The sequence below is a fragment of the Blennius ocellaris genome (genome assembly GCF_963422515.1).
Source record: "Blennius ocellaris genome assembly, chromosome: 3".
Taxonomy (NCBI): domain Eukaryota; kingdom Metazoa; phylum Chordata; class Actinopteri; order Blenniiformes; family Blenniidae; genus Blennius; species Blennius ocellaris.
The window spans coordinates 15,100,397-15,343,552 of NC_137652.1; the positions used below are offsets into that span (position 1 = coordinate 15,100,397).

A 243,156-nucleotide genomic window follows, 5' to 3' on the forward strand; every position below is an offset into this window, starting at 1 on the left:
GAGTTAAAAAGATACAGACAAAACAAACTGTACCTTGATACAGAAGTACTTTTTATTTTTCCGGAGGAAGTGTTCTACAGTTTCCAAAACAAATTTTGACCTTGGTTAATTTTTGAGAACACAATGCAGTAGCTTTCTGGGTTTCATTGTGCTTTTCACTGAGATACTTACTTTACTGCAAGCACAGAACACAATGTTTGAAACAGACAGTTCACATGCAGCAGCTGACAAGAGACCGGCTCTTAACCACCTGCTGAGTGGCTGCCACAGACACTGAAATGCCCCCAATTCAACGGTCGCTTGTGAGTGGGCCAAAAAGCAGCTGCTCACAATGCACTTCGTTTAAGAGGATCTGTGATTTTTTTTTTTTGTTAAAGCAAGGAGTCTGATGATGACACACAACACACCTTAGCTGTTTTGGGAAGTTCTTGGGTTCTCCCTGGGAAAAAAAAACTGTCCCCCCTAAACAAATAAGAACATGTAGAGACTAATTGTATTGTTTTGTAACACTGACAGTTATCCTATATCAATATATTGAGGTTTCACACTAATGATCAGATAAAACAAGGTTTATCCACTCAAACTTGTCAATAAATCATTATTTGACGCTACACATTTTTTCCATTTATCATTTCTTGCTTAACAATTTTATTGATATTCATCAAACCTCTCATTGTGTGAAAACATTTAAAAGCTGCTCCAGTAGTTACAGGAAGTTTTTTCTACTTATTTATTGCCCCATCCTGCATTGTTGGCCCATAGATTAACCGTGAAAACGCATTTGAGGTTTGCTGTTTTTACTTTATGGCGTTGCAGCGTAAACAAGGCGTCTGTTGTTGCAGGAAGGGCATCCAGAATTGTGTAGCTAAGTCTACAGTTCAAGTTGTAAAGACTTAGTGTTGTGACCCCTGTAAAAGTGAGTAGTCAAAAAAAACAAAATGAAAAAAAACCTTGGACTGTTTTTATTGTCATGCTGAAAACAAAGCACTCCTGACTTTAACTTCACCCCTTTTGGTAATGGCCCATTTGTGTGTTTTCATGTTAAACATTACATAGCTGTCAGCACACACTGGAGAGTTGGGAGCAGTTGAAACCAGAAGGGGAAGTTTACGCGCACACACACACACACACACACACACACACACACACACACACACACACACACACACACACACACACACACACACACACACACACACACACACACACACACACACACACACACACACACACACACACACACACACACACACACACACACACACACACACACACACACACACACACACACAGATATTGATGCAGAGATAAGAAAGTGCAGTGTTTGGAATCGGATTATGCCATTTATTTGGTGTCATTCAAATGTGTTCATACACTGACCCACATGTAGCATGTTATGGTTACATGTTGGATAACAGCAGCAGTCAAACATAATCTCTGTGACCTTTCTTTTGAAGTCATGCACTATTTTATAGTCAATACTGATGGCCACTGTTGAAACAACACACACACAATGCACTCAGAAACTTTAATCTCTTTTAATCATAAGATGTTTTTCAGGTTTCTCTTGTTTAACTGGCCTATATTATATACACACCCAAATCGTTGTGAAACTGTTTGGACTGACACACTTCTTCTGTGATGGCGTTAATTTATTATCCGCTACCTGGAACTGTCAGACGGGCGAGTTTGAAACAACAGTAAACACAGACCCTCACACTGTTTCATCTCTTGGGATTGAATCTGAGCAGGTTTTTACGGAAAACACCTGCACACTGTTCCCTGTGTACCTGCACTATCCCTCCCTACATTGTCCTTTGTCCAGTGCTGCATTCTTGGTAATCCAAGTACCTACCTATTCCCCTCCGACAAATGTGTTTGTGATTGAATTATTTGGGGGGGGGGGTTTCTAGTACCTTATTTCATGCTCTCCCTGTTCTTGTTGGGGTTTTTCTCAGTCGCAGTTTCGACCCAGAGAGGAATGAATAGAAACTTTTTTTTTTAAAGTTTTCACCATTGAGAAGTCTCTGGAGTTTTTATACAGCGTATTATATGCATCTCGTTAGCTGAAACCGAACTTTCAGGCAGTGTTGACTTAACAAAATTGAAGTGAAACATGAGTCACCAATTCCCCTTTGTGCAATGTACAAGCGTGTGCGTCAACAAGGTTATTGCTCACATTTGGATCTGACAAAGAAGCAGGTATACATGTACGTAAGCACAAGCAGCGGATGTTTATGCCCATCTGTCTAAATAATGTTTGTAGGTGTGACAATGACCATTCCTCAACAACATATGTACACGTCAGGATTATAAAGTTGTACAAAGAAAAGCTGCAACTCACAAGACAGAAGAAGTAATCTGATGAGGGATTACATTTTGGGCATGATAGTGACTTCAATTAGTAATTCCCCATTTGACAAATCAAAAAAACACATCAGACTATCAGACTTCATACACACCTTTGGTAGGATCTGAGACTCGATAACACAAGCATCCCAATTCAAAGAGAGTGAAAGTGCCGACTATGAAAACAGAAGTGACACCGTTCACTTTTTTGGTGAATATATTTGTCGTGGCAGCAGTTGAGGAGCTTACAGTGGAAAGTGAGAGGGGATAAAATAAACACAGAGCGAGAGAGAAGAAACCTCTGCAGAGAAGCGCCTCTTATCTCAGTCGCTCAGTGTGGCAAAGCGGAAAGACTCTACCGCTCTTTCCTCCATCTCTCTCCTTTCCAATCTGCCTCTCACTCTTCTGCTCATGCATCCCGTCCTTTTTACTGCTGACTCACACTACATCAAGGCTTCATCGCTGTGGATTGATCCAGTACATGTCAGTTTGAGTGTCCGCTCGTTCAGCTTCACAATAGAGTAGTGCTCCTTTCTGTCTTTAGTGGAGCACAACTTACAAAAAAAAAAAAAAAAACTGCTGTCAACCATCAAAATATGCAACAGGAACAATAATTTAAAGATCCAAAAGCTGTTTGATTCCTTAAATCTAGCTTTGCTCATATGATGGATCATAAAAATGTTCTTAGAATATGTTTAAAAGGCAGTCCTCAGAAGATCTCAGCTTTCTTAAAGTCTTAAGGAAAGCTTTTATCTATTTTTCAAGAAATTAAGCTTCAACTGGGAGGCAGTGGATTCTTCTGTTACCTCACAGTAGGAAACTCTGGGTGTGAATCTGAGCCAAAGCTTTTCCCTGTTTGTTGCAAATTCTCCCTGTGCCCGCATGTGAAGATACTACTTCACATCTTGTGGTAATGCTGTTTTAATGGACACAAAGTATCTCGTCATCATTCTCTGCTTGCATGAAGATTAGTGGTGATTTGAAATGCATAGACATCCACACATTTCTCCACTGTAACAAAACAGTAAATTTATGTTTTTTCCAGCTCCAAAATAATATGGACCTTCAGCACTGTATTCTGAGCAGAAACAAATCTCATCAATAATGACTGCAGCAACTTTCATAATGTTTAGGATGGTGTTTGGGTTTCTGCTGAATGGGGACCTAATAATCGCTGACATGTGAATAGTTTTTCCCACATAAGCTATTGATGGAAACAAACGTGTGATGGAAACTGCCTAGAAAATGGCAAAAATAAATACACTATAAATGAAAAGGTACAGAAAACTATCAAGTATAGACTCATCAATGTGTTATTATTTATTAAAATGTCATATTTCTGTATTGAAACATTGTTATTGACATATTTTGATTTATAACTTACTCTGCTGTCAGCTACCTAACTCTTCTCATAATGCCCACTATGATTGACTCAAGAGTTTTTGCCACCAGTTGATGCAGCTGTTGACAAGTACACGTTTTGTAGACAAAGTAGTCCACTACTTATAATAACAAGAAAAGTTTGGTTGCAAAAACTTGCAGCAAAGTGTCAGAATTATTGATGACATCAAGTAATGAAAAAACACAAATAGGGAAGTGAAATAATGACAATCTACATAAATGTGTTCTTGTCGGTCCAGGTCCACTTTGTGAGCATCAACCTTAGTTAGCTGATCCAAGGATATTTTACTTTTGTGAGACTGTCAGTTAAGACAATTTAATTCTCCTCCTGGCGAACAAACTCACGGCTTTATACACTAACGTGCATCTCACAAACTTTGTCGTACAGTGATAACTGAAATGGAGTCAGGTAAATGAACTCATGATTTATTCATCATCACAAGGAAATTGAGGAGGAAAAGCTGTGTTTGTGTTCGTACCGAAAACAAACCCAGAAGGTGTGTCGGCAGGAGGAGAGAGAGGAAAGCGCCGGCTCAATCCTCTCAGGTGTTGCCTGCTAAAGAGCCTCTGAATGAGTAATGACTCTCTTCTCCCATCTTGAGCAACTGCAAAGAAACGTGTGGTAACATGACATGCAGAGGTCATGTTTTAGTGAAGGCAGAAAAGATCTTGTATTGCTTCCCTGATTGTGCTGGCCTTCAGGATGAAGAGGTCTCAGCGATGAACCCTTGACTAAATTGTTTTGGAGACGTCAGTTCATTCTCCATCCTGGACCCGCTCCGAGCTGCTCTGCTCTTTGGACTGTGACCTCAGATGATATAAGCGTCAGCAGAAAGCCACTCCTCTTCTAATCACTAATCACAACCTGAACACTCATTTTGCTGTAGTCATGTGACTAAAAGCACTCGCCCTTAGTTACTGCAGTCATTTCGAAATAAAAGAAGCACAGCCTTTCATTTCTTCTACTTTACCCACAATAGACCCAGGTGGTTTCTTTCACTTACCAAATCTGTATTGCTCACATTGGTATGGGTAATGTCCTCATCATTACCTCATTGATTAGACTGTAATCCATAATCCACGTCGACAAACGTCATGATGAAATGTTGACTTAAAGAAAACAGGTGACGACATCGGCACAAATTACTCACTTGCTGCATACTTACTGTACAGCCATGCCCATGAAGCTTCTTGACCCGGAGACTTTCTTTGCTTGTTTGATGAGCAGTGTGGTGAACTGTCTATTAACGGGTGGTTTTGGTGAACAAGTCGCATCTCCAATCTCGTATGGGTTCCCAGAAGTCGTTAACATGGTTAAATCAAATTTGTCATTATCTCAATTCATTGACAGTATTTGATTCGGAATTTAATTTTCACACCTGGGGGTTTTCCTCTGTCATGTCACATGTGAAGGATCTTCTGGCAAAATCAGTACTGTGATCCAGAATAAAACATTGTTTGAATAGTTTTGCCTTTACAACCACTTTAAAAATGGACATGAATGAATTTATTTGTCTCTTATGTTGACATCTTGAAAGGAGAACATTGTTTCACTCATCTGTTTGAATGAGAATTAAATACAATTACTATGTCATTTGGATGTTGCATTCGATCACTATCTTCATTTGCTGCATATTGTGATCTATGTTCTGTATTTCATTGTTGTTGTTTATTGCACCACTCAGATTCATATGAGGAATTCAGAAATCAGCTACACTTTCCCAGAACAACTTTTATTCTTCTTGTCTCTTTGATGTTTGCGTCCACTCACATTTTGCGCATTAATTGGATTGGTTGGATTACATTTCTAGGGTACTAGTAACGAGAAGAAATAATTGCATATTAAAAAAATGCTTGGAAGACTGCAAGACGCCTCCGACTCACTCTCTGAGTACATGTTTGTCTTTCTCTTGTGCTGCGATTTGTTCCAGGTCCTCCTTAAAGACAAAGACACTCATTTTCTTATTACTGTTTCTTCATTGCCTCCCTGGCAACTAATTACAGTGTAATTCTGTGTGGGTTTTTTTTTTTTTTTTTTTTTTTTCAAATTGTAGTCAATGTTGCACAACAACCAATGTAAGCGAAGCATAAAACATACATGACTCAACATTGTGTTTCAACATTCTGTCATCATGGTGTAATTAGTAGACGTCATTGCTTTTACGTGTCTTTTTCTTATTTCAACATCTGATAATCTGATCAATCTGACTTCAATTTAAAGTCGTTGAACAGGAAATATTTGACTGTGACTTAAAGTATATGTGTTGCATAGTTGTAGAATGGCTTTTTTGCCTTTGATTAAATATCCGTCTCTGTCTTTATTGCCAACATAAAAGTGGGAAGTACTCTGCTCTTCACTAAATATCTCCTTGCTACGTCTATTGCATTAGCTGGAAATAATGCCTGTTTCACCTCTGTCTTCCCTATGAACTTGGCTTCTCCCTAGTATGCACAACTGTTTCTCTACCTGGAAAATGTGGGCTGACAGTTTTCACATTTGCACTCAGGCTGGCTGAAATCTGTCATCTTGCAGTGTTTTTAGAGTTCACACTCACGCACAAGCGTAGTGTAGGTTGCCTTTTGGTTGCCTTTTAAAATTACCCCAGTGTGAGTAAGTAAGCAAGCAAGTATTGAGGATTTGTTTTGAGCACCTTGAATTTAAATGCACCTGCTGTGTAGGCACAGACTCAACTGGACATAGGAGCCAAAATTAAAGAAAGGTGTCTTAGAAATGAGACGTATGTATTCATTTTGCCTTTATGTCCTTTCCTGTGTTCGACACCAGTCGGATTTTGAGAGAGCATTAAAGAAGTGATTAGATGTCTACATTTTAACTGGGTCAGACCCTGCAGCAACAGTTTCACAGATTGGAATATATCTTTCCTTTTTGCTTGAAAGATGTGCAGACATATGTTGCTTACATGCTGTGCAGAGTGATGCTACAAAGTACTATCTGTTTTTATATGCCGAGATAGTGAAAAGGGAATCCATTAATATTCTTGAAAATATTGGAAAAAAAAAAAAAGTCTTGGTGTTTGATAACTGTGTGTTATCAGCAAATCTGAGACTCATCATATACATTCAACAATAATTAGGAGAATCAAGATGTTGGGTTTATTATGTGAGTTTGCAATTTGACTTGATAAATGATTAATTAATTAATAGCACAGCTAATATGTTTCATCCAAACTCTAAAGCCCAAAGTCATCGTTGTTAAAATTCTCCTTTGGCCAGCGGCAGTGTGGAGGCATGCCAGGCTTCAGGAAGTGCCGCTGCAGTTAATATGACAGCTGGTCTTGGCGTCCCAAGTTAAAAGCCGATGGCAATTTGGATGCTGTCTGATTGGCCAGCTGTGTTTTGTGCTTTGGGGAAATCGAGCAACTCAAAACACTTTAAATACTCGTGTTTTGGCAGATAAAGCCTTGAGGCGATTACAGAGGGGAAAACATACTGTCAATGCACAGGCACAAGCATTTGCAGACACGGTTCCTCCTGCCATCGTCACTTAATTTTATATCATCACAGCAGTGTAAAGTGACTTGCAGAGAGAAAAACCGGCTTGTGGTTGAAACACTTTCTGGAGGATGTTACTGTCCTTCTGTGTCTTTGACTGAAACAACAGCTTTACGCTAAAGCAAAACAATCATCCATATTCTTCTGAACAGATTAAAATCTGTTAAATCCTGATTATGAATCAATTTAACCTTCAGCATATTGCATCCATTAGCACAGGGAATATAACTTGTGAAAAACAAGCTGTTACATCAAGATACTTGTTTTTTTATTTACTTTATATAGTTTTATTTATGGTGGTTGAAAAAAAAAAAAGTTCTTCTAAATGTCATTGTTGCATCAAATGACCCAATTCTTTGCATGAGCAAGATTTCTGCCCTGCATTTTGATCAGTTTCCGCATTATCTGTTTTTAGGTATGTTATGTAAGGCAGTATAAAATATATTAAAAACCTCCACTTGTCTCTTCGCAACAGGTGACAAGCCGCCCACTGTGTTTGCTTGTTCAGTATTTTGAATTGTTGTACTGGGGGCACGGGGGGGGGGGGCTATTTCCTCGCCACACAGTGTGTTTCTTTCTCTGCTGCAGGGAAGGAATGCTAAAGAGACCTTTATCCTTTGTTTTATTCTCTGTGACTCAGCCTCAGATCCCATGGTGGGTCTTTGTCGAGGTACAGAGCCTCAGTTTGTGTGTGACGTTGGGGTTTGTGTTGTTTATTGAGTTGAGCATGGACATGTCTAAAAATTACACATCTTTGTATCGGGAAGGATTATGCACACATTGAAGAGGTAATTGCAGATCTAAGCTTTTTGATCAAGACAGTTTTCAATAATGTGACAATGATCTGCAAGCACAACAATTGCATAGTTATGCAGTGCCGTTGTTCTGTGCTTTGTTTATTTGCTTGTTTTAACCTAGACTAGAGATAGAAATGAGTGACAATTCCTTTTGTATTTTATCTTTATCATGGAATTTAGAGGTTAATGAAGCAACCTTGTAACTGGAAGTTTGGCTCGTTTGAATCCCACTACTGACAGATCACCACTGTGAGTCCCTGAGCAAGGCCTTTGGCCCCTGATGATTGGGCATTTGGTATAAAGCCAATGCCGAATCAAACATTCACATCACAGGATCCACTGTGACGGCCCTGGAAGCGAGCAGTCCAAACACACAAACAAAAGTATTTATATGTTAGTGGTGCTTTTAAAGGGGAAAATCTTGGTTTTATGTGTTGGGTTTTATTGAGCTTTAGTGTAGATAATGCTTGTTTCCTTTTTTTCTACTCCCAGTCTTGCTTAAATTCACCCTGATGATCACTGCACCACTAATTCCTTTTCCTCATTTTCTATAATTCCCTTTGATTCCTCAGCTTACCTTTTTTTCATGCCCCCTTTCTTCCCACCACTTTTACATTTTCTTTTCACTTGCTACTTGCTGTACTACATATCCCTATTCCTCCACTCTGCTTTCTTTCTTTTCTCTCTTTTTGTGGTCTTTTCACCTGCTCTCGCTTCTTCATTTGTGCGTTTCAGCTGTTCGCTCATGCTGAGGTTTGGCTTTGTTCTCTGTAGCATTAGAGCATATTTGAGCTATTTTTAAAGAGTGAAACAAGATGGAGTGGGACCTATGACCTCTGACCCCTCACCCTTCCACCCTTCTAGCGTTCCAGACCCCCTCAACCCTCTGTGAATGAGGTATTATTCCCACAGTGACTTTACTGAGTGCGACACTAAGCCTAAAATATAGTTTTTTGCCTTGGTGAAAATTCTTGAACTGCACTTAGAAGGGTATAAAGAGACAAAAACACTTTAAAATCTGGTTTGCATTGCTTTACTTTTTACCATCAGATAAACTTGTGTAAGCTCATCAGAAGGTGTTGTCTTGTATAATGTGTTACACAATGTTCTCCACAGTGCACTTCGGGGGGTTAAGTACTCCTTCAGTGTTACTGTTGTGATGTTTTTACTAACTGGAATCTCACAGAGTTCTTTGGAAAATATATGAAAGAGTCAAACAGCCGCAGGAATGTCTCCATGGCTCTTAACCAACAGATATGTTGAATAGAAGTGGTGGTTTTTGAAGCCTGTCACCTCAACTGAACTATTTATCACAGTTCCTCTGCATTTCATTACACTTAGGCAAATCTGGACCTCAAAGCTTCCTGATGCTTTAGTTTCCACCTTCTCTGTGACAGTAGACAACAATGATTACATGAAATGTTTAAACAATGTAATAGAAACAATGACGATTTTGCTAGTGTCTTTTTAAATGAAGTATGTATGTGCAGACGTGTCTATAGTCAGAAAAGAAACATCTGAGTTATGTTGAACAAATTCCAAGTATTCATTGTGGAAGATGACTATCTTAAACTGTTTATTAGTGTTTCTGTTGATATAGATACGTGGGTGATTTATTTTTTCTTCCTGCATCTGTTTCTTTCTGCAGGGTGGTGTGGAGGCGTTGGTTTATCCGGCCATCATGTGCACGCGGGCCGACTCTGACCCCGTCCCAGAGTGTCAGCTGTTTCCCGGAGAGGTGGAGGAGCCTGAGGAGGAGGTCTTGGACGAGGGCAGGGAGAGGGAATCGGACAGAGACAGCGCTGTAGAAAGCACGCAGGAGTCTGACACCTCTGACGGACTCACTAGACTCGAGGACAAGGAGGACGCACTGGGGGACCTGTTTTTCCCTGGGGAGAAGTAAGAACTGTTCAATTCCTCCGCCCTCCCCATCTGAAATGTTATCAATGTGAAGAAAAATACCCTGAATCTGTGTGAAATTGAAACGACATGTTCAGTGTATAGAACCAGTCTCTCTGTCTTTCTCCTCAGGTGTGGACAAACCAGTATCTCTGTGACTTCTGATTTATCAACGCGTTCCTCGGCTTCTCTGAACGAGGAGCAATTCGAGGACTACGGAGAAGGGGAGGAACCAGACTACACTCCCAGCAGCCCCTGTCCGGACGACGAGACTCGTACTAACGGGTACTCCGACCTGGGCTCATCTGTTCCATCAAGGTAAGAAGAACACGGAAGCACAAAGATACACGACTCGCTCATACATGCTTATATCCACGCACACACGCACGCACGCACGCACGCACACACACACACACACACACACACACACACACACACACACACACACACACATACACACACACACACACACACACACACACACACACACACACACACACACACACACACACACACACTCACTCCTCGGGCATCTGCAGTCTCTCCCACAGAAATCCACCATTTCTGTTGTCTTCTAATTTCTGTTCAAAGACAACAGAACTGGTCTCACATGCGCACAACACTCACCCACAGTCATCAGTGGTCCATCGAGTCAGAGGTGGACCTGGTTGGTTTTCCGCCCTGGGCGAACTCCCCCAATAACCCCCTTAAAGCATGTCTTTGGACTGGGGGAGGATCCCCAAGTATCCTGAGAAAACTCACACATGTACAGGCAGAGTGAAGCACGAGTGCTGGCTACTACACCACCATTGTTTTTGTGGCTCAAACCATCACACCCACTTCTATTGCGAGGATGACTAATTGATAATTTAGTATACTTATGACATTACAGTATTTTCTTTGGCTGTGAAAAACGAGTCATCTGGAAAAATGTTTGAAGTTCTTGTTGAGTCATCATTACTTTTCAACCCAGGGACAAATAGTTTTTTGTTCCCAAGCACATCTACAAAGCACAAACTAAGAAGTAACCGTGTGACAACCTGGAGAAAATTGGACATTTCAACTTGTCCAAATTCTTAAAGGTTAAATCGTGATGAAACAAACTGTCAAACACTGAACACTTTCTGCACTTTCAACTATATTAGGATTTAAAGGGTTTGAGTCTCTGCTCTGCTAACTCCAGCATCATTACCTGGCCTGATATTATTTTATATCAGCTATAGAAGTACAGCTTAGGAATTTCTGCCCCGAAGGCCACATTAATATTCATCAAAGGACTGTCTTTAATGGGATTAGGTTTCCCAGCTAATAGACAGGCAAAAGAAGCTCTACGCTCCTTTCACACATACCAAGCAGACAAAACTCGCCAAAATGGAGTTCGCATGGAGATTCAAATTGAAAATGACGCACAGATTTACAAGAAGTCTGAGGTATGACAAAAGAATTGAAATAAGTACAGTACAAAGTTGGTTCAAGGTTCACTTGCTAGCTTTTAGATAGTCACCAATTTGGGGGAAAAAGTTATTCAAAATGTTGTAACAGGTTTTTGAGGATTTGATTTGAGAGCTAAAAGTTAGCTATGATTTTTGAAAATTAACTCTATTGATTGGAATAGATTTACCATTTACTTTTGAAAGTATGTATTTGGGAAATGCTAATAATTTGGAACAGAAAAGTGATGAAAAACTGTTGCAGGCCCTTCTGATGGCAAGCGAGAGAAATATTTCCAAAAAGCGGCTAACTTCAGCTCCATCGTCTCTGCAAGGTTGAATTGACATTATTCTTGAAATTTTCAAAAGGGAGAAGTGAACCTACATAATGCAAACAAGACAAAAGCTAGTTGATCTATTGATCCATCTTCTGTACCACTTGATCCAATGACAGGATGCAGTTGGCTGGAAGCAGTCCAAGGGGTGCTCCGTCTGTGAGCCGACAGCACTCACTCACTGCGTATCTTTGTGTATTTACAGTGCAGGCCAGACGCCTCGTAAGGTGCGTCACCATTACGCGGGTGAAATGATGGATGTCTACTGTTCTCACTGCAGCAAGAAGGTCAACCTGCTGAATGACCTGGATGCTCGCCTCAAAAACCTCAAGGCAAACAGGTAGGATACTGAACACAGACACCCCAGACTTTAGTTGATGGTGAAATGGTTTGCAACTTCATCTTGTTTGCAAACCCTTCTGGCTAACCACTGCACTATTCTGACTGCCATCCAGTCAAATCCAATCAAATCACTTGCCTGTGCAGGATTTGCTGGCTGCAGAGTGATATGCGGTGTGAAAACTGTAACACGCACATAACTCCCCTCTCCACATTCTCTGAATGAACATATAAAGACACCTATTTCCATAAAATCGAAAAAGTTTATGAAGTTACTTTCAGAAACAACCATGGTGTCTTTAAAGGTTATAAATATACCCTGCTGTTTTACTCAGACTGAGAGACCTATCATGTGCAATGCACACGATGCACGTACAGGTTTCTGAGAGCATTAATCCACCAACATTGGCTGACTGAGATCAAGTGTTTTATTTTTGAGATGAATGTCATAATTTTATCATGATGACGTTTTAAGCGTTCATTCTCCTCTTTCCTGCATGAGAAGACGCATTGTCATTCACATGCAAACCTACAAATGCTAATTAATTATTATGTAATGCTGCCACTCCCATGCTTAGCTCATTAAGTATTGTAATGGGGAGCTATTACTGGACACGTAATCTGAGGTGACCATCAATAGCCTCCCGAATACATGAACGCTCTCGCATGCACATGCTGTCACAACGTGGGGGATCTGAACCCGGAAGAAATGTGTGGGTTAATCTGTTACTTTGACTCTGCCGACTCTGCAGGATTTCTTCAGAAATCCACCGTGGCTCTAATTAGACCTGCTTTCCCTCAATGAATAATGAAAAGGGGAAACTCGGGGGGGAAAGCGTGAGAAAGAGAAAAGAGCAAGATGGCAGCATGAATGAGATGGAAATTAGAACCTATTGATTAGAGCCATTATGCTGAACAGGGCATGGGCACAGATTGAATTTGATTTAGCTGGGAATGGATTTTGATGAAGTACTGTAAGAGGATAATTGATAACTAAAGGAACACTGAAAGCAGCTCGTATGATTGAATCAAATGAACACATAAACACATTAACAATATTTTTCTCTCCAACAATTTAAAAATTATTATTTGGGTGGGCTTTTGCTCCTAACGAGGACAGAATGTTTAATGAATTGTTTGTGCATATTGATTCATGCAATCATATTGATTGCAGGAAATGCATTTGATGTTTTTTTTTGACATTTTACATAGTTCATAGACTTTATTAATGTTGTCACAGCAGGTTGAATCCTGGTGGTTTTCATAGTTTGAACCAATCAAACCCTAGCAAAGTCAAAGGTTGGCTACATTACACTGTGTTCTCTTGCATAACTCTTGAACCTCAAGCCCTTGTCTTCTGTGTTAGGACTTGATGATGACATTAGTTTGACGTCAACATCAGCTGTCATATACCGCATGTAACCCTGCAGTATGTCTGCTAATTTTTGTTGATCCAATGTGAAATCCATTACAGAAACTCTCCTCATACTGAAATTCTTCAGGCTTTTTGTCACCCCGAGACAGTTCCTGAGCCGAGTGAAAAGACTCCCAGTTTGCTGAACTGGGACTGAAATTCTGATAACATTGACATGTCCTCCACACGTTTGCCTTTCTCTCTTTTCTTTACACGCCGTCTGTCAAAAAAGATCAAATCTTGATTGCCATCAGCAGTTATTTCTGCTGTATTGTCGAGCTAAGTCTAGACATATCTTTGTCGACTCACTGGAAAAGAAAAAAAAAATCAGATTAAAAATGTTCTTTTTCTCTTTTGCAGCCCCAACAGAAAAATCTCCAGCACTGCCTTTGGGAGGTAGGCCATTCACAAGCATGTGTGTGCCTTACTGTATGTGTTTCTGTAAAAGGAAAGGTCATCCTCTTGTACTGTCTCTATTTATGCATTAAACAACCTGCTCTGCACTTGTTTGTTCTCCTTGTTGATATAGGCACACATGCAGAGCCAGATTAGTGGTGACTGCTCCCTTATGTCAGCTGTCCTGCCATTGTTTCCCTAACGTCGAGTTAATTACTAACTAGTTAATCAGATCAAACAGGAGGCATGAGGATGAACTGACTCTCCTTCAGGCTTATTGGGAAAAACGTTCTCACTTTAAGTTGAGAAAGTGAGTTGAGACGTCAGCTTTTTCTAATGGTGGCCATGTTTTTCCACTCTGAGGCCCGCTGACCAATGCAGGGGCGAGATGTTTCTGTAACTAGGCTTCCGTCCTGTTTGCAGTCACGGAAACTGAGCTATAGTGACGGAGTGAAAATAGCCTGTCAGACCTGATCTATTTTTTCAATATAAGGTTTGGCTCACCCTCCCTGTTCTTTGTACTGCCTGGTTTGATTACTTCTCCCACATTATTGCTCTTTGTTACTTTTCTTTGATTATATTTCCTCTTCCTGTTCCTCCTCCTCCTCCTCCTCCTCCTCTCCTCTACTGGTTTTTCTGAAGTCAACACACCTGTGTGAAGGGTAAAGTCACGTCACGAGTGTCATCATCGAGCACAGCCAGATATGAGCACACCTGTGTGGGTGTATGCAGAGCTGTGTGCTAATTTTAATTCCGTTTGCAGCAGCTTACTCTGCTTGGCGTTGCTCTTTACAGTCCTTTTCTGCCTCACAGCAGCATCGCTGCAGAAGCCACCGTTTCTCACTCGCTCTCACATGCACCCACAAGAACACATATCAGTATATACAATCACACCGAGAGGCAGTTATAGTCTGGATATGTTCCCAGCGGATTTCTTATGTATTTCTGTCTGTTTCTTTGTGCAGGCAGCTGCTTCACAACAGCAACTTGAGCAGCAGTAATGGCAGTACAGAGGACCTTTTCCGTGACAGCATCGACTCGTGTGATATCGACATCAACGAGAAGGTACGGGAATCTTTGTTCCCTTGTGAGTCTGCGCTTAGTCTATATGTTTTCATGAGAAAACATTGTTTAATGGATTTATTCTTCTGTACAAGCACACACTCAAGTTCAGTAGCAGCAGCAATCAACTTGTGAATAATGAAACATATCTTACCTTCAGCTTATGCTCATATTGTATCACTAAAAATCCTGTGTTCAGAAATGTTCCTGGTGGAGGTACTGCGTAAATTGAGAATACAAATTGTTATGAGCTCTGCCAGGAGTCTTAAGATTTAAAAATCTAGGAAGAGCCAGTTTCACAGTTAGTGGCTGACAGTTCATGACTCATTATAGATTATATATAAAACTACAGTATTATCTTATGTAGGCATAGCCAAATGTTTTCCATTTGTCTTATGTAAATATTTCACGGTGTTTTGCGTTTTCTACCTCCTAGGTGTGTGCGCGCACGCACACACACACACACACACACACACACACACACACACACACACACACACACACACACACACCCTTAAAGAAGTCACTAATTTACAAATGTAATTTGTAAATTACATTTGTTGTATACCTTATCAAGCGGTTTTACCCATCCTGCTTAATACATGTTTGTTAAGTCAGTGGTGTTCTTTTTTTTCCAGGTGAGCTCACTTGAGAGGAAGGTGGCAGAACTTGAAAATGAGATTTTGATGAACAGCGACCTCAAGTCCAGGCTGAAGCAGGAGAACACACAACTAGTACACAGGTAGAGTTAAAAACAAGATTAGGCGAGACGAACTGTGGTGCAAGGACATATTATACAGATGTGTTCTCTGTTGGTGACAGACTTTGGATAATACAATATTTCTACAGTTGATATTAACCTAAGAGTAATGCTCAACTTTTTCTCAGTCCTGTATTAAGAGGATTGTTTTTTGTTTTGTTTTATTCAGGGTTCATGAGTTGGAAGAGCAGCTGAAAGACCAAGAGATCCGAGCAGAGCAAAACCTGCAGGAGGGTTTAAGAAGACATCGAGAGTTGTACAGCAAGATGGAGAGAGATAAGAACACGCAGATTGAGCTGCAGAGTAACAGGTGAGAAATCCACAATTAGCCAAGCATTCCAGCCCACGTGACGTGATTGTTTCATTGATCAGGTTCTGATGGTATATATGCGTAATGTGTGTGTAAACACACGCACATACTGCTGTTCTCCACTAGTCTCCTTTTATTATCTCGATTTTGTGTTTTTAGAGTCAGGATGCTCGAGGACGAAAACTGTGAGATGTCCCTAAGCATGTGCCGACTCAAGTCACAGACGGAGAAACTGGATGAGGTATGCCATATTTACTTATTCTAATTTCCATTAGTTTATTTGCTCTTTTCTTTATTCTACCAATGTTTTCACAGCTTAAACCTGAGCAATTTCCATTTTTCTTTCTAATGTTGCAAGTTGTAGTTTAAAAAAAAAAAAAAAAGAAATGTATAGATTTTACTCTGTGTATTTGTTCATTCATCCTCAGGAGAAGCAAAGAATGACAGATAAGCTGGAAGATACAAGTCTGCGCCTAAAGGACGAGATGGACCTCTACAGGAAGATGATGGACAAACTGAAACAGAACCGGCAACAGTTCCAGAAAGAGAAGGAAGCCATGCAAGAGGTGGGAGGGAGTGTTTTTTGTAATCTAACACACACACACACACACACACACACACACACACACACACACACACACACACACACACCCAGCAAAGTTTATTCAATGGCTGGTTTCCTGCACTCTGTCACTCGCACTGCTGTTATTTCAGCTCATACACTTACAGTACCTCCACCTACAGTAATCTGCTTTTGGGTGACATAACATTGTTACACTCCCTCCCTCCCTCCCTCTCTCTCTCTGTCTCTCTCTCTCTCTCTCTCTCGCACAGCTGATAGAAGATCTGCGTCGAGAGCTGGAGCATTTGCAGCTCTTCAAGCTGGAGGCGGAGAAGCCGAGCCGGGGTCGCAGCTCTTCTTCTGGTCTTATGGACTTCAGTAGTCGGACCAGAGAGGTGGAGCTGGAGCACGAGGTCAAGAGACTCAAGCAGGTACTGATGAAACGCCGAGTTTCTTTGTGCATGGTCGGCCCCACTAAATGCTGCAGTTACCCGGAGTGCTCAGATGTTTGCATGTAAACTTTAGGGAACGGAAGTAACAACGGACCTTTTATACCTCTTTACTAAGTCTATTTGTGTAAAGAGAATAAAAGTTAAAATCAAGTCAAAGTCACTTTATTTGTCAGTTCAGCTACACATTTTCGCACACAGAGACCCAAAATAGCTTTTCACTCTCACACGACATTTTTTAGTAAAATACATATGACACACGCTCAAATATAATAATTTAGGCTTAAACAAAAGTAGAAAATTGTAGACATAACGGTGAATAAAAAACCCAACAGAGAGGTCAAGATGAGAGAATTATTGTCATCTCAGTGAATTGTGACACTGATGAGATTCCTGTATTTTACGGTGCTATTAAAAGATACATGGATGTGTGAAGAGGTGTGAACTGCACAGAAGGGTGAGCAGTGTAAATTAGAGTGGATGCAGCGTATATTGCATTTAATTTTCTATAATCAGTGAGTTATTCAATGAATATGGATGCATCTTAGTATTTTTATGCGTTTCATGAAAGGATACATTCGGCTACTTGTTTATCTCTCCTTGTTTTTTCAAGTTTGGCCATTTTTTCAATTTGTCTTGCTCATGATTGTGATCAAGACTTGTATACGTATCTATTTTTCTGTAAATGTTACCTTTTCTCTACTCAGAACTGTAATTGCAAAATGCTTTATTTTTTGCAAAGAAATGCAATGTTACACTTCAGCAACATCATTTTTGCGTTGCATTCATTTCCTGGTGGGAATATATCTGCATGTTTTCTGCTGCAAACTGCATAACATTTTATATTAAGAAACTGGATAATGATTACATTTCCATATTGCTCATCTTATGATTCATACATGGTGATACAATATACATCTGGAGTCTATACGGCAACAGAATTCATCTACACTTATGACATGATTATGCATTTCCAGTGAGGTCATATTGTTGGTTTCATACGCTGTACAGTCTTGTTTATAAAGCAGGGCAGAACTCAATATGAGTTACTAATATTTTAACAGTGCAGTGGAGCGTGGAGCACAATGCAGCTTTATCACGGTGTATGAGGATACCGGCTGCTGAGTGCATGTGTGTTTCTTTTTTGTTCTGGTATGGTACCTTGCTGTCAATAAAAATAAATATTTTCCTTCAAGTATCTGCCTGCTACAGTTTCAGGGTCAAACGTTGCTCCTCTGCAAAGTGGATAGACTTGATGCCAAGTAAACATTGGAGATAAAGGGTGTAGATGCTTGAAGTGTTTTTCAGATGTTCTCTGACATGATGGTTCAAATCGAGGAGTCATTGATACTTGTGTGTGAATCTCTCAAGTGAGAAAAAAAAAAAAACACATACAAAAACCAGCAGCCCTGGAGGCAACTTAAAAAGGATATACATCCAGTCTTTCAATACTGCTGATTCACACTGCATATGTTTTTTTTTTTCCAGTGGAGTTAACGCAATAAAGTCCATGTGCTCTTTTAGCCATTTCTCCATTTCAGATCTTTGAACGATATATTTTTATTGTTTATGGTTGCACAAATATCACTTTCTGCAGTGAAGAGTTTCACTATGAGAGGGGCTGCCCTCTGGTGTTCTAGGTGGAGAATGGACTCTCTCATGCTCTCGCTCTCGCTCTCTCTCACTCTCGCTCTCTCTCTCATGCCTGTCAGTGCACCTCTGTAAATGTCTATATGTGTGTGTGTGTGTGTGTGTGTGTCCAGCGATTTGTGTCCCAGGACTTTCTCCCCCTTGAATTCCAGCACCTGGTGTTGTCTGGGGCTCAGCTCCGTCCCAGTCTGATGGTAAAATTACTTCTGTGACCTTTGACCTCACGATTAACCACTAATCACATGGCGTAGAAAGACCTTGCCCAGGCTGAAATGGGGTCAGCTGTGCAATTCCCTTCATAATGGTTAGGGTTGAACAAAGGGAAGGGCAAACTGACCTCTTGTCAGCAGTGAAAGGCAACTTCATCACAGAGCTTTTATAACACACCAGACCAAGCAGGGGAACAGTTTGTTCTGTAACACACATAACCCACGTTACGTCTTGTAGGTGTTGCCAAAACACATGTGCTCTGCTGTGTGTCCTGCTGAATGAGATGCGAAGCATCGTGTTTGGTCGTGTGGGGTTGAGTGAGGCTTTAGTAGTGTCCACTTTATAAAGAAACTTTTTGGCGTTGACGTGGCCAAGTGGTCAGAAACCTCGACTTTTCTTCTCCCCGCTTTCCTCTATCCTCAACCTCTCACTGTCACCCTGTATTTTTAGGAGAACCAGAAGCTGAGGGAGCAGAATGAAGAGCTGAACGGTCAGATCCTCAGTCTCAGCTTGTATGAAGCCAAGAATCTGTTTGCCACCCAAACCAAGGCCCAGTCGCTGGCTGCTGAAATAGACAACGCCTCCAGAGACCAGGTAACACCAGTGTGATGTCACCAGCGCGTCGTGAAACTGCAGTTCTGCTTCTTTTGCAATTCTCTTCTGACAATAAACATCAACACATCTGCGAGTGAATGAAACTACCAAAACGTTGTATTTCCAGGCCAAATCACAACATGGCAGTTGTACATTGTTCTACATTTGTGTCTACACTGCATGTTGTCCTCAGTAATTACTGCCACATTTGACACAAAACTGCTGATAGTACGAAGAATATAAAATAACCCGACTTAAAATAGATCAGCAGGATTGCCCACTGATGCAGTGAAACAATAATCACTTGAATATAATCCATAGGTTTTATGGATATTTGCTGAATGGGTGACCATCAAACTTTTAATTCTCATTCGCTTTTGATTCATTGCCTAATTTTTACAATCAATTTGATCCCCGTTTGCTGTTTTTGCTGTGGAAGAATAATAATGGAGACGATATTATTAAACATTGAGAACAATGGGAATTACTGTCACCATCTTCCTTGAGCAGCATCATGATAAGCATGCATCGACTCTTACAATCTCAAGGGTAACACACTGTGCAACATTTGTAAAATTTTCTGAATAATCAGTTTTCAAATGAATTTTGATCAAGCATTATTGTGCGTAGCTTCCATCTGCATTATGTCTCAGCGTTGGAATCAATTTTGACAATACTTCAGTTAATGTAACACACATTGTAGAGAAACCGAAATGAAGTTGGGTTCTTTAATTTGTCCCCCCCAGCTGATGGAAGCCTTGAAGGAGCAGGAGGAAATCAACCTACGTCTACGGCAGTACATGGACAAAATCATCCTCTCAATCCTGGACCACAACCCCTCCATTCTGGAGATCAAGAACTAGCAGTGACTCCGCTGGGATGAGAATTGTTCCTGATCTCGGAGGAATGAGGCTCATTCCAGTTGTTGGGACTTGTGGAAAGAGACCAAGCCAGTGGAATATAAATAGACATACATCGCCCCCTGCTGTTTGAGTCGGACAAAAAACATCCTCTCCAGCTTTGAACGTCATGAGTTTTCCGGGTTAGTGACTGCTCACTGATAGGTGATTATTCTACCGAGACCGTCACAATTTTCATCTCATGTTGGCGACTTCATCCCAGAGGAATCCTGCACCCAGAAGGCTTTGAGGATCAGTACCGTCCCTCGATCGTAGAACACTTGGACATAATGTATCGTGGCATGAAATCTGGAACAGTGTAACAGACTTATACTACTGAATCCTAATGTACATCGAGCTGCTTGGTGTGGTTTAGGGATACACATTTTAGGGAAAATATGGCATGTAAAAGAAGCAGGTAAGTAACTGTATTACCTGCGTTAAACAGAAATGAAGGCAGATCCATGCCTGACTTGTAAACTGCCCTCGTAACATGGGTGTTCTCTGAAAGCGTCGAGCTGAAAGGTTTGGATAAGCAAGTGCTTTAAGAAAGCTGAGGGATGAGGCCGAAGTGGTTGAAGAAAGAAGAGTGCCTAGATACTAAGCTCACAATAGTGACTTAAGGAGTGTTCACCCTGAAGTTGGTGGTGATGTTACATGATGTATTGTGTATGTGAGCAAAAGAGGCTTTTTGTGAAGTCAGTGAAGGTACATTGAAGGTGAACATGTTTTGTTTTAGTTTTTTTTTTTAATTCTTTAATTGAGAACATGTCTTCCAGGAAATGCAGCGCTTGCAATGTCAATCAGTTGGAGAGTGAATATGTTTCACCGAGAAGTGGTCCTTAGTTGGTTCAGGCGTGTAGCAGCGTCACTTATTGTTGACGCATGAGCTGCAACCCAGGAGTGTCTTGAAACTGTAATTCCCCCGTGGCTGCTATTCGCAAGCAAAGCTTGAGCTTGAAAAGATTCACTGTTGCTAGCAATAGACTTACAAGATGTTGCACAGAAATGTAATGACAGAGTAAGGTGAATGTAGGTGATCATTTGGTGGATTTGTAACCATTTAACATGGTTTACCGAGTCATTTTTTTCAGCGAAAACATCTTTTAAAACACTGGATGTGACCATACGCAGGTGACTGTTTTTGGTTTAATAAACTGGATTCATGAACTCATTGACATATACAGGTTGCAGATTGTAGTAAAAACCCTGATTGGCTCTCTGAAACTCTAATACTGTAAATATCTTGAATGTACAACTTGATATGTTACTTTCTGTGGCTAAAAGATTTTAATTCAAATCTTTGTAATTGATTAAGGCATGTGGTGACACATGCACAGTATTCAATACTGTAAGGATGAGAGCATTGTGTTAAAGAGGGTACAATTACAATCTGCTGTATTATGTAATAAGTCTAAACTTGAGTTTTGCTTCCTTGCACACGCAAAAAAAAATCTTTTGTTTCCTTTTGCATGGTTCACATTTTCTTCTGTCTGTGCCTTTTGAGGACAGATGGTGGCAAGATGATGTTGGTCTATATTTACAATGTTTCGAGGCTACGTTCAATGTCTATATTTGACATATTTTCTTGACTTGTAAATGTTGTAATTATATAGTGAAAATTTGTATTCCTGTGCCACTCACCACTCTTTTTCAGATCGATACTATAAGAACTATTTTATAAAGTTTTATCAAGAACAAACCTGTGGTTGTTTAGGTGTCTCGCTAGCAATGGAGCACAATGCTTTGTGTGTTACACAAAGTCAGATTTTATTAAATTTTTTTGCATTTCACAATATTTTGTTAGCTATGAAAGTCATCAGATTTTTATATGGATGTGCAGACTGTCTTCCTAACAATGAGCTTCATGGGCAATATTAGCTGGTTAACAGTTTCAGCTGATTTGTGTTGTACTTTCTTCACAAATCGTTTCCACTATATAGCTCCTCATACCTTCAAGGATAAATTTTTTTTTTTTTTTTTTTTAACACATCACATTGAGCCACAAAACAGTCCTAAAGTTGTGTCGCTCATAAATTTAAAATTCTTCAGGCTATCCAGTGGAGTCAGCTCAAATGGCAATAAAAAAAATGGCAGTGAAGTTGGCTCTTGAGATATCTGTCAATTTGATTCATGTTTAAATCTTCTCTTTTGTAGAAGGCCTTTTAAAATGTGAAGTAATCCACACTGTTTCTCCACTTTATGCTGCTGACTTCTCAGCTTTCTAATTATGTGACATACTCTTGCTGTAAATAAAGTATTTTTGCTTATCCATAGCAAAAACACATGTTCAGACTCCTGGTTGAATGATTGAAAAATATACTCTCATGTTGGTGTTTGTTACTTTGTTTTGTTTGATTATGACAAATTGAAGAGTACTTGAACGAGTCCCAGCACCTCTCCTTGAGTGCATTATCTATTGATTATATATTGGGCATGTTTGTTGAGTGCCTGGAAAGCCGAATGTCGTATGCCCATAATTAATATATGACTAAAATGAGATATTGTACATTAATGCATGAAAACATTGAACATACATGATTTCCCTTGCCTCACCTCCCTCCCTGATTTTTTTTTTTTGGGGGGGGGGGCTGGGGGACTGCCTGTTGCATTTTTGTTTTTGCAAGAATATTGTATATGTTGTTTTGTATATTTGGGTGTGTCCGCCAGCATTTGGCTTCATGGTATTGTTATGACATCAGAGATTGGAGAGGGGGGCTGTTGCCATTATCAGTGTCCATTTGGAAGGGCTCCAAAGAAAAAAAGTTTGAAGACCAATGTCCTGTTGAAAGAGGGCGTTAGTTACTGGGTGTTCTTGGCTTCATGATATCCCTGAGGTGGAAAATGAGGGGAACAAATACCCCTGCAACACTGACGTTGTTGCCAGTGCCGATAGAGTAATGTCAGCTGAAACTCTATCAACAGTCTGTGAAAGTAGATCAAGACGCGGGGCTGAAGATTAGAACTACAGCCAACACTTACAAATAGCATTGGTACTAGTTTTAAACTTGTACGAGTTTCGCATATGAACATATGTGGTTAATGTCAATAGACATCTCACTTTCTGGTCAGTTTAATGAGACTTTTCTACACATAACACAAACGTTTGTAAATCTTTCTGGGGGATTTAAAAATTTTTAAAAAGTTTTTTTTAAACTGCCTACAAACCTGGATTTATTTAAAAACTATTATAATTACTAATTATTACTTTTTTTTTTCGTTTTTTCGAACGAAAAAAAGTAGTTCCTAAAACTCGTAAGGGGATCAATTCTATCCCTTAAGTTCAATTAGTTTTTCCAATAAAATAAAAAAATAACCTAAATAAATCAGATGGCGTATTTACGAACCTTTTAACACAGTGAGGGATCATGAGAGCGACACATTTACTTCCGGAAATGTGTACAATTTGCCATATCAATCCGCGGTCTGCGCAAAGTGGAGGTGCGTAGCGAAATCATATTGCAGGTAAGAAGCTCATTAAACGCAATCCTAATATGGAGCAATCTATGGTTTTTAATTATCTAGAAAGCTTGATTAAATGTTTCCACCCTTGTGTTACCGATGTCTTATGTTTTGGTTGCAGACTTTTTGCAGTTGGTAAATAGACACGAGGGTAACCGCAGGCTAACTGCGCTGCGCATACCGGAAGTAATTTACTAATGAGCCACATAAATATTATTGAAAATGTCCTTTGTTTTAATAATATACACTCCACTTCTGTAAACATAGCTGGGATAACAGCAAAACATTCAGCAATTGTAAAAAGTTTTAGCAGGTTATTGTAGTATTGCTAATCAAAATCACTATCAGCTGTCAATATGTGATATAAATTGAACACTTGTTTTAGACTTGAAGATTTATTTTATTGTTTTTTTCAGGAATTTTTGGAAAGCTCTTTGTGATATATTTGTATATTTGAAATAAAGTAAAGAAAATAATATAAAGATGTGTTAAACTGATTGGTTGTGTATTTATGCATTGGTTGTGTGTCTGTGTATTTGCAGTATGAGGACACTTTTAAAATATTTTAATTAAATAATCATTTTATTTTATAAATAATACTATAAAAATGTTGTTTAAATTGTGATTGCTCAGACAGGGAGTCGAGCGATACCAGTGCCGTAAGATCAATACTTAATTTTAGTTTCTCTCCTGTTTTCTCTTGCAACATGAGTAGCCTGTCACTTTGAATGACAAGTGCATTGTGGGAAGTGAAGTCGTAGCATATGCTGGTTTTGGGAGGTCTCGTTGTTGTTGCCCGCTGCACTCCAGTGTTTTACTGCAGGTGTGTGTGTGTGTGTGTGTGTGTGTGTGTGTGTGTGTGTGTGTGTGTGTGTGTGTGTGTGTGTGTGTGTGTGTGTGTGTGTGTGTGTGTGTGTGTGTGTGTGTGTGTGTGTGTGTGTGTGTGTGTGTGTGTGTGTGTGCGAAATGACTGAGTTCGTCCAGCGGGTGTTTAAAAGAGGAATAAACGGCCACAATTCTGAAACCGCAGTCATCTTCCCTTCTTCCTCCTTCCAATGCCACATCAGAATCGCCCTGCAGACAGCTTTTGATACCATCAGACACGACCCACAAGATAGTGAGTAAAACTCCATAATAAACCAGACTTCCCTCTAAGGTTCGGATGATCACTTGGAGGAAGGTAACACCTGATTGCATGCTGCTCTATCCTGTACAATCAACTTGGAATCATATTTTGTTCTAATTTGGTCTGCAGTGGTAGTTTTGTGCACTTTGTTTATTTAAGAAATAAAATCCAGATATTACAATGTATGGGAGGAAATTGTCTGAACACATTTGTTTAAATATGACAAAGTATTTTCTGTTTATCTATAAACTTTTCCAAAATTCTGTTGTAGGTTTAACTATTTTATAAATTAAAGGAAAAATCCTAAAAATAATATTTAAAAGTCATGGAATTCATCTAACTTTATCACTTTGATGATGCATTAACATTGAATATCAAAAAGTATCCGTATCGGATCGGTATCGGCGAGACTGGCCCTGTATTTACTTGGTGTCAGATCGATACCAAATCTTGGACTATCGCACACCACTGCAGACATTTTCTAGTTTGTAATGACAGGAAGTTCAGAGTGTCTGTCTGTCTGTCTGTCTGTCTGTCTGTCTGTCTGTCTGTCTGTCTGTCTGTGTGTGTCCAGTGAGTTGCAGGCTTGCATTTTTTTAAGTATTGAAAATTTGATTCTCTCCTTTGCACTTTAATGTAAATGCTTTGACTTTCCAACTTGTTGCTCTCGATATGCAAATTTGAAAAAGTTGTTGTGAAAGTAATCGCCTCGGATTGGTCTTTACAGGTGACGGGATGCCTCACAATCACCTGATCTTCCGGGGAGGGAAAAAAGAGAAGTGTGGCGACACCTGTGAAGCCGAGATTGTGGTCAACAGCCTGTTCCGAAGCACTGCTTTGGTTAATGCCGTGCATGTTCCTGGGGGCCATTCAGCTGGTGTCAGGAATTACAAAAGGCCGGCACGAGCTGGCGCCTGTCGCGGCGTCTTGATAGATGGTTATATTAACCATTGGGGTGAAGCCAGGTTCCGAAAATTAGCACCCACCAAAGAACCAGAGCTCATTTCAGCCGTCACCGATGGCCTGGCCGCACTGAGCATCGGCAGCGCAGCGTCTCCAGGTGGTGTCCCGGTCAGTCTGGACACCAAACCAGGAAACCGTTTTCTGCCCTGTAATCGTGACTGCAAGATACCAGGTCCAAACTTACCAGCGGTAAAGAAGAAGCAGTGGAGGAGGAAAAAATTCAGACCCAAGAGGAGGTATGGAACTTTAATTAAACCAACTTTTAAAATACGAATCACACTTTAATACACATACCTCCTAATTCCTTCAGTCAATATGTATATTGTGTATGTTGATGTTGCCTTGACAATAATTTTTGATATATATATGAGTATGACTCCTGCAACACCAGGTGTTAGCTACAAATTAAATACACCTTTCATGACTTATTAGACTTATTAAGTGTATGTGTAAAAGCAGATACTGGTACTTGCAGTAGGTTTTCTGTGTATGCAAACGCATCACAACATGAATAGAACATAACCTGGATGTAACCTTTAAAATTGGTACATCATTAAAAAAAAATTGGATTTCTGCAATGACATAAGTAATTCAACATGTTTTTACCAAAATGATGAGAGAAAATGTGTGAAATAAGATCAGACTTTGACATGCACAAGATGAACCACTTCAGAAAAATACTGAATAATACAATTTTCCTGAGGAAAGACTGGAAAATACAGTGCCATGATTAATGTCCTCCTTTTGGAAAAGCGACACAATAACTGCAAATGTAATAATGTGACACTATTTAAGATGGGGAAAAAAATAGCTGAGGGGACACAGGCTTGTTGGGAGCATTTGATAAAGTGCCATTTCCTGATCAGCAGGCAAACTAAGCTTGACTCAATGTTTAGAGTGTATTGAAGTATCTGCTAAAGTATGTGGCTGGATACAGTTAAAAGTGGAGCAAAGTTCAGTAAATATACTTTGCACCTCACAGATGAGTGCATCAGGTTGAGAAGATATCATCCACACCTTTGTGTGTTCTGTAGGCAAATCGGAGAGGATCTGGTTGCTCCTGGACTTTTCCTTCTCCAATTTCTCAGAACATGAGGGAGGTGAGCGCTTCAGGTCTGAAGCCATTAAGAGATGTCAGAGCTTTGTTCTTTGACACAGACACCATGACTTTTTAAAGAACGATGTGGAGGTGAATAGAAATGAAAAATAACACAAAATATGTCTGCCCAGCTGCTCAGTACGGTTTTTCAGGATACACCCATTGTTCTTATTTTGGGGCATTCGCAAGAAGACAATTCTTTATTGTTTTCTTCCATGTTTTTTTTTTTGTTTGTTTTTTAATGCTGCTCCTCCTGTTTCCCACTTCGACGAGGCACCAACAAGTTTAATGAAACAAAAATTTCTCTCCATCTATTCTATCAAGTTTTCTTAACACCTTTTGGAACACTTTAGCTAACGTGAGGCCTTTTTACAGGGAAAGCGTCACTGCTGTGCAAACCGGCACACTGGAGATAAAGGAGGAGGAGGAGTGGGAAATGGAGATTGAAGCATCTCCAAAGACCAAGTGGGAAAAGACACCTGGGCCCAACTCTTACGGTAAGAACAAAACGGTTGCTCTCACCACAGGACTGCGCATCATATCATGTATTGTGATACTCATCAGCCAGTCATCTTTGTATTTGTGGCGGGTGTTAACGGGTGGGACATATTAGTCAGCAACAAAACATTGAAATGAAAGTTGATCTGGTTGAGAATGGGCAAGTGAAAGGATTTGAAGGAGTTTTGGCAAGGGGCAAATTACGATGGTCGGACAAAGTCGGAGCCCCTTCAGACCTGCAGCTCCTGTGGGATTATCCAGGTCTGCAGTGGTCAGTATCACCCAGCAGACGAGGTATTGCTGCTCAATCTGCTTCTGGTATGAAAGAGTTAGAATCTCACTTAGTTCCATATGGGGCAGGGACCTTCGCACTACGAGCGAGGCTGGTCATAATTGAATGGCTCAATAATTGAATGGCTCAATATTGTAAATCACTGTATATTGAACTGCATGAATAGATGACTCCAGACATGCTTATTAGAAGATGCGTTTGTTAATTCACATGTGACGCCTTTGCACTGCCTTCGGTATTACTGGCCCAGGAGTGTCACTGCCCTGCATGTTGTATGTGGTTCCCTCCTCCTCCACACCTGATTGACATACATGAGTCACTGACAAGCTCTCCTACCGCCTGATGATGCCTTATTCATTTCACTCAGGTGTGTTGGAGCATTGAGACGTGTACAACATGCACAGTTGGGTCACTTCTGAACCAGGATTCAGACTCAACAGTGTAGTCTGATGGTACATGAAGATTTATTTAGGATTCAGGATCATGGGTTTGACGGGTCTGTTCCGGCTTTTCAGGTCCTGAAGATTTGATGTATTTGACGCAGTATTTGAGTCAGTGTGACGCTGCGGTTCTGCCAGGGACGGCTAGTTTCCAGCCAGTTGTGCACCACCCCCGCAGCATCCGGTGGGTCCAGCACCACAGAATGATTGAGAAAGGCCAGTTTGAAGATGCTGAGTTAGCCAGTCGTAAGCATGCAAATTGAAAAAAAAAAAAAAGGGGGGGGGGGGATTAATTTCATACCAATAGTGCTGGTATTGCCAATAAGAAGAATGTTCTGTTCATTTAGTATTCGATCTATTCTATCTTAATACTGAGAGAAGTTTAGTTGAGCACCTGTGTAATATTTCAAAGGGAAATCATCTAAACTAGATCAAAGAACAGATTTGTTTTCTCGATTGTAAGATGATTGTATTTCCTGCCAATTTTATTTCCTAATTTATATTTGTACTTTTAAGGAAGCAAAAAGTATTTGTTCACCTTTAATCTTAAGGAAGGGTTTTAGTTGCACCTCTGCAGTCAGTCCTAAACTAGTTGTGTATTTCCTGTCTTATTTCCATTTTTCTTCTGCAACAATAGTTTTGAAGTTCATGTGGTTTTAAAACATCAGTTGGCATAAGTTGTTCCCATGAGCTTGGTTGTCAGTTTTGTTTGATAAATTTCATACATTGACAAGGCGTACATGAAGTTATTATTTCTGATTTTGACTTTTGGATTAATATTGTAAGAAAAACATTTACATTGTAATCTATTCCTCACATCCACAATAAATCCAATGTTTGATCTGATCCAGAAAATTTTCATCTCTTCATCTTGAATCAAAGTTTGTCCGTGCAGTAGATCACATGAATTCATTTCAGTACTTAGTTTTCTGTCCTTTTAACCATCATAGACGATTAGGGCGCCATTGTAAAAAGCAGTTTTTAAAGTAATGACATCTTTCCACCACTAGATGGAAGCGTCGAGCAAGCATTTTTCTTTCCCTCAGTTCTTTCCACACACCTTTGGGAGTTCAATGGGTTCATTCCCAAGGACTGGAGAGATACAAGCACTCACTTGCAGATAGCACAACCCCATTTCTCTCTGCTGCTTGAGCTACAATATAACCAAACAGGGAGTCTGCAAGAAAATGTCAGAGTCAGTGGTCATGCATTATCTAAATAATGTTCTCAGGCATCATGTCAGCAATGGACTTGGGTCATAATTTCTCAAAATGTTTTGGGATTTGAAGTCGTTCCAGGTTGTTCAAGTATGAAAGAATGATTGCAACATAGAAATCGATCATTATCAAAGAGCTTTCTGCTGAATTCCAATGTTGTTTGTTTGAGGTAAATGTTTCAGAAGTTGGTCTCTGTACATTTCCCCATGTGCATCTTCAGGGGGGTTTGGCTGACTCCACAGTTGAAGACGGGCAGCTTAAATGTAATGCAAGGTCAAATATCTTGTGGTAATCTTAGAGCAAATAGAGATGCTCTTCTTTGTCATTCTCTCAGGAGGCTCAGTTATGAATGCAACAACCTGTTTAGGGCGTACTCTTCTCCCGACCAACACACGCCTCGAGCATAACCACCCTTGAACAGGATGAGTGTTGTATATAGAAACTGGACGGATGGATGAATTTGTGACTGTCAGTCTTAATCTGTGTTTGTCTCCGTCTGCTTGAAGCATTGCTTTCCAGGAAACGGACCCGAACCAATTGTCATTGTTAATTTACTCCACCGATGATCATTCTTTACAGACTTGGCTGCTCCAATGGTGCAAATGCTCGCCAACGCTGAATTCACATGTGCTGCTTGTTTGATCATGGGCAGTTTAATAAATATTTATGAGTGGTGAACGGTACTCTCCCACATTCGGGAATAAAATCCAAGAAATGCAGAATCAAAATTGAAGCATTAAATCCCTGGTGTCATTTTCCTTTTTTCCTTTCTGTGACAGAAACTGTTTCACAGTCACTGTTATTTTCTATATGGCTATTTACAATAGATTTAGTCCAGTGTCATTAGTCTACAAAGCTGATTTGTTATTCATGTTGCTCACGTTTCAATTTTAGAGGCTGCTTCACATTCATACCTCTTGAACCTCTGTATTCATTCTATTTTCCGCCAGAATGAAACTTATGGCAGCACATTTTTTGAACCGTTTGTTTGACACCCTTTAAATATAGAAACGCACAGATTCAGCAGAGGTATGGGCTGCCCGGGCTCAGCTAATCCTTATGTATCCACACCGTGGTGTGCTTCAGTTCAGTTCATTGCTTGGAGTTTATTATAATTGGCTCAAATCATCTCAAACTTTTTGTGTTGGTCGTACACTAGCCCACCTTTTTGTTTTCGAGTTGTGTGAAGAGACGGTGAGACATCGAAGATTCTGTTATGGTAAAAACTCTGCTTCGGGCCTTTTGGAGCCACATTTCTCTGATGGGATTCACCAGCAGCCATTTCATCTGGTACCAGTGTGTGACCGGTCATTTATCATTCATCATCTTGATTGATCTGGCTACATAATGGTCTGTTAGCTCGGTACATGAAGAGGCCCAGCAGGAGACAGGAAGAAGGACTGTGGTCAGCTCGCACTCCTGCAGCTCACCAAAGCAAACGCACTCCATTAGTGGGTAGACATTCATAATGAGAATTCCCTTTATTCTGTCAGAAATAATCTACAAATCATTGTGAGAAGCAAAACCATCAGTAACATGACCATATCAAAGAAGGATGTGTATTAAAAGTCCCTCAAGGATAAGTATGATGGTAAGTATTTTAAAGCTTGTTCTGGATTACAGTCCAACTTTTCTAGAAATTCTCAAAACTATGCAAATGTTCACTGCAATCCAAGAGATTCCTCAGATTTCAATTGAAACCAGTGACACAGTTTCAATCTCTAAACCTGCAAACATTCTGTACAGAACAATTACTAACTTTTGTTCCATTAAATGGGAAAATGGCATTTAATTATATTTTTAAAAAATTGTCATTTTGTTTTTGATATGAGCTATATTTGTTGGGTCACTTCGCAGGAACCATGTGAAAGTGTCACAATTGCTTCTTTCTTAACGTTTGCATGATCAGAATTTGGGTCGGAAGGTAAGATTTGACACACACACTGAGGTTGTTTTTATCTTGTTCATAGTTCGTTAAAAGCAGAAAAAGCTTAAGTTTGGTAAATCTTCACTTTGTGTTGTAATCTGGGATGTGCTTTTTTTGATAAAGACGTTAATATATAAAAAAAAAAAAAAAAAAAAGCGTTTGAGGCATCAGCACTCTCAAAATGTAACGCTCACTGGTTTCAAACCCATCAAGGCAAAACACTTCATCATACGTGTAATGAGCCGGAGCAAGGCTAACCAAACTAACTTTAGGCTTTGCCAATGGGACGCTCCATTCATAACAGCCCAACTACAAGTTCCTCTCAAAGGCTGAGCCATGTCGTTAAGGTGAGGCCGGCCATCCCGCAAAGAAACCCCACTTAAACCACTCACATGTGTGATCTGCAAACAGAAAAGGTTTACTTGCTATTCCCAAAGTGGTTTAATGTGAAAATGAAAAAATTGAGCAGGGCAATGCCATGTGGCCACAAAGTAATTTATTCTTGAAAGTAGAGAATTGACAGACTTTAGTAGAGTTTATGTTGGTGCACATGAATAGATTATCGAAACATGAGCTTCATCCCAGCGAAAGCCTTTGATTTGACTGAGAAATGCTTCCATAAACCACATGTATCGATGCTGTAATAATGAGTAATGGGATTTTCATGGCATGCATCGGTTCTCGTAATCTAAATGACCTTATTGATGTAGGGTGCAGCTCCACTCAGGGAAAGGTCCATGAGCCTACAATAACAGCATACAATATGTGCTGTATCAGTGGGACACCCCCTCCCCACATCCTTCTAATGACCTCCCACAGTGTGATAAATTGTACAGTCAGTTCAGGGAGGCATCTGACACTTTATTTCTCCACTGTGACTCACCTCCAGTCCTGGCCTTTTCATCTGTCTTCAGCACGTCCGGTCATTTTCTATGCCATCTCTTGACTGATCTTGTAAAGACATGTTGGCAACTAATGGGAAGATTCCTGTGGTGAGCTAACTACAGCCAGAGCTAACCAGTGCACAAAAAAAACATAAATAATTTGCCTGTTTTAAGTTGTAAAGATGCCAGTAAATTAGATCAATCATCGGCAGTCCACTAGTTAAAACTGGTAATACGTGGAAACTCGACCTTTGGAAAAATGTGTCTCAATTAATATAAAGCTATGACTGTGGTATTTACCTTCACAGAATTTTGGCAGCAATAACTTTTATGACTTCTTGGCAATTTCTAATGTGTTTTCTGGTAATGTCGGATAGTATTTAACAGCTTGTTTTAAGGCCCGCACGGATGTGAACACTTTGATTTTCCATGACTTGCCTTGGAGTTTCTGACACGCAGTTTGTATCGCTCCCAAAGAAGAAGGGTCACCGTTTCCTGTCATTGTGACTTGAGCCAGTAGGAAGACGGCCAAAGTGTAGAAATCTGGGTGACAGACCATCAAGAGAGGGAAACAAAAAAAAAGTCTGTGGAAATAATGGTTTCAGTTACGGAAAAGGTCACAATAGCCTGATGATAAAGCACACCGTTTCTGAACTTGTGTTGAAATATAAAGTGCTGCAATACTTTAGTAACTCTGGTTACTATCTCAGACTCGAGGCCTGAATCCTGAGGAACCTTATTTGGTGTTAATGTTTTCAAAACTGAAGTTCTGTAATTAAATCGGAGCATATTTGTGTTTTTGGTGGTTTGTTCTGAAAGGAGTCACTACATCTGGTGAGCAGAGGGAGAGCTAGCCAATTCTGCTGACTCAGAGTGATTGGAATCAGGAGGCCTGGGGTGAAATCTTCACCATATGGTGAAAGTGGAGCGCTACATAAGCCCGGGTCTGGTAAATTAACTTCCCGAGTGTCATTGTAATGGTATTGTCAGACATTCCTGTAACAGTCATGACTTTGATTCTGGAGGAAACTCATGTTTTAACAGAAATTCCTCCTGGCTTGAATTGGTGCAGCATATTACTACGATGATGCAACTGTCTTACTCATCAAGTGAGACAAAAAAAAAACCCCATCAAACCCCTCCAAAAAATTGCCAGTCTTAATAGAGCACCACCCCAAACCTCAGAAAGTAAATACAGCAAAAACACATTGGTATGCATATGTTGTGTTCATGTGTTCAAGGCTACTGTCCATTCAATATTCAGAAACATATACTATCTAGAAATACACTATGCATCCATTTTAACGGTCTATGGAATTGTGAAGCAGAAATTTCCCCCTTTTGAATATATTTATCATATTTTTAATAGGCCCATTCGTATGAATGACTACATCTCATTATCACTTACACTTGAGAAAAAGAAAAGTATACACGGGGCTTCATGTGGAGTTGTTGGCATTCACCCTTTTATCCATTATTTTGCACCATATTTCGTCACCGAAAGCCTTTGTGTAGAAATATGCACCCAGTAATTAAAGGGTTATTCATCAACTGGCATGCATTAATTAATGCTTGCAGTACTTTGCCCGGCCCAGACAGCGGCAGTGTTTATCAGCCATGCAGCTCCTGACCTTCTTGGCCTGTTGGGATGCTGGGCTCGTAGCATGGTTGGCTGCGATGCACCGGCCTGTGACAGCCTGCTCATCTGGCGACTCTGCCCACCTGTCTGTCTCTCACTCGCTTGCCTTTCTGTGTCGCCCGACTTGTTTCACAGGCCCTCACTGGCAGCCTCTCCATCTTTTTGTCAGACTACTTTCCCAGCTGTCGAGGTGCTGCCTCTGTGGATGTTTGCCGTCCACTTACATTTTTCTTGTGTGCTTTTATTTTTTTTCTTCTTCTTCTTTTTTCTGCCTGTCCGTCTTGCTGCAGTAGCTGCCCGGCTGTCACTCTTCCATCCTCTCCAGTCTTCTTTTGTCTGTCTTTCTGCTGCCTGTCTGGCTTCGCAGCCGAGGGATGTCTGGATAGGTGCCGGATAACAAGCACCCCACAGACCCACCACTTACATACAAGAACGGAGACATGGAGGGAGGGAGCGAGGGAGGGGGAGGAGGCGGCGGCTGTGACAGATGAAAGGAGAGATAAATGGAGAGAAAGAAGGAGGAGATGAATAGGGAGTGAGCACATACAGTTACAGAGGGTGTGGAGAGATGGTGAGAGGCAGGGAAGGAACGAGCACATGGAGCTCGGCGTGTTTAAGAGGAACAGAGGAATATGAGGGAGGTGGAGTGAAGCAGATGGAAAAGGTGGGAAAGCGGAGTGAGTGAAGGAAGTGGTACGAAAGACAAGGCGCGAGGGCGGAGAAGGAAACAAGCTTACACCGTGCTGCTGCTCCTTTATTGAATTCACACGCAGACGTACTGTTCCGTCTGTCTGACGAGCAGAGCTGCAACTCTGGGGGGATTGTACATGCAGAAAAACACACGTCCCACACATCTCCTCTGCACCCTCTCATACACATGCGCACCCACACCGGCAGTTATCTCATGGCAGACCCTTGGGTCTCCGCACACAGTTATTGTGATGAGACTTGCATCTGAATTACAGATGAGACTGTCTGGCGTAAAGTGCTGTAGTCAGAAACGCAACTCATTTGTATAATGCATGGCTCTGACTCCGCTTAATCTCTTCAAACCGCCTCGGCCTCTCTGTCTACATAAAACTCTGGCCTACCAACCCCATTTGAAATGAATATTAAGGGGCTCAGTGGGCATGACATAAAACCCTCGCCTTGAAGTTAGAAAATTAGTTCCGAGTCCTGTGCAGTGTTCAAACACTCAGTCAAGTTCTGTTTTTTGGGGGGGTTTTTTTGCTTTATTTTTCTGACTGAAACTTATATTCCGGGTCAATGTTTCTGTTATTTATCAAGCAAAAGTGCAGAACATTCTGTGGCTACTGCTTCTAAAGCCATGACTGGGCAAGTGGCAATATTTGGTAATGTCAGCAGATGATTCATAGTCACATACTTTGATAACTGATTCCACATAATATAACACAGGAGGCCGTTAGTGGAACGGTTCAGTTTCAACTGAGCAACTTGCATTGCATCTGTCATCATTGGTATGTGAGTTTGTGTAAACGTGACAATGTGACTAACAATGTAAAGCAGTGAATAAAACAAGCTGAAATGCAAGCAAAAACAAGGTATTTTACAGACATGTCACTCATACTTTAAGTTATAAATAATAGGTAAATGTCTGATCTTGGTTAGTTTTAAACTTTCTCACATATTTGATTGTATGGAAATATCATCAGTTGGAGGTTACATTCTTCATAGGTCCTAGTATTTTTGTTTCTACCTTTTTAAATAACACCTCAGAATGGGAAGTTTTAGTTTCCAAGTTTCCCCAGCAAATAGTTAAATGTGAGCAAGTACGTATTCATTCATTCTTTTCTTTTTTTTTTTACGCCTCAGTAAATTTAACGTCTTTGTGCCGTTTTCATTTGTCTCATCAAGACTTAAGATCTCTTCCAAGGGGGATGTTCGACTTGCATGTGAGTGGAGGTTTCCAATTCATTCTATTTAATAGATAAGACGAGGTTAGTGCGTGACGGCTGAGTAGTTACAGGACTGTTTGCTGGAGGTAATACATGTAAATGTAAGTTTGAATGAGTAAAGGGATGAGAGGTACTTTAGAGACTCTGACAGCGCCACTCTATGAATGAATAACATTAGAGGGCTTTCTGCATTTGGACTGTTGAGTGCAGGATTGTCATTTATGTGCTGTGAGACAGTTTGGTCAGCTGCTGAAGCGTTTGTCAATTACTAGTACAGCCCTGAAGTTTGAAGTCTCAGGAAGGCGAGCATCAGGATATAAATAGGAGCCCAAATATTCAGTATAAATCATTATCTAAATAATTACAAATTAAATAAACAAAAGTCAGATTTCCTAAGGAATTGTTACTCGGCTGTTTCATTTTGGGATGTTTTCTGTTGGACGACTGGCAAAAACTTTTCTGCTTCTTCGAAAAAATATTTTAAATTCTTATTGGAATTCACAATTTTTATAACTATCAAGCTGTAAATATTCGAATTTGTTAATTTAACTAATCATAGCATGATTGATAACTTAACATTTAACAAGAGGTTTTATGGTGTAGATCAGTAGTTGTTGAATTTTTTACAGTGAGTCCCACTTGGAAAAAGTGCTGAGCTGTCAGAGTACCCTCACTATAACTGACGACAACATAGAGGAGCAGAAGATTCTCTGATCAGCTACAGACTGATCACAAAGGAGACTTATTTACTCCCCATATAACGAAATAGATTATTGTGGCTATCCAATATTTTATCAATATTTTGTATCTCCCCCCAAAAAAATCTGTTTTTTTAATCAAATATTAAAGTAAATAAATTGAAAATAAATGCCATGAAATTCACATTTGAAATATTGATATTTTCAAATGGATTTCATTTTCTAAATGTTACTCTCTTCCACATAAACAATAAAGATGTGAAACAAAATAATGAAAATGCAAATAAGGTCTTTCCCTCTGGGATTAAGTTTTTCCTATTTCTAATCTGTAACACTCGTGAGACGTTTCACATACGGCATTTTTGTTGTTGTAGCAGCAAGTGGACAGTAATAAAATTAGCAAAAAAACAGTAACAGTAACAACAATATAATTCCAAGATAAGAACTGTGATAATATTTTATGTTCTTATATGATATTGTTGGTTTTCATAAAAAAAAATACCAGAGATTATTATTATTTCACAGAATCAATCACTTGTCGTCTCTAATAAAATCTTCAAAAATAAAAGACCCATTGATTTCACAAGGAATAAAAACACACACACAAAAAACATGTCCATCCCTTCTTCTAAATTTTACCCCAATGTTATTGTGGTTTCCACACTTTGTAGGCAATTTGAGTATGAAGTGGGGCATGCTGATGTTTGAACTGTACATTTTTTTCCACAACATGCATATGTTTTCAAAACTCTGTGTATGCTTTGTTTCGGGACACAGTCAACGATGTATATACAATGAAATACTAGTCAAAAGACAAACATTAATGGGTAACATCTTTATGCCCTATATTCAGACAGTAAAGCAAAGTTCCCAGTTCATGCACTACAAAGAGTAAATGCGGTACAGATAATATTGTACAGAGAGCACACAGACAAAATTGATTCACCATCTCAAACTCCTCATCTGTCTCATGAATAAACTACAAGCCAGTTGTCCATTTCTATGTCAGTATATTCTCATAAATCCCATCTTGTGTCTTGTATGTAGTCAGTTCACAGATGTCTTTCAGTCCACACAGTTGTTTTGACTTCTGGTGTGTTGTTTAGTAATGGAAAACAGGTTTGATTGAATGATTCAGCGTTTCAGGGGCTGCGGACAATTTCTTTTGGGCAAAGACACCGGGACAACCAATGAATAGAATTTTGGTTTCACATACAGACAAATTTCACTGCAACATCTTCACATATATGTGCACTTGTGTGCATGTAGGTTGTTGTTTTAGCAAACTTTAGTGAAAATATTTATTGATTATTTTCAAGTCGTTTTGGATCAGTTGTAGCACAGTCATGGAATATTTGTTTGAAAATGCCTTGGGACGTTTCATACTGTATGTAAAGTCGTAAAAAAAAAAAAAAATCTTTAAAATGCCTGCGCAGTCTATACCTTGTCATCCAACGAATCGGAATCAGTGTTTCGGGTGGAAAGGACCATGCACTTGGAATTTTTTCTGAAAATATCACTTGCAGACTGAAAACAGTTAATCAAATAAAGATGCCATTGGAAGATTTTCCCTTTGCCACAAGAAACCAGAGTAATTGACATGTTCACCGTTTTTAGCTCTAAGCTTGCAAACAGTCAAATACATTCCTTTTGAAACTTTTTTTTTAAGTGGACCTTTTTTGAAATACAAAAAGATTCTGACAAGAACTTTATTTTGTGTACCACGTCTTAAATCAATGAAGTTTGATTAAGTATTAAGGACTCGTCTCACTCGCTATGCTGTCTTATAATAACAATCCATCGACCATGTGTGCAGTGCGCTCGCTGAAAATGTGCACAAACACAGATGGCATTCTTCATTAAAATGTCCAAATCATAAATTAAAACTAAACCCGCTCTGCTTGTTAGTCACTGTCGAGTGATTTGCTCGCAGCATTAGCACACATGCTATTTGCTGAGCTTGTAAATCTGTGTTTCTGTGTGTTATGGAGCGGGAGGGGGAATTTCTATCAGCTTCTTCATGCCTTTGATCATCAGGGCAGAACCCAGAATCCTCATTCTCCACATTGCTCTGTGGAGCAGTAAGAGGAGTTGTAGCGTGGTAGCTCACACCCATTTCCACAATACACACACACACACACACACACACGATGCATCATGTAGGAATCTGCCCTTTAGAGATGAATTACATTCACTTTCCTGTCTCTGTGTCCCCCCACCCCCCCCCCCCCCCCCCACCCCATTTTTTTTTTTAATTCTCACTCAGCCTACAAACTGGACATGCTCATGTCCAAGATTTTTCAGTTTCACTGCCATCCATTCAGAAAAAAATGTTCCCCATCCTTCTCCTTCCCCTGTCTGCTTCTGCCCATGTGTTGTCTCTGTTTGTAGCAGTGGTCATTGGAGCCATGTTTGCAGCTGTATCCATCGCCTTAACCAACTTTCCGAAGGGGAAGGCCCGGGTGACGGCACATAACAAAGGAATGTGACCTGACAGTCACAGCTGATGGAGATATCTGCAGCCTTGTGTGGTAATTTGCACCCTTGCAGTAGCTGTTGCTGGAGATCAGCTGTTTCCAGACTTATTACAGTATGAGATATTTGCTCTACCATGCAAATTTGAGCCGCCCCTGTGGGCTTTAATCCACAGTATAACACATGGCCAGATTCATGGTGGCTCTGCAGTAATGATGAAGTCGGAGCAGATATTTTGATGGGGTGGCTGGTGTAAACTGGAGGAGCTGGATGGTTGTTAGCAGCCACCTTAATACCCCTGTTTTTATTCTCTATGCCAATCAGCCATGGCAGAGGCAAACTTGTTCATGGAGATTTCTTCGTCCAATGTGGACTACTATAGAAACATGACTTTAAAACAGTTGTGTGTGGAGTACAATGTTTTTTTGGTACATTTCTGATCACATATCCTACTGAAATCTGGATCTTTAGGTTTGTTAGTGCCTACTCTAATGTTTTTACCATTTGATTAAAAGACACAAAAACACAAACTTTGCAATTTCCCAACTCTGGGACCCATGTTAAAAAATAAAAACGTTTTCACGCTTCAAAATCACCGCCTCATATGGATCATAGGCCAAAAACAGCACGTTTAGGTTAACCGGTTTCCTGGTGTGGACGGCCCCTTAAAAACAAAGCGTCAAATCTTAAAATCAATTCAAAAAGAAACTGGGCGCCAGTGAAGGGAGAAGAGGACTGGGGTGACGTGCGGATGTCTCCCACATAAAGTGCATTAATATAGTCAATTCATAAGCGGATAAAAGCATGAATTGTCCTTTCAAGGTCAGTGCGATTTAAAAAAGGTCAAAATGCGGAGTTCAAAAAAACTTGCTCTGACCACACTGTCAATATGTTTGTTGAATTTAAAACTGCTATCTAAGATCACTCCGAGGTTCTTTGCAGATAGTTTTAGTTTTGAGGACGAACAATCAGAAAGCAAAGGAACATTTTCACCAAATAGGATGTACTCTGTTTTGTCCTCATTTAAATGGAGGACATTTTCCCCAACCGCAGCTTAATGTCTGTCAGTTAGGGATTGAAGGGCGCCTGTTCTGTTTCGGGACACTGGTGAATACAGCTGCTTCAGGCTGGACCGATATATTTCATTATAGTCAAATGTCAATCGCCATTTTGCAATCTTGGAATACCTTTTAATTAAATTTCTTAACACATTTCACTATATATATTGCAAACGTCGGAATATGTAGTGATTTTAGCTTCACTATTTCTAATCAATGGAAACCTGAATCGTTTTTTTTTTTTCTGTAACAGAAGATTGTTAGTTTAAAGCCAATATGAGTAAATCAACATGGTTCTGAGAAATAACATGGCCGACGTGCAGTGTACCGCAATATTATTTCTGGGAATTATAAATCATTTTCCTGCAAATTCTGACCCACACATCACGTGTCTAACATACTAATTAACCTGTGTATGTTCGCCACAGCCTCTATCTGATGTTCCTGGAACTCAGTCGCTGACACAAAACAGAACTGCCTGTCACTGACTCTTGGCTGTTTGTGAGCATCTCACAGAACGGCACCTCTGTGCTCGTGGCGGGGTAACCTGGCACCAGCTGCAGTGAGATCGCAGCAGGCTGGCAGCGAAGCGGGCCGACAGAGGCAGCGGGCACTGTATCCAGGACAAGCAAGGTCGCCGGCAGGTTGATTGAGTGCTTGTAGGCGTGGGTGACCTCTTTCATTCCCCTCAGTGGCAGAAGGGAGAGGAGAGTGAGGGAAGAGGAGGGGAGAGCTGAGATCTCATATCATTGATGTCTGTCCCAATTTGTCCCTCATACTCTCTCTTTTTCTACACGTATAAACCGCCATGGGCGTAGCGAAATTAGCTCCACTTGTTTTTATTGCACTCATATATGCATATATGTTCAGTTTACTTTTGGTGGGCCTTTACACTTCATACAGTACAAACACACTGGGCCTCGACCATTCCCACTATAGCATCAACGGTCTGCTATTTAGACCTTGTGTCGAGTTAATCTGAGACTTTCTTTTTGTCTCAGTGGCATTATTCATCACTGCCATCTTGAGCTTTTACGTGGTTGATGTACATTAGCACAGCCGCACAGCATTGATCATGATAAATCTGTGTGACAGGTGAGTAGGTTAGTGAGTCAGCCGGCACGCACGTTGAAGAATGTCGAGGAGGGTAGTCCTTGGAAATGTCAGACATGTTTATACCTGGCCGCCATGTGTGAATATAAGGCACAGAGAAACTGAGGGAGAAAGAAATGGATTTAGAGGAGTGGTTTGATGGTTTGGGAGATATTCTTAGTTCTCTCTGAAGCTGACAGAATATAGTTTTTCATGCACTGAGAGGTGACATGTGCAGAACGAGCTGCTGCCAATGAGCCTCGCAAAGCTTAAGCTTTGAAAAAGCCTAGGATGTAGGACCTAGGATCTCTTTTCAGAGCTGATTTGTGTCCTTGTGTACCTTGTATAAAAGTAAGGAATTTCATTGGTGCCTGTGAAGTTGGGTTTTTTCTTTGTTGGGATCTGAGTACTGCTATAACTTTAAACATCAAATTTCATAATTTTTTTCCAGTACAGATGTGACTTTGTTTTAATGCTCTAAATCTACTCACACGCTGTGTGACACTAACTTTTTTTGTGAAGAAATTCAAAGCTTATCCAAAAGTTATTTTTTTTTTATTTTTATATCTTTTTTTTTTTGTGATTGCAAAGTTTGAATTTGCCCTTAAAAAGGTATCTCTGGGACAAGATTTAAATGATTAAAATGTAATCTTTAAATCATTATGATTAAATGGAGAGGTATTACAGCGTACACTAAATGTACATGGTCAAACGGCCTGTGGTACAAACAGAGTATATGTTACAGGGCATATAACAAAAGCTTTATTTGTATATATGTGGCAAGAAATTATTTGTGTAGTTGGTCATCAGGTATTACGTCCTCATCTCCGCTTGTTCTGCAGGCAGGTAACTATCATCGATCAAATATACTTCAGTTCTTTAAAGCATTCCTTCCTGCCGTACTTTCCTGCCTACAATATACACTGCGGTTACAAACTGTCTTTGAGACTGTTCTAAACTTTGTCTGATGCTGGATAGTCTTTACTGTGATTTAAAAAAAGCTTAAATATTATTTTAGTTTCAGAAAATAGTGCCAATAGACAGGAATTGTCTGGCTTTTTTTTTTCTTTTTTTTTTTTTATAGTAATTCAGGATTTTATCTAATTTCCAACAGACTCAGGCTGTTGTGGACAACTCATCTACAAAACTGCAACTACAGCTCCCTCAGAGGGTGTGCTTGTACAATGTGCTTTTTTATTTTACACGGACGAGTTGTCAAGGGTTGCGATTTTGTGGACGAGTTGCCCGTGGACCATTTGAATCAGGTACTCCGGCAGAACATGCAAACCAGATAGAAAGGCCAACCTGAAGTCAAACCGAGGACATTCTCAATATCACAGGAGAACGCGAACCACTCCCCTCACTGCAGCCTCCTGTACCTCGTCCTCATATTTAGCATTAAGACATGTGTTTTGTGGTGATAAACATGTCAAATATTACATCCTGCCATGATTTAGTTTAAACAAAGCAGCCATTGTACCAGGTGTTTTCTGGTTTTTACAGAAGTCTTGCTTTACTTGATACATGACCCCTCACTTCTCTGCTCTCGTGTGTCATTTTTTCTTTCTTTGTAAAATCTCTTCCTCACTCTTCCTCCCATCTCTTTTCCTTCAGGCCTTCGACTAAGCCTCTAAACTCCCACATTCACTCTCTTCATTGGTCTCTGTGTGTTTTGCTCGTTTTATCTGCTCATACATGACTTCCCAGTGCAAGTCGGCTGTAAATTGGTGCGTGGTGGGTTCTGCTGTCCGCTGGGTACGAGGATCATGTCTCGCACTTTCCCCTCTATCGCACTTCCTCTCATTCCTGACAAACAAACTCTGTTTCCTAGTGTCACGATAGGCATATTCAATCTTTGTCTGGAACTCAGGCTTCAGGATGTTTCGAACAGGTGCCCTTGGTACCATCTGTATCTTATGTCGACTGAGAAATGTGGCTTGGATGATGTGTGTGTCCAGGTGTGTGTGTGTATTGGCATTGGGTCTTGTATCCTTTCTGGGGCGGAGGGGGGGGTCAGCAGGGGCACTCACTGTAAACAGATCTTCGTGAGCATCAGCAAATCCCCGACTGGCGCACGTGCTCTTTGCCATTCCGTCATTTTCTCTTTTTTTACAGACCCACAGGCACTCTCACCCAAGGAAGCAAGCAAATAAACACGCCCACTCGTGCATTCACACATATTCCTTATCTGTTGGTCAGGGGCTTCAGTCGCTCGCTTTCTGCAGACTGCATCGCACCGTCTCTCCCTGCAGACTCTTGTCCCCTCTCCCTGACAGCAGGGCCTCCCGCTTGCTTTACTGTTTCCAGGAAGCGGGTAAAACCAGTCTTGAGTTTCCCCTCCCGTCCGTTCCAAGCTTCCAGGTGGAGAAAATAGACTCTGCTGTCGCCCTTGTCCAAATCTGTCCCCACGTTGGAGTGGAAAACAAACAGTAGAGTTGCCTGGAAGGTCTGGGGGGGACGAGAACTCTCTGCACACTGTTTGAACAGACCCAAGACGTGAAGGGTTGTATGTGAAAAGCTGCACAACTTGACTCTAACACTGCTTTCTCCTCGCTGTGTCATTTGTTTGTTATTTGTTCCACCTTGCGCTTATTGCTGGAAAAAAAAAAAGGTGTAAAGGTGTTTAATTTCTCCCCTTGTCTGAATTTCCCTCTTAGATCCCAACCGCTTTTATTTTGCTTAATTTTAGAGTTGCATTAAATAGTCGATTACACTCTCCCCTGATGACTTTGTCACTTTACAAGATGTCGGGGTAACATTATACAGCTAGGATATATATGACATCTCAGGTTCAAAAACTATTTTAGATTAAGTAATCACGTTTCCTAGAAAGTAGGTTACGTTTTTCAAAATCATCATAAATCAAGTGATGGCATTTGTCTTATTTCCTCTTCCATGTAGCATCTAGTGCTAGGAAATAAAGCCAAATCATATTTTGACTGCATCGAAAATGTTTCTGGCATGTTTTTATGTCGGCCTTTAAAGTCTGCATTCAAGCAACATTATCAAGTAGTAAAAGTCAAGTCGCATAACCACAAAGTCTTTTGTTTACACTAAGTATGCATTTTAAAAGAATAACGATTGGAGGTTGTCTCACACCCAGTGTCACTTCTAGCACAGCTTCAACCAGCCAACAGGGTTATAAAAGCACTGTGGAGAAGCACAGATTCTTTTTTTTTCTAGGAAAACATCATATATCACTCTGTGTCAAGGTTGTATCAGAGGTATTTTTGTCCCACTGCCAGGCAAAGAAATCAAGAATTTCTACGAAAATCTTAAACTTCCCACACAACAGCTTTCTACCATTTTGGCAGGCCTGTGAGTGAGCAGTGTTCTGGCACTCCTCGTGTGTGTGTGTGTGTGTGTGTGTGTGTGTGTGTGTGTGTGTGTGTGTGTGTGTGTGTGTGTGTGTGTGTGTGTGTGTGTGTGTGTGTGTGTGTGTGTGTGTGTGTGTGTGCGTGTGCGTTTGTTGTTTGCTGAGTTTCAGGAAGGCTCACTTTGCCAGCGGGCCCAAAACAATGGAGCACGGTTTTCTCAGCTTGTTGCTGCTCAGTCTAGGCCTTCGCCTGCAAGAACAAGAGGGAAACTCCGGACCTGCCACCTCCTGCTTCTCCTCCTCCCTCCTTTTTTCTCTTCTTCCCCTCCTCCTCTCTCCTCCCTCTCGGATGACTCAGAGAAATGTGCTTGGCGCTCCTCCCGTTGCTAAGGCGCAAAACCAAGGTTTGATGAAAACGGAGTGAAATTGACAGACGATTCCTTTTTAAGAATTTGGCCCGGATGAAGGCCTTAAGCCTTTTCAGATGTACCCGGTTCAATAAGTGCAGTAAAAGAGAAAGAGAGAGAACGGTTGGAGATGGTCCAAATGGGTTCATGTTATTCATACATGTTTATGTGCTGTGCTGTTGAGCTGGAACCGGCTGCAGACGGCCCGTTGCTGCCAAGCACAGTTGCAGAAAATTGGGGGATTGGGGGTTGGGGACAACAATGATATGATTTCACTGAGGATAAAGCTGATTGATGTCATCAGGTTTCTATATAATATCATCCATTTTAATACCTGTGTTTAAAATTGTCCAGTTTGTTTCCCTGCTTTTGGAAAGCACATTAATAAAAGGGGTTTTCTGTCAATTAAGACACTCTAAAACGTTTCTGTCATGGTGATGAACTATTACGCTGATTATGGTCTTCAAGTTCTTTTATGAGTTAAAAGAAAGTTATAAAAGTGCATTTGAAAGATTTGAAAATTAATTAAAATGTATAGACCGACTCAGTAAAGAGCTATGATTTAAAAAGTAGATTTTATGGCATTAATTGAACTTGATTATGAGTAAAGTGACAAACTGGAAAAATACTCAAGTACTCTTTATTACAATGATACATTTTTGATTAGTTCCAACCCTGCATGTGGTATATCGTTTTTAACAATGTTTTCAAGTGTATTTAGTTTAATATGTATATTAACAATTTAACAATTTTTTAAAATAGTTTTATTAATGAGCTTTTTTATCATTTTAAATGTGTGTGCTGCTGCTTGCCTTTTCTTCAGCTGCTAGAATCTGGAATTTTAATTTCCTTGAGTTTCAAATCTAGTCGAATTCAATCTTAAAATAAAACTTTCGGTCAAATGAAGCCAGACGGAAACTGAATCATGTAGAACGTCACAAACAACCTGAATAGATTTCAGGTTCAGCTTTGTATTTCTGTGAAAAAAATAGGTGAATGTATTATATCAGTTAACAATGACACTACCTTAAAGTAATTTTAATATCAAAAGTATAACCTGTACAATATTTGCAGGGTAATCATTGTTAATGGGTTTAGATTTTTTTTTCTGGACCTACATTATTGTCAAATGTCATACATTAAACACATTTTCCCCTTTGGTGCATTAATCACACACACACACACACACACACACACACACACACACACACACACACACACACACACACACACACACACACACACACACACACACACACACACACACACACACGAGCAATGTTTTGTACTTTTATCATATACTTTGGAATGAGTTTAAGGAAACACTATTTGATGTAACCCAACTCCCAGACAGTATTGGTAATTGTTGGTGCAAATCATGTGGCGATATTCTCCGATTTGGAATGTTGTTTGACTGACTCACAGTTTTCTTGACGACTTATCTTTCTTGTTGTTTCTTGTCTAACCCCTTTATGTGTCACCGTGGCTAATCTGGCGCTTGAAAACTTTGGAATGGTTGCTTCGGTATTTCTGTCCGCTCGGCCTCCCGGGTTTGGTTTTCCCTGACGAAGTCGCTCTGAAATGGTGTGAAGGTATTCATAGTCCGCCTCTCAGTTCCTGGTTTGTTCATGTTTTCCGGAAATTGTGGTACGTTTGGAGTGTATTACAGCAGCAGCTAAGAGGCTCTCACTCACCTGAATTATTCTGATTCGCAAACCTTTCATTTCGACTCCTCGATCAAATTTCTGCATCTTCCACATGCTGCCCAGCTAAAAACTCATCACACACTTGACATTTATTTTTACATCAGAAAAAATGCGCTTTGCCAATCGTGGTTCATTTTGCAGTCTTTGCCGCTGCGTATCTTTGAATTTTGCTCTTCTTTCATTCCTTTTCTTTTGTTATTCATCACCTCCCTCTATATGTACGAGATCACTTAAACCTCCCGCTGATTATTTCTGTCAGAAATATCTACTCCACATCACACCTTCACCTCTCAAGAGAGCTCCGTCTTTTTAACATTATGAACACAAAATGTGAACAAAATCCCCTCAAAATATAAAATTCCACAACACTGCACACAGATGGCAAAATGTGTTGATAATAACACATCAAATTCCACTGGCAGTGCTTTATAGAGTATTAGATTAAACTGTTGGCTCTGATATAATTGGCCAACTACAATAGCTACTCAAACGCTAGTGTTGTCAAGGCGTCCCTCAGGGTTTGTATGTTGGCCCTATGCAGTTTCTGGAATAGCATCTGCTTTTTCCTTCGCCCTGAAGTATCACTCCTCAGATCACATATCTCAGACTATATTCATCTTAATAGCTCGAGCCTGCGGCCCTCGGAGACCCACAGAGACACTAACACAGAGGCTCATTTGGTCACCCTCTCACAAAGGGCGCAAAGACACACACACACACACACACACACACACACACACACACACACACACACACACACACACACACACACACACACACACACACACACACACACACACACACACACACACACACTTGTGCAATACTGGCGATAAATCTGTTAAAGGGAAATAGCCCACTGTAAAAGAAAGAGCAAGATCCCATTTAACTGAGGTGCTGTTCAAATGTGACTACGTGACAAAGAGAGTATACCTGCTTCTTTATCTCTTGACTTACCACAATTGGTCTGTGTACTGTTACATGCATGTGCGCCATACACACACTTAAAATGTGCCCGTGTCTGTGTGTTGTAACTGATTATGACTTGTATTGATTCGGCCTGGTTATTTGTGTGCTTTAAGATAATTATACGGGGCATAATCACTGCATGTGCACGCACGTGTGTTTGTCTGCGTGTGCAGTGAGTATCCGTGCTGCTGTCTGCATTTATTTGTGCCACACGGCCTTGCAGACATAGACAGGTTTTATATGGTCAGCAGCGTCGCACGAGTCTGAAGTGAGCTGAGCAAGTAGGTTATGATGATGTGTGTCTCAGGCGCTGAGTGACAGTGTTTTTGAAGTCCGTCTCTGAGACTGTCATCAAACAGCTTTGACCTTTAGCGCATGCACACACATATATACGCGCACACGCTGGCTCGCTTGTCTTATTGGTTTCTGAAGACTCACATGTACAGTAGGCTGACTCCTTGAAGGTTGGCTTATATCACTTTGGGGACAAGATGTGAGTGGCATAAAAAAAAAATTTGTGCTGTAAAACAAATAATTACTACTGATTATGAGACTGAAATATTGTATTAATATTAGTCAGTTCAAAGATAAGTCCAAAGATAAGTCGACAGATTATTAATTGTGTTTAAGGTGTGTCTGTGTTGAAGCTGAAACTTGTAGGCCTTGGTGCAGATGACCTACATTACTTGATGCCACACATAAAAGTGCAAGAGTACTGTCTTTGGTTAAAGAAAAAAAAAAAGTGATGGGGAAATTCCTTTGTGACTCACATGGGATTGGTGTTGGATTTTTCTGAATATGTTTTCAATGAAGTCTCCCACCTTCAGATCTCCACCACTCATTGCCATGTGAAGGTAGAGGTGGATATGAGGGATGGAGAGAGGATGTGGGAGAGGAGGGAGACAGGTTGTCACCCACTCCCTTTATAGTGAGCTACAGTGTGGATGATGACAGTGAGTCATCCTTTTTTTTTGGTTTTGTTTTGTTTCCTCTTTCTTATTAGTATCCTCCATCATGGCTTCTTTTCTCACCACACCCATTTCTGCCAGTGTTGCACTCTGTTCAGCGTGCGGTAGGTCTGCACAGTCCCCTACGGGCATTTTTTTTCTAAATCTGGGTCAGGACCCAATTGAGAGTTAAGAGGAGATTAAAGCACGTCGCTAAAATATTCAGAGAAAATGATTACCATCATTACTATAGCCTGATTATTTTAACAGAGACCCCAAGCCTTCCTGTGGCTCTCTTATGAATCGATGAAATTACAGCGTAGCTGGTAGATGTGCCATTTTACATGCTAACAGAGAGAGTTGCATCATTCAGAGAAAAAGCAGTTTACATGATGCAACTGGTGCCACACATAACACAACAGTCTGAAAAATCTGTCTGGGCTCGCAAGGGGGAAAAAAACCCCAACCACATTGAAGATATGAACAGTCAGCTGTGCAGCCCTGCAGAGGCTCTGCTGATCGCCGGCTTTGCAAAAGCTGCACTGACCTGACTTTTTACTGTGTAAATCTCCCCTCCAGTGGCGTCAGCGGCAGCTCTCATTTGCTGTGCTCGCTGGGTGGCTTCACTCTACCCTGTCAGTCAGTGTCCCTGTCAGTCCTTTGGCAAATATAATCAGGTAATGAGATATTTTAAAAACTACTACATGGATTGTTGACGTTCTAACAGACTTCGGTATTTGAACAATTATTATATTTCAGCCAGGATGACTGATGCCTCAACTCTTCATTGAGTGCAACCGTTGGGGCAGCAGTGCTTTATTGACTGATAAAGAAATATGTGAAATAAAGTCCCGACACTGGTGTAAATATTCCGAATAGACAACATCAGAGTGACAATTTTGAGTCCACAGTGTTTGTCCTATGTACAGAGAAATGGTGGAAAGACGTAATGTAATCCTTTAATTCTCCATTTTTCTCCACTTACCCTTCAAGAGGAAGGCATTACCACCTCTGTGATCAATAGTCTCTGATTCCCCAAACATGGCGGTGAAGCCAAAGGCTGCCAGACGGACGATGACGAGCTTTGTCAGGATGAGCTCCTGTAAAAACTTATAGTTTAGATATTATCAAAGAACATTTAACAATGAAAAATTGAAATGTTATCTATGGTACCATCTCAAAATAAAACCTCAAATGCATACAAATCATGCTATTCATGTCCGTAACTTTATAACCTCGATCGCGATTGTGCGGCAGTGTGTACACGGGGTCGTGGCCAGTGTAAATATATGTTTGGCTGTGCTGCCACAGTTCATCGAGCTGAGTGAAATATCTGGAATAGCTCTGAGTCACAACTGTATTACTAATGCATGTATTGAGAAGCTTATTTCCAGCATATTGGGAGTCGATTGAAAGGCTCCTTTCTCGGGAGGGGACAAAAACACTCATTTGTTTCTGACTTTGTTTGTTTTTTGGGGGGGAAGTTTTGATGCCGGAGTATGTTCTGAGCATATGGCAGCACCATGTGCAGAGGCAGTAACCATGTTGCGGTGGTTGTTGATAATTATACATCTGCAAGTTTGAATGATTGCTTAATATCTCAAAAGCCCTCTGGCCTTAACATTTGCACTATAAAAGTGAATGTGCTGAATAATGTAAATTCTGACTGGGAAGTTGGCCCGTCGTACCCACAGAGAACAATCATGCGAGGGCTGCTGGTAAATTAGCTCAACTGTAAGATAAAACAGGAGGTGTGTTCTCTTAGAGCAGCTTTACCTTGACTTTACACCTCGTTTCATTTTGTTCCTGGCTGTCACTTATGAGAAAGCTTAATTTTAAAATGAAACTACAAAAGATTAATTCACCTTTGGGTTGAAATGTTTAAAGTAAAGGTTGAAAAAAAAGTCTGTTGAAGAGAAATTCAGCTTGTGAATGTTGGCAGAGAGAAAATTAAGATAAAGAGATCAAACGAGCATAAATGTGACAGTGAACTGCTTCTATGTGAACTTATTATCATGGTCTAAACATGGCGCACACACTGGTGTGTGATATACACTCGGTGACCCGCACAGAGATTCCTCCAAAGTAGACTGCCAGTGTGAATACTGGCACAAAGCCTAGAGAAAACACGTTTTATACTGTTGTCATGATAAACAAGTGAAAGACACTCAGTCGATCCTTAGAGATTTCTTGTAACCAAAACATCAAATAGTACACCACAGAACTTAAAAGCAAATGAAGGCAGCTATTTATTAGTAAATAGATGCTGCCATAAAGCACTTTTAATACCCGTTACATTTTGTATTGAATTATGTTTGTGCAACGCTTTTGCCAAAGTACAAATGAAAACTCTCCCGTTCTGTTCTGGGAATTAAGCCGTGAAATGCTCTCAGCTATGAACTTAAATGATAAAAGAAAAAAAAGAATATAATTTATTATGTTATGTTCTTCTATCGTCTTTTTTTTTATTGTTTTGAGTTTTTGTTTGAAAGTTACACATATTCTAGGTTTATTCATAGAATTTATGGGATAATATGTGTTGAGTTATGGCCAAAAATAAATAATTTGTTGATTTTTTTTTTTTTTCACTTTATGCACTTCACCAAATATTAGTACCACACTTAAATATAGTTTTACTGATGCTATAATGACATTTGGTTTTCCACCTTGGTAATCTACACTTGTATAGTGTGAGATATGGTTTGAGTTATAAAAATTTTTTTTTTTTTGCATTTTCTAAATGTGTATTTGTTTATAAGTACGTATTTACATAACTACTATAAGTTGTCATGTTTCCCTGATTGTTATGTAAATGTCTTCAAGTCAACCAACTAATCAATCAATTGAATCAATACTATGATTAAAAAATACATGAAGGTTGGACCAAAGCATTTTATGTCATTGTTCCTTTTTAAACTAAAAATAATCATAAATTGTGTAGAACAAAACAACAGGAACTGTTGTGTATGAATGTGTTGAAGTTTACATGAGAATCATATGGAGCTCCAGATGACTCCAAATTAAGCATTATTGTCACTTGCGCAAATATTTCTTTAAGTTACAATTTTTACAGAGGATTCATTTTTCCTCAAGTTATTTTAAAAAATACAGAAAGTTCCTTTATACTAATGACGTCTAGCATAACGATCAGATAAACATTCGATAGATCTATAAAGAAAATATGACTAGTCATCAGTATTTGATTTCTAAGACTAAGTCATTTAGTTATCACTTTGAAATCAAGCAGCATGCTGAAAGCCATGTGGGTCTATCCCTCAGTTGTATTTTTCTGCTGGTTGCACAGGGTTCTGTTTTGAATGATAATGATTTTTTATTTTTTTATTTTTTTTAAAGAAAACCAGAGTCCCTCTTTTTGCAAGTTTATTTTAGGATTGATAATAACCCATTTGGGGAAAAACACATAACATGGAAATTTAAAAAGAAGAAGAAGAAGAAGAAGAAGAAAAAATCTACTGTCCTTTTTTTTGGATATGCGTGGTGAGTTGCACTTACTGGACAACATATTTCCAAACACCGGGAGAATACGCAAATCATATCGATAAATCACCCCTGACCAGAGCGTAGGCTTGAGGAAAGGTCACAGAGCAGTCGTGGTGGTGTGTCATGAGGCTTCGCATGAGGAAGGAAGTTCTGGTACTTGGAAATAGATTTGGTTTGTGCGTATGGTTTTTATCTTTTAATCCTGCTTTCTATTCTGTTTGTTCCCATTCACACACACACACACACACACACACACACACACACACACACACACACACACACACACACACACACACACACACACACACACACACACACACACACACACACACACACACACACACACACACACGAGCGCTCATGTGCCTGGGCAGCAGGCTCTGTGATGTGGTGAGAAGACCTCAGGAGGTTTGGCTCCTGGTGGTTTCTGGGAGCTGCACCAGCATGGTGACTTGATCCTTGCACGGCAATTGGATTGGCTTGATCTGGTCCAATTCTGCCTGGAGATAGTAAGGGCGGGGTGGGGTGGGGGCTGAAAAAGAAGTTTTTATTAAAAGGCAGGCTAAGCTACAGTTGATCAGGAGTGTGTGTGTGTGTGTGTGTGTGTGTGTGTGTGTGTGTGTGTGTGTGTGTGTGTGTGTGTGTGTGTGTGTGTGTGTGTGTGTGTGTGTGTGTGTGTGTGTGTGTGTGTGTGTGTGTGTGTGTGTGTGCGTGTGTTGAATGGAGTTTTTTGTTCCAACGTGACTCACCACGTTCTAGCCACGGTTGGTGCCTGGAGGAAGAGATGAAGGGAGGGTGAACAGCACAGAAGAGAAAAGAGTTGATGTGGTTTCGTCGTTAGGAGCCTGCATGTTGGGCCCACTTTTCTGATGAATCAATATGCCAAACGCCTGTTTGTGAAAGAGACGCACCGAGCCAAAGCGAGTGGATCTATCTGCCGGTTTTCCTGGCTCAAGATCATTTCCACTTGTAGCCAACACTGCCACAGATTGCCTGCACTAGCGTGGCTAAAAGTAACTTCTAAATGACATCAGTCAAAGCAGATGGTGCATGCGATTGCTCACTACTGCCTGTGAACTTGTCAGCAATATTTTAGTGAGTTGATGTTTGCATTCACATTTGTCATGGTTCTGATTGCACTCTGAAAACACGAATCAAATTCAGCAGGAAAGACTTTCTGAGTCTCTTGTTTGTTTACAAGTGTTTGAGCTTATTGCATCCACTCAGTGTTGCCTTTTGTTACAAACTGTGAAGTTCATACGCGACAAATAGATGCACTGACGGGTGAAACTGATCAAGACTGTGAAAACCCCCCCCGAAATCCTGCACACAACCAATCTACTTGCGTGAAAACCCAAACTTCTGAGTTCTGTTCAGTGGTCAAAGAAGCCTTTTTCAAACTCTGTGTGACTTTATCACCCCATTGAGAAGTGAAAACGACAGTCTTGGAACAGCGCTTTTCTCTTACTTTGCATGCTCCGACGGCTTTTTGAGGAACAGCATTTCCCATGAGCCCCAGAAAAGTGCAGCTTCAACCACACATAGTGTAAAAATGATGTGTCTACGGGCTGCAATTAGCTCAGACACATCTGTAATAACAGCCGAACAGAGACGACTCGATGATGTTTTATTTTTAATCAACATTAGTGCGTTGGTTCAGATGTATCTTACCATATCTTAATGAAACACTCAAACAACGCTTGCAACATTTATAGCTTTATTAATTGACATTTTGGCCTTCATCAGAGTCATCATCAGACAAATTTAAGACAGCATTTCTAATGAACCGGGGGGGGGAGTAATTAGCTATATTTCAAACCACTGGATTCTTACAGAGGTTTGAATAAAGGGAAAGTTTCATTGGGAACAGAGAAAAAATTAAAATATTCATATTACTGTGTTTTAAGTTGTATTTTTGGGTGCATGTATCAACTAATTTCTAATTTTCAAGCCACTGCTGTGTCAGCCCATGATTAATGCAGCCAATAAGTTTGTTTTAACAGATGAAATTAGTCTAAAAGTAGCTATGACGATGAGCACATTTTAACTACAGTAATTTTACTCTTATTCTAGAAATGCAAGGTAATATATTCTAAATGAGGTTTCCACCACCTGTTGCTTGCACATGCATCCAAACACACCTCAGCAGTTCTTGAGAGACCCCTCCTTTGTTCCTCAGCACTCATTGTCACACACGTGTGAGAGAAACCTCCACTCGAGGCTGGAGGCCCACCCGTGACCACCTCTCAGGAGCTCTCCAAGAGGTGGCCACACACTTATGATCCCTCCACCTCTTCGCTCCAGCACTGTTTGCCATTGACGTTTCAAAACCATCTGATCTGGCTGTGCTAACGGGGCGCTATTTCGGGAGCGGGATGGCAAAACCGTCTGCTCCTTACGACAGCCATCTGAAAAACGGGATGCTAAAGGGGGGGGTCCTCGTGTGTGTGTGTGTGTGCGCGTGCGTGCGTGCGTGCGTGCATGTGTGTGTGTTCGTTCACAGCCAACCCTACTGGTCAACAAGTGCCATGTCAGGGTCTTGTGTCACTGCAGGCCACGGGGGTCGAAACTTGAGAAATCGAGGACTGTGAAGTTAGTTCTCTGGCAAATGTTTTTTTTTTTTTTTGCCAATTCTCCCACATCTTTGTCAACATCGTTGTTTTTTTGGAAGGAAAAATGTGATCTTTTGTTCACATTCACAGATCAAACCCCAGCTCGCTCTTGGAGGGTTACGTCAGCATGCAGATGATTTGCATGAACTGGCTCGTGCAGTTCACACACTTCTTACTCTCAAATTTTGAAATGAATGCAACCCAAGCGCTTTAGGCTAATTTCCAACAAATCACCTGTGTCTTCGTTCTGCCATTACAAACAGAAGAAGCTCATCATGAGACATGCTGATCAGGCTCGTTGGGTATCGAGCCTGATCAGCAGGTTGAGCAATGCCAGCGAAGAGCGTGGCATCTCTTTCTGTTTGCATCTGAAACATCATCTCCCTCTGTGGGACTTGACTAATGCAAGCAAGAAAATGTTTGAATATCGAAGCCTAAGCATAAGGCATAAGCCATCATGCCTGACACTTTTGAATTTACTTAGCAAGCTGAAACCCGAGGCACACACTAAACACTTATTAAGCTTTACAGCTGCTCCAAAGTGGCCTAATTCAAGGAGAGCATACAGACCTAGCATGAACTTTAAAGCAGTGGCTATAAAATAAAGTGCTATTTTGTGCTATTTCGGTTGTTGGCTATGAGAAAAGTTGAACTGATACTAGTAACTCTCCTGCTCTGCAGTTCTACACATGTTGCAATCCATGTGACTTGCAACAAGATCTTCATCCTGCTTCTCGGGTGAGGACATTTTACATTAAACACTCACACACACATACTCAGGGGATTGGTTTATAGACCGTGGGCCAGTTCCTCCTACTATTTCTCTTAATGTGTCCCTTGTGCTGGAGGTGTGTAGCTGCCAGCATTGTTCACCGGCTACACTGGACGCTAACAGCTGTGTGTATTTACCAGTGATAAACACACAAGTTGCCGGAGACACTTTAGCCTTCTAACTGTGTGTAGTTTTGTTAACAGCGGGTGTTTTTGAATGCAAGCAAGGAGGAGCTGATTATTAAAAGTCCGTAGGTGTGAGTTCATCCGGCTCAGGCATGCTACTCGGCCGTTTTATCTGCAAGCGTTTGCATATCTGCTCAGTATCTGGCGTAAAATGCGGCGCAGATAAGGCGTGTCTGCATGTTTGCGAATCCTGGACGGGTCCCGCTGGACGGTGTGAGCAGTTCCTCCAGTGCAGCTCCGGGGTGTGGATCACAGGCTGTACGACGGGGCCTCCTGATTCCTGATGAAGCACTTAAGAATTTTGGCTCAGCCTGGAGATGCACATTCAGGGTTAGTTTGTGAGGATGGAGCACACCAATACCGCCCCACTGTTGAAGCTTACATACTATAGTTACGTTACATAACGCTATAGTTAAGTTGAAATGTAGATCTATTATTAAATATCTACATTGTTTTGTTCATTGATTTAGGTGTTTTCCCAAAGCCCATATGAAGTAAGAGATTTCATATGTTTGAAAACAAATAATTGCAATAAATGAAAAGAAAAGGAAAAAAAGACTATTAAAATAATGAACAAACAGGATGTTAATGATCTCTTCTAAGATCCGGCTTGTGTCCATCAACACTTCATTATACTGAAACTAGGCCTTGTGTGACAATTCCAAGCAGTTTACAATTTGCTTTGTTGGGAGCAGTTAATAATTTGGTGGTGGAAGGGGGTGAAGGATTTTTGTGGTTTGCCAAACTGTGCCTCGGGAGCAAGACTCACACAAACACTCGGCATGGATTCTTTAGACATGACGAACAGTGATATCAACACATGCCAGATAAGGAACTGAAAATCGCTGCTATTAGAGAAGGTCTATTCAAAAACAGCCTAGGTTTCAGTATTTGTGTCATTCCTCTTTCCTCGAACATCTTTTTGATCTTTGTAAGAGGGTGTTTCACTGGCAAACAGCAACACAAAGCAATGCTATATCTTATCTAACATTTGTGCAGGAGAGAGAGAGAGAGAGAGTAGTGTGTTCTATATGCCTGGAATGTCAGATTCATTATTTGTGTGTGTGTACGGCACGTCATGAGAAAAGCTGAGCTAAACAAGGTTGGTAAGATCATTTACAGATTTCTTCTTCCCTCACTGAGTTCATGGAAAGAGCTCCTTTGCTGTCACTCTGAATACAGAGGTTGGGTCTAATTACCTGGTTTGCTCAGCAGAAATCGACTGTTAACATGCTTTTCTTTTCTTTTCAAACTCCTAGTTTTACCACAAACATGCTTGTACGGGAGTGTGCAATGCTTTAAAATATTTTAAGAATAGTTAAAAAAAAAAAAATTTCAGCAGATCATAGATGTTCACATTGAAATTAGTGGTATTTTTTTTCTAAATGGAAAGCTTAAATCTTATGTACAGACATTTAATCCCATTTTAACCCCTTAAAATACCTATGATCAAAAATGTGAGCAGCATTCACACACAAGAACAAGTCACATGTGTCTTCAGGTGAACTATTTCCATCTATACATTAGGTTGCTAATTTGATTAGTCTTACAAGATCTTTCTGCCATAAATCCTCACTGGAACAGTAACTGTGTTTTATTCCACAGCCGAATGTAGTCCCTAATGACTACTGTTTACTACAGTTTCATTATTGTCTGCTAAAAACTACAACTATGTGAGGAAATGACACACGTTTGTGAGCTCTATTTAAAGATTTGGACTTAAGGCTGCAAACCATTAGGCAGTGAGGCGAGTCAAAAACAGGGAGGTGGAACAGCACGTTCATAACATGTATATTAAATGCTGATCATTGTATCAACCATTTTCTGTATTTAGGTGTACTGATCATCTTTTATATTAATCAGCCATGTGTTTTCCAATTTTGCAATAAGTGTTCATATGAAATGGGGCCCGATTGTCAAATTCTAAGGTTAATTAAAAAAAAATTTGATTATCTCTTTCGAGGAGACAACTCATGCATCAAATTGCTGGGATTCTTCAGGAATTTATGAACCCATGTCAGCCTGTCACAGATTCCTCATGGTGCAGCAGATAAGATCATGAGGCTGGTGTGAAAGTTTCGCAAATAAACACAAACACTTCAAAATTATTTAGATTTTAAAACTTTATTCAGCAAATGACACTCAATGGAAGAACAGATTTACATAATAAAACATTTAACATACCTTCCCCATTCATGAAGTCATTAATTCTTCAAGGCGGCCTTAACTTAAAGAGATCTCTGTTTGCATCGGCACTGACATCCTTCAGCTCACCCTCTGGGTTCTTCGATTCCCTCCACATTTAGCCATGGTTTTGCATATAGGCCCTGCAATTTAAAGCTTCTTCACTCGATTTTCATGCAGCCGTCAGCACTGCACCACACAATTGGCCCTTTTCAGGCCTGAGCCGTGGAGCAACCCAGTAACCTTGTGTTACGAGTGAACAACATACCTCTGATTTTAAAGAGCACTACGTCTACTGAGGCCAGCGGCTTTCAGGCAGTGTCTCTCAATGACACTACCTTGTGACATACACAGACACATGGACAGTATATCCTCACACATCTCTGCTTAATTAAATTCATACAGGCCTTTCCACGTCAAAGAGGTGACGTTAGAGGTAGTAAATGTTTTAGCCATTCGCTCCTTCTCTGTTAAAAGAAGGTTTCCTGGTTGTGAAACACTGTGCTTTATTAGCTGTTTTAACACCAGCAGACACACTTTAACTACCTGCCTGTGAAACTTTGCATGCGACATTGGGTTTAATCTTAAACATCATGATTAGTTGGCTCATAAACAGTGCAAGAGGTTCCTTTTGAAAACAACACTGCAGATGTAAAGCTGAAGCTTTTCACTGAAAATGAAATAGGAAGTTTGATTCTTCTGTAAGGTGTGACACATAAGTCATTCCTTTGACAGAGAGATGCCATCAATATTCTTGACAGTTAAATGATACATGCTGATTAAGAAGATACTGAAAAAAGATCGTCCGGTGAGATAAAGCAGGAGTAAATGTTATGTACCGTGACTGCTGGAGCATGTGAATGCATGAGACACAAACCAGCCACTCACTGAGAGCCATCAGGCCCTTTAGGTAAGACATTTATAGGACACAGCATAAAAAAAAAAATTCAAAGGCTTCATTCTTGAAAAACATGAAGTCTTTTGCACTTCCTCCCCCTCTGGTTAGCGTTGCTGTCCTCAGGCGAAGCAGCTGATTTATTGACAACGCGCCGCCATGGCTGAACGTTTTGAAAGCGGGGGGGATTTTTGAGCTCAAACATTTTATGGACTTTGAACCACGAGACACAGCGTGGCGAACGGGATGAAGACCTCATGACTGTCGAACGACAGGACAGGCAGGGAGGCACAGTCTCCCACGTCAGCTCTCTCTGTGGGACGCTTTTGTCCGATAAGAGGTCACGCACCACACCCGATTTAAGTCATGTGCTCCTCATTGCATGACGGGCAAGGCAAGACAACGGGGATGTGTTCCACTGTGAGGGTTTGTGTGTTTGAGCAAAGGAGAACGAATGCCGGGTACATTTTGTGCATGTAAGTTGTCTAAGGTCATATGTGTGCACGTTTGTCAGTGTATATCCAAGTGTGCGCGTCTTTGCTGCCAAAAGTATGGAAGCGTGTTCTGGACTGGAGAAGAGGTGCTGTGTCCCCGCGAGTGGGTGTAGAGAGCCTGGGTCAAGGCTTTTTAGTACTTTAAGACCTTAACTCAGCTCCGGGGGACTCTTACTCCACACCCACGCCTCGTTCTAATAAACTATAGACCACATTAACATTCCTGGGATTAATGTAGACACAAACCCTATAGCTACTCATACACAAATGCAGTACTTTACTGCTGTGAGATACATCTTTATAGATAACAGAAAATAGTTTGTCAGCCCTCCTGTGAGAGCTAAATATGGTTATCCTCAGACACGGCTCTGCTGAGATCAAGTCGGGGGTAAACAAAGGAAGAGATTCAAGTAGTTGCATCCAGGCTGAAAATGTCAATTGATTTCATTAGTACACAAATCAGTAACTAGTTTTAATTGTACTTCTGCACACTTTCAATCAGTTTGATAAATGGAAAATGTTACATAGTTATGAAAACGGCTCGGTAAAACAGGTGTAAATGGAGATATCCACACATACTGCGATGCATTTTGAGAATGATACTTGAAAATAAGAACAGGATCTTATACATAGAAGAATTAAAGTGTGTGTGTGTGTGTGTCTGTTTGATACAATTGTTCCGGTAGTGCAGGTCATTTGAGGATGTGTGAACCGTACGAGCGAAACAGCGTTGAGGCAGAGCTGAGGAGTGTGCAGAAGAGGAGGGACAATCCCGTCCCCCGCACAGAATAGCTGAAAAGCATTTTAAACTGAATGCATTTAGCAAGCATACTATACCATTCATTTCTACATTTGCATATTGTTATGTAATCGTACATGTGGAAATAACTTCTCTAATCGAGAAAGAAAAATTGCTTGAATATATTATACTGTACATTATGTATAAATCTAAGTTTATTAGTTTGTTGCTCAGTTGTTAGGGCGAGTTGTCTTCCATTCCAAGTGTTGGTGGTTCAATCCCCCATCTGTTGAAGTGTCCTTGAACAACACACTGAAGCACAAATTGCTCTCAATGGTGGATTAGCGCCTCACATGGTCAATGCATGAATGGGCAACTGTGACTAATGGTGTAAAAGCACGCAAGACTGCTGAAATGTTTACTCATGTTAACACTTTTTAACGATACAAAGCTATACCAGAATTTACCCTTTACTCAGCTGTGATACATCAAATCTTATTGGTGGCTTTTACTTTTCTTTTCTTTCTTTTTTGTTTTACTATAGCTATAGAATATGGCCAGTTGTTGTTCCAAGTTGAATCTTGCTGTTTGAGTAACTCATGACAACTTTTATTTTGGCAAAATATTCACACGTGTTACCCTAAAAGCCCCCTTCTGTAGTTTTAAGCCGGCAGCCTCAAGCAGATGAAGAAACAGGCCACTTAGTGACAGTGAGATTACTTACTATTTTTTTTAAACATATCTTCACATGTAGTTGAGTGTTTTTCTATCACTAGAGCCTCAAAATGCTTTTTATAAAGTTTTTTTTTTTAACTTTTACAAATGCAGCAGTCCTTTGAAGCACCTGTAAATACACAGTAAGGTGTCACATCAATGACATTGTCTTTTTTATTTGACCAAACACAACCAAATTTCAGCCATTCAGTTAATTTTCCACATCCACTTTGAAAATGTCACACTAAGCTGCATATTTACATTTCATCCTGTATGAAACAGTAGCCACTTCAATGTTTTATTACTTTACTGGTGTGAAACAGTTGATATTACAAAAACATCTTACAGTAAAAAAAAAAAAACAGAAAAAAAATCTAGCAATGAATGAGGTCCAATACAATAATCTTGTTGAGGTTTTCTCTAATAAACAACAATTATGTGGGTAATGCAATGCAGTTTTGTAGTGTGAAGTTTATAGAATCCTTCATAAAGCAACTGACAGCGATGAATACAGCCACAAGAACCTCATTTCACCACAAATCTTTTGAGATCAAAGAACGACACCTCTTGATGGATTGCCACCAAGAAATTTCTTTAAACTAAATTCATTTTCTTATGTGACGACATTATTTTGTCCAACTCAGGTAGCTATGTAAACATGTAGCTTGTGTAATAATAACTTACGAAGTTTCCACATCTTTCAACTTTTCATCATTCATAAAACACAAATCATTGGATTACATGCAGCACATTGAAAACCAATGGAATGCTGGCACTGGTCCAAATAATACCCTTCAGCATACTGATGCTATATGATTCATCTCCGAGCATTGGATGCAATGTTGGCGATCCTGTCTGGGCTATGATGAAAAAGACTCCTCTGAAAGAACAAACTGTACTGACATACCTATGGAGCTCTCACATGTTGCTCCTCCGCACAGGGTATAAACATGCTCTGCCTCGCTCTGACGTACTCACTCGCTCACATGCGTTCAACTTCTGCTAAGCCCTTAATCACAAACATGCTCATTTCCACTCCGTGATTACCCAGACAGATCAATCCAGCTGATCCAGCAACTGCTGGACCTTGATCTCAAACTAACTCTGATAGATTGCGCTGCTGTTGGAGGACATGCTCAGCTGTACTGCATTTGTGCATGCATGTGGAGTGCATTTATTTTTGTTGCATACTTTGCCTATGTGCGTCTTCATGAGGTCGCTGTGTTCACAACTAAGAAATAAGAACTAAAAGGTAGGAGGAGTTGTGAAAGAAGCTAGCTATCAACTGATACTGAAGCTACACTCACTACTGGAGATGCCTTATGTATGTAATTCTTATATTGTTTTTGTAGTTGCACACATATGCCACATGATGTTTGACACGCCTGCGTGCGTGCGGGTGCGTGTGCGTGTGTGTCAGGGGCACGGGTTGTAACTCACTCTGGGTGCTGCGCGCTGGTTTCCTTGTCACCCTGAGGAAGCTTTCACAAGAAGTCCCGGTTGGGAGGCCTCCATCGTTCAAGCAGGACAGTGTCATCATGTCTTATTGTTGGCAGCCATGTTGGCTCCACTAACAACTCCAAGCCACTGAGCTGAAAAGAAGCACAGACATTTATGCCCATTGATTTGTACAGCGTGTGCCATTTTCCCATGATGGATGTCTCGCAGGAGCACCGATTCAACTGCTCCAGACCCGGCAGGTCTGCCCCGGAGACGAGGCAGCACAGTCCCACAACTCAACTCTTAAATCAAACTGTAGCACTTCTTAGTTTCGAAGTGCAAATTTACTTTCTTGAAGAAAATGTGGTATTGTTGGCAATGAGTTCAAATATGTCATTGTTTAGCTGAATTCTGATACAATGATTTGCATGTCAAGTTTATTTTTAGCATAATGTCTGAAGGGTGAACAAGTTCTCCAAATCTGTTAAAAATGAAGTACGGGAACTCCCAAGTAGACACATTTTCTAAATTATATCCCGGACATTTTACACATGTACATAATAATACAAGGCACAGTTTTTTTTTTTTTAATAGGTGGTCGACCGATGCATGGGAATGTTCTCTGACTTACACCAGCTGTGCCCACTGGCTGTATATAGTATGTCAAAAGTCTGTAATTCCTGCAAAGTTACTTTGTACAGTTACAGGAACCAGCGCAAACCGACGTGACCTGTAGAAGTACAGGCTTGCAAAGTAATGAGATGCAATATCTGTGTGCTAACCTTAATTAAACAAGTCTAAACACATCAATTTGACATGAGCGCCTATGGAGCTTATATGTCTTAAAAAGTGTGCCAGGATGCTGCTCTCTAGAGCTACCAGTTTTCATATGACACACATTCCAGTGTAAATATATTGACTAATCTTACAGTGACACAAGGTTTCTACCAGCTTATTATAACGTTGATATCTGTCGGTTTCACGATTTGCTCATCCTTGAATTTAACATTAGGTTACAAACAAAACTGATTTGCAACATGGCTTTAATTATGTATTTACCTTATTTAAATGGGATAAGGAATATTAAATAATTGCTTTTCACAAATGCAGCCATTTCAACATTGTTGACAACATGATCCTGATCCCATAATACAACTGATGAAACTGTCTGCTCTGAGGTGGCTGAGGCAGCAAAGAAAGATAAAATGGAAGACGGCAAACGATGTTGAGGGAGTGAAAGACGTGGATGTGAAAAGTGGGTGAGGACATAAAAGCTGTATTCTGGGGGAGAGAAAAGGCAAAGATAAGGTAGTGGCATAAGATGAAGGTGAAGGGTGCAGACGCGGCAGCACGGCGCAGTAGTGTGAGCGAGGTTACGGCCTGGACTTTGACCCAGATTTTAAATGTGGTCTCTGACAACCTGATCTGACCATGCTGCTGTGTGGTCTTCCTTCTCTTTCCACTGGTTATAGATGCATCGCCAGCGCACTCCTCTCCTCTCAGCACTCCGTGCAGTCATTCGACAAGTCGCAACATGTTCATTTAACGCAGCGTTAAAATGACAAGAAACTCAAGGTCAGAGCGTCACAAGACCGTCTCGGAGGGTTTTTGAAAGCCACATTGTGTGTGTGTGTGTGTGTGTGTGTGTGTGTGTGTGTGTGTGTGTGTGTGTGTGTGTGTGTGTGTGTGTGTGTGTGTTCCTTCATCAGACAAGCGTAGCAAGATCCAGAAAATGGTGATTTGTTTTATTGCTCCATACACGTAGCTGCTTTTGAACAGAGGCCCCTCATTCATGTTATGAATAAAAACATTTTCCAGGCAGAATAAAAGCTGCAATTCAAAGAAGTAGGAAGACAATTTTTCGGTGTAGCACTGAGAGAGGAACACTGGGTGCAAACTGAAGTCGTTGGCAGAGGTTGTTGGCATTCGTCTTTGGCTTTTTCTGGTTTGTTGGCAACCCCTGTGCCTGTTTGGTTATTTTATGGCCAAGCAGGAGCTACAACCAAGCCAGTTTCTTTCAGAAGAAAAAAAAACTAAGATTTTGAGCATGTAGCAGTGATGAACAAACTGGCAATAATATACCTAAATTAATTATAAATTAAATTGAAGAAACATTATCTCGAAAATGTTTACTTTTTGAACATAATCTTATCTTTTTGGGTGTACACATTTCACAAATTATGACCGTCGTCTTTAGACAAACATGAACTGACACACATGCATGCGCACAGCCACAAAAGCCTCCTGTCGTCTGCGTGGAGAGATGGTATGGAGTAAGGTGACAGATACTGAGAATGCTTGGGCCTAAATTAAGCCCACTGCTTCATCAAAAACATCCTGCCTTTCCTGCTCGGACTGCAATGCGTTGTGTGGCGATTTCTCACAAGAAGCGCAGGTGAAGTAGTGGAAATAAAAATGAGCACTCACTTTAAAGCATCTGCAAGAATTTAATTTAATTTCAAATTAACAAGTATCATATTTAGATTTTTGATGATAATTTCCAAAACATTTGTGTTATGTTCTGAAAAAATGCAATATTTGTTTGACTGATTTCTATTGAATTCTTCTATATACACATAACCGGCATAATAGGCACTAAAAAGATTAAAAGACGAGCTCATAAGATCTTGCTGCTGTGTGTAGATTAAAGTATCCAGAGGCTATTACTTAAAAAAGCTAACTATTTTAACTTCTAAGGGAATTCACTTTAAACTGTAACACCTGCGTATAAAACCGCCGAAAGATGTGACCTTTGCTTTAAATGCAGCGTTGTTCCTCTGTGTTGCTGCATTTACTTGCAGCCAACAGTTTTCCTTACATATGCTGACTGGAAAAGAGAACATATTCACCTGCATTTACACACAATTGCAGTGTGACCCATATACAGTAACGGAGCCAAAATAAATTGGGTGGGAGCAGTGAGCAGGGGAGGCGAAGGAGGCCAAGAGGGAGGAGGAGAATTCTGCACCACTCTGCTCCAGCTCCACTTCCACTGGTGACCCCGCGGCTGTAAATCTGAAAGAAGAAGACCATTCCTTACTTCTTGGGCTTGCTTTTTTTTTTTTTGCCCTCCCTTCTCATTTCTACTTTCCTGCATAACACAAATCAATAACAAGAAGCTCCCATCAGTGTTTAATATGGACTCATTGTATTCTTTTGGCAAATCACAGCCTGATGTTCATCTGTTTGACAAGTGAGTCCAGAAGGTTAAATCAGTGTTTCGTTGCAGATGTTTTTTGTTTTTTTTCTTTGAGCGGCTACAGTTACATACACAGATATGATCTGGGTGACACCAAATGTTGCAGTGGGCCTTTTTTTTTTTTTTTTACTTAGAGATACAACTTAATTAAGCAGTTGCACAGCCTTGACATTCAGTTCAGTGTGCAGAGCAGCACTGCTAAAATAAGAATGAAGCCATTTTTACTCGTTCATTAAACATGCAAATCTTCTTATTTACACCAACTTTAAAAGGTTTTTCGTGTGTGACAGTTGCCAATGGAGGAGAAAAACAAATTAAGCAAAGATGTGAGAATTGAAAGAGATCCTCGAGACTGTGACGAGTATAACAGCCCTTTCCTCTGAGCCAGAAGAAGCCCAGTTGAATAGAGTTAACATGCTGGTAACCTGCTATACATTGTGCAATTTAGTTGAGGTCAGCCAGCGGGCTTCACTCGGCTCCCAGTGGATCAGACAGGGGTTGAAATGACTCCCAAAATGGCTCTACAGATATTACATTCTGCAGCAGTGTAGCCGCACATTTCTACATCCAAACCTATCCAAACAAGTCGTCTTGTTCAACACAGTCATGAGAAATAGTATTGGCTTTTAGGTTTGTAGCTAACATGCATATTAATTTAATATTCACTGGTTTTATGACATGGATCAGAAAGATTTCACATTTTTTAAAACATTGAGTCTCTGTTTTGAATTTTAAAGCTGGGCATGTCCAAATAACTGCATGAGCATTTGTGGAATTTTGTAAATTTGCTATATTTAGATATAGTTGTAGCTCAACTGAGCCATCTATTTGGACTGTTGTCTTTGATTTATTGTTGAAGTCATGTCCTTTCCACACTCAGCTTGTCGGTATTAGGCCATTTACAGTTCACTTACAATGTCACAGACCTCAAAAGCATGACACGCATCTCTGTTTCCATCCAAACAGAGAGCTCCACCATGTTTAAAAGTGAGCCAGCTTCTTCTTTTTGACACAGGGTTTGGTACGAAGCTCAAACACACATGCACAACACCTCGTTTCGCAGACTCAATAGTCTTTCATTCTAATTTTATGGGTGTTTCGTACAACATTGTAAGCTTCAATTTCAGTCAAGCTAACATGTTTGAATGCACTTTTAAAGTCCAGTTTTGACACAGACAAACACAATCATTCCAGTTTTTTTAGATGTCACGTAAATGTTGTGTGGGGTTTAGAATTACTGTGATCCACTGAGTCAAAGATCACTGTGGAACAGTCTCTTATGTAGTCTAACATCTATGATCTCACATCTTAGATTCAGGTTGTCAAAACAGAGGCAACACAGAATGGAGACATGACCTTAACCCTTTAAGTGTTTTATTTTTTGCTAACAAGGACTGTGCCCGGAGCTTCATAGCAAATCTTTTCTCATGCCAAAACTGATGATAGCCACAGTTTGGACACAGACAGACTGACGGGGAGAGCAGGACAGGAACCTGAACACACATAATTATTTGAAATACGTCAATAAACTATTCACTTCGCTTCAGTGCAGATTCATCGAGTGCTGCAAACATTTCATTAAGATCATGTATGAGTTCACAGCTGTATTCATAAAAAGTCTGAAGCTCTTTTTGACATTTAAAAAAAAAAGAATCTGTTAAATCAGCAGTGGAGGGAATGCAAACAGCATATCAGATCAACAATGATCAGTAGGCCGATACAGTTTGTCAAATGAAATGAGTATGAGACATAATAAATACTATTTATCCCATAATGTGTGTCTTTTTTAAGACAAATTATGGGAAATAACTGGCAGCATGACCAAACGTACCTTACTTTAACGGCAATCATGCCAGCGTTTTGATGACTTTGACTACATTTTAACCCTGTAGAGTACAGCGTGTGTTCCCACAATGAGCGGATGATATTGTTACATTTGTCCACTAAAACTGTCAAATTGTAACTTTTTTCTTATCGCCTATGCAGGTAAATCATACTTTGTGATTTAGTAGAGTGGATTATTTTCTTGGCAAAAAATGCTGTCATAAGTTACTGATAATTCATCACCGCAAATATAAAAAATCAGTGAAGAACAAGTTTGGATTGAAATTTCAAGTGCAGTCACAATAAACATAGTTTCCATGTCAGTGACGTAAAGTACACAATCAGAGCTTTGAGCACGAGGTTAATGACTCAGTTTCCGAGTCAGAAAGAAGTGGGGAGGTTAACTGCTGGTAATGGAACTTTACTATGAATAAAGTACGACTGTAGCCTTGTTGCTCCCAACCGTATTCCATCAAACGTGAAGCTAATTAATAGCCCATCCAGGGTTAATCCTCGGGTCAATGATTTGTGCGTGACTTAATAACTCCACTTTGTTTTTTCATTGGCTGATCCTACCCTGCAGTGGCTTCTGGGATTGGTTGATTTTATGGGCCGAGTCTGACTCAAACCTGCCAAGATCTCCAAAACTACACAGGACAAGGAAGTCGCAGTGGCTTACACGATCAGCTGATGACTCAAACCTTCCAAAAAAGAAAAAAAATGTCATACCAAAACAAAATACATGAGACAAAGGCCGATTTATTTGCAGTTGGAGCCCAACTCTGGGGAGAGTGACTCTGGTGGTTTGATTTATCAGGATTGATTCATGAGATTGATTCGTGCTTGCAAAATATTAATTGAGGGGGAAACCCCCCCCCCCCCTTTTTTTTTTTTTAAAGGTTTGAGGTTTCCTTGTTTTATTTGTCTTTACTTAGATGTGTGCAGTTAATGGGTTACATTTGCTCCATTACATTGTCTTGAATAACGTCTTTGATAAATTATACTTTTGAGAGTCAATTTAAAGGAACAGACGTTTTACTTTTAGCTGAGTGCAATTCTGAGGAAAAAAGCATGACTTTTACTCTGTTACTGTGGGCTTAAAGCTGCTTGTTACCTTTACTTTCTGGGCAGTATATTTATTCAGTCTCAGATCTGATGGAGAGACTTGTATCTGATGCTGTGTCTATGTGACCAATCAAATAAAACAAGACAGTAATGTGACTGCACACAAACACTTCAGCAGCATGAAGGAAAAAACACCTCAATATCAACAATTGCGGAGCAATACATTTAGAGTAAAGTAGGATAAATTGTCTGCTGCAGCCACTTACATTGACTTTAATATCTTGACCACTGATTCAGTATTACTGATATAGTATAGGGGAAACTTAACCCAGCTTTGAAATATTCTAATTATATTCAAAGTTTATTCACCGGTACTTAAAAATTTTATTTAAAGTATGCCTCTGCAGTATTGTTAAAAATTCTGTAAAAAATGTATCTCCGCATAACTGAACAGAAATTCCAATAGCTTTCTCAGAGTTTACTCAACTAAACAGCTCTCTTCCACAAATCACTAATAAATCCTTGAATTGAAACAATAATAATTATCACTTTCTCCAAATTTTACGAGATGAATAAAAAATATTGTTGCCTTGTATACATTGACAGCTACAGTGTGGTCTCAGGCTAAAGCTGTATTCATCTTTAGTAAGCATTAAGACTTAGTGAGTCAACTGAGTTGTGAGTTAAAACTTAACTAAACAACTGAACGAGGCTGGAAAACAACCAGCCTCTAACTTGGTGGGAGTGCGCCCTCTCACTCCCAGCCACTCGGGCATGTTTCACCTCTGACCCCGGAATGGTCTCTCCCAGGTGATCCCCATGACTTATAACCTCCTGAACCTACCGCAACACATTCACAGAGCACTGTAAAACACAGCTTTAACTCTTCACGTAAAAGACACAACAAACATTTTGAAGCATTACGAGATGAAATTTAGTGTATTGGGATTATGTGTTACACAGCAAACTATTGTTATATTGTGTACAAAGCAGCAGTCAATTTCAATACAAAAATATCAAAATAAGCTTTGTAGAAAACTCTATATTTTTACACGATGTGCAATATGTCCCCTTGTTTTACATAAATAAACATGTTTGGTTTTATACTTTGCAGTCAGTGTTGTTGACAAAGTTTCAAAACTGTAAGGAAAATCTGTGGTTGGGCAGGAAAAGGGGCAAAAAAAATGTTTTGTTTTTTTTACCCAATTTTTATGGCTAAATTTGCCAGATTGTTCTATTTTGGTACGATGCATTTATTTCAAATCTCAAGAAGTTATGTGGTTCCATTGTTTCTGAATTGGCACTTCCTAATTTAACAACATCCACAAGAGTATTCAGCAGTTACCCTTTTCTTGAGTAGGTTTTAATGCAAGCACTTTACTCTCTCACTGTAATGTTTTGGATGCCTACTCTTTACTTTTAGCTGAGTAATATTATGATATATTATAATATTATGCTAAAGAAACTACTTTTACTTGAGAAAATGTTTTACATATTTTACCCACCTGTAATTTGGAATATTGTTTTGTGAACAGTCAGTCACTGAATTTGTATTTCACCCTCAGATTATTTTTTTTTGCATTAGTTTGTCCAAAATTAAGGTAGATGTGAGTCCAACTTTTCAAAGTGTTATGAACAGACCCAGAGGACTGGATTGAAAGAAGCTCTACTCCTGCAAGTCAGACTGAAATGAGAAGAGATGTTCTGCACTAGAGCGCAGTGAAAAAGTAAACAAGCGCTCAAACAAGAAAGCGATGCTACTTGTAAACATGGCGAAAGCTAGTGTTTCCTTTTGGATGGATATAGAGTAACACTGTATTATACTGTTGTCATCTGCAACATTATAGTCCAACAAGCTGACAGAGCAGGGTCAGTGTTAACCTAATCCAAAGACAATAAGAAGCTTGTAAATGTACTGGTTACATCTGCAATCGCTCCTCAGGAAAGACCCCAAACCCAAGTAAATAATGTGTGTAATAGTTGACTTGGTGGAAATTAGTCCTGGAGGGAGTACTTATTCTCTAAATAGCTTATTCAAGTTTTGACATTTTAGATCAAAGATGTTGCTTTGCTTTCCAAATTCTGTTAGATTTGCAAACTGTTTCACTGCACGTTAATGTGGAGAAGGAATGGGGAGAGGAGGATGGCAGGATTGAGAATGATTAGGGGAATTCAGTACACTGACAGGGTTTAGCCAAGTTTATCCTCCAAACTCCATCTGACCCCCACCCACCCCCCAGTACTCCCATACAGCCTTGGGAAAAGGGGAGTGCTTATACTGTTATGCACATGTGCCTTTTAAGAAGTTGATTTATGAAACAACTTTAGCTGTTGCTAAGGCCCTGCTGGCAGGGTAAAGGCTGCAGCATTTATTTTAGCCCCAGCTGATGTTGCTTCAAGACATCTTTATCCTCCCCTCACTGAATACAGCCAGAGGCAATTTGACAATTAACTGTACAGAGAGTCTGAAAGGTCCCAAAACTTGAGGAATCTCCGAGAATAAGAGTGTACTGTATCAGTCTTCGAGTTGTGGGTATAATTTAAATGGTACTTGTTGAGACCACTGTAGTGGGTGTGTATGTCTCCAGTGCAACGGCTGGAAGAGACTGATCAGAAGAGTCGCTGCATCCTGCACCTGCATAAGATATGATACTGGCTGGTACAAGCTAATCATGTAGTATAATGGTACACTTTTCGTCAGTTGGTTTCAATATGTTATTTAAGCAAGCCTTTTTTTTAAATATTTTGTTGATTTGTGGAATGATAGTTAGAACACGTAATAACCGAAAAGGTTAGTTGGTTGCAGCACTGGTGTGTAGAGATGCATGCATCTCCATGAAACCAGCACAGCTCCAGAAGAATGCACTGCGCAGAAAGAACAGCATGTCTTTGTTTTTTTTTTCATACTTGTATGCATACCGAAAAGAATAACTGAGATATTCTCATCACAGGAGTGTTATAGCGGATTACACTTCTCTTTATTTACTTTAGCCATACCAGAGCCTGATGTCACAGACTGATTGCCTAAAAGCAGGTCAGGAGGGTTCATTCCCATTTTTAAAGAGGACTGCTGGAGGGATCGACACAAGAAACGTCTGCTCCAGTTTTTATTGCCCTCTCCCTTTTGTCTACAATGTTTGCACTGGATTGGAGCAGTTCTTCTGGTGGTGGAGCCCTGTGAGCTCATGCCCTAATGGTTAACTTAGCATACTCAAGATGGGAAAACAGCGAGCATGACTCGGGCCAAAAGCAACATCACCAGCCTCCCAGAACATTTTAACCTCACTAATTAGCACATTATATAGCAATTATTTTTTAATCTAAACTAAATAAAAGTTTTAACATGGTTGGGTTCAGAACAATTATGAATTGGACAATGGCTTGATGGTGACATCAAGGTTTGAGGAAGTTAAAAGTTCTCAGAAAGGAAATTGTGAATCTGCTCATTGGAATTACAAACTAGCATTCCATCATATTTAAAGTAAATGAACATGAACAAGTGTTAAATAATGCTAATTAGAAGTGCTGGTAGGCGGATTCAGTTCCTGTAAAGCCAAATTAGCTGCCTTTCCAATTTCTTTTGCTCTGATGAGCTCCTAGAATGCTTATAACAAGTATTCTTTCCAAAGTGTTGATATTTTCATGAACAGACAAGGCATCGACGTCTGTGAAATGACAATGAAGTCCGTCACAGTCTTTGCGGCATAAAATGTACGTTTGCAGTTCTCCTGCATGCAGTCATACTGTATGTCAGACATATTGTTTGCAGCCACACTTCCACGCTGCCCAAAATAACTCATCCCGTATGCCGAGGAGATGAGTCGACACAAAAACAGCCAAGTATGACAGGAAAACACAAGAGGCTTAAAGGAGGAAAAAATGAAGGCAGTCAACCCAAACAAAGGGCGTCATGAAAGCATATTTGAATATTTGGTATGCAAATGTAATATATTTCCATGATTGTTGGTTTGGGAGTAAAACGGGAACGGTACCACCGTGCCCAAGGAATGAAAAGGAAGTTCCAAGAAGAAGGCACATTTCTGGGTCGCCCCGGGCCTGACTGTCACGCAGGGGCTCCCATTTTTCTTGCGCCAGCATGAATCGGCTCTTCATTTAACACTTTCGAACACATGTACATCTATGGGCAGATGCAAGGAATGTATTAAGGGCTGTTCCAAAAGTCAAAGTGAGAAAAACAAAGCAGATGCTGATGTTTCACAGACCTGTCAGCTGTACATGTGTGCTGCAGATTAACGTTACTTGCATACAACACCAGAGTATGAAAGCCATAAAAACATGCACACACACACACACACTCTTTCTGTTGAAAAATCTGACTGAGGAAGGATCACAGTGTCCACGTGACGGATGGTTTTGGCATTATAAAGACTTAAAAAAGCAGCAATTGATGTTTTCCTAGTGGCTTGAATAACTTCCATTGACAGTTTCGATGGAAGCGGAAAACCTCTTTTGTCGAACGGCAGTGAGTTTTCAGGGGTAAGATGGGTTTTGCCTTTTTTGTAATATCTTCAGAGCCAAGCTTGGCACCGCGGCCCTGTGGACTGGAGGATCTGGCTTGGGCCACACAATGGGGCTTCAAATGAGCCACAGCCAGACGAAGGAAAAGATCAGAGCAACCATGAGGCTCTGTCATGCCCCTGATTATCTGAAAATGTTTACTTCATTCTCTTGTTGACAGCGAATGTTACAGAGAAGTTTGAGGAAACAGCAGCTTACCTCCACTGCAGTCTGTTTTTACTTTAACCGAGCACCAGACTGAAAACCGGCCTACCGCAGCTCGCCATCGCAAGTCTTTGAGCTCGCAGAAGAGCTGTGAAGAGGTGGTTGCAGGGAGTAAAATATCCACCTTTCTATTTTGACTTCTGAAGAAATTGAAAGAGATAAAATGCACACTGCCGCAGGTTTGTTTGGCGAGATTTGGCCTTTGAGTCATTTCTTTGGCAAATGATCTCTGCCAAAACAAACAGCCATTTTCCTCACCCCTTGTACACATAGGCACATGCGCTTTCTGCCTGCTGACTTCACACTGTATCTGCAGTATCAAGCAGACATCTGCCAATCGCCCTGCGGAGCTCATTGTTACTCAACACCGAGGCCCCCGAATGCTGAGCTGAGTTCAGCCTTCAACAGAGTTTGCAGTGCAAAGACAAAGTGCCGATGATGTCTGCCAGCATGCATGGTTGACCCCAAATAGCCAGAAAACAACTGGAAACCGATGTGCCCCCATCAGTAGTGGGGTAGGACAAAGAGAGGAGATCAGGAATGAATTCGAGTTCTGCAGCATTCCTGCTCATACTATAGCAAATAGTTTGCCACAATACAAACATCGGCGCTGTATAGAACGGCACCCCACTCATGTATATTCAAACATAATCGCAAAGATAAACAGCCGACGATGCGGCGCGGCTGCCGACTGAACTCGGCTTCAGCCTGGTGCAGAGGAAATTGCGAGCAGTTTGACACGACGCATATAAAGCAAACAGCAAGCAAAGGAGAGGGAGAGCGCTAATGTGTCTCGCTGTGTGCATTCGTGTGTACATGGCTCCGACCCCATGAGTCTATAGATCTGGATTTGATGTGTGTGTGAAAGACAAGAGAAACGCCTCCTCCTCCTATAGCGGAGTCATGTGTGGTGTTTATTTTGACCTTTCGGTCCACCTACAGCCAGAACTGCCCGCAGTGCACAGAGCAGTCTGGTTATGTTATTTGTTTACCGCTGCAGCTCACTGTTTCCAGGGCTTCTCAAAACTGGAATAAGTTTCTGCTTGAGTTTATTTGTTGAGGTCGGAGTTTGTAAGTGGATCTCTCACATCCATAAGAATAGCGGCACCAACTATTTGTAAATTCACCAGAACATATGTGTCAAGTCCTTGTTAGGCTCACACTAGTGAATTACTAAATGTGGTTGTTCATATCATACAGCTATTTTTTATATATATATATATGTGTGTGTGTGAGTGTGTTTTTCCTTTTTGTGAAGCCAATTATTTTTCATTCCCTGATCTAGAAGAAGTTGAATTAAATGTGTACTTCCTCCCACTCTTTTTTGACAGTTTTATTTGAAATGAGGCTCATTCAATTCAAATTATGAAGTTTCTCAGCCAGTAAAGATAAAAAATTAAATGTGTAAATTGGTTGCTCTGGAAACATAGCATGTGACACTAAATAATCAGCAGTTATCAACTACATAAACTGCAGGAAGGATGTAGCATAATGTGAAATGGTGCAATTTCTTATGATGAAAAAACTCAAAAGCAAATATACCAGCGGGCTTTTGTTTTAATAATGGCTGTAATGAGCTTGGGATAAAACTTATCCTGATGAGTCATTGACTGAGTGGAGGTATTTTGAGTTTAATCAAACAAAACGCAATTCAAAAGTTCTTACTTAAGGCCCTAAATAAAATTTTAACCATTCCTCCCTTGCTCCAAGCTGGTACAAATAATTGATCAAAACTAATCATAACTTAAAAACAGTGCAAACCTGTTTAATTGCAGTGCAGTGGTGAGTCAGGTAATCAGCAGGTTGATGAACATAAAAGATCTTATGTATCCAGATGTAATACTTTTATTTGTTTTATGTGATTTTAAACTGAGGATTTTTAGAATTTGGACTGAAGTCGAAGAATTTGTGGTAACAGTATTTCCATATGTTAACTCCCAGAAAAGGATAATTGAAAAAAGACCATGACAGATAAATGATAGCAGATTACACCCCTCTATATTTACTCTAGCCATACCAGAGCTCGTTGTCACAGGCTGATTGGCTGAAAGCAGGTCAGGAGAGTTTATTCTCATTTTTAAAGAGGGGTGCTGGAGGGATCCACACAGGGAAGCTCTGCTTCACTTTTTCTCGCCCTCTCCCTTTTGTCTGCACTGTTTGCACTGGATTTGAGTGGTTCTACTGGTGTTGGAGTGCTGTCGGCCTACGCCCAAATGGTAACCTGTGGTAGAGAAAGATCTGGGTCTGTGCTGCCACGGGGGAAGACAAGGGCCTAAGCTGGTGTTATGGGCGTTACTGTTTCACCTGTTGAGTCATGCCACCGGGGTATACTCATCTTCATCCATTTTTCTCTTCTTTTTTCTTTTGCTGTCTATTAATTGAAGTTGTAGCAGTTTTGGATAATAGGTGTAGAGGTCCCACATATAGAGTAGCACGTTTGTTTCCAGGTGCAAAGTTTCTGTTGGCTTCTTCCCCTCCATCTGTCAACACCTAATTCACCATATTCGCATGCAATAACTGATACAGATTCAGCTCCTGGGTTGAAGAAATGCTTTTTTTTGCCTGTAATTCTTTCACCTATATTTATTCTCTGCCATGTCACCACTCTGTACAACTTAGTCGTCTGCAGGCTTACTTTAGTGACACATTTATCACTGTTAAGATGAGTTCACACAACCATGAAAAAGCTGTTAAGTGGACTGAGCGACAAAGAAGAAAAGAACTGGACTGAATGTGTCACCCTTTGTGCACTGTGAGCTGCAGATACATATTCATAGCAATGTTTCCAGTTCTTCTCCTTTTTAGAAGTTTCTGTGAAGAAATATTTTGACAGCACTGACTAAATTGGAGCAGAAGTGAATAGGCATGTGGCGACTTGCTATGATTCAACACTCTGATACACACAGACAGTGACTGGGTTAAACCTGTTGTTTCAAAAATGCCAAATTAATTGGCATAATTTGCCATTTAAATCTGATTTAACATGGCATCTAACACATCGGTGTTTCTATGGCACACGAGAACAACTGGGGTCCTATGTGTTGTATGTTGCCCCATTTCCTGTGTGTACCAAATTTTTAAAATCAAGAAATTACTGGTGGCTCAAGGTCAATTTAAATAGATTCGACCTATATACCTTTTTTTTTGCTCCTTCAGAGCAGAGAACATATATGTGGTAAGCCATTCTCCCCAAAATGTATAACTTATTGTTAAATAAAAAATGGCTTCATTCAAATGACTGATTGACTGTTATTAAAATTGAATTTAAAATTAAAATTAGAGACGTACAATCAACTCCTTTCATGAAATTTCCTTGCCATAATTCTCAGGAATCCTTGTGGTAGATGTACTTCGTCACGATTAGGCCCTCTGGTAGTGAGGATGACACATTTTTGTTACTGTAAAGATCAACACTGCCGATCCCTGGCCTAGAGGTGAGAGCAGCAATCTTGTGATGTGAAGATTAAAGTTTTGAATCTCACTCCCCTGAGATCCCACTGAAGGTCGTGTCAGGATGGCCAGCCATCTTAAAACTTGTGCCAATTTGATTGTAATCTGCTGTGGCATCCCCAGAAGGAGTGGATAAAAAAAATCAATCATTACTGTATTACTAAACATATTTTATTGCGAAAGTCAGAAAGCGTTTATGCTGATTCAAGAATCTAACATAATTTGGGGGTTTTTTTGTACATGATTTTAGCTACAGTAAATTCTACATGCGCTTGTGGTACAAGTCCTTGGTCACAAATTGGTTCTCTGTTAGTGAGAACAATTCTGTGAACTTAATAAAGATCATTCCTGTTCTCCAGGTTTCCACAGCTTCTCTACGTGGCCAAGGCCAACACAAACAGACAAATTCATCTCACACAGCGCTGTGCTGTGCTTATCAGGAAGGCAAATATAATAACGGTTTAAATTCAAATGCCTTGGTGAGATGATGACTTGGTATTTCCAACAGACACTCGTCAGTCGCACCAGGCAACCGAGACACTTGGGTAAACTGACTCAACCATGCTGCCCCAAACAGGAGAGGATCTGGACAGAGTTCCAAGTTCTATCTCTCGTGGGTCTGACCCCCGGCTCACCCTGATCACCACCTTCGCTCTGTTCCCGGCTGGTAAAAGCACAGCTGACTGGTGTTCAGCTGGTGCCTCGGGGATTGATGGCAGCCGAGGAGCAGCCATGAGGGAAGCACACTGTCAGTCCTGTGATAGCCGTACGAGATTCCACATGCTCTGATGAGTAATTCCTCCCTCCCCTCTCCATCACCATGTGGTTCGTGGCCCTTAGTCATCGTCCACACTTTCCCTCACTCCCTCTCGCCATACCTCTCCCCCTCCCTCTCTCTCTCTGTGTCTTTTCCTTGCCATAAAGAGGATTCTTCCTTCCTTCGCCGACGGCCATCCCACAGGGGAACTCAACAGAATAGACTCCCTCCGATGACTCATTCACCAACATCGAGAGCTCCACACCACCCGCTCTCCAGCCATGACAGCCCACCACACCACACCCAGGCCTGGATCCCAGTCCTCCACAACCTTCCATGTCCCGCTTTCCGGTTGTCTGCTGGCCCTTTGCTGCCTGTCTTTTTCTGTCATTCTGTCCTCCCGGTTGCCATTTTCTTCATCTCTGTATGGCTGCTGTCCTGTCGAGATGTTTCATTGTTTATCTGTCTTGATACTCCCATCTGTCTGCCTGTATTTCTGCTCGTCTATACTGTGTATCATGTTCCTCTGAAACTCTGTCGCCTTACTGCTTGCCAGCTCGTCTTATATCTTAGACTACCTGTCTGTCTTTCCTTCTGTGTCTTTGCCTGTCCCCCTAGCACTCCATGGCAATGTCAAAATGCAGAAGGATACAGTGTTGACTTGTTGGCTGCTTGGAAGACTTCGGCAGAAGCATAATAACACATTTTAAGCTGCTGAAAGAAAGCATGAGTATTGTTAGTACAGAAATGCTTCACATTCTGCCTCTGCAGCCCTGCAAAAAAAAGTTCACATTTCCAGCTTCATGTTCATCTGCATCCACAAGCATGGCGTGAGACTTTTGACGAAGGTTGCTGTTGGATTTGTGCAGCGCCCCCCCCCCCCGAGACTGCATCCCTACTTTTATGTATTCTGCAGCTCAGAAAGCACTGCAAACATCACCTATGTAATTGATTAATACACACTGATTTGTGCTTTGGCCCTGCAGTGCAACAAGGTGTTGGATGTGAAACCCCACACGCTGCCGAGACATCCTCTTCGTGTTGCAACAGGAGATTTGTTGACCATTGCAAGAGCAATAAGGATTTTTAGGGGCATTATGACTGGGTTAATAAAACACAGCTGCCCCTAAAAGTCCCTCACTTTTCTTGCTGCCTTTTCTTTCTCTCTCCCTTTCTGTCTCTCCCCCTAGCTTCATCTTTTTTGTTTCATTCCAAACTTTTGAGATCAAACGACATTTGCCTCGAATCCGATTTGGTGTCTGACATTGGTATCTGTTCAGCCGACGGCAGAAGAAATGCACCAACCCGGGGTGACCATAGCGTATGACCTTTTAAAGGAAGGCTGTTTCACATATATTTCACACACAAAAAAAAGTGTGCAGGCTTTCTCACTATTTATGAATTGTATATTTAGAATGGCAGAGTTTTATTGGGAGTTGCAGTGACGTTTTTAAAAGGGGTTGAATGAGTTCAGAGCAGAATTTCCGAGAAGGAACACTCTGTGTGTTCATTAGAAGTTCAGCATTCACAGAAAAGGTAAACACAATTTGGAGCTTTTACCTTAGCGCCGGTTTTCTATATGATGCTCACAATAACATACGCATGGCCTGATTGTTAGGGTTGTTAGAGAAGTGACTGAACCCAGTGACCCAGAGGAGAAAACAAGCTGGGAATTGTAGCAAAAGTCTATTTAAAGTAAGTCTACTACCCTGCGAACAAATGGTGTGAGAAGAGAATACGACACAGCCGTGGTGGGGTGGGTTGGGGGGGGGGGGGGTGTGTGTAAGCAACACTGTGCAGCAAGTGGTGAGATGAGTCCGATTGGGCCTTTTAAACAATGTGAAATGCCACTGAGAAAGGCTTGGCAGGCGGTAGCAGCCAGCACTGTTTAATATCACAATTTTAATCAGCACACTTGGTGACTATCCCAGAGCTCCCCGTAGCCATGCTGCTTATTCAAACCAGGCTCATTCCACCAAGCCTCCCTTACTAGGCCCTCAGCTCTCATACTCGCACTGGCCTGACTCTCCTGCAGCATATATGGAGAGCTCTTGGCTGGAGTGGTTTTTATCTGCGTTCTGTGATGTTTCACTGCACTTTAGTGGGCTGCGTTGGAGGGAATTGGCAATGATAGTTGAGTGCGTCTCAACCAACCCGTGGAGGACGAGACGCATAACGTGACACATGATGTCATTTATTTCCTATATCTGAAAATAAATATATCCAATCGGAGGGCAGGAGCATGAATAGTGTGAATTATATTCCGCATTAGTAATTAGTGTTAGGATATCCCTGATGAGAGGGAATTATTTTTGGATTACAAGAGGATTACCAGTGTCAACTTTAGCATCTTATTATCCACCAAACACATGATTACAGCCTTCTGAAAAACAAATGACTTATTACTTATTTCCAAGAAAGTTGTGATTCAGGTGTTATATTAATAAATGACACAACATGACTTGAGGGAATACCCGTTTCATTTACAGGACTGTTTTAGCCGCATCTCGGTATCCTCAGAAGTCTCGTGATTTTTTAAATAAAAATCTCATACTTCAGCGAATGTCTTACCTATGTGTCACTTGCAGCAAGCACATGCCAGCAAGGCTCTCCGCTCTATTAATTACATAAAGCATCTAATGTCAGGATGCTAAATTCATTAGTGAGGTATGTACGGCATTCTAGGGTCAGGACAGATATAGAAACAGGTCTCCAAAACAACTTCTTCCCCACTTGACACACTTGTTCAACATAATAATGTGTGGCACTCTGATTTTTCACTACTCTGCTTTTTTTTTTTTTTTAATCAATTAAGGTCAGTTCATGTAAAGCCAGAGCTGTGAGCCTGCACACTACTGGCTGCATTTTGGGCCTGAACTGCTCATCTGCATTCGGTAGCTGTGTGAGTGTAACGCTACAAATTTAAATTCTTCTCATGTGTACTCTTTGAAGAGAGATGAATCCAACAAAAATAACTGAGCCTTGCTGGAAGTTTAGCTGCTGTCTCCTTTTTTTTTCTTCCTAATTTGGCCTGTTTGATCAAGCTAATAAAAGAGTGAGAGGTAAAAAAAAAAGAAAGAAAAATCTATTGTTATGAAAACAATTTATCAGGTACGGCATACAGCAGAATGAGGCCGGCTGAGAGGAGCAGACACATTTGTGGAGAAATGGTATGCTGAAGTTATTCGGGTATTAATCATAAAAAGACCTCTGCTCTAGTTTCCTGTGACATTGCACTTCTCTGTGAGAAAAAACTGCATGTGAAAAGTTCAGTGTTGACCAAACTAAATGTTCAGCTGCTCTAATATTTTTTCTTGTTTAATGCCAATTGTAATATTCAGTGTCTGTATTATTGACCAACATGTCATTTTTGCCATGATAAGCAAAGTATGAATATATATTTAGATGACATTGGTCTGGTTTCCCCATCAACTGTATGACATTGTACATTTACCACCAGTTTGTGCTAAATTGTGAGTTTTGTTTGGGGGGGGGTGAAAAAATCGTACTATTTTTAAAAGTCCAACACAAGGCTGCGTTGTATTCTCCCTTCTGTTCATTGAATTGTATTTTTTTTAATAACATACACAGGTCGCAGAATCAACTCTGACTGTGAGGAGGGGGTCACATGAACCAGAAACTGGGACTTTGTAGGCCAGTTGAATGAATTGAGGACTCACCTTGCCCGCAAAGACCCAGCCTCTGACACACTCGTCACCTGCCTCATCGCAGGGTGGGGGGGTGTACAGGAGATGGCAAACTCCAAAGATTGTCCTAGAAACGTTTTCTGAATACGCAATTTCACTTTAAGACCAGATGACGAGTATCTGATCAGATCCATACATACCCACTGACCTGCAGCCTGCGTTTGGAGGAGTCCCGCCGGATGGTTGTTTACCTGCGTGTCGGGCAGGTGTCCGCATCCCGCAGCCATATGGAGACTTCACGTATTAAAAAAAAAAACAACAAAAAACAAAAAAAACAACTGTCTGGTTGGCTGTCTGGCTGCCTGAAGGAGATCACGTCTGCAAGCGAAGTTCAACTTCACCGTACATCCGCACCTCCTCCGCCCAAATGATCACTTGGCGTTTCATCCCAAATTGTGCAGGATTATCCATTTGAATGGAGAAGGAGAGAGGGGGAAAAAAAAGTATTTCTTTTTCGGGGGGGGGGATAAGTCGGACAGTCGTCCTGGCCCATCTTATCCCGTCTGTCCGAAGAGAGGAAGAAAACAAAAAACGTGCAGACGCAACAGTGCCGCGGCTTATGCCAGTCTCCCACCTCCTGCCCTCCCTCCCCTCTCCAAAAAAAAAACAAAAAACCTTTCCTACCGAGTGATCCCCCTTGCGCACCCAGCCAGTCACCTAATATCCAGTCTAGAGAGATGGGAAGAAAAACGAGCTGCTGCTCCTGCCATGCTGCAGCCTCGACATTAAGAGCAGGATATTCCCAAACAGCTGGAAGGAGCTGATATATGGTGCTGCGCCCTCGTGTTGGGCCCTCCCCAAAATGGACCGGTACTAAGTGCGAACCTGGTTATTTTCAGCGCGTCAGTGGCTCGCCTCCAATTATAGGTTTCCGCCGGGGGGCTCAGCAAAGTGGCCCCCATCTTTTTCAATTAGACTTGAAGGAGGAGGACTTGACTGCACAGAGTAAATGTCCAAGTGTTTGCCTCTTAACTGCACACATTCCTGCGGTGCGTCGGCTCGCCGCTGCGCTGCGCTCCGGCCCGCCGCCGCGCCGCACGGCTCCGCGGCTCAAGAGGCGTCTGCAGGCGGCTCCGGCGCGGCTCGTCTGCGTCTCTCTCTCAAGGTGTTCCCCTCTTTTATCGATGCCGTGCGGGGACGCTTTCACACGGCACCGGGTTCATCACACCTTTCCCACGTTGTTTCTCTGACCCCTGGCGGCGGAGACGCGCCACGACACTCGCTCGCACACGCACGTGTCAGACCCAGAACTCGTCGCTTCTCCCAGCTCGCTGTGGTCACGCGCGGCTGCGCACCAGGTGCTAATTGCTGCTTGACACCTGGGTTATTTATCTCCTTTAATGGATATTTATTCAGATGATTTTCTGTTCCTTTCTGCTTATCATATACTGTTTTCTGTTACCTTACAGGACATTATTTTCCTTCTTTTTCACTGTTCTGACCTTGTTTCCTTTTTTTGGAATTACTGTGCTTTTTGCATTTGACGAATTTAATTGTTGTATGTTCTGTTTTATTGTGTTTATTGCTTATTTTAATATTTATAATTTTGCTAAAGGATTCTCTATTTCTTTGAATTCATTTTTTAGCTCCAATTCCATGGCATTTGTGTGTATAGTCGTATTTTATGTTGCTTTTGTTTGTTTTTCTTAATATTTAATAATTAAGTTATTGGATTTTATTTCACACATTCTTTGTTCACTTTGGATTTTCTGTTGCATTCCTATTGTAATCTTCTAAGTTATTATTTTCCTCACAACACCTTAAAAATCTCTTACCAATGTCTTATAGTATACAATTCAAATTGTTACATATTTCATTGGCGTTTCAAAGGTCTGTTGAGTTTTGCTATATATGAGTAAATTTCACCAAATCTTCTGAAGTCATGTTAGTATTTAACTGAGAGAAGTTTAAGTTGTAGACATCACATGGTGTTGAAAGCCCTTGAAGAAAAAGAGAACAGGAGGACACATCTTCAAATACATCTCATAAACAAGAAGAGCACAATGCTGTCATATTTTTGTTAGTGTTCATAACCTAAAATGTGTCTGTAAAAGAAGATCCTGGAAGTGCAAAATGGATTTCTTTTTTTAATAGTAAGGCCCTTTACAACCATGCTATATGTTATTTAATCACAATGGTTGTGTCTGAAATAATTTAGGCTTTTCCAAATAAAATGGAACCTTTCCAAAAAAAAAAGAATTAAAAAATTAAAACTTTAAAAAACCATATTTCATAGCACTTAACTTTTGCTGCTGTGTTTGACAAACAAAGAAGCAGGCAATTTCTATATACTTTACTTTATTCTACTCTATTTTTCTTTAATATATTTCACTTTCCCTAAAATATGTTCTCCCATTCAGCAATTTTGTATGGCGTTATTTCCTTTTTTCTGTGTTGTTTACCTGGTAAATAAATGTGATGTTTGCGTATTCTGTGTTTTGATTCCCAGTTTTGTTTGTTTCTTCGGTAGTTTATTGTGATCGAGGTCTTCTCTTGTATCGCAGCTGACCTCTCATCGGTCAGCTGCTTCCTTCTCGACCTCCGCCCACAATAATTCAGGAAATCGAAGGATTTTCTTATCTAAATAAAAGCGAGGCCAAGTCTTTAGTTTGCACTGCAACATCATGGACCGGTGTCCCAGTCGGATTTTGCGCATGATGGTTTTTTGTTGTTGTTTTGTTTTAATCTCCTCACACGTTCTTCCAGTCGCTCTGGTCCTCCTTGTCGTGGTTGATGGAGAAGAATGGTTTTATTCTGAAGCTTGTGAGCGGACCCAGCGCGTTTGATTAAATCTGACTTGAGATTTCTAAACAGAAATGTCCGACTATGTACCTGCCACGAGCAGCCGGGCTTCTCATCGATAGCAGCACGGATGTTCATCTTCATCCTCCTCGTCGTCACCGTGACATCTAACAGCTGTCGGTGAGTTTCATTCATAAATATGATATAAATATCTCCGTCACAGCTCCTCCACCCGTTTGATCCCAGAATGCAACGCAACCCCCACTTACCCCCCCCCCACCCCCCCCCCCCCCCCCCCACCCCATTGTTGTGACAGTGTAGCTCTTTGGAATAAAACGTGAAAAGATTTTTCTACTGGAATCTGGATTATAAATTCATTAATTCTCACATTACGCCACTGTGTGTTGAACTAGATACGAGGGAGCACTGTCAAGAAAGTAAACGAAAAACTTTCAAAAGCAGGTCAATAAACTAATGTTATTTATATGTTGTCTGCAATTCTTCTGAAAACTTTTTTTTAATTAACTTAAACCACCAAAAAGCTTGAACTTCTGCTAATTTATTCATTTAAAATCTCAATGTGTGTCCCTCCACTTCCATCTGTGTTTATAAGTATTAACATCTAACCTATTGTTATGTGCACATAATAGGCTATAAATGGCTTGTGTACTTACAAAGAAAAGGCTAGATGTTGCATTAAAAATCAGATTAAGCAGCGCTATAATTCAAATAACTGGATAACTGTTATGAAGTTTATCTAATTGTGTTGTCATTTTTGGGAGGGTTAATATCTTCAAGAGCATTTCTTTGAAGGGGGAGCCAGTAGTTAATCAGTTTACTTGATCCATACATTTTGTTGTACAAGTCTATAATCTGTTTTTGAAGTCATTGGTGCAAACATTTTATTTATCTATTGTTAATACTTGTGTTATCATTCTAAAGTTGAAACGTGTATATATTTTATACAACTATATTTTATTGAAATTACCATTAGCCTACTTTATTCCTAAGGAAAAGAGCTGTCCAGACTGCAGTGACATATTTCAATGTGTGAGCATCGTTTCAAAGATATTTAGGTATCGTGGACCAAATCTAACTTATTTATATTAGAACTCGTCTCACCTGCAATAGTGGGACATTTGCAAGATTCACAGTATTCATTATCACTTCTTGCCAAAAAAAAAAGAAGCATATAGTTAATTATTCACGCTGGAATTCACTGGTGGAAGAACGTGTTAAATACAGAAAACACTCTTGAGTAGAAGTAAATGCAAGTTGTTTTCCTGCAGTGATTAGTTTGTGACTAAACATGCACATTTGAAGGGGCTTTACACTTAATTATATATTTGGGAGAATATTCAAGCAATACATTTCGACATATCTTTCGAATTATAGCTGTGCCAATTAAACTTCCTGTGTTTGAAATTTAAGTTACAGACTGAACAAACACATAGCTTTAATAACAGTACTACTGAGTGTATGAAACTAAATGATTTATTGAGCTAGAGCTTCATTTATTGTGGTAAGATTTACAGTAAACATAAGAACGGCCATTTATTTAGACGATTCGCTGCTTTCATGGACCATTTTGTATCAACCAAACTTTATTGGTACAATAAGTTTTGTAGAGGAGAGATTAATTCAGTGGGACTAAAACGGGCAATGATGAATAAAACTTGTAAAGATGATTAAAAACCTACTGAACAATGTTCAGGAAACCATAGAATGAAGTACTGTATTTGTAACTCAGATGACAAAAACAATTAAAATGACAAAAAGTACAACTAATGGCACTATAATAAGATCAAACCCACCAGCAGCAATGAATGCACGTCTTTTGGATCAATCTTTTGTCTTCATGGTTGGAAAGCTTGAACTCTCGGGTGTTTTCGTGTGCAATTGTTTTCCACTCATTGTTCCCTTCTCTCTCTTTGCAGTGCAGCGGCCGCCTTCAGTGGGCGCCCGGCTTCAGGCGGCTCCACCGATGGTCTCTCCCACCATGAAGGCCCTGGTGGATGCCGTATGGGCGGTCTGGAGCATCGGGGCCTCCGTTTATGACTACATCCACACCAGCGCCATGGAGGAGCGCATCCACGCCCTGGAGGATGTCATCTCCATCCACCAGTGTGTGATCGGGCTGCTGTCTGCTTGTGTTCTGGTGCTGTTCACTTACGTCCTGCTCAAGAAGCTCTGAGGCCACGTGAGGCGGTGGGCTGACGGGAAGCATTGGAGCACCAAACAGAAGAATGGACTTTTTCCAAAATTTAAGGGACACTACAATGGGTCGAAAGACCTGTGGGCATTTCATTCATGAATAATGGATTTAGTTTCAGGGGGGCACACCTAACTTTTAAATATGGACACACTCTTTACTTTCATGAGGTGCAGGCAAGGTGAAGTGGTACCTTTTTTTTTTAATGAAATTATCGATCAGTAATCCAGGAAAATAAAACTGTTTCTAAACTTAAATAGTTTTTATGATCCTACAAAATTAGATGTGCCAATTCGAATGCATTGTTTTTTCTTTAAATGCCATGTTGGCTTCGATGTCACAGTAATTATTTATTCCTCTATTTAATCTTAAGGTACAAAACCTCAAAATACACTTTCAGATCACTGTTGGATTATGAATCAGCAGCTCATTACAGGTTTTAGAGCCTGAATGGGTCGAGCAAAATATGTCTTTACCACTAATTTTGTTTGAATATTTTCTCAAATTAACCCCATCACACTAGACTCAAGACTCAAAGTACAAATACAATCGGGCTGACTCGTTTTATAAAAGGGATCACTTTTCTGAAAATATGGTTCCTTGTATTAACTGTTGCCTTAATCAATGTATATTTTAACATTTACACAAATTCAGCTCGGAGCGTGTCTGAGAGCACAGCTGATATATCTCCTTTTTTAAATCTTTTAGAGATGATCAATTTGAACTCACTAAGAGACGCGTCACATGAATCTATTTGAGTCAGTGCCATTAATGATTATGACAACGCCGTTGAATCATCCTTAACGTCAGAGTGTGCGATGATGGCTTTCCGTAAGAATCATCGGGCCATAAAAATGCAGTGGGTAAGTCATCTTCTCTATATAAGAAGTTATGATGGCTGCAAAACATCAGAAACTCCCTTCTACTGTCTGGTAATTCTGGTCCACTGTCAAACGTGATTTGAGCTTTTCATATCTACTTACAAAACAACATTTGTAAAAGAATTATGTGATCCGTTTTTCAGCTTTATAATTTTACAAACGGCAACCTTAATGCTTAGAAATACACCAATATTAAGTGTCCTTAAAAACCATGTGCTTAATGATGGCCACTGAAACGTTTTATTGAAGTGCCATTATCTTATACGACTGCTGCGTCACATTTATGAGTTTTCTTAAAGGAAACTTGGACGTTGAATGTTAAATTAGTATTTTCTTTTTGAAATGTCAAATGTTCAGATTATGGTAACTAATACAACCAGTGGCCCATCTAATGAAAAGAAGAGGTAGGCCACTAAAAACAACTGATTTCCTAAAAGGTATTTTTGTGTGTGTGTTTCTCTGGACACTTGCTTTTGTCGTGTGTGAGATGGATCATTACCACTGAAAACTGTCAAGTGAATGACTGTTTTTATGTCATGAACAGAATCACCATTTTATGTGCAATAAACTTGGCATTTTATTTACCTGGGCCTCAAACGGTTGCAAATGTTTCAACACCAGTCTGGCTATGGCCTACTTTTTGAGTAGAAAAACCCAAAGCTGCGAAACAATTGACACACAGCTCGGTGAAAAAGTGATATCAACACAAAGAACGTGGCAGGAACTGCAGTTGAGGAATCGGCATGCCAACTTGTCAAGAAGAGCTAACATCGGAAACTGGAAACGGGCTTTTCCACTTGAAGGCCAATGAACCATTTCCCTGAGCAGATGCTAATCCCCGACTGTGTGGGGAAGAACGAGCTGCTGCTTCGACTTCTGAAATCATAAACCTTGTTCTTCAACACTCAGACCTGGACAGGGTCACTCATAGGTGCCCAGTCTGGAGCAAAGTGTATCTGGAGGTGAATCTCTCCACGCTCTCCCCTTCGAGAAACTTCATAGCCCTCCAGTGGATCTTGCTGCAGTTCTGTGGCTGGCCGAGTGGTCCCAGCTCTTCCTGGATGTACTCCAGCCACAGATCTTCAGAAACATGGAAAGACGCTTTAGCTTGGACTTCCTCCCATAATGTGCTGATACATTTTCACTGACAGGATTTGAATACATCCCATTTTAATCTCATCAAATAAACGTTTATTTGGCTTTATTGACATGTATTTATATCATATGAAAGTTTACTATTCAGTGTCTCTGGCTAAGATGCGTACATGGAGAAATTAGCCGCTTGTGTTTGATCAAAATGCTACTGTAAATAAAAGGTTTTAAGTGACACTATCATCTGACTCCTGCTCTTTTAGAAGCTGATTGAACTCGACTCACCGTCTTCTGAGGTTCCGAATTCCTGTAACGCCCTCTCAAAGTAGTCCCTCAGATTGTTCATCTTTGGCGCCTCCTGAAAACAGTATCGTTGACACGTTGAGGATTGTCTTGGCACAGTAAGCAACTACAAAATAGATCAGAGTTCACTGTATGTCCCCATGATTGCTTCATTTGTGGAGGGGGGGCAGTCTTTTGAAACTGTTGTAGCAAAGTGTCGATCAAACTGGGCTTTGTGGTTGTTGGCAGGCCGAACATGAGGCCATTGTGAGTTTTGTGAGCGGTCCAAACTGTTGTAACGTTTTTCTCTTTGGAAAAATGGCTTCAAATCAAAGTGGGTTTATTTCAGAGCTCCCACAGACCGCATACAGCATGAGATACGTACTTGTTGTTTTTCAATCTCGATCATTTTAGTGAAAAAGGCCTTGGACAAGGGACGGTTCTCCTGTAAACTGTAAAAAAGAGAAAGTTCAGACTTGTCATCACAGCACCCCCCAAGTTCCAAGGTTTATTTTTCCATTAGCAGTTTTCTGTTCTGGGAACAGTTGTGTGTCTGCACTCCTTTTACATTAAGGATATTCACGATGTTCGCAGAGCAAAGTTATTTTGCCTTTACCTTGTAAAGGTCTTTCTGGCTTTCTTGTACCCTCCGGTGGAGTAGGACCAATCGAGGTAGCCCTCTTTCATCTCCATGGCAACAGCCGCCACTGCAGACAGCAGACCTCTCTGGGTACAAACGAGAGAACAAACAGTCTGCGGTGGCATTTTCATTTCAGAGGTTAAACACGCACACAAAGCGTTTTTAATCCCTCCCGCTTCATCTTCAGGTGTTTATTGTTCGCCGAGAAAGTGTTCCCATGATTTGTAGCTGCTTTTCCAGATTCCGACTTTTAGTTATGTACAGGACTGAACAGTTCTTCATCTAATGGATGGTCATTTTTCATGACGCACTTCCCTGAGGTTGTTGGCACGAGTGGAAGTTACCTTGAAGACTTCTTCGGTCTCCTCGGGACTCTGGTTGTCCACGCTCCACTGCAGCTGCAGCTGCCACAGAGGCAGACTCTCCTGTCAGGACAGACACACGATAGCTCCTCATCCTTAACAAACATGAGCCTGGTGCACATGGTGCTGAATGTTTGACTAGCTCCTGGTACATACATCAAACTTAATCGCCATCCAGGAAAGGTACAAAATAATGGTCAACGTACAATCGCATCCTGGTGTGTTTTACTGTTTGGTTACAAAGTTGTCCATTACTTTAGTCTGTATTGCACGCTGGGAATTTTGCAGTCTCATGTCACAAGATAACAATTTACGCAATCAGTTTTGTGACATTTGGTCCTGAATGTACAGAATTAGAGGAATTTAAACTTGTCGTTTCATCCAGGCGAATGGCGCACTCTTGCTCAAAAATGGCCTGACCTTTTTGAGCAAGGCGATGCCTTTCAGCTGAAAGGACAAGAATGTGACGTAAAGTTGAAACTGTAAAGGCAAATGTGGAAATTATTGAGTGCATTGTGGAAACTAATATCAGTAAGTGGCTTGTTGATTTACTTGCTCTGTGGTTAATGGTGGAAGATGAATGTCTTTGAGAAATGTGCTTTGGGTTGGTGTAGATGTTGATGCATATAAAGAGTCTATTCAGCTGCTCACTCAGCTGTGGGTCACCACCTCAGTGCAGACTTGGCCAGTCTTTACACCAGATGCCTTCCTACCAGAACCAGGATTGAGACAGGCGGGAGAGCTGATGACAGAGCTTCCTCTGATTGCCAAGTAGTTGACCAGTCAGTACAGCAGCTGTTCGTGTGCCTCATGGGAACGATCTCTACCCCCACCCCCCCCTCTAGAGGTGGCAACTTTCATATCAGTAAATCTGAGCTTTAAACCTTTAAGCCTCATCTGCTGCAGCCATCTCACCTTTGGAATGCTTTGCAATACTCTTTAGAGTAATAACCCCCATACTGTCCATGAAGATGTCATTTCAGTTCTGTTTACCATCAGCAGAGAAAATTAGTAACCTTAAGGTCTTGCGGGGTAATAGACGAGTGTCCTGATCCTGATGAGACACTGTCTTGTTTTAGAAATGTCCCCATTGTGTAATGTATTATACATATTGAGCAGTACTTGAAGTGAAATACTGAATCTCCCCACATGGCTGTCTAGACGAACCCGTTAAAGAAATAAAAAAAAAAAACATGTTTTGCAATAATATTGACAAATGTCAGCACATTCTAATTGTTCATTGCATCCACGATTTCAAGCTCCCTTTAAAACCAGGGAGGAAATCTGGATTATTGCATGCTGGTAATAAAAAGTGACCGATAGTTTCGCTCATGAAGACAAAGCCAAGACATAAGAGGGGGAAAAAATATATATTTTCCAAGTTAATTCTGACTGCCTACACTACAGGTGTAAAACTAAGTAGAATACTTAAATGCAATGAAATAAGTTTAATTAAAAGGGATATCAAAAGAAAATGTAGCATTTGAATGAATTTATTTAAGAAAAGCAACCAGTGTTTTTACTGAGAAGCAAAAAAAACACTTGTGTATTTGTGTTTTGCTATAAGATCCAATCTCCTCTACCTTTTGTGCCTTGGGTGAATGTATCATTATGTGTAGTTTTTTTCAGACTTGCATCTATATAATTATTATCAGGGTTTATCCATTTCATACTGGAAAATAAGAGAGCATCCCATTATTTAAAATAACACTTTTGGGACAAATCACACTGTTTGAATCTGTATGTTGAACTGAAGTTGATTTACGTGCACTAAAAGTCCATTAACAAGGATCAAGGACCAGGACACATCAGTAGTTTATCAGCACTTCTGTGCTATGTGGTAAAGAAACATCAGTGTTCAACATACTGCACACAAGCACGGGAGGGCTTTATAACATTTCCTCACACTAATAGTGTTTTCTTCAGAGAAAAGGCTTGCATAATGAGCAAATGTGTAGTAATCCTCCTCATACAGCTCCTTCTCAGGGCCACAGTCTTGTGAAAGCTTCACCGCAACACAAACAAGCTCCTCTATTCACGTCTGTGAAGGCCTGTGGCTCAATGAGATCTGTGCTCAGTTATAAAAGGCTTTTAAAGTTGCATTTATACTTCCAACAGGAACATATCTTTATGGTCTTTCATATATAGACGGAACAAACTACTTGAGGAAATTAATATGGTGGAACGGAGGCTAATTGGGCCAAGTGGATGGCCCACTTACACAACACAGTGCTGGTGGCGGGTGTGCCTTCTCTCCAAGGACAACAGCACAAGAGTAACTCTTCCTGCCTGTGCACTCTGGTGTTGGCTTATCAAGTTATTGAACTTGATGCAACTGAGAAAAATAAGTGTGTGTGTGTGTGTACCTTGGGATTAATGTGTGTGAAAGCGTCCTGGAAAAGCCTGCCGATGTCCCCGCTCCCCAGCTGCATTAGCGTCTGCAGACTCAGACTCCACATCGCCACCGATTGGCTGAAGCGCTGTGTGGCCGTCATGGCAACACTGGCTGCTCCCTCAGCGTCTCCCGATGTGAGCAAGATTTGCAGCTGGTTACGTGGAGGACATTTGTTATTTCACACATTGCAAAATTAAGAGTTATTCAAGAAGTGAATACAGTAATTTCACAATACTTCTGCCCCACTGCAGTTATATAGTGCGAAATTTGACTCAAGTGTTTTGTTCCTTGCGCTGGTCGAGTGCAGCTGCATGTTGTGGTCACCAAGTGAAGCCCGGGTTGTGGTACGGATGGAACAGTAGGACGGAGAAGAATAGCGAAAGGCTGACTATTAGCATGTTTAAAAGAAAAGAAAAAGAAAGCTCCAGACTGTATGTGGTGTTTTTTGTTTGATTGATTATATGCAGAGTACGCGCTGATTCTCAAATGGCAGATACATTGACTGTTTGGTAACAGTCATACAAATAATATAGATTCTGGCTGTGCAGTGATCTAGTGAGTTCCTTTACAGAATGAAGATCCCTGGTTTGAGCGCAGTTGGGGGAGTTTGCATGTTCTCCTTCTGTCCTGGACATACCAGCCTTTGCCCATCAGATTGAATGGGCACCAGCGATCATGTAGTACATAAGATTGACAGATGAAATGATATATTTGGGTTTCACAGTGAAATTGAATCAGTGTTCACAAACAAAAAAACACAGACCCATAAACTACTCAGGCTTTAGCGAGAAGATTTTGTACATGTCCTTGATTAAATGTGTGTGCTCGGCATGAGCCTTCAAACCACGAGGCCACCGTGACATCCTGTTTATCGCTCTTTTTTCTTCTTCTTCTAATTATTTTCTCCGAACTTGAACAGCAGACCACAGTTTGCTTTCATTTTTCAGCACGTGTACCGGCTGGCTCCGAGCTGCAGATGTGAACACAGTTCTCCTCTTTCTAATCACGCTTTGTTTTCGACCATTGCCACGATCGCGCCTTGTGGACGGAACAATACTGCCTGCGGAGCAGAAGACTCACAAGGTTCTGAAGCGATTTGACTTTTCAGCATACAGAACAAAACCTGCTTTATGTGAACGGACAGTTGACGAGTCCTGATTCTAATGGAATGAAGCAAAGCCGGGGGGGCTCCCTGTCATTACAGCTACATATTTAATGGAGACTTTGTCTTACCCAGTTCTTGTAATAATTCTCTGTCAGCAGTGAGGAGTCATGTGCACGCTGCAGCACTCCCAGCAGCCTCTGCTGCCTCTGTGACACATACAAAAACCATGAGGCTTTGAACAGGTTGGCCGATTCATACTTCTAAACTTGAGACCAGAGAAACTGATCACACACACACACACAAAAAAAACAATCAGTTTATCACTAACTCTTCACTCACTTTGTCCATCAGCTCTTCAACGTTGGTCTTCCTCTTCAGTCTTTCCAAACAGAAAGCTGCATAGCACGTCCACATCGGCTCTTGAAAGAAAACACAGATTAACGTCACAAAGAGATTCAGATTGGAACCACTGACAGACTGTGTCGTTATGTTTCTGTTGTCTTGTGCGTCAGGTGTTAAACATGCAGCCACGCTGGCCAAAACAGGCCTGCAAGGGTTTCTATTAGACTGCGAGGATGACTTTCCAAAGTGACGTTGAACTTTCAATTAATTTCAGGAATATTAGGTGCTGAAAAATGAATGATTATGATACAATTTTACTGGTTTGATGATTCTGAGATTAAATTGCACTAAAATGAGTTTAACACTGCTTGTCTAACATATTAATTCACCATGTTTTATTTAATCAGGTTATGATGTGGAGTCTTACATGTTCTATCAAAAACAATCACCACAATTGATGAGGTTATTCTATAACATGACACTTTGTTTTCGCAAAAAAATACAAAATCCTTCAAAATATATAATAAAAGCTAATATAATGTTATGCTGTATTGCAAGAGAGGATATAGATTGTCTTTTATTAAAACATTTTTACCACCATAATATACACTGATCAGCTAAAACATGATGATCACTGATAATGTCATAGCAACCCAGTAGGTTTGGATGCATGAGGCAGCAAGTGAATAAACATTATGTCCCAAAAGTCAATGTTTTCATAGCAGGAAAAATGGGCAAGTGTAAAAGATGTGAGCAAACTTAAATATCGGCTATCATGCTGAAGTCTACATTCACACTGCAGGTCTCAATTCTGACTTTTCATCTGATTGTTGTGGTTGTTTGTGTCGTAACTGATATGATCAGACTCCAGTGTGTGACCCACAAGCAGAGAATGTGTTCACAGAAGTGAGGCAAATATAGATGTCAGTTACACCTGTCAACACGAGAGAACATTTTTTTCTTCCATTGTTTAAATGTAGACTTGCCCTTCATGTTAGAAACTGTCACACTCCAAAGAGGCAAACGCCCCAGGTGAAAAAGCTCAAAGCTTTTTTTTTTTTTTTTAAACATGTTTTCTTGCTCATTAAAGTTAAATGTCCCTCAGTGATGCAGATCATGTGATCACAAAACGCATTGTGTGTATAATTGGCTCGTACCTATGTTGAGGCTCTTGACTCCCTCCTCATAGACCTGGCAGCACCGCTCCTCCCTGCGGTTGATGTCCGAGGCGCGGCCTTTGGCAGTGTGAAGCTCCTCCCCTGCTCCAGGAGCGTCCAGCTCTCTCCTCGCCATGAAATCCCACGTCAAGCTGTCGTCCGTGTAGTTCGTCAGCAGGCTGGAAGCAACGAGGAAGAAGGAAGCTACGGCTCAGACAATGGAGCCACTCAAGAGTGTCTGTGGGACAGCGCGAGTGCAGGTAAGTTTACTGAATAAACTCGAGTCTCACTCTTGCAGAATCATGTCCTGGAGTTCTTTGGTGAAGTCAAAGATGGCTGCTGTGTTCAGAAGAGCGATGACAAACTCTGCCTCTGTGGGATGAATAAGATTTGGGACATGAGAGAGTAATTCACAGTGTGTGTCACAGAACGCAACATACCAGCTATTATATACCAGAAATTATGTTTAAGTCAAATGTTTTTTTTTCAACCGAGCACATGCTGCTACAGTTGCAGGCAAATGTTTATCTCTCACAAGAGGAGGTCTGGAGTGATTCACAGCCATTTTTGTGGTGGCAACAGGCCAGGAGTCAGAAGCGAAGACACGCAAAAACTCAGGAGGAATGATCAAAAGCAATGAAGTGAATAAACCAAAATGCAGGACTGAAGTGAAAAGTTTCCTCGTATACAATTCTCCTGCAAATTAACACCTAATGCACCATGGACCATGGATACCTGAATCCTACACCAATGACAGGATATTAAATGCAAATAAAGGGCATTTCCTTCCAGTATTTATTGTTTCTACTGTACATTGACTCTCGACTCCCTCTCAAGGAGCTTTTCCACCAAAAAGAACCCGGTGCTAGAGCAGGGCCGGCACTATTACCACTTCTTAAATGCACACCTCCAAAGAACCGGTTGTTTTTTCATTGTGGAGGGAGCCAAGTGAGAGTCACATCATTGCATCGCTCCAAAATGTCATACGTTATTGCATATGTAGCCTTTTCTGTGGAAAATCTCCCAGAGGCAGCAGTGTGCCGAAAATCATTTAAACTGCCCAAAAACGATTAGGATTACGAAGAAGAAGCATATCTTGCCCACCGAAAGGAAGTCCACACAACACCAACAATTAAGCACCCTGATAGGCCGGGGCTTTGGCGATAAAAACACAAAGAACTGGTGCTAAATCCGGCCCTGACTCCGAACTAGCACCTGGTTCTTATTGGTGGAAAAGCCCCCTCTCTCGGGCCTGGAGGAAATTTATATTTCATTACAATCCTTGTCACTGGTCTGGAAGATATCGCTAGCAATATCACAAATAACACTTTTGATTGTGTTTCTCATCTCTGCTCTTTGATCAGGTGGAGATTTAATTTTTTTTTTTGTGGAAGGGATCAAATGGTTGCTTCAGCTAGGTGTTAAGGTTAGGTTAACTTAGTCTAACTCTGGTTTGAATTTTATGAGTAAAACTATTTACATTTGATACGACCCTTTGACTTAATTTTTTTTCCCAGAGATTAAAAAATATAAAGATTCTTTTGGCTTTTTTGTTTTCTGCCAAAAAAAGCCATACCTTTGATCTTCCCCGTCGCGTCTTTGTACACGACCTCGGCCAGTTTACCGTTCAGGATCTCTGTGGAGAACTCGTTTTCACCCTGCAAGGAGCTCGTGTTAAGGCACTGAAGACAATCTGCACATGTGTGTATGGTCCGATTGCATGTTTGTACTCAGTTCATCGAACACTCACCAGGTCCATCTCAGCTTTCTCCAGCTCTGCTTTCTGCAGCCTCAGTTTCTCACTGTGCAGCAGCTCCATACGAAAATACTGAAACAAGAGCCATCGGAGGACAACAGAATAACACCATGTTTCCTTTTTTTTTCCCCACTGAATTTTAAACAGACCTAAATCAATATTTCACCTCCTGGTAGACTTTCTTGTTGTTTGGGTGAAAACGCAGAGCTCTCAGAAACAGGTGTCTGGCACTCTCAGAAGAATTTCTGTCCTCCAGCTCACACTTGGCAGCCATGATCCAAAAAGCTACCAAAGAAAAGGAAAGACAATATATCACTACCACATGTGTATTGGCCGGTGATGTTCAGTGTACTAAACACCAGCAGAAAACTTATACAATACCAAAGGTATGTACCTGGTTTGTCAGGATGGATCGCGAGCATGGCTGAGAACACTTTGCTAATCTGCACTTTGGTGCCCTGATGAGAAACCAAAGACAGACTTTTGTGACCAAACTGAAAAGTGTTGATGCCCGACGGGTCTACGGCGATGCTGATCATATGATCTTTACATACCCATCTCTTGCAAAAAGCCACATGCGAGAACCAAAGCTGCACATCATCCTGTGAGAAAAGAAAACACGAGACTCTTCAGTCATTCATAGACTCATAAGGTGCATTGATCTCAAACCATCTTTTTTTGTTGCAAAAATAATTATCTTATAATCTTAAAATATTTCAACCAACTATTGTGGCTAATCGTTAGTTACATGTTTAAGTGTTCTTTATTTGTTAAATGCAAATTACACTGTGTGCAGAATTATTAAACTGTAATTTTGAGAATTCATTTTATTCAACTGCAGTGCTGGCTCAATCCAAAATATTTATAAAGTGAAAGTCTTATTTGATAGTTTTGTGATCACAACCCAATAACTATGTCATTTCAAGCATGCTGCATCCCTCTGAAAGATTTTTGACAATTTCTGAGTTTTCAAAACCAGTCAAATCCTATTTTTAGCCTATTTCACCTTGATATGAGGTGTTGATTTCCTGAGGAAATCCAATAAGCACCCCTGTTTATGCAGCCTGAAGTTGAAACATTTGCATAAAAATGATATGATTAAAATACTTGCCTAATAATTCTGCACACAGATTAAAGGTACTCACCTACAAGTGAACACTCCTGACTTGTTTCTATCTACTGTTTCTATTGGGATTTTTTGCGCCACTAATTGCAGATTGCACCGAATATCTTTAGTGTGGAAAGAAAAAACGTGTCTGAAGCAATACCTATCTATGCAGGTCTCATTTTTGCATGAGGAAATTGTATGGAAGCATCACTGTGAGTCTATCTTAGAAGCAAGAAACTTTCAATTTACAGGAATGGAGCACACTGAAATGTATTTGAGATCCACAGCAAAATTCTAGATGAATAAATCTTTGTGATGTGAAGTAAACCATGTGATCACTGACAAAACAAAAGCAGTACAAAGAGCTGAGTTTAATATGCAGATGTTTCAGTGAAGCACTGTCAGTAGACAACATTACAGCTTCAGAAGTGCAGTTTCCACAGTACCTTCCACTTCTTGGTAGCTCTTTTGAAGATGCTGTTTATCCTGTGGATGATAGGAAACTCAATCTCCTCCCGTTTGAACTGGTAGTGGACATGCTGCAAATGAAAAGTTAAACACAGTCACACACACATGTTCACACGCATTGCAGCAAGTACAGTTTATCCCTCGACAAGGTTTATGCACCAAAACTTGAATCATGCAAACTAAAGTAAATGACAAATGATGCAATGTGACGTCTTACCGCTCTTCTTTTCTTTATCAGCTCCAAAATGTTGATTTCATACTGCAGTAAAACACAATTTAAGAGTGAGTGCTTTAAATACATTCTTGGTCCATTTTATTTTGATTAATACAGAGTGAACACAGCTCACTGTAAAATCTTTTTACCTGTATGTATCCAATGAAGTCCTCTTTGTTAACAATCAGTCTGTGGAGCTTGTACTCCAGAGCAGTGGCTCTCTTGATTATGGATCTAAAATAAAATGAAAGATTATCCTGTTATCCTGTCCAACTGAGTTTGCTTGACATACTTATTTCATTAAACACAAAAGATGTGTCCGAATGCCAGTCTTAGAATATGACATCAATATAACAAGGAAGCAAATAATAATATCGGCACTTTATACCCCCAATAAATGACAATTACCATTTAGAGAGAACAAAAATGTATTTTCTCAGATATTTTCCCTCATTACTATCACCATATTTACTTATTATAAAGGTTGTGGGTGATGGCAACAACTAATGTTTACATTCGTAATGAAAGAATGGCTCTTCATAGGTCTAAAAAAATGCATCACTTTGTCAATATACTGTGTAAGCTTGAACGTCTCCCTGAACAGTAGCAATAAAACAGCAGTTTCCTTTTTTATTTTTTTAGAAATGCCAAGTCACTATAATGTTACACCTTTATAAAGCAATCTATCACATATCTATGTTGTGCTGTGCGAAGATTACAGCAACAGGAAAATATACCGTACTCAGTATGTGTATAGACAAATTATGAGGGGAGAGGGATTGCGAGAGAGAGACAAGCTGAATACAAATGAAGATGACATGTTTTAAACATGTAGTTGTTGTTTTGCAGCTACTTTAACAGAGACCTTTTGTTCATTTTGTAGTTCTTCCGCATCTTGTGTGTAGTACCGGCACGTACATTTTCATTTGGCAGCATGATTTGTGTACATTTGCATTCCCTTTGCTTTCCTTTTCGTCGCTTCTCTCTGTGCGGCATTTTTGAGTCTGTTTTGTTGCTTTCTACAGACATTTCTTAATTAAATGTGCATCACTTCATGTGTATGTGTCTGTGGTCCTTTAGTTGACAAACCAAATAGCGCCATGTGTCTGTAACTCAAATTCTGGCTGGACCATGACAGTTTCTCAGGTTCAGACTCAGAGAGGAGGACTCAATAAGGCTAATTCGGTATGTTTACATCTGCTGCTTATTCAGGCTACACCTGGTTGTGGCTTTGCCAAGCCTGTCATGGATTAACTCTTGTTTTTGCCGCTGTATACATGGACCAGAGTGAGATCGATTTATTCATGAAGTCATGAAGTCAGCGATAATAGGTAGGTGGTGATATGGACTCTTACAGCTTGTCAGTTTTGGGCCTTAGTGATTTGTCCCACAATGCCACAGACCACAACAACAGCTGGTAACGAGCCGAGACAACTTAAATTGTGTCTCTGTATTGTTCCAAAAACAAACCACCAGTGTTCATTATGTACACAGCTGGCAGTAAAGTGTCTCCTTCTGTTTGAGCTCCTTTTTTTTGTGTTCCAAGATTTGCTTTGGCGCTTTGGCATAAAAAACCTTGTCCATCATTTGCAGGAGTAGATTAATTTTCAATGACATTAAATGGGTGTGTTGATTTCAATCACGCTCACGTATTCATATGTACTTCGAAAGTCCAGTTCAACGCAGACAAACGCATTCATTATTTATTTTCATAGACTTCCTGTAAACAGTAAGTATTTGGTGGATTCAAGAGTCATTACATAAAGCAGACTGCTGAAATGTGTTTTTTTTTCTTGGGAGACATGGATATTTCAATGAATCCAAGAGTAATGTGTAATGTGACAAAACTATATTTTCTTTCCATGTTCTCCATGTTTTATCTGCAATCTTTTCCTGTGCACGATGGGAATCACTCATAGGATGGAGTAAAAAGGATTACATCATCTGGCAAATGCTGCGAGACCATCCTTTTGCAGGATTCCTTCCAGACCTCAGATCAGTCTCACAGTTATCGGTGAATTTAATGAACAATAGTCCAGTAGCACTGCTGAGGCAAGTTGGCAGAGCCCCCATGTTTCACATAGGGCTCAAACTGGCATCACCTGATGACTGAGCTTTCAATCATGCCAGTCAAGTCGATTTTATTTGTCCCAAACTTGGGCAATTTGTCTGCAGACCAGGTGCATACCAGTAACAGACATAAAAAGAAAAAGCTAAAACAGAACTCACAACACATTTAACAGTAGTGCAGCAGAAGGCAATTTCAGGTCGATGAGTCAACCGCATATGTCCCCAACATCAACAACATGTCGTCGTCGTCATCATCAATATCAACTCATCATCGTGTCTTCAGCAAATGGAAGACAGACCTACTCAGAGCTAAGAGGATGGGTGCCGTCTGAACAGATACTCCTTACTTTCCGCAATACCTGCCTTACCTGCTGGAATGCATCAGTTTAGTACAGTACACACCATCTGTTTCGTGGTGAAAAAACAAAAAGTTTTAAACCTGTGTTGCCCCCATGAAGAGATTGGATGACTCTTTAGGAATCCTTTCTCAAAAAAAAAAGAGAATTCAGTCCAGTTTTGAAATATTTTGGAGGGATTTTTTTGGGAGTATTTCTCATGTCGGGAATAAAAGCACAAATACGCCGAGTTGCCTGTTTGGTGGAACAGTCTGTGGATTTATTCTTACTTTACTTCTTTCTGGGTAAACAGCCCCACTCTCTCCAGCTGCTCCAACTCCGGGATCCGGTCCTCGATCCGCTGCTGAACGATCTCCGCCATCTTTCCGGTGAGGTCGCACGCTGCCTCTGACCCGGTAACTACGAAGTAATAATCACCTGGACGAGTTTTAACCCAGTGAGCCCTGAAAAATCCCCTCAATCGGAACCCCGGAGCCCGCAACACATGTGGGTAAGTTGTAAACGCGTTTCCGGGGACGTCACACGGATCCGGAAATACGTCATCGCCATTTGAAAAAGCACCGGTCTGTAATGTTCAGAATTGTAAAAAAAATGTCAACATAAATTCAATCACACTATTGGCGAACAAAGTTTTAAAACTACTGAACACAGAAACCTAAGATTATTCTTTAAAATAAAAAATATTCCTTCATTTATTTTGGTGTAATTACTTAAATTTTTTTTTTTTTTTTACCTTTTATTTAACTATTTACTGAATATTTGTCTTTGTAAGGTGAGTAGGGATGTTAGTTCTCTCGCATCACAGTGAGAATGTTATGGGTTCAAATACAGACCGTGCCTTTCTGTGTGGAGTTTGCATGTTCTCCTATTCTATTCTATTCTATTCTGTGTGTGTTCCGGTTTGTTTTGCACATATTCACTCATTTGTTGTCTCCGTTCATTAGAGAACACAAATTTTATTTCAAACCTCTTTGAACTTTTTTCACTTTCCGTTGGAAAAAAAAGTCCGTTCTGAATCTCTTCATCTCGAAACACGACTATGACAAAATCTCCCGATGTGCCATGCTGACAAATTGTTTTATATTGATAATAAGCTTAATAATGCATATTTGTAGATGTGATTGTTTAAGCTTTGAACCTTATTATCAACAGTGCACAGCATGACTAAACCGACTCTTTATACTTTTTTATTTTGGGGGTTTTCCATGGGTACAGATAGAACACTTTTCCCAAATTCTTTAAAAAAAAAACCCAGCAACTACACCTCTCCTGAACAACTATTATTGATACGTTCACGCAGTAAAACTATACAATACCAGAACCCGACTTTATTTAACTTCTAGTCTATATATAATCTTGTAGACATTGTTTCTATGTGTATTCACACATTTCCTGAGATTGTGGATAGAGATTATTAATCCTTTTTATTCCTGTTTCATTTTTTTTATTTGATAATTAATTTTTTTGTTTATTTTGTTGCATGTCTTAGCATAAATAACACTAAATACAGTCTACAGATTACAGAAGCGTCACTCATAAATGTTTATCTCTGCTCAGTATGAATTCATCCCAGAACCTGGAGATTTATTGTTGATTGTCTTTCACGTCCTTTCTGTCTTTGACACAGTGAACTGGAGGTTGATTGCGGCATGCAGGGCAGTTTGTCCAGCTGTAAATCCTTCAGAGAGGGGTAAACCCGTGGCTGTGGGACCGTGTTAATATGAATGCTGATAAACTCGATTTCCCGCAAAATCGCAGAAAGCGAGAGCGGGGAGCATGTCATCTCCGGAAGCCAGCAGCCAATTAGAGCGCCGGATTCTCTGAGCCGCTCTCCTATTGGCTGATAACTGTCCACTGCTCTGTTGTTCAGTACAAATTGAAGGCAACCACATCGACAATAAATCACACATTGATAATCAAGAATTGGGGGCAAAAATACTCAAACCGGCTGCGGTATCGGGAGATATTTGTGACGGGTGAATGCGGGGTGACTTTCAGGTGCGCGGAGGTTTGTTTCCAAGTGAGCCATGCTAGCAGCGCTAGCTAACTAGCGGCCGTCTCGTCGCCTCCTCTTCATGGGCTTCTGTTGAGTCTGCCAGGCTGTGCTACAGGCAGCGAGGCCAACTAATTAATGCCATCAGCCAGGGTGGGTGCAATCTAATCCGCCTCCGATTGTTGGACTGTTAATAACATCACTTCTAACGAGCGCAATTGCCATCGGCTTGTAATACAAAATAAGTGATAGCATTGTGCTGTTAGTTGAGCTAGGTAGCTCCCCTGCTAACGCCGGCTAAGCTAACTTGTTGGACTGCCAGCCACTTCTTTGATAATTGATTTCCCCTTTATATGTTTGTCTCACTCGTAGAACTCAGGTCATATTATGAGTGGGGCGAGTTGCAAAGCTAACGGCGCCGTGTACCCAGCCTCACCAGCAATGATGAATTCTGTGAAGAAGCCGAAGATGGAGCAGATCCAGGCCGACCATGAGCTGTTCCTGCAGGCCTTTGAAAGTGAGACAGCTCCGCTCGTTACTTTTTACTCAAACCTTTCTGTGTTTTCAAACTCGTCCATGCTTCAAAAAGGCACACCGCCTTATCTGATTGTTTCTTATTTTGCCATCAGTGTCTGATTTCTGCTGTGATTCCCAAATTGATGTTCGCTTCTCCAGTTAAGCAGTGTTTAATATTAATACCAGGCAAAAAAAAAAAATGTTTCATGCTTATTTTGATTAGTTCGTGGGTGTTTTATCTATCAGACCGCAACCATGTCGACAGGACTGATTTGTAAATCTGTTTGCAAATGTGAACACAAGACCATGATTCACATGCACCCCGACAAATGGGATGGTGGAGGAATGAGTATAAATCTGCAGCATTTTGATTTATAAAACAGGATTCATACATCGATCTAAAAAAAAGGACTTTGGATAGTGTAAACTTGCACAATTACATTGACTATAGTTACTTCACAGATAAACGAATTATTTAAATGTATTACTCAGATGTCAAGAATATTAAATATGAGTTGACAGCAATGTAACTCAAAAGAAAAAATAAATAACAGCCATGCTTATATCAAAAACTTACTTCATTGTTGCAAGTTATTCTACTCAGGGGCATTATGGCTTGAGATGTGAGTTTATGAAAAATGGTAGCCAAGAAAACAAAAAGCTGTTGTCAGTATTTGTTTAAATTTAGTTTTTAGATGGAACATATTTCTCTTCATTTAAAATAAAATATACAAAGAAGAAAGAAAGAAGCAGCTATCTGTCAGATTAAAGTATGGTTAAAAGTTTGAGTCTGAACTAAAATGTGTTAAATTTCCTTGGTGTAAACAAATTCCAGAGTAACCCATTTCATTTACACTCGCTAACAAGATTTCGAGTAGATTCTCACTGGGGGAAATGTTTGAGATCCGAAAATAATGTTTATAAACTTTATAGATGGTGCATAACTTTACTACCTCATAGATATGTCTTGATCCCTTCAAGGTCTGACAAACAGAGATCAGTCGATAGAAATCAATCCATAGAAAAATGTGCAGCTGCGGCAAAATTTCACCGTTTAGATTTGTATTGGCTGCTCTTTAGCACAAGGTTGAGTAAAGATAATTTAGGCTGAAAATGTTGTGTTCTCATATGTGTCCTATAATGTCAATCCATTTATTTCTGTCACAACATTATTTTACTTGCCCTCAATGTTTTTGTTGCAGAGAACTCTGTCATTTCACTTATGAGATGTTGTGCATGTATTATGCGATCATGTCTAAACTTTTACTTTTTTTGGTGTCTAGAACCAACTCAGATATACAGATTTCTGCGCACAAGGAACTTGATTGCAGTAAGTGAAAGACTTTCAATGTTTTTACCATTTACCTGGCAAGTCACTTAAGATCAGTGACTAATGTTTTCACTTCTGTTTCAGCCAATATTTTTGCACAGGACGCTCACCTTCATGTCTCACAGAAATGGTAGAACACACGCCAAAAGGTATGCAGGATGATTGAAAGTGTGTCTCATGCTTTAGAAGTCGATTCGTACCTGCCAGCCTTCGTGAAATGTTTTTGACCCATGACCCTCAAACCATTTTTGCAGGAAAGCGTTCAAAGTGGACGACATGTTGCAGACAGTGGAAAAAATGAAAGGAGAGCAGGATTCTCCAAGGTAACTCGGCCATACAAGAGTTGACACCTCTGCTTTTTTTTCCCATTAAATCAGCAATGAAATCAAATCTTACAGACACAATTTATGATTCTTGATGTTGTGGCTTTGTTTAATACTGTCCAAATTAACAGACGCCCCCACACCCGTGCCCTGACACTCATTTCACCTGAGCCTTTTTCTTTTGTTATTTCAGCTTGTCTTCACATTTACAGTTAACTTTCACTGGGTTCTTCCATAAGGACGGTAAGCACAAATTCTTTATTTCAGTGAGAATCTGCAGACAAAATTTGGTTTACTTTGTAGTCAAACGCTGACTGTGTTGCGTTTTCCCCAAAAGAAAAACCAGCTCCTATCATGTTAAACATTTGAACTGCTCTGCACAGTAAAGTGTTAACTCTTTGGAGTTTTACAGAATTTCTTTGGGGTTTTTTTTTTTGCATTAATTAGTCATAAAATGAGTTCAGATACACATCTGGGTCACAAGGAACAACACAATGGTAATTGTGTCTTTATTGACGACGTCAAATTAAATCTTCCCTGCTCTGATGGAAAATGTGACTTTCATGCCATGGTAGATAGTAATGCATGATAATGAGAGAAGTTGTTATGTGTACTCAGTTGACAAACTCTGTTTCCATGCAGAAAAGCCATCTCAAAATTCCGAAAATGAACAGAATTCCGTGTCTTTAGAGGTGCTACTTGTCAAAGTCTGCCATAAAAAACGCAAGGTAAAGTAAATCATTGTTGACTCAATCCCTTGCCAGTTGCCACCCATTAGTACTTCGTTGATTGATTGATTGATTTATTGTCTGTTTATTGTTTTGCAGGATGTCAGTTGTCCCATAAAGCAAGTGCCTACAGGTAAAAAGCAGGTGCCTTTGAATCCTGACAGTAACCAAACCAAGACTGGCTCCTACCCTTCCTTACTGGTCTCCAGCAACGAGTTTGAGCCCAGCAACAGCCACATGGTGAAGTCGTACTCGCTTCTGTTCAGGGTGTCACGTACAGGCAGAAGAGAAACAAACGGTCTGGTCAATGGCGAGGCCAATGAGAACATTGGTACGACAGCCCCGTTGAAATTGCGTTTTATGTATTGTACTGATGAATGATTTGTCATTTGGAGATGCGGCACTCTGTATGTTGCAGAAATGTTGAGTCTCACTCTTGTGCTTTTGAAATTGTCTCTTTATTTGAAGATGTTGTAGAGACTCCGACTAGAAAAAAGAGAAGTTCATCCCACAGGGAGGAAGGAGAGACCACAGAGACATACGTTGCACAGATGACTGTCTTCGATAAGAATAGGTCAGTTTTCGCGATGGTATTTGTCAAATTGCGTTTCTATGCAAAATAACTTGAGCTGTTAATTATAGGAGACTGCAGCTTTTGGACGGGGAGTACGAGGTGTCCATGCAAGGCATGGAGGACAGCCCAGTCAGTAAGAAGCGAGCCACGTGGGAAACCATTCTTGATGGAAAGGTAGGCGGGCCGTAGAAACGCGTCAGCTGAACGTTTGTTTAGTTCACTTATAGGAACTTGTCAAATAACCAAATGTTGTACCTTTAGTTTTGTTTAAAGTTCCAGTGTTTCACACTTGTATATTTATAGTTTTCATGAACAAACATTTTGTGGAAAGTACCAAGATGCTTTGGGGAAATTATCATTCTCTTAAGTTTGACTCTGGAGGCTTTTCCAGGAACCAGAAGAACCCTGACCCATTTTCTTTTCTGCTTTTGTTTGTCTGCATGTGATTAGTATCTTTGTAATATCACTGTTATAGTTTCAAGAATTAGTATTTTGGTAATTGTAGTGTTTATATAGTCCATAAAACTATTTATTAATTGAAGACAAATGAAAAAAAAAATACCTTTCTACTACCGACGATCTGTAATCTGGTTGTTTTTTGTGTTTTCTAATGATAAATCTGACCGTTCCCCCTGTTCTGTGTGATATCCCTACAGAGACTGCCACCTTTTGAGACATTTTCTCAGGGACCCACATTGCAGTTCACGCTGCGTTGGACAGGTGATACTAGTGGAAAGTCCACGGCTCCTGTGGCCAAACCTCTTGCCACACGCAACTCGGACAGCTGCAGTCACATGGAGACCAGGACCAGCAACCACCGAACTGCCCTCATGAGTAAGTCCATATACAAAGCAGGGCAGTATGAAGATGATTGATGTAGAAATGGGCTGTGATGTAGCTGGTTTTACCCAATGTTTTGTAAAAATGTTTTCTATGATTTCTCAACAATTATACGTTGGATTGCATCTAAAAGCCAGAGGAAGAAAACACCAACAAATGAGGGGGGGGTAATTTTATTAGTAGTCCTGTAAAAGTGTCTTTGATCAAGCAATGATACACTTCATAAACAGATTGTCTGAGCAAAGTTGAGTGCGTCTGTGGATTTTGCTCCCACTGTGACGTTGGTGTGGGAAGGTCTATTCGTGACTGAATCTGGCAAAAAGGCACCGTGTGACTCATCACTGTTGAGTCCCTTTCAGACATGCGCTTCAATCCACAAAAGTGCAGACACGCATGTTGTGATTTTAAAAAAATGTTATTAAAAAAGTTTGACCATTTGTTCAGCTCCTGACTAACTACAGCATGAAGGGAGCCACAGAACTCAGAGGAACATGCTTAATCCAGTCGGCTGTTCATGTAGCTTGGTGATCATAACATGCTGGATGTTATTGGCAAGCTGCGCAAAGGTTTTGAAACGCCGCATCCCTGATGCTTTGAATCACAGTGAGGTGGCGCAGGCATGAGAACGACAAGACCAGTCAGGTCTGCGCCAGGAATAAGATGGATTACACTGTATGTAAAACTACAGAAACATCTGAGAAGTTCAGTTGTTCAGGTCAAGACTCTTGCCTGCACTCGTGGTATGAATACTTAAGCGGCAAGTCTTAAAACACAATGTGGAGACGAGGCGTTTGTGTTTGTCGATGCAGACATGTTGAAATGGCCTGCATTATGTTTCAATGGCATAAATGTCACCAAGTAAATCAAGAATTGACGATGTTGGAGCTGCCATGTCTGAAAGGGGCTTTATCAACAGTCTTGTGCTGACGCTTGATATGTTGTTTGCAATTTGTTTTTGTTTTTTTGTTTGTTTATAAATGTTACTGTTTGTCTTTATTTTGTCTTCCAAATACCCGTTGAATGTTTTAAAATCCACTCAAGTTGTCATTTGCTGACTCACCAAGAATGAACTTTTCCATCTGTTCCTGACAGCAGTGAAAGAGTCAGTCAGCACAGACATTCAAACGAGGAAAGAGCAGGTCCCATGTGAGCCGCGACAGAAGCTACGTATATTTTATCAGGTACACCACACAACAGTAAGGAAATAATCTGATACCGGGAAACTGATCAAGCATCTTTTGGTGAGGTTGCTGTAAAGCCAAAACCAAAGGCTTCGTAGTAAAAAATGTTGTGTATCTTCTTTTATAATTACTGACACATTTTGAGCCCCATCGTTAATTGTCACCTCGTTTGACTGTCGGGCATCAAAATGTGACAGTAACTTGTGTCATTATGTTATCCTGTTAAGTCATTCATTTCCGTCAGTATTGGGTTGAGCCTCTCTGCTTTACGTCCCGGTAATTCTCTGGTCTGCTTTTGTTCAGTTCCTGTATAACAATAACACGCGGCAGCAGACGGAGGCAAGAGATGACCTACACTGTCCCTGGTGCACTCTGAACTGCAGCAAACTCTACAGCCTGCTCAAACACCTCAAACTCTCCCACTCCCGCTTCATCTTCAACTATGTGGTAAGAGACTAAATGTGTGAGTCCTTATTTGCTCGTGTGGATGCCGTACCGTTTTCGTGGGTCAGCTGACCTCCGCGCCTACCGACTGGTCAAGATCGGCGTGGAAGGAAGTTTGGTTATGGCCGTCAGGAAGCTTCATATACGACGCCACCAAACGTCATGTCATTGCTTTCTCTAATGTAATATAGTAGCACGCTAAACCAAGCAAAGGCTGTTTTCTTAGCTTTGTAGACACTGATTTTGTTGTATCTGCGTACGTCTTTTATTGAATAGATGTTCCATCTACACAAATCTGTCATTTTAGTCATATTTTTTTAAGCCAGGTCCCAGAGTGGATGAAACTGATAAATGTTATTCAGTCCCACTTAGCCTGCATGCACCAACGCTGCCATTCAACAACAGTGCAGTGTAGATTACATTCGTGTTGAAGCTCCAGAAGCTCCTGTGCTTTTTCTGACTTGAACAACTTCTGCTAATCCTCCGTCATCTTGAATAACGGGGAGTGTTTCATATGCATCCTTCAAGTTTTCCTTGCTGTGTTCAGTATATTTTTTAATAAAGGTGCTACCTTGCACTACAGGCCTGGCATAAATACTATTTCATTAGTTTTGTCACTATTGAAACAGGATATAAAAATGACAATGAAGTTCAGCTTTGATAACATGCCTCCTTCTAAAAACGTACAAAATCGATTTTATCTATTGTGTTTCGTCTTTTATATTTGCAGTCGTTTTTCTGAATTGGGTCACAAGCCTGTCCGTGGTTGCATGGTTGTCTGTATTTCATTGTGCAGCTCTTTTTAGGGGAAAATTCTCGACTTGGTGCGACTTTAACAGGCAGCAAAAAAACAACAGGTTTTAACAAGTAGGTTGTGAAGCTGAAAGCCATGTGTGAGACTTAATCATCGGGGTGGCGTGGTTGTGGTTTGCTCTGATTGTAGGAAGGGTGCATCTGAAGTGGCTACTGTGCAGATGTTCTGAAATATATTCGTTACTGCTCATTATACTCTCACACAGAGCTACACGCCACCCACAGGGCAGCATTCAGTAGCTACCGGAGTAGCTTGTCTAAATAGCAGCAGAGATGTAGACTCAGTGGTTGTGCCAGATTGAAGATTAATAATAAAGTAGGTGATTGGCAGGGATTGAGATGCCTTCTATGTTCAGGCTTTCAGGAAAAAAAAAACATTTCCAAAGAGTTGCTGAGTAAACCACAACACATCACTATATGAAACTAAAACTTATACAGTACTTGTGTTTAGTGGATTATTTCTTCTTTGCAACAATGTTTGGCATAAAAACTTGATTATTTGTCTTTCACATGACGCCTCCTTCATAAGGAACATGCATTTGTAGGCTGAGCAGTAGAGCTGAGCATGTGGACTGCAGTCTTGAAAAAAAGTTTAAATCTTCTCTGCTATTGCCACTCAGGTTATGTTGTTGTTTTTAACCCCTTGAGGACCGTCTTCCCCGATCATGGAGGGCTTGGATTGCATTTTGCTAACCCAGTAATCCAGGGGATTTCATATTTCTCACTATATGCGTATTATACCTTGTTTGACAGCTTGCTTTCTCTACAAAATTATGACGATGTTCATTTTATGATATAATAAGCAATAATTCTGTGAAAAACGCAAATCGTTAGTCTGGCATTTCCTAACTTTGGTCCTTGTCTGGAAAAACAATTCAATACAAATCAGTGTCGCGTTTCTTGAGTGCATTTCGTTCATAAGAATCCACCAAATATGAATATCGTAACATAATGTCAATCTAGTACTCCCATCGTGCTGAAATGTAAACAAAAGCCCACTCTGAATTTAATTCTTTCTCCAAAATATGATCAACAATCCCCAGAAATTGTGTCGCTTCAGGCCTTCTGAGACATTTTGCAAATAGAGATGTGTTGAAAATGTAAACTTCAGAGGATGTTCAGGGTGAAAAGGATTACACGAGAAAGGGAAATGTCAGACGAGCTCGTCTCCTCAGTGCATCGACTCTTTTATCCTGTAGGATGGCTTGTTAACATGACACTTTGCTCCAACTGTCCAGAGAGCAGAATTACTATGGGGTCCCTTTTCTACTAGCTTCAACTTCTTTCAGACTTTGTCTGAGCATGCTCCCCCCCCCCCATCTTATCTACAGCCTCACCCCAAAGGAGCCAGAATAGACGTGTCCATCAATGAGTGCTACGATGGCTCGTACGTTGGAAACCCTCAGGACATCCACAGCCAGCCAGGCTTCGCATTCAGCCGCAATGGTCCAGTTAAGAGGACTGCCGTCACTCACATACTGGTTTGCAGGTAAATGTAATAAAGGCTACGTTCACATTTACAGGTCTTGACGCTGTACAGAAATGATCTTGACCCGGAAGAGACTATAACTGTTGAAAATGATGTTTAACCTAAATCCGTTCCTTTGATGGTTCACTTTTTCTTTTTTGTTTGTTTTTTGGACCTGTGACATCTAACAAGTCTTCTATTAATAACGGAATATTTGGCCTGTATGATGAACTTTTCATTGTCTTTTGATAGGCCCAAGAGGACCAAACCAAGTCTGTCTGAGTTTCTGGAGTCTGAGGACGGAGAGCTGGAGCAGCAGAGGACCTACGTCAGCGGACACAACCGCCTCTACTTCCACAGTGACAGCTGCATGCCCCTGCGGCCCCAGGAGATGGACGTAGACAGCGAGGATGAGAGGGATCCCGAGTGGCTCCGAGAGAAAACTGCCACAGTGAGAAGCTGTATTTCTTTTAATTAATCTCACTTGTGGACATTTTGAGGGATATTGGAGCCTAAATCCCTTGTGCCCCGAGTTGTCGCTGATTTCTTTTAGCTTTCTGACTGTTAAGTATATTGGACGAATGCGTTAACACATGAACCAATAGTGAAAGGGGGAAAAGTTTTCGCGGTACTTTGGTCTGGACCAAAACCACGACTTCCAGCTACAATGTTTTACTGTTAAAGTTAATTTACTCGAATAAACCCCTTGAGGTGTAAAGTCTCCTTTTCAGTTTGGTCGCAACATGATGTACTGAAGCAAGAAACGACAGTGTTTAAAATGACCATCCAATCAATCAATCAATCAAATTTTATTTATATAGTCCTTTACAATAACCCAGAGGTACCCAAAGTGCTTTACAACAAAGCTATAAAAACAATGCATTAAGAAAGAAATACAAGAATAATACATAAAAACAATACATAAGACACAGGTGCTGACTGTGGGAGGTGCGACAGTGCACAATAACATTTGTGAATAATTTCAAAGAAAGGGAGTGAAATAGATGACAAGCTGGAGAATCATGATTTCAATGTTTTATAACCAAAGAGAACTTCTTTGTTTTGCCTCTGTTTGCTTTTAGAACTTAAAGGAGCTCTTGCTTACATTTAACAGTGTTAAAGCTTGCTCTTACGTGAATGGACAATTTTTTTTTTTTTTTTTTTTTTTTATCACCTATTGTCACTTTAATATTGATTCTCTCACTCATCTCTGATCACCTCTGCTTACACTGCAAAGATCAGTCCTGCCCTCAAAATCTGTTACATTTTGTTCAGTTTTGCTAATTTCTGCATACGTGCATTTGATATGTGCACAGGAATCTTGATGAATTTCACTTGTTTTGGAACTTGCAGCAACTGGATGAGTTCACGGATGTTAACGAGGGAGAGAAGGAGGTGATGAAGCTGTGGAACCTCCACGTCATGAAGCACGGGTATGTTGGATTCATCAGACACACGTGCAAATAACAGGAGTTGGAGCATTGCAATGTGGTGTTGAACTATGAGGAAAGCATACGAGTCTGTCTTTTTTTTAGGCATTGGTTAAATGTATTGTCTTTCTCATCAATTGGGTCAAAACTGAGAAATGCAGCTTCAGTGTTGAATTGCTTGCTGCTTTCTGCTTAATTTGAAAACAAACGCCTATCAATGTGAATGATGAAGGAAGATATCTTGATTTAAGTATCTGGGAGTAAACTGTTGACATGCATGAGCGAAATCAAAGTCAAACGGCTCAGAGCAGCTAGTTTGTTAAAAGACCACAAAGTTTGAGGTTGACGTAGAGTTTGACTCACTTCTTGAAGCCTGGTGTTACAATGCGGACACAGCTGTTGTCTTATACAATACTCATGTCGGTCTGCTCGTACTGATGGCGTGTCAATCTTTTAGATGGTTTTGCAACCTGGTGTCTTGGATCCTTTGAGGTCAAGAGATCATCCAGGCTTCTCATCCTTTTCCAGCTTCAGGGCCATGAAAATCAGATCAAAATGTCAAAGAAAACCACAATATGACACTTTCTGGAATCGAGAGCAGACCTGGAAAAATGCTCATAGTTTGGCTTTTGTATGTTGAGAATGGTTTGTGTCCACTGGTGTTTGACTTGACACCATAATGTTTTTTGTAATAAAAGATCCCAGATGTGGATCGCAGCCTGAGGACAGAAAGGTTGGGAACCACTATTGTAACACATGTGCAAGCTCTCGGCATGTTTCTCTTATTTTTAGGGGTAACAAAAAAATCTGGGAAATATACACATGAAGAGTATAATGGGTGTCGGGATGAGTAATAAGGAGCATTCTCTCTCATCTACAAAAATATTAAAAGCTACGGCCGTAAAACGAGACCTGTTCAATGTTGCAGCACAAGTTGATTATTGTAATAAACATATTCAGTTATTCTCTAACCTGATTGGTTATCTCAATGATCTCAATGATCAGAAAGGTATTGTTGACTTCATGTGAAAGCTGTTTGCACTTATGTGTAAAAAAAAAACTAGTGGTTCAGGAGTTGTAGTGACGCCAATGTGTACCAACATATAGTGTCTTGAGCAAGGAAGTTTCTGAACATGGAAAAGCTTGTCAATTAGTTTAAAACCATAAAACTAATCACAATATATCACAAATGTATCTTTATCAACAGATGTAATATTGTATATTGGCAAAACGCTGGACTGAGATGAATCATGTTTCCATACCCTGAGAATTGGAAGAATTTACATACAAGTGTGTTCACTCAAGATTATATAACAAAATCCTGCAATGTTTTCTCACAGAAGAATCCGACTGACTGAGTTTTAAGTATCTCATCCCTGATGGCCACTGGGTGGAAGACGCATAAACAATTAGTAAAAACAACTCGATCAACCGATTGTTCTGCATCTGAAAAGCTGCTGATGCAGATTAAATAAACAACCCCACTCAGTGTTTGTACAATACGAGACCTTTAATACAATCAACAATTTCACATAGGTCTCTGGCATTCAAAGAAGTTGTATTCAAAGTTTATTGCCCCAAATCCATACCACTGGTCAAAGCTCGCTATTACCCCTATGACGTAGCTCATGTTTCGGTTTCTGATTGGCTCATTGGAGCTCTCCTCCACCAAGAAGTGGAATCAGTGAGTGAGAGATGAAAAACTTTTTTCACTTACGGGGCCTCATCCCCAGATATGGGGACATATTACTGATCAAGAAGAGATCTCCAACAACAACAATCAGATTTTAACAGATACCAAAGCACATTATGCCATGCAGGTGGTCACTTTGTGTTTTTGGACTCGACATATTCCTCGCTGTTCCTGGAAGTGGAAGTATATCCTGCCAGGTCATCGTTGTGAATGAGCTGTGTTCTCTTCTCAGAGTGGGTGGGAGAAGCAGCCAGCGTTCCAAACGTTTGAGTTAAATGTGGCATCGCTGCAATAGTATTGCCACAGCTTATGTGCTACCAAGGGAAATGTAATTGTTTAGCCACCTAATCGCACTCATCACTGTAGTGAAACTCTGGTGTAAAGGCTAAAAAGAGAAGAAACCGCAGGCACCAGCATTGATTTGTTGACAGTATCTGAACTGAAGGCAGACATTTTGTGTAGTTTGTCACAGATGTGTTTAGTTTGTGAAACTTTTTTTTTTTTTTTTTCTATCTGATGAAACAGACATTATTTCCCCCCCTCCAGCTTCATAGCAGACAACCAGATGAATCAGGCTATCATGCTTTTCGTGGAGTATCGCGGTGCTCACATCATCCGACGCAACCTCTGCCGCAACTTCCTCCTGCACCTCGTCAGCATGCACGACTTCAACCTGGTGAGCACGGCCACCATCGACCGTGCGATGGCCCAACTCCGACAGATGCAGCAGGAGCTTCCGGACGCGGAGGAGGAGCAGCCGGACCAGATCCTGGCTTCGGCGGGAACCTGCAACGGCATCGCCGTCCCCTCCGGTGGAGGGAAGCAGGGCAAGAGGACAAAAAGTGCGCTAACGGACTGATGTCAGGCTGGAAGGACGGGATACTGATTTGTTTTTTCTTTTCTTTGTTTTTGTTCTATTTCTTCTTCAATGGACTTTATCAACCCTTTGGTGCTTACTGTAGGTAGGTGGGCGACGTGGTCGGCAGACCTTCTCACATGATACTGACTAGTACACAAGGTTAGCAAGTTTACGGAACTTGAGAACTGAACCAAATATGAACAATATAAAAAGTGAAATAACCCAAACCTCCACAAACCAGGAATTTTGAGGACTGGATCATGTGAGTTGAGCCTACTTAATATGCATTTTGTAGGAGCCACGGAAGTATCTGTCGCTCGGTGCGAGAGTGAACAAACTGACTGGCACAACGGCCTCCGCTGTGTCGTTGTGATAGACGGCTGCATCGAGACGACCGTTAAAACTACGATTTGTACACAGACACAATAACCTTGTTGAAAAGTTATCCTTTTAGTTGATTATTTTAGCACTTGGTGTTTTTGTATTTAGAAAGCTTATCTTGAAATTGTCAATTAAAAAAAAAAACAATGGAAAAAAAAAAAATTTCACGCTGCACCAAATATTAGATGCAGCTTGTCCACTTTGGCGAGTGGAGAAACTCCGGCGGGTTTGATTTCACCATTGCGGGTGACACTTGATTTGAAGGGCCATAGTTTCAACAACGTTACAGTCAAAGAAAAGTCTTCATTTGACTTTAATGTGGAGAGCATATGAAGTCTGCAAAGCTTGTGTCATACCCCAGAATGGATAGCAGGTCATTCTGGTGTGACAGTAGTGGTATTTTGTACGTTTGGACTCTGGACAAGATTTAGGTCCAGGATAAAACTCCTACTTCATCACCCCGAAGCCTTTCGGCCTGCATATACAATAGCTCAAGGAAAACCAGGGAAATCAACTTTTCTGATTGTTTTTCCATAACGACCAGCAACACTTTGATGCTTTGCATGATACTCTTAACGTGATGCAGGGAGCAAAGTCGGGTCATTTTCGTATGCCAGCACCTGGAGTTTGTCTTCACTTCATGGTCTGAAAATGTTGTATACTCGCTATGTTTTGAGGTGTCGTTTGAGCTGACAAAAATGTGTATATGTATAATCACATCAAATGTTTAGTTGCGCCCCGTTCTGGATCTAGTCATTAACAGATTGCAATTCTTCTCTCAAAGCAATATGCTGTTTTATAGGACCGATGCTGTTCAGGTCCAAATCAAATGTTTTTTTTCAATTATAGGTGCAGTTTATGCCAAAGGGGAATATTTTTCATCAGTCTCTTTAGTTCAGTATTTTTTATTTTACTGTAGTTTTTTTTTTTTTTTCCATTCCATAACTTTATTAAAACAAAAGCAGTAGTTGCGTTTTGTAGTGTGTGGATAAACTGGTGATCATCACTGGTCATTATTTGTCAGAATCCCTCTGTGGACAACCAAATTCACAATATATTTTTTTCCCTCCACCCATGAATACAGAGGATTTCTGAATTTGTGAAGAAAGGGGGACACATATTCACCATTATTGTCCAAACACCCTCTTAAAAGTTGTGGACTATACTCACTGGCTAAGGGGATTTTTATATTTAAAGAAATAAAATACATTTGACCTTATAATTATGGCTGCTATGTTTGAGTAGTTATTGATCGTTGCTCCTCTTTCTTGTTTTGCAAATAGAACTGTACACTTAAAGTGCCAAGACAGCAACTTTTGGTGAGTGCTATTTGGGACTCTGGGTCATTGGTGTTGCGTTGAACTCCAGGACTTCTGTAGTATGAGGGTTCAGTCACAGGCAAGATTCACCAGCATCTGGAACTTGAGCTTCTTGATACCATTCATAGAGCTGATGTTGGTTTTCAAATTACGAGACAGAAGGACTCACTCATTTCTACAGTCAAAACTTAAAACAAACTTCCTGTGACTCCAGAAAGAAATGGTTGTCAACTTTACAAAGATTTTAACCTGAGTTGGGGGGGGGGGGGGGGGGGGACTCGGAACACAGAACACAAATGTCGAAGTTGGAGCTTCTTAAATCTTGATATTTGTTTATTTCCAGATAAAAATATTTCAAAACACAGGTTTTGGCTTCAACCTGAACAAATGGTCTTGCTGTCGTACAAAAAAAACACAAAATAAGGAGTTAAAGGATGACGTATATGCATTTGTTTAAAAAATGTCAACCCTTTGCCATTACTTGGGTTTCTGCATAAGTTGGTTATAAAATGTGTTCTGATCGTCATCGAAATCGTAACAATAGACAGTCTGAATATCGCACGCCAGATAACTTCATATTTTTATTGAACACGTGTAAACATTTGCAGTGCAGGGTGGAAGAAGTGTGTGAATACCTAAGCCAATGATTTCTTCAAGAGCTAATTGGAGCCAAGAGTCAGCTAACCTGGAGTCCAGGCAATTGCACATATCGATTCTAAAAGTACATGTAAATGCGCATTTGTTTACTTTTCGAAAGATCTTCACATTCACTGGTTCAAACTGGGAGGAAACCAATATGCAGAGAAAATCCTGCAGTGTAAGTGCAGGAACAACCCCAACTCGGACTCTATCCAGACACATTCCATACCTGAGAAACTATAAAAATGAATTCTTAAATCACTCAATGTGTCATATTAAACAACATTTGGAACTTTATTAATATGACTTAACAATTTTTGGAAAATCCTGATCAAATGAAAATTGATTTGACCTGATAAATCTGGTCCCTACTTATGGATGCCTTCTTCCCTACTAAACTAAATCATCCAGTTGTTTCTAGAGTTGTACAAGCACCACCAAACATACAATAAAATGCCACAACTAAAATCATATTTGGAAGCAAAACTTAAATGACAAAATATGAATTCATAAAAAGTATAATGACGGTGTGGTCAATGAAAATTGTCAGTTTTTTTCATTGAGTCAGGGGGCTTCCAAGCAGTCTGATTGGATGTGCAGAGGCCCATATGAGGTTCCCAAGTGTCCCCTTGGGTGAGCAAAATGCATTTCTTTGCAATAGATTATATACTGACAACTCCTGTTAACATGGAGGTCCAGTTTCTGAAACCAAGATGTCACATGCACTCCTAAAGAACTTAACCTGGAGGAGGGTCAGTCATCTCATTTCAAGAATCAAAACATTAATTCTGTTCATGTTTTACATCAGTGACATCAAAAGGTGGGATAGGCGTTATCTTATTCTCTAACTAACATGTGCATTGTATAAAACTGTAACAAAAATATCTATTCTGATCTAAATAGTAGAATGAATAAATTCATGTTTTTTTCAAGATAAATAAACAAACACGCACATATATACATGCAGCTACATAAAATAATGTATCTTTTGTAAACAAACACGTTTTACTGTCATTTGACGTCATCAAAATGCGCTCACAATGATCAAAACAGTTTAAATGCTACAGAATTCCGGTTATTATACCGGTATTTGTATCTTACTTTTTGGTTAGCAAGGGAAATGTGAAAAAGATTAAACGTTGCACCTATGTTACAATGACAAAGATATTCTTATTTTTTATTAAACGTTAAGAGTTATCGTCGCACAAATGACGTCACGTTAACGTTATACGTGAGAGCCGAGCGCCAAACTCAAAATGCCCCCAGGTTTTCTTAGAAGTTCACTGTCTTAATTCAAACTGAACGAAGACGCGAGCAATGCGGCGTTTAAAGGCGAAGCCTCCGAGCTGCGAAGTGATATTTCTATCTGACAGCAGCAACGATGATGAAGAAAACTCCTCGTCAGCAGCTGAAGTTTGCCCGGAGGTGCAAGAGGGAAGGCAGAAGAAATGCGCGAATATTGCTCCAATTTTCCCCCGTATGAAACGAAGCTGTGATGTGGAGTCGATTGGTAAAGCGGCGTTCCCTCCTCGGAGTCCCTCTCTGGAGACAGCCAGTGCTGATTTTTCCCTCCAGAGAGGACAGGATCAGCATCCGCCCTCAGCTCTGCACAGCCGCCTGCAAGAAATCCAATCAGAAATCCATCCAGCTTTTCCAGTCCGAGCAGCTTTCAGCTCCCTGCAGAGGAGAGCAGGACCTCGGCCGCAGCACGGTGAGACACACACTGGAACATAAAACATTTTACTTTATTATTATTATTGGGTAAGGTCACGCACTCGTCCAAATGTTTGCTTCACTCCCACCATTATCCTACAAAAGCTTCTTCTTTAGAGTCCAAACGCAGCTCAGATTTACTCACAGGCTTGAAATAGATTTATTTTTCTTATTTTATTACATTTATCATAAAGCATTCACTTTATTTATTGTCCTTTATACGCCTTGCTTAATTATCATGTTTAATGTTTATTTTTTTTTATAATTCCCTTGTAAAGCAGTGAATTCTACGTAGAGAAATAATAAAATAATAATAAAAAAAAAAACAGAAAACGTTCAGTCAATGAACAAATATATAGCTTCTCCTTTCTGGCTAGATATGTGAAAGGACTCATGTCCATATTTTTTTTATATTTAACAAAAAAAGTATGCACAATCGATTTTTTTTCTGCTCGTGGAGACGAAAAAATATCGGCAAATATTTACTTTCTGTTCATGACTGGTTTTTTTTTTGGTTTTTTTAAGGATAGAATTTAACAGTGTAACATCAAGTCAGGGGCCAAAAGTAGGGAGGGTCAGATGTTGCCCCTGGGACAGGAGTTTGAGGCCCCCTCCTTTATAACATACAAATTGAGCAGCAATAATGTGAATATATTTACATGTACAGCTGTGTTGCATTATTAGGCATTTAAACTTCAATTACAACCCTTTATCCATCTAAAGGTTGTCGGAGGCTGGATTCACTCGAGACAGGTCACCAGTGTACCATAGGCCAAACATAGAAAGATACGCAACCACGCACTTCTGTTTACACATATAGACTATTTAGAGTCATCAATTAGCCATAAACACGTTTTTGCACTGTAAGATGAAATCCGAGTATGCACCCATGCACAAGGAGAGCAACTCTGCACAAACAGGTCCCCAAGCCAAACCGGGACTGGAACTAGATGTTAAATGACACAATCAATGTAGAATACAATTTAAACTTCATGAATATGCCTCATTTAACAATTGCCTGGGTTTGCAACAAATGTGGTACAAATGAAGAGGAAGTTGCATCTAATAAAAATATATTGAATTGAGATTTGCTGCACAAATGACTAATTCAGAGTTGTAGTCAGAATTCAATTCACATGACTCACTGTTGACTGATCATAGTCAATAAATACAGTATTCTTTTAAAGATTTATAATTACTTTTCCCAATAAACTACTATAAGTCAGAAATGGTAGAAACTGGTGCTCTCAAATCGACTCAAATTAATTACAGTATTTAGATGCTCTTTTCTAATTTGTTTCACTTTTGAGGAACACAAATGTGCTGCTGACAATTAAACACCATAAACTCACATGGAGAACATGTAAAGTTCACACACTGAGAATAAAGGGATATTTTACTCCACAACTTTCATGACATTATTCCATTGTTTTATTCTCTCACAGACTCCAATTTGGACATTTTATTGCTGAAAATATAAAATTTGAACTATGATGCATAACTATCAATACAGAAAATCCAACTAGTATCACAAAAAAAATCATTATTTTTTTGGCTTTACTCACAACCTTTACTCCTTTAGGATCTAATTTTCCTCATGATTGGTTTTTGCCGTCTTTCCTCTTCGAAGCAGGAGACGTCTGGCAGCAGCCCATCGGCGAGAAAAGAAAACAGCTGAATGAAATCTCTCCCAGGGTACCGAAGCGTCTGAGGCCGGGTCTGCCTGCAGTGGGTGATGATGGTTGGGGTCACTGTCACCTGTCAGCGCAGGATGTTCACAACAGTCCCGCCCCTCTCGAGAAGAAGCAGCCCCGGAGCAGCAAGCTGAGTCGCTCCCACAGACTGAAGGCGCGAAGCGAGATCTCAGCAGGCCTCGTGTACAAATGTGAACGGAAGGCTGGAGGGACGAATCACAGCGAGCTGGACAAACCGACTTCCAAAACCTCAGACAGCTTTCAAAAAGGTAGAGCTTCTCAACCTTTTCTGCTGCTGTTGTTGTTGTTTTTGTTTTGTTTTTTTAGAATTGTCACTTCAGGCTTTTTAAATGAAAATATTTTTCTTTGATTCATGTCTAGTGTTCAATATTGAAGATAGACTCTGGACAGAAAAATACAGTCCTCGGCATTCAAGTGATGTTACTGGTAATTCTGCCTCACTGACTAAATTACACAGGTGATTTTTTTTTATATAATTACAGAACATCAATGTATGAATTATGTATTGACGTTTAAAGCAAAGCAACATGTGTTTCTCTTGGTTTCAGTTGGTTGAAAAGATGGAAGCTTCGAGCCGATCGTGACAACAGGAGAAGACCCGAGGAAACGAAAGAAGAAAACCGCAATGGTATGAACTGTCCTTTTGTTTTGTTTTGATCTCTGAGTCAAACGTTTGCTGCTTCTCACATGCCCACATCATCAAGGGATTTATTGTTTCTCTTTTGATGGGAGCAGTGTTGACTGTCTTCCTGTGTAGACTCCTGGGACTGTGGAGACTTTCAGGGTGAGGCTGGGTCTGAAGATGACCGAGAGGAGCCTCTGTGTAGCGCCATGCTGATTACAGGACCTCCTGGTGTGGGCAAGACTGCCTCAGTGTACGCCTGTGCTCAGGAGTTTGGCTTCAAGGTAGGAATTTTGGGGGTAGAAATAAAGGTCCTATTCCTGTTTTTCCACCATCTCAACTGACCTTCAAATGTTTGTACCCTAAAAATAAATTCTTCCCAAGAGGAATTGTGAGAACAAAGAAATAATCCAATAGTTTTTTTATGTTCTCTGTATGATTAATTCTCAAACCGTGTTCTATTATATGAAATGAAGGGTTCACAGATTCACTTCCAAACAATAATGCTGTTTTGTCGTCAATATCTGTTTTTATTCACCATGTAACGTTTAAAAGTTCAGTCCACACAAATTCCTCCCGAAACCGCTTTTTTTTTAATTGTCATGCAGTCACTCCAAGATGTAGTTATATTAAACTGTTTGACAACTTACTCACAAATCTATTGCAAAGTGTTTGGGCAGCTTTTGGCAAAGGACAAAAATCAAACGTAGAATCATGTTCATTCAACTTGCATTTACATTTTTATTGATGGTGTTATATTGGAAATTCATTATTAATATGTAACTACTATTTTGTTGTACTTTTTAAATATAATTTTATACCTTCTACTCTTGAGATACTCATGTTTCCATTCTCGGGAAAACAAATATTTTTCTCCTCCTATGTATAAAATGCTGTAACTTTCAGTAATCTTAATATTTCCAGGACCACGTTGTGATCAGGCTCTGAATGAGTGGAGTCATTCCTTCTGTATTTTTTTTTGTCCTTTCTGAATTGTAATGAAAGGTATTCGAGGTGAACTGTGCCTCCCAGCGTAGTGGCCGCCACGTTCTGTCCCAACTGAAGGAGGCTACCCAGTCCCACCTAGTGGAGGCTTCAGGGAAAGAGTCTCTGAAACCAGCTTACGTCAACCTCTACAACACGAGCAGCACAAATAAATCTGAGCTCCTACCTGGTACAAACCACTCTTCTGGTAATCTTATCGTTTTAGAGTTGGACAGCAGTGAAGGACTCACGGCTTATTTGCATTCATTTCTTTTAACAGGTAAAACTGCAGTCCCGAAAACTGCTTCTATTTCAAGAAAGACGGCCACACGGAGCTTGAGATGCTCAGCTCGGAAAGTAAAAACCAAGTCGGCCACAGCCAACTTGACGCATTACTTCAAGATGAAGGCCAAGATAGATCGCTGCCACTTTGGTGGCCCGCTGCCACCTGAAAAGACAGGCAAGAAAACACTGGACGTCTCATCACTTGGCTCAGATCAAACACCGCCCCAGAACAAAAAGACGGCCACATCGCTGATTCTGTTTGAAGAGGTAAACACCGCACTGCCGTTCCAGCTCGCGGATTTAAAACTCCAAATCTGTGTTTATGCGCAGCGGATCCGCTTGCAACCATCTTCCTGCTTCCTCAGGTTGATGTCATATTTGATGATGATGTCGGATTCCTTGCCGCCATCAAGGCTTTCATGACGACCACCAAAAGACCCGTTGTCCTGACCACAAATGGTAAACACATCCACAGATGACGAAGACGGTTGACAAGAAGCTGTGATCAGTGTAATCTGTCTTCCTCAGATCCCTCGTTCAGAAAGAGGTTTGACTGTCGCCTGGAAGAAATAATTTACAAACGCCCATCTGCAGTAAGTCATACTATATCTCATTTGTATTTTATTTGTTTATGGATCCAGCTGGAAACTTTTCTGGCGTATTTGTTCCTGACAGCCCCCGATTAGATGCTGGCATAAACAACAACCAAGCATGAAGCTTATTATCTTTATATTTGATATATATATACATATTATTTATTTGTATTGTGCTACAGTCCCACAGAGCAAAGGGGATGAGGGGGGAAAAAGAAAAACCAGCGTCTGCAGGAATGTACAGAGAGGACAGCGTCCAAACTACACATAATGTTAATGATGTGTGAATATATGGAGTGACAAAAGGAGAGACGTTTAGTGCAATAAAGATCTAAACTGATAGCAGCTTTACTAGAAAATAGACCGCTGTGACTTGAAGGAGCCTCAGCTCTAAGTTATATCAAGTTTTAAGTCTGATCTGCTCTTCAAGATATGACGGAGCCTCGTTGTTGAGAGCGCCTCTTCAGAAAAGCAAAATGGGAGAGTAAATGGACGTATTCTTATCCACCAAAAGGCAAGTGTCTGTAGTTACCTGCAGCTGGTGTGTCTGGCTGAGAAAGTGCAAGTGGATGCAGAGGACATCAGCTGCCTCCTCAGACTCTCCAATGGAGACGTCCGACGCTGCCTGCTGCAGCTGCAAGTCTGGGTGCAGAGCAGAGGAAGGTCTCAGAGTAAGTGTTTTTAACCACTATCTGGTGAATCGAATGATCTCAAACTCCAGTGCATTTTACAAGGTTTTCTTGATTTCCCCATCCAGATGTAAATGTGTCTGAAAGGGGCGGCAGCTCAGACTTGCAGGTTCTTTCAGGCTGCTCTGCTTTTATGTTGGGTCTCCAACCTGCAACCTTGCCGTTTCTACTGAATCATCTGAAGGCGAGTATTTATACCTTTCACCAACTCGTGTTCTGCACACAGTTCTGAAAAGAATGCAGCTGATCAGTCGGTTCCTCCTGTTTTTGCTCAACAGTGTCCATCCTGGCCTGAAACGGAAATAAACGAGCTCCTGAGACTTCTCGCTGAGAGTTGGAGAAGAGGCGTTCCTCTTCTGTACGCCAACCTGGAGCTTTTGCTGGACACAGTGAAGTTTTGTGGGCTGCAGAAGGAGCCATCAATCCCCCATGGTGATGTGAATGTCAAACAGGGGAAGCAGAAGATCAGTCCGAATGTGTCAAAGCAGCATGTAAAGAATAAGTTAAGCTGCAGGAGAAACGGTTTAACGGCGTTTGACGCCTCGCCGTCCTCCAACCTGACGCACAAACATCCAAGAACACCACTGTCATTAATTGGGACTTGTTCAGGAGCCAGTACCGAGCGAAAAGCGTCTAAAACTGTGACTGACTCTTTGGACGGCCTGGCTGACTTCTTCGACTTGATGTCCTGGTCGGATGCTTCGCTACCAGCTGTGGGGAAGCTTGCCGTAGGATCACCCGAGACGTTCGTCTGGACCGGAGCAGAGTTGAAGGACGGTTTGCTGGATGAGATGAGCGAGGAACATGCCGGTAACTGGAGCCAGGAGAGACTGACGCTGGAGATTCAGGCCGCATTCGAAGGTCTGGGATGCCGCAGGTGCTGGCGGAGGCTGTGTGAGACTGAAGCCCAGAGATGCAGGCGGCAGCTCGATGACCAGACGTGGAAGAGACTGGTGGAGAGTTTGGCAGTGAAAGGCTCTTCTAGACAAAAACACCTCAGTTTTAGTGTCCAACCGCTCTGTGCTCCCAGGTGAGTCTGTTCTCTCTCTGTGGCAACAAGAACATCATCTGGCGCTAAAAACCAGCCACGTCTTTCTATAGATTGATCGTACACTTGTCTTTTAGTGTGTCCCAAAGACGATACAAGCTGAGCAGGGCGATACTCAGCAGTAAATACTTCAGCCTGCAAGGGAACAGAGAGGCGGTCAGCGTCGACTACATGCCATTCCTGCGTTTCATCAGTCGCTCCCGCACGGTGCAGCAACAAGACGAGGAGCCAGCGAGGTGGGTGTTGCACTTCGTTCATTGTGGGGGGGGGGGGGGGGCTGCAATTCTCATGATTCACACTCAGTGAGTCGGTTATCGAAGCCGATAACGAATAAGTCACTAGTTTGAGGTGAGTTGAAAATGTTTCTATTTGCACTACAAGCGTGAACACAGGCAAAAACTACACGCCTTTTTTGCTCGATGGTTAGTTAAGCTCCCAGAAGACGTGCATTATAGGATGTCTCTTTTAAAAAAAAAAAAAAAAGCATTGCTTCTACCAATTAGTATAAGCGTCATATTATTAGCAAAGTTGTAATCAATGTATTCCCTTCATCAGGTGTCTGAACTATCTCAGCAGGAAGGATTTGGGAATCTCAAAGTCAACTATGCAACTCCTGGCAGAAGATTTTTGATCCCCCACCACCACCTCCTCACTCCCACCAGTATTTATTATGAATCAAATGAATTTCAGGCAATGAGATAAACCATGTTTTATTTACAATTGCAACCATAACATGTAAATAAAGATCTATTTTTGTAAAAACGAGCTGTTTTTCAAGAGTATTATTGAGATATAGTGAAACAGTTCAGGGGAGTTCAGTGTATTTTGTTTTTTTTCAGCATAAAAAAAATGCAACACAACAGGAAGGAAAATTCAGAGTATGACAGCTATTACTTTGTCATTGTTCATTTCAAGATGGAACAACACTACAGCATCCAGGTCCAGCATCCCAAAAATATATCCAAGTTGTTAACCCAATACTTTAAATATGTGGTATTAATCCCGACCAAACCGGCTCACAAAAGTTGAAAGGATTCCGATTTTTTGCTCCCATTTGATGTCGTGTGATCAGTTCGAGTAACGGCTAACAGGAAGACTCACTGAGCAGCTCATAAAAAGCTACAGCCTGAAGCAGAGCGTCGCACAGCTCCTCTCCTCCTCCGCCACCTCTCCTGCCCAGCTGGAAGGAGTTCCTGTACTTCACCAGCATCTCCTGGGGAAAGTTTATCCGGGGGAGCTTCTGCGTCACCGACTCCGTCATCAGCTGTCGCACGATCTGCGCCCCGCTGGTCCGAGACTCGCCCACCATCAGTCCAAAGTGGCGCCCCACGGCGGTGCGCATCATGTTGAGAACCCTGTGAAGGAAGCGCGAAGGAAAGTTTGGTGCAAGTTATTACACGTCTCCAAACTAAACCGAATAGTGCATCGTGAAGCCTCGCTTATATTTTTGGAGATCTCGTTTTCTCACTTAGGTGGAAAGTTTGAATCTGATGGGAAGTTTTTGGGCTCCAGCAAAGCAAACAGCATGGCTTCCACAGACCTCATATGAGCCATGACGGGGAACAAAGATGTGTTCTGGACTGAGATGGAAGATTTCTCAATTATATAAAAGTCTGCTGAGGGGAGAAGAGCCACGACGGAAGAGACCTGGGGAGAGAACGCTGAAATTACAGATTGCTAAAAGTGACACTTGTATTGCAGAAGAGTGTACATCATTAATTCAGCACACCATCAACAATATACACTCACGTCATTCAAATAAGCAGAAGCCATGTAGTTTCCCCTCAAGAAATTGGGACATTCCTGGTGTTGCCAGTCCAACACACCCATTCCACGGTCCACATGGGCCCAAGCCACCTTATTAGTCCCACAAACGATCGACACTATAGTATTGGCATCCTGTAATTAGAGAAACAAAAATGCATTCATGAGAGATCAGAGGAGAGCGTTGCTCTGCATTCTTGAGATAAATTTAACACGGTTCACAGCTGAGACAACATTAGGGTTAGGGTTAACCCTAGTCTGTAGAATCTGGTAAGAGTGTCTGGGGAGTGTTTTATACACATCAGTGGTTTTCTATCACAAGTAACCAATAACATTAGTCCTCGCTTGAGGGCAACGAATATTCAAAATACATTGTAGACTTGGACGTGAAACACAGAGTGAGGGTGTACCGAAGGTTGATAGGGGTTTGTACTTCAGTTTTATCCAAACTACAGAGAATTGTTACAAATCTGGACTAGTATGAATCCATCTACTGTTTTGAAAATCTGCAGGTTCTTAAATGAGCTGCTGTGACTCCGTTGGTAGAAGAAGTTGCCCGTTGGTCCCCGACAGCTGTGGCCAAATGGTTGGTCGAGTAAAATATTTTTGGACTACTAAAAACTATTAAAACGTGCTTTTCTGTGAAGTCGGCTGTCAATATTGCTGACTAGGCAACATTTTGATCATGCACTATGGGAGTAAATGTTGTGCAAATGGTATAACATGTTGCCTTGTAAAACCTTTCAGGTCAAGCTCTCCTAATGCTCAATTGTGAACCACATGTCAAATGCTTGAAGTTTTGTGTTTCAGATTCGGAATATTGTAGCTGTTTCGAGGACTAAACACCTGTATAGACTCTCACCTCCAACCAGGACTTGTCCACGTCTGGCTTGATGAACTTGACCAGCTGTATCCTCACTTTCCTCTCCTTCTTCACTGGGTTGAGTATTGAGTTGAAGACTATGACTGCACTCTTGTGCTTCAGCAGCGGTACATTCACTACACTCTCCAGAGTTTTGAACGGTCCGTTTTTAGTCCTGTACTCCACGATATTGAGTGACTTGCGGCCTCTGAGCAGCTTCACGCAGGCCAGCTCTGTGGCCGTGGCGTTGTTGAGAAGCTGCAGGATGGCCGCCCGTTGCTCTGAGCTGTAGTAGGCATCCAGGGATCTGCTCTGGTCCACCTGGCTGGGCTCAAAGGGGGACGAGATGGTGGCGTTCAGGGTCTCAAAGCCGGCCACGGGCACGCGGCTCCTCCAGCAGCAGGTGCACTGGACGTAACGCAGCTCCAGCTCCAGGAGTGAGCCTTGCTGAGGGCGGAGGAATGAGCCAGGTTGCCCCACATATTGAGCTGTGGGGGAGGCACAATCACAAATTAATTTTAAGGCACTTTTACAGATTAAAAACCCAACAATTACCCATGAGCAAGCAGAGGTGAAAATGGAAAGTAAAAACTAATTTTTAATAGGAAGGAATGTGCAAAATCAGACTCAGGGGTGGCAACTTTCTGCTGTTCAAGTTGGAGTTAGAAGAGAGAGGCGATAAGAGGATAGGACAGAGACGAGGAACAACATAAACACAGTCGCTGCAGACATGATGGGGGCAGGAGACTCGGACCACAAACTTGTGAAACATCATTGTATGGAGGGTGAGAGAGATCGACGTTTGTGGCTTGTGGCAACTTCACCAGAAATATAGATTACAAACATAAGGACACGCACATGCATACAAACACGTGAACTCCAGCACGCTTGAAAGTCATGTCTGGCCCAAACATACAATCAAAGAAGTTGGTCCAAAAGCAAGTTAAACTAAAGAAAATGTGTCTGAAACAAGATCGACCACATGAATATTCCAGTCATTAGAGAGATTGAACAGATTAAAATCCTTTCAAACAGAGCGGGAGACATTTCGAACAAGTATTTACCTCTTTGAATGACCGATGACAGAAACCGTCTGGCGACCCACATAGTCGCTTTCCGAGAAAATTATACGATAGTTCTATTTACAACATTGTGTAAAATAATAACTTTGCCCTTTGATTGTTGTCAGATCAACCGGCTAAACTGTCATCTGCTTCCGGGGTGTTTCTTCTTCTTCCTCGTTTTGCTTCAGGTTACACGACATTGATTGATACATTACCTCCCCCTGCTGGTGAAATCAATTTACTAAATTTTGAAACATTTCCGAGGCTCCAGCCTTTTATGGATGTAAAAAAAAACTTTTCTCGATGTCAGAAGTTTTAACATCCGTTTCTTTTATGTCAATTTTCACAGAATATGTTGGATACTCCCCCCTGTGATTGAAAGTCTCCAATTAATTGCTCGTTTATTTTTAATAGTATGAATAGCAATTTACATTGTTTTTTTATTCTCTCAGTGCAACATAGACTTGTGATGCCTGACTAAAAAAAAAAGATCAAATATGATTTTGTCTCTGCTGATCAGGACGTTACTATCCCTCTTGTGTTGCTTAAGATACAATGAAGTGGTTTGTGGTTTTATATATATATATATAAAAAAAATTATTTATTCTTTTTTTAATCATTACAACACATCAGTGACAAATTGCAGATCCTGTGCTGTACACATATCACAAAATAAACTATAGCTGAGAGTAAATTTTATCTGCATAGTTTTGGTTTTTTTTTGCTAATAAAACTAGTTTGATAAGATGATATAAGATAAGATTTCAGTTGTCATTATATGTGTACTACAATGAAATTAAAGGTTTGACTCAAAAATCTGTGTTTTCCTATATACACTGTAAACATAGCTGTTACTATTGGTTGCAATTCTTTCTTTCTTTCTTTCTTTCTTTCTTTCTTTCTTTCTTTCTTTCTTTCTTTCTTTCTTTCTTTCTTTCTTTCTTTCTTTCTTTCTTTCTTTCTTTCTTTCAATAGCCAGTATTAATTCATCACCACACTATGGGCAAATAACTTTACTGTGGCTGAAACTATCAGCTTAATGCAGTAAGTCAATAACTGTGCTGCACAGTGACGTCCGTTTCACTTCCTTTCTGTTATTTCTGGACTCGTGTGTTTGTGTGCAGAACAATATACTTCATGATGTTGCCCTGTTAAGAGGAAATACGGGCCAGTGAGAAGAAACCCTGCTTTCACCTGTTGTGGCGCAGAAAAGCTCAGAACTACGCGATGTACAGAGTTAAGATGGAGTTAAAACCTAGTCATTGTGTTTGTCGCATTTGACTGTCGATCAGACAGAAATACACTACTTGAACTTATGGCTACTCTGGAAAGAAATAATAAGATCCTGCTTGATTTGGTGCGGCAGCCTGGTAATAATCTGTGTGCTGATTGTGGATCTCCTGGTGAGTACACTGACCTGTTATGTTCTTACATATGTTTGCATCATCTTAACTCATTATTAATTTCCTTATAAAAAATATTTCAACTGTGACGATTAACCCTGATTACTGTAATCTACAGTGGCATCATTATTTTATTTTATTTATTTATTTTTTTTTTTACCAAATGCCTCTGTAGATTACATTTTTCTTCATTTATGTTTAAAGAACATGAAGTTGAATCCCTGCTATATTGAGTCTCGTGATGTTTTCAATAGAACTTTTATCGTCACGTTTAACAATTAATGTTTATAGAGGGAAGAGCTGACTGTTTATTTGACGCATGGCCTCACTGTTCCTCTTATAACTCATACCATGTCCACGGCATCAACACGATCAGATAACACAGTGTAATACATTGTATTAGTTTGAAGACAAAGAAGAATGGAAATCTCGGTTTGTCCATCCATTTTCTATACTGCTTTATCCGATTCGGGGTCGTGGCCCAAGGCAAGCTAAATTCTGAGAATTTTACCCAAAGAAAATCCAAGAAAACCCAAAGGCTCCAAAGTCTCCAAGAGTCAAGAGTACAAACCACTTCACCAAAAAAACCCACTTTGATTCATGTCCTTCTTTAATGTATTGCACATTATTGAAATGTGGCTGATGAATGGGGTCTGAATTTGATTCAGTTCCTTCTTTTATTCATAAACAGCAAGGTTGTTTTTGCTTGCAGAACCCGACTGGACCTCCTACACTCTCGGTGTGTTTGTGTGCCTGAACTGTTCTGGGCTGCATCGCAACTTATCTGCTCTGAGCAAAGTGAAATCCATCCGTCTGGATCACTGGGATGATTCACTCGTGGAGGTAATACATTTATTCTACAGCATTTGTGCATTTTAAAAATTGATTTGTAGAAATGGGCACATTTCAATAGGATACTGGAACGTGCATTAGGTTTAAAAATGTACATTTCTGCATTTTTTTTCTCTCTCACACATTTAAGTTTGTGAGTCATCCTGCAGTTCACAATGTGTTTTTATAAGTAGTTGATCTATAAATGTGAAACCCTCGGAGGCACAAGTGACTGAGCAGCTTCTTGAAGTAGGTCCGCAATAATCAGTGTCAAAATCGATGCAACTTTGGTTAAAAAAAATAATAATAATAATAATTTGAAGTATTTTTGTGTGTTCTCAAGAATAATTCCATATTGAATATATCAAGGTTTTTCAAAAGTTTAACAGTGTTCAATTATCTGGAAAAAAATTACACAATAGAACAATGCAACATCCTGTGTGTGTGTGTGTGTGTGTGTGTGTGTGTGTGTGTGTGTGTGTGTGTGTGTGTGTGTGTGTGTGTGTGTGTGTGTGTGTGTGTGTGTGTGTGTGTGGGTGTGTGTGTGTGTGTGTGTGTATACACACATTAACATTAGGAGTTATTAATGAAGCTCATATACATCACTGACAGTCTCCTTTGAATCCATGTTGTTTTGATGCAAAAAACTATAATTTTGTAAAACGTATAAACGGCATCATAAACATTTTAATCGCATCTTGACTAGTTTAACTAGTTTAATATGAAAAGACACCGTCTCTTTGTAAAGATATAGTCAGAAAATTACCCCATTGGGTCATTTTTTTTGGGGGGGACAACTTTTTAACTTGAAAAATGTGTCATTTTAAAAATATTATCTTTACTTCAATTAATAACGTCCTGCAAACCAGGATCTATTCTGCACAGATGCTGTCTACAAATGGATGTCTGGGTTTTTTTTTCTCCCCTCCTGTGGTTTCAGTTCATGCAGGAAAGGGGCAATTCTGTCTGCAAAACCATCTATGAGAAGTGCATCCCTCCATTTTTCTACCGCCCACAGCAAAAAGACTGTATGTGAGTTTCACTTGTTGTTCATTCTCCTCAGCTGTGAAGCAGAAGTGGGAACTGAAGACTCGACAAATAACAGGTCTCTTTATTGAATGGAGAGTGGAGGGAGTTCGTGGTGGAAAGAGGAACAATGCAGAATGTTGTTAGAAAGAAGTGGAGCAATCCTGTCTACATTAGGGGCAGGCCAACACATGTTGAATGACTTACATTTGCTTTGAAACGCTGTCTTATCTGTTTGCAATGATTTGAAGAAAAAAAACAAATACAAACAAACAACAACTTTGGTTTTAGTGTTTTAAAAGATCAGTGGATCCGTGCCAAGTACGAGAGAAGGGAATTCACGGGGGAAAACAACAGTAATCAAGCTTACAGTTCAGGTAATCATCCTGCCATGACATTAACAAGAAATTAACATTCCCAGTGAATCGTGTTCGTTTGTACTGAGATAACGAGGTTGGGTTTTCTTGCTTTTCATCTCTTTGACGTCTGGAACTCAGATCAGTTTGAGTCGACGCTGTGGAAGAAGGGCCGAGACAACAAGCAGTTTCTGAAGAGGATTTTCCTGCTGTCACACAGAGATTTCACCCTCAGATATTTCATTAAAGCAGATGTAAGGGATCCATAACTCTTACGTTTATTATCAACACGCTTCGATGTGCTGGATTCAAATGTCACTTCTTCTAATCATTTCTGTCACTCAACCTAAGTCCAAGGCTCCCAAAGCTGTCATCAGCATGAAAGATCTGAATGCAGTTTTCCAGCCGGAGAAGATTGGTCATGCTCATGGTCTGCAGATTTCCTACCTGGATGATGAGCGCATGAGGAACCTGTTTGTTTATCATGAGGACGGGCAGGTGAGACTGACTTCTGGCAGATCTCAATTTGATGGATGCAGCATTCAGGGGTGGGGCATTGAAAACATGTCAGAGGATTGGATCATCTACGTTCTCTTTGAATCTGACGCCTCACGTTCAATCTGAGAAAAATGAACTCCGGCGCCCTCAGATGACCCTGTGTGCTCGCTTTATGACAGGTTCTCTAATAATAATTTGAACTCTAATGGCGGTTGATTGGGCGGGCCTTCTCCATTCCTCTTCTTTGACTTCCCGGTTTGTACCGTTGATTTCTAGGTGATCGTGTCCTTTTTCAACGCCATCCGAGCAACACGCTTGGCTTACCTCCTGAAGAAGCATCCCAGCCTCCGAACCAGCGACGTGAGACACATTCCCGTTAAATTTACACCCATCCACCGTCCACCCGGCTTTCTCCGATCACCAATCACCAATTTATGTGATACGCATGTCTTTGAACCATGAGAGAAAATGGTCGAGACACGGAGACCCAGAGAAACCCAGAGACCTGGGGAGAATGTGCAAACTCCACACGGGAAAGCCACCGAGTCCCGAGCAATTTTACTCACACTCAACTTCACAAAGTTGAGTCTTAACAAAATCTAATGAAGCTGTGAATTATATCCGCAGCTGCACTAAATATATTCGATTGTGTTGCATTCAAAGGATTGAATCTGAATTAATATACAGTACATACACTTTTTGAATTCTGCTTTATTTGTATGCACAGATTAGATCAATCTATACAGCATCTGACCTTTAATCCTGCATTTCTAATCTTACATAATCGGTAATTGACTTGACAAGATTATATTGTATCTCAGTGACATACTGGTACTTGAATACATGAAATGTGTTTTTGTTACACGTTGGAATGAATTTAAATTAAAGTCAATGTATAAAAAAATTCTTGTTCCTTGTATACAATTTGTGAGACTAAAGAGTTTGATTAGTGCTTTATAAAATGCCAGTGATATTCAGTGAACGTTGCTATTTTTATTCTCTTTTCACAGGTAATACCTCAATTAACAACACATTGCTTGAAGGAGGGGTACATGGAAAAAACAGGGCCAACGGTTTGTATATCTACTAACTGAGTCAATGAAAAAAAAATGTTTTCCCCTGCTGGGATTAACTTAATCTACCTCACTGACAGCTGCTGTGTGTTTCTGTGTTCATTCTCAGCAACGGGAGCCCTTCAAGAAGAGGTGGTTCACACTGTGTCCAGTGAACAGGAAGCTTCTGTATTTTAAAAACCCACTGGTAATGCACACACGCTGTGACACTATATGTAAACTGAATATTAAAATTAGTGCCAATAGAAGCAATTGTTGATTAAAAATCATGAAAAGAAAAATAACAAGGATGGATGCAAACATGAGAGTAAAACTGAACACCAGTTGTCAGAGTGATGACAGCAGGTTATGTCCCCCCCCCCCCCCCCCCCCCCCCCCGGTCAGGATGCCACGGAGCTCGGGGCAGTTTTCATCGGCACAGAGAGACACGGTTACTCTGCCTCTGAGAGCAGCGGCCGGAGCGGGAGGGGGGGCCGGTGGCACTGCGAGATCGCACTGCAGACGCCCGACAGACAGTTTGTGTTCAGATGTGAGCAGGATCAGGATCAGAGGGAATGGCTGGAAGCCTTCAGAACAGTCATCTCTCAGCCCATGACTCCAGAGGACTACACAAGTAAGACGCCTTGTAGAAACCAATATTTAATAACAATTATGGAATACATTGGAAGATTTCTTTTTTCTTTTTTTTTTTTTTTACAGCCATGAATGGATGAATATGACTCTACCATCCATATTACTTTAAATAAGCAACTGCACACATTTTTTTCTTTACCCAAGAAAGGCAGCCCTATATATTTGAAATGATTACAGAAAGTGATTTCAATCATATATTTACTTATTAGATTATTGGCAAAATGTTATTACAACAATTAATCAAGTCTATATCAACACTGTGCCCGAGTTATTTTGTCATTGGCCTGATTACATTGAAAAAAAAGCCAATATGTTTACATAACATTAGCCATGATCACATTATCACATTGTCTGACACCTGAAGCAATGCAGCCGAGGTTCGATGTTTGCTCTGTGCTTGCGTGTGTTTATTTTCAGCCTTCTGGACTTTTATAACACACTTGAGAGGCTGCAACTAGATGTTCCTGAAGCTACAATTCCCTCAAAACCTTGAACAAGATATCACATCGGTCCATTTCTCACACCAAGACCTAGATTTTCTCGCACCCTCTCAGCTATCTACCTGAATATGTTGTAGACACTCAGACCCTCTGAAGCTCCCTCACCAACATCATGCTATGACAAATAACATGTACTGTGATGCAGCATTTTGTTTTTATGCTTCCTAAACCTGGCCTAACCTGAAGCTCATAAAACAAATGCATTTTCTTGACATTTTTAAGAAAACACTTTGGAGATGCTTTCAACAGTTAACGTCCTGGAATGAATGTGACCTTCCTCTCTATATTTAAATCTGTGTTTTAAGGTGCTTTTAAAAAACTTTTTTTTCGTCAGCCATTTTTGTTTTAATTGCCAAAGCCCTACTCATACTTTTGACTGATCCGTATTGATTAATGTTAAGCCAATATTAATTTCAAAAAAGTGAACAAGAGATTGAAAAAAAACAAAGAAACATGGCAGCAATATACTGTGATGAATAAATAAATATAGAAATGACCACACACTAATATGCAAACTTGGAGATAAGAGAAAGAAACAATATCTGTGAAAAGCGGTGAATTCCCAGTGCAGTCGGTTTGAATGATAAACAGAGCAAGCTGACAGAGAGTTATGAACTGATATAATATAGAAAACCCTTCCGAACACTTCCAACTAAATGTCAAACCGATGCAGTGTGTTAATAACGTGAGTCTGAAATCGAGGCTTTTCATGTCCTCCCCCAGTATTAACTCCAATATTCTCACTTCTTCATAACCTTTATTTCCAGATGAAGCCAACCTGAGAAGAGGAAAATAACTGGATCAGCTTTGTCTGCCGGTTCTGAAAACACTGAAGTCTCCTGTTGTCAATTGAGGACGAGCCTGAACTCGCTGAACGCAGACACTTCGCTCAGCACTGACAAGTTACCCACGTCAACATTTTGCACGATGTCGCGACAGTTTGGAAAAGTTAATGTCACGGCTGAGATGATGCTTCTAACCCCTCACCTTTGGGGACAATGTAATATGCATCAACTTTAAAAGAAAAAGTGTATTTATTCAAATAAAGGTTTTACATTTTTGCAAATAATTAAATTTTGAGGTATTTTGCTTGCACATGTTTCACAAGAATACTTTTATTTTGACAAGCATTTGCTCTTTATTGCTGTGTATTTGAAATTCTGGGAAAGATTTAAATGCATTTGGGGACACAATCCCCGTTCTAAAGATGCAGATTTTACATTTGCACATCTACATTGTATGGTGACATTGGGCTCATACTGTGAATTTACCAGAGTTAGAAGATGAACACACATACTCAAAATGAATAATCAATTTTTATGCGCATGAAAAAGTCAACACTTGAACCTATACCTTGTCACTATGAAGCATCGCTATCCATTACATTGTTTCCTCGCTCCAAATCCGATCTCCTGAAATTGTGTAAGCGGACTCATGAAAAAGTTAAATTGCATGAATTATGTGGACTAATTTTGATTTCATTCATGGCCTAATAATATATCATTAACTTTTCAAGGTGATCAGAGGGATCCACTTTCCCCCCTGGTACTGACAGGAATCTGATTGTTTCTTTTAATCAAAAAATGAACTACTAAAAGTCACCTTGGTCCATGACACTCAGAGAATAATATTTAAGCACGTTGCAACGTTTCTTTCAAACAATGTACGTCTATTGTGTCCAAGCAAAAGACATAATAAAGTACACTTTTATTGTTTTAAAAATTTTGTTTGAAAACATCTGTCGCCGGTGGCGCCCTCGGATGTTCAGGGAGTGTGTTCCAAGGCATCTGGGCAACAGAGGAAAAGGCCAGGCTTGATCATGGACTCAATACTGAGAGGGACGGGGAGCCAGTGAAGAGATATGCCCGGATGTGTGATCGTGTTGCATTTGTCTATTAAAAATAAATAAATAAATAAAAGACATTCCTGAGCACTGCTTGTGCACCTTCATCCAAGTCTCCCGAAGCCATCCACATGCTGACCAAGGTGCTCCACCCTGCAGGGTGCAGGGATGCTCCACTGTGCGCCTCCTCATGTGACCTGGATGAAAGTGGGCGGGGCGCAGCGCAGCACGCATGACTGCTGTCACAGTCAAGTTAGTGTGAGCAGGCTTGCAACATATACACACACACACACACACACAGCAGCTCCGGCACCGTCTCCTCTGTAGATTACCTTTAAACACCGGGTCTGTGCAGATTTCTGCCGGTTTGCACGCATCCGCAGCGGGAATCGTTCTACCGGGAGGCTCCGGGGCTGAAACCGGAGCTGAAATGCGGACGTAGCCGATCAGCGAGGCGGAGCCAGGCCGAGGGAGAGCTGGCTGACTGGATCCTTCATCCCGACAGGAGCATAAATGTTGCACATAAAGCGGGTTACCGACGCGGTTGACGACGCTGGAGAAGATGCGCAAGGACGTGCGGATATTGCTGGTGGGAGAGCGTGAGTGTCCGTGTTGGATGAGGCGCTTCCCCTCCATGGAGGTCTGCATGGAGCCTCCATAGCTCAATGCGCCGGCAGGGAACAGTAGAACAGAGCAATGCATTAAGACAGTCACATTAGAAATAACGAGAACAGTATTCTTGCACCGCTCATAGCCAAATGTGTATGTATTTATTCACAATATGGAATTTCACGCGCCATCCCGTCATGTCATAGTCACTTCTCAGTGCGACCACTTTTGAAATTAGATTCAGACCTTCTGATCAGCTTTTTCTAAATTCTTTCATCATATAAAAGTCATTTAATATGTGTATATAAAATTGCTTGTCTGAAACGTGCTTTGATAGCTCACATGCATGTTAATTCAACCCATATTCTTTATATTCGTGGTAGAATCCAATACTTTAAAGAAACTTTTGTATTATTCATAGTCATTTTTTAACAGCTGGACTTCACTTGAGAATGTCTGTCTGTCTGTCTGTCTGTCTGTCTGTCTGTCTGTCTGTCTGTCTGTCTGTCTGTCTGTCTGTCTGTCTGTCTGTCTATCTATCTATCTATCTATCTATCTATCTATCTATCTATCTATCTATCTATCTATCTATCTATCTATCTATCTATCTATCTATCTATCTATCTATCTATCTATCTATCTATCTATCTATCTATCTATCTATATGTGTGTGTGTGAGAAAGACTATAAGGTGCTTTTATTTGAGTACAAATGTACAGTACTCTAGGTATTATTGTAGGAAGTATCTTACATATGTAGATGTTTCACAGAAAAAAAGAAAAACAAGTCATTTTAAACGTACATTAACTCATTTATTGTGAAAATCAAAAGCAAATATAATATTTTATATTATTCAAAAAAAATTTGGTAGAGCAATCAAGATTATTCAAAAATAGTTTGAACCTTTTTAGTTCATGTGTTTTTAGTGTCAAGATAACTTATAAAATGGTGGTTTTCAAGACACACCTATATATTTGTGCATGCATTATAGCTGCTCTGCATATTTTGTGTAGGAGGATGCCACCTTCCATGCTTTTTCAGACCAATGGACAGATAATATTTCCAAATATTCAATTGTCCTCCTTTGTGTTTGGTGTTATACACAATAGAATACGTTTTCCTCGCTGGTTGTTCAAGTATGCAGTGAAAACCACTTTGTGCAGAGAGTTTAAATTACAGCTGAGCCAAAGGGACAATTGTATCATGTTATAATTTGTTTAACTCTTTCCGGGGTCCATCCATCCATACGTACATCCCTACATCCATCCTTCCATCCAGGAAGTGAAAATAATAGCGATGGGGGGGATCCACCTGGGACAAGGTTACACATGACAGACAATCCTGACATGCACACTCTGATCTGAACGAGTAGTTTAGAGTTATTGGTGAAGACTCAAACACAAAATCAAACTACAACCAAGGGAAAAGTTAGTTATGTTACTCTCCAATATTTTCTTATTTGTTATCCTTGCTTTACCACACCGTAAAGTTTGTTGTAATTCCTTGCAGCAAAAACAAATTTACATGTATTGGAGATCTGAATGAACGGCAACATGTCTGTATCAAGAGAAATAAATCCTCAGTGTTTTTAATGACGTTTGTAGTTAATAGAAACTTTCTGACAGTGATACAAGCATCATTGTTTCTTTGGTGATGCAGGAGTGGGACGTGACAGTGTTACTGTTCTGAAACACAGTTCTGATAATTGTACTTTACATTAGCATTTGTGTCTTTTACTGTCATTTGAATCCAGTTATCTGCAATTTTTACTCTGTAGATTTTCCAAACACAATACTTACTTTTGTTTTAATAGAATTTTCCAGATTGGATGAATTCTCTGTGGCTTTTTGCGCCATTTCATGCATTCCCAATACCAGAATGTACGTCAACCTGATTAAGAATGTTTTTCTGTTTTGTGCATGAAGGTTAAAAAAGGCATTAACATTTTTATTATATTGCTATTGTCCATATTGTAAAATGTGTGTCCAAGTCACATGAAATGCAAGCTTTGAGGGCAACAATAATTATTTCATGTTGAATTAACATCTGGCATCTCTGATCTTCATCATATCACTTTCACTTTAATTATAATGAGTTGGTGCGTCAGGCGCCGCTGGGATTTAACAAGAGAAAGTGTAGTCACTGAGTCTCCGTCTCTCCACAGCCAAGGTTGGGAAGACGTCTCTCATCATGTCGCTGGTCAGCGAGGAGTTCCCAAATGTGGTGTGTTCACACTTATTGCTTTTTTGATGCTTTTCATTCATTTTTATTGTGTTACTGCTGCTGCTGTGCTGATTAACTGTTGTTCCTGTCCCAGGTTCCCTACCGAGCTGAGGAGATCACCATCCCTGCAGATGTCACACCAGAGAGAGTCCCCACACACATCGTCGACTATTCTGGTACTTTGATGAACCTGATGGTTTTTTTGTGTTTAGCAATAGAGGAAGTTGCCACGACATGCCACAAGATGTATTGCGATGTATCATCTCAAACTGTGCTCATTTACTAAATTATACAAAAAGTTTAAAAATTTTGTTTCTGCTGCTCATGCCAAGTTCTCCTTGGTTCTGTTGGCGTAAAACAACACCAAAAAGACGAAGAAAAGTATTTCCTTTAAAACAAATTGGGGTTAATGCGTCTACTTTTAACATATATTACAAAATATGTCACTGCACCGTCTTTGTTTATAGTTTATACTTATTCAACACTTTTTTTTTTCCGTCTACAGAGGCCGAGCAGACGGATGAGCAGTTGTTTCAGGAGATTTCCAAGGTGAGTAAATAAATTATCCTCCAATCAGTCATGAGCGATTAAGGTTGGGTGAAAGTCTAATTTGCGTCTATGTTGGTTCTTTTTAGGCAAATGTGATTTGCATCGTCTACTCTGTCAACAACAAGACGTCCATCGAGAAGGTGGGTTACCTCTTCTACCATATTTAATCTGTCGTAACTTGTGTCAAATATCACATTCGTCACCACAAAACAGTTATTATGAGCTGTGAACCGAAATAGTAAAGATGTATAACATTTGTCTTTGTTTTTCTAGGTGACAAGTCACTGGATTCCTCTTATAACTGAGAACACGGACAAGGACAGCAGGTATGTGCCAACAGATTTACGTTTTCTCCGTTTTTTTTAAAGGAGAAAAAGAAAATCTGTTATGAATACACAGCATAGCGGAAACTCTTTAAATCACCGGTTTGTGTAGGAGTACCAGTCATTCACCCTTTTAATTCAAAAGCTACCCGTAAGTAGAGAAATAAACTTTACACCCATATACTAGTATTTAGGAATGTACTTAAACTCCAGCAGTGCAACCATTCAATCAAGGATTTTAAAAACGCAATAATGTTGAATAACAGACATATATTCCAAATTATCTTGGTAATTCATAAAAAAGGGGCACTCATAAAATTGAAAAGGTTTGGATTCACATGGTTTGAAAAGAGGAAAGTGTTTCTTATGGTTATAAGCATAAATTGGACTAATGCCAATGTACGACCTGAGCTCCACTTTCTATTTTTTGGTGCCGAAGAGAGAAAAATACATCACTCAAAAGATGGCGTGAGATAAACTGAGACATACATGAGTTCCTCGGCAGTGCTCACTCAGTGCACGTCTTCCGACGCTCTACCGTCATCAAATCAACATGAATCCAGTTATCAAGCCATACGAGGGTTGAAGTTTTCCACTGGACGGATGATGTGCAGTCACATGTTGATTTATCTCCCCACGGCCTTCCTTGTCCGGATGAAGCAGCTGTGCAAATGTGGCATTCCGATGGACAAGTTTCAGCCTCTATGAAATGAGCCATGTCTTTTCCCAGAGGGGGGGAAATGAGAAAATCGAGATGAGTTCTGTGTGTAGCTTAAAGGCACTGCTATTAACCTTACATTCATGTTACATGTGTGTGTGTGTGCACGTGTGATCTCTTCAGGGTTCCTTTGATCCTGGTGGGGAACAAGTCTGACTTGGTGGAGCACAGCAGCATGGAGACCATCTTGCCCATTATGAACCAGTACAGTGAGATTGAGACGTGTGTCGAGGTGAGGCCACCTTTACTGCTGTTTCTCAACACGCACAAGTGTTACAGTTGGTTTCAGTGACAAAGTATTACTATTAAATCTGTTCGTATGTAGCTCATAGATTGTCAACTTTAATGGTGTGCTGGTGTTGTTAGTCTTCTACACAATCAAATTTCCAAAATCAGATTTTCGGTATAGCTCTCCAACACTTCGATTGTTGAAGGTTTGATGTGGCTGAAGACGCATCACAAACATTGTATTTAATAGGGTTCAGCCCTTTCTCCTTTATTACAGTATACAGAATTCAAAATGTCCCAATGCTCATTACATTTTCACAATTTTTGCTTTTAAATGCTGTGATCTCGACAAACCAAAGATGTATGTTGATTTTTGTCCTATTTGTGTGCATACTTTTAACTGTCTTTTTTTTTTTTTTTTTCTCTCGTTTTGTTTCTGTTTTCGTACTTCCTAAAAAAGACCATACTTTTTATTCTGGGTATTTTGTTTTCATAATTACAATGAGGAACCCATGTGTCAGATTTCTGCTTTTCCATTCTGGTACCTGGTATACAGTACTAGAGGCAAAGTGGAACAATATGCACAACTTACCATTAGTCTAACAACCCTGTGGGATCTGTACAATCAATGTGTCTCATCACAAAAAAAACAAAACAAAAACAAAGTTCCTACTCATTTTGTTTTTCTAAAGTAGTTTTGCTGTGACTTATGATGCATGTGGTACCTTTATGCAGCCCTGACGATCACCTGTCTTTGCATCACCTGAGTCCTTTTCAGACGGGTTAATTAGATCAGACACACCCCAGAGACGGATCCTGTGTGTTAATACCACGTCTGGCTACGACTTACCGTACCTCATACACACCTACATACGACACAGCCTGGGAGGTAAACGCAGCTCTGCTTTGCTGTGACGCTGGCAGCATAATAGAGGTCCTGCAGCACTGGGCTGCAAAACACTTCTTTATTTGATTGTATATGCGTTATGTTAAAGAGCTGCACGACATTACGGAAAGGAGCTCGTGATTTATGAATTTCCTTTTTTCTTCTTTGTTTATAGTGTTCTGCAAAGAACTTGAAGAATATCTCAGAGCTGTTCTACTATGCACAGAAGGCCGTCCTCCACCCCACAGGTCCCCTCTACTGTCCAGAGAAAAAAGACGTGAGAGCAAAATGAACAGCGTGAACTGCTTTTGTCTTCCTCGCCGCTTGTTTGGAATCAAGCCCTACATTTGATACATGTGACAGTTAAACAATTTCTTCACTGACAGAAGAATGCTAGAACGCTAAGGGAGAAAAATAGACACTTTTTCATGATATCACTGCACTACAGCTGTAATCTTTCTCCATTCTAAAGACTTAATTGTAAGAACTGTATTTCTCATACAAACATTTTGCACCTGGAATCTAAGCTTCCTTGGATTACATCTTCAGTTTATATATACGTTAATTGATTTTTCTTGGGGAAATTACTCCTCCACAATCTACCCACTCTATTTCAGGGTGGTGGGGGAGGCTAGATTTATCTAATAGCTCTTTTCCAACAACAGCCCCCCTCCCCAACAAAATCACAGGAAAAATAGTAAAGCCATTTACCAGTACAATGACAAGGTATGACAAATGGTAAATAACCACATTTACCAATCAAGCAGTGCATCAGTCCTTGTTTCATTGTATTTTGGTAAAAAGGGAAGATTCTAGAATCTAAAAAGTAAAAGTGCTTCTCCTGGGTTCACACTGAATTTCAAGTTATCTCATTTAATGAACTTGAATTATTATTTTTATTATAATTATTATTATGTCTCATTGATTTCCAGATGAAATCACATTGCGTGAAGGCTCTGACTCGAATCTTCAAAGTGTCGGATTTGGACAATGACGGAATCCTGAACGATGTTGAACTCAACTTTTTCCAGGTAAAAAAAAAAAAAAAAGCTGCTTTGCTTTGCAGACTTGTTGACCTCTGCCATGCTGGGTTCATAAAATGATTGAGACTCCATTAACCTCCGTGTGAAGTGGGACTTTGTTGCCATTTAGTCGTAGCAGCAATGTTTCTGTGTGCCTTCTCTCAGCGGACGTGCTTTAACACCCCGCTGGAGCCTCAGGCGTTGGAGGACGTAAAAAATGTGGTGAGGAAGAACCTGATTGATGGAGTCTGCAACAACGGCCTCACGTTGAAAGGTAAAGTAGTGGTATTCTTAAGCGGAACTCTGAATTAATTGCATTTTGGTGGTATTGTTCTGGTATTTTATTTAATTTATATTTGATATAGTATCATGTTGTTCTATTAATAGTGTTACTTGTTGTATTTTTTTCTTCTCCTTTTATTTTCATAGCACTTTGAAAAAGTTTGGGTTTTAAAGCTGCTGTATGTAATACCTTTGCTCTGCAGGCTTTCTCTTCCTCCACACACTGTTCATTCAGCGAGGTCGTCACGAGACCACCTGGACGGTGCTGAGGAGGTTTGGCTATGACGACGATCTGGAACTCAATGAGGACTATCTGTTTCCCCCGTGAGTTTCACTCAGACGTCCTGATAAACGACTGATTTACTGGAAAATCTAATTATGTTTTTGACTGAAGTGCAAAATGGACCAATTCCTTAATATGTATCCCAAATGTATGAATCTTTTCTCACTCCAGTTTGTGTCTTTGTGTGGATATATTAACATTTGTGTGTGAATATTGCACTACATTGTCAGACCTGACTCTCTCCAGGTTGAAAATCCCTCCAGACTGCACGACTGAACTCAACCACAACGCCTACCTCTTCCTGCAGAGCATCTTTGACAAACATGACAAGGTATAATCCTGTGTTTTCTACCGTCTTTGGACCTCTACCCTAAAGAGACACCAACTGTAACAAAGCTGCTCTACGCCCAGCTCTCCACAAATCCAATACACACTTCCAAAGCCTCCAATGACCACCTGTCGAACTGCGATTGAATGTTTGACCTCTGAGGAGGGATTGATGGGAGAATTAGCTGCAGGGTTGCGGGGAAAGTCAGAGTGAATGTGACAGCTTCCGCTGAGATCTGCTTTCTGCCTCCTGCTGTGAATGTGGACTTCAGCGCATCATGTTTGTTTCCTCTGGTAGAAATCATCACATGGGAAATGAGACAAATGCAGATTTCCACACTTTACTCTGAAATCTATTCCCGCCAGAAGCCATGTTGTAGTGTTTTTGCTCTGTTTGCATGATACCAACTCAACTTTGCTTCTCTCAGGATCGTGACTGTGCCTTGTCACCAGATGAGCTGAGGGACCTGTTTGATGTTTTTTCATACATGCCCTGGGGTCCGGATGTCAATAACACAGTTTGCACTAATGAGCAGGGCTGGATAACATACCAGGGGTATCTCTCACAGTGGACGTAAGTAACCGTTTAACTAAAGCGTCTATATTAAATGATTGTTGCCTGCGGTGTCCTTTTCTGACACCAGTGTAAAACAATGCTTTTCTAACATTAAAAACTATAAACAAAGGCTATATTTAGCTCATAAATACATCCGAAATACAAGATGAAGTATCTGTATGTCAAAGAGTCAACACATTCAGTATAATTCAAAATCCTAATTGGACATTTTTTTTTAACTGTAACTTGGTTAAAACCTGGAAGGACAAGTGGAATTTTTACTTTGAGCCAAAGTGGCTTAAACATTTTCCAACATGTATTATTGTTAGAGAATCTTGTCCAAGGAAATGAACTTTGACCTGCAGACATGCATGAGTTTAGAAGGTGAATTCAAACCTCCTTGCATCCAAAGTCAAATGTAAATATAGCCAGAGGTCTTAATAGTATTTTACTTATTTTCAGTCTCTGTAATGAAACAAAGCTATAAATGATGTCAGTGTTCATATCTTACTATTTTTACCTTCTGCTTGCTTTTTTGTTTTTCAGGTTAACAACTTACCTGGATGTGCAGCGATGCCTGGAGTACTTAGGCTACCTTGGTTACTCTATAATCGCTGAGCAGGAGTCTCAGGCTGCAGGAATTACAGGTTAGTCGACGATAGTTGACAGTTATGCTTTCACTACAACGTTTTACCCTTCCTTCCTATTTCACATAACACTTTAGATTATGAGTGGTTGAACCTTACACAAATTGATTCTGTAGTCGCCACAGGGCTTACTTGCATGTCGACAGCCACACACTGTGAATTTGAAGCTTTATGTTTGAGATGTTCATTCTCTTGTTTTGAGGGATTTGCTTCATGGAACTGTTTACTTGATGATATGAGGTGATGGAGCAGTGATTGTTGTTGTTGTCTGCTCTGATCTTCTCTGTGTGTTGTGTGGGTGTGTGTGTGTTTCTAGTGACCCGAGATAAGAAGATTGACCTGCAAAAGAAGCAGACCCAGCGGGGTGTCTTTCGCTGTAATGTATTTGGAGACATTGGCAGCGGCAAGAGCGGCTTCCTGCAGGCCTTTCTGGGTAAAAACCTCATGGTGAGCAGAATAAACATACAGTTATCTTGTACATGCAGAGTAGAATTTGTACAGTACAGTGCCAGGATTGACAATTAATAGACAATGTTCACCCTTTAACCCAATGCAAAGTGAATGACGAGAAGAAGGTTCACCGTTCGATGACCACCATTTGTACCCAAAACAGCTTCAATTCTTTAAATCAGAGGCTTCCAAACTATTGCTCACCAGCCAACTGTGGCATAGTTTTCCTCCATTTAATTTATTTTACACACTTGAATAAACAAAAAAATATATTAGTAGTAGATGTACATGTATGTATATGTAATTTTTCTCCACCTGTGGCCAATGTGTACTGCCCTCAACTTTTTTGAAATCTCTCTGCAGTTATATTGTTTAAAACACAATGGCACACCGTTACTCTCAGGATTCTTAATTTGTCTTCACACCTTCAGATAATACTTGTTTTTTTTAATATATGATAAGGATTATTGTTCTCTGCTGGACAACAAATCTGAAGCCAATGAACTCTTATTTTCCTGTTTTGTGTTGTATGACAGAATAACAGCTTTTCTTTCATATGTTACTCAAACTGTTGCACAGTAATGTAAATCTAAAAACACACTTTCAGTGTCAGTCAGGTCGTGCCAGATGGCTGACATCATTAAATGTGTTTTTTCGATGAAGTAATCACCTGTTTCTTTGGAACTTTTCTTCACTGTCGCTTCCCCTGCTCATAATGAAAGAGTTTTGGTACTATTGTTCCAGTTTTTCACTTTAAGTAAAGACTGTCAGATAATTGGCGCAATGCAAATGACATTTATCTGAATTAAAGCTCAGACGTTGGGAACCCTTGTAAAAAATCATGAGGCTCAGTTGGGCCAGAGGTGTAGGTTTACTACTGTCAACCAGTGAGGAAGATATCCTCTTCTAATGTTCTCATTAATAGTCAAATATACTTAAATCTGGCTGTTTGGATTTGCACTGCAGGAAGTCTATTATACACATTTGTCATTTGTTTGTTTATTTCATGTCATGTTTTAAATAGTTGTTGGGTTTTTTTTCATCTTCAGCACCAAAAAACAATTAACGAGGAGCACAGATCTTACTACGCCATCAGTACCACCTATGTTTATGGCCAGGAGAAATACCTTCTCGTGAGTATCACAGATATCGTCATTATTCAATGAGCCACCACCTTTTCAAACCTCTTGGATTAGATTTATTATGATGTTGTACCTGCTTTCTAGTAGTTTTCGTATTTCCGCGCTCTCATAAATGGTCTAAATATTATTGGTATGAGTAGTATGCATGCCAAATCCTGTCAGTTTCAACAATATAGGAAATGTCAACTAACCATTTGACCAGTGAATGATTTAAAATGTCCATCCTGGTAATCAGAATAATTATCAATTCAAATAAAACATGATCAAATATGTCATGATATACGCATGTGGTTTCTAAATTGATTGACTGAAACTTCTACTGAGATTTGTCACTTTAATGTAGTTTCCCCCTTCATTTTGTTTCTAAGTGTGTATGCTGTTGAGCAAAAAATCCAAGTGACCACGAAGTGTTTGTCAGGCCTGACGCAGACTCTGTCAGTATAAGCTTCTTATCAGGCTCAACTGATGCTTGTGTCAGACAGGCATTATTCTGTACTGGCTTGACAGATGTAATGGCATTAGATTATATATTGAAATATATGCACGCTGAGCTTTTGATATGCCCTCAAAATGCACATTACTCTGATTAGGACATCAAGTGATCCACAATAACTTTGATGAACGGCTATTATGTCATATTTTGTATTTTAACCGCAGTACAAAAAACATCATTGTGTTTTTAATGAAAATAATAGGCATTGAGCTAATGTGATCAACCGCTTGACACGGAAGTTCCTTCCTGCTGGTGTGCGAGTCTTTTTAAAGAATATTAGCACACAGACTGTTCCTGTGTGTGAACGCTGCAGTGACTCGTACATCCTGAGCACAAAGGACTCCTCAGTGTGGCTCCATCCTGTCAGCACTGAAATGCTTCATCACAGTGGCAGGTTATGCATTTATCTTTGTTTAGTGTCCCCAGAGATCTGATTTATTACTCTGTCATTTCTTAAAAGTAAAAATGTGTTTGACACATTTTGGAAGTCGGAATAGTATTGATCCCCACCATTGGAGGAAAAAAATAAACATCTTGCAATTTCATCGAACATGATCTAATGTCAGAATATATTGGAGGATTTTGTTGTAAAAGCTCCTTCAGAAGCCCACAGAGATATGGCAAAAGGATTTCAAACATTAGTGTAGTAACTTAGTCTAAACTCACCTATACTTAAAACTTAAATGATTTAATCTAAACACAAAACCTGTTTTTGTTTTTGTTTTGACTTTTGTGCTGCAGTTGCATTTTGTGGGGTTCACCTTTCTGTCTGACACCTGATGGGACAGTAAACATGTTGCTCATTGGTCAAAAACCTTTATGGTTTCTTCTGGTAACAACAACCAGATTCCTCTGTATAAGCTTTGTGTTCACTCACAACATGAATGATGTTCAAATAGAATGGGTTCACTGTGGCTCAGATGTGATAATGGTCTCTCAATCGCAGGGTTGCAGGTTCAATCTTACATCAAGCCTTGTCAATATGTCGAAATGTCCTTGAGCCAAACACGGAACTCCAATTCCTCCCAACAGAGATTGAGTGTACTGAAACACCACTGGTCTGTGTGTGAGTGAATGTGAATAACAATGTAAATTATTTTGATTCTGCTGAAGCAGTGAAAAAAGCTCTGACTTACATCCATTGTGAATCTACACCCAAAAATATACAGAATTTCATGGTTTTCTCCAACAATCCAGGTTATGCCACACATTTTAATGGTGAGGTTCAGGAAATTCGCCCTGTGTTTTTTAAGTCGGAAATAAAAGAGTATAATCAAACCTTTCCATTCGCTTCCAGCTTCATGAAGTATTCCCTGACGATGACTACCTGTCTGATGCTGATCTGGCCTGTGACATCGTCTGCTTGGTCTACGACGTCAGCAACCCGTACTCCTTTGAATACTGCGCCAAAGTCTTCAATGTGAAACACAGTCTCCGTCTCTCACGTCTCAAAACACAGATGTTTGCCCACATTCCCTCACTAACTGCTCTTTTTCCTCCCTCAGCAATACTTCATGGACAGCAAGGTGCCATGTATGATGACAGCAGCCAAGTCCGATCTGCCTGAGGTCAAACAGATGTATGGCTGCAGTCCACTGGAGTTCTGCAGGAGGCACAAGATGCCCCCCCCTCAGTCCTTCACCTGCAACACAGCAGCAGCACCAAGCCGAGACATCTACACCAAACTTGCCACCATGGCCATGTACCCGTACGTATGCAAACGTATAATAACCTCTTGCACTCTGTCGACTATTCACATTTGGTGATCCAAAATGTTTGTTGTCACTTCCAATACTGCATATATTTATGTGCAGGGCATACAGAGGATTGGGCAAATTGTGTTGGTGGTGCAACAATAAACGCTCTAAAAAATGAATTGGATTCGGTAAACACCAACTCTTTACCATCAAAGAAGGATTAATTAAAGCACAAATTGGTCCATTTACTTTAATTCAGCCTGGATTTGAGCAGTCCAGACTACTTTACCTTGATTTTGGGGCAGACAACAGACTAATATAGTTCTGCCTTTTCATTGAAAGAATGAAAGTTACATTAATCTGAAAGGGAGTTTCTGACATTTTACAGCTTCACCTTTCTGTTATTGGTTAACTTTCCCCAAACTGCTAACAAGAAGCAGCAAATCATAATTCCGATGATGAAAACATGTTTTTGTTTCCTGTATTATCACCTTTATTGCATATACCAGCACATGATGTTCAGTAAAAGTTTCGCCCTTCAGAAGAGAAATTTCCTTTTTTCACCATCACATAACGTCATATGCTGTATTGCCTGCATAGCGGCCGTTGCTCAGCAACACAATTTATAGTTTTGTTTATTTGTCCTCTGGGCCTTTTGCAAATTGGACGGGCCAGCTGGTCCTTTTAAATCCTCAGCTATGGTTCTGGAATAAAATGCCTGAGGTGATGAAGTAGCTTATTCACCCACTGTGTGTTTGCCGCTGTAAAATTGGATTGTTTGTTTTAATCTAAAGTTTTAACTATGTTTCCCTGTTCCCCCAGAGATGTTTTTATCAATTTTGACCCAAATGCATGAATGCATTTGAAACAGGCAGAGTTGATTGGAAGCTTTTTTTGGTAAATATTTAGGGAACCAAACATATCTGTTCTCGTCTTTTTGGCAGTATTATTATTATTAGTGATTATAATTACATGACATATTTAGCCATATATTCTGAAATCAGTGTAAATGTGGTTATTTTTAACTGGTTTTATTATAAATGGATCACCTGCAATAGTATTGTCAATAACTGCATAAGGCAACAAAGGTGAATTCAATAAGTGAATTATCATTTTATATTTTATTAACCAAAGTGTTGCAGTTTCCATTCTCGAAGACATTTTATTTTGCTTCGTATAATGGTTTCAATAAAAAGCTCTACTTAGCATTCCCTGAGGGATTTTTCCCACTCGCTGCGCGTGTCAGCATCCGACATCCTGCACGTCAATCTGCAGGCATGACTGCGCTCCGTTATCTCCCCCCCCCGGACATGTTGGTTTTAGTGTGCTTGAAACCCTGGGAGAGATTGACGTTGTGGCTCAGCAGGGAGTCTGTGTATCAACAGAGCACAACGCTGGGGAAGTCAGACTGCAGTTCACTGTCAACACTAAATACCTGTGTGCACATTGCTGTGGTACATAGCTGTAACTGTTCAGAGGCTTTATCCTCAACCGGCTAAAAGGAAATGATTCAAACTTTGGTACAAAACATTACCTGAAAATGTAATTGCTGCAATGTTGAAAAATCAGTGCTGTGCAACTATTTGTAAAGTAGTAATTTATTACCATTGCTATTATATAAGTATTAAAGCTTATTGGATGTATTATTGTTTGTGTGTTGCTGTGACAACAATAATACATTTACAAAATAAAACGTTTTTTACGCTGCTAATGCCTGAACTGACAGTGGTCTTGGTGAACAGGACAGAGAGAGACAGCAGCTCTGCAGCTGTTCTTGTGCTTCCATATACATCAGAAGTTTTAGTACGTCTATGTGTAGTAGTTTTAATAGTATAAATAGTTTCATGATAACAATGTGTCCTTAGTGTGTTACAGCCTAAAGATGTGGCTTCACAGTAACAAATTACTTCAATGGGTTATTTCATAAATACAAAATATATTCGACAAATTCACCTGAGTTGCATTTTATCCTCCATGAGATTCTCTCATTCAATTCTATTGATGGTGACGGTCTCCTTCAACTCAGTGTTTTTTTTTTCTCTCTCCCCTGTTGTGTGTGCTTCGACATGTGTGTAAACCCTACTGAGGATTGGTGTGTGTGTGTGTGTGTGTGTGTGTGTGTGTGTGTGTGTGTGTGTGTGTGTGTGTGTGTGTGTGTGTGTGTGTGTGTGTGTGTGTGTGTGTGTGTGTGTGTGTGTGTGTGTGTGTGTGTGTGTGTGTGTGTGTGTGTGTGTGTGTTTTGTGTTCTCTCTCTCTCTCTCTCTCTCTCTCTCTCTCTCTCCCTCCTCAGCCACGCCCGGCTGCGCTGCATGTGCACCTGTAACAGGTGCACATTCTGCTTGTGTCAGAATTTTCTCAACTCTGAGCTGCTGCAGACGGTCAGGGCCAAACTCTACGCTGTGGTGCTCAGAAGGTCTCCAGCAAACTTCTCTTCCTCTCCGTGTTTATCATCATCACTCTCTTTTTAATCGCTCAGCATGCTTTAATACAGATGTTCGCTGCTGTTAGAACAGTCGAGATATGTTCAATGAGATAATGTTTTGTCTTCACTTTGCATGTAGGTGACGTCTTTATTTACTTCTTCCATTTATGTAATACACTCCTGAAGCACTGATTTGCATTTCCCCTCCTTCAAGTTCCCAGCCCTTTGATTTTGTCCTGTTTGGTGTCTTCATTTTAATATTTTTCACATTACTTGTGGCTGTTCTGTATTGACTCTGTAAGCATCTTTTTCTATATTTGATTTCAGCCCTGTCATCATTCAGCTTCCCCGGTGTGGTCTTCTCCCTCATGGCTCACCCAACCAACTTGATCTAACTCACATCTGTCATTTTTATACGTTCCTTCATCCTACCACTCGTCTTTTTTGATGACTTTTGCTTTCTCAGCTCCTTATTTTGAAGCTCCCTGTAATGTTTCAGTTGTTGTCACATTTCACAGCTTCATTCACCACTTTAATTTCAGACTTATGATGCTAGGTTAAAGAGAATTAGTGCGGTTTTCTTTCAATGTTTGATTGGATACGGAAAAGCTGAGGAGAGTCAGTGTCATGTTCGAGTTCCGAGTATTTCTTGAAGCAAAGGCTCTCTTTTCTTCATCCTTTTGATTTTTCATCTCAGCTGCACGTCTCTTGAATCTTACCGTCTCTTGGTCTCATTTCTGTTCGTCAGACATGTCAGCCAAGCAGACCTGAAGAGTTCGACCTTCTGGCTGCGAACGAGCGTCGGGGCCACGGTGTTCGTCGTACTGGGCTTCGCCATGTACAGAGTGCTTCTTAAATCACGATGATCCTCATTCACCCGGCTTCAACCCATCTGGCACTAATTCAAGCTATTTCATCAGTCTGAACCTTATTTTTCCTCATTCGCAGTCAGCATATGACATTCTTGGGAAGATTATTTTTTATTGCTTCACAATTTAATGGTGTTAAAGTGCTTTTTTGGGGGGGAGGGGTAACATTACACAAGCTATATTCCTGTTGTCTGTTTTCACTCCACTATGTTTCTCTTCTTCAGGCAGAAGAGAAAAAGATTTATTTTGTACCAAATTACTAATTTGCTCAATCTTTCATCTGCTAGTGTTTGCAAAGTAAAGATCCTATATTTATATTTTATATTTCTATAAAAGGTAACGTAAGATGCTGGTGAGTTGTAGTGAGTTACAAGTATAGCTGCTTTCAGACTGATTTGAAGAATTACAAGTATAAAAGGGTGTGTTGTGTGGCAATTGAACTGATCCTGTTAAATATGTAAATAACTACATTCATTTGTTCTTGCTGAACAAATTTTGCTCCACAACACAGGTGTTTTAGTTTGACAGTCCACACACAAAGTTGCACAAATGGCCAAAACACTAATTTATTTTTCTAGTTTCTTCATTATTGGAGTTCCTCTCTTAGTTTCTTGATGCAAATCTGTGAAGCTGAGGGCGTGCTTGTCTCCTGTCTTCCCTTCTCAAACACTTTACTCTTCATGTCCAGGTTTGTGTGTGTGTGTGCTAAGAAATAAACCGACACTGTAGATTTTGTATTTGCATGCTTCTGATATTCTGACCACAATCCAGTGTTTGGAGATTCACTCTTTGAAGAAAAAAAAAAAAGGATCCTATGTTACATGCAGCTTGTGGGGTCCCGTTAGTAAAGACTATAGTATTTATTTCATTCCATTTGCTGAACAATGGGTTTGATGGATAGTTGGTTCATTGTTACCTTTGTTTTCAGGTCCAATGGTCAGAAAAAGATGCAAGGGCGTCTCCTTGGATGTTAACGTTTATGCCATTACTTGCCACAGACTTTAGTTCACGTGTTCATTCAGCCCTGCCTTTCCAAAAGTTTACAATAAATCATTATATCTACAACATGTAGTGATGGACTTTTCAATGTGCTCAAACAGTAGTGATTTAAATGAAATTTGATTCTTCTGAATAGGGATTAACACATTTTCAAAGTCGCTCTGCTCATTTATTTAACAGTTTCTCGAATAATTACGAGAAGAAACATTATCTGATACTAAAACATACATTGAGTCTTTCTGTTTAAGATATTCGGATTATATTTACTAGGTAGTTCTGATATGAGGAGAAACAAAACTCTAAGACACAAGAGGGCAGCATTGCTTAAGATGTTGCTAGTAGGAAGCAATTACCAGCTCTGATAAAGACCCAAGTGTGTGAAAACGAGATTAATTAACATTTCACAAGATAAGACTTCATATGACTTGATAGTGAGTTTTCGATTTGTGCTACAATTCTGTTTAAAACGTTTTAACTCATTAATGTACTTTTCCTTCTCAATGCAAACGTCTTCCTCCACCAGAACAAATCTTTATTAAAACAAGTGAAGTCCTTATGAAATTATTTATAAACTGTTCAGCAAGCAGATCGCTTTAACTATTAGTATAATTTGTCAGTTTTAAGCATAAATGTGAATTTATGGTGTGCAGATTGTGATGTTTGTAAAGTTAGTAAAGTCAATAACTCTTCCATTGACCATATTTATCAATTTTCCTGAATAAAAGAATACCTTCATGATGCTCAGAGATTAAGAAGAACTTTTTTACATGTACAGAGTGCAAAACTGCTGAGCTGAATACGTAATGACCTGAGGAGGACCGTTGCAGACTGAATTATCTGGATTTATACTCTTAACCACATGTTTATTTCAGAATGGCTCATGAAACCATGGCTACGGTAAAAGTTCGAATCCATTTTAGGGCTTCAGAGCACCACAGAGACTCAAAATGATCCATATTTGATCTTAAGGTTGTTTTTCTGTTGTGATTTTTTTATTCATTTGTACATCTGAAGCTACTTTACACACACACACACACACACATATATATATTATTATTATTTTTTTTTTTTTTGTTGAAAAATCTGAAATAAACAAGAAACTCCTGATAACGTAATAATCTTCCTGCACAATCTGACAAAATGCCAGCAACTTCCTGTGATTTCAGGTATGTTGGTAGCATAAAAGCATCAAAATATTCCATGAACATTTAATGAGATCGAGGTTAGATGGTTGTGGAGTGTTGTCCATGATATCCTGGGGTTCCACTCAGTTTTTGTAACTCTTTGGCCACCATTGAGCTGCTTTTGCTTGAATTCTTCTTTGACAAACATGCAAAACAGAGGATGCATATCCCCTGAGAAACAACCACAGTTTCATCTTTGTGCTAATTGTTGTGATTCACTGCAGGTGTTTCACGCCAGAGGAGCAAAACAACAATGTTTTATTGATAGTTTGATACACTGTCTTTTCACATACACCCATCTGGTTCAGCCACGAGAGACAACATGACAAGGAACTTCCGTTGTTTTTGTTGGTTTGTTTAGGTGAGCTCGGCATCAGACTTGTTTTTCTGTCTCTCAGGAACAATCAATTTTGGCTTTGCGCTTCAATATGACAACACAACACAATCTGCCGTTGCAGCAGTTAGTGAAAGGATTCTTTTTGTGTCAATTGCGATACCCAATATTTCGTCCTTGCTTTGCATGTCTCAACTCCTTGTGTATTTAAATCTCAATCTTTGAGCTGTCTGATAATTCTTCAAGCTTAAGTTATAGATTTTTGATACGCTAATAAACTTTGGAACCTCAATACATATCCACCAAGATGAATTAACATCGAAATGTCTGTGTTTGTTTTGTTTTTTGATAGCTCAAAGTATAAATGCTTCAAATTGCAATTGTAGACCCCCAAAAACAAGGTAACGAACTAAAAATAATATATTTGAAATTGAAACTGCATGTGAAAATCCTAATAAATAGATATTTTTTTCATGATAACAGTTCAACTCTATAGCTAAAAATAGTGACTGCATGCTTACATGCAATAATTAAGGAAATGTCTGTTTGCTAGATTTCTTCATTGAAGAAATGCTTTCTCCAATTTTTTTAATCCTGTTCATTTCCATTTTAAATGGTGCCACATTTGTAAGGAATTTGTGGGTTGAGCAGTAGAGGCAGGTAAGTAGGTTGCGCCCATAAAAAAACAAAAACCTGTGCAATGTGCATTTGGAATTAGAGAAAGCTGTTGGATGGGTGCGGAGTTTCATTCGTTTGGGGCTGTCGATTTACATCAGACTGACTTTTGAGAGCAGCTGCAAACAGCTTCAAGCTGCACTTCTATCAAAAGATAGATATACATGATATACGTACTCCCCAGATGTTAAGTTCAATACAAGCTGAGTTCTCCCATGTGGAAAAGGTTTTTCTTTCAGGTGGCTAAGCTCAATCACTTTCTCCCTGCACATGAAAGAGACACAAGGTTCATTTAAAAGTTGGTTTCCTTGGCATATTCCCCCCCCCGAAATAATAGTTTAAGGGCATGTACCTATTCAATGGCATTGCTAGCTTGAACACTGTTACACTGATTGATTTGATTTGACTCCCTGCCATGAACAATTATCGTGTCAGCTTTTCCTAACAATCATGGTAATGAGTGTAAATCTCAACAGCTTGCCTTGAAATGTGTATATTCTACAAATAGATGTGCAACAAATCAGCAGTGCAGTCCCCACAAAGCATCAGCATCGCACGAAGTTAAATATGGGTGTTGCTTAGGTAACTTCACAATTTTATTTCCAACTTGCTTTCAGTTCACAGATGACCACGAGATCATACGGAATCTTTTATGTGTTGGTTTGCTAACCGCCAGCCACTCACACAGTTTGACTTCCAAGTTTAGTCTCACACTCCAGTGCAGAAGTTGTGAAAAGACCTCCAGAGTTAAATGCATTAACTGGACGCACTGTTTCCATGGTCACGTCATACCTCGAGGAGTTTGTCTTGCAGTGATCAACCTACACACTGCAGACTATATCACCATCACATAGTTTCTCCTCTCATGGCTTTCAACCAACTATTAGGTTTGTTTGATGTCTCCTTGGTTAATTGGTATGTGTCTGCCTGGACTAGGACTCCACCAGAGGGGTGATTGTGGGAGCAGACCTACAGGGGACAGTTTATATCACCCAAAATAACCCAGGAATTTACACCCTCTGCCACTCCCTCCTGCCTTTAAAGATGCAGTTTGTCAGATTTCAGGCACTTTTGTGTCTCTTGGTGGCGGTGATGAGTTGCTCTAACGCCCCCATTCGCCTTTGGTCAAATTCTCACAGTTTCTTTAGGTTGCGGTAAAGTAATAGTGAGTCATTCAGCCATCATTGTGTTTATTGTTCCCAAGATTGATGCTGCTTCCAAGCTCCCTCTGGGGGTTAGATCAGTGGATATTACTGCAGCAGACAGATGTTTAAAAGATGTCAATTTTTAATGTATTAAACTTAAAACAGCATGACATAGCTTTAATACACCTGAATGGTTTGTGAAAGCTTATCCATCCATCCATCCATCCATCCACCTTTGACACCAGTTTCTCCAGCTCAGTGTCTATCTGATCATTGTGAGGACAACAAAAAGGGAACACATTGTGACTCAGCACTTCTACCACATGCATCTGTTGATTTTTTTTCTAAGGCTACATTGAGATTTAAAAAAATAGATAAACTGAAGTTTGATACTTTAATTATAGAGGGCTTTGATATGGTGAAAATAACAAAACTTGTCTGATATAAGGTGTAGCCCTTATTGTATTCCATGCTGCATGTGACCCGCAGGCCTGTGTAAGCCAAGATTAAATGTGAGATATGATTCTAAAATGCATATTTCAGCTACTCATATTGCATCAATACCATACACTATTACTGCAGAATGAGAAAGATGCTCGTGATGACAAGGTGACTTCCATTTTTAAAATTGTAATGATTATTCTTAAGCTCATGAAATAATAAATATATCTTTAAAATACACTTCTGAAGAGGTTGTGAACGCTTGTGTTAGAGAATAACAATATAATCACCCTATAGCCTAATTGATAACCAAAATGGTCCCCAAAGAAACACCTTTGGTGCGAAAAGCAAGTTTAAATATAGGGACAATCAATCAAGATCCGATATATTCTTATCATATCGACATCATGCACACGTCTACCTGCACGAGAGTTCCTCGAAACCACCGACAGTTTGGTGAACCCTCCTCACCGCCGGCCAAATTACCCCCCCCCCCTCTCTCTCTCTCTCTCTCTCTCTCTCTCTCTCTCAGAGAGGACGTATGCAGATGGAGCACAGCCGTGGCGTCTCACTGCCATCACTGCTGAACCAACCCTCGCAGGCGGAGGCGGTCGGTGTGATTCCCCCCCCTCCGCCCCCCTTCCTGCCCTGCCGGCGCGCGGCGGAGGAACCAGACGGCTGGCCCTGACTCCGCGCTCCGGGCTTTCGATCCGCACAAAACTGCGTGCCAGGTATCATGACGCACCAAAAAATTCAAGGAAATAACTGACACACGCTTGAAGTTCCATCTCTTCCTCTCAGTGCGCCATGTGCATACGTTGCTTTAAGTCGAGTTATTTCACGCAGAACAAGCGATGTGAGACTTTGTGCGTCATCTTGATGTTGTTGTCACCACTGATGATGTAACTATTTCTTTCAGATGGATGTGCGCTCCGCTGATTCTGCGTCGCGTCTCTCAAAGTGAAAAGACTGAAACGTGCGTCTCCAGCTTAAAAAAAAAAAAAAAAAGAGAAAAACCCAACTTGGACCTCAGCCTTTTCCCCGTGCCAAACAAAACTCCCGTTTATCCCCAGCCCTGCAAAACAGCTGTCACCCGCCGACTGGAGATGTTGTGACAGCACATGGAGACTTTACTAGAACTACACATCAACACATGAGGATAAAAGCTCGGCTCGCCCGGAGTCTGTGGCCGCGCGCTGGACGTCACCGGAGGACGCGCATCTTTTCATTGAGACTATGTGGAACGGGATGGGGTTGTAAACCACAGCATGTGGAGTGACTCTTAAAGCATCCAGCTGCAGACGCCCCGGGGTGTATGGAGAAGAGCAGCCCGAGGATGACGGGCGGAACCCGGGAAGCTCCGGTGAACATCTCCCCGGCGGTGGCGGCCAATGCGGAGGGTGAGGAGATCGAGGTTTTGGAAAGCACTGACGTCCTGCCCGTCCCTCCAGAAGATGTAAGTCCAAAAACACAGTGACCTGCAGTATTCACACCACCGTACCCTGAAACCTCTCACTGTTCTGCACGAGGACACTGAGGATTTCTTTCACTGGAGCAATAGCATTCATTATGATGAATTGTTTTTTCTGAAGGAGAAGGAGTGTAGAATTAATTTCAGAGGATCATTTGTCTAAATGTCATGGCACAACTCATAAGAGGAGTTGCACAGAATTACCAAATGGAATTTAAATTACTATTCTTGTTACGACTTTGGACTTTTCTATTTGTTTCAATGGTCCTTTCCTCACTCTTCTTATGATCCACAATGGAGGTGCCCTGTTATCTTTTGCTGCAGCACATTGACTACAATGATCAGATCGCAATAAAGAGACTCCAATTAAGGGAAAGGCAAACAGAGGGAAGTTTGTTGAGATCTATTGTCAAACAGGTGCTTCTCACCTCTCAGAGACCTGTTTCTGTGTTTCCCCACACCTTATTTTTCCTCACTCTCACTTCTTCACACCACTCTTTTTCTTCTCTTCCCTTCTTTCCTCAGCAGTGGAAGTGTCTTTTCGACAAGGTATGTATTCAAAGCTTACTGCGGCTTGAACCCCCACTAATGTGCATGTTTCACTCATTGCCTAGCCCGGTTGTCTTCAGAGCTGTTTGTCCATGTGAACTGTGAATGACCTCAAACTAAATGTTTGCAGCTTGAAGCAGTGTATATATGGCTTTGCTTTAAGGTCATGGAACATAAAATGTTTTGGAAGAGCTGAGTTGGAATGTTGCAAAGTTAGAAAAGCAAGAATGGTTTAAAGTTATAAACATTACATTTTAAACATGGTTCATTACCTTTATATTGTCATTCTGCTCTCCAAGTGGCTTTAATAAAAGTGACTTGAAACTGCATTGGAACGTCTTGCAAAGTTGCAACAAGGGATATGAGAAAAAAATGTCAGTTTCTTCAAATTATGTATCATAATGCTAACTGACTTAATGCTTTTGCACTTGCTTGCCAACCTAAGCTGCTTAGAGCGTCCTAAAGATCTTATTCTGGCGAATGCAGACACTTTCCATCTATTTGCTCATTGCTGTCTGTACTTTCCATATCGCTGCTACATTTTAATTAGTTTCTAGATGTGGATAAACAAATGTCGACGTAAAACCTCACTGAGCTAAATGAGGTGAAATGATTCACTCTCAGCTGAAGGTGTAAAGATGGCAGGTTTTCTCTCTTTCAGCCCCAGTTTGTGATTTAGGCTGTTTGGACACATGTATTTTTAGCTCAAAATCTTCTCGAGTGCAGCTTTATATCTTTTGCCTGCTGGGTAACAATCATGGCATCATATGTAACCATGTCGGCTCTGGCCAAGTGTCAGTTTAAGCCAGGTTGGGGCATCAGAGGCGTGTGGGAGGGAGCCTGTAGGCTTCAAGTGTGTTGCTGCACTGACAATTACCTAAATCATGTTTTTAGGATAATACATAATCCTGTATGTATAGATCTGTGTGCCGATTGCTTTTCTGAGTGTATGTACACACGCACGCACGCACACACACACACACAGACACACACACACACACACACACACACACAGGCAGAAACCACAAGGGAATACAAACAGACTGGCTGAACATACAAGCAGCAGCTCAGGCTGACAGATGGCAAACGTGCCTCCTAACAAACACGCACGCATGCACACACACACACACACACACACACACACCGCTGTGCACAATTACTACAACCGTATATGACTACTGCAGCACCTGCCTGGCCGGCATGGGCCCCCTACTTTCTCTTGTGTGTGTGTGTGAGAGTGTGTGTGTGTGAGAGTGTGTGTGTGTGTGTGTACAGGGGTCAGCTGGTATTTTCGAGGTTGAGTCTGAGGCTCGTGTCAGGCTCACTCTTTCGGGGTGGGGGTGATGGAGGTCCCATGGGATTATGATGTGTGTGTGTGTGTGCGTGTGTGTCTGGGTCCCTGTGTTAGCAGTGAAGTATATTCTATAGGCAAGCATGAAAAGGGCCTCTCCGGCGACTGTCTTTATGCGTGCTGCACAGCTTTGAGTTTCCTCGAGTGGGCGTTGGTCTCAAAAAAAAAAAAGAGGAAGAAAAAAGGCAGTGCCACTGCTCCATTTGTCAAGGGTCTGACCTCGGAGACCCACGGCTTCTGTGAAGCAACAAGAGAAATGATGGGCCACTGACGACCAGGAAAAGCAGGGTTTTATTCCACCCTGACAACCTGTGTTACTGCGTGCCGGACAAAAGATAAATGCTGCTGAAAGACAAAGAGCAAGATCCAGGCCAGGCTTCTATTTGTCTCCTACAAAGACACATATCACAGCCTGTCTGTGTGTCTGTTCAATTTGTAGCTTACTTCAAATTGAAATTGAGAACTTGAAATAACCACATGAGTTTGCATGTTCTATCTCTGGTGGTGGACCTTTTCTCTAGCTGTTCTCATTTCTAACAATATAATGATTGGCGTCTTTGTAAGCGACTAAAATCTGCTCATATGAAATAAATCTATCCTCTCTGAAGTGATGGACAAGGGTTTATTCTGTATGCACTCCCTGGAATTAAAGGCAGGCAAGCTTTCTGTGAAGTTTATGGATCAGTGTTATTGCTAAAATGTGCAAAATATGTGCGTAAGAGATTTCTTTAGCTCTTGGGCAATAAAATGTCCTTTTATTCAGCAAGAGATTAGTTTGGACAGCAACGCCTGGAGGTGGGATGTCTACCGCCAAACTAACAAGAGGGCACAAGCACTGTCGTGAAAGTCAGTCACAATTATGTTGATACATACACTATACATACTTTTCTATAATAATGGGCCTTACATATTGATAGATAGTTGATACCTGATAGTATCTGGGTATATGTTCCCCGATGGATCTTTTTAATTCGACAAAAGGAAGAGCGCGACAAACCGAGCCGTCACATGGCTGTTGGTGACCCGTGCTGAGAAGAGAAAGTCAATCACTGCTGTCACTTAAATTATTATCTTTCAGAACAGCTGAGGGCTGTATCGTATTCACTCCTCTCCCTCACAGGCTTCTGCTTTATAGTTTGTTGGTTTGTAACTAACGTAATTTTTTTTTTTTTTACGATGATATAAGTTTTGGAAACAGCTTCTCAAAAGTCCTTTCTTATCGCATATTTAGTTTTTTTTCCAAAATGTCATATGAGCTACACTCCCGCTAGCTTTCAGAAGGGATTGACTAATTTGAAGGAAATGTCTAACTATTTTATGTTAATCCTTTTTTGTGTCTTTGGCTTGACAAACGCAGAACACACGTGGTTGTATCCACCACATCAATGTTTACACAGAAGAGGAAAAGACAGGATCGTCTTCTATCACTCATCTTTTTCTGTGGGGAGGGGGTGGATGGATGTGTCGCTGTCCTCCAGCTTCTTTAAATCAGCTTCTTCTCTTTACAAAACCTCTACCACCATATCAGTTTTCCCTCGACACCAAGATGTCATTCCTGAGTTTTAGACCATCGGTGGTGAAAATCAAACTGCTGCGTTGCTCCATTCGCTTTCCCCTTCACTCAACTCTCCGTCCCCAGGAGAGGATTTTGTTGCTGTGTAAATGCTGTCCTCCAATGTGCGCAGGAAGTAAGAGAGCAAAGCTCACAGAGCTTATATCCACGTTCCCCATTGCGTGAAACAAACACGAGGGCCAAGGAGACGTCTAATGAAGCAGAGACGATGCTGTTAACAGGACAGCAGCTGCACTGCCCTCTCTCTCATAATCAAAGTGCCCCAGCCATTATTTGTTCTACACACACACACACACACACACACACACACACACACACACACACACACACACACACACACACACACACACACACACACACACACACACACACACACACACACACACACACACACACACACACTGAAATCAGTGTAAGCTTACAACAAACAAACAAACAAACATGTAGATCATTGACGACAAGAAATGGGTTTGTTCTTGGATTCTCACTCACTTTTTTGTACACTCAAAAATGTACCTTCATGTTTCTTTTGTTGTTGGAGGATTTCTGATTTCTGTGAATTTGAGCATGCCCTGGAGTTTATGAGAAGGATTGATCAGATAAACCGTATTAGGTCACACCCTAAAACAAACCAGATACATTTGTTTTGCACTCCAGCAGAAGGAACATGGGATATGTTTTTTAGTCTGAATCCAATTGAGAGAGCCAAATTTTAAACGTTTGTTAGTTCCCACATTATTTTTGCCATAATCATAGGTAGAGATGCATAAACTGTTTTTCGATACTGATCCCACCAAATGATGTAAATACAGTACACACCGGAGAGTAACAAAGGCTAAGCAAACAGTGAAGGATGATTATAGATTTGCTGTCAATGTGAATACAAAATTAAATCTAGTGTTTGGGACACAGATTTTCTTGATGACGACTTATGAGGTTTGTGTTGTTAAAAGTGGATTTCATTTTACCTCCTCTAAGAACTCCAGCTGAACATTACACACTACAGTCATGTTACCCTTGCTGGGAACTGTAAAAAAAGAAACAAAAAACCCTACTACACACTCTAGTGATTGTGTTGTGTTTCTATTGTAGGTGGTGCTTCATTATGTCACAAAAGCAAGACAAACAGCAGCAGTACTGACCCAGCACGTTGAAATATGGCAGACTTGTCTGTGCTGCCGTTTTTGTAGTACTGGGCTGATAATTAGTGACAATTATTGTACATTTCTAGTTAAGAAAACACCTTAATGTCTCTTTACTCTTGCTCTGGGTGATGGGATGATGTTGTCAATATACGTAGCTACATCTACAGACATGAAGTCTTTATTTGAGGGGACTGTCTGACTGGGGAATGTCCCACTGTGTGCTCAGCCTCAGACTGGACGTCCCCCAGCTGTACAAATTGAAAACTTTTCTCATCTCAAAACTTATGAAGCACTTGGAGAGATAATATATTTTCTTCTGGTCCACATATGTTCTTCTTATTTTATTTATTTATTCAGTCAGCTTTTCATAGCAGCCTTGCAGCAGATATATTTTTTTGTCATTTTGTGTGTGTGTGTGTGTGTGTGTGTGTGTGTGTGTGTGTGCGTGTGTGTGTGTGCGTGTGTGTGTGTGTGTGTGTGTGTGTGTGTGTGTGTGTGTGTGTGTGTGTGTGTGTGTGTGTGTGTGTGTGTGTGTGTGTGTGTGTGTGTCCACAGCTGCCTTTGTGCTCACAGCCTCCTCTCCAATGCCACGTTGAAATCCCCCAGGCACGCGCCCACAGGAGCTTAGTGATTAAACAGTTTCACATGGCTGCATATTTTCCATGGAAGTGTTTCCTTTTTAATTTCTTGGTGGCATATATAAAGCCTCTAATGGGTGTGTAATCTCAAAAACAACTCCCCTGAAGCCACGCAAATAAATCTTTTATAGGTCTTTTGGGAATGTTGTTTCACCGCAGACACTTGAGGACTGTGTAGTATTGTGAGCAAAAGGCTGTATTTTGATACAGTGATACATTCATAATCTATACTCAAGAGCTCACCTCGCAGAAAGTACTTATTCAAAGTTACTGTCTTCGCCAGGATACCTTCAGGTGTCTTCCCAGTGATACTTTATATTTTTTGAAGTGCACCTGATGTGAATGGTCTACCAGCCGGTAACTGTTACTTGATGCACATGCAGACAGGGAGGCCTCATGTGTTTAGTAGTGCATACAGGGATGGGATGTCTTTCCACGCCCTGTCAGTTTTATCCACATTAAAAACAGATGGAGGGTTAGATAATGAGACCATGAACAGCAGTCACAGCGCCTGATGGTTGGGATTGATTTTGTCGGTAGATGTTGTTCTCAAAGTCCAGAAAGAGAGTTTGGAGTTGATTTAAAACATGTGAACCTGCACGCTTGGAAGGAGAGGACCTCAAGAAAATGCAAAAAAAGAGAGACAATAAGAATTTAGAATATAATTTTTAATTGATGATCTGAAATTAAGATATCGTTCATGTCATGTTCTTCTTGTTAAGGACATTCGCAGTTATTTACAGTCTGAACGCTTTCAAAACTTGAGGAGTGATTGTCTCACGAATGAATCATGAAACATTACAACTTTAATGCCTGCCAAGCGGTGGCAATTCACCAAAACGTCTCAGCCTGTTTTCAAAACCTGCATTATCTGGATGAATCCTGCTTTGTCATCCATCGAGGTATACAAAACACTAACTCATTTTAGTTGTCAAACTTTTTGTTGAGCCTGACTCGTCACTGTACTCAAACACAATGACAGTTTGTTCAAGTTGAATGCTAGTTTGCTCGTCACTTGCAGTAACTTGTAAAAATTTCATTTGGTTCCAGTCGACTGTGTGACTGTTGCACTTCGTTACATTTTCCAGTGCTGCTGACTTAAATCAATCAGAAATTACAATTCAGTGTGAAAGAAAATGCAATTCACCCAAAGCGAATAAAAAAGGTAAAAGAAGAAAAAAGAACAGGAAAAAGATGAGCCAAATTAAAGGATCACTTAAACTAGGTAATGCTTTGCATCAGTACTGCTCTTGTTGCACTGGTTTCTTTCCTGCATCAAGTCTTTTCGCCTTTGCGTTGCATGTCGTATACTGATGTGCTCGTCAGACTAATTGCCTAAGACACATACACAGATGGCAGGGTCACAGTTTGCTGGCCTGCACATCCAACACTTCACCAGTGATTGACACCAGCTGAGCCTTGGAGATAACTCGGCAGCAAACAGAGTCTGGCTGATATTGAACTGTGTTGTCTCGATTTGAGATCATAAAAGTAGTCTCGGGCAAGAAAAATTGCTCTCCACGCCACTCTGCTGAAAAATGCGGGGCAGTGTTGAGATAACATAACAGGCAGCGCCGCAAACATTTTCATTGAAAGATTTAATCTGAGCTCATCTTTCCCCGCTGCTCTGTCTCTCTGCTCAGCTCTAAATAGATTTCCTTAATGAAAGGCACAGTTCCAGTTGGCGGAGTGTGAAAGCAGTCTCTGCTTTATGCAGAGGTAAAAATAGCTGCCATGCTTGTCGATCTGTAAAGGAGAGAAAGAAGATGTGCCAGTTTACCCATAATTGGCTCCAGTGTGCAAAACCCATTGTCGCAGTGGCATGAAATCGAAAGTGTCTATTTTGATAGTTGAATAGCTCAGTAATGTGGCACCCTCTGTACTCTTTGTGAGAGTGTGCGTGCTCACAGTATGTTTCTGCAGGCTGACTCTGGAAATGTAAATCCATTACTAGAGGTCATCGGAGGCCAGCGGTGTCGACCGGGCACGCTCGCTGCCTTTTAGGAATGGTGTCAGAGCAAGTTGTGACGGGGGCTTTCACACAAATTAAACCTGATTCATGTGCTTTCTTCCTTCTCTTTTCATCCCCCGCTCACTTAAAACCTAAGTCTCTCATCTTTCTGTTCTGAAGTCTGATTCTCCATTCAGAGTTAAGTGGATGACACTGCAGATGTGATGAGTCTCACTCAGCTCATCAGTGCTTTCATCGTATCTCTTTTCATCAGCTCTGCTCGCAGTCCCTGGCCGCCACCACATGCTGGTTTGTCAATTTTATAACAAGGACACAAAAGCTGAAGGTCTCTCGGGGTAAACATCAACATAGGCAATGATGGATGGATGGATGGATGGATGGATGGAATAACAACATGCAGGAATGATAAGTGTTTTGTACTGAGGCTGTGTTATGATGAGCTCAATATGTGTCTCTGTCACTGCTGGATATAACTTTTGTCTGGAAGTTCATGTTTCAGTCACATTGTGTAAACAAGCTGATTGACACGCCATTGTTTTGTTATGAAAAGAGGTCACAGGAGCTGCGTCATAACTGTTGTTCATATGAAAAACAGGGAAACCTACAAACTCAGAAATATGTTAAAACTGTGCAAAAGTCTTTGAAAATCAAGGGATGAAGTTCCTTGAATGTGGCAAGCAAATCTTTGTCAGCCACAGATAGCACATTATATACATACATACATACATACATACACACACATGAAAATACTGACAGCCGATCAAACAGTAATTCCAGCTGAGATTATAGAGCAAGTAGAGCTGCCCTAATTTACCAACTCAATATCTTTGCAGGCATAAAGCACACAGCTTTGTTGTTTGTTGCAGAGCTTATTTACCTGCTCCAATTGGCCTAAGTATCCTACATCTCAGCTTTTTTGGAGAGGAAAATAGATCCAGTGTGTACACAAAGAAGGTGAAATAAGCATGCTGATGTCTGCTGAACGACAATTTCAAACAAAGTAATTTGTAAACTGTTTAATACAGTTTACTCTTCTGAAGTAAACATGTTCATAGACATTTGGAACATCAAAAAGAGGGATTAAATGAGGTAATGTGTGTTGATATTATGTGCTATTGTGCCACAAAACAAAAACTTTAATATAATGATTTGGGAAGTTTTAACAAGAAAATATGGAGGGAATGAAACGTGTGTTTTTTTGTATGTCACCTAATAGATACATGTTTTTTTTACATTGCATTTTTCATGATCTATATGTGTGTTGTTGTAGATACTTGTTCCCCCCCCAAAAAAAATCAATGATTTGTCACTTGTTTAATTTTACTCCAAAAATGTTTTATGTAGAATTTGTGGCAAAGTAATAATTCCTTCCTGCCATGTATTTTCCCCAGCATAATCCACACAGGGTTTTGGACAGCAGAAGTAACTATTGTGTCCGTTGAAATATGGGTGTACTCAAGTTTAGTTTTCTTTTCTGATAATGATTTAATACCACAACCTTGAATATTTTTCCATAACAAGTAGAGAAATGCAATACCCAGTTTTGAAACATGTAGAAGTCCTTTTTCTGAGAAATTTGCATGTTTTCCCTGTCATTTATGACCCTGAGATATTGAACGTATCCCTGGGTGATTATTTTTGTGTTAGCTCTATGGATAGAAACCTGTCCAGGCTTGTTACAGCTTAATGTCGACTGATATCAACAAAGTGGGTAGATAACGGGTGGATGTGGGATGGAACTTAAAGAAGTTTTATCAGTAACAGCTGTGACTGATTGTTGGTTTTCATCAGAAATGTATTAGAAGTTTCAGATCCTTTTTTTTTTTTTTTTTTACACACACCTCACAAGCTTGTTTTGTTTACACGTGCAGAGAGGATGGATGTCACAACAGACAGAAAAGTATCATGTTGTGCAGTTATATGACCCCCTCTCCCCTCTCCCCTCCTTGGCAGCTCATTCACCTTTCCTTATGATTACTTTGACAGTCATCATCATCCTACTTTCCAGTGTGAAGAAACACTGTATAACAAAGACCAGCTTTCTGTTTCAGATTGTCAATCTCATCCTCTGGGGATCAAAGACACCGAGCGGCTCCATTCTTTCCTTGTTGCAGAGACTATAATCTTCCCACAGGTTGTAGTTACAGAGCTGTTGACAGAGCTGCTTATGATCCATCACACCAATGACTAGAGGTGTGTGTCTTTGTGCACATGTGTGAATGTGTGACAGACTTTGCAGGTCTCTTCTTATCCACTCTTGTGGCAGCTTTGATGTTTTAGGGACTTTACAGAATACCAAATGGAAAAATGTTTCCACATGTGAGAGACACACACACACACACACACACACACACACACACACACACACACACACACACACACACACACACACACACACACACACACACACACACACACACACACACACACACACACACACACACACACACACTTCAGGACACATTCCTGTGTCCTGAAATATGCTGGTCCACCGTGTAGCCTTGCAGGTGCAGTGCTGACAGTGGTACAATATAACCCTGTGTCTGTGGTGTTTGTGAGTGTATGTTTGAGTTGCTTGCGTTAACTGATTACTGCCTCTTCAGTCAAGCACTTCCCATTAAGGAATGTTCCACATGAAGTGTTGTATTGAGCCAGCGCTTTCATTTCCCTCAGTTGTCCCTGTAGAGGAACAGTTTAGTATTATTATTATTGAGACAGATGGCATGCTGAGGACTACCACATATGAAAGCTGATAACTAACTGCACAGATGTTTCTGCCGGTTCGCCAAATATGTACAACGCCAGCTACATTTTCTGGGGTTTGAACTCAAAATTGTTTGCTGGCTTTCAGATCACTTTGTCCAACTTTGCGCTCAGCTGTCCATGAAGCACTGCTCTAACAAACTGCTTCAGTGGCTTCTCCTTGTTTATTCCCCCTTTCTTCATGTCTCCCTTTAGAGATTGTGCTCCTGGCAGACTCCGGTGTAGACAATCAGATGCGAGACACACATAATCACGCGTTGTCTTCGTTTTTGCAGGTACACCCATGTTAAAGTTGCAGGTACAGTGCATACATTTTGGAGCTCACACCCTCTGAATTCACTTGTCATAGATTTATTTTTGACCTCTTATTGTCTGTTTTGTCAAAGAACCTAAACGCGTGTATCTTTTAAAGAGATCACATGCAGCTGCCTGCTCTTCTATCGTTTTACTTTCTTCAGTAGCTGCTCTTTTGGTGGGTGCATATTGACAACTTTCCAAAATCTTACTGTAAGCAATCACTACAGCAGCGATGCTTCTGTTAACACTTCACTGACAAAGCAGATGGGCTCCTAGTCAGCTTTGGGCCTTGGATGACCTGTAATAATCAGAGTAACATCTCTTATAACAGTTATTCACTTCACACATTTTGCATCAGGTTCCTCAATCTGACAAACTTATCAAGTTTGCTAAGATGAATATATCAAGTGGCTTCTCTTCAGATGTTGTTTTTCAGAAGAAGTAGAAGAAGGCAGGATGTTAATGTTTCAGCTGAAAACAGCAAATATAAGAAAATGTTTGATCAGGCCTGTTGATGCAAAGTGAAAGTACCATGTATAGCCTTTACCGTGATAAAGTGGGAAACAAAATGGAAAACAATAAGAATGCATGCACTATATAAGTTAATAAGTATACAGTATAGAGTTATGTATATGTGGAATAATATACCGCATTAGCCAAACATAACATATAAATACCCAGTAAATGTGAGACACAATATCAGATATGTGCCTCGTTTCTTTATGTATTTTTCTTACAATTCGTAATTCTAGATGTTGGAATGATAAGCAACAAAATAGATCTTTATTTTCTATTTTGCAATAATCTTACTTTTTTAGGGTGAAAAGGGTAATGTAGGAGTTTTTCAGTTTATTTAATTGAACGCACACCACATTGATCTTATTTTGAAAAGTAATTCGTGGCACTCCTCATTTAATAAAAAGTGTGTTTTGTCACTATTGTGAGGCATTGCTGTGTAACTCCCAGGTAACAATAAAACAAAACAAATTCCAGTACAACAGTGCTGCGGAACCAATCTCTCCATTGTAAGCAAGTAATAACATCTTACAGCAGATCGTTTCAGTGAAAAGAGGGCCTCACACATGCAAAGTCCTTACTCAATACAATTTATTTACATAAGGCTGCAATTTAGCACACATCTACATGATCTCAGTAAATCAGGCCATAACTGATCTAACTTCAACTGAATTATATTAGTGATTCAGTCTTTTGGCTGACCCACACTGTGCTGGTATGAACACAACTCAACTGAATGCATCATGTAGCTTATTCTCTAATATTGTGTGGCACACATTATCTAAGCATAAAAGCTTTGTATTCACCAATACTCAGATGCTCTGACTGTTCTGATGTCACTTGGCAGCCTCTCCTGGTCCAGCCCGGCCGGCTCAGCAAATGCCCAAGGTGAGCGACAGTGCTTAGCTTTCACACAGATCTCCGTTCCAGTCCTGTCCCCTCTGTGTCGTCTTACAGGGCATCGCTGCCAAAGCCTGCCAGCCAGTGCTAAAGTGCTGAAATGGCTGACTGCGACAAGGACAAACTCTCATCCTGCAACACAAAATAGTAGGCTGAGACTGAAAAATAGTTTTGACTTTTTCATTTCTCCGCTGTGATGTTGAATCCAAATTCCAACAGTTTTTGCATTATTGCTGGCTGCTGGTGCGCTTTCACCAAGGGGCTAAATTAAATATACCACTGAGAACACACTGCTCATTTAAAATGTGAAATTATTCACTATATAAAATGCAGCCAGATGTCTCGTATATGAACGTTTGATGAAGGCCCAGGCCAAAAGTGAGAAATAAAATTAGGTCACAGATGGAGCTGGTCCCACTGATAATAAAACTGAGTTAAGTGCACTTTAAAGTTTGAGCTTTGCAGCGGTTTTGTGTCTTCTTTCAGACCTTTAGAAACATATTATTTTGGTTTCACTGATCAAAAAGTGATCATTGTCTGTATGTTTACCTGAGAAGAATCTAATATAAAAACAAAAACAAAACACAGCTGTTTGGGAATAAGAATAAATATTATTGCTGCACTTTATATGTCAGAATTAGCGGCGCAACGAGAAATGGATAAAGTGAGCATTTAAAATCAATTCAGTCATACATTGCAGTTTGGTTAAAACTGCTTTTACTGATTACATGTAACTCACAGCTACAGTGCAGTGTGAATGAAAGTATTTCACTTGGGTTTGTCACAAGTTGGCGTAAAGGTCGGTGTTAGGGCGGTTCTGGCCACTGAAACAATCGCTGGCATAGTGCAGCTTCCTGAAGTGTTTTTAAGACTTCATAACTGTATGGAACGGTGCACTAAAATGCTTATTAACTCATTGTGAGAAGCTGAAATGATGGTGAGATTATGGCAACTTGCTAAAACAATTGATAAAGCTTTTAATGTTATTGAAAACAATCCGCTTCACAAATAAGCCTTTTCCAGATATCCCTGCAAAGTTTTTTTGTGATCAACCAATAACAAATTATTTTCTGTTCTTATTTGTCGAGATAAATACGAGAGGTACTGAGCTTTTCTTCCTGTTGTTGATACGTGTGTTCTCTGAGCTCATAACCCTGCCCAGAGTCTTAGCGACCTCTTATGAACGTCTGGTGCTGTGAGCCAGTGAAAGCCTTATTTATTGCAGCAATTTGATGGTTTCTGAAGAAATTCCTCACTAGGTGTTGAATGCCCACTTGCTGCTGCTGCACTGTCTGGAAAACCATCAGTCACCATGAGAAAGGCAGGCAAGATTAGGCAATGCTTTAAAAGGAAAATGAGCTGGAAAAAAGACTTTTACAACGTTAAATATGGACGGTTCTCAGCCTGTAAATCTGTCTCTAATTCTTTGTCAGTCCAGCGGAGAATTTATGTTGATACGTGGTGATGTCACCTCCAAAGGTGGCTGTCATTATTGCATCTTGGCACGTCCGTGCTGAATTCAGACGCAGTCTCACCTTTTATTTCAGCTGTTCACTTGGACTTGGATCAAGCACACTCCATGTTACTGCTCGGTGTGAAAGCAAGGCCAGGAAGAGCTTTCAGACGGCCATGACGATCAGAGTCACAGGGGTCCTGTATGTAATTGAATCTTTCTCACTTTTCCAGGGGCAGACGGGGATATTCTTATCTTTGTCACTCGGTTTAGCTCAGCCTCAGGTAGTGATACAGGGGCTCATCAGAGTGCCTGTCAGGGTCTCCCGCTGGAGGTGCCATTATGATAAGACATATCTCGTTCGGGGAAAGCAGCTGCCAAGGTTATTATAACTTACAGCTTCATTTCAGGTGAACTAAACATTTCCATTTATATATCACCTTTACTGCAGAGTTAACTTTTTGGGGGGTGCATACAACTATTATCCCGAAAAGGTTTGGAAATGGTGTAAAATGCAAATGAAAAAAGTAATGTAATGATTAAAATAAATAAATTATGCTTTCACAAATGATCATTTTGGGTTTCACTAAATATTTTCAACTTTTCGTGACTTTTTAGCCAGTTTAGCACCCAGACTCTGTCATGGATGATTTTCAGAGGGAAACGATGGGACCTGTTGTTGCTCTTTAACCTGAATGTACTCAAGTGCCTTCCCAGATGAGTGAGCTGCCCACACTATTGGTGCTATTGCCGCCTCAGTTCATCAGAGATGTTGTATGTTGAGCTGGCAATAATTGTAATTTCCTCTGTTTTTTTGTTTCCATATGCATGCACATATGTTTCAGGTGCATTGGCTTTTCTGGCGGTCTTATTTTCCGTTTTGGCATTTATAATGCAGTTTGAAAGGACGGCCCTTCTTCTTTCACCTTAAAAGTAAAGGGGAGTTGGCCGTGAAGGGAGTCGGGTGGATTCTTGCTTGCTGTTCTTTTAGGATTATGGGAATAGGATTATGGAGTAGAAGGCCGCCCTCGTTCACCAGCAGGATCAGGAGACAGCTGACTGGCTGACCGCCTGATTGTAGCAGATTAATATAAGCGTCTGTTGGCAAAATTTCTCCCGAAACAGTGCAGGAAGTGACATGTCAGTTGTGGCAGAGGGCTATTTGTTCGCTGCTCTTGTATAATATGCCCTTTGCATCAGTGGTGTGAACCTCCTGAATGGAGGGTGGGGGGCTCTTGCTGAAGATTGACAGACGGTTTGAAAGGTCCCACCCGGCCCAGATGGCAACCTTGAAAATATTTGAGATCCCAATAAGCTCCCTCAGTCTTACCCCCCAACCTCGTGCAGTGCTCCCTTTTTTTTCTTTTCCTTTCTTTTTTGAGATTTAAAGAAAATAAGTCTGAGGCCTCCCCTCGGGGCAGCCCGGCCATGGGTCCATTCGCCAGCTATTAGAGATCATAAATCTCTGTGGTGAATGGAAGCGCTGCCATCAGTGGTGCAGGGATTTGATGCTGCTATGGGGGAAGTTGACCTGAGGGCAGGCCTGGAGCAGAAAATGGGACTGAATGGGAGAGAAAGACAGCCTAGAGATGCCTCATTAAACAAATGTCTCTCCTCTCTTTTTGTTTCCCTTTCTTATTCCGTGAAGAGCTGCTGAATGTGTGGAGCAGCGAAGGGATGTTTGATCGAGGGATTGGCCTGGTGGTAGTGAGGGGTTCTCACCTCGTTGTAAAGGGGAGGTTTGGGGAGAAAAGGTCACCGATCTCCATCTTTGTCTCTGCGCTGACCTGCCTGTGCCCTGTGCCTGAGTGACATGGATACTCCATCATGACTTTGAGACGATGTGTGTGTCTCACTTGTATTTGGACTCCTGTCTGTCTACTGGCAAATATGCATTCCTGTTGATTCTTACGTGCGTATTGGATCTGAGTCCTGTTCGTGCCCTGTTGAGTGCTTTTTTTTCTCTCAGTGTTTTATTGTGTTTCCATACATGCTTTTTCATCAGGGTAAATAGTTTCACTTGCAGCGACAGGGGGTAAAGTGTTTATTTGAACACATGCTAGAGAGCATGCTGAGGGCCATTCAGCCATCTGCTGCAATCCCCTCTGCTTTTAGAGACACCCCAGGGGCAGTACAGCTCTCTCCTCCATTTAGTCTGCCTCTCACCCTTCTTTTAAACTGTCAACCAGTCTGTCCTGCTGCATATCGCCTTGTGTCAGACAGAATCAAACCATGCCCACACTGATGCAGACAACTTTGAAAGCTTATCATTAAAAGAAAAAAAAAAAATCTTCCATCCACTTTTGAGATGTCTTGCTTGTCTGGTGTCTCTAATTTGCATTTATTTACGTTGAGTGGACTCTTTCCTACAGATTCTCTAGCCATCACTGAGATATTTCCGAACAGTGCTGCTGAGCACTTGACATCCAAACCTCCACCCCAGCAACCACCTGAAGACCTGAGTCAAAATACAAGCTATTATCACTGGTCCCAGTTATAAAAATAACGTGCTTTTTGTTGGTCTTCTCTTCTAGTGCAGAGTGACACTCACACCACTGTTCTACTTTTTCTACATCCATCTACTATACTGCTTAATCCTGTGCAGGGTCGTGGGGTGTTGGAGCTGATCCCAGCTAACTTTGGATGAGGACAGGATACACCAGGGCAGGGTAACAGTCCGTCACAGGTCAAACACAGAGACAGCCAGCCACACACACTCACATTCACTCCTAAGGGCAATTTGGGGTCACCACTTAATCTCATATGCATGTTTGTTGGACTGTGGGAGGACATCGGAGTACCTGGAGAAAACCAATGCACATATGATAAGAACATGCAAACGCTACCTCATTGTATTTTAATGTTGTCAGCCCAGCTGATCAGTTGGATTATCCTCTCACTGATCTGGGATAGTCGCACTCTACTGCCACAAGAAAGTTGGATGTATGGTGACCAAGAGTGACCACAGTAATTATGATGGAAGCTGATTGGAAGGAAAGCAGATACATTATGTTTAGATAAGGAAGAAAGTCCATTTCTGGATGAGTGGACCATAAACTTCTCAGTCCTCTTGTTTTTTCAGGGATTGCGTTTTTTCCCCTCACTTGACGGAACATGTTGCCATACATTCCTCTCTTGTGTTAAAACAAATTATGAAATTTAAGTAATGACATTTAATGAAATGTAAATAGACATATTCAAATGTACATGACAGAAAGTATCATGTCGCTTAAAACTGACAATCCCATCAAAAGATAGTTTTCTTTTAACACTCCTGACCGAGCAATTTTAATGCATGAACCTGGCCAAATATCAATCTCGTCAGCCATATTGGCCAAATGACATATCACAAAATTATGATCATCGCAATATCAACATCTTGCAACCTATCAATCCAATTATCCTTTACATGTTATATTGCTATTATAATACTCTAAAATGCGATCTCATATTGCATGTTTAATCAACATGGTCCAGCTTTATCACTGGGTGAAATGTTTAAAAGTTTTAGAACTTTAGGAGAAAAAGCAGGTACCCAAAGAAACCTCCACACATGCACATGGAGAACATGCAAACACCACAGAGAAAGGCCTCCAAGGTTGGACTGCATCCATCCATCCTGTATATCACTTCATCCTGTCATGAATCTCCATAGATACAATATAATGGATTATTCATGCTCTACTTGTCTCCAATTGAAAAATTGTATCAGACCTGGTAAAAGATCAACTTTTTCTATAAAAAAAAAAAATCATTAGAATCGGATGAAACATCTTTTGACTCAAAATTGAAGCAACAGTTGTCCTCGCTTCCAGAAAACAAACTTCAGTCGACAAGTGGAACGGCAAGACTTGGAGGTAATAAGATTGTGAACCTGCTTGATATGTCTTCCTGTGCTTTATACTGCAGCAGGTATCAAAGAGAAGTCCTGATGATATTATGACTGCATCGTGTCTCCCAGAGACTGGAGAGCCTCTGTCTGGAATAGCTTTAAACCTTGAGAGGAATGTGGTTTCAAACTTTGGGGACCAAACTTGTGGAGAGGAAATAGGCTGTGGGTAATAATACAGCGACGGCGTGTGTGTGTGTGAGCGTGTGTGTGTGTGTGTGTGAGAGTGAGTGTGTGTTGATGAATGTTCATGGACAGTGAGTGGGTGTGCAGCCCTCTCGTGTGGTGCTCGGTAATAGATCTCAGCTGTCTGTGGAGCGAGCTGCTGTGATGTGGTGGAAATTAGCTGAGATGTCGACGGGACAGAGCCACGACGTGACGCTCGTTGATCAGACTTATTGACACAGTGTTACTTTCATTCAATTTGGATTAAGTTGCTCCAAGGTGTTATACTGTTACACTGAAGTTTCCTTTTACTGATCATTTCTTTGTGGCGAAATGCTTTTAATTTAATCCACCCTGAGCTAGTCGAGCAAAGAGGGGGACAGTATTATTTACAGCAGTGGGCAGGCTGCTGGTACAGAAAAGAAAGGTCGCACATATCACACCTTCAGCAGAAACTAATATTACATCAGGATTGCTCAGACACACCGAGCACTTTTTACATGGCGTATCAGCAGTACAAACCCTATTCAAAGGCAAAGCATCAAACACAAAGAAATGAGAGCAATGTGCTAAAAATTAAGAAAAAAGCTCACATACTTCCTGACTTATAATATAATCATTGAAAGGATGATCATTATTTCGGTTAGATTGCATGTCATGTACAGATGGACTAAAATGATGACATCTATTTTTATTATCTTAGCCGGACTTTTGAGCCAGATCAATTGTACCCTGAAGGATACATTTGGTTTGGATCCGGTGAACCTGTAGGGATTTTCAGTCTCTGTGTGTGTGTGTGTGTGTGTGTGTGTGTGTGTGTGTGTGTGTGTGTGTGTGTGTGTGTGTGTGTGTGTGTGTGTGTGTGTGCGTGCGTGCGTGTGTCATTGCCCATCTGCATGCTCATGCACTATCTCTGTTTCAGTCCAGCACATAAGGGGGATCAGATATCTAGGGATTTAAAGTAATACCTCCATGTCTGACACATATCCACATATCAAACCATCTGTGTGCGTGTGTGTTACTGAAGACATCTTCCCTCTGACCAGCGTTGCCTGGTTACAGGCCAGTTGGCAAGGGAACAGCGACGGCCCATGCTAATTTGCGATGGCCTCATATGGCGGAGTTTGTGTGTGGCTGCATGCGTGCGTAAGATGAATGAGGTCTTCTTATCTGTGAAGGGAGACAGGTGACCCAGCGCTCCTTTGATTAGCCCAGACAGACACAGCGTCAGCCACTCCTGCAGACACCATGAAAGACGCTTCTCTGCGATTGAAAATCTATTCAGGAAGGGCTGAAATCCATCTCAGGTGCGATGACCAAATAAGCAATTTGGGAAGCCTGCACAAAAACATTCATTTCAAAATTGAAGTGGAAGTAATGTGTAACTCTTGTATTTTCAGTTTCTTTTTGGACAGTTTTATTTGTAAGTACAAAATGAGTACACAATGAGTTCTGCAATCAGAGTCAATTCAGCTGCTTTCAAAACAATATCTCATGAAAAAAACTACATACATATAGTATTTATAAGCTCTCTCAGGCAAGTAGTATTCTTATGTGAGGACATGATGCACATATAATGATTTATACAAATGAGGCTCATTGAGTAGACAAAATGTGTATGTATTGGCAAGAGAAAGATTGTGGTATGAGTTCTAGAGCCTTTCTGTGTAAAGTTTGTGTGTGTTCCCTTTGCATGTATTGCTTTTCTGTGGCTGTCCATTTCTTTAGGTTGGCCCTGGCAACCGGTTCAAGACTTACCCTGCATTTTGCCCACAGTCACCTGGGTGATGCTCCCAGCAAGTCCAAGTTGAACATAGCGGATACATTAAATGGAGGTTCATGCACATTTGTTGAAACATTTAAAGTGACCACTATTTTCATATTTCTGATATTTGCAAAGTGTATTGATGATTGTCGGTGCAGAATGTCATTTTTTTAAATCTTTGTTACACAGTGAATTGGCATCACAAAGTAATTGGCAGGTGGATTATATATTGGGAAACTTTTCTTTTTTTGTTCCAGTTTTGATTGCCGAAGCAGTACACGGATGGATGTTTGGAAAGATGTGCGTGAGTTTAATGCAAACTGCAAGAAACAGGGTGTTTAAATTGTTTATTTGGAAATAAGGACTTGCACTTTCATTCATTGAACACACCAACATGCAATGCATCAATTAAGATCCTGGTGTAGGGTCTCACGCTGAAGGCTTTAGCTTGGCCTCTACAGTGACTTCCTTAGCCTCAAACATGTTGTATTTCAAAAAGTCACTTGACTTTAGTCATGACTATTTGTAGATTAAAAGGACACTGATGTCACTTTATGTTGAGCCAATTTACCTGGTTGTTCCTAGATATCTTAAGTTCCCTCTGCTGGTTGACCTTCAGTTCTGTATTTTGTAACTTTACGACGGCTTGAGAAGTTAAAAAGAAAAACAAATCCAGCATTGTGTCAATTTATTTAGTTGCATAAATATGGTCACAGTTGTTTGTTTCACTGTGGGGTGGATGAAGAAAAACACGAGAGAAGGAGTGCTGGGAGAGTACATTAGACTGCTTGAGAGAAAAAGCAATTACCTGCTGGAGACTATGTGCATTTCCCATTACAGAGGACAGGAGAGCAGTGGAGAGAGGAGAGAAGGGGAAATGAAAGAAGTCAGAAGACAAGAGGAGAGAAAGGCCTGATGAGGGAAATAAAAGTAGGAAAGGCAGAAAAAGGAGAGAGGAGATACTGTGGCCAACGGGGACTGAGAGTCAGTCTTCTCTGTGAGAGTTGATAAACCTAATCTGAGTGAATGTGGGACTGCAAGGAGAGCCATGCTCTTGAAATTTCAATTTTTGGGTTGCTGATATTCGCACTCAGGCTTGGTATCGCTCGCAAGGAGGTTTGACGTGGTTAGGTAGAACTTTGAGCCTTTTTTCATTTTATATTTATGAAATAAAGAGTGAAAAAGGAAAAGTCTAATCTTTCAGAAGTTAGAGAATAATAACTGCATCATTTATGCCTTTATCCAACTTTATTGTTCACCTGAGATGTATTTCTTGTATTCTAAGGCTTGTATTCTAATCTTCCTTGAATTATTCAAACCCATTGAAATCACATGGATTGCTGTCTCAAAAAGAAGAAAAAAAACAACCAAAAGCCTTTTCATTTGTCTGCTCGTCAGTATATTTCTATGACTATTAGAAAGATGAGTCACATCTAGTAATACAGCCACAACATGAAGACAGTGATGAATACTAAATTATATTGTGCATTTGTGCATTTGTGCCACTGGACACAACCTGTTCAGTGGCAAATAACTTTCGATTGTTGTTGCTTCTTGTTTGGTAGATTGTGTGTTTCAAGTGTACAGAAACAATTATAAAATGAATAAATAGGTGGAACACGCCATCCTCTCCACTCCCAAATTCTGTTTATTGGGCTTGTTATTAATGTATTCAGAATGTATAGTAGCTACCAGGGTACACTTCTCCATGCTTAGCTTTTCTTTTCTTTTTTGTCTTTTCACTTTGTGTGTCTGTAAAACTTGAAAGCAAAGTGGATTGGACCTGCTCTCTGTCCTATAATAATCGTCTTTTCACACAATGAGCGAGGGAAATAACAAGTTCAAGTGTGCAGTCTGTGCAAGACTTGCTCCCTCAATCTTTCACTGAAGTTTCCCAGGGGAAAACGCGGCTCATATTCAAACACGTGTAACAAGGGAAAGAAAGCCGAGTGGGTGAGAAAGCGTTCCAGGAGCTTTAATAAAAGTTGGTAATAATGGAGAGCTGCCATGGGACAAGTGACGTCCTCTCTTAGCTTGTTGATCTTGCTGATGTATGCCGTGTCAGGCCATGGATTAATTGACTTGGTTTGGGCACAGCTGCAGGTTATCCTACAAAAGGTTAAAGTTATTTTACTTGTAAAATTAGTATTTATTGCCATAGCTACAGTTTAGACATATTTAAATACTGATATTATATATATACATATGGATGCATTACTAAGATTATGGGTTATAGTGGTTCACAATACTTGCAATGCACATAACAATGTAGTGTTGTCATAATGTAGAGATGTAGAATTACTTTCTTCTTATTTAGGTGGCAGTGTTGTGCAAATTAATGAAATATCTAATTGGCTGGATTCTTAGACCTTGTCCACATGAGCCAAAACAATCTATTATCTCCTTGATGTTCTCCGAAAAAATTCCGTCCACATGTCAGTGTGTACATGACTCAATACGACACCTCAGGGTATGTAGTATATATGCTTGGCCTTAAGACCAAAAACTCAAAGGAAGACACGGAGAACATACATATATAAAAGTTGAGTCAGATTCATACCAATGAAAAGAAGCAACAACCAAACAGCAACTGTATATACAAACAGCAGCAAACAGGAAAAGTCAGCTTTTTTTTTCTGAAATGCTGCTGCTATCACAAGTACTGCAAATACAGGCTCAATTTAATACATTTGACATTTGGTTATCTTTCATATTGCTGAGTTACATCGGGGTTAATGTGGCGCTCCTCCTTCAGTAAACAGTAGTGTTGAGAAATAGTTAATTAGCGGCTCCTGATTGGAGGCGACAGCTTCAACAAACGCTAAAGCAGCTGAATCAATGATTGTTTGTGTGGAGCTTGTCTATTCTATCTGATTAATTGTCACCTATGATGCTCCCCACCTAAACTATCACGATTCCATCCTGGATTCATTTGGATGAGATGTGTTTTACTCCACTATAATTTGTTCTTCTCCGTCGGTCCTCATCGTTTTTAACCTCTTCCGTCTTACTATCCCACTCCTCTCCTCTCCTCTCCTTACTGAGCTGTGGCCTCGATCTTCGCCTCTGAATTCAGGTGTTTATTGCTGCATTAATAGGCACTGCTGTGGCATTTTGGGGGGCCATTAGGAGTCTTGTTGAAGCATTAGTCATGTCTCTGAAGTGTGACGTGGGCAGAGCACTGACCGGGCCGGAGGAGGCCGTGACACGCATGGCGAGCTGGTCTTTATGCCAGCCAGACGGCTGACCTTTTCCATGCAGAATCCTCCATGACAGGGGAGGCGATGTCTGAGTAATTAATGGTGTGAAGCTGTGGTGCCTCATCGCCTCCCGTCCTCCTGCAACCTGCACCACTTTGCTGCCGCTGTGTCACTCTGCTGTCAGGCGACTCCAGCGGAGGAGCTCACCGGGAGCAGAGGGGAAGTGGCTTCACCTGTTTATGTTCGTCTCAGGTGGAAGTGTGTGTTTCCAGCTCAGTGCAAGCGAAGTTCACTGCCAACACTTTGGTGATAAATGAGATTGAAAAGAGGATCGTTTGAGTGACAGCAAGATCACACTGTCGCCTTGATCTGAAGTGTTGAAGTCTCAGGTCGAACACAACGAGCAAATAGCACAATTAGACTAACAGTTCCTTTCCTGAGTTTGTATTACTGGATGTTTTTCCAGCTTTTTAGTGTTCTGCTCTCAACAGCAATACATTTGTTTGGTAACTGAATTTCTTCTGTCAGAGAACAATGAAACTACCAGCTGGCAGCTGACGTGGTGAGTGTCTGTGCCTGCCCGAGCCGGGAACGCTCCGGTCAGTACATGGGAGAGATTTGACCCACTCATGTCAGATCGACCTCTGAGATCAGTTATTTTTGTCTTGCAAGCTGCACGGACCACTTTGGTGTTACAAGCGTGCTTTTGTGCATCTTTAAATCTTTGCATCACCGTCACTTTGGAGACTGTGGCGCGGAGGTGCAGTGGTTCGCACTGTTGCCTCACAACAAGATCATTTCCAGTCTAGAACTGCAGGACAAGTAGCTTTTTCTTTTTGATTTTTCATGTATTCTCCAGCTTCCTACTACAATGTTAGTGCATACTCGGCTTATTTAGTAACACTTAAATCGTTAATGGTGTTTATGTGTTTTTTCAAGCCGTCTGAAAATTGCCTCTCGATCTTCAGAATCAGTTACCTGCCTTTCATCATGTGTTGACTCGGAGGGATTCAAGCGCTCTGTTATAAAACACACATTCAGAAAAGAGGAATGAATGGACATTTAAAGATGCAATTTGTAAAATATAACTATTACCAACTTCTCAGTTTGCTTTCTGTCATAATTATGTTTTTATGTTGTAAGTTGGGATTATTTACTTTATAGCCACACTGTGACATATTACAAAGACAACTTTAAAGTTTAAAAAATGTCTCAGATTTCAGCAACACAACTAAGATTATTTTCTATTCACATGTGTCAGTTTAAGAAAAACACTGTGAGTGACGTCGCATGCAAACAGCAGTATTCAAGTGAGGGTTTTAAATTAGACCTTTTTACATGAGAACGATCTACAATAAATCACATTGTTTGCTTTCATTGGACACACATAAATAAAAAATTAAAAAATAATCACATTATGCACTGTGCTTTAATTTGTTAGCATAAACTCCAAATGAACATTTCAGATTCATGACTGTAAACTTGGAAATGGATTGTGTGTGTTATTTTGTTCTGCCATCAGACAAAATGATCAGTGCATAGTTTTAGTAGATCAGTTTAGTGTGTGTTTTGTGTGCGTGTGTTTTGTGTTCCTGTGTGTGTGTTTAAGCTTTAATTATTTGCTATGCGCAAACCTTTTGTAGATCAGACCCATAGTAGGCAAAAAACACATATTGAAGCCATGTACTTGATTAATGTGTTGAGGCACAGTTTGTATTGACATAAGCTGCAGTGAAGACCGATTTTGAATAATTTAGTAAGTGTGCCAGGTTTGCAACAAGGTGATAAATGCGCAAAGTTTACTTCCAAATAGACCTGTGTTTGAGCTCCGAAGTGGTATCAATAACAGCTGAAGGAGGACAAATATATAGCTTGCAAGTTGCTTGGATCCTTTTTATTACAAGTACATAAAGCTAAAGCAACATACAGTGACACCCCAGGCAACTCTATTAGTGAAGGTATGCAATCAACTCAAGCGGTTTATTTACACTATGTTGGGAGACCGAGTGCTGTCAAGAGATAGGGGCCAGTGGGTTATCTTGTTAACCTCAGCAACACAAACATATATCACTGAGATGAAAACATTACTGCTGACTCCCATTTCTTTTTTTTTTTATGTTCCATTACTTTACCTTTAAAGCAGTTAATTTATGAGAGGGCTAAGAATGTGCACACAGAGCAAAAACATCTGAAAAAACATTGCTGATATTTGAAAACATTCATCTGCACAAACAGTTAGAATTACAGGATATTAAAATGATAACAGATAATGTAATCAATAATTTTCATGATACAGAAACGTTGTTGATTAATCCACTGTGTTGTATGGGACTTGGTAAAAAAAAAAAATGTAGGTTAAATAATTTGTGTTCCATTGTTGTTTTGTTTTGTTTTGTTTTGTTTTGTCATTCTGGCTTGATATCACCTCATGGAAGCATTTTGGCTTTAAAGGTTTGTGTGAGAGGGCTGGAATCCTCTTTTCGAAATATCACATGGAAATAATGTCAGATCTGTTTTAACACTGGCTTTTCTGTCAGCTGTCAGTGTTAGTGTTTAACTTTTCACCTCTCCATCGCTACCCCCCCCCTCTTCATTCGAAGCTGCCGCCCGCTGACAAGCTGTCGGCTCCACTCAACCTGAACTAGTCCCTTAAATGAGACCAAGTAATCTATACCCCACCAGTGGGGCCGGCGATAAGCCCCCAGCACCACAGAGCATCTTTGAGCTCTTGCACCCAACCACACCAATAATGTAATCTTTCAACTGTGACATATAATGTGACTTAAGAACGGAAGCATATGTGTGGGAGATAAAATGAGATATCAAAGTTATCATTCAGGAACCCGCCCCCCCAGTGCCAAGAGCATACTCTCTAAAGCCTGATTAACTTGAGAAGGTGAGTGTGAGTGAGTGCTTTTCCATTGTGCGATGGTCAGAGAATGAGGCGCCCCTGGTCTCGCCTGTCCTCCCAGGTGCTTCAGTGTAATTAGCAGCAAGACTAACGAGCTTTTGCGAGGCGGGCTTTTTATTACAGCTGTTAATTGCTTCACGTCAAGGGAATAGCCAGGAAGCGTAGGGAGGTGGACTGACTGCGGACGGGCTTTTTTCGGTGTGACTGATTGTGCGTGTGCGTGCTTTTCTTCTTCGCCAACGTCCACAACTCTCATAAGAATAGGAAGCGGCCATCTGAGGCGATTGTATCGAGACAGGAAGCCGCACATTTAGTCAAAGGTCGTTTAACACATTTTACATATAGAAATACGATCCAGCCCTGCAGATCTGTCAATAATTATTCTTTGACAAATAAAAACTATGCTCAGTTTGGCTTGAGATCATCAATGGTATAATTTAATATTTTGAGGATGTATTTTATAGTGGTATTTTGTTTTTTCACTTGAATCTCAGTGATGTACAGTAGTTACTGTCTTCATAGAGGTAGCATTTATATTCTTGATGGAATTGAAATGTATGGTTATCAGTGTAAAGCACTTTGGAGACTGCTGAGTGGTGAAGAAGTGCTTTATAAGTGAAGTGAAATCCATTATCGTGCATTAAAAGGCTGGTGTATAATTTTAAATCAAATGTACATTTGAATGTGTTTTGCTGTATACGGGTGAGTATGGATTTTCTTTGATAATTAAATGTGTGAAGGCCACAGGTCAGATTTAAATTTAAATGATTAACTTTGTTCACAAAAAACACAAAGTGCTGATTACAGAAGTGAATGTTTCAAGGATTAATATATACAACTTTGTTGATTGCTGCTATGTTAGCTATGTTAACCCTTCTATATTTTGACAGCCTAACTCACACTATTTGTTGTTCCCACCTGCTATATCATGTGAGTTTATTTCACCAGATTGTGGTCTGACTGCAGCTTAGCACATTTAATCCTGCCAGTCATAATAATCAGCAGACTCTGAAAGGGCTGTTGTTGGCTTTGGGCGAGTCGTTATGTGGCTGCACTGCCTACTGTGGTGTCTTTTGTGTGTGTATATAATTTGAATTTTCAAATCACATTCCACTGCCAGGAGATAAAAGTCACATTTAATGAGAATTATAACCATTGCTTTTAAAAAGTCCTGTCGGTCTCATGTTTGTTTCCTGTTGTGTTAATTATGTCAATCTCGTCTGGTTTGGTTATTATTCATGCACTGCACAGAGTTTTGTCCTTTGTCCTTGTCTCCACCATCATACCTTTGTATCACCTTTTTAATAAAAACAAACCAAAACTGTGATAACCACTTGGTAATGATGATAATGAGGTGTTCCAGTAGTTACAAGTGTTACATCAATGTAAGATACAACCTGCTACTTGATGGGTCATTTCCATGTGTGCATTAGTTTTCCTCCGGAATCCAAAGACATGCTTCTTATGTGATAACTGTAGGTGTGTCTGGATTATTATCGCAATACATTAGGACTATGAAGGATGGACATTGTGTCCAGGCTTGCACCACATGCTGGCTTGAGTGCACCACAGATGGGTGTGAAAACCCATATTATGATATGAGCTTTGTTTCTGTTCACTCCTGCTGAGGGAAATGCATACTTCAGACTCCAACAACAGGTCAATGGAAAGATTTTAGTTATACACAACTCTGCATATGGTACTATAACCCTGATAGATTAAGAAACTATGCAGTTTCTACTCATAACAAGGCACATTAATGTTTCATAGGAACTGTCCAATAATATAATGTAGACATTTAATTGTTAAGTGAAGGCTATTTGGGATCGTGCTCTTCTGATCCACAGTAATCAGTTTTGACTTATTAATTTGTGAACCAGCAGGCTCCTAATTGCCTGCCAGTGTTTTGGTTTGACACTAAAGTGCTTTTTTTTGTGGTTCTTGATTCTCTTATATGGGGCTGCATGCTTTTTATTTTTCGTGTGCGCCTCAGTAAATGTGATCCCCTCTGGAGTTCATACAAGGATGGTTTTGTAATTATCTACATTGACAATAATATTGGTTTGGTGCTTAGTAGGACAATCTTTGTATCTTTTCCGGTGCTGGACCAGCAGCCTGTAACTCAGCTCGGAAACCATTATGGATAAAGAGAAAAAGGAAAGTCATTAGGACAGCAAATATCCTGCCAGGTCATTAAAATCTCTGTTATAATGTCTGCAATAGTTAATTAGTCTGTCTTGGCTGTATCAGTGCCATGAAAGGGATTTTATTTGTACTGGAATACACAATCATCTCATAGCTGTACCCCTTCAGATTAAAGGGTTTTAATTGTACAGGAAGTAATTCAGACTATAAATATAATCATTGTCCAGTAAACTGTTAACATCTTTAAGCCTTCATTGTTTTGGTTGTTTTATAGATAAGATTAGTTAATGAGATGCTTGATGGTCTATATATTCAATGTCTTGATGACTTAACATCTTATTTTATTTGTGTTTCAGCACATCAAGCAGGGAGAAGCGGTTTTATATAATAATTTTTATTGCACAATACATCCACTCATTGTCGCACACAGTCTGAATCTGAGGTTGGATTGTAATTAATTATACTGCTGGACTGGTTTCTGAAGAGATACTAGTTATTTAGCTTGGAGACCCAGTTATGTTATCAACACATTCATGAATATAGTCATACAGTTTTGATGTTTTTAGTACCCAAAATTCTACTACACTGTGTAGAAAAAATTGTTAAGAAGACGCTAACTGTACACGTGATTTGGTAACAATTGCCACATATCAAGCTTTTCATCATACAGAAGTTTTCATTTCATCCTCCCTGGCCAGATGACGTTTTTTTATTTTCATTTTTACCCTTAAATATCAAACATTTCCTGCAAAGATGAAACTCCAGCTTCTTAAAGGGAGTTTTATTTTTGGCTCTTGCTTCTCACAACCACCTACACTTTATGCATCCACATACTCACACTCATTCACACTTCCATACACATGTTACTGCACCCTCAACAAGTGTGTTGCCTTGCTGATTAGCAATGGTGATGCCTACTACACCGCCTCAGCTGGAGGATCTTGTCATTAAGAAGCGTGACATTAAAAGTCTAAATTTAACTCCTCAGGCAATGTGGATGTGTGCAGTGAGATTGTTGCTTCCTCTACTTTTCCACAAACTTCTACTCTTTTAAGGTACTTGTACAACTTTAATGATTCCTCTCACTGTATAACAGATACTAGAAATAGACATCAACAATGGAAAATGGTCCCTGCATCCCCTGGAGACAGGTCACGCATGTCATGCTGCTTCAAAGGACTCTTCATGCCTGTTACTGCATGCATTTGTTCAACAGAATTATTTTCCAGTGTGAAATTAGATGACTTTACGGGGATAAGGCCGCAAATTCCTGCCATGTCAGCTTGCTTCGCAGCCTTTCTGCAATATCACGGAGAAGACAGCGAGGTGTCTAACAGTGACTGGACAGAGTGGCGGTTGCGTTGACTCAGAGCAAACGTCTTCACATCAATTTGAAGTCAGCACTTTGTGATTACATGGTACAGTACCAGCGTATCCCAGCAGAGCTCACATCATGTAGCCAGTCTGGATGTTTGATGATGTTGCTATCAGTGTCTTTTGTGGTCTGTTTTCTGCTGATGCAAGATAAATTCACAGGTTGGTTTTTTTGCCTTGCTGGGGATCTCTTTCTGCAGAACTTTGAGCCAATGTTTCATTATGGATTTATAAGAAAATGTGACTTTCTGAACATGGATGGAACCAAATTAGCTTGGGACATCTTGGTGTTACTTACTGTCTCTTTCAATTAGCCAAGACGATCTCTTTATTTACCCCCCCATGCCTCCTTCGTCCTCTCACCCTGTGCTTACCGTTCCAGCTCATCAGCAGCTCGGCACTGTTGGTGACCTGTGTCAGTCTTGGTCAAAAAGTCAAAGATCAAAGAGGTCAGACAGGTCCAACACTCAAAGGTTAAGTTTATCTGATTGTTTGAAATGATTTCCTGGCAAACTCTTTTTTTCTTTGGTTTAACATTAAAGTGATATTGTATTCAAACAAAGTAATGACTTGTGATTAATGTCACGTCCAAAGTCCTTTTTTCATTGATGGTTGTTTTCTCTTCACCTTTTATGACTTTGAAATAGATGTGATGATACATCTTTTTTTCTTTATGACCACATTCTTCAGTTTTCTTCATTTGTCTATTCCCTCTATGCAAACTTGAATTCTCTGACCCTTACAAACAGCCCACTCTCTCCTTCCTTAATATTCAGCTTCATGAAAATGAGGCTGTAGACAAAAAGCCTTGCATTGTGTCCAATCTGCTCCCCCAACACAGTACACCCTCATCCCCCCAACCCCCCCTGTCCTCCATTACCCTCCGCTGCTGTTCCTCTCCCCCTCACTGAGACGCCTCTAATGTGAAAGCTCATTGGTTGTGAATGTTTGGTATGCTTTGTGATATTATTGTGTGTGTGTGTGTGTGTGTGTGTGTGTGTGTGTGTGTGTGTGTGTGTGTGTGTGTGTGTGTGTGTGTGTGTGTGTGTGTGTGTGTGTGTGTGTGTGTGTGTGTGTGTGTGTGTGTGTGTTGCTTTTTTGCTTGCAAATGAAGCCTTAGACTTAGACAAAAACGTAGTTTAATAATAAGAAAGCAATGGAGCTTCATGTTCCTTTACATTCACAGTCCTGTGAACGTCTCATATGTAGAAGCTAAATAAGAATTCTAATTTCACTGCATTATCCTCTGATGTTTACTTATTTAAGTTGTCAGAAAAAAACGCAAAAAAAACACTTGCAAAATAGTTTGTAGTCATCTTGATGCACAGATGTTTTTTTTTTATCCATTTACCCAATGAAACCATTACAAAGTGTAGAATTTAGATTATACATGGATAACCGTGATAGAACACATAATACAAAAGCAAAAAAAAAGCTACACGAATGATATTTATGTCAAATTTTAATCAAAATATATTGATGTGATCGCTTTTATTTTCTTAGTTTGTGTTGAAGCCAAAGCTGAATTGGCTGAAGAGGAGTTGATCTTGTGTCATATAATGTCCCTCTCTGCACGGACCTGCATCAAAGGGGAAGTGATCACTAATTGGAGTGAAGGGACCGGGTAAACCTTCCATGAAATTGCTGTCAGAGGCCCATGGTTGAGTGTGTGTGTGTCCCTTTGCAGCTCCACCCCAGCTGCCTGCCCGTTGACTTCAGTGCTCATTCAGCTATGAAGCCTGTAGAGTTGCTGTGTGTGTGTGTGTGTGTGTGTGTGTGTGTGTGTGTGTGTGTGTGTGTGTGTGTGTGTGTGTGTGTGTGTGTGTGTGTGTGTGTGTGTGTGTGTGTGTGTGTGTGTGTGTGTGTGTGTGTGTGTGTGTGTGTGTGTGTGTGTGTGTGTGTGTGTGTGTGTGTGTGTGTGTGTGTGGGAAATAATGCCTGGCCGTCTGCATCCGTGAGTGACGTGAGAAGAGATAACTGGCAAATTTATTGAGCTGTTTATTTTTCTTCTGAGGGAAACTTGTGTGTTTGCTTTCGAGAGGGAAAGTGAACAGGAGGGAGTGCTGGAGAGCTACGTGAATGTCGGGTGAGGGGATGTTTTGTGTGGGGTGGATTGAGGAGGATGACAGGAGGCTGATTGGGGTTTTGGAGAAGGGGGTGTGGAGAGGGAAAGATGGGGGAGGTGTGTGGTGAGGTTCTTGGATTGGACTGTAATCCTTTAGTCCTGGTTGGAAATAACCCTGCACAGTCTGGGACAAACAATATGACAGGGACACACACACACTGAGCATATTGTGCTGTTCCCACACTGAGTGGTGGGACTAGCTTCAGCTGATGTTGTTTCATCATGACAAAATGTCCACGACAGAAACTGGCACATCTGCTGCAAGAGAAGGTTGGTTCTTTTCTTTTTTTTTTTGCTTTCTTTCTTCTGTGGAGTTTACATTTTCATCCAGTGCTTGTGGGGAAAAAGAGATTGAGGTGGCTGTTTTGGTTTGTGGTGCATATGCAAGTGGCAGAAACTGTTGTGCAAGCTGAACTCAGCTCTTTAGAGTCTCATCAAGGCTTTAGTTGTTTTTAGTTTTCCTGCGCTAATGCATATTGTTAAAAAAAAAAAAAAAAAGCCCTGTCATTGTGCTCCAGTTTAATAGGGATGTACTGATAATTTCTGCAACACCTCCCTCTTCCTCCTCCCTCTGATCATCTGTTGGCCATTATGTGTCAGATGGGACACACCAGTTGTCAGAAATGAATCTTCCCAGATTGCTTTTTTCTTTTTTTCAAACTCATCATATTACATCAAATCTTGTCCAGAATTGTATGCAATATACATTTTTTCACACATTCCTCCTATATTTGTACAGGGATTTGTACGCAAATCTATCCTAAATTGCAGCCAATTGACACCCTGTTGATATTTTCCAACGCATTAATTTTATTCAGTTTAAAAAATAACAAACTAGATAGCTCCAGTCACATTAGGTTTGGATTTGTTTGTGTTTATTTACAGCAATTGGACATAAGATTTCTTCTACATTTCTAACATGTTTTTTTTTTTTTTTAACAATTTTGACATGACCTTAAATTTCTTAAATACACCTGCATATACAAGTAGTTGAGCCACATCCGTCATTGTGGTAACCCACTTGACTGCTTCAGCAGTTTGCTCTCAGTACCGAATGAGTCATATTCCTCACATCATGCCGTCTTGTAGTTTGAAGGTTTCACTCACTGTGTGGAAGCAAAGGTGTCAATGGTCCCTCTGCAACAGGACAGACCAATATTCAAAGGCTCTGAGTGGCTTTATATGCTGCAGTCCAACCTGCAAACACTTGTCAAGTCATTTCATGCCTCATATTTTATCTTCTAAGCTCTTAATAAGCTTAATGTTGTGCAAAACCAAATTACTACAAACAGGGTTAATTTTAGAGACATCTCTGTCGTTGCATATTGGAAAACCAGGAAAATGAGCCAATTCTGCTCATAAGTGTCTGCATTTAATTAACAGCTGCCACAGGAAGAGTGTGAAATCAATCTCCAAGCTAAATGTGGGTATTCATGGTGGTGATTAAAGTCGCATTACAAAGATGGCACCGAGTTTAAAATGCACTGACAATCGCAACTCGAGCGGTTGATTAAAAAAATGCCTTATCACCTTTGGTAACATGCAGGAAAACAACACCATTAAGAGCCAAAAATCTCCTCTCCCTGTTGTCACTTGCTCAAGCGCAAAGCACCTGCTGCCCACCCGGCTGCACTCAGCCTCTGTTAACACTGGCATATGGCAAACACACATGCAGAGAGGCATACACGTATTTGTGTGCTGAAACTATTTCTGGTTCAGGGATGCTGGAGTCCTGCAGGCGATTTATATTGTCTGAATGTCACATCTTTATGCATGAATGCACCGAGGCACATTTGCACATATACAAATACAAAGTGAGACAGTTACACATGCAGTCACACTGAGACAGACACGCAGCAGCTGTCTTCTGTCTATGTCCACAAACAGCCTGATGCTCAAATCAAACATTTAATCCACCAGTGTGTCTCATCATTGTTTCAGGGCAGTTTTTAACCAACCCTAACCCACAGTATATCTCTCATTGTTCTAAACACTTCTTTCTGCAGCTCCCATTCCATGGATTTACACCAAACACAAGTGAATGTTTCCATATGTACATTTCAAGAGGCAACTTTACTTGAAACTGACTTTTTGAAGCTGGGACGTATAAAGTGAAGAAAAGAGTGTGTTGAACCGTCGTGTCAGGGTTTGCAAAAATGGAGAAAAGTGCAGCTCTTTCTCAATCTGAGCACTTAAGTAATCACTGTTTTGAAGGTCTTTTGAATTTCCATCTTTTCAAATACATCTGCAGTTTTGTTGGATTATCTGTTTTTTCCCCAGATGTGTTTGAATGCGGCCTTTAATTAAATGTGCTACTCAAGTTGAAGTTTGAAGTGAAGTCCCACACTGTTAAAAATACCGCATCTCAACAGCTCGGCCTCCTCAGTGCAATTACAGCTCTTTTACAAGATTTTCAAAATACTGCTTATGGTTTTTACCCTCGATTATGCGCTGCGTTGATTTGTATCCAGTGCTTCATTTACTGCACGCAAAATGTGAGTTTTTGTTGTTGTTTTGTCTTGTCATTTTTTTGTTTGCCATGAGTGCAACAGAAGTGTATTATTTAGGTCTGCTCTGTTTTATCTCACCCGGTAGTACTGCATTTAGAGATGACATGAAAATGTTCTTTTGTATTTGCAGTATGATCCAGACAATTCAGGCTTCATCAGTACAGAGAGGTTCAGGGACTTGCTGGCGACCCACGGTTCTGAGCTCGACCCCCACAAACTGGAAGTCCTGTTGGCCCTTGCCGACGGAAACGCTGATGGGAAGATCTGCTACCAGGATTTTGTCAACTTGGTAGGCCCCTTTAAACCTTTTCACATTTGCAGACATCAGTGTGAAACATAAACAATTTTTTTTAATGAAACAAGCTATTTCTTACCATTGATTGTTTTCTTTTTTTTTTGCTTTTTGACCAGTATTTGTTACAATAGGTTTGATAAAACAGTGATTAGAAGCTTTACTTATCGTAATGCTTTGAATCTTATGACTTTTACAGTAATGAACTCAACCGCAAAGCTTTCAGTTCACCAAGATCTCACATAAAACAAATTCAAGAAGGCCAACCTTGAAGATTGTGGTGATCCAGGCATTCCTACAGAGTAATGATGCCCCACACTTTTAACATTATGCTCTTTGATAAGTGCACCAGTAATGACTTACCTAGTGGCAGTTTTCATTTTGACATGGACCTGTTGTGCCTGGATCCAGGCCCATCATGTAATTTTGTTCTCATCTCTATGGTTATATGAGCTGCAGTGTGAATGTAATGGGCAACATGTATGTCTTTGCTTCACATGTTTAGCTATAGACCGATCTCAAATCGTAGTGCTTTCAGTGTAGATAGCTGTAGATAATCAGGCCGGATGCTTTGGGTCTGATCAGCTCGTCACAAATAGATTTACAAATATGGAGCACAGAGTGCAGCTCGTTCAGTAAGTCAGCTCTCGCAACATGTTGAGAGTGTTTGTCAGCCAGTGTTTCTGAAATAAAGTCCAGAACTTTGTACAGAGATCATGAGATCTTTGATGAAAAGATCAAAATGCTACAATAGTAGATAATCTTCGTGGAAGAATCACTTTGAGAGGGAAATAATTCAACAGCAAGGGAACACACGAGATAGAATTTAAAAAGCACATTATTCCTTGTTTGAGGCTTCAACAATTTCCCATCTTGAGGCGTCTTGCTCTCCTTTACTTGTTTATTTTTATCATCAACATGCTTTTTCAGTTTTTGCAATTATCAACAGAAGAAATGAATCCCACCCCACCTTGGTGGAGATTTTTTTCCTACAAGGCGATAACACTCATGCCGGTGATAAATTCCTTGCTTAACACTCACCTTGTCCCACTTTACGTTTCACCTCCAAACCTACAGCCTGCTGCTGACTGTCCAAGGTCTCACTCACGGACTTCCAGCTGTGCTCGCCTCCTTGTAACCTTCTTATTTTCCTGTTTTCTGCTATCTCGCTTCTGTTCCTCATGGGAGGCCAAACTGCTGACCCAGAACAGTGTGAAGTGGTCTCGGAGTGGGAACAGCTCTGTGCTGAACAATAACTACCGGGTGGCTGGGGGGCCGGCCGGGAGTGTGCGTGTCTGTACAGAATGTGGGGAATTCATTGTTGTCTGTGTGGGTAAATATGTCCATCTCTTGCTGTCTCTCTTGCTCTCCAGAGCTGTTTATTGTCTGTTACAGTGGGTGAGGAATGAGGCCTGTAGGAAGCCTGCAAAAATGTCAAAAGAACTTTTTTTTTTTTTTTTACGATGTGGTTGGTTTCCAGTTGGTTCACAGATGTCACGTGAAAAGCTTTCCGTCATGGTGTGTGTGACTGGAAGTGAGACGGAGAGGAATGGTGTGTGTGTGTGTGCATTTGTATGTACACACATCCCCCGCGTGCTTTGTTGCTATTGTGTCTACCCCCCAAAGTTTTATACATTCACAGAGGAAACAACGACAATAGCCAAATACAAAAGACAAAGAAAGAAGCAACTATTCATGATTATGATAATATGATGTATTTATATGAAACCTTCATTGCTGCTTCCAATGTTTTACTTGATTACAGTTACTTTCCTTATCAAAGAAAGTTTTTTTAGTTTCCTTGAAAAATAACTTAACAGTTTTAATGGCCTCAGTGATAAAGATCTAAGTGTCAAAGCCAAAATGGGAGCTTCACGCAGAGGCAATTTCTTTTTCTTTTTTTCTTTTTTATTTAATTGGCCGTACCTTGTTTCTGTTTATTTTTGTGCATTTTTTATGTCTTTACTTACATGGGAGATGCATGGAGGAGTGCTAGTAGACTGGAGGAAGAGGCTCGGACAGACAGAGACAAACTGTGAGGGGTTTATTTGTTGCGCCATCTCTCCTTCGCACCGTGGGTCATCCATCAGCGTGATTGTCAGTAATTGCCTTCTCACTGCTCTCACAGTCAGTGTTCAAATCACTGCTTGGTCTCCTCTTTTACTACTTCTTCCTCTCTTGTTTTCTTTCACTATTTACATGTGTTGTGCAATAATAAATCATTTTATATCACTATTCATCATATTGTTATGTGCAAAATTTGATAATGAAATCAAAAGTATTGTATTGCACCAACAACACCTGCAACAAATAATGTTGCAGTGTTCTCTTCCCACAGTAGCTGTTGAAGCATTTCTTCAAAATAGCCACTGTAAAATTAAAGGTTTCAAAAAATAAACCAAAGTTATTTGCCACTGCCAAGACATCTGACTTTTCACCTTGTTTATTATAGCAGAATAACTTTACTCAGGGTCCAGAAACAAGTTAATAATACTGTATTGTTCTGATTTTAAGACATGCTTTTTTATATTTTAATGCTGAAACTGACCCGCTGAGCTCACAGTCCTGAAAACTGACAAATCTCCTTCTCCGCACTGATCAACAGAAACTCTCTTGTCTCTGGGAGTTGATTGTACTTTGGCAGGATATAACATAATTTATATGCTGCATTAGTTACATTAGAATGATATTATGACAATGCGATCGAGTCAGGTCGACTCTTCAGAAACAAGAACAACATGCTGAATGATACACAGGCACCTGAGGGAACCATTAAAATCTCATGTGTGCAAACTGAGACTTTGTGATCCGACTGAGGACATGAGAAGTCGGATATAGACGTTTAACGTTGTGAACAAGTTGCTCTTACAGTTTTGAAAAACTGTATCCTCGACCCAACATGCTTGCTTTGATTGAGACACGGTATGACGATGATTCCCAACATGAACGATTTATGTCTGTAGGTTCATTCAGATGAGTAACAGGCATTTAAACAAAACAACATTAACTTGCAATTACATATTTTTGTCTGTTTATCAATTAATGCGTCGATAGGATAATCAATTGTAAACTGTATTCAATCTTTCTGCTTTTCCTAGCATCTCTTCAGCATCTAGCTCTGTAGCAGGTGTTTATTTCACCTTTAAAGGATAAAACCTAGTAATTATTGATGTGTATCCTCCTATATGTCATTGTCGTTGTTGTTGTTGTGTTTTTCTTTCAATATGATTATTGACTTTACATGAAGAAAGCATTTTCTAATTTGATGATCTGGAAACCAACATCACTTTCCAATAACCTGGACCACAATTCAACATTACACAAACACATTGCTGCAAAGCGTCACCATCCAGAGTTAATACAACACACACGGTTGCTTTGGCAATGGGTTCGCTGCTTCAGGCACCAGGGAAACGGTGAAATACAGCCCAGGAAGTCTGAGTAGACAGAATCATGAAATTATATCAAATACTAAACCTGCATAGTGCGTCACTGGATAATGTTTCATTAGAAAGACATTGACCTGGCATGTATGTTGGTATTTTGAGTTACTGTACTACCTGGAGACCCAATGGACTAAAACTGAAGGTTTTCTCACTGAGAATACCAGGCCACTGCTCCACCATAACTACTTTACAGGAGTTTAGTGTTCAAGCAAATGCCTTTTAATTGCTACACACAAACTTCTTCCACCTCTTCTTGTCTCGTCCTTATTTTGTCTTTCTCTTGCTTTTGTGTTCGTCTTCACTCGTTGCAGCTTCTCATAGATCAAACCGAAAAGTTGTCTCTTGGTGGCAGAGCAACCATTTGTCCCCTTCACCTCCTCTCTTCCGTCACCCCTCTCTTCTTGGCTGCGGGTAAACAGGCACAGCATCATTCTTTTCTTTGTGTCGTACAAAGAGCAGAGGAATCGCAGTCACTTCACACGAAGAATCGACTGTGTTTATGGAGCTCTGCTGCCTGAGGGAGGGTCTGTGTGTGCAATCACCATGGTATGCGGTCTAGAAGTGACCATGGTAACCTGTTCCTTTTGCTTGGCAGAAAAACTGAATTAATTGGCTTTTTTTTTTTAGTTTATCTTCAAACTGTGACCCCCAAAGGGACGGTGAAAGTTTCGTCAGTCTCAGAAGAACAATCTCCAAGCTGGTCAATGTTTGTTTTTTTCTATCTTCTTATTTTTAAATGTCTTTTTGTAATTAGTAGCTCTGTTTTCAAGATGATCACAAGATGATAGTTGTCCCATAAACCGTTAAATGTCGGTGCTTATGCATGCTTTACAACCCCATAACAAATTGATCTATTTTTCTGATGTGTTTTTTCTATTTTGCTGCATTGCAAATATATTAAATCTAATTGAATATATTAAAATGTATTTTGCCAACCTCTTTAATGCCATAGTCTACATCACTCATCTATCTTTCCTTGAAATAGCATCTGCTAAGTGGCACATCTTGGCTTACCACAATGCTGGATACAAACAGTAGCAGGACTGAGTTATGGAGTGTCACAGAAACTGAGCGGACAAAGAAAGGGATGAAAAGTGGAGGAAAAGAGGGAGACAATGAGGGCTGGGAGGGGTACTGTGGGAAAGAAGATGGACTGTTTTCACATTGTCATGGAGTCTCTTGTAAAATGCACAGCGAGGTGTAGTAATAAAAGCAGGTAAACGGCAGTGATTTAGGCCGAAAGCAGGGACTAATACCGCAGCGATAAAGAACAATTTGTTTCCCCATCAAGGCAAAGAGATGGCAGTGTCGGCCTCTCTGTAAAATGAGCTGATAAAATATTTCATATGAACGCCAGCCCCTAACATACTTTTTTTAAATTTCAATTCAGTGTCAATGATTGATTCAAATATTTTCTCCTCCTGTTTTCTCACAAGGTGTGTGTATGCTTAGAAACGCCGATTCAACATGAATATGTATTCTTGATGGTGTTTAATTGGTGAATGCGCTCCTGGTCATAAAAATAACCTGCTTCCCACACTGGCAGCTGAGACTCCCACATATTTTTCTCGCTTGTCTGACGAGGTTGTTGTACTGTTACTGAGTTGTTGCCCCTGGAGAGGGAAACCGCCTGAAAGAAACTAAGAAATATAACTGACGAAGCTTAGGTCACTTTTGTCAATTTTTGGAAGCTTTGAATAATTTGTGAGTCCTCCGTATGATGAGACATTTTCGAGTAGAGGAATGAGGAATGAATCCGTGTGCTCGCATTATTTCTGCATGTAAATGTCAAGGGCTTGTTTCACAGATGCATCTATAGAGTCTGTGTCTGAGCTTTAACTCATTTTATCCCCTGGATCTTTTGAATAATATGAATAATTCAAATATGAAATTCAGCAAGGAAATTTCTGTCATCTTTTATATGCTCAAAGTAGGAAAATGTAAGGACTTTCTGGAGAAAAATAAAAAGTATTATGTTATAAAATCTTTTTTCTGCTTGGATTTCGACCAAAATTCCAGCAGAAGTTTGCCGAAACGCAATATAATATAACTGCCATTCTGTTTCTGTACCGCTTTAGCTATTTTAGGGTCACGGTATTCCAGAGCTGATCCCAACTAACAAAGGGAAAAGACACTTTGGAGAGATGACCAGTCCTGCACAGAGCTGTCAGTAAAAATCTTATATCGTATAGATATATATCTTATATTACCTGCAAAAGGTGGAGCTTAAAGAACTTTGGCATATCAGTGTCATAAAAAAAGTGAAGGCCACAAAGTCTGGGAAATTGTGACCAAGCTCCTCGATCTCAAGGATTTACAGTATGGAAGTAAAACTGTGCCATCAGATTCTGAATTCGAATTTCTAACTCTGAATTTTTTTACCATCGAAATCAGACTTTGAATTTGAAAAGCTGTCTAAAACATCTAAAAATATTCAGTGTGTAAAAATTCAATGTGTCTAAAAATTCATCTGCAAAAAAAAATTCGGCTGCAAAAAAAATTCGGCTGCAAAAAAAAATTCGGCTGTAAAAAAAATTCGGCTGCAAAAAAAATTCGGCTGCAAAACAGCCAGAATATCTGTGCCATCAGGACGATGCAATTGATACCTGTCTCATTCACCCAACATCCAATCAAGAGAAGCTTTGTTGGTCACGTGACCAGTCCAACACTGGGCAGGAGCGCCCAGGATTTTCAATCAGCCATGGAGGCCAGCGGTAGTGACGGCGCTTCGGTGAGTATTTGCCATTTATGTCTGTAAATCACACATTGCAAATCACCAGAAGTTATGAAGCAACATATGTGGTGAACTTTTAATGATGTGTGAAAATGTTTTCAAAGAAATTACATTTACTTTTTTTTTTAATGTCCATTGAATACTCTAATCTGCGCAGTGCTTGTTATGGCAAAAACATTTTTTAACAAACATAACCAGGTCATTGACGGTGGTGCTAGAAACACTATTGCAGGGGGAGGGAACCCGTGCTCCGGAGGCATGTGGCTCTTCGGTAACGTCTTCAGTAATGTTTTGGATAATATTGTTTTCAAAGCATGGAGTTATTAGTATGCAGAATGAAACATTTTTGTATACTGCTTGTTTCATGTTACTTTATTACATATTTCAATTAAAATTGTCTCCATTTGTAGGGCCTGGATATTCCTGACATTGACTGGGAAAACAGTGGACTTCCTTATGATGACCGCTCCAGCATCGTTGTTCCACACACAGGATGCCCACTGACTGATGGACAAATGGCAGTTTTAAGAGCTGCAGTTCACCCAAGAGCTGCATCCCAGTGCTTTGGCAGTGACATTTACATTGCTGCTGTTCAATTTTGTGAGCAATTCCTTCATGTCTGAAGGAATTAATCAGAGAATCAGCTCTGAGTTTTGTATGTTGTAGCTTGATAGATAGATAGATATATAGATAGATGACTTTATTAATCCCTGAAGGGAAATTGTTTTGTTGCAGCATTCTGGTTTATAAAATACAATGGAATAGAATATAAAAAGTAGGGAATAAAAATATACAAATATACAAATATAGAAATATAGAAATATAGAATGAGTGTTGTAACAATGTAACAAAGACTTTCAATTGTGTAATATGGAAATAAAATCAGTGTCCACTTTATAAGTTGAATACTTGGAACATTGCATACGTCAAACTAGAGTAAGAAGGGCAAGGAATCTCACAGTGCATGTTCAGAGAATCGGTGGGTTGCTGTTCAACAAATGCAACAATTCAGTCAAGTCTTGGAAGTGGGATCTATGCAGTCAAATTTATTTTAACAATTAACAAACATCAACACTAGTTACTTTGGACAAACAAGAAATTCAACCATTCTCATTTCTTAAATTTGGATTGTATAAATGAAAAACTTATCCAGACATCCAGAGCTCTCAAACATGTAATTTAGGCTTGGAAACATGAACTTTTCACTTTACCTAAATACAGGCCCAATATAGTAACTCACACAAGACCAAATCCCGTATGGCAAGTGGCAATGCATGCCAGGATGTCGTTTTTAAAAGAATTGTAGTCCGCATAATGTCCTGGGATGCACAAGGTCTCAAAGCAGGTGGAGGCCGTGGGGTGTCTGCCACTGATGATGTGGATGGTGAGACTTTGTGGCAGAACCTCCCATCCAGTCCAGAGCTTGACCAGGTCATTTAATTCACTTGCAGCTGCTATAGAGTAGAGTAAAATAGATTATGATCACGTGTACTCTGCGCACACTCAGACATTGGTAGCACGAGGAGGCCTTAAACCTACCATTGGCTATGAACTGTCCTACATAGCTCCACATGCGGCATTTTGCTTGAATTGAGCAATTGTCCTCATCATCACTGTCGTCTTGGGGCCATGTGATCCGCTGAAGAAGAACCTGCATTGAAAAAATAGCATGATAATAACTGATCATTTATCTAGAAACTAGAACTTCAAAGATAGTTTTAAACAACTGAATATTACTGGACTTTAATTGAAGTGACATAGTTTGATTAGCAGAAAAGATGACACTTAAACTGTGGTGTATACATACATTATCAAGACCTAACAACTAAATAAAACATTTCCATCAGCAAACATAAATTCAGATATGCTCATTCAATATGCCTTTAAGATATCATTTTTTGTTCAGGTTTTGTACTTCCTAAAATTATTTATTTAATATCTTAAAAACAAAGGCAGTACAACCCACCACCAATGCAGATTGACACCATTTTTGTTCATAATCATTTTATTATATCTAACAAATTAAAGCTGCACAAACGATACTTTTAATCAGCACAAACCAGGACCAAGGCAGCACAAACCACTTGACTATTTTCACTGATTTTCGCTGGATGGGGCGGGGGGGGGGGGGCAGCTCACGTTATGTTTGTTAAAAAATGCTTTTGCCATAACAAGCACTGCGCAGATTAGAGTATTCAATGGACATTAAAAAAAAAATCAAACAGGAGACAATTTAACTATTTTCTGCATGTAAAACATTGCATACAGTAAATTTAATTTCTTTGAAAACATTTTCACACATCATTAAAAGTTCACCACATATGTTGCTTCATAACTTCTGGTGATTTGCAATGTGTGATTTACAGACATAAATGGCAAATACTCACCGAAGCGCCGTCACTACCGCTGGCCTCCATGGCTGATTGAAAATCCTGGGCGCTCCTGCCCAGTGTTGGACTGGTCACGTGACCAACAAAGCTTCCCTTGATTGGATGTTGGGTGAATGAGACAGGTATCGATTGCATCGTCCTGATGGCACAGATATTCTGGCTGTTTTGCAGCCGAATTTTTTTTGCAGCCGAATTTTTTTTGCAGCCGAATTTTTTTTACAGCCGAATTTTTTTTTTGCAGCCGAATTTTTTTTGCAGCCGAATTTTTTTTTGCAGATGAATTTTTAGACACATTGAATTTTTACACACTGAATATTTTTAGATGTTTTAGACAGCTTTTCAAATTCAAAGTCTGATTTCGATGGTAAAAAAATTCAGAGTTAGAAATTCGAATTCAGAATCTGATGGCACAGTTTTACTTCCATATTACAGGACTTACAGCAATTAGTTTAATTGAATTAGAGGATTATATGTCTGAATTAGGTTTGTAAATACTAAATATAAGTACTTGTTGTACATCACTCATTGAAATGATGATTATGAGTGAATTATTTTTCTTGTCCAATCATCAGGAGAAAAACAATTATTTATTGATTTTTTTTATTTATTGATTTTTTAAATCTAAAGATAAATAGTGGCAGACATTATATGTGTTCCCTGCCTGTTACCCATGACTGGAATACTAAGTTGGACTGTTGATTGACTAGTCATTTTTTTTATTGCTGTAACTGATTTGCAGTCTATCAAGTAACGATTGTGGCAAATGTGATGATCAGAATCAAATCATAGTGTTGTACTTAAAGATAATAAAACATAAAAATAAAAAAAAAGCTAAAGTTGCACTGGTTCACTTTGTGTTGGCTTCACACTGTGAGTTTCAACATCAGAACACAAGACTAAGCAGCAGTTGTGAGATATATTCTTCCTCCATAACAGTGATGTCTCCTGTTTGCACCGTGTTCACTATTGTCGATGGATTTATACCAGGACACTAACCAGGCGTGGTTATCAGATTTCACACTTTAGAAAAATAAACCACAGCATCAACCTGACCAAACATGATACTATGTGTGACCACATCCTTTAAATTCACTTTGTCAGGTTTGTGATTATCTTGCTGGCAGACTGGTGTTGAATGATGAGCTACTTGTAGGTAGGCCTGACAGGAAACAACTTGATTTTCAAGACAAAGGAGAACGAAGAGAAGAACACGGTGGTTGCTAGGCGCTGATGCAAGCATTCTGTTGCCGTGGAAAAGTGGGAGTGCCTGTTGTGCTTTACTGAGGGGAATGTGTTTGTTTCTGTGTGTGCGACTCCATTGAGAAGTCCATGAATAAATATAACAAAATTAAGTATTTTGAAGGGAAGTGTAAAATAGTGCTAAAACTGCAGGAAAAAAGAAGACACTAAATGCAACATGGACATATTTAGAAATATCTCTCACAGGTCCATGGGTCCCAGTCAGGTTACGAATCTCCTGATTTTAACTGAAAGAGGTGAAAATGGTACAACAAATGCAAAATCGTAGAAATGTAATAGGACTTCAAATAGACAATAAATAGGCAAAAGATCAGGAAAAATATGAATCAATTATGCAATCAAGCTTTATTTTTTTTATTGCACTTTTCACACAAATGTAATGTCATTTAAAGTGCTTCACACATGCATGAAACAATAAAAATAGAAATGCAATGCATAAGACATGTCTAAACACATGTACTGAAGTTTAAATGCATGCATACTTATGTGAAGACGTACAATACTTCTACATAGATACAAAAGTCCTGTAATTGCATGTTATTATATGAATAGTGGAAGAAAATGTGTCTCATAATGGCCACAACTGTTTGGAATGTACCCTGCATGCATAGATAATGGGTATGACACATAATTACAACAAAGAGACACAAAATGAGGAACAGGAGATGTATTGTGGCACACAAAGAACCCCCAAGGAAATGAATCAGAACTTAAAATATAAGTAGCAAAATGTATAATATTGGCCAAAAAGAGATTTTAAATTACCACACATTAATAAAAATGATGCAAAGCGTTTGAAACACACAAACACGAAGCACTCATAAAAAGTTGCACAGCTTTTGGCTTTTTTGTGTCTCTCTTTCCAATCTGTTACATGTCAGTACCCTGGGGCGTAGGATTTATAATACAACTGTGGTTGTATATTAGTGAGATGGGAAAAATCGGATTTGTCATCTTCTACTACGTCCTCATCTCTCTATCTTTCTTTGTCTTTTCTACAGATGAGTAACAAGCGCTCCAACAGTTTCCGGAGGGCCATCCTGCAGGGGGGCAGGCAGATAAAAGGCTGCAGTCTCAGAGATGAAGTGGGCTTGGGACTGCCCCAGCGGCTGGTTCGCCACGTTGCCTACGAGACGCTGCCACGCGAGGTCGACCGCAAGTGGTACTTTGACAGTTACACCTACTGCCCTCCTCCCTGGTTCATCCTAGCTATCACCATTGCTGAGGTAAACTGTTTTGATTGTCTAATTCACAGGTTTCAAACTCATTTTAGACCAAGGTTCACACACAAACCAGCTTGATCTCAGTTTGGCTAAACATGTAAAAGGATAACGTAATAACATGTAAACTGACAACTCCTAATATTTTTCTTAGAGGTTCCATATTACGTATGCAAAATTCACTTTCTAATGATTTTCTAACAGTTATGAGTTCGAGGTCTGATATTCACGTCCTCTGGGAAGCCTTAACATGAAAACTTGGGGCTGTGACATCGAGTTCATCCGCCTTTTGCATCTAATCACATCATTTATGTTTTTTTTGGCATTCTTTGTGGTTGTTTTTATATTACAACCTCTCTCTTTAAAGCAAGTGATTACTCTCTTTCTCTGTCAGGTAGCTGTGTTCATGTATTACGGGTTCCAGCTGGACCGGTTGGTCCTCCAGGTGTCTAGCCCACACTTCCTGAAGAGCCCCCTGCCTTACCACCCCCATCTACGACCCCAAGCCTGGAGGTATCTCAGCTACATTTTCATGCACACTGGGTAAGTTTAAATCGTCTCTGGATTTCAAGTCATGAGCACTTTGTTGACGTCCGCTGAGTTAGAAGTGAATATGTAAACAGAACTGTAAACATGTAGATTTTGAGTTTCAAGAATTTTGTCACAACTTGTCCTTTCCATGATAAACAGTAGGTGTGTGGCATTGATTTCTTTCTGATCATTCTTGTGATGTTTGGAAATATTATATTGGAAAATATAAATATTGGTTTTTTTGGTTTTATTAAATGTACCAATATATGTAGATGTTATTTTATTTAAAAGAAAGCATAGAAAATTTGAAAGCAGTATTAAGACAAGGCAAATCAGGAGGGTAATTTGCACTTAATATAAGAATTCAAAGTGTTCAATGTTACAAAACAATGATGAATTCTGTTTCCAAATAAAGACCATGTTGCCTTATTCAACAGTGGGAGAGTGGATAGTCAGTCCATCACAGGGCAAACCACCACACATTCACACTGACACATTTTAGGACTGAGAAAGAAAAGAAGTACAAGTGGGTTAAACATGCAAACACCACACCGAAAGTACCAACTGACACCCCAACTGAGGTTCAATTCAATTCAATTTTTATACTGCTAAATACAACACAGCCATGTTAAGGCACAACCCAACAGGATCTTTATTCTATGTGAACACTTTCAGATTAGGTATTATTCTTATTCTTATTCTTATTCTTATTCTTATTCTTATTCGTATTCTTATTCTTATTCTTATTCTTATTCTTATTCTTATTCTTATTCTATTCGTGTATATACTTCGAAGGTATTGTCTTCAACATAATCACTCTTATCTGACAACAGTGTACCCAATTTAAACATTTGCAAATAATTATACAATTTACTGTAATGTGACTTTCCTCTCCTCTCCTCTCCTCTCTTCTCCTCTCTTCTCTTCTCTTCTCTTCTCTTCTCTTCTCTTCTCTTCTCTTCTCCTCTCCTCTCCTCTCCTCTCCTCTCCTCTCCTCTCCTCTCCTCTCCTCTCCTCTCCTCACCGGGGAAGAGAGACTTTCATTATCGGTCCGCTCCAGATCATCCACATTTGATAACCCTTTTGAGTAAATGTAGTTTCGGGCAATAAAGAAAAGTAATAAAATAGTGATTTACTTAGGGAATGTGTACATTCTAGGTACAGATGGTGGCAGGACCAAAAGTGTATAGTGAAATGATTCATTAAAACTATGAGGGATAGAATGAGGCAACATGCTCCAGTCATGGTAAAACACACGGGAAGGTTTTAATTTGTCACACGGGAAGTGGCTCAGGAAATTGAAAGAAGTGAATGAATCCAATATCAGTATTTTCATATGTTCTCCATGTACAAGTTAATTTTTATCATGAAGTTGTTGGATTCAAATATCTTTCAGCTCTGTGACTGTTGGTTATGTCCAAGTGAGATATTATATTATTATTTGTATTATCCATGTCATTCTAAGTTTCTTTTATCCTCATGTTTTGATGCTCTGGAATTAAGTAATGGTGACTCATGTTTAAAGTTTTTGTTTTTTTCTCAAATTAAAGGTTTTGTCCTGAGAGTTGGATGTTTAATTTGGTTGTTTGTAATTTACTGTAATGTAACTGCAATGGATCTTTCTCTTTTCACAGGTTATACATTATCTCCTAAATAAACAGTTAACACACATTATTGAATGAAATACTAATTCTGAATAGCCAACCAGTATAAAGCTGTTTAATTAAATGTAAAGTTTTTATTTATTCCCCTCTTTCATATACATATAAATATTTATTTACTTAAATATCAATCAACCATATCTTATTATACTGTCCTCTGTCCCCCCCTGTTTTATTATTTTCTTCGATTACGTTATACTCACACTTTATCTAAAAAATACTTATGAGGTATGGAATAACTTTAGAAAACAATTATTTTCCAAATTCTTGAGTTCTGGAGTCAATGTAACTGCATTCAGCCAGTTCAGTCAGAATTTCTATATTAAAATATATTTTTAATCACATGTGATGAAATATATAAAAAATAAATAATTATGTTTAAAACACATACAGTACTTTGCTGTGTATGGCTCCAGCAGTTACATCAAATGTGGCACTGACATAGCTGAATGGCTGACACTCTGTCTCTCTCACACACACACACACACACACACACACACACACACACACACACACACACACACACACACACACACACACACACACACACACACACACACACACACTAAACCTGTGTCTCACACATCTACAAACCATGTAATCCCATGAACAGCTCAGCAACACTGATCCCTCCAACTCCCGACACTGAAACAGAGTGTAAATATTGGCCCCAAAACATTCCGCAGCACAGCATTGTGCCCATGGTTCATCTCTCCTTTCACTCTTGTCACGCACAGACACACGAAAACAGTGTGTGCAGCAGCCTTGAAAACTTTAGGAAGATTACATTCTTACATGGTGAAATCGTGACTGAGACATTATTGGAACATAATTATGATTTATTTTCCAGTTGCATTTCTTACGCATTATCATGATAACAGAACCCTTAAACTCGTGTGTTCTGACTGTGTTGCATGATTGCTCACCACTGAACATTTTCTTCTGAGCAGCCGTGGTTAGAGCCGGTTGTCTTCCACTCAAAATTGTATAATTTAATCATCAATGTTTATCTAATAAATGCTCTTTGTGGTTCAAAGAGGTTGCACTCAGCTAACTAAATTAAATATAAGCTTCAACTGCAGTTTGTTTTGCCACTGATACATCAGTGATTTTGTACAGCGTTATGAACGACTATATTCACAAAGGGACTTCACATGTGTCTGACAATGTCCATTCCTCACAGCCTCATTAGCACTGTAGAAAATGGATGGACGCTGTTATCTGGAGTGGAGTCGTCCTTGTGCGTTTGGACGGCTTCTCCCAGCTAATCAATACACCCCATTGTCTCTCTGATCACTGGAATGATTCTTTATGTGGCCATTGTAGCCGAGGTGGCTGACTTGATTATTGGCCTCCCCTTGTTTTGTTTGTTTTTTTCTATCTGTGTCAGAGGAATCGTCTGTGTGTGTGCATTAGTTTGTCTTGGGATTGCTTGTATTTACAATATTTATTAGACATGTGAGCTGTTTGATCAGCTGCACACTGTTGTGACACACCGTGGTTCCTGGTTGAGTCTGACAAAATGTCTCTTAGTTTCTCGTGTCTCATACACAATCAGTGGCGTCAAAAACTATTCACACTCAACCAAAGGAAAAGAAAGAGTGAATGAGAGGAGTGAAACAAAGTGATGGAGATGGTGGAAGGGAGAGTTTAAGGGGTTGAAAAGACAAATTACTCTCCATGGTCTCGTTTTGGATTCCGCTGTGACACCTGGATGTGCCTGAGCTGTTGACTGAAGTTTGACTTGAAGGACTTTCTGCGGTCGTCATGAAGAGAGAGTGTGTCCAGTGTGGAAGTTCTCCTCTGTTTGGTGCATCTCACTGAAGCACAGCCTTTAAATAGATTACTGTACTTTTGCGGCTCTCTTCTCATTTTATGGTGTGTTTTCTTTTGCAACTCTAATGCATTTCTGTCTGACATGTTCATGGTTTTCTGTTGATAGTTGTGATGACAGCATTGTCACAGTCAGAGCAGATCTGAGTGCTTTCCTGCTTTTTCAAATTAATTTCAAAGCTTTTGTTTGTAGATGAATCGTTACACTGTGATGCTGACATTTTCCTCCATTCCTTTTATTTCTATGATATACTGTATATATTTGTGTAATATCTGTGCATGCTCTCTATGATTTCCAATAGCTTGTTGTTGTTGTTTTTTAATCCCTCTTTTATGATGATGAAGAAAAACAAGTAGCACTGTAAACATGAACCCAGAATTAGATTTCTTCTTCTCACTTATTATTACATGATGTTAGAGCTGAGTATGTTTCTTGTCAATCATCACACACCCACTGCATCAAATGGAAACATTTAGCCTTCACAATGTTTTTCTTTCTTGTTTTTATGACAATTTATTTTGATCTTATTCCCGGTGGGGAACAATGTGATATTCAAGTTGCCTTTGAAAAAAAAAATTGTAATGTTCATCACATGTTGGAAAATTATGGGTAAAGCATTTGTTTATGGATAAAGTATTTCACTTTTTTTAATTGATTCTTCAGTGTGTAAAGTAATTTAGTAATAAAGTAATTTACACTTGCTACCTTATGTTTATTGTGGAACGTGCTATGTGCTATGTCTTAATTATCTAGTCATCAGGAGTAATGTAGTAGTTTGAACTTGTATATTTAAGGAAGTTTCAGGGTTATATGCTGAATCAGAAGTTGTTGAAGTCAAGACGTTTCTGAGATATTTTGTGGGATCATTCAGAGCACTTCAATTTGTATCTCTACTAATGTTTTGTTATTTGTGATTACTTTCTTGATTTAATTGCTACACTATATGCATTTTAACTGCTGCTTTGAATTTGTGTTTACATTAAAGATTCACACTCATACACCTCAATGAAAACATCAGTAATATGATCATATTCAGCACATCGAACACCAGTATGCCTCAAAGAAACTGTTATAAAATGTCTTTATTTGTGATGACTCCCTCTTGCCACGTATTATTATCATTCCTATAACATTCTTGTTTGATTACATGTTTGTAGTTTGGATAGTTTAAACACCCTGTTGTTTGTTGTGTTCATGTATGTGTATTTAATTACAGGATTGAACACCTGAGTCTGAACATGGCCATGCAGCTGCTGGTGGGAGTCCCTCTGGAAATGGTTCATGGCGCCCTGAGGATTGGTCTTGTCTATGTGTGTGGTGTGTTGGCAGGTAGGCTTATGATCTCTCTCTCTCTCTCTCTCTCTCTCTCTCTCTCTCTGTCTCTGTCTCTGTCTCTGTCTCTGTCTCTCTCTCTCTCTCTCTTTCTCTCTCTCTCTCTCTCTCTCTCTCTCTCTCTCTCTCTCTCTCTCTCTCTCTCTCTCTCTCTCGGGTTTTGCCTTTGAGCTCCACCGTTAATCCATCTGCTTGTTGTCTATTTTTATGTATTTAACAGCCTATCACTTTCCACCAGTGCTTACTGGTCAATGACAAAACCGTTCATGTTTATGTGTGGCGCATTCAAGACAGATGGCCTTCTGTCTTCTCTTCCTCCCAGAAGTGGTGGGATGTAGGGGGTTGTCACTGCCCCACCAAAGCCCCCGCGTCCCTCATATTGACTTTCAAAAGGGCAGAGCAAATACAGCCGTCTCAAAAAGGAGCACAAACAATGATAATGAAATATGACGAGGAGAGTATGAGGGAAGGATATAGAAAAAGATGAGAGATTAATTCTTGAGTGTTAATAAGGCTGAGGGGCTCTGAAGTGGGAGGCCGAGGTATAAGGGGGAAAAAAATTGAAGTGAAGAGGAGAAACTGCAGATGAGAAAGCAAAAGCAGAGCCAGCTTTGGATAAAATGTCACTACTCCCTTCATTCTGCTTTAACAACCTCAGGCACTGGTGTCGTTTCAGCGTTCAATCCTGTTCAGCTGAGACCAAAAATGTTTGTGCATGTTGGAGTTTTTTTTTTCCTTTTGAATTGGTAAACACAAACAAATCAATCAGCCTCTGTGTTTTATTTTCCTTTGTGCTGCTCAGGGGGAAAACATAGCAAGATAACTGGAGTGGAAATATTGGGCTACTTTTTGAGATGTGGAGCATTTTTGTAAACATGATGCTTTGTGGCAGTAAATTAGGGTTTTTACTGACAAAAAGGGATGAACTGCAACCGGGGACTTTATTTAATTTTAATATTGATGAAAAAGTACTGTGTGTGTGTGTGTGTGTGTGCGTGCGTGCGCACTAGGGGGTCACTGACACACACCCTGGGGTGACCAGCTGGCTGTTGGCCGTTGGCTTGTAGCGTTAACTTCACAGTGAAATGAAGAGGAAATGCACCATGAATCACACACAGGTTTGTTGTTTTAATTAGATATCGACCACCAGCGGAAGAAGAGTAGTGTTGGTCAGATTTGTGGATTTGTTGTGTCTGAAAGAGTTCTGTCTGGGTTTTTTGTTTTGTTTTGTTTTGTTTGTTTTGTTGTTTGTTTTGATGTTTTCACGGCAGGAGAAACCACATCCATGTCACATATTATACATCACTGAGCTAAATGTGGTTATCAACTCTTAATTATTCAGTAAATGTTTCATAATCAGTTGTCATAGTCATTTTTTTTTATAATTATACAGCATACAAACATTCTATTTCATTCATTGAGTTAAACTTTACATTTTTATTTTTTATGCAAAACGAGAAAAGATCTACTGACAGAAATCAGAAACTACTTATTTGGTTAATCAACTAAAATATTACTTTGAAGGCTTTAACCAGTCAGCTATTGGTTTGGCTTTTTGGCCAATTTTTTTACTCATTGATTTTTCAACTTTACTGTGCAGACAAAAACAATTTGCATAACTATTTTGTACTATAATTAATATGAAATCCATTAATAATCAGATATACATTTTTAAAAGGTGTGTTATTCAAACTTGTATAAATGCAAATATATTTTCAGTCATCAACTTATATCCAGTAATCAAACTGCTAAAAATACAATTCTTTGTCTGGATGCAGATGATTATTACTTTTATTCAAATAAAGTGATGAGATGCTATTTTACCTCTTTAACAACCAGTTTTTGTTGGAAGACCTGACAGAGAATCCACACAGTCTCTTTTGTCTTTAAACGTGTTCAGTTTTTATTTTTAAATTAAGGAGTATACTACATTTAATCATAGACATGCATAGTTTATATAGAGTTATGTCAGTTAATGACACTGTAGTACATCAAAGTATTATGTTTGCATTAAGATTGTTATGAGCGCAAAGTTTTTGTTGTTGTGGCATTGCTCGACGGCGCTTGCTTCTTTGAGTAAACTCCTTGTTTTCCCAGTATCAGCTCATTCGGGGTGAGTTTACAGAGCAACTCACAGGAGATGCTCTTCCTTTGACTGCATGGATTTATGTTAAAAGGTGACTTGTCCATGATGTGCTATGCGGTATGATAGATGGATGGATGGATGGATGGATGGATAGATGAATGAATGGAAGTTCCTTCATGATAATACAAACTGGAGAACGTGTAGCAGAAATGCACCACCACATAAATCTCTTTTATATAAAGTTCAGAGTCCTGATTTCATCTCGCAAGAAGCAAACCTTTTTTGTGCGTTTGTGTGTAACAGTGACAGATGGATGGGTGGATAGATGCTCCTTCATGATAATGCATCAGTAAATTCACTAAATGTGGGGCATCGCGGTTCATGTGCTTAAAACGAAACTGACATTTAGTTTCAATAGAAACCTTGCAAACTGAGAACCTAATCTGTGACCAGGCTCTTGCAATGTCTCATTTTACCATTTAATGTAGTCACTTTAAAAAAAAAGAAAAAAGGGAGAAACTGTCTTTAGGCTTTTATTTCTCTGTTTCTTACTATTGGATAATATAGAATAATTATAATCCAAATACATTGGCTGAATGTTTTTGCATAAGAAGCCCACACTGAGTCATAGAGATGGATCAATTCATGAAAACAATCTTAATCCTCATGCATTTCTTGTTCGTGCTGGATAATGAAAGTGGTCATTTTGGCAAAAGATTCACTTTATGATTGGGCACATAATGACCCTGTTCCTGTGTGGAGACACATAACAACCCACAGAGAGGGGCCTCAGCTGGCACATTGAGGGGTCAGGGCGCAGTTCAGATGTCATGTAATGACTCAGAGAAAGGTCTTTGACCCTCTTGGACCAACACGCAGCCTGACAACTTAATGGAGACAATAGACTGGCATGTAAACACACAAAGTACTTTCATATGGACAGCAGACAAGTACACAGACACAATAAAACAGCGGTCGTTCTGCACAAAGGGTGTCAGACAGGTGCAGCAGCAGACTGAAACAAGTGCAGCGAGAGCTCAGACAGGAAGAAGCAGACAACAAAGTAAACAATGGAGAGACAGAAGTGTGGACACGGGGGGTCAGGAACATATACACACTACCACACGACTATTGCTCAGCGTGATTTTGTTCATAATGAGCTCTGATGAGCACAATTATTTCCCCACATGTCCTTTTTTTCTCCCCACAGTTCAGTGGAAAAATGAGGTGCCACTTGGGGCTCTAAAAACTACAGGCCCACTGGGGGCCTTTCGGGTGTCCTTGTCTTTGTGCCTGTTTGTGTGCACACGCGACCGCATTGCTGAAGTAATGTTATTACAGCAAGGTAATTACAGGCACAGTTCACAGACACTCCCCCTAACCTCGAAAGAGGTGGTGATGTCCTGAGCCAGGTGTTTCACTGAATCTGTGTCGGTGACTGTGTGTGTTTATGCATCGTAACATAGAAGCAGTTTCAGTGTAATGATGGACAATGTGGATATTGTTCCTCTTATTTAAGTCTAATGAAGCTTATTTGCTTGATACTTTTATGGCAAATTTGTGTGCGTGTGCATGCCTGTGTGCATGTATGCGTGTTTTGATGAATATAATATATTTAATGACCTGGTGGGTCAAATGCTGTTATTACACACTCTCCGTGCTGTCATCAATATGGTTCACAAGCCAGGTGGGAGAAAAAAACCCCAACAAACAAACGTCAGCTCCAGCTTTGGAAATGTCATTTCAATTCAGTCACGTATCACTTTAAAAATATACGGCTGAAAGCTGCTGCACTGTTTTCAAAATCCCTTAGAGGAATTTGTGGTGTTTTCAAATACTCAAATCCAAAGACGATTTTAAAGCTGACAGTGACCATCAAAGACTCTGAAGATGATAAACAAATGTCTTTACAATTTTCTTGTTCTAATTCAAGCAAATTAGTCCTTAATAACTACAGCTCTCTTGAGGTTTTTGTTTTTTGTTGTTTCTTTATGAATGCACCAGAGACTACTCGTCTCAAGCCTTGGTCTTTCATTTCTTTTATCGCATGACTACAGTACTACTTTATTTTGTCATGTACACCACACTATACAGCATTGACAATAACGCACGCACACACACAGTTATATCACAAAAAGCAGCTGGATTCCCCTTGTCTTGTGACTTTGCAGTGGCCGGATTCTGTCAGTATATGTATTTAGGAAGTTCTGCTTTTTCCAAAAAGTTGAAGATGAAACTAATGTTTTGTTGTGTTTTGCTATCACGCTCAGGCACGTATACCAATGTGAGAGCATACATTATTTAAATATGTATATTTCGGGCCATCAACTAACCTAAAAGGCATGTTTTCTCACCTTGGAAAGAAACCGAAGCATGCATAGGGAGAGAACATGCAAACACCACATAGACAATAGAGTCAAGTATACAAACCACTGCACTCCGGTGCAGACAATTTAAAATATTCAGACATTGAAATATTCAGACAAACAGATCAGAGTGTAACCAGATTTAGTGTGTTTTAAAAGTTATTTATGGAAATTTGTGTGTACTCTATGCAGGTATGCATGCATACTTTCAGGTTATGCAAACAGGGTTTATTTGTCTCTTAGAGACAGAGAGAGTGGGTGAACATAGCAGGAAAGTGTGAGACCATTCATCAGCAGCTTCTTACTGTCTCCTTTATGGTGTGGGCTGTTGAGTCCCATACATTTAGCATCAATAATGTACACAGTTCACTGCGAGGAAACAAAGGGAGGAAAAACATATACAGCAAAATAAAGAGTGGATGCAGCGAGCAACTAAAACAACTAAAATAGAGCATAAAGAAAGGAAAGAAAAGATAGAAAGACTAAGTGGGTCATACAGTCTAACTAAACATGTATTTGTCTGCTTTTTTCTTTTCTTCTGGCTTCTATGTAGAGACTCCAGTCCAACTAGAAGTAATGTATGGATCTGAATGCCCTTCTGTTTAAACTGTGCAATGCTTGTTTGCCTCTTTAGTGCACACAATGAATTGGTACCAATGTACCAAAGAGAGATCTTGTTTCTTTCTGTAATAACAACACAACGTGTGCTGGTACAGCAGTAGCAAGAGCTGCTGTATGCCTACAAAATAGATGCATTTATTAGATAAATAGTCTGAACTTCAATATACTTCTTCCAGGAAATATGTAAATGACTTTGTGAAGAGTGAGAGTTTAGAGTAGAATTTTTGATAGCTGATGTATTTTAAACAAACATAAATGCTGTACTTTATTTAGTATGGCTTTACATTCATGGAAACTTTGCACAAATATACTGGATATTTATTCTCACCACATAGTCATCTCAAATCTTACTGCCTTGTGGCTACTGTGTCCTATAAATACAAAAACATAATAATTAGTACCTGATTGTAGCAAAGCATTTTAATATCTTTCAGCTCAGTGTTTTGGTTCTTCTCTATTTTCCTGTTCAACATCATGAATCTCCAAGTGTCATTTTCTGCAGAAGGCAGATGTTTCCTGCAATAAAAAGATTTAATAATGACTGCTTGTACACCAGTTAGTAGATGCGATGACGACTACAATGGAATAGTTAACAGTTTTGAAGCCATACTATGTACATGACCGTGAATCCAGAGCTACAGGGATAACAAATGTAGAGCTCACACACAACTGTGCGATTCAAAAACGCCCCATATGAATGTCAGTTACATTCAATCATATATGAAAAAAACCTTTTCCTTTATTTGATTTGTAATTTTTTCACTTTTTTTGGGTCACGTGACATGACAGTGATGCATTAGTGGTTTGTGTAAAAATTGTCTCTGCAAAAAAAAACCAGATGAAATGCTTTATGTAATGATATTAAAGCTCTTTGTTTTCCAAGCTAAAGTAGTAGATGACATGATAAATAAGAGAAATATAACTGGTGAGTGGCTGTTTCACACCACACAGATTTATTTCTTTAATTTAGCATTTCTGGGTTGTTTGTTGTTGTGTTTGTATTTCAACTCTGAAATGTCCTTGTGATATGAGCTATAATCTCTGTGTGGAGTCACCAGTTCCCCCTTGAAAACATATTACTATAGTACAGTTTTATTGCAGTTGTGAAGATTCTGCAGTATGCTGCTGAAGGTTGCAGTAACCCATTTTACAATACCTTGTTTTCAGAACCAGAAAACTTTGTCATTGCTATAAACCAACATAACGTTTTTACTTTTACTTTACACATGATGCAAGCCTTTATGATTTATTATCTTTTCTCAACACCAGTTCGTGCTCACAGTGGTCAGGTTGTTCATCTAACTGCAGTCATTTGCAGGAAAGTCATTTTATAAATTAGCCTGAATAATGCTAACATAAAAACTTGTAATAATTGTTCCTTTCATATGAATGTATTTTTTGATGCAATGAAATATTCATGTTTGCTTTCCTTGCATGGATGCAATAATGCAATGCAAGCTGTTGCTATGTGGTACCGACTATTGTCATTGCTCTAAGGAACTTCCCTTAGTGACTTCATTCTGCCAGGGTATCAAATAACAAAAGATTGTGCTCATTCATTTATCATTGTACACTGACATGTGGCGTTGAACATCACCACAGGGTCTTTGGCAGTGTCTGTCACCGATATGACGGCTCCAGTGGTTGGCTCATCTGGGGGCGTATACGCCCTGGTCTCGGCGCATCTGGCTAATGTAGTGATGGTAAGTGCGTGTGCGTGTGCGTGTGCGTGTGCGTGTATAATTATCACATCTCTCAGATTTCCTGTCACTGAAGGGAATTGCCACACCATCAAAGCAGCCCGTTTCGGGCCCCAGCAGGTGCCTCTCTATCTACAGATGCCAAACATTCCTCAAAATCAGTTTGTGCACACGTTTATGAGTGTGAATAACTTCGCCCCATATCTCATTGTGCTCTGCTGTCCTTAAACATCGTCGCCTGATGCTTAATCTGGTTTGTCTAACTGACTCCCCACTCCCCCTCCTCCTTCCTCAATGGCTCATCAAATGCACATTTGGCAGTTGTCACATCAGGTGAAACTGTTACTTTGGATGTGCTTCTCGAGATCCATTCAGCCCATTACTGCACAACATCCCTGAGGTCAAGATGGAAGAGTCTCCTTCCTCTTTGCTGCAATGTTATTATCTAACACAGATTGAACAGATTGGGGGTCAGAGTGTCCCGAGGCTTTCTGAATTGATCTGCATTGAAAAAAAGGGCAAAGTCTCATGTCATTTCAAATCAGTATGTGAAAAAGTATTTGACCTTGAAGCACAGACTTCTATGTCTCCCAAATGTGTTTTCCTATTATTGTTCCACACTATTTCTGCTTTTTTTTTTCAGAATTGGTCGGGAATGAAGTGTCAGTTCAAGTTATTCCGGATGGCCATGGCTCTAGTGTGCAGTAAGTCTGGATTACTCTCCCTCAATCATGACGTCTTGACATTATCGCACTAAAGAGTTTTACTTTTGTTCTGACTGTACTTCATTTCCAGAAAAGTATCTCTGGGTAAATGTTTCTAGGGGGGAAAAGAAATTCATAACTGCAGTGGCAGAAAGTAGAGTATTGGTAGTTAAAAAACAAACAAACAAAAGCAATTTGTTAAAACAGCTTTAATATGCTGTAACTGTAACTGTACAGCATATTAAAGCTTCAAACTGTGAACATTTATTATGTTGACGTGAAGTTCATTCTACTCCAAGAAAATGTCTAAGAGTGACATCTTAACAAAATAATAGCAAAACATTTTACTATAGTTTTAATTGCTGCATATACATTCCTACCTCAGTATAGAAATAAAGACTAAATTAATTTGCTGCTGCACCACATCATTTGAATTGATGAAAAAAGTAGTTGCTTGCTCATGTACATACTGTTTCATCACAACACATTTAGTTCAGTTAGTTGAGCTTGTGATGGTTGACACTCATGTTGATGAGTGTCCAAGGCAATTTCACATTTTCCCCTCCACTGGTTCTTCATCAAGTCTTTTCAAATGATAGTGTTTTTAGTGAGAGAAAAAAAATACAAACCTTGGAGTTTCTCTAAAACATGTTTAAGATTGTTTTGGACACATTTGTCTTTTTTAAGTTATTATCTTAATTTAGAGCACTTGTACATTCTTTAACAGTCTGTGTGCAAAGTCCTGCATGAGATTCTATGGGGTTGGTGGTTATTATTGTACTATTTGCTTCATAGGCATGTTCCAGGTGTAAATTCAAATAAGCCAATCACAGTAACACTCACCATTGCCTTTCAAAACACTTCTCCATTGTCACATTTTTTGAGGGCAAATTTGCCAAGCAATAGTTAACAGCTGTAGCTGATGGCTGATAGAAGCTGCTGTCTCACATAAGAGATAAAGAAAGCAGACTTTATAAATCCCCTTGAGGAAATGATTTTCCAGCATTTAACACATCAGCTTTGTAATTAACGCTAACTACGCGTGCCAGAAGCAGTAGGTCTGCTGCAGGAATTTGAACCTGCGCACATCTGATCATAAACTCACTTCTCTTGCCTCCATCCCAGCACTGCCACACATAAAAATGCAAATGTATGACGGCTCATCAGTCTGAAGTAAAGTACTCATTATTATTATGTTAGATCTAAATACACTCGCCCCTGCATGTTGAGAGAGAGAAGACACTTACTTAATTTCACAGCCATATACGTGTCCACATCTGAGAATCTTTCACATCTGTCCTTGTCCTTCTCTCTGCCCACAGTGAGTGTAGAGTTTGGTCGAGCGGTGTGGCTGCGGTTCTACCCCCCAGCCATTCCTCCGTGCCCCAATCCCAGCTTCGTAGCTCACCTGGGAGGAGTGGTGGTTGGCCTGACGCTGGGTGTGGTGGTGCTGCAGAACTATGAACAGCGACTTCAGGAGCAATCACTGTTTTGGATCTTTTTCTGTGTCTACACTTTATTTGTGCTTTGCGCCGTCTTCTGGAACATTTTCGCCTACAGTCTGCTTGATGTGCGACTCCCCCCACCACCTTGAGTTGCCCTTTCTTTTCCAATTGTCGATGTTTGAGTGTTGAGCTGGAAGAGTCGGTTTTCCGGGCCTCATCTTTGGGTGATCGGAGTCGTGTGAAAGCTCCATTCTTCCTCCATCGGGCACTGTTGTGCAAGGGTACTGGAAAAGCTGCAGCTCTCTCTGTCTGATTCACCTGCTATGTTTTTTGGGGATAGGCCTTACCATTGTTTCTGCTTACTAGCTAACTTGTAACTGCTCTTCGTCTCTACCCTTGCTGGAGGTTTGTCTCAAGAGTTTAAGCCAGTGGAACTGTTGCACTGTCTTCAGATGGATACTCCGAACAGCAGCAGTAACAGTCTTCTACACTTGGCTTTACCCTCGCTGCCTCCTCCATCTCGATCCAATGGTGCCTACTCATGGAGACGTCAGCCTAATGAAAGTATTTCTGCATAGTTGCCTCTTCTCTGGAGTAACGTCAGTAAAAACCCTTCAATATAAATCATGTTCAGATCAGAGCAATCTGTAAAAGAAGGTTATAAGTGAATTCAGGCTTAGGTGGTGTTTTGTCATCATTACAAGCAGATCATGAGTTTTACACATTTTGACCCCCCCCCCCCCCTCCCCCCCAGAGGTTATATTGATATTACCTTTTGTGTGGATCGCTGTTCAGTGTTGCCTTCAACATTTGTCATGTCCTGAGAGAAGGATTAATTTGTGTTAAGACCTACTTGAACCTCAAAACTGCGTCTTTTGTGTATAGGTGGGTATGCAAGAGGTGTGGAAAAGTATAGAATTGTGTGTGCAGAAAGAAAAAGAAGCAGAAGTGCCATTCAGCCTTTAAGCTTTCAAAAATGATGCCAAATCATTAATACAAGCACCAGGGGGAAAACGTATTCTCCAACAAGCACTGCTTTTATGTGAGCCAAGTGATTTTTATGTTTGTGTGACAGGAAACAATGAAACGGGACAGAAGTTTTCTCTTCTGCCACCAGGAAGTGTTGTTGCATTCTTGTTTGTTTTTACCCTGTTGTGTTTCATGGGGACTTTTAAAAGATAAAATGAAACTCAAAGGTTTAAAAAAGATTATTTATTACAGATGTTGCATTAGACAAATGAAAACATTCACTAGACCATTCTGAAATAGTATTTCATTACCAAACGTAGAAGCGCACACATGCCCGACCTCAACTACACCTGGGCTGGGGTTGTTTTACTCTCAGTTCAGGAGGCAATTGGTCAAAGAAGTAAATCAATGCTGTCTCATTGGTTCCTTTCACAACTTAATTTCCTAATTAATTGAACCGGTATAGAAAGCGACCCCAGCCCAAAGCTGTAGGTCTTAAACCGTACTGTATTTTAACCTCATGTTACACTGGTAACTGCTTCGCACAGAAATTATTATGGAATTAAATACAGATTAATATTTTAACATGCATTTACTGTTGCTGTTGTTTTTAACATTGTGATATTGGTATGTTGTGTATATTGTATGGTAAGTCTGCATTGTGATATGTTAGCTATATCCTGTATGTATCCTATTTAAAAACTGATGATTGATGGCCTGGGATTGTATATATAAAGGGCTACGACACAAAATTGAGTAAGAGTAAATGGATAATAATATTTTAACATTGTGCATATTTTGTAGATTTGATATGTACATACTGTGGTACATTAAACAATTTTATACAAAAATAAGGTGTGTCTGAATTTTTGCTTTCTGAATAATCAGTGGCATGAAAAACGTGTTTTTCCTCTGAATGTATGAACATATTCATTTATGTCTATTGACATAAATGACATCCTGAAATTCTACTTCAACTTCACAATAGGGGAAAACCGTGCTGCTGTGTGGTCCTGTATAAGTGCATGTTTTCAAGTATTTAAACAAAAGCTCCAAAAACATTCGCTGAGACCCAGCATCAGGTCACGCATTATTGCTTGATCTCAAACACACACACACACACACGGCATGCACACACACATGCACAGTATTCAATCTTCAGGGAGGAGAACTGGAGAGCTCCATTGTGCGAAGGAGAAAAATGCACAAACCAAGCAGCCTTGAGTCCAGATTAGATTTCAATTTCAAAAGCCAGATAAAGTTCAGGGCCTCAGACTGGAGAGAGTGGGTATGAGCTTTTGAGGAAAAAAGCAGATGTCAGAGTGATCAAAGAAACGTTTGAGTGTACAAGAATCAGCTATAATTCATTCAAGGGAGGGACCCTTAGAGCTGTCACTGAATAACTTCTTTGTCGAGCCACTACAACCATATGGAGAATAGCGATTTTGAAGACATACGCTAAAGAATTCATCATGAAACCAAGGAAAACTTTGTGAAATGCGTCTCCCCCTTCGAGAGATCTTGAAAGGGGAAATTTATTTTTCACATTCACTTGTTGAATAGCTCCCCTTTGAGAGATCTTGAAAGGGGAAATTTATTTTTCACATTCACTTGTTGAATAGCTTGTTGATTTTAGAATTAGAGGATGTGGTTCTGTAAAAGTAATGAAATATATCAGCTGGGTGTGTGTAGTTGTGTCTAAAAGCATTGCATTATTAACATCTATGGGGATGATGGAACAGGTTGAGCTCATGTATAATTAGGGGATTGCTGGTATTTAAATAGTGCAAGTACAGCGTGAGCAGACTCATTTATGATGACTAATCACCTGCTGCTTAAACCCCGAGAAGCATGGCTTTCCAGCTGCCTAGCTATCTCCCTATTTTGGGAGGAACACTTTTATCTTCCTCCTCAAGCCTTTTTTCTGCGTTCATTATGGTACTGACGTTTCTTTTTCCACTGTCCCATCTCTGTAACACTGTCTCCATCAAGTGGATGAAATAACAAACTGCAACTCTTGAAAGTGTTGGTGCAAGTCCTTGCATGTGTGTTACGTATTGGAGACTTTTGACAAAAAGAAGAAGCATCTAAACAAAGATTAGACTATAATAGGCACTCGATAGAGCGCATACCCTTGCCAATGCCACATTTGACACCTTGGAAACCAAGGGATTAAAAGGTTATTTTATCCACCACACCACTCCTTCCATCATTTGTCGTGATTGTTTGAATTGCTACATGTTATCACTGTTTGACACGCACAGATGTACACACATTTTGCATTTTCCCTGTGACCCCCCCCCCCCCCCCCAACATTTGACACCCAACAGCTCACCAGGGTAATGACGTCACTGCATCGTGATTACAACTACTTTTGTATTCTCTTGATCATCATCATCATCATGGTTTTTAATCATTATTATTATTATTATTATTGTCATTATTATTATTATTATTATTATTATTATTATTATTATTACTACTACTACTACTGTTGTTGTTGTTATTATTATAACTGTTGTGGTCATTATTATTAGAATACATAAAGTTGCCGGTAATTGAATAAACACGTACAATAACAAAAGAGAGGAAAAGCGTACAAATGCACTTCCGCCTTGGAGGCGCCATTTTCGGCCTGGTTGCGGAACTGACAGCATGCTGTTGACAACGAGATAATAAGACTCGTCAATCCGTGTGGTAAAGCCATTCCTTCAGTATTCCTTTGAAATGGGTCGAAAAAAGAAGAAGCAGATGAAACCATGGTGCTGGTATCCTTTTTTATTTTTACTTGGACGATGAAACCGAGTCAACAGTAGTTTGTTTGATCAATCGAGGCCTGAGCTAGCAGTTAGCATCTTCAAGCTAAAGCTAACTGTACGTTTTGTTGTCCACAGGCTTTCAAACTACATTGGGTGTTCAATTGAAGCTGCCCATTGGTATAGGTGGGATTTTAATTCTTGGCGTATAGTGTATTTACTCGGTACAACACGCATTGAAAGCTGTGGGGTCGTTAAACTACGGCTAAATGATGGAACCGTTGTTGGCTAATCTCGCTTCTGCTTGCGTTTTGGTTTGCTGCCGACACACTGAGCTGATCGATTATTTCTCTGAATCAAGGTGTTTATACTTACAATCTACGTTATTGTGCTGTTCTGTTCATCGTAAGAAAAACCGAATTCCATTCCGTATGAAACAGCCGATAAAATTGTCGTTTAACGAGAATGCAACTCTGGAAGCTTTTAATTTTATCGTCATAATACTTTCCTATGTAGGAATTGGAAGTGCTGGATCGCCCGGCCCAACCATATTCTGAATACATTGAGCCAAACATGGTTAGGGAGTAGAAACTGTTGACTATTGTGTCAAAGCTTCAAAATGAACGTGCTCAATCTCTATTTGTATAATTTGTGATTACGTAAAGACTCTCGAGTTTGATTTACAAAATGTCTGGTAATTTGTAAAGAGTTGCCTGGATATATTAGTCCATGAGGGCCAATACTTTCACAATATATGCGTACAAAACCAGGATTGTTCCTTAACCATCTCCTCAAGGTACTGTAATAGAGACTTTGATGATGAGAAGATCCTCATTCAACATCAGAAGGCAAAGCATTTTAAATGCCATATCTGCCACAAGAAGTTGTACACTGGACCTGGCTTGGCAATCCATTGCATGCAGGTAAGGACATTATCCCAGTTTTGAATTTGGAGATGAGAGATACATGATGATGGTGCTTTGCTTGTCATTACAGACTCACTTTTGATGTGTTTCAGGTGCATAAAGAGACAATTGACAGCGTACCAAATGCAATTCCTGGAAGAACAGACATCGAGCTTGAAATCTATGGCATGGAGGGAATCCCAGAGAAAGATATGCAGGAAAGAAGACGAACATTGGAACAAAAATCACAAGGTTGGGTCACTTTGAAAATGTCACAAGATTTGTAATATCTTTGAAGTGACCAGTGATGATTCATTGTGTCCCAGGAGTCTATTTACCTGACATTGTCTTAAGGCATCGCTGTTCTATTTCTGTTTTTAGAAAGCCAAAAGAAGAGGGGAAACAATCAAGATGACTCCGACGAGGATGATGATGATGAACCAGGGCCGTCAGTTCAGCAGGTTTCTGCAGTCCAGGTTCAAGCTGTTCCAATGGCCCAACCTGGAATGCCTCCTGTGGCTGCTGCACACGGAATGCCTCCTGCAGGATATCAAGGCAAGTAGCAATTTGTAAACACCAAGAGTTCCTCATTCATTGATAAAAGCTTTGAAAACATTTGCACTATGATATTGAATTCCTGAATGAGATAAAAAGTTGTAATTTTGCACAACTTTTTTTTTCTGTCGTGAGGTTGAAGTTGAGTGACTTGTTTTCTCGAGCAATTGGTGAGAGTTGCGTTCACACACTGAAAGTTGGTGTAAAAAGAAGGTGATGCAGATGCGAACGTTTTCAAACACTCCGATTGAAACGGGGACCCTCGGCATCGTGTTTGTGCATTCCCTGATAAATCAGCCAGGATAATTTTACCTTTGGGAAATTTGAACATTCAGACACACATCAAGTTTACAACACAACTAGCTCAGGAGTTATTTTAGGATCCTTGCAACAGACCAAACCATTGGACAACGTCCATAATGAAATGTTCTGATGTCACACGATTTCAGTGTTACCGATTACTCTCCAGGAGAGTAGTTATTGATAAAATTAAAGACTTTTTAGCATTGCCTTGCATTTCTTGTCATTGTTTTGTTTTTTCCTTGTACATTTTGAGTTTGTATACATTGTTAGCAGCTATATATACGGAGAACATGTTTCAGGAAGCCGTCTATGGCATGGCTTGCGTGCTGGGTGGATACGGGGTGTGGCATAATTGTATGTGTATTCTTTTTGCCGTCTTAGCTTGCCTGGGTGTGTAACTTCCTGACTTGCTGGATGTTTCAAGTCAGTAAACAGAACATGTCCTGTAATTTCATGTTGCAGGAATGCCTCCCATGATGTCTGGCGTCCCCCCCATGATGCATGGCATGCCTCCTGCAATGCACGGAATGCCACCAGGGTAAGAGCTCTGATGTAGGCTTTTTTTTTTGGTTGTTTTCACATCACAAGTGTTTGAACATTTGTTAAAAATCCTTCCTTTCTTGATTTTCTTGCAGTATGATGCCAATGGGTGGGATGATGCCTCCCATGATGCCGGGCATGCCTGGCATTCCTCCAGGTACGTTGCGGTTAAAGTTCAGGAGTCTCAAATTTGACTTGTTGCATTGACTGCAGCCTCATAAGTGTTCTCGATATTTGATATAAATATATGTGTTGATTGACTCATTCAATAGAACGTGTTTGGCTTTTTTTGTAAAACTGCACCAATTGTCTGAGACTTACGAGTACGTCTTGATGCTCCTTCAGGAATGCCGCCTCACATGGCTCAGAGGCCGGGGATGCCCCACATGGCCCCGGCTCCTACAGCAGGACCAATTCCCAGTCGAGTGGCGATGCCAGCTGTCCAGCCCGCCGTCTCCAAACCTCTCTTCCCCAGTGCAGCACAGGTGGGCATCCTGCTCCCCGTGTGTTCTCGAGATAATCTCTCTCTAATGACAACAACAGTTTTAACAAATAAATTGGCTGCAATTCAAACTAAAGATTGAAATAATCACAGTATTTGTGGTTATTATGTTCCGTATCTTTAGATTTTTGACTCTTTTCTTTTTTCTTTTTTGTAAATCCCGATTAAGTGAGAATAGTTTTTGTGCACGTGTTACATGCCAATGCTGTGATCTGCTTTCCACCACGCTGCAGATGGGCTCTGGTGTTCACAGCAGCACAGCAGCCGTTTCCTCTCTGCCTGCAGACCCACAGTCTGCCTCCTCCCAGCCTCCCTTTCCTAACATGCCTCAAGTACGCTCACAGACAGGACTTAGACATGGAATGTGGCAGCTGCATGTCGCAAATCCATTAACTGCCTGTAAATTTTGAAGTTGTAACCTCGGCTGTGTATGAACAGCATTCGGGGGGGGGAAACCACGCCCAGCGTGAAACGTTGACGTCAGAACAGCTGGCCTTGAAGGAAACTAGTAGATTGTTTTGTCTGTGAGCTTTTTGACTGTGCATGCGCTTATTTAATGAACATAGATTGAGGCACAAAAATAGAATTACATCAATTTCACCTGGAGTCTTCCACTCCTTGTGAATCTTTGGAGCATGACTTGTTGGAGAACAACTCCTTGTGCTTTGAGATGCCTTGGTATGTCACAGCAGGATGCATCCCCATCAAATTAACAGCTCTTGATTCCTGATTCATAGGAAGGTGGCAGTGAAAAATGTCTAATGCTATTTTATTCATACACAGGTTAATAAATCGTGTAAAATGTTGAATTTGAAGATTTCCCACATCGTCGTTACAGTCAGGTTCTTTGACGTACTCTTCCCACTCATGATCATTTTTGTGCAAGTTGTTGCATGGTTGGAAAAAGCTGTGAAAAGCAACACAATAGACTAGTTATACTTCTGCATTACCTGTGTTTTGTCTTCACACAGGCCCAGCACAATGTTTCCGGAGCTGCAGCTTCAAATTCCCACAACACTGTCGCCTCTTCTGACCCTCCCAAAGCAACTTTCCCTGCCTACACCCAGCCCTCTGTCTCCTCTTCCTCTTCCTCTTCCAATCCCTCTAGCAGCACTGTGGCCAAACCCCCGGCCACAGTGACCAGTAAGCCTGCCACCCTCACCACCACGAGTGCAACTAGTAAGTTGATCCACCCTGATGAGGATATCTCACTGGTAAGTTGCTTGAGCTTTCTATTATGCCCTTTTCACAGTAAGTAATGACTGGTATCTACGTAATAGTCCATTTAGTGATTAATAACAGCTTGGTAAAATACCCACTACAGTGGTTCTGCATGTATATAGTGTGTGTGTGTGTGTGTGTGTGTGTATTTGAATATATATATATATATTGTTCATGAGCCCTCAAGATATTTGACAGTAAATTTTTTGGATTGAAAATGCCACTTAGTAGTTTCTCTTTTGTGGTTATGTTGAAGGATTATTCTGAACTTGAATATCCTCAGTCTGAAATCGGGCCACGCCAACGTTGGTACCCAACTCAATATTTTTTTGGGGGGTGTTTTTTATTAACTGGAAGGGGGGCCTCACTGTGTTTCTTTAGCCTGAATCTTTGTTTTTTGTTTTTGTTTTTTGTTTTGTTGTCCCTGCCAACAGGAAGAGATGAAGGCCCAACTCCCGCGTTACCAACGCCTCATACCCAGGCCTGGTCAGGCCCACGTGGCTGCTCCCCCGGTGGCAGCAGTGGGCGGCATATTGCCGCAGCAAGGCATGCCACAGCAGCCGGGCATGAGGCTTCCCATGCATGGTACGACTGATTCTCTTCAGGGAGAATTCCCCCATCGGCTCAAAACATTTGTCTAATATAAATAACCCACAATTCACTTTTTATGGAGGAAATACAGCAATTGGCTCATTGTACTGATAATTGTTTGATGTAAACACCTTTCTAGTTGTTTAATACCCTCATGAACAATGGAAACTGCATTTGGTTGCTTCTTTAGAGGGTTTTCTTTGGTGCACTAATAGAGATTAAGAATTCAGTTTCAGCAGGTTGCCTTTTTATGGTCGCACATCTTTTTATTTCCCTTTGGATAACCAGTACCAAGACGATTAAACGTGACTAAACTATATTTGCAGGAAGTTTATCAGAATCTCACACTTGGTATGATTAGTTGATGCAGATGTGGGATACGCTTGTCTGAAATTGTGCACGCCTAACCTTGAAATGTTATAATCTAATTTGTCAGTATTACCAGCACCTATCTATTAACTACCCTCATACAATTTAGATGTGTTCAAATCTGCCTTTACATTTATAATTCGAAATGTTAAAGTTGTATGTTGCTTTTGCTGAGTTTTCCTGAAGTGTTGTGCTCTTTGCCCCTCCTGCAGGTCAGTATGGGGCCCCTCCTCAGGGCATCCCCGGCTACATGCCTGGAGGGATGCCTCCATACGGGCAGGGTCCTCCCATGGTGGCCCACTACCAGGGAGGCCCTCCCATGGGTATGAGGCCGCCTGTCATGTCTCCCGCTGGACGCTACTGAAGCAGCAAAGCAGCCACCACATTAGGTTTGGGGTTAACACCTTTCTCTCACCCTTGTGCTTTTTCAAACTTGTCTGCAAGCGAAACGCAGTCAGACCTGTGGTGGTGAAGATGGTCATGATCTGTTTGAACACATGGACATTTAATGTAACTTCTCCATTGGAAACAGTCATTCACCACAAAAGTTGCAAACGGCAATGTTGTAATTTGACCACATGTGAGAATATATATATATTTTTTCCCCCCATAGGTTTCCACTCAGGTTCATAGAGGTCATTTGTGTTAAAATTATTCGTATTTCTTTTGAAGCTTCTGGAGTTACATGATCGTACCAACCCCGTAAAAAGGCAAGTTTCTCTTGTAAGCATTTGATTAAATCTCTTTTGTTAATTTCTTTTGCTAGACCGATTGAGGCCCTCACAGCATGTTTAGGTGCTGTTGGACATTTCGTCCCCAACGTTGGTTGGTGAGGGTCTCAGTGATGAAATTGATTCCTATAATGTAGTGTTATAAATCCATGACTCATCAGTCTCTAGCTTTATTCGGTTTTCAGGTTTGTTCTTTTTAATATATCCTGGTCAGAAGTCTACTTGTATCCATCCTTTGTAATGTTTTATCAATATGTTGTAATAAAATCCATCTTGAAATCCAATGCTGGTTTGTTCTGACGTACATGGAGGTGAGTCATGAAGGTTTGTACTGGTGTATTTAATCTACACATCCAAGGGCTCCGTTAGACGACAGGTATTTAAGCACCAATTTTGCCATTTTGCCATTTTGTGTAGAGTCCATCTCCCATTGTCTTAAAAGTCCCATATTATGCACAGTTCCGTTTTCTAACAGTAATATGTGTCCCCATAGCCTGCGTATGAAGCCTCAGACGTGAAGAAAGTGTCATCTCCCTCTCTTGCTCGCGCCAATTTTTATCTAGCATGTGGTCGTACAGGGCAGAGATTTCCCCTCATGACATCATGCAGGGAAATAACCACTCCCTCTGGTTGTGCATTTGGTGAATAAAGGGTTTGGGTTAGTAACTCAGCATAATATGAAAACTAAAAACAGTCATCCTTACATTTAGCAGGAGCTAACACATGGCCAAAATAAGTAACATCCAGCCACACTTTTTAAATCTGGAGCCCGGTTGAAACTAGTTGAATGACGGCATTTATGAGTCACTGCGACGGTGTGTCGGATTAACTGGTTTCCCTGCTAAATACTGACCGACGTCCTTTAGCATTCACCGTTGCTGCTCGTAGCCACAAAATAAGACCAAAAAAGTATGACACTTTGAAAACTTCATTGTAAATGCTATTAAGCAGCATTCGCCAGGACAGCTACGGATGTCTGTTGGGTTTTTAGCATCTGTTCTTAATTGGCACCAACAAGGGACACTAAATTGTCACCATTTAACAAGGAAACCACTTAATCTGAAACACTGGAAAGCTCTCGCCCCACGAGACGGGCCTGGAGTAAACATGGACAGACATGGACTGTTCTCACTCGAGGAACTTTTAGACTGAAATTCATGACCAAGGCTGGATTGTGGGGAAATGCAGTGTTGTCTGACCGCTGACATCTATATGGAATTGTTTAGACTGTATAATATGGGACATTTAATAAGTGAACTGGACTGAAAAGAAAAAAAAAGCTTCACATCAGCCAAGAGTCTCTGCTGTGTCTCCATCCTAAAACTTAAGATGTTTAGCCGACTTCTGCTTCCAAGTGCTGCATGTTAACTGATCTGATGGAAATGACTGCATATTATGTGACACTTGTCATTGATGGTACTAACATCCGAGTGAAGGGGGAATTAAGTCATTCCTGAGTGATTAAGCTTTTAATTTTTTGTTTTTCCCTTGTGCAGACCAGCATATTGACATGCATGATCGCTCCCGTCAGTGTCCATCATGTTTCATAGTCGTGTTCCTGGAATGCATTGTGAGAGAAGACGAAACAAACCCAACAATACTGCGGCTCTGGAGTAAAGCTCAATCATGTAGAGCTCCATTGCTACTTCCTGTTCGAGTACAACCACAAATCGGTTACATTTGGAGTACAAACTTATTTATCGTAATGTTCTCGTTGCCAGGTTCTGCAGCCAGTGCGACGCAAAGTATCGCTAGTCTGATTTTAGTTCTAATCTTCAGTTGTCGTCATTGCTTGGACATGTCGTTTTGCTAAAGCGCGCTTTATAAACCGAAGAGTTTCGACAAGCAGCGGAATGCAAAAGAAAACCTTCACCAGCATTGAGAGTATTCAGCGTTTTGACTTTATAAAATGACTGCGCCTCGTGAATCGATTGGGAAGGAGCTCTTCGATCAATGGTCTTTACCGCAGGGCTCGTGTGTATTGCTGGGAGGTTTTGTGTTGATTCCATTGCTTCCATCCTATATGTTTAATTTCCATCAGTCGGTGTCCTCCATTGTTGGCCTGTGTTGGAGATGCTTATAATCTCTGAAAGAACAACCTTAGTATTCATACTGAAACTGTGTGTGAAGATGTTTTAATCACACACGCCAAACCCCAAAATGAGAAGTACTGGAACGTGTTTATTATGACACAGCAATACTTCTTCTGATCATATCACTTACTGCTTTGTATTTGTTTCTGTCGTCTGTAGCGCATCCATATCCGCTTTTCAGCCTTTAAAACCCAATCAGCTTCCATGAAAGGTCAGTTAACGCCAGTAAGTATCTGATGTTTATCACAGTCCAACACAACTGAGTGCCAGGCCCTTGTGTTAAATGTGTTGCTCCACCGGAGACCAGAGTATGCTTTCAGTGATGTTTCTTTATTCCTTCACCAGAAGGTCTCAAAGACTTGAATCTGAATGCTCTTGCCCGGTCTGGTGTGAAATGGGCTAATGTGGTAAGTAGTCGGTGTCGTCCGACCAGATGCTCTTTGTGTTGAAGCGTCGGCTCACCCCAAGTTCTCACTGTGGCGTCTTTAGAGAAATAAAACCGACCTGAGTAGCTTGTGACCACTGTTACGGCTGATTGTCCAGCCCAGAGCTTGTGGGATAGGCGAAGGGTTTTATTTTAAGTTACAAATCCCCAACAGAGATCATGTTCCTCTGAGTTGAGTCACTCTTGCTCAATATTCTTATATATGCCAGTCTTTTTATCCAATTAACCCTCAGGCTATTAAAAGCAACACAAAAAAAAAGTCATTTGGCCATGTTCAAAAATATGTCAAAGAAAATTTTTTTTTGGGATCTTTAACTCTGATCCTTGTGTTTATTAAATAGGAACATGTCATTCACTCCCATTTAATTCTGTTTTATTGATGCAATCCAAGATTCTGATGTCACTTACCCCCCTGTAGCCTCGAAAGAAATGCATTTAGCCTCCATACATAATATATAACGGGTTAAATGAGTCTGCTTTCAAACAAAGGACAATATCTACATTTTATATTGATGGAATATGAAGTAGTTTTAAAATACACCTGCCTTTTAATCTATCAAACCTGCATGACACTAAAGTATGTTTTTGCTCCAGACATGTATTGTAACCCATCTGGAATACCATGCAATGTCTCTGGCAATCCAGTGGAAAATGTTGAAGTCATAACTGTTATGTTTATTGCAAAATATTTTTCATACGGTTGCTATCAAATGTAAATACAGTGATACACACACAGTAATTTATCGATACACATACAATATGAAAACTCATGTGATACGAAGTTATTTTCCTCCCAAAAGCAATTTTCAAATCATGAGAAAATGGGGGATTGTTGCGAGTGACGGCATTATAGAGGAATTAACTGGATTTTGTGCTACCAAGTTTTACCAGGAGGAAGAATCTGAAATTCTACTCTATGCATGCTAAAATGGGAGTAAAAAATTAAATTGAAGTCTGAAAGGGGTCACGGAGGGTTTTGAGTATTAACTTGTTCATTTTACCAGGTGAACTTTACGTTACTTCCAGATTTGGCTTTTTATGACCTACAGAAGAGAACTTTTCTTTTTCCAGTGTGGGTGATCCAACTCTTACATTCATTCTGAAAAATTCACGTGTATCAATCAAAGCTGATTGTTTGGGTTTTTTTGGCAGAATTTATTTCATTTATTTAAATTAAATGTCTTGACAGTCTATCCCAATGCTCCAGATTAAGTCTGTTTTGTTTACTTTTCTGCATTGTAAGACACTGCTCAGAAAATGATGCTATGAACAATAAACTGTTTATGCCAAATCAAATGCTTGTTTTCTTTCAGTCTCACTTTGTTTTTTTTTGGTTTTTGTTTTTCAATTAAAGTGATGCCTGTCTGGCCTTTTTAACAGGGCGCCATCATGTGGTTGTATAAGGAATAGTAATTTGGACATCCCACTTTTGAAACGGACCTGTAATGATAAAATGGAATAAATTAAATGCTCAGTGATTTATTTTTGCTCATTACTGGAACTGTGTGTGGTCGGCTTTGTAGAAGTGTGAAACTAAATCTAATCAAGCTGATTATTTTAGTTAGTTTAGTATTTTAGCTTCCGTTCCCTTTTTGAATGAGTCAAATGTGTTCTATATCGAAATAAGCTTTTTGTATTTATATTTATTTAATTTTTTCTTTTCCATTGTTTCATCAAGTTTTAATTGTTCCTTCCTTTGAAATCAATAAAATAAAATCAAAGTTTGGGTATCCAGGTGTCTTTATGTTCTTTTTCATGACTGAGACCAGTTGAACAGATGAAGTCGTGAGGTCCAATAGATCCAAAAGAGAATATCTGGTGGCCCATCGGGTTAGATCAGGCTAACTTGGATGTGAGGACCCAGGTTTAAGTCCCAGTGGCAACAGGTTTTGCCAAAGTGAAGGTGTAAGTTGCAAAACTTTGCTGTGGATGAGAATCACTTCACGTTTCACGTTTGGAGCTGTAAGTCCTTCAGTTTATATTCCTGTGAAATATCAGTGTTTTCGGGCCTTGGTCATTAGCAAAGAGTCGACAATGAGGAAACAAAAGCCGATGCTCCACTAGTGCGTATTATAATCACAAAGCACACACACATCCTGTTCACACACATCCTGTCAGCATTATTTCCTCTGGGATGTACCAAAGACATTTTCTCGACAGAAATGTGCTTTCAAGTGTGTGAAACTTAGTTAATGAAGTCGGTGAAACAAGCCGGACCTACTGAGGCCCAGACCGAGCTGATGATGATGATGAGGATGAGGATGAGGATGAGGATGAGGATGATGATGGCGCTGCAGAACTTTCAAGCCTCAGCTCTGCTGTTCCACGACCACTTTCTCAACTCACATCCGCTGCAGAAGCAGCTGATCCAGCCGATGTGGTTGAGCGTGCCCTTCCTCTCGTGTGCGCCTTGAGGTTGGAAGGTGGGGCTTCGTGGAGTTCCTCTTGGTTTTCAGTTACTGTCAACCAAATATTTTGACATCCACCTCTTAAGTGATGAAAACCATGACGGCGACTTCCCGCTGGAGCTTTTTAGGTCAGTGACGGCGAACATGTCTGAGTGGTCCCTGGCCTGGCTGTGCGCTCTGCTCATCACACACTCTGGGTTTGGTGAGTTTCATCCTGATGCAGTGAGCGACTGAAACTCATTTGTGGAGGGAATCTTTTGCTTTTTGCAATATTTGAAATAACATATGCTAGTGTGTTAAACTCCAGCTGTCTTATATGGGATCATTTTTCCATGTTAAATGCCGCCAACCGGTTTCTACTAATTGTATTTTGCCATCTTTTGCACCATTGGGACACATGGAGAGCACACTCTCCTTGCTTTTTAATTCATCTCCAACAAATGTAAATCCCACTCAATTTATGTTGGTTTCCCTGCAGTGTGCGGAGACATTGTGTTCATTGAGCGTCACGAGGGAGAGTCCGTGGTTCTCTCCTGCGTGGTCGACCCGAGGAACCCGCCTCCAGTTGGCGTTTACCTGAAGCGCAGCTGGCTGCGTCACGGCGAGGTGCTGTTCAAGTACACCGGGGATGAGTTCCACGCGGATGACCAGGCCGACAAAGAGCGCATCAGCGTGAGTGGAGACCCGAGACTTCACTCCCTGAACGTCACCGTCTCTCAGCTCAGGGTCACCGACACCGACCGCTACCACTGCGAGTTCATCGTGTCCAGATCGTCGTCTGAGGATGAACGTGTGCGTGGACTGACTGAATACTTTCTCCATGTGAGCGCAGGTGAGTGTTTTTTTGTTTTTTTTTATACACAAACTGAAAGCCATACTGTATGTTTCACCCGTTTGAGGTGGAGTGTCTGCGGTGCTTCGTCAGGTCAAAGGCTCTGGACCACAGGGTTTGACTTTCACACTATTTTGGCGAGTCAACCAAACAACGATGATGAATCATCATCATCATCATCATTGATGATGATGATTCATCCTGTACCTTCAATGCAGGTTTGTAACATAGTTGGTGCTTCACATGAAAATGATATGGTGATGAGGATAAAACAAGTACAAACTAGAGGTTTGCATTTCATTGCAGTGGTTTAGACTGACTTCAGTTTACCTGCTGATCATGTCCATCACTGTTCAAGAGTCAGGAGCTCAGCTTATTGTTGTGTAACTATTCCGCCGTCTGCTTCTTTGCGTGACTCCATACACCACCTTGAAATGATACAAGTTATGATAAATAATAATGAATAAACAGCAATGCATTTAGTTGAAGTGATGCAGCAGGGGGGATTTTGACGAAGCAAGTTGATGAATGTTTTCAGACTGTGGGAGGAAACATTCACGTGCTCAGGGAGGACACGCAAACTGCGAGCAAGGAGACGCGCCAATCTGGACTCAAAGTGTAAACTTCAAACGCTCCTACTGTTATTATAGTGTTATAAACAACCGAGTCTTTACACTTTGTGCGCCACATGTGAACGAACGCCTGAGAACATGTTTGTACACTAACATTAAGCAGAAGTTCAACAGATCTTATCAGGAGACAGCTTTAGCTGTTTGATCCTCACAATAAGATTATAATGAGGCGCTCGAATTTCAGTATTTCTCACCAGTTTCATGATAACTGATTGATCCTTTTCACATCCGATCACTTTGTTTGCAAACACTTTCCCTCACATTGCCTGCATAACGTGCTTTATTTTTCAGATTGATTTCCAAGGTTATGTTCAGCTCAATTACTGAATTATTTTAAAATTTCTGTTAGTCATTGATCTTTTTAAATATTCCAATGTTTTTAGACACTGTAAAACACAGGCTATAATTGTACTAATGAAAAATCTAAATTGTATGACCATTAATAATGCTACAAAGTAAAAACAAAAAAAATGTTAGGTTAAAAAAGGTTATCTTTTAGGAAAATGTTTTTTTAAATTTTTTTAAAGGTACATTTTTAGGTTTCCTTTAAAAGCATCTGTAGCCAGTGGGGCTGCCAGGTTAGAATTACATTTTGGGGGGGAAATGCACTTCATTTGAAGTTTTTTGTTTTGTACTGATCACACTTTGATCGCATCAACAACATTCACCTTTGGGATTATTCCAGGAATTTATTCCAGAAATGTTACCCGAGCTCAGCAACTCCTCTATATTACAAGTACAGCGGCATACATTTTGGTGGCCGAGGCCGTACTGAATGACTGGTGCTACTGTGCAAGTATGAAACAGTTAACCTGCCCCGCTCCCCCCCCTTTAAAAAAAACAAAAAAAAAAAAACTCATTATAATGTAGTGTCCAGTAATTTGTTCCATACTGAGCACAAAGTATTGAGGAGGAAATTACCACGAGAAGTCTGTTCATACTGACGTAGTTTTCCGATACAGAAGATGAACGTTTTAGTCTTCGTTATTGAAAAAAAAAATTGCTTTTAAGACGAAGACTCCTGAATGTTTATGATCAATTTGACTAATGTTAAAAACAAAACAAACTCATCAGCTCATCCCCCCCACCCACACACACACACACACACACACGCACGCACGCACGCACGCACACGCACGCACGCACACACACGCACACACACACACACACACACACACACACACACACACACACACACACACACACACACACACACAATCACACACACACACACACACACACACACACGCACACAAGCGATTGTGAAACCCCCTTTGTTCAAATGATGTGGAGTCCATGACGTCAGTATTATTCCCTTTGCCCTCTGGAGATGTGTCTGGATCAGTGGACCTGGAGCTGGTAGAGACCTGTGTGGGGGGCTCCGCCGTGGTCCCCTGTGTCCCCCCGCACGGCGAAGGCCTGGCGGTGGAGGGGGTGAGCCTGAAGCGGCAGAAGGGTCGGTCCCCCGTGGAGGTGCTGTACCACTCCAAACGGACCTCCTCCGTTGGGTTCTCCGCCGGCAGGGTCCACCTGACCTCAGCCCCCGGCCCCAGGGGCCTCGCCTACAACGTGACCCTGCAGCAGCTGCAGCCGGAAGACAGCGCCCTCTACAGCTGCCAGCTGCTGCTGCCCGGCAGGCCAGATGCCGGTGCCGCTCTGGGGAGACGGGTCTTCTTTGTTTCTGTGCAAGGTGGGTTGCAGTGGCGGTTGCAGTGGCGGCTGCAGTGGCGGCCACCATCAATAAAAAAAACAAAACCAAGAGAAACCTCACACGCGCTCTGCGTTTGCTTCTTCCTCCTCATGATGCGTCGTTGTGACGGATCTGTCAGGAGGTCAGGAGGTTTGTGGCTTCCACTAACAGAACTGCTCCTAACAAACAACACTGTGAAACATGTGCTTTCTCTCTGTTGCACAACAGCAGTGTTCCACTTTTTGTCTTTTTTCTTTTTCTTTTGTTGGCTTTAGCTCCTACAACAGTTGATGTATGGATAACTGATAACGCCAGAGAGCGTCAAACCTGAGGGGTTGAGGCGGGGGGGGCGGGGGGTGTTGTACCCTGTGGTTAGAGCAGCACCTCTTTGGCTGTATCAGCTGTATCGCAGGCAGGGGGAATAACTCCACCTCTCTCTCACAGCAGTTGAAGTCAACCGGAGGTCTGCAACCTTTAAGACCAAAAGAGACATTTTTGTCACTTTCCAACAAATCTAATTTAACTGGAGCTGCAAAACATGTCCAAACGTTAAAATTATGCTAATGAGCTTAACAAGTTTCACATCTATAGTTTTGATATGCGTACAAAAAAACTGAATCTTATGTTCCATTTCTGACCTTTTATTTCAGCTGTTTTGTACTGGATTTGACTGGTTCCACCTTATTGTTGTCAGCGTTATTGAGACAATTTTACACGTTTAACTTTTGTAATGTGATTTGCATGTTTACTTTCCATTTCTAAGCTTTTATTGTAGCAATTCGAGTCATTTTATTTTATTTTAAGCTGTTTGAGCAGTTTTTCTCATTTGAGGTAGTTTTAGTACGTGCAGCACTTTTTAGCCAGGAGTTAAGAGTCCTTTAAAAATGATTGCGTTGTGTAGAGATAGAATGCGAATGGGATTTAAAAAAAAGTTTGTTGCTATGTAATTTTGTGAAAGCTTGAGGGAGCAACAACAACAACAACAGCTCGTCAATCATAATAATAGTGTATACTTTGTTGGTCAAAAAGAAATAGGGACAAGCAACTTGCTTATCTAGTTATTTTTGGACACGTGGTTACAACAGCAAGACCAAAATTTTATAAAAACTCAAACAAAAAAACACACATAAGCAACACATGAAAAAACAAACAGATAAATAAATAATGGCCCAACATGTCCAAAAAGGAGTAGGAAGAAGCAAAGCATATTTACTCCTCCCCTTATTCACCTCAACCAACAAGAAAAAAAAACCCTGTAAATAGAAATCTAGATAAATAATCAAGTCAATGACATATTTCTTTTTACCATCCTTCTTGTGAAGCAGAATTTCTTGTATCTAAAAAAGAAAGGAAAATGTAAAGAAAAACATAAACATCCTGTCATATTAATACAAGAAGTTTTAAAGTGACTCAAGTCCTGTGATACTAAGAAACGCAGGAAGAGGATTGGATGAATATTGAGCTGAAGAGCTTGTAAACCTGAACTTTAAAGTAATTACAAACATGCATTTGGTAGGATTTAACACATTTTCTTCCATCAGTGAAACAGTTGGTAGCATCAGCAGTTTGTGTTGTTTTGTGAAACCCGATACCTTATTGGAACCGCTTGATCCTTTACAACCATGAAGAAATACATCACTGCAGCTTGTATTTTCACCTATATGATGGTGATATGAAGGAACACATCGGTTTTTGATCATTCAAGGTGTCAACTGGTGCAAATTGCCCTAAGCATTTTTTCCAGATTAACAAATAATTTGAATATCTGAATCAATCAATTGTTTGAGATTACTTAAGTATGACCCTTCAACCAAAGTAATCTTTTTTGTTTTTTTACCTTCTTTCACGAACTATTTCCACAAATGTGAATTTGACCTTCAAAGTCTGATGAAGATTGTCATACAGTTATGTTATATACACCAAAAGGTAAATCTATGTATTCAAAAAACTACAATGATGAGCTTGTTAAGCCATTTTTTGGGGGGGGAGGGGGGGGGGGGGGGGGGGTGGGGGGGCAAGACAGGTTAAAGAGCCGAGCCACGGGTTTCAGAATCCTCCACCAGTGGCATAACTCATTCATTCGCTTTCTTTACCTATTTAACAGTTTTTATCCTGCGCCTTTCTTGTTTGAGGTGTAAAACTGTTGAGGTACGCTGAAGTCTTTGCTTCCTATGTTCACTGCGGTCGCCTCAAAAATAACCGTATTAGAGGAGGAAGGAAGTTTTGTCTTCCACTGAAAGGTGTCAGCTTGTCAGGGTGTGACTTTCGTTCTGCAGGGCAGCCACGACAGACGAATGAAGTGCAGTGAAGAGTCTCACTCTGTGGCCTCCATGTTTGTTTCTCCACAGGTGGCGAGTGTCGCTGCTCCAGTTACTCAGCCCTGCTGTATGCCCTGTCCACTGCCGTGGCCGTCCTCTTCCTCCTGCTCCTCTTCCTCGGCTGTGCACTCGTCTGCAAAGTGAGGAGCCTTTACTTTGCTCTTTTAACAATGAGATAGAATGAGGGGTTAAAGCACCTGTTTCTTGAGATGGTGCCAGAAGCTTCCTCACCACAAAACCACATTGGTTTCATGAGTTTGAGCTTGTATTAATAATAATAAAAAAAAAACTTCTATGAGAAAGGCAGTAAATGTCAAACTGCACTTTTTGTGTGTTTTACTATATTCATTTTTCTTTCCATTAAAGCTACATATCAGCTAAAACTTCCAATTTTTAAATCAAATCCAGATCTTGTCTGAAGACAAATATGCAAAGCTCTGATTTTAACACAGGAAACTGGGAGTGTGCGTAAACTCTGTTTCACCTCACTGATTTGTTTCTCTCAATGGCTCTCAGGGCAAAGCTCACCGCAGTGTCAAGACACACCCTCAGGCGCCCATCTACGAGGAGATGGTCGGGGTGCAGCAGCAGCAGCAGCAGCAGCAGCAGCAGCAGCAGCAGCAGCATGGTCGCAAACCGGCCTCTCGCCATCTGGAGGAAATGGAGTCCACCGAGTACAGGAACTGCCCGGTGAAGAAATCCTGCCCCGAGAACCATTATGAAAGTCCCAGTGGAGGCCTCAAGTGAAGTCTGTCTCAACCTCATGGGACTTACAGTGACACATGTTTCTTCAGCTTAATCAGCAGCTATAGTCCTCTACAATTTTGCTTGTGGTGCATCATTTTTGTTTTATCAACCATTTTTCACTGATGTTACAAAGGCAATAACAGTGATGCAGTAAGAGGAAAGTTTCTTTTTTATTCTAAATGTTGAATTCTTCCAAATAAAGTCAGAATTTGGTATTATAGTGCTAGACTGACTGGATTTATTTGACTTCATGGCTCTAGGCTGCAACAGGTGACTGTCTCTGCCCCTTTTGTTCAAAGATCATTTAAACATCAGCTCAATATTTCGGTTTTTGACAACTCTGAAAAGCTCATGTAACAAATGTGGCAAGCACTCGCATCATGTCAGTGATTTTCCACATACGTGTCCCTTTGACTCGATTACAAGTCAGTGTTGCAGCTGGCAATGGACATACTGGACAAGTTACCAGTTAATCATGGGAGGATACGCAAACTCGACACGCTCACTGTCAAATAATTAGTGCTGCCTGCCAATGGTTGCAGAAGTATAATAGCATTATGTATTTTAATAACAAAAACTCACTGGCACAGCGCATATAGCACGCCTAAAGAAATCCAAATACATCTACTTTTGTCTTGAGAACATTTTCTCCTTTTCTTTTTAGCTCCATTTCTAGTCGACACGGTTCAACATCTAAATGGATTTTATTAAACCACCACTTCAATATGTAAGAGTAAGAACTGTACATCAACGTACCTCTGCACAGCAGTCAGGAAATGATCTCAAGCTGTCTGTGGCCGTGCGAAATCAAATGTCTGTTAACCTGATTCCCTTCTCCAGCATAAGACTCCAGATTAAAAGCCACAAAGACATCAGTATTTCATTGGAGAAATCCAAAGTTGATCCGACGCTTTGCCTCCAGAAAGGCTCCGATTTCAGGTGCTAAAATATTACAATGAAGCCAATGGAGCGTTGTTACTGCACATACACACCAGAAAAACCTTCCTTAAGTACTTGTATGAGGAGAATTTCAAGGACATTTTCATGTTTGTAAAAACCTAATAAAACAACAACCACCACCTTGTAAAATAACTCAGAACAAAGAAAAGAAAAAAAAAGAAAGAACAGAGTGACAAGACAGCCAGTAACAGCCAAGAAAATGTGTAATTTATTAATATAGTCCGAAAGAAGCTCCATAAACTCATGGAAACATTTTTTCCGGTGCATGTCTTTAACAATCACATTCTATGAGGAGAAAAAAAAGAACAACATTAAAAGCCACAACTTTGTATTTCAGGTACAGACATTTTTCCTTAAATTTTTTTTTTTTTTTTTTTGCATTTTTTCCCCCCCAAAGTAAAGAAAGGCAAAGGCAAAGTACCCCCCCCCCCCCCCCCCCCCCCCCCCCCCACCCCCCCTCCCCAATTAAAAAAAAAAAACAGACAGCCTTAAAGTCATGGGCTTTTTTTGTCAGTACAACCCACAGTGCTTTAGCAGAAGGATAAGCGCTCATTGGTTAAGGATTACACAGCTTGATGACGCAATGTAACGGTTTACTAAAATATTAGATGATGGTGGTAGTGGGGGGAGGAAGGGGCGGGGGGGATAGAAAACATTTTGAGCTAAAATAAAGAAAAAAAAAACAACAAAAAAACCCCACAACCCTACATCTAACCCTGAACCCCAGAGTGTGAGTCAACAGACGGGCTGCAGCGACTCGTCCCTCCCACTTGTGCATAGATCATGATCCTTGAAAAAAAAAAAAAAAAAAATTATAACAAGCTTCCTTCCTCCACTTCCACCTGCCTCTGAACATAAAACACCATCCGGTTACATGGCGAGAAAATCTCTCCCGTCACAGGAACAGGCATGATCAACAGGAGAGATGATTTCAAAACAAACACAATCTTGCATGATGCTCCTGAACTACAGGATGGAAACAAGTAAAAAATAACATACAAATGCATTTTTGTCTTTTTTTCTTCTTCTTCCACAATCAAACCATTGATCATTGTTTAAAAATGTAAAGCAATTTCTACTTAGATTTCACATGTAAAGCGTTCCACTTTTCTCAAAGTTGATTCTCAGTCTTATTTGGTAAATATGTAACTTGCTACGAACATTTTTTGTTGTTGTTGTTTTTGTTTTTAAAGAAACAATGGTGCTCTCTATATTCTGTTAAACTCAAACTTCAGTGCTTGCTTGGAGAGTTCAATAGTTTTTGTGTCGTTTTTTTTTTTTCCTCACCCCAAACAAACAAAGTTAGAAATGATGGAGTTGGTATCTGGAACCCTGGCCTTCCTGAGACAAAATCCACATCTTTAATGAGTGTGCAAGATAGTGAGCAAAACTGCGTCGCAGTATCACACAGATCATAAAAAAAAAAATTAAAAATCACAACTCGGTACATACAGAGATCGTCTAACCACGTGGAAATCAAAACTTGAAATGTGACAACACTGATCAATCCCAGAGTTCTGAAAGTAGCATAAATCTTCATTTTGCAAAGATTTTCATGTCCATGTTTGATGGTAGATTAAAGTTGTCTTTAAAAAAAAAAACCAAAAAACAACCACCATGGAAACACATTCCTGTTGTAAATTCCTATTTCCTTGAACTTCAGACAAATGAAATGCTTGTAAACGAGAGCGAAACGAAAACAGAAGATAGGCACCTCTGAAATGAGTTTTGTAACAAACTCACCTCCCACACTTTCTCCCTTCCCATGAAGTTAACGTCGGGATTACTAGTCCTTCTACAGCTAGCTATGGCCACAGTTCTTTGTTTTTCCTTTTTTTTTTGTTTAATATATTTTTTTTTATCATTTTTTGAAGTTTTTATAAACATTTTTCAGTTTTTTTTCCAGTTTTTTTTTTTGTACATTATTGAACAAAATGGTGCAATACTCACTGATAATCCTTGTTTTTTTTTTTTCCGGATTAATCCACAATAAAAGCCACTATAAGGTAGATAAACTTTTTACAGATAGAATGAAACAAAAAGAGAAAAAACAAGTCCTTGAGTAAACATGTACACATGAATTGTCACCATCACCCCTCCGTACTTTTTAACCTACGATTAGCTGAGTGAGGGATAGAAGACACTCAGTGCAACGTTAGAAGAGAACAAACGTCCGCCAGAATAGTTTTTGACGGAACAATAACAAATGAAATGATAAAAAATATGGACACATAATAGAACATACTGAGTGGAACAGAGCAGCAGGCCACATGCCCGGCGCACGCACACACACACACACACACACACACACACACACATACACACTCATCTGACTTTCAAGCACACATCTAAGATGACTTTTTATCTTTAAACTCCAACGATTTTGTATTAGTAACTTAATGCAATACATATCTGATACTTTCTAAAAGCCCCTAAGTGTACCTGTCAGATGGAGAGAACAAAAAAAACAAAAAAAAACAACAACTAACTAACTGACTTCACATTATGTTTATTGGCGCTCCATGATTCAAGTATTTCTGTTCAATATTTTGTCTTGTTTTGATATGTCTGTGATTTTTCTTTTTATTCTCCATCAACTGGGTGAAGTATGCATGGAGCCAGGCGATTGGCGTTGGGCTTTTAGACAGGCTCGACAAAACAAATACACACACATAGTACAGTACAAGAGGCTTCAGAGTACTGCAGTATGCCATCGAAAAAAAAAAAAAAAAACCCAGAACGTGCATATCCAACATCCGTGGTAGAAAGACGCAGCTTTCAGTCAATCAAGTATCAGTTTACACCCGACCCAAATTCGTTCCTTTGTATCACTTATTTGCAGGGGAAAATACATATTGCTCATTTTTCAGTTGTATCAAACCGAGACGTTTTCAAAACGAAAAGAAAAGCGAAAAGTTTGAGAGGTTTACGATCCAAGAAGTCTGGAGAGGTGATACCACACACACACACCGTACTGGCAGTATATATATGTGTATGTAGCGTAGACATATATATACTGTGATCTAGAATAGAGCTGTAGAGAGGCGAGCCTCTCGATGCTGGTGCAGCATGGGAAACCCCCTTCACCGTCAGGGTTCTCCAGTTCGTACAGGATGCTGGGAGGTCCTCGGCTATTGGGTCTGTCTGAGCTTGGATCAAAGGCAGTTACAGAAACAGGCAATAGTGATTTTTGCTCGTGTGCTGCAGGACCGGGAGTCCTGAAAGGTAGCCTTTTACCGTTTTCTTGATTTTTTCTTTTTTTCTTGTATTTTTTTTTTCTTTTTATCGTTTCTTTTTAAGACTTTGTACCTCTTGAAATGTGCCTCTCGCCTCTCTGCTGATGCAGAGTGAGAGAGTGAGGCTGATACAGTGGGCCCAAAGCCATCTGGGTCTGTGGAAATGTACAGTTCAGTGGACCCGCTTTGAGCGGGACACAAACATAAAAACGAGATAAATACAGCATCCACAAAAAAAAGGCACCCCGGCCACCACCCTACTCCGTTAGATGGTGGTAGTAGAGGCTGATGACTGGAGATATTTCAGCTAGAAGTGCAGAGCTTTTAACATATTATAGATCTTTTTTTTTTTTTTTTTTCCATTTAGATTTTTTAAGCATTTTTTTTTTTTTAAAGATTTTTATGTCAAACTTCATAAAAATGATGTTAAAATGCAATTTCATTTTTGGTTTTAAAAAATATGTACCCGGGATTACCCATCATCAACTGTGCACTGTAGCAAACTGGAACCCCCAACTGAGTAAAGATTTTTCCTCCTTGGCGTGAGGCCTCCCCACAAGAGTGTTAAAAACAAAAACAAAACAAAAACAAATAAACTCTCAGTCGTTTCAGGGTGTGATGCCGCCACCCTTTTGTTTGATCCCCTCCTGTCCCCCCCGCTGCACCTTCGGCAAAGGTTATCAAAAGCTCCTCCGGACGGGGAACACGAGTGCTCCAAGTATACAGTATGACACAGACAATTTTATATTGGCACAACACATTGGCATCTTCTACATGCAATAATGTTCCTCCTAAACAGTAACAATAGGCCGTCTGCCGGGGGAAAAAGGATTCGTTACGAGCCGATTTCCCCTCGCGGTAAGGATTTCAATTTCGAGGCATGAGGTCTGTACATTTTGTTGCTCGGATGGCCGTTATCTTCAATTTAAGACTTTGCTCTCACAGTAGAAAGGACAGATACGGAGAGCTGCATCTCGTACTTGGTTATCATCAACTCCCTACCCTGAGATCGAGCTGGACAGAAGTGTCTTCAGCGCAGAGAGAAAGGCCGACCTTTGACAAAGTGTTGTGACTTTAGCATGCGACAGTGTTCTGGTGGCTTCGCCTGACTTTACGGAAACTGCGGTCGTTTTTTTTTCTTCGGAGTGCTGACCGGACCGTGCACGGGAACAATTGTTGGGTCTGCCAACCTCTGGGGGAGGAGTGCTCAGTCCCCAGTCAGGTTGGGCGCGCTGTAAAGTGGCCCCAGCCTCTAGTCTTTGCATAGAAACAGATATGAGGGCCTGTTGGTGCCTGGTCAGGGGAGGGCTACTGGGTCTGGTGGAGGAGCGGGGGGGGGGGGGGGTTTAAGCGTAGCAGCTAGACAAAAGGGCGAGAGGGGGACAGCCTGCGGGCAGGCGGAGCAGCTTGGAGCAACAAACACCCACATCCCCGTCTGAGATACCTTTTTTTTTTTTTCCTTTTCTTTTTACACATCTCAAGGTACTACCTGGAAGTACTACAGAATACTGTCAAACAC

General features: G+C 40.3%; 9 protein-coding genes across 14 annotated transcripts in view; 7 read left to right on the top strand and 2 right to left on the bottom strand.

Moving 5' to 3' along the window:
- The window catches only part of rab11fip4b (RAB11 family interacting protein 4 (class II) b), a 24,469-nt gene extending 1,859 nt beyond the window's left edge, over positions 1-22,610 (top strand). The window contains exons 2-14 of one of the 2 annotated variants that reach the window (XM_080519419.1): positions 9,709-9,959; positions 10,092-10,277; positions 11,930-12,064; positions 13,838-13,873; positions 14,839-14,938; positions 15,574-15,677; positions 15,865-16,005; positions 16,165-16,246; positions 16,434-16,571; positions 16,840-16,998; positions 18,780-18,860; positions 19,327-19,470; positions 20,217-22,610. In XM_080519419.1, the coding sequence (XP_080375545.1) occupies positions 9,709-9,959; positions 10,092-10,277; positions 11,930-12,064; positions 13,838-13,873; positions 14,839-14,938; positions 15,574-15,677; positions 15,865-16,005; positions 16,165-16,246; positions 16,434-16,571; positions 16,840-16,998; positions 18,780-18,860; positions 19,327-19,470; positions 20,217-20,333 (1,674 nt within the window). In that variant the 3' untranslated portion in view covers positions 20,334-22,610. The remainder of the gene's footprint in view (positions 1-9,708; positions 9,960-10,091; positions 10,278-11,929; positions 12,065-13,837; positions 13,874-14,838; positions 14,939-15,573; positions 15,678-15,864; positions 16,006-16,164; positions 16,247-16,433; positions 16,572-16,839; positions 16,999-18,779; positions 18,861-19,326; positions 19,471-20,216) is intronic. The other variant, XM_080519420.1, reaches the window with a different exon arrangement.
- A 62,900-nt stretch (positions 22,611-85,510) lies between these two features.
- utp6 (UTP6 small subunit processome component) lies at positions 85,511-100,452 on the bottom strand. Its single transcript, XM_080519079.1, has 19 exons — positions 100,233-100,452; positions 97,687-97,771; positions 97,541-97,582; positions 97,302-97,394; positions 96,302-96,349; positions 96,142-96,205; positions 95,914-96,032; positions 95,742-95,819; positions 95,568-95,649; positions 94,282-94,363; positions 93,992-94,170; positions 92,832-92,911; positions 92,621-92,698; positions 91,359-91,538; positions 88,975-89,055; positions 88,607-88,716; positions 88,376-88,442; positions 87,994-88,066; positions 85,511-87,696 (listed from the first exon to the last, which is right to left on the bottom strand). Exons 1-19 carry the CDS (start codon positions 100,322-100,324, stop codon positions 87,542-87,544), a joined length of 1,788 nt encoding a protein of 595 aa, XP_080375205.1. The 5' UTR covers positions 100,325-100,452; the 3' UTR covers positions 85,511-87,541.
- A 1,409-nt stretch (positions 100,453-101,861) lies between these two features.
- suz12b (SUZ12 polycomb repressive complex 2 subunit b) lies at positions 101,862-115,745 on the top strand. Of its 3 annotated transcripts, none has more exons than XM_080515836.1 (17): positions 101,862-101,971; positions 102,329-102,473; positions 103,756-103,802; positions 103,887-103,951; positions 104,057-104,125; positions 104,319-104,368; positions 104,768-104,853; positions 104,953-105,184; positions 105,322-105,427; positions 105,496-105,601; positions 106,084-106,261; positions 107,360-107,448; positions 107,752-107,895; positions 110,037-110,194; positions 110,426-110,624; positions 111,527-111,606; positions 113,822-115,745. In XM_080515836.1, exons 2-17 carry the CDS (start codon positions 102,344-102,346, stop codon positions 114,153-114,155), a joined length of 2,073 nt encoding a protein of 690 aa, XP_080371962.1. In that variant the 5' UTR covers positions 101,862-101,971; positions 102,329-102,343; the 3' UTR covers positions 114,156-115,745. The 3 variants fall into 3 exon arrangements, with proteins under 3 accessions (XP_080371962.1, XP_080371960.1, XP_080371961.1); XM_080515834.1 differs by having other exon boundaries at positions 101,873-102,109; XM_080515835.1 differs by having other exon boundaries at positions 101,873-102,109; positions 113,843-115,745.
- A 9,178-nt stretch (positions 115,746-124,923) lies between these two features.
- Positions 124,924-127,958, bottom strand: tefm (transcription elongation factor, mitochondrial). The gene is made up of 5 exons (XM_080494226.1): positions 127,834-127,958; positions 126,770-127,257; positions 125,893-126,042; positions 125,612-125,790; positions 124,924-125,498 (listed from the first exon to the last, which is right to left on the bottom strand). Exons 1-5 carry the CDS (start codon positions 127,874-127,876, stop codon positions 125,228-125,230), a joined length of 1,131 nt encoding a protein of 376 aa, XP_080350352.1. The 5' UTR covers positions 127,877-127,958; the 3' UTR covers positions 124,924-125,227.
- Positions 127,442-135,157, top strand: LOC308128601 (arf-GAP with dual PH domain-containing protein 2-like; the record flags this gene model as incomplete). 2 transcript variants are annotated; one of them, XM_080494225.1, is made up of 11 exons in its annotated part: positions 127,442-127,554; positions 129,949-130,079; positions 131,008-131,099; positions 131,385-131,470; positions 131,591-131,703; positions 131,801-131,947; positions 132,224-132,307; positions 132,958-133,020; positions 133,130-133,207; positions 133,405-133,633; positions 134,921-135,157. In XM_080494225.1, the coding sequence occupies 11 exons, from the start codon at positions 127,500-127,502 to the stop codon at positions 134,947-134,949; spliced, it is 1,107 nt and encodes a 368-aa protein (XP_080350351.1). In that variant the 3' UTR covers positions 134,950-135,157. The 2 variants fall into 2 exon arrangements, with proteins under 2 accessions (XP_080350351.1, XP_080350350.1); XM_080494224.1 differs by lacking the exon at positions 127,442-127,554 and adding an exon at positions 129,149-129,236.
- A 1,185-nt stretch (positions 135,158-136,342) lies between these two features.
- Positions 136,343-152,697, top strand: rhot1b (ras homolog family member T1). Its single transcript, XM_080519377.1, has 19 exons — positions 136,343-136,595; positions 138,770-138,828; positions 138,923-139,004; positions 139,334-139,377; positions 139,464-139,517; positions 139,651-139,703; positions 140,542-140,650; positions 141,708-141,809; positions 142,465-142,563; positions 142,720-142,828; positions 143,040-143,160; positions 143,366-143,450; positions 143,875-144,020; positions 144,549-144,649; positions 144,966-145,096; positions 146,149-146,232; positions 148,032-148,154; positions 148,240-148,442; positions 151,602-152,697. The coding sequence occupies exons 1-19, from the start codon at positions 136,559-136,561 to the stop codon at positions 151,717-151,719; spliced, it is 1,860 nt and encodes a 619-aa protein (XP_080375503.1). The 5' UTR covers positions 136,343-136,558; the 3' UTR covers positions 151,720-152,697.
- A 4,395-nt stretch (positions 152,698-157,092) lies between these two features.
- On the top strand, positions 157,093-218,621 carry rhbdl3 (rhomboid, veinlet-like 3). Of its 2 annotated transcripts, none has more exons than XM_080520780.1 (10): positions 157,093-157,231; positions 157,420-157,956; positions 158,497-158,520; positions 191,343-191,501; positions 202,336-202,560; positions 202,949-203,097; positions 207,797-207,909; positions 214,588-214,688; positions 215,329-215,389; positions 216,712-218,621. In XM_080520780.1, exons 2-10 carry the CDS (start codon positions 157,816-157,818, stop codon positions 216,981-216,983), a joined length of 1,245 nt encoding a protein of 414 aa, XP_080376906.1. In that variant the 5' UTR covers positions 157,093-157,231; positions 157,420-157,815; the 3' UTR covers positions 216,984-218,621. The 2 variants fall into 2 exon arrangements, with proteins under 2 accessions (XP_080376906.1, XP_080376907.1); XM_080520781.1 differs by having other exon boundaries at positions 158,500-158,520.
- A 1,819-nt stretch (positions 218,622-220,440) lies between these two features.
- On the top strand, positions 220,441-226,560 carry znf207b (zinc finger protein 207, b). The gene is made up of 10 exons (XM_080520937.1): positions 220,441-220,571; positions 221,356-221,482; positions 221,578-221,716; positions 221,846-222,019; positions 222,785-222,860; positions 222,958-223,019; positions 223,208-223,347; positions 224,336-224,578; positions 225,020-225,170; positions 225,758-226,560. The coding sequence occupies exons 1-10, from the start codon at positions 220,531-220,533 to the stop codon at positions 225,907-225,909; spliced, it is 1,305 nt and encodes a 434-aa protein (XP_080377063.1). The 5' UTR covers positions 220,441-220,530; the 3' UTR covers positions 225,910-226,560.
- Positions 226,561-231,366: 4,806 nt separating this feature from the next.
- On the top strand, positions 231,367-237,574 carry cd7al (cd7 antigen-like; the record flags this gene model as incomplete). The annotated part of the gene is made up of 5 exons (XM_080515479.1): positions 231,367-231,424; positions 231,701-232,054; positions 234,017-234,376; positions 236,725-236,834; positions 237,211-237,574. The coding sequence occupies 5 exons, from the start codon at positions 231,367-231,369 to the stop codon at positions 237,439-237,441; spliced, it is 1,113 nt and encodes a 370-aa protein (XP_080371605.1). The 3' UTR covers positions 237,442-237,574.
- Positions 237,575-243,156: the final 5,582 nt, after the last annotated feature.

Coding starts and splice junctions, on each gene's coding strand:
- utp6 (XM_080519079.1), bottom strand. CDS start 100,324: ATGGCGGAGATCGTTCAGCAGCGGATCGAGGACCGGATCCCGGAGTTG. Junction 94,364..95,567: donor CGCGACGGGGAAGATCAAAG/GTATGGCTTTTT, acceptor TTCATCCCACAG/AGGCAGAGTTTGTCATCGCT. Junction 92,912..93,991: donor AGTCAAGAGCCTCAACATAG/GTACGAGCCAAT, acceptor TTTTCTTTCAAG/AGCCGATGTGGACGTGCTAT.
- suz12b (XM_080515834.1), top strand. Junction 104,126..104,318: donor GGAGAGCAGGATTCTCCAAG/GTAACTCGGCCA, acceptor TTGTTATTTCAG/CTTGTCTTCACATTTACAGT. Junction 110,195..110,425: donor ACTCACATACTGGTTTGCAG/GTAAATGTAATA, acceptor GTCTTTTGATAG/GCCCAAGAGGACCAAACCAA.
- tefm (XM_080494226.1), bottom strand. CDS start 127,876: ATGTGGGTCGCCAGACGGTTTCTGTCATCGGTCATTCAAAGAG. Junction 127,258..127,833: donor GTCATCGGTCATTCAAAGAG/GTAAATACTTGT, acceptor CCTCCCCCACAG/CTCAATATGTGGGGCAACCT. Junction 126,043..126,769: donor TGGACAAGTCCTGGTTGGAG/GTGAGAGTCTAT, acceptor CTCTAATTACAG/GATGCCAATACTATAGTGTC.
- rhot1b (XM_080519377.1), top strand. CDS start 136,559: ATGCGCAAGGACGTGCGGATATTGCTGGTGGGAGAGC. Junction 136,596..138,769: donor GATATTGCTGGTGGGAGAGC/GTGAGTGTCCGT, acceptor GTCTCTCCACAG/CCAAGGTTGGGAAGACGTCT. Junction 138,829..138,922: donor GCGAGGAGTTCCCAAATGTG/GTGTGTTCACAC, acceptor TTCCTGTCCCAG/GTTCCCTACCGAGCTGAGGA.
- rhbdl3 (XM_080520780.1), top strand. CDS start 157,816: ATGGAGAAGAGCAGCCCGAGGATGACGGGCGGAACCCGGGAAGCTCCG. Junction 191,502..202,335: donor ACCAGGATTTTGTCAACTTG/GTAGGCCCCTTT, acceptor TCTTTTCTACAG/ATGAGTAACAAGCGCTCCAA. Junction 207,910..214,587: donor TGTGTGTGGTGTGTTGGCAG/GTAGGCTTATGA, acceptor ACATCACCACAG/GGTCTTTGGCAGTGTCTGTC.
- znf207b (XM_080520937.1), top strand. CDS start 220,531: ATGGGTCGAAAAAAGAAGAAGCAGATGAAACCATGGTGCTG. Junction 222,861..222,957: donor ATGCACGGAATGCCACCAGG/GTAAGAGCTCTG, acceptor ATTTTCTTGCAG/TATGATGCCAATGGGTGGGA. Junction 223,348..224,335: donor TCTTCCCCAGTGCAGCACAG/GTGGGCATCCTG, acceptor GTCTTCACACAG/GCCCAGCACAATGTTTCCGG.